The sequence below is a fragment of the Strix uralensis genome, chromosome 9 (genome assembly GCF_047716275.1).
Source record: "Strix uralensis isolate ZFMK-TIS-50842 chromosome 9, bStrUra1, whole genome shotgun sequence".
In the NCBI taxonomy this organism is placed as follows: domain Eukaryota; kingdom Metazoa; phylum Chordata; class Aves; order Strigiformes; family Strigidae; genus Strix; species Strix uralensis.
Genome location: NC_133980.1, coordinates 6,635,613 through 6,923,970, shown reverse-complemented (window position 1 = coordinate 6,923,970; position 288,358 = coordinate 6,635,613). Strand labels below are relative to the sequence as shown.

The window sequence follows — 288,358 nt, the reverse complement described above, 5'->3', positions numbered from 1 at the left end:
TCCACAGCGGGCGGGCCCCGCGCCGGGCGGGGCGGCGCTGCGCGGGCGCGGAGGCGAGGCGCAGATAAGGCCGCCGCTGCACACAGCCGGCCGGGGACGGTAAACGCTGGGACTTCCTCTGAGGGGGGCGAGGGGGGGAGGCCGGCCCTGGGGCGGTGCGCTCCCCGCGGGGAGCTGCGGCGAGGCGGCCCCGCGCACCGCGGGGTGGCGGGGGGGCGATGCGGGCCGCCTGGGTGCTGCTGCCGGCGCTGGCCGCCCTATCCGCCTACTACGTGTACCTGCCGCTGCCCGGCACCGTGTCGGAGCCCTGGAAGCTGATGCTGCTGGATGCCACCTTCCGGGCGGTGCAGCAGACGGTAAGGCGGCGTTACGGCCCCGGGCCCGGCTCTGGGCAGGCGGACAGGGCCCCCCACACACACCCGCCGGGCTCGGGTCGCGCTCCCGGCCCCGGAGGCGGCTGGAAGCGGCGGCCGCCCCAGAGGAGCCGCGCCTCGGGGACCCGCGCAGCGTTGCCGGGCCGGTGCCGGGTCCCCGGAGCCCGAGGGGGGACCCGGCCCCTCCCGAGAGCCACAATTTGTACCTAAAGCCGAGATGGGGGGGACGCCAGCAGCGCGGACACCCGCGTCTGGGGCGGGCCGGGGCCGGTCTCCGGTGAACCGGGTCGTTCTCGCATCCAGGAGGAGAGAAGGGAGCCGGATTCAGGTGTGACGCACTGCCCGCCGGGGGGGGGACGGGACAGCGGGCAGGGTCACCCCAGGCTGCCCCGGGTCTCGTCCCGATCACGCAGTTTAGTAAAGCCGGCATCCAGTCTTACCCTCTGGGTTTCACGGTGCGGATGTGATTAGCAGTGGCTCAGTCTGGTTTCCAATTTGCAGGCTCCTGGTCAAAAAAAAAAAAAAAAAAAGAGTAATGGTTTTTATGCTAATAGATTAAGTATGCCTTAGGGAAAGAAGACTTAGGGAGGCTCTTTCAGATATTAAACTACCTTGACTTGGAATAGTATTACTAAACAAAACTCTCTGAATGCTTAATTTTGTCAGAAGGCACACATGAAAGTTATGTCACTTCATGATGTCTCCCTCATTTTCTGCCACTGTTTTTAAGCTGACATGGAACAGATCAGCAATCACAAACTTTCTGATAATTGCTTTAGCTGTGAACTTTTATTTTCCTCTAGGATGGTCTGCTCTTTTACAAGGACTTTTACAAGTCATGGTCAGGTCCAATGTAAGGTATTACCTATGTGAAATTTGTGGTAGTGTGTTGTTGTTCTTTTTTTTAATTTCCTAGCAGCATTTCAGTTTACGGAGTTGGTTCTGAAATGTACAAAAACTTGTACCTTGAGTGGATGAGAGTATCAACATATTCCGAAAGGGATTCTATGAACTAATGGACAGAGGGCCCATAAATGGATACCAGAAGGACTAGATGGGAATGTACCTTCTATGTTCCTGACACAGTAATTGTGGATGCTGGGAAGCAAGAGGAGAGTGGACCACACAGCGTCCAGACTTGTGTATTCTGCCTGAATAGCTTCTCTGGCTGCCACTGTTGGAGACAGTCTGGGAACAGACAGACCACTCATCTCAGCCACTGGGGCATCTTCTCCTGGTCCAAATGTATCGCTGAATCAAAGCATATCTCCAGGATGAAATGATAAAATCTGATTGCTTGCATACCCTCCCACATGTCTGCTATGAAAATTATGCAAACATGGCCTACAATAGCTTCATTCTTCAGGAAAATCAATGGCTTGATGTTCACTTGCTCCATGTTGTTAAGTAACTGAACAGCAAGTGCTGAGCTTGACCAAATTCACCAATAAGTATGGACAGAAGGGCCATGATCCCCCCCCAGCATGCTGCCTGCAAAATATCCTCACAGTTCAGCCAGGAACACCTGAATCCAGGCCATAACCTCTAGCTGAAGGAGACCTATCTTTAGAAAATCATATGACTGTGACTATATATATGTATATTGCTATTGGCTTATGTACATATTCAGCTTGTTTATGGGGTATGTTGGGCATATCAGTTGAATTCTGGTGCCTCTAGCTTGGAGGCTGAAGGGTTTCTCTTTTGGGATATTCTAAATGTCATAATCCCAAGAGGAAGTGGCAGGACAGAGCCTGCCCGAGTGGCAGCTGGAGCAAACTGGCAGACAGGTCTAAGATACCCACATCTGTCCCTGCTCTCTGGAGTGGGGAAGTATCTATGAGGGGGAAGTGGTCATTTCTTAGTCATTTACATCTCCGGCCTTAGAAATACGAACTTCTATAGTGAGAAAAATTACTAAACAAGTAACAGTTCCTGTAACATAGCTTACAAACCAAAGGAAGGAGTAAGTGAAGCATAAAAGAATGACACAATAGGTAAGCCTTGGGGCATTCCTTTCTAGAGAAAGAGAAGGTGCTTTCCAAGTGTTCAGAAGTCTTTCCAACACTGAGAGACAGAACAAAGTCAGGAATAAATACCTACCATTGAGAAGGAACTGTGTAAACTGAAGCTAGGATTGTAAAAGTTCAACTTCAGTATTTGCTTTGGTAGACAGCTTGTGTGTGTATGTAAAATAAAGAGTATGTTCTTTTGTAGAGCTGAGCTTCCCCTTTCTTCTTCTACCAGCTATTGCAAGACCAAATGGTTTAACATTTCTCTAAATGTGAACTTTCACCCACTTCTGAATGTATTTTCAGCTTGCTATTTATTACTTTCCTGTGTAGGTTTGATAGCAGAAGTACATTTCTGATTTTAAAATCTCTGAAATGTACTATAATCCCTTTTTCCAAGAGCATGAATCAAACTTTATGTGCTCCAAATACAAGTGGTTGTCTTTTGTTTATTTTGAAATAGATTTGTGAAGACTGACAATTAAGCGTGTCAATTTCTTGTTAGGGATAATGTGTTTGTTTTCTTGGTGCATCAATAATCGCTACCAATAAAACATAATAAGGCTGTCATTGGCTTTCAGCATACTAATGATGAGGCTTTACCTTTTGATGCAGAGTTTTGTCCCAGTCAGCTACCAGTTTTTTTACAAGCTTGGGACTGACTCAGTGTCCTGGCTCACCGTGCAACACTTCAACAAACACTCAAGTGTAATCACAGGTTAAAAAAATGTGTAATGCTTATAGAACAGTTTCTATGAGTAGGTTTCAAAACATACTACAGAAGGGGGCCAATACTGTTACCCTAATCTTAATTTGAACGGAACAAAGATAGGAAGAGATGAAGTACCTTATCTGAGGTCACAAAAATTCCAGTGGCAGAGCTGGAACCTGAGCTGGGTTTTCAGTTATTCCTGTGCCCTCTTTAATGCCCTCTGCTGCCCCCAAATGAAAACAGAGAAACTTAGACTTTAATCATATTAATGAATTGATGTGAAAGTGCTTAATTGAGAATGAAAGAAATTTGCCACTCTTACCTGTCCCAAAGAGGGGACGTGGTAACATTTTTACAGAAAACTGTAAAACAGAATTTTAAATCAGAAATGAAAAATTATGTACATACATATGTGTACAGGTACGTCAGAACTTGGCTTCACTGAAATTTGAACAACCACATAGTTATGAGAATGAGCCATAGATTAAACCACAGGTATAAACAATACTTGGTATGTTTTAAGAATTGTCTAAAGCAGCATTTCATAATTCTGCTGTTAACAGTGGGATTGATACAGATGTTTTTCACTTCTTCCCCCCAATCACTCTACCTTATCAGAGTAAAGAGAGCAGCATATGTTTCTCTAATAAGCCCTTTGAAATAAGTTATTTCTGAACACCACTGTCAAGATACTTGCTATTCTGGTGCGTGGCAAGGAAGAAAGGATTTTTTTTGAACTGGGACAGCTGTTATAGAAATTTGGAAGGACAGATGGGTTGGTGTAGAGGCCATCAGATAGATGTACATGGAAGAAGGTAGCCAGCTGTATAGGGGGAAAACTATCCTCCTATTTGTCCTTATTAGCAAAGCGATTCCTTCATGCTTCTCTGCCACTCCCTTGCTTTCAGAATAAAATCTAGGACATGGGACATCAACATTCAGGATTAGAGAAAACAGTCATCAGTTCTTTCTAACACTTTAACATCTATCTACCCATGTATTTCAGACTATGACTTCTGGCCAAATGTAAACCAGTTGTAGCCAGCCAAGTAAGTTGTTGATGTTTTTGCATGTAAGAACACGGCCTTGGAATTGGTTTACAGTAAACCAGGTGGTTAGTTGTGGTGGGTAGGTCTCACAGCAGTGGCACCCGAGCAGAAACTGAACCATGCTTTTCGCAGTAGCAGAGAACTTTTGTCTCTATCTGGTATAGAAACAGATCATCATGGGTGAATAGGTATGTGCACAAAACCTGACATTAAAATGTAATATAGTTTCTGCTTCTAATTAGTAAACTGTGAAAGCGTCGTCTTGGTTTCTTTTGAGTTCTAAAGGCAATTCATAAAACTAAGAGCACTTGTCTTTGAGGACTGTCTTTATATAACATGGTTAAAAATATATGTTCTTTACTGGGCAATAATGCACCTGCATTAAGAAACATTTCTGTAAAATAAAAGAAAATAGACATTCACCTTTAAACAGGATAAACTGCCTGAAATGCACACAAAGCAATCTGTTCTGCACAGAGCTAAATGGGGAGCTGATCCTGTTTATTTTTCACTAATCTCTGTTACTGACTACAAATATTGTAGTTGGTGTTTTGGATTCTAATGTTACAGAAATGTGTTTTGCAAAGTGATGCCAGAACTGACAATAGTTTCTGCATCTTTTAAGGTAGGAAGTTTAGTCTCAGACGGTTCAGTTGCCCAGTTCCAGCATCATTACTCATTTGAGTCTTGAGTGAGATTTGGCTTAGTCCTGAGTAGTGTTGTATGAAAAAAGAGCCTTAGCTGTTTCCTTAGTTCCCAATCCTGCTTAGGCCTGAAAGGTCAGTGCAGGACCTTGGGTCTGACCAGCTGCAAACGCAGCAGAGGAAGCAGCTGATGCCTTCAGCTTGGCTTCAGAGGCACGCTGCCTTTGTGTACCGTCTGAATGCGACCTGTTGCAATAATTTCGTGGCTAAAGGTCAGAGATGTGAAGCTGGACAGTGTCAGCTATGGAAGTCATATGAGGACAAAGCATCATAATGTGCTGAGTACTGTTAGAGGTTAATAGACATTAGCAACAGAAAAACTCTCTTGGATTTTTTTTTTGTAAAACAGAATGCATGACTAATACAGAGTACAGGTCCATGAGGGATGTAAGCATGATAGCAGTGAGCATTTGGGATTCTTCATGAAATTACCAGCTGAGGAGCCAATAGAAGACTCATGATAGTTTAGGGACAGATGTTGGTGATTAAAGGTGAAGTAATGGTGCCTCTCTAGAGCAGCACTTTGTTCATTCTGTCTGCTTTTTATCACAACCCTGACTCCTTTCTTCATTTATTGAGAATTTTCTCCTACATCAATTAAATTTTTCAATACCTGGTACCCCTCACCAAAGAATTTACCAGGAAGAAGGTGGCAGTCTTGAACAGTTTAGTCTCTAGGGGGTCCGTGGGTTGTCCCTACCTGAAAAACCCTGTTACGGGGATGTCCTGGTAAGAGAGAAGGAGATGCTGGCTGTAGTGGTTGCTTTGCCTGACTTGTTGGAGAGCTGGGAAGCATTACAGTGTGAGCATAAATCACACTGCTGCCAAGGCAGCCATGGGTCACAGGGAGCCAACGGCCCCAAAATGAAAAGCTGCAATCCAAAATGAGCACTAGATTGTCAGTAGGGCTACTGTAATACGTCCACAGTGGTTATTTGCTGAATTGGCTCAAATGCCAGCAAAATACTCACATTTGCCTCACTAGCCTGTCTAGCTCTCCTCTCCTGGGGTCCTCCTGCTCATCCAGCCCTGCCCCACTTCCCAGCAGCGGAGCACTTGCGGTGTGTCAGCCCATTACTCAGTCCAGCCCATAACGCCGTGCAGTTCACCAGCCACGTTTCCCCAGAGTTACCTGTTCAGAAAACAAAAGTGTTTATTCAGATGGATGCATAAAAACAGTCATTACATGGGAAGACTTGTGGCTGTGACCCAGACTGAGTGATGTGCTGTGCCTGGGACTGGCACAGCAATTCTGGGCTAATTGCCCACAGGGCTTTCATCTTTATGGTATCTCCTCTTTTCTGTGAATTTGTCTCTGCTTTTTTCTGTAGTCTTTTAATTTCCCCCTTGTCCTTTTGCTTTCTCTTCCTTTTTACTAGCCTTTATTGTTACAGCACTGTCTTCTCTCCTTTTTCACCAGAGAACGTCACTGTTTCTTCTCTTCCACATGCATATACACACACATGTAATTCCCAAATATATTTAACTGCTATATTTGCTAGCCTGCAACAGTCCTGCATGTTATTGCAGGAAGAGTGGTAAAAATAATGAATACCAGCAAAGATCAAACCAATTATTGCTCACATGAGATGACTGGATACAGTTTTATAATGGATTTAAGGTGATCCAGCTGTGGACTGCTGCCAAAAGGGCTGGTCCCCTCCTTTCCCTCACTCCCTCCATCCTGCCTTGTAACTTGGGCATCTGGCTGAAGTTTGATATTGTTTCTCTGGTGTTGCTGGGTTCATACTGAGCTAGTGCAGCAAGGTTGTGCTCTGAATCTTTGTGTTCGTTAGTTCTAACGCAAGAAGCATGCCAGGGAAGCACAGCCGACAGGATGGTCAGGTCTTCCCTTTGAGTGGCAACACAGTCCTGGAAGAGAGTTATCCAAACATTAAACACATCTTCTTCTGCCAGTAGTTATATTACAGAGCGATAATAAATTATATATCTATTTTAAATACTTATTTAGAGAGAAAAAAAATGTAAGAATTTTATTTGCAAGAGCTTTGGACGAGACTAGCTCATTGCCAGCAAAAAGTGCAATCCTGATGCCTTACAAATAGCCCTACCACATAGGCTGATTAGATTGATATACTTACAAGGAATCTGATAACTGCTTGGCAAAAAACCTGCCTATGCTTAACAAAAAAATTAGGACTGTTGCTTTTTTGCCCTGATGTACAAAGCAACTCTTCCAGGTTTTTGGATTCTCGGAAAGAGGAGTGGTCTATTAAAGGGGAAAAAAAAAAAGGCATGAAAGCGTATGATTAAACTGCAGAGCACCGTGGCCATCTGCAGGTTAAGAACAGAGCAAAACACTTCTCAGTAAACAACACTAACTAGCCTTGAAAATAAAACATTTCTGATTCCAGGGAACATGTGGTAATCTCGTCTACAACGAATGTGAACTAAAGTGCGAGAAAACTAAAATGAGACATCTGTTGCAGCACAGTCAGGCTAAAAAAATCTACAAAAACATTGTTTTTCCCCGCAGTATTTCTAAAATTGCTTCCCAGTGGTTACCTTCCCTGGGAACCTCCATGGGGCAGAGGGAGGATCAGATCTTTGGTTAGTTACATCAGTGGCAGCCCAGCAAATTGTGTGCCCAATTATGAAGAGATGTATTGCTCTTCAGATTTCAAACTCAAACGGGGTTCTCCTTTGGGAATTCTCAAGTAACAGTGGGAGAAAAGCATGATTTGAAATTCAGAGATACAAACAGCCTTGTGAATTCAGCATTTCTTCCTGCCGGGTGGATACTTTGTGTTTCTTCTCCCAGAGAAAAGCCTTGCAGTATAAAGAAATGATATTCCATCCAAAAAGCAGCAAACATTTTAAAATTTGGATTCCCACCAAACTACCTCAGCAGGGTGACATTACCACAAGCTAAAGCAAGAAAAGGAAGTAATTTTTGTAAATTCTTGTTTTGGAAGTGGATTCCTCTCCCCACTCACATAGCAGCCCACTGTATTTGGCATAGATTTTTGGGGGAAAAATATCAAAGCTTGTCTTTTTTGTACAGCAATTTGCAGTGGAAGTGGGACTGTGCGGGGCCTTTTCTATACAGCACCTGACTGAAAGCCAATATTTCACTTTTTTTTTTACATTCAAACTGATGACAGTCACATGTAAGGAGCTGGGGCTGTAGACATAAGGAGACAAGTCTTCTTTGGCATGGATACTGCTGAATGCTTCAAAATTTGCTTTTCCTCCGGAGGTGTGTGTTTGCCTCTGTTAGCCCTTCCTTCGCTGTGAGCAGGCACTCCTGGCAGAGAAGCTGAATTTTGGCACTGAAAGTGGCTGTGAAAATGGTACTGCAGAAGTATGGTAAAAAACCCCAAGTCAAGAAAATGAAATAGCTGTCCTTGTGAACAGATAATAGAAACCAGAAGGAGCTCGGAAACTCTTTATTTGCAAAACAATGTCCATCACAAGGAACCAGACTTGGTTTCCACTTAGTTTTGGTACAGGTTAAGCTATGGCAACTATTCGTTCTTCACAACATGAATGCAGTTAGACCAGTACCTGGGTGACCCCGCTCTCTCAGGTGTCAGCATCTTTAACTCATACTAGCAGGTTTGCGCTGCACTAGTGGTACTAGCAGAATTAAAACAGTTAAGTGGTCGTGTGTAGATAAGCCCTGTGGCACCTAACAGTACATCTCTTATTCCAAGTATTGGTACCTGTACATAAAATAAAAGGTCACAGGTCACAGGTTTCCTTATGGTAGTTGTCCTATAGGTGTACATTAGGTATATGTATTAATATTACCTCCCAACTCCATTGCCTTGACTGAGGAAGTTGTACAAAAGGCGTAGCTGATTATCCAATTTCTAGCCTTCATCACTAGGCCAGAGATTAACTTTGCAAAAGGGTAAAGATCCTCCCTACTTTTTCTTTTTAATGGCCAGTCTGGATGTTGTAGTCCCTGCAGTCCTTTGGCTCACCTTTTGCCACCCCTTCTGCACCATCTAGGGAACAGGAACAAGTATGCACTACAAATAGTGTGCAGGTCATACGTGGGGAGCAGGTCATGACCAGTTAAGCTGGAGGAGTGCCTTGGATCCCAGTACTGTTTGCTGAGAGAAACAGGTTTTTAATCTATTCAGGGCAAAGGTTAAAAAGTAAACATGAAAAATAAAAATCCTGGATAGCCAAAGGGGGAAAAAATATCTCTCCTTCTACCATAAGGGGACAGAAAGATCAGATCATTCTTCATTTCCATAGTGTTTTACCCCCACAAAAAAAGTAACATGCTTTAGTCTCTGGGGTTGGAAAAAATATCACTAACCTGCCATGGTTCTTGGATAGTGTTTCAGATCTTTCCCAATTCAGCAGGTAAATACAGGACAGGCCAATAAACAACCACTATATTCCTTTAAGACCATTCCCGTTTTCAAATTTCTTTGCAATCCTTGAACTTTCTTAGTTCAGAAGAGGAAAGATTTATGCTTTGAGGTGGAACAAGAGAAATACTTTACATTTTTGATACCTTACCACCACAAAAACTTTGCCTGTGTGGTATTGCCCTCTGCTGGCACCGGTGTGAGGAGCGTCACAAGTCCTGTAGTGGAATGTACTGGTGAGGTTCCTCTCCTTTCCGAGGTGTCTTTCAAGGGCAAGGATCTGAGTGCTCATTCGCAGTTGTCTTGATCCACGTAGTGCTTATGGTTTGATGTATTTTGACAACAGAGAATCTTTTATGGACAGCGTTTTGTTTTAATACAGCTTTAAAAACATTAGAGGTCTTTGATAATCATTCATTTTCCAGTGAATATTCTAAGGATCTATATTCGTTTTCATATAGGACTTGCCCTTTGAAGACAGTTGCATTAAACATCAATGCGGTATCGTATGATATGCTCTGAAGTAACAGAAATCTCCTTTTTTCTTCTTTTTATTTTTTTCCCTAGTGTCACCTGATTCACTATCTGAGACTCAGCCATCACTTGATAATTCTGAATTATTTGATTTGTACTTTTGACAAGCTGAAGTCTGTCTCCTCCGAAGACATTAACATCACAGATGCTGTTTTCGACGGTGTGGAAGTCAGAGTATTTGAACCTCCTGCGAAGCGAGATGAAAGGCTCAAGCGCAGTGTTGTTTACATCCACGGAGGGGGCTGGGCCCTGGCAAGTGCAAGTATGTGTCTGCCAGTAATTAAATAGGATGCTGGTCTGGTTTTCTCCTAACAGGAGAAGCCAAAAGCTGTTTTTCCTGCCAGGGATGATAAGTTTTGCTAAGATGGACCTGAATTCAGTAGTAACTGTCTCCACTCTGGTAGATCAGCTGTAAGGAGAGAGGGGAGGAAAGTATTGTGAACACACTGCAAAAATGCATATCTTATGTGCACATGAGCTGTAAAAGGACCAAAAGGTTAATTTTGTTACATCCTGAGAGGACAAAATAGCTTATTGTTTAAATTCCTGGGATGTCTGGGTGGGCTGTTTGGGCCAGTCCCCCATTTTCTGTGGTCATGTGCAAAAGTCAGTCCTTGGTGATCAGGATCCAGTGACTATGTGTAAGGGTTTTGCCCTGTTTTCAGGCAATAATTAGCAGAAAAGTGAGCTGGCCAACACTGCATGTAACAGTGTTGCTGATGTTTGGATCTCCAATAGCACATACTTGGGAATACATGCTGCTGATCACAGACAGTGGGCAGGGTAAGGAAGGAAATGGGTAGAGGCAGGTTACTGTCCTGTGGTCTGGTCCCCTCCCTTAGGGGACCACTGCACCACTGGCAGAAATTACCTTGAAAATTAATGCTATTTAGTCCAGTTAACTTGGAAGCCATAAACATCATCAGAGAAAGAATGTACAGCTATAGACAATGATAAGCTAACCACTCATCCTTCCACATTGTACAGGAGGAGAAAAGCCTCGGGAGGAGAAAGGGCATGTGGTTCTCATGGCTTCTCCAAGATCCAGATCTAATAGGAGTTTTCCCCCTTTTCCTTCCCCATTGCTCCCATGACATCATGAAGTCCACACAGCCCTGATGCATTCTGTGGCTTCATCTATAGAAAAAGAACATTAATGGGGTTTTCTGAAGTGTTCCAAAACAAACACTATATTGATTGTATTTGGACTATGCATGTGTAAATCACTTACACTGTGATTTAAGTGAGATTTTGGTTCCTAAATAATTTTAAAATACGTCCTTCACGTGCCTTTGGAAATCCCAGTCTCTTTGTCCTGCAGTCCTATAGCAGTTAAAAATTTTGCCCCTCTTTATACAGAGGAATTATGCTTCGAGTTGGGTTTTCTTAGGCCTGCCTAAGGAATGTTTGTTAGCATCCTGTCCACCTCATTTGTTGTGTAACAGTTTGCCTATGACTCTTGTTGTGCAAAAAGTTTATATTAAATTACTGCGCTTTGTTCAGATGACTATAATTCAGCTATGTCAGATGCTATCCTTGAGTCCAAGATGCAGAAGTTAATGGCACAAATGTTACAGCTAAATATTAAATTCTAAGACTAGATACTTTAGAAAATGCTTAGTGTCTTAGTGTATTTTATAATACCAGGAACCGGCGATTAAGTAACTGGAAAGGAATAAAATTAAAGAAAATCATTGATAAATACGATAGCTGTGGTTAATCCTCCCTTAAATGAGTAGTAGTTCAGTTGACGTTAATAGGGAAACTCATCTGAATCTAAGCAATACACGCTATAATAAAATGAACAACAAGCAGTGACTCATACAGTGATAACTGTCTCTGGATGCTAATGTCCCCAAGTCACTGGGTACCTTAAATTTTGCCCAACCGAGAGAATTGTGATACGTGGATGAAATGACATGCCCCAAGTCACCAAGAAACAGACGAGAAAGAAAGCATTAAACTGCAGGACTTCTCAAGGCGTGAATTATGGTCCTTCTGCTACAATATGTATTTGGCACTTTATTGCAAGCTGATCTCATTTACTTTGCTTATATTTGTATCATGTCTTTACATTTTCTGAGAAGGCTTACATATGGCTTTGTAAAAATTGACATAAATGGACTTGTATGTCCCTAACACCATGTCCTTTCATTCCAGGAACAAGCCTTTATAACAATCTCTGCAGAATCATGGCCGAATCTCTCAATGCTGTAGTTGTCTCAGTTGAGTGAGTAATCTAAAACTGATCAAGTAATTTTAAGGTATTAGAAATATGTAACGTAGTTCTTTTAGCTTTTCCCTTGTTACTGGCTTCCATATAAGGCTTTAACTTGGACAATAATTCTCTACCAGTCTGATATTTTTATCCCTTAAAATTACAACATTGAAATGGTATCAAAAATTCATTTGGATTTCTGGTTATTTTAGAGGTTGTTTTAGAAGGCAGAAATGTGGGAAAGGAAAGAAGCACTGAATTCAGTTGGACAAATACTGAAATGCAAATGTTAGTGCATCTTGCAATTGTATCTGCATGTAAGGAATGCAGCTAAAACCTGAGATCACTCAAGTGCCAACTTACGATTCTGTAAATACTTGTGAACTTAAAAATAATCTAATAAAAAAACCAAACACATTTGGACATGACATATACCTGAAGGAAGGCTGAACCCCATCTCTATGCCTCCTCATGTAGCAAGAGGGACTTTTCCCATCCTCAGTGGCCACTCCCACTGCTGCAAGGTATATATTTTTGTATATATATTTTTGTATATACAATATTAAAAATATATCTATATATAGACACCTTCCCTGAAGTCTGTCTATAAACCACAGTTTCTAAGTCATGTTGAGCAAGGGTCTGCAACATAAAAATTATGAAATCATTTTACCCCTGCTCATTAACCAGAATATACTGTGAAGTCTGGCAGTTTCCTGCTGCTTTCACAATCTCCTACTGTTTCAGTCATCTCATTTAAGCCTTGTACTCCACTCAAGAGCAGAGGACTGCCAGGGTGCCAGACAACAGAGAAGCAGGGCTGCTTTTTTTAACTCCCTGAACAATTGCAAGGTAAACAAACCTCTCAACTAGCTAACTACATTACTTAAATGACTCCAACTTGATTGGTACTTTTCCCATCCTTATTGTCAACTTCAATATTTTCTTTCGCAAACGCAATTACTTGATAAAACTACTCAAGTTTCCCACCTGCAGTTGATTACATACCAAACTCTGTGATCTAATTGCAACTTAATTATATGGAGTTGATGTTACTCATTCGCTACTTATAGCGTACTTTAAAGGGTCGCTTTTTTTTTTACTTCTTTGTTGTTTATTAGTAGAAACAATGAAAAATAAAAAAGCAGCTGTTGGTTATTCTGGATGAGCAGTGATCACACTATTGAAAAGGTCCTTATTATTCCTCTTCTGATTTATGGTGGTATAATTCTGCCTGTTTCTCTGAGTTATTGTTTACCTCTTCTCCTTAGCCATTATATCTTTCAGTCAAGGCGTTTGTACTCAATTAGTGAAGACTAATTAGATTTCTTATTGGTTTAATTGCACGTCTCGCTTTCATGATAAATGCACAGTCTGTTACGCAGTTTTGCAAGGAGTTCCCAGAGGACTCTTTCATATTCTTTGTAGCTGATGCAATATATAGATTGCTTTCTGAAAGCAGGTCAGATTTGGAGTTTGAAACACTTTTCATGTAACCGAAGTTTAAATTTTATTCTGCACGTGAAACTTTTTTTAGCTTAAGATTCTGAAGAAAATGTTTTGAATCAGAAAACTGGATTTTGTTTTGCTTGTTGTGCTCAGCTCTACTGACAATACGTAAAATCTGTTGTTTGAAAAGCTACAAACAGAGGATGTGCTTTTTACCATAAGGCCTAGTAACAACTCTTAGATTACAAATTATTCAGTAAATATGAACAGACTTCTCCTGCACTGTTATTTAGAAACTGAGAAAATCTCATGAATGGGACTCAGCTGTTGGTTCTTCCTGGGCAGATTGTTTTCTCTCTCTGTGCCTCAGTCTCTCCACCTGTGCAATGGGTATATTCCTGCTCCTCTCTGCAATAAAGGAGAGGAGTTACTGAATCTGTTGCATTGGAGCAAACTAGTATTCACTTCACGGCTGTGGTTCATTTCCTGGCACAGAGGTATAGTAAGGTGCATTGTCTCCTGAGCATAGGTAAAAATTTGGGAAACAGAACTGCTTAGGTGTTTGGCTCAGTGAAATCTCTTGGGCGTATATGACTTACACTCCCTTGTACTAGTTAAGGTGTGGATTTGGATCAAAACCAGCCTGATTGTAATGACTCCCTTGCCGAGGTGTTTTAAATATTCATTCATTTTTACAATGTATGATGAAGTCCTCTATTGGGAAATCCTAGGAAAGTGCTGCATAATTTTATACTGTCTTGGTATTATTCATATCTAGTAGGTTCATATTAATCTTTCAGAATTAGAGCATTAATTATAAGATTAAGTCTTACATAAGTATTACACACCTCATATTTTTCCTGTAATATTTATCCTAATGAAATAGTTATTTGCCATTAAGGAATACCTGATACCACCTATTAATCCTGAAAGAGAGGTACATTGACAGTAATAATTGTCTCTCATCTCTTTTCTTTGTAGATACAGGCTGGTACCAGAGGTGTGCTTCCCTGAGCAATTCCATGATGCTCTTCGTGCTACTAAGCATTTTTTGCAGGCTGATGTCTTAGCTGAGTATTCAGTTGACCCAAGTCGAATTGCAATTTCTGGCGATAGCGCAGGAGGAAATTTGGCAGCTGCTGTGTGTCAGCAGGTAATATCCAGTGTCTGTTATGTGTTACACTACGACAGTCCCTAATTCAATGATGCGTATAGGTTGACAGATTCTTTGTGCTGCATCATCACAAGGTGATGTGCCAACCCTAAAGACAGAATGGTAGAAAGCCAGCATCTAGTCACTTTACAGAAGAAAAATGAGTCAGTCACAATATGAATCACATTGCTTGCAATGTCTTACTACAGTTACGAGTTGTTATGGGCCAGATTTTAAGAGCAAGTAGCAAAATGACTTTTTTTACCCCTTTTGCTGGGTGAATTACTTATTTTTCTAAGTAGGTAACTAGGTACATTTGTAGTTTATCAATTTAGCTTCCTATTTTTAGATGCTTGTCTCTGAAAATATGTTTTTATTTCTTTCAAATACAAATGAAGGACAAAATTTACAATAAATGAAGCTTAACTCCTCTGTTAAATTGTCTTCCTGTAGCAGTTTGTAATTTTAAGGAAATTTCTTTTGTGTATCTGCAGTTTAAATGTAATCTGAATTTAATCTAGTAAAGATTTTAAAGGCAGCCTGGGGCAACTAATAATATTTTTCATGGTTGAGTGAAATATTAGCTTTTTTGTATTGCCATAACCATTGGTGATAAGAAAGCTGATACCATGTCCAGACAACTAATTATCATGACAACCTTGCAATATTGAATTAGGGTGAAAAAATTAATAAGAGACAATTACACTAAAAGTCTCAATATTGAGGACTGATAAACATGATACTACCATGTTTTGGAAAAAGCATTCCTAATTCATTTTCCTGATGCATAATTCTTTTAAAGCAAGATGAGATGTGGTGGAGAACTGTGTATCTTGTGTAGAAGATGAAGCAAAACAAGTGTTTGCTGATTCTTCCAATAAAAGAATTAGGGGGCACCTAATGTATAATTGGTAGGCTCAAATCAAATGCAGATGGCAGGGCCAGGTGAAACACAGAGAGGTGCTTCTTCACGTGGTGAGCCTTTGCTAGAGAAAACTGTGGACGTCAGCAATTTGCATTTGCTGAAAAACAATTAGATAAATTCATGGAAGAAAAATCCATGAAGAGCTGTTAAAAGCAAGACTAGCTCCTTTGATTCAGGAAGTCCCTCGGCTGCCAGTTGTTAAACTGGGCACTGTGTTAGAGAAATGCCACTTTACACATTTCTTTTTTACTTACTCCCTTCAGTAAATTTCTGCCACTGATTTCTGTTGGAGACAAGGTACCGGGTCTGCCTGAATGGCCATCCTTACAAGAGAAGTAGTAGTTCAGGCTGCTAATATTTCAGACAAAAGAGCAACATTATCTGCATAAGAGCAGAATTCAGACTAAAAATTGTCAAATGAATGGTTGCTTGTATGAAGTTCTAGGTTGGTCTTGTAATGTTTATTTTCTTTATAATCTGGGGTTTTTTTACAGCTTAGCAAAGATGAGCATTTGACCATCAGACCGAAACTGCAGGCCTTAATTTATCCAGTCCTTCAGGCATTTGACTTCAATACACCTTCTTATCAGCAGAACATGAATATGCCCGTCCTTCCTCGTTATGTCATGATCAACTATTGGATAGATTATTTCAACGGTAATTATGACTTGGCTCACTCGCTGGTGATTAACAACCACACTGCTCTTGATGTTGGCCAAGCTCTCTCTTTCAGAGGACGTCTGAACTGGACATCTCTACTGCCTTCATCGTTCAAAAAGAACTACAAGCCTGTAATACAAACCACAGGCAAGGCTGAAATCATCCAGGAGATACCAGCGCTGCTTGATGTACGAGCAGTCCCACTCCTTGCAGAAAATGAAACTCTGCAGCTGCAGCCAAAGACTTACATCCTGACCTGTGAGAACGATGTCCTGCGAGATGACGGGGTGATGTACGCCAAGCGCTTGGAGCACGCCGGCGTGGAAGTCACGCTCGATCACTTTGATGACTGCTTTCATGGCTGTATGATATTCACCATTTGGCCTACTGATTTCTCTGCGGGCATTCAGACCAGGAACAGCTATATAAAATGGCTGGATGAAAACCTCTGAAGAGAGAGTCTCTCTAGAAGTCACAGGGTGTGCAACTCTGGTTTCTGTTCTTGTTAAAGAGCAAACAATGAAAAAGTGCACTTTTCCAAATTCTGACTTCATCCCTTCAGCTGCAGCTGCCGGGAGTTACACACCACTAACTACAGCATTCACTAGCTTGATTGGCCTTGCCCAGCAAAGCATTTTGAGAAATACTTTTTCAAACTTTGATTATTTTTTTTTCCACCTTCTTTCAGATGACTATTGCCAAGCATAAACAATGTTGAGCAGGGAGATCAGCATTCCTGTAGCATTCTTAACTGACTGCAGCTTTCAAGCTTTGACTCTTAATTAGGCACAAAGGCCTCAGTTTTCAAATGATGTGAGGTAAAGCCAACCACCTACATCTACATCTGAATATGTAAAAATGGGAGCCAGGTTTCAACAGTGGTGAGCGGTTGATGTCAAAGAAAGTGTGAGCACTCTCATCTTTGACAGCAGAGCCATGCATTTGAATGTCAAGCATGGATTTAGGTGTTGGCTTTTAGACACACAGACAAATGGCTCGTTTACTTTTTTTTTTTTTAAAAAAAAAAAAGGCAAGCTCTTCTAGGCAGTTAAGATGATGCCAGACAAGTCTTACCCAAACATGTAATTCAGCTTTGGAATTTGGCCTTTATTGCCTTTTAGTTATTTATATTTTATAAAAGCACAGGACTAAATATATTTTCAATAACAAGTATTATAGCATACATACAAGTATGTGGAATAAAATATGTGTAGCGGCAGAATCCAGGTTGTTTATGTGAGCGAACTTCAAAGCTGACTACTTATTTGGCTAAAGCCTCAGTTGTATGACCCCCTTACAGAAAATACTGAGCTTACTAAAAATAATCTGCTGTGTGGTTTGCACTAATGTTTGTAATTAATAGTAGAAGTTTTTGTTCATTGGCTTTTATTTTGTGCTTGTAGTGTTTATTATATTTCATGCTTCCTGGAAGGAGGGAAGCAAGCAAACAGAAGTGGGCTCTCATCTATACACAAGATTTAAATCTGAATTTTGCAGCTAAACTTTGTCTATCTTGTAGACTAATGCAAAACACTAGGTAAGATGATCTCACTGCAGGACAGGGAAGCAAAACCACTTGTGACAGTGTATATTGCCCAGGATGTTTATGGCTTGCAGAAATGAAGGTTATGTCAAAAGCCCAGTGTCTCTAGGGAAAGAGGAGAGAATGGCTGACCCATGACTAAACTAGTGGATTAAATTAATCCTCAGCTTTACCACAGACTTTCTGTGGGAGAACAACTTAATCTCCTTATGCCTCACTTTCTTCTTCTGCAAGAGAGGGAGTGGTATTTTCCTACCTCACAAAGGAGCTGTGAAACGGAATTCACAGTTGTTGGTGAAGTGCAGGGATGTGATGGTGGCTGGTAGGCACTGAACAGCTCCCGTAGCTCTTGATTTTCCATCCTTCTCTAATAGCTGGCTCCAAGGATTGTGCCCCATGACGGGTGGTGCTGCTAGGCTGCGGGTCCTCCTGGGCAGTTAGGTCATCTCTGTCCTCGCTCCTGTCAAAGTACCATAAGGTGAGGCTTCTTGGCTGTTGGGAGATTATGACAAAGGCAGTTTCATTAGAGGTTTTCTTATGGCAGGATTCTGAAAAGTTCTTTAAAAAAAAAAAAAAAAAGAGGTACTGGTAGATCAAACTGCCATCTGTCATTTAAAATATATACAGACCAGGCCACTTTCACTGGTATTTAAATTAAATAAGAGAGAATGGCTTTGCTGAATCATTGCTTCCTAGAAACATCATGTTGTTAATGTGGTTGTATGTATTAAGAAAAGCTATTAATGAGACAAGGCCTCGATGTAGGCTCAGTCATGCAGGCTAAAACTCATTTCTGGGCATAGGTTCACACGGAGGTCACAAGCCAAAGCTTTTTCAACAGTGGTCAGATTGTTCTTCCATTTAGATCATTACAAAGACTTGGTGGAATTAGAGCAGCCAAGTGACAGTCTGAATCAGGATAAATTTTGGTCAAGATATCCAACTAATGCTGTAGAATACTTCAGACTTTTTTTCTTAATTTAAACACTGTTTCCTCCTGTCCCCCATAAACACAACTTCAGTAGATATAATTTACCCTTAAAATAGACAGCAACCAAAGTTATGTCCATTCTAAAGACAAATTACTAATCTTGAAGAAGGGTCTGCTCCAGCATCCTTTCCACTGTATGGAAACAGCTCCATTTACTTGACTTTAGACCATGCCTTAGAGTCAAAAAATATCGTTAAACTGAGTTGAAACAACAGGCTTCTTCCTGGCTTTCCCACTTAAAGAGTAGACCCATGTCAGAAAATATGTAATTTATATCCACCTGCTATCTTTAAAAGATAGCAGTAACTGTAGTACTGGGAAAAAAGTGGTTAATATTCCTATAAATTCTGTAATAATTAAGTTTGTCTGAGAGCTGTCTGCAAAGCTTTAGATCAGCATTTGTTTATAGCAAAGTTATAAATATCTGCTGTGAAGCTATAATATAATTGCTGCTGGTTTTTTTAACTGAAATGAAATGGAGAGCTGGAATATATATTCATGGAGTTGGCTGTAAATTTCCTTCATGCACTGAAGCACATTAAAGTCTTGGCACAAGAAATTCTAGTAAGTATATAACTGGACTGAATGTGTTTACTAAGTCATCACCAGCTTGACGCGACATCCAAGATCGCAGCACAACTTGGATGAGATGTTACAGTATTAACTAGTTCTGTCAAAATATCTTGACTACTTTTATCATGCAGCTATATGGTTTAAGTACGTGATAGCTGCAAAGATGTGTGATGGATCCTATAACATATAAAAAGAGGTCTGAGTTTCAGCTGTAAAAAAACCTTTTAGTATATAGCCGCACAAGACACTTGATTAAAATTCAGTGTAGACCTTGGAGTAAGTGTTAGTCCAAACTAAGCTTTCCTCCTACTTTTCCTTTGTTCTCCTTTGCATGCAGTTCCCGTGCCCAAAGTTGAAAGTTTTGGGTTGTTTCCAGCTGAGCTGCTGCAAGCTCCCAGCAGCAGAGCACTAACTCAGCTGAGAGCTCAACCAGGCTGGCAGGCATGGTTACAGAAAGCTGATGCCTGCTAGCAAGAGATTAAGATTAATGCATGTTACAACACTTCAATTTGTTCATGTGTTTAGTCCGAAAGTGTCTCCTTTAGTCTCCTGAAGTGTGTCCTCGGGCGTACCTAGCGCCTTCATTCCTTGGTTATTTCCCAAAGCAGTTTAGGGCACTTTGCATGCTGTAGGATCAGATCAAGTATTTGTAACAATATTTCACCTGTCCATAGTAAAAAGTCAGTCTTCTAAAAGAAGATACTCCGTAAGTTTGTCTTTTCATTATATCAATGAGTATGGCTAGCTACTTTTTGTAGATAGCTTTTGTTTTTCCCCTCCTACAATTAGACTTTATCTATCCATTGCAAGAATATCTTGTTCCTGATGGCCATCAAAGCATTCCAATGTAAGCTTAAAAAAAACCCAACCAAAACTCACATAACAGAACCTATAGTCATTTGTATCCTACTGTCACAGACCTCAGAACTATATTAGCAGGTCCCCAGAATTTTGGCCAATATTCGCAGGAATAAATGAAGGTTTTGTCTCCCTGGCTTAGGACCTCTTAAAGAATGGGTGTTCGGCATTTCTGAAAACCCAGACCCATTTAAAGATGTTTCATGGTGCATAAATTTCTTAACCTTCATGCAAGTAATTTAAAAATCGCATCCCTGACCTAAGCAGAAAGGCCATTGTGAGTTTTAAGCCCCACAAACTAAAAAGAAATGCTTTATCTTTAAAACGTTATTTTGTAGTGTTTGGGCCTCTACTTTTTTAATCTCTTAACAAACTTTATTAGAAACTTTTTCAAATAAAAATATTAGAAGTGGGTTAACCTGTGTTAAACCTTTTAAGCTGCTATGATCTGTAACAATGATGTCAAAAAAACCCAAACCAGCTGATTTAATGTTCTCTTATTTATGATGTTCAAAACCCCAAAGTACAACATACTTGATGTGAATGCATTCAATGTCTTATGCATGACCATTTTTTGCCTCTTTCCCAGCGCAGGGGGAAAGATCTTGTAAGATCTAATTAGCAAGTGTGATTGAGATGTGCTATCAAAATGAAGAACAAATAAATAAAGTGAAACATATCTGTAATTTTTTTTTGTCCTAGGACCACTGGTTTTATTTTCTGATGTACAACATTTCCAATCTGAGTTTTCACTTAGCAGAGGTCGGTGACACAAAACGGGAGACCTCAGAGTTCCTGAAGAAATGCTGAACCAAAGCCAAGGTGGTTGTTTTCAAGGCAGGAAACCTTGTCTGTGTGTCTGTGGGCTGCGAGGGTGACCTCCTCTTACTTCATAATCAAATGATTTATGGTGACCACGTCTGCTGGTGTTGAATAGTACACAATACCTGCACTAGTGCTGTTCTTCTCTTTCAAGACAGAGAGCTAGACTTGTGTTCTCTAGTCTGATCTATAAATGCATTTTTATATCCTTATAGATTATGTATATGTTTTAAATCTGTTTTAGCCAGTGAAAGTCCTAGTTCCTTTTTCATTCCTATTTGCCTTCCTTTCACATTCTTTCTTTCTGAACCGTTACCCAGTTTCTTCCCCTGCTCTCTCATTTATTAGTGGTCATAGCAGCATTACTTTTGAAATATCCTAATGTGGGGGTTTGCCATTTTGTCCAGCAGGGTCCAGTGGCTTTCACAAAATATAAAGCTTTTCTCCTGATGAAAAAAAAGTGCTGGGGAAAAAAGCTTCAAAGGACTTATAAGCCTATTTTTAAGTCAGCAGGAGTCATAGGCCTGCTTGCACTAAATTGAATGCATTAAAACCAGGCTGAGATTCATAGAACATTTTTTTCCAGTCATGTTTTCGTAGATTTAGTAAGAAGTCTGGCTGTGCAAGGCTTGGCAATGCCAGGGCCGTGCCTCCCACGGCTGGGTGCAGCCGTGCACATCATCACAGGCTGGGTGCTGCTGCGGGAGGATGCACAGCCAGCACCCACTGAAGGACTGTTGCCGTCTGTGCTGCACTGAGCTGCCACCCCAGGACTGACAAAGTGTCTGGCACAAAATCCTCAGCAGCACCTTCAAATGGCATTAGATCAGTATGTGAGTCATCTTAATTCCAGTGTTAATCTGCCATAGATACAGCACACGTTTTTTTTTTGCAGAACTATGGTGCTGTTGAGTATGAGACATCCACATGGGGCTGGCTGACATGTCAAAACTCATGGGAGAGACACGCTTGGAGGCCGAGCCTGGTGCCAAGTGCATCTCTGATTGCACTGGATGCCTCAGCGGTGCTGGAGCTGCGTTTCCCTGTTCCCATTGCAGCACCCTGTTTCCCACCTCCTACCCTCACTGGCGGGACCTGAGCAGCAGTGGGTGCATGTTGGGGCTGTGACCCAGGTGTCCCTCCACCCCATGGCTCGACAGCCCACACAGCCTGGTGCCTCTGCATCCAGAAATCCCACCTGTCACCTGCATCCCTTCTGGCTGGGCGCTGCTCCTTGCCTCACACTTAGAAAACTGTTTGGAGCTGGACCATGTTTTATTTTGTTCCCCAGGGAAGCACACATTTCTCCTTGCTCTTAATTCCACTTTTTTTTGGCGCTAATTCAATGGCATTTATTTCTTTTGTAAATTCTGTTTAAATAGTTGGCAGCACATCATTAATACAAGACTTAAGTTTTATCCCTAACATAAATTTAGTAATTTTTCACAATGATTTTCTACAGCATTTTAAAGTGTTTATCAACTGTTCAACAGGAAGACAGGCAGAAGAAAACAAAAAAGAAACCCTGCAATCGCTCCTTTAAAACTGTTTTTACAGAAACTATATTTTAAATAACACTTTCTGACTTTATATAAGCAAGAGAATGCTAAATATTTCCATCACAACCACTTGTTCTTTTCTGAAGCAGAATCTCTAAAACCACAGCACTTCCTATCATAAGACAGTCTAGGGATATAGGAAAGGTGGATTTTGTTAAAGGAGAGAATATATTTTATGTTAAGAGATTTAAAGCAATAATAATAATTGGCATTATAGAAAACTACCTCTTCCACAAACACTGTGCCAATACCAGGGCAGGTGCAGTACATGCAGTGTCATCGAGATGTAGGATTCAGAGAATAGTGGAGGGCTAAAGAAAGAGAATTTTTACTGTCAATCTAGTAATTTCATTCCAATCGAATTTTAGTCTGAGGTTTTTAATTAAAATATAATAACTCGCACTATAGCCAGCAGAGGGAGCATTTAAAACAAACGCTCGTTTGAAAAGGTCCAGCAGGTTTCTAAAAACACACTATAAAACCGAAAGCGTTACCGCGGGAGCTGCACCAAAACATTTGTGGCAACACACCCCCTGACTTGTGAATTCACGCAAGGACAAGGCATGCTAATGGGAAATTACTTAGACTTCTTGCAAAAAAAACCCAACCTCAGAACCATTCCTCAGCATGAATCACTTTCAGTCCTTGGCACACCATAAGGATTTTTTTCAGCCAATCTAGCTGCTATTAGTTCAGATTTTGCAAACCGGTTGGGGTGTATGCAGTTATTCAGGTCTTGCTGTAGGTGCCTGTGCATGTTTCTAGTCTGCAGATCTGAAAGAGTGAAGGAGTGTAGCGAGGGGAAGGCTGCCTCGCTGTGCCGAGAGCATGGCGATGTGGTCGTGGAGGGCTTGTCTTTTCAGGACTATCCCCATTGCCTTCCTACACATCTGGCTTTGTCAGTGAGGGATGCATGGAGGTACAGCAACATCTCCAAAAATCTATGGAGGGCTGTGAGTGCCCCTGGAAATGGTTGCATTTCAACTTCCAGGGGTAATACCTGGAGAAATGGGGCTATTTCTGCCCTTGTGCCTGGTATTTCCGCTCTTTTAATGGTACATAAGACAACTCATTGTAAGAAAAAGGTGATTTTTTACAGGGCTTGTGTACCCTGCTCCTGATGCTGGGAGGAGAGGCCCTTTCCAAGAGCCCCACTGGCAAAGCAGCCCCGATGCTCTACTCAGGGGCCTATGGAAGTCAATGTTACTTGGCATAGTCAGCAGTTGAGGTTTGGGTTATTTTAGCGACCAGTTGAGTTACCTTTGATGTTTTTCACCATCCGGGCACATGCACACACTCTTCACTGCATTAGCTGCTGTTACATATCTGCTCCAGTGCTTCCATCCCTGCCATGCAAATGTGCCGTGGGTTGTGAAACACTGCAAAGTAAGAAAGGTGCACCAAAGCAGCAGCGTACATTTAGTATGAGTGTGTGTACTTACAAGGGGTTTTTTCCTCCCCCAAAAAAGCCCATGCTGAAAAGCACACAAAGGCAGGAGTCAGAAATGCTGTCTCACCTCCCTGCCGCAGTTAGAGAGGCTGAGTGCAAGGGGGTCACAGGCTGCGCCCGGTGCTGGAGCTCCAAAAACTTCTGTGTTTCCTTTTGCATTCCTAGTTTTCATCACTGTTTCCTCTGCAAAAGTAGAACAGAGCTTACCAGACTCTCAAAACATCATACCATTACATTTCAGATCCTGCTTTTGGTCATCTGTGTGGACAGTCGAGGGAGGGAAGATACTATTTGCTACTTTGCTGTCACTGCAGTGCATTGGAGGCACAGTCTAAGCCTGGTTTTGAGCACAAAGAGCCAGCTGCTTAGTTCAGGTCCTGTATGATCTGCTCAGATTTCAGGTGATTAATCAGACATCACATCGTGGATTTGTATTTAATGTTAAACCCCAGAGTGGTTAGCATACAGATGGGGCATATTGTAGGTAAGGACTCTCTTTGGACACTGATGTAGGCTTCACTGGGTGTTGTCCAACTCCACAGCAGAATCATGAAAAGCAAAGACAGGGCTACAACTGTGAAAATGGCCTGTGGAACTGCATGGCTCACCATGAGCGATATGGTGAAGCTGGTGAAACAGAAGCTTTTTGCCTGAGTCAATGCATATTGTTAAGCACACACTAAGGAACTGCTTATTATTAACTAGATGTGTGTATATGTATATATACACCCACACATATATATATGTGCATGTTGCAATAGTACAAACCTAGAACTGTTTCATTAAGGATTATAGGCTGACTCTAGGTTTATAATGGTCCTTTTAGTCAAGCTAAAATGATGCTATGGACACGATGAGTGTCATCATCTTGATTTCTTAGACTCGTGATCTTCTCACCTGATGGAGTTTCCAAGGGAGTGTCTGAGTTTAAGCAAACTCTAAAAGGGTCTGCTAACCTGTCACCTTGAGGTAGATGCATAAACTTACTTACATCAGCCACCCATCCCATCCCTTTGACCCTTTATTTCAAAATGTAAATCCCAATTTTAACTCACTTTTCAGTGTCACTTTGAAATGTAACTTTATCCTGAGTAGAGTTTATTCTTACCCTGGCACCTCTCCTGTGTCTGCCCAGAACAATATCTCCTGAGCTGTGAAAAGTCGTTTACTGTTTGCATATTAACCCAGCAGAACCTACACAGCTGGGTGTTCTTCCTCCTAAAACTTCCTCAACAGACTTGTTTACTAACCTGTAATCAGTTAGGGGCAGCAGGGTTAACTCAGCACCTCTTTGTGTTTGGTGACAGGAGTCACCAAACTTCACTTGCAGGCGTCCAAGCAACTCAGCCTGACCCAATCTCAGTTTCCAGAGCTGGAGTTGGAAGCAAAACCAACTATCTTTCAACTTTCAAATCAATCAGGGCACAGGAATCATTAAAAGCTAATATGTGCCAGGATCCATGACGAAATTTTGCAGTCACTTATTCTCCAGATGCAAAACAAGTTGAAGCAGAAGGTGCTTTTTCTGTTAATAGATCATCCTATTCCTAACTAACGTCTCAGGAGCCAGGGGATCTTTACTGCGTAGGAAGAAGAGCACTTGAGGGGAGAGAGGAAAGTTTAAAAAGCAACAAAACCAGCAAGGGTTGGAGATCAGCTGGGCTGAACTTTCATGCCTCCACTAGCCCTGGCAGCAGCAGCAGCTCTCCCATGGGCAGAGCCAGCTCTCGACAGGGCAGGATTGCTGTTGATTCCCAGGTAGGGCTGTGGGGAATTCCACCCCTTGGGTCACTTCTCTCTTCCCTCCTGAACAGCACTGGATGGGTGCCAGCTCTTCATAAACCATGAGGCAGAACAATGAGGGCGTTTACTCATTTAGGCTTGCAGGAAAAGATTGTGCAGGAAAAGATCTGTGTCAAAACAGCCAGTTTGCAGCCTGGGGAGCCCCTCTTCTGTTCCCAAATGGAGATGGAGCAGCCAAAGGCCAGGACACACAACTAGCCCGGCACCCAGCAGCATGTGTTTCCCTTAAACTATATGATTTCTATAGCCTGCTTGTGTAAGGCATCACACAATCCACCAGTTCACCAGAATGTCAGCAGTATTTATTCAAGTAAGGACTTCAGTACGTAAACACGCTGTCATGAGCTGGCACTTGCACTAACTGAGCAGGTTTGCGCTTTTCTTGACAACACCCAAGCTGCTGCAGGCTTGGGAGCGTGGAGAGTCCTCTGAAAATATTATACTACTCAGAGCAGCGGAGGAGACTCAGCTATTTAGTAAGGAAGACATTAGATAACCAACATATTGGTGTTTTAGGACTTAACTACAGTCTGCTGTGGCCAACCAAGAGACCTATGTTGACCGAAGGAGCTCTGGGCCCATGACTGATGGAGAGGGAGCCCCAAGACTCCAGCAGCGGGTCACCACTGCCCCAGCCGTAAGGGTCTGTGGGCACCCAGTGTCTCTTGAGCTTTGTCACTGTGAGGTTTGAACAGGGATACAGCTAACTCAGATTCTAAAACTTTTGCTCACACATTTATAATTGCTTCATCTAATGTGCTGGTGAAGGAGCCTCCGACACCAGAGCAAGGACAGCAGTAACTGGAACAAACAAACAGGGCATAAATGGGATTTTACTAGACTCTCTTGAATAGGCAAACTGCAACACAGGTAAGGTGAAAACTGTCAGACTTGGTGCTTTCTGCAAGATCAATAAATTCATCGGCCAAGGAAAGAAGAACATGGAACTGCTGTCCCTTCTCTGCTCCGCCCCACCACTTGGTTTGTTTCCCTGAAATGTTTGAAAAGAAATGAGCCAGTGTGCTTTCAGTAAAGAGCACTTCAAATATTAAACAAGTCTGCTGCTCATAACTAATAAGGAAGGAGGCTGGCCGAAATGCCCTGCTTGTTTTCTGGCTCAGCCTGAGCTGCCGTGCCCTTCTGGAGGCGTTGTAAACAAAAGGTCAGGTCACTGTTACAAAGCCATTAAAAAGAAATCTTGGGAAATGTTAGGAACTAGTGCAAGTCAGGATGCTCTTTCGCAAAACCTTGCTAGAGGTACCCAAACTCCACCAGCCAAAACGAAATCCCTTACAATTAAGGAAAGGAGTACTTTTACGTGCTTTAAAGTATCCTATCTATCTGAAGTTTCATTTCCCCTGAGCATAGAAAGTTTCATTTAGGTTTTCTCTCTGATCCACCTTGAGCAATAATCATTAAGCGAAATGAGTCGAGCTGGGCAAAGTTGCCTGGTTTTATACACTCTTTTACAATCCTTATCAGGGCTGGCAAGAAGGGGTAAAATGTTGCAATCAAACAACACACAGTCAGAGATATCACCACTGCTGACTCTACCATTCTTAGAAACACTGTTCTTCCACTTTATGCCTGTAATTTCAGCTTTTTGTTACTGTTGGGATTTGATGTATCAGGTATTTAACAGGTTTGCATGCAGCACAGCATGCAGGGCTGGAAATGCAGGCCCTGGCTAATTAAAAAGTCACCTTTTTCCAGCCTGATCTGTTTTAACTCTGCAGATGTGCCAGCCTATTTATCTTTCATCACCTAACTGGAGATGCAGATATGTCACCACAGAGCTTGACTTCTCCAAATTCGTATTTCTTTCTTATCCTTTTATTTCTCCTGCATGTACCTCTTTTGTGCTGTAGACATTTGTTTTCTGTGGAAACACTTTCTTGGTGTCGGTCACAGGTAAAGACAAGGTTTAAACTGAGGGTGACAGGGATTTCTGTGAGCCCTTTGCAATCGAGGCAGCAAGTTTCTCTTGCAATGGTGTGTTTCTACCAGAGTTTAAGAGATGTATTTTTGAAGTGTTTTGTGAGCAATTCGTATGACTAATATATATATTCTCACCATAAAGAAGGTCATAAAACTCACTGGTTTTAGAGGCACTAGCATTAGGCATTCTTGGACTCTCATACTTAGTGCTAAGGCAAGCAACCTGAGTTTGCATGGTTAATACCATTTCAGGCTTTTTGATCTTTTTATTTTCCAAAATATTTTCACAGGGAAATAACCACAGGAATTTGAGTGCTGTGTTCAACAGCAGTGTATTTCCTGGCTTTCCAACATACTGTAACTACATTCTGTGTGAGAATTTTGCTTTTCTTTGATCATTTATTTCAGTTTGTGAATGAAGAGTGAGGGACATTTGCACACCCTTACCTAAGTTTTCTCCTTGGAGGATATCACCAGCGTGGCTCACAAGCCTGTGCTCCCTGCTGAGGTGTGTAGGTAGGAAGGATCTGCCCAGGTCACCATCGCCTGAGCTTCCCCTCTGTACTTTTCATCACAGTTGAAGACAGCTTTGTTTACACACAATAATTTCCATGGTACACCAACCCAAACACTTGTTTATCTAAAAACATTATCTAATAACATTGTGTAGGTAGCTGCAAATGTTTTGAAGTTTGAACAATGTTTGCTAAGTTCAAGTTCAGACCATACTCACCAAGAAAAGTCAGGTGAGGTTTTCCAGTATGGTGACATCTTCCTTTTCCTTCCTTATGCAATTAGGCATGCAACTTGCTCATTCCAATTAATGTAGTCTTTTGAGAAAAATAAAATCCATATATGAAATCTAATAGCACAGGTAGATCTGCAGGGATTAACAATATGAAGGAGAACATTGTCAAGCATATAATGATATTTTGTGGTATGTTTGCTACAGCTAATGCTTTTAATTGCATTTTCCAGTTTAATTCTAGTAGCCAAAGGCTCAATGCACAAGGCAAATAAAAGACAGGATAATTGGCATGCCCAAGTGCCTCTTTTCAACATAAATCAGGCAGACAGCAAATATGAGTTGAGCAAAGAGATCACTATGTTGCAGTTTAATTCACTCAAGATTTTGCCAAAATTAATTTTATACTGCAGGATGGAAACACAGGCCTGGGAAATGCATTGAAAATGTCAGCAGGGACTGGAGCCACAGTATCCCCCTTCCACATTAACATTTCACACAAGTGCGAGAAACCTTGTAAGCCGACTGATCAGGGAGGAATAGGATTAGATATAGCCATCTTTCTGGGTGCACTTGTCCATTCCCTACATTTGTCTGAAAATGCATTGATAAAAGATTCTTCTGTGATTACAAGTGCAATTAATAAAAGGCTTTTGAAACAGAAAGACCTTCCTACAAACCCAACAGCAGCAACAGGTTTTGTTATCTGTGCCCAGCTGGTTTTTTTAAAGACATCAGCCCTGCAAGTACACACAGAGGTGAACTATCACAGTATTTCAATTGGCAGTACACAGCAGTTTGTATGTACACAGGGAGCTGCAAGGTAACGATTTTGACTGTAAGCCCTCTAGGGCTAAGATTATCTTTATGGGCTTAGACAAATACACAAATACATTACCAGGGTTTTGTTTTTAAGTCCATCAGAGCTGCAAGGTGAAATAAATAAAAAGATAAGTACTTTTCCTTGAGTTTTAAACCAAGGTGGGTTTTCTCCCGTTTGATCTACAAGTCCAGCCAGAGTAAATAGCTTTAAAACTGCTCACATTCCTTAAGCGTAGTAATCCGCTCATCCGTCTGAGTCCTATGCACTTTTTGTTTGAAGATAGTAAAAATACATATTCCTACTTATCGCTTACACAGTTTCTTTGGAGAAGGCCTGATTCTCTAGGGCTTTGCATGGCAGCAGCTGAAACACAGCTGGGCAAATTCCCTGCTAGTATTATCTGAAATATTTCTATTAACTCTGAGAGAGTTTCACCCCTTTATACCAGTAGACAGTTGACTCTACTACATGTGCATTATGTTCTGAGTTCTAAAAATTTGGCAGCTCTTCACCAGTATTTTTAAGCATTTTGACTAACTATAAAGAAAACATGTCTGTATTTGGCTTCTCCACAGATTATTTGGCCATCTAACCTAACAAAACACTACAGTGATGCTGTCGATCACATCCAGTTTTGGAAAGCCATGCTGCATTGAATACAGTATTTCCAGGCTGTAAGCCATAAAACAAGCCTGTTCATGTGGCTTTTGCTATGAACTGGAATGAGGGCAGGACTGCATCCAATGCATGGTCCCAAAGACACTCGCACATTTTTCAAACCCAAAAATCATCAGCTGTAAAAACAAAACATTTGGGGAAACTCCAGTCAGGGAGAAAACTGCCAAAAAATTTATTCTCTGTTGTTTTTAATTTCTGTTTTGCTCTGTGGCCCAGGGCAAGGACAGGTGAGTGCTAGTTCAAGAGAAACAGTGGGAGCAAGCAGCTGAGTGACAGGACAGTCCCTTTTCAGCATCAACAAGACATTAGTTTGACTTTGCTTTAGTGTAAGGTTGCACCCTAACATTGCGTTGCTTGTTCCAGTAGATCCCTCATTGTATTGTTGAAGACCAGCTCCTGAAGGGCGTGACATTTCTCCCTGGCTTGACAATAACCCCATTAGCTGGGTGAGTCTCCCAGCACAAATCATGCCTCGGTGTCAGTTCTGTGATTTCTGCAGGGATCGCCTGTGTAGCCAAGTCTCGGTGCATTTACCTGCCGATGTCTCAAGCGCAGAGGTCTGTAAGCATCTTTACATACTTGTACATTTACTTTACAATCTTCAGTTCAAATCAGTGTTACTGTGAGCACTTCTTTACAGTCAAAAAGGGATGAAAGCCAGATGTTCCATGTTTATCCAGTATCAGCGATTTCATAACACTTAGCTTGCAAGTCATGACTAGATTATTTCAGCTGCCAACGGCACAGCCCAAGCATCAAGCTGTGTTCCCTCCACTCAGCACACTCACAGCTCTGAACTGAGTCACGGGAATGTTAAATTACCATGACTAGGAAGAAATGCTTCAGAAATATATATTTTGCATTTTGAAAGCTGGATTTCACAAATAGGTAACACATACCTTAAAAATGCTCCTTGGGGCGCAAAAGTTCAGTCTCTGGAAGCATTCAGCTTTGTGCTGATGAACGAGTGAAGCATGATGCTGACCACCGGCTGACCTTTTTGCTGATCCTGCCTGTGTCAGGATGAAGCATGGATCCTTCTGCAACTATACAGATTTAGCAGCATTGATGCTGTTAGATTAATTAATAGTGTCTTAAACTGAACACAACCCAAGGCCTTTACATTTACTTCAGCTAATGTTTCTTGCACCTGACATTTCTGTTCAGAAGATATGTATCTTGTCCCCGATCGATCACCCAACACTTACACCCTGCTCACTTTCTCTTACAAGGCTTTTGCACTCTGCTGTAACTTCTGAGACTCCAACCAAGAGCAGAAATCAGGTGAAAAACTTTGGAACCCAGGTTGGACACTATGCCTTCTACCTACATGAATCTGAGAAAAAGAAAGAGGTGAATACAATAGATTTTGCAAGAACTGCAAAGTCTACAGGTCAGTGTAAATACACATTAAACATATGTCAAGCCTCTGCTCCAGGCTGTCAGAAACAGCAAAGTAACAGGGATTTTGGGGACCTACATGCCTAACAAACAGTGAATTGCATTTGCTTGAAAAACATGTCCTCTGTGTTAAGAAACTTTAATAACAGGTGTCTTATATGCAAAACAGATAAATGGTTCAACTACAGTAGTACTCCATCTGGGGATGTCATCCAGAGTATTTAAAGCACAATAAACAAAATTTTGCTAAATGCACCAGACCAGGATTACTGCACACTGGTAGGAATTACACAGACTATGTGCAGATATTCAAATATATTTATATTTAGATAGTAGTGTGCATTCATTCATACACCTCTATATCTATGCAGACATGGAGATTTTAAGTCCGGAGCAGCACTATGTGCAAGGATTATCTGATTAGTAGAGTTTTTAAGTAATCTCTTTCTCATGACATTCCTTCCTTGTGCAAAAAAGCAGAGGTTTGTCAAGGCATCAATAATTCAGTCTTAAAAGTCAATTCTCACAAAGTGCTCTTCAGGCATGAATTCTTCATAATCCGCCTGTGGGGGAGATGGGTGCTGCGATTTCTTCCACCTGATGGTCCCCTTGAAGACAGGGACACACTGTGGTAGAAAAGCTGAATAATTTGTCTAAAGTCAGGGAAAAAATGTGACAAAGAGCCCAGTGTAGTTCTCAGGAGCTCTGGGACAGACAGATCTCTCCTTGGCCCACACGTCTCCATCAGTTTGATGCAATTTACTCTCTACAGCAACATCACCTCATAGAAATAGGTGAATAATCAAGCATTGATTAATAAAGGTAAATCTGTTAAAGAAAACAAAAGTAAGTTTCTAGCCCTAAAAGCTGTAATAAGAAGTTTAGAGCTCAGAAAAACCCAGAAGCAAGGGAGGGGAACACCAGATGTTTTCTCTTCAGACCTTTGGGGACCTGGCCGCCTGTCACTCTGGGGAGGATGCAGCCATTCAGCCTTCAGCCAGATCTAGCCATGAAATCATAAGGTTAGAGGGAATTTTCTTCTCTCTCCATGCACTCCATCATGAGCTGTGACAAGAGCTCTCGAACTCTGGAGGCTCACCTCATATAACACATTACACCTGGACTGGCTCTAAGGAGGGGAATGAACAGAACCAATAACTCACAAACTTCTCTCTAGTGGGATGCAGGCAAGCACTGGCAGCTTAAATGTCAGACTGGAGACACAACTCCCACTCGTTGTACACTTGCAAGTCATGCCTTCACGTAGAGCATCATTGAACCGCTTTGTTCACGTACAAGTCTCTGGATTTAAAACCGTTACATGGCCGCGAGGATCAGACACAGCCTAAGTCAAACAGACAGCAAGCCAGAATAATGAATGAGGAATGCAATTTACCCTTCAGGCCCTTGTTTTGATTTACAAAGTGCAAATGAAGCAGAAGTTATTGCTTTTTCCTACAAATCTTGCCTCAGGAACATTTATAAAATTCTGGAGACTTCCTGTATTGCATTTTAAGAACCGCAACAGGTTCTTTTCTGAGTAAGGCAATGATGCCTCTGTCAATTCACGGCCTCTAACCTTCAAAAACATTCCATTTCGAAGAAAACTGATTCACTTTTAACACAAAGAAACTTAAAATCCAAAGCAACTTGCTGAGTGGTTGCACCAAATTTTCCCAAAACTTTTTGTTTGTGGTAGATTCAGGGTTAAAATTCCCAAAGGCAACAGAATTGACCTGGTCCCCAACTCTGGTGTTGCTCTTGTTCTTTCTGCAGTGCTGTTTGTGACGATGGGAATCAGAGACCCACATCAGGGACATGTTCAGTGGAGATGGAGCATTGTTAATCTACACTGGGGCTTGAATCTGGGCTCACATCTGCATTGGTCCTGTTTAAATAGGAGCCTATTCCTACACAGCACACAGCAGAGGCAGGAAAGGAGGCGCTTGTTAGGTGGAGAGAGGGGGATTCCTCTGTGTACTTAATTAGATGAAGCATCAAAACCCACCTCAGGAGCTGTGGCCCTGTAAGTACTGGGACTTGACTCAGTTCTTTCAAAACAACAGGGTGCCTCATCTGCAGGCAGGAAGCAGTGCTTGAGAAGGGAGTTTTTACAAACAATGTGCTCACATCTGCTTTCCTTCTTACCAAAACTTTCCTGCCTGCCAGCTTCCATCTCCTGCTGCCGTAGCCCTCCTCCAGGCTCAGACCCCAACCCTTGCCCTGCTCTCTGTGCATATTTACATACCTGGGTTAGCTCAGGGATGTTGAATTCTTTGTGGGAAACTTCAAAGAGCTTTACTGCATTGTCCTGCTAATGGTTTGTAAGCATATTATCTGCAATCTCTGCTATCCCCATCCAGCTATTGTGCTCCCCATAGAATAAATGTCTATGTAGCCATGTCAGGACAAGCACAAGAAAACAAATAGATTACTACTAGAAACACTGTTCTTCTGTTTATAATTTTCAGGCTATAAATATAAGCACTCATACAATAGGCACATATGCAATCTGGCACTTTCAGGATCTATCTGCTTTGACATACCTCTATACACATGGGTTTTCAGGAATGTGTGTACTTCTTTCTCAAAGAATTTGATTCACACTGAATGTGGACATAGGTGGTGAATCTGAGATTTCTGCAGGCCTGGCAGGCTGGGGAGAGCTGCTGTGCATCTTTGTTTACATCCTCAAGTGACCCTGGAAAAAATTTCTGAGCAAAGAAAGAGAATATGACAACAAAAAACAAAGTATGCATGGAATAGTTATAAAGTATTTCTAACTTCCACCCTATGAATGTCTTGTAAAGATGAGGTTCCATAGGCCGGCTGCAAAAAAGGGCTCTCTAAATGTGTATCCATTGCTTGTGGACAGTTTATCGGTTTTAACTGACACAAAATTAGAAACAGCACCTCTTCCTTGTGACAGAGAGGCAGTGGTGGTAAATGTGTCTTAAGAAGACACATTGAAGAAAAGGAAATATAGTTATGTACAGAGCTGACTATACTTTGGGTGTCCACTCCCAACATCTCCAGAGTGCTCTCTCCTCTTGGGCAATCCTGATGGAGGCAACCCTGGTAACCCTCCTGTCTTAAGCTGTAACAGCAACACATTGTCTTTGGCTACCCTGTAATTTAAGTACAACCTGTATATCCATCAGCAATCAGTAGAACAGTAGCACTGGCAAACATGGTGGGCTCTATAGTAGTCTCACTGCTCAAATTAAGATTGCAATTTCATGCCCCATTCTTGTACTGATAACAATGAGTTCAAAGGTCCCGTGTTTCCTATTTTAAGAGCTAAACTGTAGTCTCAAAAGATGTTTCTCTTTAAAATTCACATCTACCTCACAATATTCACAACTAAGCCATGCGGCATGCTTCCCCAGCTCCACTTTCCACCTCTCTTTCTTAAATATGTCACAGGGAAGAAGAACCTGTATTTCCTCAAATAAGGTAAATGTCCTTTACACAGCTGGGCACTGGCAGGGAGCAACGTCAGCGTACTTTAAAGCTGGTTCAGAAGCTGTGGTGGAAGGAGACGTGTGGATGACTGACCCATCGTCCCAGCCCGTCCTTTCATTACAGGGAAGCTCAGGCCACAGCCTTGGATGAAGGCTTCTCACGCTGCCCTGCACCACCTTACCCCTTAAATATATCAACAAAACTCTCTGTTACCACACCACAAAAACCAGACTTGGGAACTGAAGATTCCTTTCAAACCCAGTCGAAAAGGGGCTGGGAGCTGTAAACAAATCCTGCCATTGGGATGGTCAAACCACCATCTTGGAGAAGCTGTTGGTGATGTCCCCCAAGCTGTGTCTGACCAACCCGTAGCTTGGCCCAAGATGAGGCCTCCCAGAAGGCACTATGGTGTGGACATACTGTCCTCGTGCCTGGGAGGCACCTCAAAATGTAGCTGGCTGCAGAAAAAGAAAGCAAATTCAACTGAGGCTTTATTTAAAATTTCCTTCACGGAGAACCACAGGTAAACATGAAACTGCTGGTAACAAAGAAAGTGAAACCAAAACCAAAACAAAAAACTTCTGGAGGAAGTAAGCATTGTGTTTATCATAAATAGTAGTCCTTTTCCAAAATGAGTATTTCATAACAGGTAAGCATTAGGCAGATTTTTCCCACTAATCTGTTTGACGGGTGAGTTTCAGCAGCCTGAAAATGCTCTATAAGAATTTATAACAGGAGTGACGAGAAAGCCATTCACCAAGTCTTTTTTTCTCAAAAGTTATCAACTTACAAGAAACCAGAGCCTGAAGATGAGCCAGATTCAACCTCTGCACTGACAAAAAGACACTGGAGTAGCTAAGGCTGATGCTGGATGGGCAGCTGAGCCCTCCTCATGGCCAGCAAAGAGTCCTCCTTGCCCCGGCGCTGGCTCCCACCTCTCCTTGCACTGCCCCAGGCTTGCTGGGCTCCTCATAGAGCCAGTCCTGGTTGCTAGCCCAGAAGATAACTGTCTGGCTTTTTGCTGGATTAATGAGCTGTACTGGCTGTGATGAGCACCAGAGCTGATCCAAGGTAAACGCAAGATCATGGGTCCAGGAGCAAGAAGGAAGCAAGCATGAAGTGGGGATTTTTTTCATTGTGTAGGGTTGAACACATCTAACACTGCATGTCTTATAAGCATTGTTCACCATTTGTGCTTTGTATGTGTGTGTAGGTATCATAGCCTATCTGATTATCACATCCCCCCCTACCACCAACGCCAACAGCAGCTGGTTGAGAGGGAGCAGTTATTTCTGTGATGCCATATCATTGTCTCATGGTGTTTTTCTTTCACAAAACTGCAACTGCAACATTAAGGTCCCCTTTTTAAAATTAAGCCCCTGAGTGACTCTCTTTTGCATATGTCCACTCCGTTTCAGTGCTACTGTCGGCTGCTGGAATACTCTCTGTGCTGGGAATGGCTCTCTGCTGAGAGGGATGCTGTTATGGAGTGATATTTCTTCTCTAGGTGATTAAGGACCTAATTGTCCCAAATATATTTCTTGACTGTAGCCTTATAGAAGCCAAAAAAATAGAGTTCACCTGCCTCCAAAAGCCATAGAAAGGAACATATTATTTTAAGCCAAGGCAAGCCCCTAGGTAATTATTTTAATTAAGTCAGTCATGGAGGTAGTTTTACAATCTAACTGTGCTGAAGAACTATTTTACTGGCTGATTGCAATCATCAATTATTTTTCAAGTGCCTTTAGGTGATAATTCTTCCTAGTTATAACGAAATTACTTTTGTATTTAATTTTTCCACATAAACATTCTGTTGCAACATTTCAAATTTTTTCTTATCCCAAACCCCACAAATCCTTAACCAGATTAACCAGTATATACTCACAATCCAAAATTATCCAGGAAACTAAAGAAGTGCAACATTTTACCCAGTCAGGTAGTATTGACATGCAACGTAGACTTCAAGCTGTGCTTCTCCATATCTACCTACATATGTCCATGTATCTTTAATAAGGACACAAACATCCTCCACAGCCTGCTCCATGGCAATCTCATGCACCGATTCTGCCAGCACAAGTTTTCAACACTCATCAGTAAAAAGTCTGAAAGGGTTTTACTATTGCGAAACATTTTAGAGGCATGTCTGGATTCCTTTAATATCTGGGTTTATGTTTGAACCTCCAGGACATGCCTTTGCTGTATTTCCAATCTTTCCTCCTTCACTGTAAAACCTGAAAAATTATTTTTTTCTTTTCCTTATGACATCTAAGAACCTTTATAAACTCTAGAAGCTGGGCCTTAAAAAAGGTCAACTATATCAAGATGATGTCATCATATGGACATTCTCTTTGGCAGAAAAACTGTTCTGTTTCCTCCCATCCTTTGCTGCCCTTACGCAGTTTGCCATGCTTTCAGCTGTGTCCCTGCAATGGTTTGGTGTCCCTGATGTGAAACAGCTCCCAGAACACCCAGAATCAACACAAACTTTTCAAAAAGTGGTTTCTGCCTTCTTCTGTCATCTGTCTTTGCATGGTGGCCCCACTGGCAGTTGTCCTGGTCAAGTGGGAAGAGCCAGCCAGGCACTGCCACTGCCCTGGATGCAAAGGAAACCTTGGTAAAACAAGCAAGTGGACGGGGGTCCGTGGGGCTTGCCTGGCTCCTCTGCAGACATGGGATCAGTGGGGATTTGCAAAACTTCCAGACCCTACCCACCGCAGGACCCTTGCACACACCCTACATGTTACCTCCCATTGAATGACCTGGTCGTGTCTCCTTTCCCCTGATTCAGAAATCATGCTGAAACTAAGGTGAGGGCAGATTTGAGGAGCTTTTATTTCCGGCTATAGAAAGACTCAACAACCCTAAAAATCCACTTGAAAGCACCATCTGAAATTATAGGGATTCCTGACTCCTGTGTATTCTGGACTGAGGAGACACCTGGGATAAAGAAGGATGAGACTTTGATAAGACTCAAAGCACCTCTGTGAAAGCTCTTTCATTCTAATTGTTTACATCTTACATTTTGTTTTCATATGGATTTTATTTGCATTACCTGAATAAACTTTCTAGTTAATAAATTACTGTGACCAGAGTAGTAGTTAATTTGCTGATATTGTTGTGGTGTTCAGACAAATAAGAGTAATGACGAAAGTTGAATACACAAATTGGGAATGTTTTGCTTGCTAAGATATGAAAGATATGAAAAAGTCTCCAGGGTTTGCTTGGTGGACTACTCCTGTGTTAGCTCACTTCTCAGTGGGAGCTAAAAATTAATGGAAAAAACAAGTGCTGTGGGTTGCCCAGAATGAGCTAGTGGATTGCCTAGAGCAATCATTGTCATTGTCACAGCTCTAAAACACTGATTTGTTTTAAAAAATGCTATGTTCTCTGCTTTAAGATTTTTTACATTAGCTATTTATCATCAGGAATCTTTTCCAACTTCCTTCCCAAGTAAATAAGGAAATCCTGCTTTGAAGAGGCTGGGGAAGTGTTTGTTATATGGTTTTTATTCCCAGACACTCAAGTTCTTGTTTTGCAAATTGATGTCAGCTTGAGTTTAACTTGAAAAATTTGAGTGAGAAAAAGCAAAAAACTTAGCCCCAAGAGTAAATATACTGCAGCTCAGTGAAGTACACTGCAGTTTACTTTTAGTTAAATATTGTTATAGTTATAAATGTTTTTCAGTTAAATATTACACAACTTTGGAGTAGGAATTATGAAACTAAAACGCGTATTGACCCAGGAGACAGCTTCGCTTTCTATTCTTCCTCAAGCCCTTTCTGTTTACTGAGTTTCAGTGCCATACAAGCCCGAGAAAACATCTTGCACCTGGCAAAATCTGCCATCTCTAAACAATGCCAGACCAATTCAGGCTCTGTCCCTGTGGCAATCTGGGCACCCAGCTGTTTTAATACTCTCTTAGCCAGTAGCTATCGGGAACTTCAGTTCCCCACTATATAATGACCCATTTTTCAGGACAGAAGGAAAATACCTTTGCCGCTTGTGTCACTGAAAACACAAACAGGCCACTGAAGATCCAGGTACACACAAAGGTGGTTCTGTAACTCCATTACAGTGTTTGCATGGCATTTATGCAATGTGATATCATTGGCATGTTCACTGAAGCCAACGTTTCCTTTCAGCTTTGCTTCAACTGATTGATAACCCAGCAATCTGCACAAGTAATTCGAGTTCTGCCAGTTTTGCATTGACTTCACTGCCATGTGTTTCCTGCTTATCCGCCTCTAAAGTTTCCCTCTAATGCTCTGGACAGCCTTGTCTAGCCCTTACTAACCTGGGTAGTCCCTAAGGTCTCGCAGCCCCCCTGAATTCACAGCGGTGAATCTGAAAAGAACCACATTCGAGATGGTGCAGGTACCATCACACCAAAGGATTTAAAAGTGTTTCCTGAGTGAGAGTCACTACACCTCCCTCCCAGAAAGTCCTCCATGTCCCTCATTCAGGGCTAAATAGCTACAATATTTGTGGCCACATTCTTTTCTTGTTATTGCCTATTTATTATACTAATCACACAGCATGAAAGACTGAACAGATGCATCTTTCTAGCTACTGACATGAAGTTTTTCTATAGGCATAAAAGAAAATCCTTTGTGTCTTAAAATAATTAGTATCTAGACTGAAGTATGCAGCACTTCAGCAATCATCCAGGAGCCAGATCCACATGCCACAGATCAGAGCAGCCCACAATACTTCCCAGTGTCTGTATTGAAGCTAATGCAAACAGACACCAGTATATGCAGTGTCCACTTCACCTGCTACCAGAATCACTCCCCAGAACACAGCAGCCACCAAGCAGTCCCAAAACCACCACAGCAGTAGGACACAAAGTGAATAAACCCAGAAATTGTACACACAGCAACGGGTATCACCTTATACGCCACAATGCTCTTGCTGTAAATACATAGTTGAGTAGATGAAAATACAAACAAACCACTTTCATTAGTATATCCTCATGATGGATGTGCTGGTATAAATACAAAACCAAATCCACACATACTCAATATGGATTAAATATGTTGCAGTTCAAGCCAAACCAAGACTGCAGGAAAACAGATTCTGCTGGACAGAGATGAGAGTTTAACTTAATGTCTTTTCAATCACAAGAGAGAAAACAGTCCATCCAATTAGTATATGGTCCAATCCATTATGCCCTTTTTACTAGTTACAGGAACAGGGAAGTGGTGTCACATAAGTGAAAATCATCCCCAGATGCTTCTCCCCGTTTCCTCTGCACCCACAGCATTTCATGGCAGCTGGGAGCACACATCTGAGCAGGACCCCCAGCCACAATGCCAACAGCACAGAAGAGTGCAAATGGCAAGTTTCCTCAGTGAGGAAGCAGAAACCTCATTCAGTTCTCTACCTCCAGCCTTGTTACTGATTTTAATCTGTCCCAGGAGGAAACTGTAGCCCAGACGAAGACAGAGAGGTATGTGACAGATGCTTTACTATGAAGAAGCCTCCAAAAACATCATTTCTTTGCTTACATATGTGGTTCTCTGAAGAGAAATTGTTGTCTTCCATTTTCACTGGAGGTTAAAAGCACTCACCTATGGTAAAGATAATCAAATTTCATGCTTCAAGGCTTAAGTTGATTGCTTAGCAAGGCTTTGCTATGCGCCAGGGACAATTCTCCCTCTTTCTGAAATGTTGCAGAGGCAGCTAGGTGTGTTATGGATTTCCTCCCAGCTTCCCCCAGAGCTGGGGCTGCAATGAACCTGTTTCAACATTATCACTTTGTTAATATAATATAGCCAAAGACTTAAAAGCGGCTGTAAACATTCCCTTCGCTCCCTTAGCAAAGGGCTCTTAGCATCATCTAGTGCTTCACACAAGTCTGGTCATGTAGTAAAGTAATAGCTGCGTGGCCACATCCAGCCTTGGGATCTGCAGCTGAAATGAGTTGTTTCTACCTTAGTGATCTTGAGGGACATACAGGAAAGTATGGCCATATAGTCCTTACAATGGAGATATATGTTATTCTAATGATAAGTCATTTCAACTTGATCTTGTGAAGGTGTACAGACCTGGAGAATCCTCCTGCTGCTGCTCCCGTTCTACTCAAGAACTGGCTTTCTAAGCACTAAGTTTTTGCAGAAAGCTAAAGAAGTACTAATTCTCTTAAAGAGTGCTTATAAAGGACGCTATACTGTTTGAAGTAGCCCTATATAACTGACATAATAAAAAAGCTTAAAATATATACAGTACGTTAACAGGCAAAAGGTTAAGTATTTTGTCAACTAAAAATGCGACATCCAGAGTCAGATCTGGAGTGCTAATGCTACAGCATTATTGGAAATGGGTGTGGCATGCATATGCATATATATTCCCTTCTCTATTTATCAAATCCACTGCTTGGGGCATTGAAAGAGAGACATCAGGTCTGAAAAAATTAATTCCCAGGTGCATTTTGGGCCAGCTAGATCATTGCTGTTGTTTGTGTAACACCATAGGCAGAGAAGGCATTGCACTGCTAAATAGACCCTCATTCTGATCCCATGACAGTATAAATCACGATTAACTCATGAATTTGCAATGGTTTGCAACTGACAGTAAAACATGAGGTCTGAATCTGGCACATGGACCACGAAGGAATGAACAAACCACAAGAGCCAAGATGTGATCTGTCCGGCACATGTGCAAAAAGAAGGACCACTGTGCGAGGTTAACTCTGCGCTGGCTGGTGCAAACCATGCTTTTTGTGCCTGCTTAATTGGGAGGCTTGACAAGATGAAGTTGTTCATGACCCCGTGCCCCTGAAGCAGAGCATGGCAGTGCCCCACGCATGCACTGGGAGGCTGCAGATGTGGACACGGACTGTCCTTTCCCTTCAGAGAGCGGAGCAGACACAGCCATCTCTTACTGTGCTCTTACAACCAAATATTTAGCAGCTGGAGCAGCAAAACCCAAACCAACAGCACCATTCAGGTGGGAATTGGGTACCTAAGTCAGGCTTGTACGGGAAGACTTAAGTGGTCACAGCATCTTTGGTGACAAAAACCTCAGTGTGAGCCACACTCCCAGGAGGTGGAAAACTACATCTGTAAAGCACAGCCATGGGGCTGCTCTCCTCTGCAGAATGGCTAAATTCCCTCTCTGCAACTACAGCACTACAATTACATGCTTTGATACCTGTGAGGCAAAACACGACCTCCTTTGCTGCTCAGCAGAGAAATCAGTGTCAAGAGCTGCTGCATCCCAGAAAGTCAACTCTGCTTTCTCTGACTTGGAAAATGAGCACAGCTCTGCTGTGACAGGGCTGTCGGGGAGTGACAGCAGTGGTAATAACAGCCATCTGCATCACTGGGAGAAGTATACGTATAAATACATCTGAACCTCTGTCCTCTGAAAACATCTTCATCACTGCAATCAGTGAGGAACAAGAACTAGGGACTTTTTCAAGACACTTCTCCCTTCCTTTCATTTTTATACATTTTCAGAGTCATCACAGATTCCTACTAGTCACACTGTTGGGGGAGAAGTATGGCAGGTCCACTGCCAGGTGTTTCCTTGACATGCCAAGTAACGCAGGTCCTGAGTCCACAGGACAGATTAAGGTTTATCTCTAATTAAATGGTTCACCAAGTAAGATTTAATAGGATGAAGGAGCCAGGAACAATCAGAGGTTTTGCTGGGGAGCTGCTTCGGTCTAGCACTACACAAACACACAGAACTTGGTTTTGTTTAAACGGGCACTGACAACATTCCTTCCCACTGGTGTCACGACCTCACAGTTTTACTGCGGTAAAATTTCATCAAAACAGTAATTTTACACTCTCAGGACCTTTGAAACAAATTCTTTTCAGTATAAGTTACACTTACTAGAGACAAAAATGGACTGTGGAAAGGTAAGCATTGAGAGTAGCAAAGACTTTCAAGTGTATCCAGTGGTGAAAATGGTTTGAGTTTCACTCTCATAGTATCCTATGTCAGTGTGGAAACCTATAAACATTTTATCGTTGTACAATGAGATTTTAAGATCTGAAAACTTCAGAAAGAAATGCGACATGATCGTTTTGGAAAGAGACAGATTTGAGTGGGTTTCTCCTTGTTTTCCCCGTTGTTCTTTTCAAAACAAACTTCATTAATTTTGCCTTACAACACTGGCCCTAAACAAGTTTTAAATCAGACACATAAAGAATATCCATGGAGGATTTCAAACGATGGGTCAAGGGGATATGAACCATGCCTGGTAGACATCTACAAGCTGAGTATATGGCTCTGAAAAAATCTTTAATGAATTGGTACGTTTACCCACAAAAAAAGTTGATACAAGTCATAGGTTGGGGAGAAATCCATGAAGAGGTTAGAAAAACACAGAATAAAGACAAACTCCTAAATGTGAACATCAAGAAGAGTGCTCTGTAGTGCCCTAGGCTTCCTTTCACATTTGTTTCTATTCTCTTTGAAAGGAAACACTGAAAGAAGTTTTGTTTCCTTCAAATGCAGTAGGACCTCCCTGAACATTTGGAATGAAAATCTGCACAAGCTCTCTTCAGCAGGCAGGAATCTTCCTCCAAGTTAGTTTATCACCTTTTAACTGACTCTTCACATGGCTCCCTCAGATGACATTTCTTTCTCAGGGATTTATGAACTATGATAAACAAAGTAGGTGACAGGTTATTTTTTTGTAAGAGTCTTTTGTGCATGTGTTAAAATCTATCAGAAACTCCTGTTCTGAAGCTGATGCAGAGAGCTACTTTGCATTAAGTAAGGGTGAACAGGAGTCCCACTAGCCCTGCTCAGAAAGGAGTCAGGATGCTGCAAAGCAGGAGGAGCCCAAAATGCCACATTTACTTTGCTCAGAAGTCATAGGAGGAGATCATGAGCTCACTTTCAAGAAAATGCTAATCCTCCCCATCTGACATATGTGTTAGAATTACACAGATCTGAACTGTTTTGGCACACAGATTGAATGCTGCAAAGAGCCAGGCAAATAAACTGCCTGCTGCCTTTTAAATAGGGATTTGGGGATCATTTTGCTACATTGAGGGAAGAAAGAAAAAGCAATTTCCCCATAAAAGGTTTAGTACAATGCAGTTACGTCTTCTAAAGATCTTCCTGATAATCAGGAGAGATGAAGAGACCTTTGTGTTAATTTTGCCCTGTAGTTGTACTGAGAACTCCCACCTAGCACTCAGGTTTCATACCGCCCCGCAGCAACAGCGTGAAAGTGAACTAACTCAAGTCTCTGCACTTGGATTTGAAATCCAATTTTCCATGGCTGCACTGTCAGCAGACCATACCAGTGCTACCTCTGCTGATTTTAAAGCATCTGCAGATAATTATGAAGATGCTTATAATCCACAGTCTGTGTGAGATGAAGGTACCAAAATCCCATTGAAAGTCAACAGATGCATCCTCAATCATGCACATGCCTTTGGAAAACTTCTGTCTGGGTTCAATATTTTGGAAAAAAGTTTGCAAGAAGGAGTCTTAAGAGGTTTGAAAACCAACCAAACCCAGAAGTGACTTCAGATAAAGAATGATGATGACTGGGGGGCTGGAGCACCTCCCCTGTGAGGACAGGCTGAGAGAGTTGGGGTGTTCAGCCTGGAGAAGGCTCCGGGGAGACCTTAGAGCGGCCTTTCAGTACTTAAAGGGGGTACAGGAAAGATAGGGAGGGACTGTTGATCAGGGAGGGTAGGGATAGGGCGAGGGGTAATGGTTTTAAACTGAAAGAAGGTAGATTTAGATTAGATGTAAGGAAGAAATTCTTCCCTGTGAGGGTGGTGAGACACAGGTTGCCCAGAGAAGCTGTGGCTGCCCCCTCCCTGGAAGGGTTCAAGGCCAGGTTGGACGGGGCTTTGGGCAACCTGGGCTAGTGGAAGGTGTCCCTGCCCAGGGCAGGGGGGGTTGGAACTAGATGTTCTTTAAGGTCCCTTCGAACCCAAACCATTCTGTGATGCTATGAAAGCCCAAAACATACATTCATGCACTGTGATGTGAAGCGTGTCATGACCGGGGGGGAAGCAGTGCTGCCTGAGAGGTTGCAATGGCAGCCCTGGGCTGGAGCTCACAGCACAGGTCCGGGTTACTGGCCCACGGGCACCTTTCTGCCGTGCACCAGCTCTACGGGAGAAGGTGCAGAGAAAGATAAACGCAGCCTGGAGTCGGGAAACTCTGGGCCTCTCCGTACTCTTAACCACAGGCTCAATCTCTTAAAAAAAAATCTTAATTCCCCCACTCCTTAGCGGAGATCGCTCAGAAAGGTGGCTCAGAAATGCTCTGCAACGTGACGGCTGAGAAATGACCCCCCACTTCGAGGTGAGGGGGGGGGGGGGCAGGCAGGACCCGCACCCCCTCCCCGCTGCGGCCGGGGGGAGGCAGGGGGGAGGCCGGGGGGAGGCAGGGTGGAGGCCGGGGGGAGGCAGGGTGGAACGGGTCGGGAGGAGGCCGGGTCCCGCCCGCTCCCTCGCCACCGCGGGGCCGGGGCTGGCGGGGAGGCGGGCAGCCGGGGCGGGGAGCGCGGCGGGCGGGCTGCCGGCGGCGGGTTGAGCCCCCAGCCCGGCCCAGCCCAGCCCAGCCCAGCCCGGCCCGGCCCTCTCGTCCCCCGGAGGGAAAAGCCTCCCGAGCGAGGAGCGGAGCGCTGCCCGGCCATGATGCTGCCCGCGGCCGGTCCCAGCCCCGGGCAGACCTGCGGGGCCGTGCTGGTCGCCGCCGTGCTCCTGCAGTCCGTCTGCGTGGCCGTCACCTTCCTCTACTTCACCAACGAGCTCAAACAGGTCGGTGGGGGCAGGCAACCGGGGGGACCCCGCGCTCTCTCCCTTTCTTCCCCTCCTCCCCGCTTTTTTTTTTTTTTTCCTGGCCGAGAAAAACGGAACCCCCCGCCGCCGCTGGCCTTGCGCGGCCGGGCGCAGGTTTGCGCTGCGAGCGGAGCTGCCGGCGGCTGAAAAGCGGTTGTTGAGGCGGACAGAGCCCCCCCCCCCAATCTACCTCCGCAGACAAAGAGCTTCCCTCTGTCTGCGCCTGCTCCTTTGTCCGGGCTTTCCTTGGGCCGTGGGTATGCGGGGGACTGAGTTCAAGGCAAGAACAACTAAAAAGTTTTTGCCTTTTTATTTTTTTTCCCTCCTTAGTTACGCACTTTTGCAGAGAAGGAGCAAATGTGCTTTTCATTAGAGCGCCAGACTTGCTGTCCCATCACATTGCGGTGCCCCATGGTCACTGCAGAGACGTTAGTGGCGCTCGGAGGACTCCAGCAGCCCGTCAGCTGGGTATTCATACAGACAACAGGGAAAAAAAGGCTGAGGTGCCTTTTAAATGCCTCCTCTAGGAAAACACATAGTTTTAAGACAGTGAGTAATCCCGAAGGAACTTCACCCAGACAGCAAACACCACTGAATTCCTCAGAATGACTTGTAAAATACCCATTGTATAGTCTAGATGCTTTGGTCTCCTTGCAGTCCCCCTTCAAGCCTGCTAGCTGCTGCTTAACTCTTTCCTCTTCCTGCAAAAGAGCCAAGAAAGTTGCATTTAGCTGATAGTCTCATGAGCCTTTATGTGTGTGGCCCTGCTTTTCATCGACCCCTAGTACTCAGGGTTTCCCTGAGAGTCTTGCCCAAAATTTACTATCCTGCTGTAAGTTGTACCAGTATGTTGCTCTCCCTGGCAGAAAGGCAAACTGCAGGTAAGTAAGTGTACTATAGTTCTACAACTTCAGAAAGAATTGCATAAATGTAAAATACTATGTTACCTGTGCATTTATTCCACATCAGATTTAATAAGTGGAGTCTTCTGAGATGTCGAAGTCCTCTGTGAAGCAAATGGTAAAGGGTATACAGTATTCTACAATATGAGCCAGTGCTCATGCTTTGGGAATGTATAAAATGGATTTTCCTGCTAAGTTTATAGTTTATATGGGCTGTCCCATATTTGGGGGGCTGGAGAAGTCACAGAAATCTGTTGAAATTTTATGAAATCAGCTTACATAATACTGCTAATGAAGAAAAATATATAAATGCATTCACATCTCTTCATGCATATGGTTCAGAGTCCTTTGCTAACAAGCTAGCCAATCTAAATAATTAGTAACCACACTTATCTTTCCCTTCCTTGTACAAATATTTACACCTGGGACACAACCACATGTAGTGCCACTCGCCCAAAATACAGCTCACTCTGAAGAATAACAAGCCTGCATTTGGTGTGAAAAGCTAAATCTGCCGACGCTGAAGTTCTGCTGGGCTATAAAGAAAGGTTGCTGGCTCTATAGGGGGTACCTTAAGCACATATTCTTGCCTGTGCCATCTGGTGCGCAATAAACAAGGAAAAACTTATCTAGAAACATAGTCTGCTACCCCACATCCACATGGTGCATGTGGAATAGATCTCAAAAGATAAACTGGCATTTTTGTCTGCCCATTTTTCTTCCCTTTGTCATTCACAGTATCTGCATTTCTACACCTTCACCAAACTACTTGAATGCACAGACTGAAGATATATTTATCTTTACAAAAAGAATAATTTATAACTAGCAGGTTTATCTCTACAGCCGTGGTAATCTGAGTAGGACTATGAATATGACCATTTGTTTAACAGTTTTGCTATGGGAGGAAGTGCTGAGACATGAGCACAATAAAGTTCATTATGCTTCAGGATACGGGGCTGCAAAGAAAATATCCTCAGACTTCCTTCTGTTTTGAAAACAGTCCACACACTACTCCTAGAACAGGAGAGAAGTTTTACAAGATAGTGTTCCTGCAGGATTTCTGTCCTCAAAGACTTCAGTGCTACAGATAAACCTCATTTGAGTAAGTCTTACAACACCCTGATGCCTTTTTCTGCTCATAAAGCAGAAATACCAAACCTTCGCTATCATACAGTGCTGATACAAGGTTGCATTCCCGGAGGATTTCAAAATGCATGCAAAATACTGCTCCAGTGCCAGGATAGCAAGGCTGTTTGGGGGAAGAGTGTGCAGGGAAGGAGAAGGCAGAAGCACAGGACTGCTTCCAGATTGGAGGGCAAAGCTCAGAGGTGAGCTGTAGCAGATCTGGTAAGAGCATAAACAATAACATCTCAACTGCTCGTATATTTTTAAAAAAAAAAAAAAAAAAAACACTCAAACTACTTTGTTATAGAACTTAGCATAGTTAAATCTGTCAGAGCCCTTACTTTTAAGTGCAGTTTTACCTTAATAAGCACAAAATTTTAATCACTTTAACTGAGTTCTTGAAACAAGAAACCTGATTTAAGAATATCACTGTACACCTCAGCAAAGACACAGAAACCTTCACAAACACTTGTAGTGGTGACTCCACTCTGATGCCTACAAAATACAAAATCATTTCAAGTAATAGGTGAAGCTCGATAGAGTCTGCTGCTGCAAACTGAAGGTTGCTGTTTCAGCACAGTAGGACTGGCAGGGTAGCATGGGGTGATTTCTAATCCTCCTGGGGTGGGAAGACTCTTCCTAAACGCCTTTGTTTCCTGACAGGCAGGAAAATCATGGAGTGTGAGGGAGGAGGTGCTCACATTTGTTGCTTTCAATACCCCAGTCTCAAGGACAGCTGAAACTGGTATTTGTAGAGTAAATGTATCCGTTTAGCAAACCAAACCAAACTTCTTTAGCATAAGAAGAGTGAAATTTAAATGTTACAACCAGAAGTCCATCTGAAAGCTTCGCATGTTTAATGCTGATTGCTGTTTCCTCCAAGTTCCTGTAGTACTTCTCTGGCACAACAAGCCTTCCCAGCCTTTATAGCTGATGCAGCAGCAGCCGAGCTCAAAGCAAACAGGAGCTGAGCTCTGCTGGCGTGTGCTGGAGGCAGCAGGTTGGGTGCTCGTACATAAACCAACAGCGCCAGCTGGAGTTGTGCGTGTGTGGAGCCTCGCCCGGGATGCTGCGGGCTCGGGAAGAGCTTCCAGCCAGGATGGAAACTCCCACCCAGGTTCCCTTGGAGCGAACAGGAGTTTTGCCACTCCCTTCAAACTAATTTCTCTTTATCAGAAGAAAACACGCTTTCTCTATGACTAGAGGGTATAGACATAGGCCCATGCCACAGGCATTCAGCGTTATAATTTTATTTGGACCCAAATGTCATTTCTGTTGTCTGGACTTTGTTCTGGACTATTAGGTCACATACAGTTGCAGAGAGACCCCAAACTAGATATGGGCAGGATTTGGCATGGAAATATATTGGCAAAAGCCTGGATTGTTAGTGGCATTGGATGAAAAGACAGAACAGAAAATACTTTTAAAGTCTGGTATTTGATTTCATCCTTAATGATTTGTGAAGAAAAATCCCGTGTGCAAAAGAAATGTTTTTAATGCAGAACTAGAGAAACTAAAGAATTCACAACGTAAGCAATTTGGGTATTGAATTTTCAGAAAGCTTATTTAGTTGAGTGCTGGATACCAAATTTATGTCCATGGAAATACTGTAAGTATATTTTTTACATATTAAGTATGCCATCATAGTCAAATATGTAAAATTGAGTGCTTGTGCTGTCTATATAGTCACACAGACTTGCGCTGTCTATATGGTCATAACATGCACCATACTATCAAATGCTTTAAAGAAGAGAAAGCATGTTCCAAAACATAGTGAATTTAGGACATACCACAGCTGAACATCTGCGAGCACATCACAGGTGAAAAATCCTGGCTTTCCCTTCTGCTGCAGCTCCGGGACACGTACTCCAAGAGCGGCATTGCTTGTCTCACCGGGGAGGAAATAGGAAACTTCATCCAAAACTCGGATCTAATTGAAAGCGAAGACAGAGCAGCTGATCCCTGCTGGCAAGTAAAGTGGCACCTGGGAAAGTTAATTAAAAAGGTATTTGGGAACTGACACGCTGAAACAGTGTACTTGGTGATAGTACAATTCGAACAATCCTGGCAGTGGAATAAAGGGGGGGGCTCTCGGATTGTTTTATTGCACAGCAATAGTCAAGCCACAGCTTCAGCTGCAGAGTGCTTCCACTGAAGCCAAAAAACCCCATGACAGTGGTTTCACTACATTCGGGAAATAACAAAGCAAAGACAATCATTTTTTACTAAGCGAATTTCAGTGATAGGTTGGCTTGTCTGAAATACTTCAGGGTAGAAGTGTTTGACTCGAGCTTGCTTTCTACCTGACCGAACGGATCTTAGTGCTAGCAGAGGTGTCACTCCCTCTTTGGAAATACAGGGAGGCTGACATGAGAAAATGAGGTGAAATGTAACACAGTGAGAGGTAGAAAGGTGCCCGAAGAATGGTCTAGTCATGAGCCGTGTAATGTATTAGGGGAGGAAAGAGCGAGCGAGCACACAGCATCGGGCACGGCACTTGCCCCACTCAGCATTCAGAGAACACCATCTTCTGCATGACTTACACACAATACATATAATTTTGGCTACAGAGGAGAAAATAAGCCTGGCTGAAAAATCAGAAAGGCTAAAATCTTCTGGAATGATTTTCAAAATCCCGTCTCCAGCACATAAAAAAGCTCATCCTTAAAAATTCACTTCTGGCTGACACTTGACTGGCAAATCTTGCAGTCCAAAATAGATCCTCTATTTGTATTCAGAGATCTCGGTTCCTTTGGTGGAAGTTCTGCCAGTAAAGTTCCTGAAATTCTGCATAAAGAAAACATTGTTTTGTTTGGTGGACATTTACACATCTAATATACTTACTAGCTCCCTGAGTGCTTAAAGAAAGATAGCCTGGGTGCCAGAAATAATAAATGATAATTATAATTATGATGATAATGATGATAACATAGATGGATGGATAAATAGATAAAGAGAAATGTGGCAGGGCAGAACCCATCAGTAAGTAGCAATACAGGGCCCATGTAGTCACCCAGGTAAATCATCTCAAACCATCAGCATGCTTGCTGTAGCTACACCACTGTCAGTAACCAAACTAGTTCATTTCAGCAGCGAGCAGTTATAAAGAAGGTGAATGCACAAAGTAAAATATGCTGGCTTAAGAGCTTAGATAGATAGGTAGAGGTATAAAAACAAAATGAAATTTAATTTAATTTCTCAGAGCTAAGATCCCAAAGAAGTGCACACTGCCAAGTATTCTGCAAATGGAAGCTGATGGTTGTACACTGTATCTCTTCTTGTTTGAGAAGAGCATGAGGGTCAAATTTTCCAGTAGACTTAGAGTTCAGATGACTGAGCTCTCGAAAATGTTTTCCCACGTATTTTGTTACATAAAAGATGTAAATGTAGAAATAGTTTATTACAAGAAATTAATAGTTTTTTTTTTTTTTTATTTTCTTGTTGATCAAATACAGAATACCCTTTATTCATGAGTTTGAGAACAGAGTGCCTTTTTCCTGAGCCTATCGGTTTCTGCTGACAAACTAATTTGTTTTCTATGTGTTTGTTGGCAGATGATTTCAAGAAGCTATGAGGAAAACATATCTGCAGTCAACGGTATTATAATAATTTTATTATCTGTGGCAAATAGGAGCTGCTAGTGACCTGATGTGTAGTGACTCAATTTTTTAAAAGTGCAAAAACCACCAACTAAGATCTTGTACTGGCAGCAAGTCATCAAAAAATTGTTACCGGTTACTAGAAGGCAAATTGTCAGGAGCCACAAATACGGTCAAGTGGTTAGAGCAAGGTAACCAAGGTGGGTGCAGAGGACTCAGCTTCTGGAGCTCAGTACCACAGCGTTATGGGGACATTTAAACAGTCTGCTCTGCTGGGAACAAGCAGCACTGAAGTGCTGTACACATAAGTTAAGGAATAGCTCTGCTGAAGCTCATACAGCTCTGAACATGTTGAGCAGAAGCATTACAACCTCCAGGTGGAAATGCGGAGTAAAGATTATGAATGCTTAACCATGAAAGATACTGATTATGAGTGCAAAAATTTAGTACTATAGGCTATTTTAAGTTGTAACTTTGGGGTGGGGGAAGGAGAGAAAGAACAAAGAGGCATATAAAGACATTTCAAGGAGAGCAAGAGTGAAAGAGAAATTTGAGCCTTTTTAGCCAATATTCAACCATTCAGTCAATGATTTAGTCAATTAAAAAAAATTACATACCTGTTCCTTAAAATCAGGTCAAATGGGACAGACGTGTTTTCTAACATCCTTGCTTCTAACATGAGGTCCCATTTGTGGTCTTTCCTCAGCCGAAAGAGCCCTGACGCTGTCGCGCACCGATGAGCAGCAACCACGCAGTCCCCTCAACAGGATCGCGGCGCATCTGACAGGCAACAGCAATAGGAAGAATTCCCTGTCCCCACGCAGTAAGGAAAAACCTTTAAAAACAGTTAAAGATCACAGAAATTACTCTCTCATTGCTAGCTTCATGCTTACATACACTTTTTAATACTTGCATGGAGTCAATAGTAAGAAACAAAGCATAAAAAAGTCTCCTTGTTCCAGACAACATGTTTTTCAGTTAATTTTCGCAGATACCTCTGGATACCTCCCTGACTTTTCTTCTGGAACCTTCATTATGGGAAAAAAAAATATCCTTCTTCCTAGTGTTAAGTTTTCCTCTATTCTTTCCTTTAATTTCCTTCCGTTAGTTGTGTGAGTCCCAGCTGCTATGGTGACAGACCTATTAGAAATGCAAGACAAGAAAGACTTGACATTCAGGCCATATTAATGAAAAGCTTGGTAGAGTTTCTACCGCTTTGGAAGGTATCAGACACAAATGGATATTTTAACTTTGTTACTAAGTCACAACATGATTATTTTTCTCTTATTGGTGAGCACAAAAACTAAAATAAAGGTAGTTCATGTGAATTCCCACATAGAGCTAAATTAGCTCTGGACCTTCAAATTGTTTTGAGAATGGACCTAATGAACCACTAGGAAGAGCAGATTTCCTTACTTTATTTCTAAAAACCAGACTCCCCAGCTAGCAGATACCTGGCTTCACTACCTGGCTTTTAATTTAAGATTTTTCTCTCTTTTTTCTCAAGTAGATCCCTCAGCCAGAAGAGGGAGCGGACAAAAAATAAACAACTGGGAATCATCAAGAAAAGGCCACTCTTTCCTTTACAACGTGGAGCTGAGAAATGGCGAGTTAGTAATACCCCAAACGGGCTTTTATTACATCTACTCACAAACTTATTTTCGTTTCCGTGAAAATGAGAACGAGGATTCAGATTTGTTGGCACAAATCAGGAACCCCAAACAACTTGTCCAATATGTTTACAAACTGACTAATTACCCAGAGCCCATTTTGCTTATGAAAAGTGCAAGAACAAGCTGCTGGTCCAAAAAGGCAGAATATGGACTTTACTCCATCTACCAAGGTGGTGTGTTTCAGCTGAAAAGAGAGGACAGGATTTTTGTCTCTGTCAGTAATGGTGACATAGTTGACATGGACAAAGAAGCAAGTTTTTTTGGAGCCTTTATGATTGGTTAAAAGGTCAAAAGTTTGCTCCAAAGGAGCCAGTTTTCATAGCCAGGACCAGCTTAAAATTCTATAAAGCAGGGGATAATAAGCAAACACTGTAGCAATACCGACACTACCAGACTCCCCTTTCTCAGCTCACCCAGCGTGAGGTCCAACCGTGCCGAATACTCTCCCGGCAGCCGGGAAGGAGCAGCAGCTGGCGATGCTTTGTGCAGGCATGGCACCACAGCTCACCGCCCAGCCAGGCTGGGGACGTGTGAGGATTTCACACGCCACAGACGATACCTTTGGCCAGAACCCCAGGCAGGTAAGCGCTTGCCACCACCTCTGCAGAGATGCTCTACACCGGCTCAGCCATGGCAGGTGTGGTGGATGATGCTCTGGGTCCGGTTACTCGAGGCTGAGACTGGACATCAAATTTTATTTGTGGTCTCCTTTGGGACCCCACCTTGAATATCTCAGCTCCTGTAAGGAGCCTTTGCAAGTACTGCTTCCCGGATGCCTGTGGAATTACTCTGGAAGTTTTTGTTGAACATGAGTTTTACAAAAGTTGAAATGCCATCAGAAACAAACTGCACGTCTTCATCTCATCTAACAAAGCACTTAAGCACCTAATTAATTTTAAGCACACCAACAGTCTGACTAAATCAGGGTATTTACATGCTTGAAATTAAATATGTGCTTAAGCATTTTTCAGGCTCATGGCTTGAGTAAACACATTAGTCTGTCTTAATCAGGATATTGTACATAAAAACAGCTGCTGAAATGGCACAGAAGAGATTTTGAAATCAATCAGTATTTTGATCAGCACATTATGATAGTGCCTATTTACTTAATTGCTGTGCTGCAAAGATTTCACCAGGCTTCCAATAGTTTCAGTAATGTAGTTGCCATTACACTTGTTGACAGCAAGTACTTGATCCAGAAAAGAGGTGTTTTTCTGTAAATACGCAATTCTATTAGACATTTGCCACAAATTAAGCATGACATGGTTCTTCCATGTTTATTTGTACTGGCCTGTATTTGGTAGGATGTAATGCAGAATAATACACCCCAATGACTCATATTTTAAGGAAAACAACTATCCATACTTAAACAAGAGCTGCATATTTAGGTAAAGCTGTTTTGATTTTATTTTATTTTTAGGAATGAGTGGAAAGTTTTCATAATTTTTTTAAACCATAATTTTTTAAAAAACTGGCCGCTATATTTTTTAACTCTATGAGTAGAATTATTTTATAGTAAAAAAAAAAAAAAAGAAAAAAAAAGATTTGCAAATATAAGTTGTGTAGACTAGATCCACAGCAAAAGTCAGGTAGCATAAATCAGCACATCTGCAGCATTGTCAGTGGAGCGACCGTGATTTGCACCATGAATGCTTTTTGCCCAGGTTTGGAGAAAACAGTGGGGGAAAGAGGGTGAAATTGAAAAAAAAAAAATAAAATGGAGGGAAAGGAAGGCAGTTGTTCTGCAAATATTACTTTACATCAGCAAAATGATGCCAGGAGAAAGGCTGGTTGTCTAGTTTTAATACACTAAGGTTGCCGTGGGAACCCTCACATTCACCTCCACATTCTGGTAATTAAATCACTCTACAGCCCTTGCATATGGGCCCCATGACTAAACATGCATCGTTCATCTTACTACTTTGTCAACAAGAGGAAATGAATAGACACAAGCCCCAGCATTTATTTTGTCGTTCAGAAAAGCAGGTATGTTACTTCACTTAAATACTTGTGTTTGAGCAGCAAGAATTTCAGGAATACCCTCCTTTTGACAGGTTAGGGCAAAGAAACACTGCCATAAGCCTAAAATGATGACTTTCAGCTTCTGCATACTGTTTTAACGTAGCATCACACATAGTCTTTTCAGTGGTAATCAAATATGTGAAATTCTTCATCATTTACTGGAACACTTTGGTTTGCCTCATTCTCCAATCATCTTGTTTCAACAGAGAACAGAAAACATTTCTACAGTTTTCTTTCTGATTTCACTAATTCAGAATTTTTCTGCCTGCCAGAAAAGGCTAGGGAGAACAAAGCCATGTCTACATATCTGGATGTCTGCTATACTGCAGAAATGACTTTTGTAGGTTCGCCTTGCAAATGGACCAGGTTTTTCATTCTCAGCATGTTATCAGGTTTGAGGATTTTTTTAGCAATTTATTATATTAAAAAGTTGTTGGGTTGTTTTTGTTTTTGTTTTTTTTTTTTTTTAGAAATGTGATTTTAGGAGCTTGTTTGAAAGCAAATTTGTTTGAACTGTGAAAAAGTATTTTGGATTTACTGGTGGCAGCTTAGAGTCAGAAACCCTCTCTATGGCTAAGAACTGATTTGTGTAACGTAGGAGCCGTGGCTGCTAGAAAGGACTGGAAGGAAACTGTGAGGAACTCCACAAACTTGCAGCTGATGCTAAGACAAACTATTACACACAGATATTTTGCTCCACGTTCTCTCCTCAACTCTCAATATGCCCACTCAACACTATACCCAGGGTTGCCTGGGGAATGCTCCCTGGCATTACCTTCCTTTTTTATCTACATGTACATAGTCTCGGTCTCTGCATGCAGAGCATAGTGCAACCAGGATCACGCCAAATAATCATATTTTATTTCTGAATAATCCAAAGGCATGCTTGCCAGATATTATCTTGGGGGGAGATTATCAAGCAATATCAGACAGGACACATTTGAAGATGAATGGAAAGATATAGCAGCTTCTGTTTGTATATTTGCACCCTGAATCATACCTTTCATTTCACTGTGTGTTGAATGGCAAATGTAGCAAATTTTTATTTGTGGATGTAGGTTGAGGTAACATGGAAGTATTGTAATTTTTCTACATGCGTTTTATATAAAAAATTTTTAGTAAATAGTTACTTAGTCTTGCAGTGATTATTGGTGTCATCCTATGGCTTCCCTGACAACCACCCTGTCTGAAAGAATTACTCTGACATCGGTTTGTATCAGTTATAGTCCATTAAATGCCACAATTGGTTGCAATGCAAAGGACATAATGCAAACCACTGAGCAACGCCATATTGTGTTAATGCCATATAACTAGCTTCCAGACCCTAGTTTGTGAACAGCATCTGGAAGCAGTACACTGAAGAAATCACTGAAAATGATCTCATGACCAGAGACTACAAAATGCTGAGCACTTCCCTCGAGGTTCTTCTCATGTTTCTGGGCTTTGGCAATTGTTTAAGCACTGAGAAATCTATTTAGTAGGAAAACCTTTGATCCTTGCCCATTACCAAACTATAGGAGAAGATATATTGAATTGAGAAGGACAAGGACCATTTACACAGATGATGTAAAAGAGCAGTAAACTGGAGGTCCCCTAATGTTGGAAACAAATGCACTCTCTGCCCCAAAAGCACACATGGGATATTGTTTGGTCTATTCACTCCACTTCTAAAATTTGCCCCAACCAAAAAAAAGGGTACGAAACCCAAGCAAACCCTGGAAAATCAACAAGACACAAAAGCATCATCTAACCTGACCCCCAGCCCTGAGACAGGAGAGGAGGTGGTTTTGTCCTGCGCTTGCAGAGAAGGGCTTTGACTAGAGCAGCAGCAACATGCTGCAGCAGGGAAACCAGTTGCTCCTGGGTTACAAACCCCCAGGAACATTGCCCCCACCTTAGCCACCCCCAGGGGCTATTTCACCTCTTCCACCTTCTCTCCGCCATTCCCAATATCTTATTCTCACTGTACTGGGCCCTGGCAGATCCACACATCGCTGTTTTATGCACCGCACATCTACGTGATTAACAAAAGCATGTTTGCCTCCCTAATGGACTCATAATCTAAATATATTTAGCCCAGTGTTTGTTAGGCTTTATTCGGAATAGATGGACATGCCTCAAGTCTTGGTCGTCAGACGCATAGGTCTGTGTGTGCGTCTCTCCCCATCCACACCAAGCCCCACTGGAACCAGTATGCCATTGCTAGGGAGGAGCAGCCCCCATGACTGCAGCTCCAAATTGCAGGGATGCCCACAGGTTTTAAAAATAAATTATTCCTTTTGTAGAGACTGCTTTTATTTCAGCAGAGGGTTCTCACTTTTCCGTGTTTCCATGGGAAAGAGGACATGCCAGCTAACTGGCTTTTATTGTACCTTTCATTATTTCATGGAAACGGACTTCTATTTTTTCCCTCTCTTTGCCTTAGTAAACATTATTATTATTGTTAGTATTGCAGCAGTATTCACTGCCCAGGCAGAGTCAGGGACGCATTTGCTATACTCTGTGCAAACAGTTAAAAAGTCTGATTCAGATACAGAGATTTTGAGATTCATAATTTTATTTTTCAGATTACATCTAAATATTAGGGTCTAAGAAAGGACTGAATGTAATGATCAATATAACGTAAATAAGCTCACTGAGACAAGATCTCGTTCATCCCTCCAAGGCACCTTGTGCCATTCAGTAGCAGAAATGGAAGATAGATTAGGATGTCATTGGATTTGATCTAATTTTCATAGGTTGGGGTTTTTTTCATGTGGAGTTACATGGAAGTTTATAGCAATTCTCATCCGAATCATCCAAAATTTGGTTCTCCATAACTTTTCTCTGTATTAACAAACTGAAATTGCATGCTCTGTCACATGTTAAAAATCATTAATTTTCCTCTGATTGCAAGGGTACCAGATTTCACTGCCTGACCACCACATCACTGCTGCTTTGTAATACCATGCCTGTTCCTGAGACATTCATAATCTGAACCTATATGGACATTTCCATTAATTTCTTGTGAAAGTTTTAGGGATGACATCAAGTTGGGACACTGGGTTGCGACAGAAATGCTGTCAGACTCCTCATGGTCAGTGCAATGGGCCTGCAGCTTATGGCAGAAGCATGTTGGTTTGAGCATCTTCCAATTTTTATGGGCTGTTCTACCAGAGTTAATCTAAATCACAGTCCTTGACTTCGATGCACATAATACTTTTGCACTGAACACATCATGTATATAAAACTCACAACATTAGCAAACATCACGGAAGGCAAAGTTGTTCAAACTGCTTTTCAGAAACGAGCAATTTAAACACAATGAAATCCAAGGCACAAATTCCTCCTCAAGATACATTCGATTTTGTCTGATTGTGAATTTTTCAGCTCATATTATTCTCAATTTGTACTGAGTCATGGGTATTTAGCCCATATAACCACTGAGTGAAGACAAAGTGGATTAACTGCAGATTTGCTGGAGAACTGAGCCAAGTTATCACTCCCCATTTAACATGAGATAGAATTATCAACAAGAGAGTATGACAGGGAATAATTAACTATGCAATCCCATCCTGTATGTTCTGGCACTACAGAACTCAAATCATAATGAATATTAATAAACACATGCAAGTCCGGTGAACATTTCCACCCAAAGCCAGGACAGCTTTGAGTCAAAACCTGCAGATCTTCTTTATAGGGAATGTCCAATGATATTAAAAAAAAAATGCAGGATACATCTACTACTCTCTACTACTGCTAGAAATTATTTAATAAACACTATCTAGTTTTAACCCAGAGTAAACATACCTGTGATGAACCACGTTCTCTCCACTTGGCAAACAAGTCTAATGAAGAGGGACATTAATGCCCAGGGTGTGACCTAGCAGCACAGTGAGCTGAAGCCCAGCAAAAAGCTCATTCTAAAACAGATGCCTCTGAATCAGTGGCATTAGAGCACAGCTTTGCTGATTAATAAACTAACACTGTTCTGAAGTCTGCTTGCAGATGTTTACTGCCATATAAACAATGGCAAAGTCTTTTGAGCACATTCTAGGTTTTATATTATTTTGTTGGATTACCGCTAGTTCATCAGCACTACTCACTTATAGTTGCTAAACCATAACCTTTGAAAGAATATACCAGATGCTACCTTCTGTTCTTAAAATACATTTATAATAAAAGTCAAAACATCTTCTGCCCCTGGATATAATAAAAAAACTGCATTGGCTTTTCTGTGAATTGTTGGAGGTGCATAATTTTTAAATGGGAGCTCTCTCCCTTGAAGTCTTTCATTTTCTTCATCTCTCCACAATAAAACCATAATCAGTCTATATTCAAAGCCTTCAGATATTTCCATGACAACAAACAATGATATAAACAAGAATTAAAACTTTATTGGATGAGAAGAAAATGGAAAGAATGGAACATAGGAGAGAGATTTCAAAACTCCATAAATAGAAACTCTTCTACCTTATCTCCAGTGCTCAACACAGCTTTAAAGCTGATGAAGAGAAGCACCAATATTTTAAGAGTTCCGTGAAAGGCAAATGTCCACTATAATCTGCTTTTTAAAATTATTTTTTAAAAATATCTGTTTTGTTCATACAGCCAGTTAGTGGATAAAACTGTGAATAGAAAGTACTTAACTTCTATGTCTTTCTCTTCATTTCTCTCATCCCAATAACATCAGTGACTTCAATCTTTTCTGCAGTTGTTAAGGCAACATAAAAGTACTGTTCTTGCAGCTGAGGGCTAGTAGATAAATTTCTGGAGCCTAAAACCATCTTATCTCACAGCTCTTATATCTTCTATCACCACTATCTTCACCACTGTCCTTCAGCATATGCAAAACAGAAGCAGGAATTCATTATCATGCAAAGTTTGTGGGATATCAATCCTTTATATCCCATCAAAATTTGGCTTGAAATTGCCAATGAAATCAGAATCAGAAAAATGGAGCTGCTTTTCTTCTCTCTCAGCTGACATTTTTTCTGGCCCTGACCCCATGAAGGAAAAGCAGCCAGAGAAGCCCTTGACTCATGATACCCTTTAAACCAGGGGATCGATGTTGCTGGATTCAAAGCACAACTGCCATTTCTGATCCAAGTGGCTCATCACTCAGCAGATCAAACTCCCAATGAATTAAGTGTTAATTCGTTACATTACAAGATCGAGTTGTCCAGAGCACACAAATCTGGTGCTACCTCACTGTTGGCTAGTTGGTTTTGCTACACACACCTCAGTTCAAGCATTATTTTAATACGGAATAGATTTTTTTCTGAAAAAAAAGTAAAAGAAAGCTTTTCTCTCCCTGGGGGAAGGAAAATGGTCTTTTTTGACAAGATACAGCTCAGCAAAAACTGGAAGAAGTTCATGAGAATGAACGATCCTCTCTACACAGAAAAGTCACATTTATAGCTTCAGGCCATTTTCTCTGCCAAATATCAACATCCTGCAGCTAATTCCACTGGTCTGAGAATTTATCAAGACCAAAAAAAAAAAAAAAAAGAACAGTGAAATAATACTATATAATAATACAAAGTATTTGGCAACCCAGATGCAGAGGCAGTGAGGCAGTTACCAGAGGCAGTGAGGCAGTTACCAGCTCCTCCATAATATAACGCAATGCCATTTAAATTAGATTGGACACAAATTTCTAATATGAAATAACTGTACATTGGTGGCATACAGCCCATGAATTTTCTTCAGAAACATATAAAACAATTACACAAGCAGCTGGATAAACAAAGTGAGAAGCACGTTAGGCTCTTTCTTCCTTTCAACTGCAATTAATGTGTAGCCATGCCCCATAAAATTTAGCAACTGTTGAGCAACTTGCTACAAAACTGTCTCACGGTTCAAGAGAGCAGGAATGATGAATACTGATTTCAATGAAACTGCAAAAATGTATCATCCAAATTAGGATAGGGACAAGGCACTAAGGCTAATGCTTTCATTATTACAGAAGGTAAATTACAGAAAACAGGCCCATTCAGGGGCCCGGGCAGAGTAACACAGCGATGTGTCACACCACCCTTGTGCTCTATCCTTAGCTAAAGCTCTGCAGTGATGAAACCGCAATGCCAGCCGACGGTGTGCACACGCGTGTGAGCACACCCTGGAAAAACAGCATCAAAGTGTTTCTCAGCCGAATTAAGCCAGATGCCAACGTGGATTCAGAGCACTGGTTGCCACCTGCGAGGTGGGGTACGAGGGAAGGGGTGCAGCCCCTCTAGGTAGAAAGACAGGAGTGAAAAAATATTGTGCTGTAGCACATTCTCTTTGATGCTTTGTGGGGGCAAGTGGGAAAGGACGAGAGAGACCCCCTTTACAGGTGTGCTGGGGATCACTTTTCTGCCCCTGATCCCACCTTGTGCTGCTTCCATCTTATTTTTTCCCGGTTACAACATTTTCCTTTAGCAGCGTATAGCGGTCTGCAGCTGGGGAAACACACAGAATGTCCGTGTCTGCAAAGGGCAGAAACGCGCTAAACCACAATTTAATTGTCGGTAAATCATATAGAAGAGGGCGATTACTGCAGCTTCACTGAACTGGAGCTTTACCGGGCTCCTGCCAAGATCCAAGGGCAGAGCAAAGATACAAAACGAGGAGCCAGTAATTGCACCCCCCACTTCTACCCCCATCGCTACATCTCCACGTGTCCTGTAGGAAGGACTGCGTGTCCCTGAGCATCGGCGATTTGCTACGCGCAGGGAAAAAACGCTTCAACTACCAATAAAAGGGAGTTACCGCTGCTGGCGGAGCACAACCGCCCTTTGCCACGGCGCCAAGCGGGAACCGCACCTGCCCAGCGCCGCCGAGCAGGCAGGGGAGGTGCGGGCAGGGGAGGGGAGGCGCGGGCAGCCAAACCCGGGCCGGTGGCAGGCAGGGAGCGCAGGTGAGAAACGCGGGGGACTTGGGAAGAAACTTTAAAAGATGATGCCGGTGCGGGTTCTGCGGCCGCCCGGGCTTTGCGCTGCGGGGCTGGGTTAGTTCTTCCCCCTGCGGCGCCGGACCCGCAGCAGGGCCCCCCGCGGGAGGGCGCGGGGCCGCTCCGCGCCCGCGGAGCCAGCGCGCCCACGTCTCCTCTGACGCGCCGGCGAGTGCCAGCCCTCCCCGGGCCGGGGGGAGCCGCGGCGCCCGGAGAGAGGCGGAGCGGGGCCGCTCTTCCCTCCCCGCCTTCCGCACCTGCCCGAGCAGCGCGGCGGAGGGAGCGCGGAGGCAGGGGCGCGGGCTGCGCGGCGGGCGCGGGCTGCGCGGGAGGCGGGGATGCGCAGCCCGCGGCGGCAGGATGCGGGAGGGGAGCGCGGGCGGCCGCGGAGCGGAGAACGGGACGGGCGTCGAGCCCCCGCTGCACCTTTTCCCCGCGCCCGTGCTCACCGGCATCACCGTCGCCTGCGTCCTCCTCTTCGTCATCGGGATCATCGGCAACCTCATGACCATGCTGGTGGTGTCGCGGTTCCGGGACATGAGGACCACCACCAACTTCTACCTGTCCAGCATGGCCTTCTCTGACCTGCTCATCTTCCTCTGCATGCCCCTGGACCTCTTCCGCCTCTGGCAGTACCGGCCCTGGAACTTCGGAGACCTCCTCTGCAAGCTCTTCCAGTTCGTCAGCGAGAGCTGCACCTACTCCACCATCCTCAACATCACCGCCCTCAGCGTGGAGCGGTACGTCGCCATCTGCTTCCCCCTCCGAGCTAAAGTGATCATCACCAAGGGGAAGGTCAAGCTGGTCATCCTCTTCCTCTGGGCCGTCTCCTTCATCAGCGCCGGACCCATCTTCCTCTTGGTGGGGGTCGAGCACGAGAATGGCACGAACCCCCTGAGCACCAACGAGTGCCGAGCCACGGAGTACGCCATCCGCTCGGGGCTCCTCACCATCATGGTCTGGACCTCCAGTATCTTCTTTTTCCTGCCCGTGTTTTGCTTGACCGTGCTGTACAGCCTCATCGGGAGGAAGCTCTGGAGGAGAAAAAGAAAGAACATCGGTCCAAACGCTGTCATCAGGGACAAGAACAACAAGCAAACTGTGAAAATGTTAGGTACGACTCTTCTTGCTCTGTTTTTCCAAAGGATGTGTGTGCTTCTGTGTGTGTGAGAGAGAGACTAGAGAGCTCCCGTAGTTCGCTATCGTTGCTTCCAAAAGGAAAGCATTTATTGAAAATGTTTCCTACAAAGGGCTACACCTCCGGGTATTCGTAGGGTCACTCTCCTCCTTCCTTAGATTTATTTCTAACTGGTTTGAGCTGAGGACTCTCAAACTGTTAAACAAATGTTAATAACAATCACCAACAAGGACAAATACTACAGTTACAATTAGCTAGTGCCCTGGAGATTTTTGAACATTTTTGCTCTTTGGTTGTGGATACCGATGTTATTTACAGAAGGATAGTTTATTTGATTTTTAAACAAAACTAAACCCTTCTCAAACCACAAAGTTGAGCTGCAGACTAAGCAAGCAGGGTATGATGTGCACTTAGTTTCACATGAAAAAGAGTATCAAGTTTTACCAAATCTGGGTTATTTACCGGCATGGCTGTGTGAGCTTATGAAAATTAATCTGCATTTTTATATTAGCAAAACACCAGGATGTGCTGAACAGGGAGCATCGTGTCTTCTTTGAGGTCTGTGATCCTGTAAATTCTCACTGACTTAAAGAAAACAGGATCAAGACGACATACACTATCATCCCTAACTTGGTATATTTACATTGCTGAATGGTTTAAACAACGGTTATTGCTGGCACATGAAAAATTTTAACATACTAAGACAGTGCATGTGGTGGGAGTTTGATGCACAAACCCAGAAAGTTTTTCTGCAGTTTAGTGTCTGAAAAGCGCAGAATCCTTCTGCTGCTGGGTACTTTTATTCAAGCAAAAAGTCCTTCGCAGTGCAAGGCATCCCCTGGATTTCTGTGAGGATGAGATGCTTTGCGTGGAGAAGCTTTCACAGGCAGCAGCTCTGCTGTGCTGGTTTCAGCTAGGCTGAAGTGATGGGCTAATGAGCTAGACGAAGAGGTGCAAGTGTGTCCTAAGTACCTTAATTATTAAATGGGAGCCTAACTGATTTTTTTGTTCATGTTCTACTGTATTACTATGCAACAGCAGGAAGAATAATAAAAACCACAGCATTCTTTGTGCCCTTTCAGCTACATTTTATGATCAATAGAATTACTTCGGTCTGGTAAGCGTGACCTTGGAAGTAATTCATCATTTACACTTCTAGAGTTTCAGGATTATGAATCTCCACTTACAATAACTCAATTGCTAACATATATTACTACCATGATTATATTTCTTTATACTTAACCATAAAGAATTTTGAAATAATAACTGTTTATTTCGGCCCTGAAGTATTGCCACGGGCATTACAATATTTCAGACACTTTTTCTTTTTATAAGGTCTGAGAACAGCAAGACAGTGGCAAGTCTGTCCTCTGACAGAGAGACAATATTCTCTAAATGATAACAGTCTGATAGAAAGAAAATAAGCTAGTAAGGGCTCAGTACCAGCAGATGCTCAGTGCAGTCTGCTTTCATTGGTTTTAATGTTCTGCTTAAAATTTAGAAGGCACTTTTGAAGACTTCAGGAAGTCACGGAACATCAAGTAAATGGGATTAGCATCAACACTTATTTTAAATTGTAGGGAAAGGTTATGCTTGTAGGTCCATAATTAAACACCTACATGTATAGCCTGACTTGCAAAGGGGCTATTATACCCCGTTCCTATTGAAGTCAATGTGATTCTGCATGTGTGAAGATCAAACTGTCAAAAGCCTGACTAGGGATATGCATGTCTACATGTGAAAATAATGATTACACTTAAATTTCTGTTCTTAATGACCGTTATGGTAATATTCATTACATGGATTAAACTTCACTTGTGAGCTAGGGAAACATTTTCTGAATTTTGTAGGTGGAGATACTGAGGAAAAAAATGGATGTGGCTGGCTCAAGAAGATGCAGAGCTGGAAAACATACCCTGAACCTCAGCTCTGTACTTCAGAGTCCAGCATAGATCCTGCATAAGAATCCATTTAAACTTGGGAATGTTTATTCAGGAAGTTTTTGGGGAAAGATGCCTATAATCATCCCTCTTAGCTCTTTGAATTTTATTATCTGCTGTGACTTGACAGGATTGCTAACACGAGAGAACAGATTAACTGGTAAAAATTGCTTAAGAACGTCAAAAAAACCTTGCTCGAGTTTTCTGGGTTTTCTCTCTCTGGCATATTAATAGATACACCCAAAGCAATATGAAAAATAATAAAGGTCAATAGCACACAAGAAATGAACGGAAAAAGTTTCCCTTACTTAGGATGGAAATTCAGATGGGCCAGTATTCAGAGATACACATGTCCTATTATTCTACATACGTTAGATTTACATATAAATGCAGCCACAGTGATAGTGTAATATTACAGATATACTATATATTTATAATTATGCAGTTATATATTATATAGTTAGTTTTACTCTTCTTGGAGTAACTCATGTTCCAAAAAATGGACAAACTGGAGGGGTGCACACTCTTCTGTTCTTACCTTGGCACACGTGCTTTACAAGTCCACATTCTGGTGGTTTGTTTTATTTTGGGCCTTGGCCTTAAATAATTTTGCTTTGCCTTAAATTATTTTGCTTCCCAGTGATTACATTCTTCATTATAAACCTCAGTGTTGACTCTATCATATCATATATAAACTGCTTTTGTTAAACACCGCAGATGATAGATTGTTATACTTTTTTTGTCATTGTTTTGATTCTTTAATTCTCTATTTATGAAAGCATAAGTTTTATAGGTCAGAAGTATGCTACATCAGATTAGTTGTGGAATACAGGCAACCTCTTTAGATATGATCAATGTGTATTAAGTATTACTAATTTATGTTCTCAGAGAATACATTGAGAGACACAAACCTGAAAACTTACGGGATGCATTTTCACACTTTGTGATTAATTTTTTGAAAAAATAGAATTTTAAAATAGAATTTTAATCACCTATATTTTAATACTCTTGCTTAACACAACTTCTTCTGCTGTTTTCATTTTAGTTGTGGTGGTATTTGCTTTCATACTCTGCTGGTTGCCTTTTCACGTAGGACGATATTTATTTTCCAAGTCCTTTGAAGCTGGATCCTTGGAGATAGCAGTGATCAGCCAGTACTGCAACTTGGTGTCCTTTGTCCTCTTCTACCTTAGTGCAGCCATCAACCCCATCCTCTACAACATCATGTCGAAGAAGTACCGAGTCGCCGCTTGCCGGCTGTTTGGACTCAAACCCCTTCCAAAGAAAAGACTCTCCACCACAATGCAAGAAAGTTCGCGTGTTTGGACAAAACCGAGCGTTATCACATGACACGTGATTTCCAGCACCAGAGCATCACTTACCTGGATTTCCCAGAAAGCCATAACGAAGGAGAAAGAGTGCAAGAAATACAAATCAAAACGCTAAAGCTGTACTTTTGTCATCATCTGGATTTGCTGAAAGATGTAATGTAGGCAGTTAAAGATTTTTTTTAAAAATAACTAAACTTTGAGACTATAAAAGGAGAGACATGGTCACAGAATTTGGCAACATTAAAATATTATTTTTCTGCTGCTTTTGCCCGTATGATTTTTTAGCACTGACTTTAGCAAGAGAGCTAGGCTTTACCACGCAAACGTAGCCCAGTTCACTTGAGAGTTTGTGTGACTTCAGCAGCAGCTAATTCAAGCTGAATTTTTTTCCAGAGTTAACTTTAGTTTTGCTAAGAAGTTCGTTAGTATATAACCAGACCTTAGAGAGAGAAAATTGAATTGCCTTTTTGGAGTAGTAAACATAAAATTTGATACACTTTTCATAATCTTGATTTTTAAATAAACCAACATTTTTCTCTGAATGAGGAAAATAATTTCTTAGAAAAGGAGAAATAAAATAGACAATTTTTAAACATGCTAAAAATAAATTACCTTCATGTCATGTCTGAGTAGAAAGGAAATGAAGAAAACACCTTCACAGAAGTGGCTTTGAACATGACTGTACTGAAATATTTTTTTAAAATATATATCAGTGGGACAAGGACAGAGCTGACTTCAGGACTGCAGTGATGCTATAAAAACATGGAATGCAATCTCCCACCAAAGTCATATTTTTTTTTTACTAGCTAGATCATCTGTATTTGTTCTGTTCAGCTTGACTGTGAATGAGTCAACGTGTTTGAACTTGGAAGCGTTTAGCTGTTTCGATATTTGTAACGAGTCTGTGGCTACCTGCCCCTATCTGTGCACCACCGTACCCCCAAAGTTTGCTGAGGACAGGTCTCCTACCTGCAAACCACCACTTGTTTCTGTTTAAAGCATATCGGCTGGTTACCAGTACCACGTCTCTCCATAAATCCTGGTGTGCAGTTGTACTACTTTGCTGCAGTATTAAATCGAGAACATTTTTTTAACCAACGTGACCTGACAAAGTAATCGAAAAATCTGCATTAAAAGACACTGGCAGACACATTCTCATACTTCATCCATAAAAATCTTAAATTCAATTGATTTTTATAACTCAAGTATGCCATTAAAAGGCAAACCAGAAAACTTTCCATCCTTTATGCTGATAAATATGTCTTATATTGCATCTATTGTCACAACAACACACAGATTTTGTGGTCCAGCTAATAGAGCTTCAGAGCATGCATGTGAAATAGCAGCTTTCTGTTTACTTTGTTCTAGTATTTATTACCAGCTGGTCCACAACTGATTCTCATAATGAATTATCTGTTAGCAGAAGTCATATTGCCTTCAAACTCCTATTAATGCTGATGGGCCATTTTCTGCCTGTTACAACTTTAGCTGACGGTGCTGCTCAGGTATAACTCAAAAGAGAATTTGGCCTCTTCTGTATATACTGTGGTTTTTATATCAGCCAGGGCTTTGCTAGGGCTGGGGGGCTGATTGCTGTTCCTTGGTGTGGCACCTGAGCCTGTCTTTCTCCCCACTCCAGCACTTGCAGCAAGTATAGGTTTAGTGTATGTGAACCTATAAATTAAGGGACAAACGAGCAGCAGCGCGATAGGATCATCTCCTGTTTTGTCTCTAACCACGTCTGCCTTGTTATCCATTTTGTTCTGTCGCTTGTTGACTGACAAACAGATCTGATGGCAGATGTCATGCAACTCAGGGAAACAAGAAATTTGGGAATCTTGAAAAGATTGTGTAGATGTGAGCTCACTAATAACACATCTGTGTAAATGAACCAATCACACACCTACGTCACGTGTTTTAAATCTCAGCTGTGTCTGTGGTGTTAAATGTGAACAGAAAATGAAATAAAGTGATGAGACCCTTTATAACTCTACTGGGTCAGTGGTGGAGGAGGATCTGGGATGGTTGCACGTGAGGTGGAGAAGCGAGTCTTGGTCAGGTTTGCTGCCGCGCACTTCTCGCACGGCCCTGGGTGCTGCAGGAGCGGCGGTGGGCAGGGCAGGCACCCGCCGCCTTGGGATGGGACACGAAACGGGTACCAGCATCACACGCAGCATGCGAGACTTCACAGCTTGCTCCGTTCCCTGCGAGTAACACCCCTGTCTCAGTTAAAGGAAGCAATTCTGCATGGCCAGAATGGTCACGCAGAGGCTTTTACCTAGCTGAGGAAATGCACTGCTGGGTTTTAATTTTTTTTCCTGAACACATGTAGCTAAGTCAGTTAGGCTATGGTTTATCCAGCTTTTTTGTTTGCTTGGGTTTTGTTGGTTGGTTTTTGTTTTTTTCTTTTTTAACCAGAATAACATTAAAGCCCTCTGTAGAAGCATTTAATTTCTGCCTATATGCTATAAACATACAAATAATTTCATTTAAGCTAGTGTTTCATCAGGAGAGACAGTAAATTTTAACTATACCAGCACTGTGACATTACCACAGCTTTGTGTATAGAACAGAATTTATAACATTTAATCTGGGGTCACAGAAGTCAGGAAGAAGAGGACTGGCTGCTCATGGGAAGGGAGAACAGGGCTTCTCCACTCTCATTTAGGAAAAGGACTTGTTTCTGTAAATCATTGAGCATTTGGCCAAATCTAGCAAAATACATGCATTTTTATTAAAGAAGAGTAGCCGCCTTCCTATGACTCTTGCACAAGTAGGAAAATATTTCAGATCCAGCAGGAAACATTCAAGCATTTAGCGCACACTAGCTGTCACTCCTGCAGCTGGCACTCTACCATCTATTAGTTTTGCTTCTCTCAGTACTAAAACTTTTCTATATAGGGATGCTAAAGTCAGTGGAGTCACACTTACTGGCATGCGTTGACTCCAGAAGGTGACAAGGGTCTGCTTCTTTGAACAGGTACCAGCACATAATGAACTGCTTTTATATGGAAAAAAAGAAAAAAAAAAAAAAAATCACCTGGATAGCCTTCACTTTCGCATCATAAAATCAACTATTGTCAGATGCCTCCAGAAAGGTATATATCACTCCTTACCAGCACTGATGGAGGAATCCAGCATTGCTTGCCTAGGTTGTAAGAAATAATTTAATTCAGAAAAAAAAATACAATCAAGATTTCAATAGCATTTTTTACCTAAGAACAGCTAACTGAAGTCAGTCCAAGACAGTATCATGAATGTGCCCCAGGCAGTAACATGGGGCAAGGTTCCTCCTGCCTTGTCACTGCCAGGTTTTACACAGGCAGAGCAGATGCTGCAGGCCGAGGGTGCGGTGGCGAACAACCCGTGTTGGCGAAGGCAGTGCTGGCGCTGGTTTAATCGTCCATCCCACCTGCCGCAGCTGCGAACTGTTCACAGCGTTGAATATCCTGGCCAATACTTTCTAGCAGAGACAAAACATTTCTCCTCTGTTTCCCAGGGCGTTTCTGCAGCACCTCATGTTCCTGGCATCTTCCCCCCAAAGCCTTCCCTATTTGAAAGGGCATGGGGTCGTTCCCCCAACCCCCCGCCCCATTTTGGGTCTGGACATGGCTTTTGACATCTGTTTTACATGCAGGGAAGACAAGAGCCCTTGCAGGAGCTGGGCTAATTCATTAAGTGTGGCAGACAGGGTAGCTCTGCTGGAAGATTTCTTTCAGGCTGTTGAGCCATAGGCTGCATTTCTGAAAACTTCCTTGTAGGAACAGACTTTGCCAGCTCTAACTGAAAAAAACCATATAGGGGCTTTATGAGTCAGAATTTTGCTGTGTCCTCACTGACCTGAGCAGCCCATACAGGAAATAACTGGAGGTTCCTTGTTGAACAGCTCAAGTTTTAAAAGCTTTCCTAACTCTACATTTTGTATGACAACTTCACAAATAAACAGGAACAATTTGGCTGCATTTTATTTCTTGGCAACATGTTAAATTGATGATGAAATAGGTCAAATCACTTTACCAGAAAGCTTCACTCATTGTAGAAAATCACCTTTGACGGAGGCATGCACAGGCAGAAAAATCATGTCCTATTGTATTTCTTGCCAAAAATAAAATATACTAGAAAAATAGCACTTACATGTCAAATTTTGAATTAATAGATATTCAGCAGTTATGTAAGTTTGCATTAAATGACATTTGCATAAGGCCTATTTAAAGCAGCAGCTGCTAGATACCTAAATACCCAGGAGAACTCACTCTCCATCATGGGTCTGCTGTAGCCGGGGTGCTGCAGTGGGTCTCTCCTCATCTGCTGATGGGCAAGGGCAGGAGGGGGGGTGGCTGCAGCGGCTGCTGGTGCTGACAGTCCCTGTGCAGATCTGAAGGCAGCTGGTCCTGCTCCGTGGGAGACCCCCCCGCGCTTGCTCGCGTTGATCAGCATGTTACCTTATGGGGCTGTTAGCAGTTCCTCTGAGACCTTCAGTCAGTGTTTCCTGGCAAGCTTCCATCCAGTTTGTGTCATTTGTAAAAACCCTGTGGCCTGGAGGAGGTAAATTCCATCCTGAGAAGTAAACTCAAAATTCAGTACAAAAAAAAAAATCTACCTAACTCATCATATCCCAATGATGTCCGTGTTGTTAATTCCATGTGCCCCGAACCGCCTTCCTCACCCCCCAGCTGAAAGTACGGTGAATAGATTTTACCCTCACAACTTTTAATGAACAGTATTAGCCCAATTTTACAAAAAGGGAATTAAAGCACTTGGTGTTTTAACCGCTCAAACCCTGCTGTCTCAGAGGATGGGGTGTGGATCCATTCATCCCCCTCTGGCTGTTACTCCTTGGGCTGTGGGCTGGTGCAGGCAGCTCCAAGCCCCAGTCCTGTTCCTAAACTGTTGCTGCCGGAGTGCTCAGCACAGTAGCCTGAGATAACCGTCATGTGGGAAATAAGTAACCTCTGGCTGACACCGCAGCCTCCGGAGAGCTCAGCCAAGGGGAGCCTGAATGCAGGAAACACAGGCCATGCTTCCAAAGGCCTGCTTCTGCACCCCTACCCTCAGGGACAGACAGCAAAGGTGTACTGGTGGCCACAGCAACACCTACACCCACAGTGGGATTTCTATCTGCACACCTGGCCCTGGGTCTGTGCACATGCCGGAGCTTTCCAGAAAATTCTCCAGATGATCCAGATGGACAGATTTCCAGCAGGTGCAGTTGCAGGAGTTGACATGTCTTGGGAACACCTAGTGTGATTTACACTGTTTCACACTATTTGCTGTCAGGCACGTTCAGCTGGAGTTACACACTGCCCAGCTGAAATGTAAGCAGTGCTCAGAGGAGCTGGAAGCTCACAGGGCATTAATGTGAAGTCTCTGTTCCTTTAGGCAGGTCTATCATCCATGTAGGGCAGTGGTACACCCCCCTCTACCCCCCCTTGCCCCCCCCAGCCATCTCCTCCCACCCGTGCATCCCTACCTGATGTACCACAGCAGACTCCTTTCCAGCTCCGCACAAAACCCAGGAACGTCGCAGGAGCAAAATAATTTCCTCACTCAGATGTGCTTGCCAATGGCTTTTCACTCTGAAACATGATTTCTGGCGAGAGACAGGCAAAAACTCCAGGGGTTTGGCTTCACGTCCCAAGTCCCCGGCCAAACTTTTGCCCAAAGCAGGTTGTTAGATGATGGGGTCCAGTTTTGCCAGCTCTGTCAGATTGTGAAATCACAGTTTTGGCTTCCATGAGCCCTGGCTGCTGCTGTTTAGGAAAAAAAAAAAGAAAGGTGAATGTTAGATCATGATTTGTGGAAGAGTGGAAGTGGAAGAGTGCACAGTGGAAGAGAATGAAGAAAAAGACAAATTTAATCCATCTTGTATTAACAAAGGTTTACGGGTTTCTGCAGTCACTTCTGCTTGCTGTTGAGCCTTAGTATGGTTGTCATTCCAGCACACAATATAGTATATTAGTATTATCGAATGTAATTAATACACTTGGTGAGAATTTAACAGATTTTCTCAGTGCTTTTCCCAGCAGACAGGTCTCCATTTCCTTCCAAGCCCAGTGCTTGCGTTTTCCTGCCCTTCCCGATCTCAGCTCCAAACTGTTGCATGCCATGACTTTTCAGGTAAGAGTGCAATTCAGAGCCTCTCCTTAAACCTATTACTTGGACCAAAGAAAAAAAAAAAGCCTCTACTTCACCCTGGAGCTGCGTGTGGTGATGCTGACTGCAAGTTTCTCCGAGTCCTGAAAACACATTGGCTAGGTTTTGGTCAGCAAGAGAAGTGTGGCTCTGCAGCAAAATTTTGGAGAGCGAATGCCTCCCAACTTGTCATGTACTCTTGCTGTTGCAGCAGTACCTGGATGCCATCACTAACACACTGCAAAGGTACTCTCATGCTGCCAGCCATGAGCAGGCTTGAGGAGCAAATGCAACGTAGGCAGAGAACTGTAAGAGTTGTGCAGGGTCCCAGAAAACCATCTGGTGGGATGTGAGCAATCCCCAGTCTCTTTAGTCTTCCTTGTGTTTTTGGGCATTCATGGACAAGGACCTACATCCTTCACACATAGGGTTGGCTCCAAACAGGCATCAGTGGTGAGACTGCTGCCTGGAGGCCAGGACTGCCCCTCACTAGGAGGGTACCGAGTCCTAAATAGCATCTAACGCGAGTGCTGCCCGGTTGCCAATCTACCACTCTCGTTTGGTGCACAAATACATCATTTTGAAAGCCTACAGGCTGCTCCTCTGGCTGTACTCAGAGATAAAACACTTCGCAATGAAGGCGTTTTATTGCTCTCCACGCTTGCTTCGCTTCCCTCACCAGGAGAGAAATGAAGGTGTGGTGATGTGTGAGAGTAAAAGTAAAATCACTCTCAGAGATAAAGTACCCCACGCTCAACCTCAGAGGCTGCTCCGAGGGCACAGGAGATGCTCTACCAGCATTTGCCCCCATTCTGATTGCTGCTGGATCAAAAGAGAAAAGCGTTACTCCCTTCCTTTTTCTCATGTTCATATTGATTTTCACATGATTGCAGTGCTGTCCATGAGAAAGCAAAAGCATGGCGATTTCCAAGCCTTTATTCACATTGTTCTTCCCTGCACAGCCTCCTTCCACAAATGACCTGGTGCTGCAAATCATCCTTCATTAGGGCAGGCAGGCAGGGAATCTAACACCACAAGCCTGTTCTGCAATGAGCCCGCAGCACGACGAGCTCCGAGGTCGAGATTTAAATAGCTTTGACACACCAATATTACAAATGACAGCAAAAACTTGTACTACAAATTCTCACCAAAAGTTAAGCCATTATTCATGATCACACACGGGCATCTATTCTGCCCAGTCGATAGCACCTTGGTATTTTTATCAAGCAGTGACAATACGATTGATTTTTGTAAAATTCGCTGTGCTGTGTCAGGGGCACCAGCATAGGGCTGCAAAAGGTGCAAACTTCTGAGCTAGCTTTGATCAGACATGTAGATTTGAACCCACTGAACTATTGTTAGGTTGTGAAGAGGGAAGCAGATGGCCAGCACAAGGGTTTCCTCGTGCCTTGGTTGGTGCCCTCCCTCCGGCAGAGACGGGTTGGTGTGGGGCTCATCCCTCAGATGGGCGGCTGCCTTGGGCGCTGCCTTGAGCTTCTCTGGTCTAATGCCAATATATATATAAGAAAATTCAATGATTTCAGATATACTCAGATGACAACAGTGGTTTCTTTCTCAAAAAAAGCTAACCTGCAAACCTAATCAATGCCACTCATAGAGCTGCTGCCCTGCTTGCTCCAGCCTCGGATGAAGTCACCTCGGACAAGCTACTCCTGCTGGGATGTCAAAAAGCATGAGAAGATTGTACTTACCTGCTTTCTCTTCTGCCTTTGCTGTGCCTTGTACCTGATTTCCCACATCACAGTGTAATTTGGAGTCTGCTGTGTAGCTAGAGGAGTGCCATTGCCATAGGCTGTGGTGAGACCCATATCAAACGTCCCTTCCTGCAAGGCAGGCTGACAGGAGCCAGAAGAAGGGGCTTACACCATCACTGCCCGGGCAGGGCTTATTTAGAGAATAACCAAAGATTTGTACAGCTCTGACACTTCTGATTTCAAAACACCGAAGTCAATCATATCACACTTTAAACGAGAAGGACATGAAACAGAGCTACAATGTGCGTAAGAAGGCAAAGACAGGAGCAGTAGCAGCTTAAGCACTATGATCCAGAGCAATCCCAATTTTAGAACTACACCTAACACCATTCAAAGTCCATACAGCAGCATTCTGGGGAATATTTGGCCCTGCTGAGTGCAGAGACCCACTTTTTCTCAGCATGCCCAACCGCGATGCGCTGCAGCGACGGCTGGGCAGGCACTGAGCAGCATCCTGCCCGGCGTGCTGCCCGGGGATGTTCATGTGTGCAGCGCTGCAGAGCCCTCCGAGCTGAGGACACTGCGACCAATTTGCAAGCATTTTGTGGAAAAAGAAAGGGCATTTGAGCTATAAATTAATAAATACAATATTTGCACTGTATTAGGGTGACTTTCTCAACTCTATTCACATGTTAATCCTCACAAGACTTTTGCATCCCTACTGTTTGCTCCATTTTATTTATAGAGAATAATAGCTTTCATATGACACAAAGTGAGACGAGTTAATAAAATTACCAAGAAATGACATCTACTGAGCACATTGACCCAAGCAGTTATTTATTAACCATGCTAGTAGTTCTGATTGCACGAAATACCATCTATGTTAGGAATTAGCACAATAAATATAACTACTCAAACTAACAACAGCACATCCACCTAAATAACAGTACATAGCATGCTAAACCACTGTGCTTGAAAGCATCTTGTGAAACCACTTATTCTATTTTGCCCAGCCAAGAATCTGCATTGTGAAGGCGCAACTGTCAAGAGCAGAAATAGATGCAATTGTTTAGAACTTATTAAATGTAATGCTGATGAAATAGTCCTTTCAAGAGATCTCAGCTGGCTTTTTGTGCTCAGCCATAAAAATATTGAAACAAAATGTCCATATCCTCCTCTCTACTTACTTGTGGTTCTCATTTCTGAGAAGAATAAAGGATGACATTTATATCTTCACTCCAAGGCAGGTGAATATTAAGGACAGAGAATATAATTCTGCACCACTTCAGTAAATCACATTGCATCATGAATCCTGCAATAATTCGATAATTCTAGAAAAACATTTGCACAGGCAATATAATTTCTAAATCACATTTCCGCAATAATTTCTTGGTAACTTTTCTCTAGTACCTTGGGTGCAGACAAGTCTAACAGAACCATCTGGTTCGTGTAGGTGTCATTGATGCTGTGGGGGGAATCACCCCATCTCCCTAGTCTATAAATTGATCAAGCTTTGCTGAGATCTCAAAGGATCCATTTAGGCTTGGCATGAACGGGCAAAGATTAGGTTGCAGCTGGAGACATCTTTAAAAACATGAACCAGTCTGGTTTTGTACCACTTATTTAATCCTGAACAAGCACATGGGCAAGCACAAGAGAAGGTTTTGGTCTGGGTCTGGCAGGAGCTGAGCAATTCAGGTCCATCAGCTTCCCAGAGGTCTATGTGGAGATTTAAGTGGGCTGTGAGAATCAGGACTCATCCCACCACTTTGTACCAGTTTAACTCCCCTGTGTCACCTGCAACCTTAAACTTCAGCAAAAGGACAAAAATACACTGGGGCCATTGAAGAGAGCAGCGATTTAAATTCCCCATTAGAGATGGACACAGCTGCTTCCTCCCATTCACCCACAACTCATGGTCCTGACAGACCTTTCCCCCTGCCCCGTGCAGGAGGAGGACCTGCTCTTTCCCCACGGATGCCAAGCACATCACAACAGCATCATTCAGTTGACAGCAATGATGAAACACTGAGTCTCCACCACCGTGACAGGCAGTAGTGCAAGGTGTCACCATCCCTCCATTCAGGGGAAAAAAGCAGCATTTCACAGGGGACAATTCTCCAGCTGCAAACCTGTAAGTGGTAGGAGATCTCAGCTAACTGGGCCAAACTCCTGCCTGACTGAGGACACAGGCCATGCTGACCCCCTGGCCCACAGGGCAGGAGCAGCTCAGGAGATGCTGTTTTATACAGCACGCTCTGGAGGCCTTAGGTGGAGCTCCCGAAGCATTCCATCTTCAGGGGTACTTTCAAACACCTCTGCTATGCTTCCAGGCAGGGGAACCTCGGTCCCCTGACACAAAGGCTGGAGTTAAGATCTACCTCCCTTCAAGCAAGTGAGATTTGTAGTAGGCTGAATTTGAGCATCTCCTAAAATTCGAAGACTTGACTGAGTCTGGCAGGAAAAGCTCCGCAGGAGATGAACAAGACGGACTGATGCTACCTGCAGATCCTGTTTGCTCTCCTGTCCCCGGGAGCTGGGTATCATCTTGCTTTGATACACTGGTTCCTTGTACACAGACCCCCCTTCAGAAGGGGCTCAACTGTCCTCCACCAAACCAAACATGCTCCCAACATGCAACAGTGACTGAAGTCAAAAGCAAAACAAACTCTACCTGTTTTGTTAACAGGCTCTTTGATTACCAAGAGAGAATTGCTGCTGCTATAGAAACAGCAGCCACCAACCTGGAGATCACTTTGCTGCAGGCAGACCTGGAGACTGCTCAAAATGTGAGATGTGCCACGGTCCACATCCAACTACTGTACCAGCCTTGACATTGTTCGCAAGGCCACAAAAATATCTAAAAATATGCCTCCCTGCTCGATCGCAAAACTTTTCAAAGCAGATGCTTTTCTCCCAACAGGCAAGAGATGTTGATAAATACAGTATTGCCCAAGCCTCATTACAACTTGCTCTGTATTTCCTTGTCAAACAAAATCCATTGGAAATATAGTGCTACTTACCCCACCTCTGCCTAGTTTGGGTGTGGAAAAGGGACCCAGTACCTCTGCACCAAACCTGTGGGTTATATCATTACAAGACAACATTCAGAGCTCAAACAGCTAATACCCAAATCTTCCTTCACTCCCATGGGCTTTAACTGTCCCCCAGCATCTCTGCAAACACCCATGGCAATGTTGTAAACCCAGGACTACTAAAAAGAAAAGATCTTTTCAGATACCAAAGCGCTGATTACTATTCTATAGACATATTTAAAAGATTTTGTTAAAGAGAGGTTGTTTTGGCAAGCGTTTAAATAAAAAAAAAAACAAACAAACAACTGAGAAACCAAATGAAAAAAGTTACTGTATTTCCCTAGGAAAAATTCACTCATGTTGTAAATTGCAGTAATTAATAAAGCAAACAAAATGTTGTATTTATGCCGTGATTTGCAGAAGAAAAGCTGTTTAAAAACCAAACATTAACGTATTTGCCAAGAAACATGTATACATACTCAATTAATTCTTTATGATGAGTAATTGAATTTATTGCACGTAATTAACTAAGTGAAAAGTTCTGGTATTTCAAGTCGTTAATTACGAAGAGATAACAAATCTAGGTGTATTTTCACTATCCTTAAAATTTTCATGCAAGCTATTTAAAGAAGTGATTAAATCACCATAGAAACCTGACTTTAAGATTGTTTCCATAAACTTTTGCTCACTGTACATCAGCCCTGCCCAGGGAAGCAAATGCAGGGCAGCAGTCACAGCTCGCTGCCAGAGCTGATGCCGCCTGAAGCTGAGCGTGCCCCGGGTGAGGAGCGCAATATCTCGCAGACGAGGAGACAGGGGCTACAGAAACCAGCTCACGTGAGGAGGAATTTGGCATTCACCTGGATGCTGCTTGGGTCAAAACATCAGCAGCCTTCAGATGGTACAGGTAATAGCCTGGCTGAACTTCAGCTTTCCAGGGGCTGGACCAGCAACCTGCCGTGTATTTAGCTCAGTCTAAGAAAATACTATGTCATAAACTGCTGAACTGCACCAGCAAACGCTTCCCTAATTACACAAAATCATTCCACTTACAAACCAGAAACATTCTGAGTTAAATTTGGGGCTCCCACTCCTGCTTCAGGCTGCAGCGACACCACTGACCTCCCAGAAAGGGGCCACACAGACTGAAAGGGCCGTACACAATTCAGAAAATTCCTGGTAATATCAGAAAGAATTAAAACATTTATTGGGCATAAATATATTACATATACACTACAGATACAGTTAAGTCTTACATACATAGTGTAGTATTTGCAAAATCTATACATTAAAATTGATATGGCAGTTTTAATATAATGCATATGAAATAGTCTAAAATTTACAATACAAGAAAACTTATGATTATTTTTTTTAAAGTTGAAAAGCTTGGAATGTATGTTCCCATAGTGAGGTAAAAACATTTTTATTTTTTTTTTTTCAATTTAAAGAACTGTGCAAGGATAAAGTTCATACACATTCAGTTAGGGCACTTCTCAATCGTGACACTGAATACTGAGCTACTATAGCCAACAAACAGGATTAGAAAACATTTCAAGTTCATAAAGAAAAAGGCAGAACAATATAAAAACATCTCTCTCCTTCCTTAAGGGCTTTAAATATCTAGTGTTTCATTCTACTTCTTTTTTGTTGTTGTGGTTCATAATTTCTTTGAGAGCTGAGAGCCCCCGGGTTGGATTCAAGGCCCGATCCTGCTGGATCAAAGGGCACTAAGACGTACGGGAGAAGACAAGGCATCAGCAACGGTGGCTCAGCGGTGACAGCAGTCAGAACCCCCATGGTTTAACATCCCCGATGCTTTATTCTTTTGTTAATATATGAATGACCATCAAATCACTATGGCAGAATATACAAACTAAAAGAATGTCAAATTAACTTATTTAGGGCCTGTCCCAACTCCTACAGAATACTTTCTCCGATAACCTCAGGGTTGGACTGGGTGTTCTCGTTAGCATGGTTGTAAGGGACACCAAACTAATTAGCAGTGACAGAAATGCTTCAAGTGTAACCAATTGCTTTTCTCCACACTTCTGCTCGATGCTTTTAGTATCACTTGTATTTCAAACTTTCAAAATTGCTCAAATCATCTAAAGCAAGGTGGTTTTTTTTCTTTCATTATTAAAGCAGGGTTTTTTTTAAAAAGGTGTCACGCTTGGATTTCATAGCAGCACTGCTGAAATAATATTCCAAAAATAAAGGAAAGGAATCTATTCAAATTTCTGGGTTTCCAAACTAGCGGTCTTTTCATTGTTTTAAAAAATACACTCTTTTCTCCTCCACTGAAAACAGCTGTATATGCTTTGCTCACAAAATACAGATGCAAGGTCACAAAGTTTCATATCACAAATAAATTTAAATAAGATGTAAATAAATTTGACAAGCCATGACTTTGGCAAAAACAAAAAAATATATATATTTAGCTCAATGCCATTAGTTTGCAAGGCTAAATTAAACTAATTATAGTCAATAACAAAATACAGAACATTTCTAATATTTGCTACATCTAGAGAGGCACACAGAATAATTCATTGATCTTAGCACTTTCTTTCCAGAGATGATTATGTTTTTGGATACATGTAAACGTTTGAATCACTGATAATGTTTTTTTTGGCATTTTATGTACTAGATGCTCCCATCTTCAAAAACACAAGAAAATGTAAGAAGATTAATAATACTAGGAATGCTGCCAGGTAAAAAGTTGACCTAAAGTACAACAGTATAAAACAGACAAAATATAACATGCTACGGGGAGGGTGGGGAGGGGATTAGTACATAAGTACACTTTTATTTTTTATTTTTTTACAATAAATAAAAGATTGCACTGTAATTGGTATTTAAAGTACTGTATGCAGTATATAGTATAAATAAACCTAAAACAAAAATAATGTTGTTTTTCCCCATTACTTTGGTTAAGGGAATATTATGCTAGTACAGGACACTGAATCTTAAGACGATGGAGACAGAGCACAAAATAGCTAGGACAAAAGCAAAACCAAGTAGCAAAAATATACAAAAACAAGAGGCAGGGAAATACACTGTGTCTGTTGCACCCTTTTGGAATCTATTTGCACCTCCAGCTCATTTATGTCCCTGAGGTACTTGCACAATGTTGACTTAGTATAAATAACCCAATGACTCCAGAGTTAAAAATCTAGTATCTTGATGGATTAAAATGAGTGTCTGGGAAGGAGCAGGCAGGAGGGGGGACACTCCCATCAGAGCAGGGACTATTCCTCTGCAGGACTCTCATCTGAATTTTGCCATGTACCAAGTTATTTCAATTAGCCCTGTGGTAAGAATAGTGTAGACACCCATTTAAAGTATTTAAAATAAACAGATCTAATTTCCGATACCTCCAAGAAAATTCCATAAAATGGATACCCCTCCAAAAAATATAATAATTATAATAAAAAAGATCAACTGACAGTAAAGTTTGCTTACATTGAGTGTTAATCTCACCTAATTCAGTAGAGGCAGTAAGCTGTCACCAGCTCTAATCATATAAATCAGGCTGAACATAATAGAATAATATCTAGTATTAGATTAGGAATAGTTATATACAGTGACAAACAGACAAGTTAAAGCAGCTTTTAAATAGCTGAACACGGGAATAACTAACTATTGCACAATGCCCTCTTAAAATTACTGCTAGGAATCAAAATGGTAAAAAAAAAATCTATAATGCTTCATAATTTATATGCAGTTTGGTTATTTGATTTCTTATACAGGCAGTTTATAGTGTTGTAACTGTAAAAATAAGAGATAATTAAAAAGGTTTTTCAACTGCAGGATATTGTTCCGATTTAAATGCACTAAACAGTTAAAATAACAACCTACGTTTTATCTTGAAAAAACTGGGGCAAATGTAGTGATTAATTCATAGGCAACATTGCTAATACTGTTCAAGGAAAACCTGGTACTGTTGACTAACACTGAATTCTAGTCTTACCACTATACACACTTGTGACTAATGTTTAGAAGGAAAAAGAAGAGACAAAAAAGTGACTCATGATTAAAATTTCCTAAATAATAAGATAAAATAAGAGGCTGTATGAACTTCAGTGAAAAAAACAAAAAAATGTTGAAAAGGCAAATTGGTGACAGTTTTGAAACTGTGAAGGAAAAAAAAAAAATCTTGCTTTTGGTATCTGGTTTGCTTATTTCTCCAGTTTGACCACTTCCTAGTTTTGAATTTCAAAAAGGTGCATCAAAACACTGATTTATCTTTCTTCAAGCTAGAACTGTAAAAACAAGAGAAGTATATAAAATGTATGGTAGAACAAAAGGATTTCAAAAAAAGGAATATCTGAATAAATGTGTGGATTATAATGCGTAGCATTAGTTAAATTTGTATCTCAAACTTCCATTGAATTCTCTACTTCATAAAGAAGTATTGTAATATACAGGCGAATATAATTGACAAACTTGCAAAGCCAAGAACAATGAGGGCTGCAAACTGTTCATCAGTAGGAATCATGCTCTTTATCTTAGGATCATCTATGCTTCCCATCTCTCCTGCAAGCATGATCTCATTTCGCTGAAGCATAAAGGCAACAGATGGGCTGAAAGGTCCACTAAGTTCCTGTGAGGTATCCAAGCACCGACGGCAGACGCAGACGCGAAACCGATAGTCTGTGTTGACTTGAAGGCCTGAGATGTGGAATGTGGTCTCTTCTCCCTTGTACACCTTCAAAACAAAACAGCGAGCACAGTCAAATGCAAAGAGCAAGACAACCTCATCCTCCTTTCACAGCATCAAACAATTTTAAAAAGTAGTAATGTTAGATTTTGCAAGGATTCGAGCTAGAAAGTTAAGTCAAGTCTGAGTCTCTTAAGGAAACACTCCTGCAGCTCTCAAGGGAAGGAACTCACTAGGTCAATGCAGGTTTTGGAAAAATAGAGGCATGTGGAGGACTATGCAAGAGATGTCCAACCAGGAAAGGTCTCAATACAGAGCGTTCAACAGTCAGTGCACACAAGGACAGACAAGACTTCAGACAACATATCATCCGTAAGATGTACTCATCTTCTGTGGGTGTGATAAATACTACAGAGATATTTCTGTACTCTTAAAATGTGACTCTATGCCTAAAACATGTCTAAGACATAAGCACCGTGTTTGGCACCAAAAGGAAGAAAACCTGCAAACTAAGGTTACTGCCAGACATTCACTGTATAATTGTAAAATTGGTTACAAATATTATTTTAATGTACTTTCCCTCACATTTCTCTCAAGAGTCAGCAATCTTGCCAGAAATTACACTTTCAGAATTGTGGAAACAATAAAATATTACTAAGTTATTAAAAAAGCTCCTCTTGGTTGCATTGTATTTGGTTCTTTAGCAATCCAAACCCACCATGTATTTATATTAGTCAAATGTAGGTACCGCATGACTCGGAGAGCATGAGTCACAATATGAGAAAGAAGAGAGATAACTGAGTATCTTAGAGACAGTTTTGTGACTTAAATGGAAAAAGACCATTGGAAACATTTATGAACTCTGAAAACAAATAACCAGTCAACAATTTATATAACGGTTGTTGAAACTGATATTTTATGAAATGAAGAACATGTCACAAAGTGCCTGTGTCTGCTGGAAATAACAACATCCTGAAGTTCAGATACTTCTTCTGCTCATTTAGTTGCTTTCCTTCTCTTCGCTGCAGGAGGTTCTTCCCTCCCAGAGGGAAGAACTCCACTTAGAAAAAGGTAACAAGAGGGAAATTAAACCTGAGTTGATAGAGGACATCCTGTGCATTACTCTGGAGTAAGAAATACAGGAGGAAAAAGAAGAGATATGCTCAGCTAAACACCACTTAATAGTCCAGCTTTCCTGCCCATGCTTGCCGCTGAGACTCATCCCTCAGTTAAAAAGCCAGTCGCTGATTTCTTGAGAAGGTCTGGGACAAAAGATCAAGGGTTTTCTTTCATTCATTCTCTCCCCTCCTCTTAAACTTTCACAGTTTTTCCAAGTATAGTTTGAATGATGGTCACTGAGTTTCCAGACTAAGTAGAAGTCCTCTAACTGGCTCATGTTTCTTGGCCCCAAGGCATAAAGGAAGAAGCAATGTTTAAACAAAATTATGTTACCTTCCTCAAGTATGCTCAGCATTCACAGGAAATTCACTCTAGCTCAGTCGACAGGAATACAACAAATTCATACCATAAATCTCTCTGATTAACTACAGCTATGCACCACTGCCTTTCTTGTTGTCTTTGTCTTCCCAACACCAATGAGAAGCGAGTCATTAAGTTACAGTACTACAGTAATTGCAGGGAAAACAAAACTGCAAGGGCTGTAGCAGTCCGCAGAAATAACGTGAAGGTTGAAACATCGGTTTGCAAAGAATACCTCATCCCAAGAACATCTCTGCCACTCGTTTTTCCAACAGCAATTCCATTTCTAATACCCACTTGCTGTGGGCAACTGTCCTCCACTTAGTCCATCATTAATACTACATCTTGTAGGTGGTTAATACTTCAGCTTACTCCCAAATATAAGTGATCATGCAAAGAAAAGTTGCATGCATTTGGCACGTAAACGTAGGTTCAAGAGAGTAATTAAATAAGGATGTGTTTTTTCACAGGACCAGAGTCAGGATTCTTCTACTCAGAGGACTTACCTAGCTCCCATTTCTTTAGGCTCTGAGACATGGTAACTCAAAGCATCTATCCTTACAAAACAACTGTAAGCAAGGTATGTTTTCTGCTCCTGTTGCAATTATTAATTTAATTTTGACATGTATAATCAGGGAAGGTCTACCTGCCTTTGCCGTAAATAATCCTTTGCAACCAATATGACCACTTTTAAACCAAAATAAAAATCTAGTAAAATCCAAATAATGACATTTAATAAAGATTTTACAATCTAAGCTTCACAAATTACATTTAACAAATACTAATGATAGGATCTATACAACCTATCTTTGCACTGAAAAAAAACTGTCCATTTAATTGTTTTTTTACTTGTTTTGTTCTGTCAGGGTGGTGAATGCCAGTGTAACTGGAGGCTAAGTTTGGCTAAATCAAAGACCTGTATCTTCATTACAGTCTAATAAATACAGATGACCAAGTTCACTCAAGCCAGCTACTCAACAGCACTTCTCAGAAAAAGGCCAGACAGTCAAGTGAGAGAAGAGTGCATTTTTAAAGAAAGTTTGAAAAATAGTCAAAAGTACATTGACTACATGAATTAATATTCACTAATCATAAAGACAAAACATTTCCCACACTAGAGCTAGGAAGGTGGTGGAAATTGTCCTGCTTTCAGTGGTTTGATTTGAGTATTTCACACCAGTGGGCCTATGTCCTTTCTCAGTAAGAGGTAAAAAATGATTGTTCTTAATTGACATTCACTTCTGACAGTAGCCTCTACATCCTCCACAACAGGCTGCAGCGAGCACCTTGGAGACATACTGGCTCCAGCTCAATTCTGCCTGCAGTAGGACCAGGCTAAGTCAACGCAGGATGCCCTCAGCATAAAGATGTGTGCTTGGTTGTGAACACAGTTACACTCTATGAATGGACTTCACATACACAACAGAGAAAAAAAAAATATTGATAATTATGTATAAGGTCTTTAAATTTGCTAAACAAATATGAAACCAAATATAACTGTATAAAGCAGCATGCTTTTTTAAATGTAGCACATTATGCTTTGGTGGCCAACAAGTCAAAGTAAAGTGGCGACCCAATTTATAACTTTTAGTTCCTAAAAACAGCTTTTCTGTTTAGGCACCCGAGAATATAATAAAAACACAATGAGCTTTTTGCCTGGTTCCCTCTATGAAAATATCATCACAAGTAATAAATACTTCTGCTGAAGCCTGTTATGGCATTTGATCCTACTGATCAAGCTAGACAGCTCAGAATTCCTCTAGGCAAGCATTACTCAATTTCACCGATGTCATTAAACAATTCCAACCTCCCTCCATCTTTTCCAAATAATAAAAATGACAGCCACAATTGCCCTATAAGCAACACAATGGAGAGTGTAAGATAACCTCACCTGGTTGTTGCGCTCCATTGCAATAACCAGTGTATTTACTAATTAATAAAAGCCTATTCTGTATGGTGATAAGATCAGGAACCAAACGCAGGTTTCAATCCATTTAGAAACCATGCCCACTTGAAAGGATTAATTTCTTCTAAGGCATCTGAGAGATTTCTCTTTCAGAAACAGGCTTATTATTTTATCAAAACTCAAAATCAGCTTCACTCACTCCACTGCTGAGATGCTCATAAACCCTTAAGTATGGGCAGCCTTGTCTCCTAAACAAAGCAAACAAGAGTCCCTCAGATCACCTTCTGCAGGGTGAAAAACTCTAATGAAAGAAAAATATTTGCTTCGTCTCAGGACACAAAACTAGCATCAGGAGGCAGAGAAAATACTCCACGCAAGTAGCATTAATAATATATGCCAATGCCTGCTGTACGATTGTGTTGTATTTTGGACAATTATGTTCTATTTTGGCATGTAACCAGTACAAGTGCCTTTGACTTGCTACTTAAAATAGAGAAGGAAAACCAGTTTTTTGCTGATCAGAGCTTTACACAAATTAACAGTGTACTGAATGTATTTCAGAGACTGCGTGTCTACAGAGACACAAATAAAGAAAAAACAATAATAAAAATTAGAGCTTGGTAAGACCAGCTGGGTTCTCACAGGCGTCCACCTCTTGGTGCAGACTGGAGCAGGCTTCCCACTGCATTGCTGGGAGATTTTTACACACCCAGTGTACCCTCCCCATATCTCTTCTTTTGGAAAGCATTTGGGGACAGTTTTCTCCCAGAAGAGTTGTGGCAGAAGCTGATGGAACACCACTGCCTCCAAATTCAGAAATTTCAAAGGTAGAACGTTTTGTCTCAACTGGCAAACAACTTAAGGCTAAAGAAGCTTTAAAGCTCAGCTTATTTCCTGCGCTCAGCTCTTACGAAGAGCTGGCTCCTTGGTGATTTGATCCCCAGAGCTGCTCAACTGGGAAACTAAAAGTTAGGCTGCAGAGTGTTATGACCGTTATCCCAAGCTTCAGCTTCTGCTAGAGCTGCACAACCCAACCTGCTCCCCTAACTCCAGATTAAAACTATGCAAAGCTACAGATGATTTTAAACACACTTTAAAGCTAAGTTCTGACTGAGTAAGCTTTGCTAGATGAAAGTGAAAGAAACAGAAAACCAAACCTGGGCCACCAATTCCTGGAATCTGCTGATTTACATCCTGATTCGTAAACAAACAAAAATTTGATTTCCTAAAAAGAACTGTCATATGCTACTGCTTTTTTGAAGTATCTGAACAGATAGAGCATACAAATACACAAAAAGGAACACACTGTTGAGAAACAGGAAAACGAGTATTTAATATTTTTTAAACACACTTTTTAGGGAGCTAAATTGTTATCTGTTTAGCTCCTACAAATCCAGTTCTTCAGATAATTTTCAGCAGAGAAATATTTACAACATGTTCTCCCAGGACGGCAGGGATGGCTATAGCTCCAGTCTGAAAAAAAGGGCTTTTGAGTAATTTGACACCACTTCTGCTAGGTCAAATAGTGGAAAAATCAGTGGCTTTTAGGACATGGAGGGCTGCATACATCGGGCTACAGGATGGGGAAATGGCTCAGATGTGATGATCTAAAGAGAAACTATAGCTTTACCCAAAAGCATGTCAGTGGCTAATGCTGAAGCAGGAGAAGGAAATGCTAAAGTGATTTAGCTTATTAATTTATAAATTAATGAAGATGATTATTTCCTGTAACTTGAATCTGCTTCTACAACATAACCGAGGTGCAAGTACAGACCTGTGGTCTGCTCCTAGGTGTTCTTACATCTCGAGAGCTTCATCTCTAGGATGGCACACAGAGCAATAGATTAATAAGGAGCTCAAACTTTGAGAGTTAACAGATGGCTAATAAGACTTTGTTTTCTCCTATTACTGTTTTATTTCATAGTGAGTTTTCCATATTTATTTACTTCAGACACAAAACCCCCTACAGGTGTTATATGGGCCTACAGGCAGTTCCAGAAGAATCAATGCTGTGTACTAAAGAGCTACGCTGTGTGAATAAGGGATGTGAAACACAGCCACTTACTTCAGTGTGCACCCAACTCTGTGCTGGAATAAACTGAGGCAGACACAGCGTTCAGATGGATTTTTTTCTTCTATTAATGAAATTACCATGGGAAAACATCGCATTCTGCACCTTCTGAAGGGCTTCCCAGCAAAGAGCTGGATCAAGATCTGTGAAGTCAAACTTTCCCAGAAATAGGAATCAAATGTCACATTTGTGCCGCCTGAGTAAGGATTTCTGTGAGCATTCTTATCGAGTCTAGGGAAACCCTGTGCTCAACACCGTGCCACTCCGTGTGCACAACTGTCCCCGAAATAGTAACAGGATGTAGTCGTGTTCTGAAAACTCAATCATCATTAAGAAGTTTTATCTCAGTTTTCACAATGATAGGATCTTCCTTTCCCAAGCTAGATGAAAAGACTAAAATCTACTATGTGAAGCACACAACATTCTTGTCAGTAAAACACTATCACATTATTTTAAAAAACGTAACAGAATACGAATGCTAAGCCAGTATCACAAAAGTCATACTGGCATCTTCCTAATAAGTTTGTCAGAATAACAATGTCTTTGTAAAATTTCCTGGGGGAGAAACTTAGATGTATATCAAACATTCTCCTGTTCCCTACACAAAAAATAGACTGACATGCATCATCATCTTGATTTTTGCTATGCATAGTCACTTCTACAGATGGTAAGTGCTTTACCCTCTAATTGGTTTGTTCTGCTCCAGGATATACCTGCACAGGAACTTTACTCATTTAAACACTGGAAGCAAGAATTAGGGCTTTAAGATAAAATGAAGAAGTTGGTTTTGGTCACCTAACAGCTGTATTCATCTGAAGTAAATCAACTGGGAGTAGACACAGAGACATGGTTGCATGAGTTTGTAACATCTCTTCCTGCTTAAAACTGTTTAATGTCTTGCCTTAAACAGTTGCCTTTAAATTGCTGCAAATAGAGTGATCTGACTATTGACAGGATTACAGCCTTGTAAAAGAGAAGCAGTTTTATATGTTCATTAGTTGAAAAGTTTCAATTTTAAAGTGATTTTAAAAGTGGATTTTTATTCTGTGGAACTCATCTGTGTTTGAGTTGGTATAAAACATGGACCTTATGGGTCCCTTCCAACTTGAAGGGGAAAGCATCTGAGGATGAGCAACCCTACACGTGATATGAAGTCTTGCACAGCCCATAAATAGCTATTTGTTACATTTATGTCCATGACAGTGGGACATAAAAAATTACTTCATGCAGCTGTTTATCTCCTCATCAAGCTACACTATCCCTGGATCCTGCAAAATGCACTGACGACTGCTATAGAAGCTCCATTCACTTAAGACACTGTTCTCTCTCATGGGTGTATTTAATATCCTGAATATTTACAGTATTTTTCATTTGCGCAACCCTTCAAAACAATTTGTAAAACTTCTCTAATATAATATGCCCCTTGAGATACATATGCAAAATATATATGCCACTTGCCGGGAACAAAACAGATTTAAAAGTAAATTTAGGACTTGCACTTCAAACATAAGTAACATACCACCACCATTACTTTTCAGCTAAATAGTAGCAAGAGATCACATGCATGCCACAGCAATGGTAAAGTGAAATGCATTAGCCAGAAAATCACTGAAAGATGTTTATATATTTTATCTCCTATTCACATAATCGGAGCTAAGAGCATGCACACAGCTACTGCAGCTCAACTAATGGACACTAAGTCAGTGAATGTGCCCCAGGGCTGAGACAACACCCACATTCACGATGAAGATAAATAATTTTGCTGGGTGAAACTGATTTCTGAGAAGGTGAAAGAGTGGAACTCTCCCTCTTTTCCATGGGTGGTTATCAGCCAGCTCAACTACAGAAGTCACAGTGTCAGCTTTGAGCATCCCAGCCAGGAGCTTCTTCTAGTGAGTTACTTGTGAAAATTCAAGCAAAACACCCCTCATCAGGGTCATACTTCATGAGAAACAAAGACCTTCAATATCAGACCCTGAAATTAAATTTTATTTCCTTTATTGCTGGGTTTTTTCATGCCACAACTTCTTGATTGCAAAGATGTAGTGCTAGGGCCTGAATAATAGGCCCTGAAACAAAGTTGACCTCTAGATGAACCTCACAACCAAGTGTTATCCATTATTAGTATCTTCTAATTAGTAAAATCTGTATTACCATTAGTGTTTATTAATCAGTATCTGATCATTAATGAAATATGTACGCTCACTAGTGAAAGATGTAGCTTAGGCAAAATGTAATCCGTAGAGAGGATGAAATGTTGTGAGAATGTGTATCCAACTTCCCTTGTTTAGCCTTGTTCAAAGCTGAGAACCCAAGTGTTTGGCCTTGTTAGAAACTCCCTTGGTTCTCCCCCCCGAGCCCCGCCCAGGCTTTGGGTGGAATCCAACAGGAGGATGAAACCAGGTATTTTCGCTCAAAGAAAAGTGCAAGCCATTCTGACTGGCTGATTTTTGGGTATATAAGGCTGGACCCTCTTGCTGCAACTTTGGACGCCTCACCCTCGGACGGACATATCACATAGGATTTCCCACTTGCAGGTAAAGGTTCCCCAAATTCTCACTGCAACTGGGGCTGCCCAGCAACTGCGGATCTGGATGTTGGTAACGTATGCAAGTGGTGATGTATCTTTCTTAATCACTATTGTCCCCATCATGTAGTAATGATTAGGTGCATTGCCTTGCTTATTCTTATCTTCTATAATTAACTGTATGTAATAATAATTACGTGTACTATTCTGTATTTTTCTTATTGCTTATTTTCTGTATTACTTGGTTATATCCTTTAATTATTAGCAGTAAAATAAGCCTACTCTTTCCACTCTGGTGTCTAAGTTTAATTGGCATCCTCGATCAGCAAAACAGAAGATTAAACCATCACCTAGCTGCAAGGAACATGAAGCCATGCCCAGTTCTCCCAAGGACATCCAGAACATGTTAAGCACTGAAGCTATGCTTACTAAAGCTGTACTGGAGGTTATACATCAAGGCTACTTTGTAAATCAGGCAACACCAAAATGGGTCCACTTATCCACTTACCACTGACATTATGAAGCTAACACAGTTCACAGAGGTTTTATTACCTATACCAGCACCAAAAATGTTCCCTGACAAAAGCAATAGTTACGTTTTTGAATCTTTAGCACCCCCATGAATTGTCTTGCATTTATTTATGTTATTTTTGATAATTCATTAATTCACAGTAACTCAAAAATAGACTGAGAAGGAACAAAGACACAGTTGCAAAGAACATACTATCTTATTCATATTTTTAAGAGTTTAATTTAAGGTTAAACATGTCTTATTTCCTAATTTGGACTTATTTGGAATCTGTATGACAATGAAAGAAAGGACAGGGAGAAGACAGGGCACAGATGAAGTGCACTGTAAATCACACAGTCAGAGATGTGATAAATGAAATAAGAGATCTAGCTGTCAGTGAAGCGTTCCATTTCATGCGCTCTGAGGAAATGTCCACTTGTGATCTCTAATCGAGATAGACAAGAATGAAGGATCAGCCATACTTCATTCACTTTGTTTCCACAGTGCAAGAAAGGACACAGTCTTCTGTGGGGCAGCTGATACACAGCAGTTACACATCCACGCATCCTTAGGTAGGAGCAGGATGGCTGAACAAACCAATGAGTATTTGACTGAAATTCTTGATGGAGGGTCTTGATATTGGCTTAGTAAATGAGGAAGATAATCTACCTACTTAATCTTCTCATCTTCAGACAATGGATAGCACCAGCCAGTGCAGAAGCAAGCATGGGTGGACAGAATTGTAACTTTTTAAAGGTTAGTTCAGTTAGAAATAGTGATTAACTATGGAGAGAGTGCAAATCACTCCAATAAGATAATGATGTTCTATATACTCCCTCGGGGGAGAAAACAACCTATTACAGCTCTTAATTTTGACTCAGCCTTTACCAAAGTTCACCTGACACATCACCATAGGGTGTAATTCAATACAGTAGAAAGAAGCAGCACAGCGAATGTTCAGAAACATTTCCGTTATATCATCAATTTAGCAATATTAAAACAAGACCATTTTCCTACCTGCTTGTATTCAGATTCTCTTCCAACCAGTACCTGCAGAACATAACCAACAGGATCTCCTTTCATGGGTGGGACCACTTCCCAGGTAATTTCACAGGCATTTGCTCCCAACTGTGTCACTCGAGGGGCTACAATAAAGAATGAAATGCATTAACGTTTAATATAAAGACTGCATTGAAATCTTACTCATTTTACGTGCACTGTAATATACACGAGAACATTTTAAAAAGAGAACTTTGGGAGATCACAGCGGTTAGTAGCACATAACCTGTATTGTATTTATATGACCCAAAAATCAAATTGTCATCACCACTGTATGAAAGAAATAAACCTTTTAAGTCTTATTTATTTTAGGACAGTCTTGTCTGATTAAGCAGTTCAGGAATCTTCTGGTATTAAACAACAACAAACACTATCCACAGAAAATTGGGTGAAATTTCGAGCTGATTAACAAGCTCTTAACAAGTTTACTGCAGGACCCAGATCACTTGTGCGGAAGTAAACTGTTACCGCATCTCTCATCTGTCAGCTGTGTGAGCTGCTAGGAGAGGGGAGTGGATGTGATAGAAAACTTTGAACTTTGAAAATTCAATTGCAATGCTGTGCACTGATCTTTTCAAAGCAGAAGCCAATTCATGAATTACACTAATTAATAAAAGCAGCAATTTCGTGAAGTTCTGAGCAAATACCTGTGCTAGTGGAGATGTCTGCATATTCATCCCATGCTACGTGTCACTGGAAGTGAGGAATAATATCAAACATTTCATTCAGGAAAAAATAGGAGAAGGAATGTGAGAAGGGAAGCTAAATAATCTTCTGTATTAGAGATGAGGTCCAGCTTGTGAAGCAAAATTATAAGCATAATTTTAAAGACTTGGACTCATATCTAATTCTGAGCCTGACATTCAGATGATCAGACCTGCTACTTCTAGCCAGGCTTAGACTAGTGCTTTCACCAGAACTCTAGAGAAACTCTAAAGAATGTCCTTGGGAGAGGATCTCTCACCAGCTGAAAGCCAGAAGATGCTGTACGATGCCTGATGGCAGGCTTGCAGGTGAGCTGAGCAGAGTGCTAACAGCAGCAGCATGTTTATATGTACAACTAAGCATCTGCTACTGGAAGGCATCAAAACAACTGCAAGAGCATCCAGGGTCCACCAACCTCTTGAGCAGGAAAAGCAAACAAGCACATGACCAAAAAAAATGAAACCGGGAAAAACAACAGCGCTGAACACTTTACCAAGTGGTTAACATGTGCACGTGCAAGGACATGAGCTTGTTAAAGGCAATTCCCAGCTCTACAAAAACAGACAACAGGAGAGCCTATCAAAGAAACAAATGCTGCTGCTGCTGCATACATTACGTGAATTTTAGACTAATTTGTTACCACCCAAGAGGAACACGTGAATCGTACGCAGACCCAAATGTAATCAATATCCATTTGCTTCTCTCTGCACATCTGCCAGTGTTGAGAGACTGATAATAGATGCCTTCATCTCAGCTGACAACATTCTCAATTATTTTTCCTCCTCCTTCCATCCTTCACCCTGATACATGTAGACTTCTGTCTGACACTTATAATACTATTTAAGGGTTGGCATCACTAAGTAACTAGGATACTTTATAGGAGAATAAACATGTGCTTATGATACATGAAAAACTCTACTAAGTTTATCACATACATTCCTTTGTATTGCTCCAAACACAGAAGGGAATCAACATCATCATTTTTCCTCAACAGATCTCTTTTCCCTACAGCATTACCTTCCCATGGCAGTGTTCACTAACGCAGTTTTTGTTGTGCCCTTTTCTCTGTTCCAGCCAGTATTTTGTCATGTACCTGTGGTCCCAGCCCACACACGACCTGGTATTTGCTCCGTATCTTAACTGCTTGATATTCAGTCGAGGGTATGAGTCATATTTAACAGGAACTAAATAAGCAGGCAGGGAGTTCAAAACAAAAACCTAGGTGAGATCTGAATTTCAGAAAACTGATTTCTATCCAGCAAAATGAAAATGTGACTACAGTGCATGCCAGCATCCCTGTGCTAGTCTTACCTGCTTAGTGCAGCTAAGAGAAGCAACAGCAACATGGACTCAGCATCCACGAGCGGTGGGCAGCCGTGCCCAGGCGCTCTGACAATGTGCAGACACTAACAGTGTGAAGCACACCCTGTCTGCTACCTGCACCCACACCAGCCTGGTTCTGCCAGCACGAGCTGCCTTCGCTTTGCTGGGTGGCAGATCTTACAACTGCCTGATAGAATGAACCAGGATAATTCACCATTGGGAAGTGTATTTACCCTCAAACTTTAGACTAAACACATACAGGTATCTTCTTCCAGAAGCAGCACTGAAGCAAATGCCAAAACCCTGGGGATATCCAGGTAGAAATGAAGGTGGGATTCTGACATATGCTGATTTTAGCGTACTGAAGACAGTCTCCCAACATTCTCTCTGTGCTAGAGTGTTGTTCTTCCTGGTGGTGATTCAGAGCAGCTAACCTAGGGACTAGGGAAATTACACCCCAGCAGTGTTCTCGCCTCTCTAAATCTTTGATTACAAATGGTGTCAAAATCAGCAAAGCCAAATTTTAAATATAGTGGAGCAAATGAAACCTCTCTGACAAACTACCAATTGCTGCTTCTTGCAGTAAATGGTACTGACTTGACAAAGGAGTTCTAAGTACACAGGAAAAAAAAGTGCATCTGATTTCAGCTCAGTTTCTCTGACAGCCGACACAGCGAATCCGCTGCCTTTATAATCATTCTCCTTGGAAGAAAGGAGCAAAATTACTTAGGCCAAAATTTACACATAGTAAAAGACGTTTCTTTATAAAAGTTCATTTAATTAGGCCTTTTGTTCTTCTAGTGGAACTCATGCTAAGTGAGTTCTAAATCTAATGCTTTATGTATGTGAAATATCATAATTAATTTTATACATCAAAGGAGAAATAAACTGACCTTCTATGCTGAACACCACCTACACAACTAAAAACATTAAACTTTACTAATGCTTAAGTTGGTATGTACACACATACACTACAGCTGTTACATCCCTTACAGAATTGCTGCAGTAATCCAGAGCAATCCCCTAGTGAACATTATTGTTAGCAGCAGCATTTTAACAGTTTATGTGTAACAACAGTGGTTGGTATAACATTTATATTGTTTACATGATTTTTTTTGCTGATAATTTAGCTTCCCACCATAATGTAACTTCACAATTCTCAGAAATATACAAGCAGCACAAACTGATTTTTCACGTGTTTATGTTAACCCTTACAAGCTCACTGCATACTTACCAATTACTTAAATAATTACATGTTACTTACATGTATGTAAAAAAATTTATTACATACCTTTGATTGCAGGTGGGACTGACTTAGTTGTGCAGAAGGTACATACTTCTGAGAAAGGTCCCTCCCCAGCATCATTGACCGCCTGTATTCTGAACGAGTAACAAGTGGATTCTGTCAGCCTTTGTATCTTGTATGTATGACTTGGTCCCCTGTAAATCGGAATAAACCTGGAAACCCATAAAAATGGGAACATGTAGTTACACTGGAGTAGCACTGACACTTCTATTACACGTATCGGCACAAGGTATCCACACTGTGAAAACTGGCAGAATAACAGCTCTGCAAAGCACAAAGGCAAGTATAAAAATGGCATGTTATTAATACACTAACAGTGATTAGTAAGTCAGGGAGAGAAGTTCATTGCCCCTTTTGCAACTAATACCTTGCAAAGTGATTACGTGAATTATCTGGAAAAACATCTGTCAATGCGTTTCCTACTACCTAGTAATCAAAATGGATTCAACCTGTGTACGTTGCATGAGCTGCTGGTTTAGAAGCATGTTTAAAGCAAGAGTAATACTTTCAATCTTTTATTTCTTCATTTGGATGTTATTCACACGTTAAGACCACATCTTAAACTCATCTGTGTCATCTTAAGCCAGAGTAACTCTAAATCGGAACACGCAGATTGTATAATATACATGTAATATATTACACACTTCTCAGTTGTGAAGAATTCACAGACTGAAGACAGCCAAACAGCAGAGACAAAAACAGGTTCAGAGAGAACACATGGTGGTCTGAGTGAAAAGGCACAGGAAAAGCATGATTATAGCGAGTGGGATATGGAGGATGGAAAAGGATGACAGCTTTGGAGTTCTGGGGGACACCTTAGCTGACAGCTCTGCTTGAGAGCAGGCTAAGAAGAAAAAGTCACGCCACGAAGGAAGTGTCTTCCACAATACTTCCCATTGACAAGACCAAACATCAGCACACGCAAACTTGTCCAACAATGTAATGCAGAACAAAATCAATGCCACTTAATCTTAAAAAGAAAAAAACCCAACCCCAAACCAAAACCAAAGTACAGGCTAGAGAGAATCTGACTTCTATTTTCAATTGGTCTGCTCAGATAAATGCTTTTTAGTAATAGTCATATGTTAGCCAACAATTTCTAACTGAGTCCTGACCCCCTGGGTGCTGAGCAGAATGGGGATGAGGGTAAATAAAGAGGAAGCTCACAGCATCTGGCATCAGTCCTCTGAGCCTCTGCTGGGGAACAAGAACTTACTTGCCATACTCCTGAATCTGGAGAACACTTACTCAAATACCTTAACCATTTCAGCAGATTTTAAATCACCAGGAAGCCAACAAGAGATTTGTTTTTGACCTCTCTATCTAGGTGCTAGCTTTATCCTTTGGCTTTGCATGAGATACACAGTATAACCAATTTGAGCATTTCAAAGAAACCAGGTCTGTCATTAGCTCTCAGGGACAGAAATCAATTCACATTACATTATTATTGAAATCCACGGAAGTACAAACAGAGAGATCAAGAATAATCTGTAATAAAAAGAAATGTTCAGGTAATTTAAATTGCTGAAAATGTACTCTGAGGACTAATGTGACTTACTACACCCACCGAGTTTTAGCGAGCCCCTCACCTTGATTGGAAATCAAAGATCTATGGCCACAGGTTTTTAAGAGGAGATTTTAGAGCCAATTTCCGAAGAAAAATTTTTTTTTTTCAGCCTTATGCTTATACAGTTTTAAAGACTGCCTGCTGTCCCACATTTTTGAGGCTCACGTAAGCAGCTATGGCATGTTTCAAAAGGCTGCTACAGGCCTGTTCTCATGGAATAAAATTTCTTGGGATTCACTGTGTGATGAACAAAGCACGCTTATTTAGGACAGCATTAAGACTGAAGAGACAAGACTACTGTGTCTCTCTCCACTTCTTGTAGCTCAATCAGGCACCTGGTTCAGAAACCACTGCAGTACTCACAGAAGTGCAGAGACTTGTCTCTGACCCCAATCCAAGGGCAACAGATAGCAAAAAGTATGCAATGCAGTATTTTAGACTAATGGCCTCTTTGCAATCATCCGTGGAGCTAGGTAAGCAAGGGAGGGTAAATACACCTTACTAGCTAACAGACAAGCACATCCATACCCCAGTTTGGGCTTACGGTACACTTGTAGACATACTTACATAGTGAATACCAATGAGTTAGTCTTCAAATTACACTTTCACCTTTTGAATATGACTAGGGTTTCATAAAACTGCAAAAGTGATCTGGCAAAACACTTGAGCTCCTCCTGTCATTTGGGAACAGGACTAATACTGCCATCCAGTTTCCATCTCTACCCTTTTTACTTCTCTATCTCAAAAAACATCTGTAATGAAAGCAAAAACCACTGCAGGAAAGCTTGCAGCCATGTTCAATACTCAAGCCTGAAATGGAAGCACACTTAAACCTCTGAGACCTAACCAGCTCTGAAGAAAGAGGACTTCCAATTTGGAAAGAAGAAAGGCTGATTACTAAGGCAATCAAATTCAATTGCTGTTAGGCTTTACTTGTCATAATGCTTTGTAATTGTGTTCGAAGATGCAGATCATGATCTAAGAAAAATAATGCAGATGAAACATTTTAACTTCAAATACTAGTAATTTTTTGATAATAATGTAGTATTCTCCTCATGTCTAAAGTAGGTACTTTATACTCCTCCAGAATTATTTCTGTTATTTTTAAAAATACTATAGTTATTTGATGTAGATGGCTATAGACTTGCAACAATACATCCTACAATCTTTTTTCAGTCTCCCGGGCTTTCCGCTGAAGGACTGCAATGAACTTAAAGTTGAATCAGTGTGATCGCACATTGCTGCTGTGATGTCTGCATACATTAAAAATTGTCTAAAGTGAGATAATTTGTTCATGTTATTGCAAGTTCATCCTTTAGATCTGAAGCATTAGATTTAAATATACATCTACTTTTAAAAGCACATTTAAATGTGAACTCTCTATACCTTTGCCTTCTTGGCAAGCCTGACATTGTTCACTGTGCTTTATCCAGGTCCTGTTCCATACATTTTCTTAAGAACAAGCCAGCTTTGAGCTTGTTTGCAAGGACTTGATCCCTTACGAATTTAAAAGTTGACTTAAATCTGTGTGTGGAAAAGCTCCCATGTTCTTTATCGCCCTCTCACCTTCTTCCAGCCTCTACTCAGTTCTCCATCATATAGACAATGAGTTTTCCTTCTCAGATGCTGTGGGATGCCATAAGCATGGTTATTAACAAAGCACAGCCAACAAAAATATTTCTGGCATTTCAGGGTGATAGCTGATCTACACTGGAGAGTGGATTTTTTTCTACATCCCACTTCACTTATCTAACAGAGCTTTATGTCATTCAGAAATTGAACGTGAGAAGCCACAAGTCTCAGTCTCCACAGGGCAGCAACACAACGTGCACATCGGTGCAACTGGGAGCTGAGGAATTTGCAGAGGAGGCAGGTGTCTGGCTCAGCAGAGCCTCCCCTGTGCGCAGCTAGGCTGGAGCTGAGGGATGGGCACACGGTTGAACGTGACTGCAGCTTGACAAACTCCACTTCTTGTACCTTCAATCAAAATGGACACACTTTTAGCTGCAACGTTGAGAACTTTAAACTTCAGTGAAATTGCACCCAAATATTAATACTCTGGTGTTTGCAGTAAAGGTCCCTTAGGAGGTGGGGGAGCTAAGCCTGCTCCACCCTCCCTGAGCTGGCTGTTCCCATTCCCATGCTGCTCCTTCAATACAAACACTTATAGCGCTAGAAGATGAACTGGATTGGAGAACTGATAAAGGTTAAAGATCTCTCTAGGTAGGACAGTCTTACACTGATCAGTTCCCTAGCTGGTCCAAGGCTGTGTTAAAACAATTGTATTGGTAAAACTGTGGGGATAGAATGGGGACACAGGTGGTTTAAACAAGTCCAAAGTACTCCTGTTCCTACACAGGAACACACATAGAAATACAAGTGTTTACACTTTGATTTCTTATTTCTTCATGACTCTTCCCTTTCAAGACAGACAAAACCAAAACACACTCAAGCGTGTCTCAGCCAAGATGTGTTCGTTCTGTAACCTCTACCTTTCACATAAATCCTTGAAGTGTGCTAAATAAGCACCAAGATATTTCAATTTTCAGAGGTTTTCCCAGCTGAATTTAAAATATAGTAGGCTACATACCTTCAACTGGTACCCTGTCTTTGAAAAAAAGACCACCTCTGTGTGTTAACGGCATTCTCAATACAGTTGCATTATTATTTTTTTAAAGTTTGCACCATCTACAAGTAAATCTGTATTATTCAAATTTAATATGCTGCAGTGTTGTCTCTCCTCTCCATTAAATTAACAGCAGAAACTGAAAAGAAAGCAACTTTCTCCAGGGATGGTGACACTCCCCAGAGGCTACTTCCCCCTCATCTCACTTGAGCGATCCCAATTCTCCACTTCCCAGACATTCTCATGTTGGTCACGGATTATTCATTTACCTACACACAATGGAGGAGAGAGAACATGATGTCCTAGAATGATTGGGAGACACCACTGCTGTTAGTTTTTCATCAATACCTTTTTATTCTCAGTGAAGATCTTCTTGGAAATGTTTTACATGTTGCAGCTATTTTGTTTCCTTCACTTTAGTCACTTCCAGTCGAGCAGAGGAATATGAATGTATTCGCTCTACCTCTGCTCATTAGTTCTCAGCACATTTTAATCAGCAGGTTCCCTTTCAAACTCTTGGGTTTTGTTTATATTTTAGTAACCCATTTGTCCTTAGAACAATTTTATTTGAAAGAAAGTCTACCGTACAGCACAAAGACAGCAATCTTGAGCCAAGGTACAAAGGCTGAAATAGCCATCTGAATGATTCTGTTACTGCCTCCCAGAAAAACATGGTCATCTGCCACAGTTTTGGCTGGGGAGAAATCATTAATATAGCACTGGTCTGACCTGGCAACATGATGCTCCATTTCAGCATACACGGGCAGCTGCATAATTAGAATCTAAAGTACATGAATTTCACAAACCAACAGCTCTTTTAATATTATCACAACATCCCTGTTAGGTGCACAATTATAGCCCCCATGCCACATGCCCGTTATCTGCACAATTACAGCCCCCACCTACTTCCTTAGACTATTCCTTTATTTTGTTTAAAGAACATTATCAAATACTCACTGATTTACATGATTTTCTTTCCCCACCAACAGCTCCTATACTACAAGGTGGCCCAAGGAAAGCAAAGCTTCAAAACAAAAACATCTAATTCAGAGATACAGGAGTAAAGTCAATGGCACCTTCCCCCCCCCCCCATTTCTGCTGTATTTTAAAATGTTCATCTCAAAGAGAGAAGCTTGATATCTGCAGCATCCCGCATCCCCACATACATCAGTGTTCCTATAACCAGTACAAGGCTGACCCAATCTTTTCAGCTTTGGGGCACCTTTCCAAGCTACTCTTTGGCATCTCTTTTGGTAGGTAGGCACTGAGGGAAGGCAAACACCTGGGCAGGGGTTCCCAAAAAAGTTTTGTGCTCCCCCAACCCTGACTTCCAGTCCTAACATGAGGTGTGGACCAAACAGATGGGATGAATTGACCCCTCTGATCTGAAGATGTTTTCTAGAAAGTATGGTTTTGAAAGCTTATAATGTATGCTTGTTCATAGTATGTTTAGGAACCAACCTCCACAATGCACTGCCGAGATAATTTTTGTTTATAGGCACAATAATAACAGTAACAGGACCCAATGAAGGATGCAACTTTTCCTTCCTTATACTTAGAAAAGCAAAACTAAGTGGAGAGTGGAAAAAGACAGGAAGAGAAGTAATAACAGTCAGATGGGAAGAGTTTTGTTTTGTTTGCTTAATTACCTAGCACATCTGCAGGCTAGACAAAGAGTACTTGCAGTGAAAAATCGATTTTTATCTTGCTTCTACTGGATCATCTTTCATCCGCTGCTGAATTTGAGCATGTAATCCATATTTACCACAGATACTCACTTGTCAGATGTCTGGAATTATTGAAAATGGAGATGCCTTAACCTACAGAAGCTCCCCCATAGCAAGAAAAATTACTTTTTTGGAAGGAGCTTCTGGGCACACTCAGGAGGAATGGAAGACAGCTCAGCAAAGTGCCTGACAGATGATTTCTGTGTGCAGCCACATCAGATGCCAAGGAACAGATAGGAAGGATAATACTGAGCACAACTTAATGTGAATTAACAGCATGTGAATGAAAGATCTGGGAGAAATTCAGGAGAACATCCAATGGCCTGTTGAAACTATACAATTGGGAAGAAATAGATTACTAGGCAGCTACCAATACCATGACTTGCAATGGTAATGTGTTAATAATTAACAGTAGATATAAATAAGTGTGGGCTTAACAAAGCTAAAACCAAAAGAGAACAAAATGCAGTTCAGCAGTAGCAAATGAATGCTCTTACAGCTATATACATTTTTATCTTCCTTGTGCAGCACTACAATCCACTTTTCTAGTATGGCAGCAACTAACAGTGTCTATGAACCTTAAAATGAAACTCATTCAACACGTCGTGTTCACAACTATTTACTGACATAACAGTCTCAGTAAGCTGTTTTGGCAATGCTTGCTAAGGAAGTCAAGCATAGTCTCTAGTTCACCAACTTCAGCAAAATGAAGTTGGAACCTAAAGATGTGCTTTTGGAAAACTGGCCACCATGATCCTGTTGCTCTAAGCTGAACCCCATTACCACTTTAAATATTAAACGGTCATTTACTCTGGTTAAGGCATTATTTTTCCTATGAGGTTGTTACAGATGTGCAGAAAACAGATTTCATTAGTGACAATCTTTGGTCTAGACACTGTTCTTATTTATGATCTGCTGCCTGGAATATTCCGTTACACCCATGAAGTCTGAAGTACCTGCAGATGTACATGGATCAAAAGGCAAGAGAAAAATTGGTCCACTGTGGTTTCTATGTAGTTAACTACTAAATTTCCTACCAAACCAGGGATTCTTTGAAAATACTTATGGAATAGCATCTAATTCTGTGTCTCACTGGATTCCTAATAGCTGAAACATCTCATCTCAAACATTTAACATAGTTTTCTCACACTTCACTTTGTCTCAAAAGATGATGCACAGTTAACTCATATCTACCAAAAATGTTTTACTCCTGTTTCTAGGAACAGAGATGAAATGCATTAACAAGTTAAGCTTCTTACACTTGGAACAGATCTTCCTCCTCTTTTGCATTTGCACAGCACTTACTGCAAAGCCCCAATTATCTGATTAGAATGCTCTTAATATAAATATCATTACTGTCAATAGCAATACTCATTTACACAATACAACAATATGAAGTGAAGACAGACTTCTCTGAATGTTAGCTTTCTGTATTTAGCCAGGCTTGCAGAGTGAACTGCAGCATGCCATATGTCTTGGTGCTCATTCTTTATTTCCTTTCATTGTTGTTTTACCCAATATGAAAATGATATTTCCTGCAGGTTTTTGCAAGGATATGTTAATGTATCTAATTTTGTATTTTAATAGAATTTCACAAGCCAGTAGGCCTGATACATATCAGTAATTGCTGCCAAAATGGGTGTAAATTGTCTTGATCAAATCATGAGTGTAAACAATTTTTTAATTAGACTGCTTGCAACTTGCAGTAACCAGATAATGATTATGCTAGTCATCAGGCGAAGGCAGCACGTTTATTGATTTATCTCTGTTTCTATTCTACCTTCCTTCATGTTAATGCAGAGCAAACATATGTGTTGAGGCTCATACATATGACCACTCTCTAACACATGGAGACTGTATTTGGCACGAACCATTCTGCAAAGACTGGTGCTTAGACCAAACCACCTGATACGATATTCCACTTCCACAGCCAGGGAAACCACACTGGACACAGTGACAGACTGTCTCAGTTTCATTTGTGTGTTCTCTGCTGTTTGTTAGACTCCTTCAGGGAGTAACTAGGTCACAAAAACTGTGATGGAAAGAAGGGAAAACAGTTTCTTCTGCTATATACAACTTCAGCATGCTTGGGGAGAAAAGGTTTCCAGCACCACCAGGTGAAGACAACAGAAGGGTGGGAGAATCACTGGAAGAGCCAGGAGCTTCATAAAACTGAACCTTTCTGCAGAAAAAATTAGTCCATCTGCATCTCTGCACTGGCTTTACTGTTTACTGTTCAAAGCATGTTTTAATTTTCCTTGGAAACCACCTCCTGACAAGTGCTTTTTGGTTACTCTCACCTTATAAAAATTTACGTCAGTATTTTCCAATATATTTTTCTCTTTCTTATAGGCTTTCTATAAGCAGTCAAAAAGCTTACCACACAATTGAAAAAGACAGTACTACAGGAGCATCACTAACATCTGGCTTAGCAGGCACTGAAACGGATGGGACAACACATCTCCCCTGGATACCATATTCATATTCAGGCTCTGATCACAACCTACCAAACAGGAGCGAGGAAAGACAACCTGAGCCACTGAAAGGCAGCTGAGAGTCTACCAAGCTTACAGCTCAGATGTCCTCTGCTTCCTGCACTGTGATAACAGGCACTCCTGGGACAAGGAATGCGAGGGGTGATGCCTCCTGAAATAAATGTTCGAGTTAAGGTAAAATTCTCCAAGTAGAAGAATTCAATTCGAGGGATTATGTCATTTGGTTACCAATGTTATTTCTCCCCTGGAGTTGCTAGAAGTTTCCAGGACTATATTGATGTATGGGTATGGCCTTTGGGACAATCCTGTCCTAACCAGAAAAACTGTGTGCACAATGACTGCGTCCAATTAATATTTACAGTCATTAGCCAAGTTCTATTTTGTGATCATTTTTTCATTCGTATTGAAGACTAATATCTCCTTAAATGGCAAGCACGTATAGTTTAGTGAGGTATTTTAGAACAGTTTAATACCCTCATAACTATTTTTTCATATGATATGAAAGGGAAATACTACTACTGTTTACCCGGTGATATGGGGTCGTAACTCATTTATTCAGTAAATAATGATAACAAAAGCAGTTAGAATGCCAGGAAACACCATCCCTCACAATTCACTTATAAAAGCAGAATTACTAAGAACTGTCAATGATCCTTCATCAATATTTTTAAAGAATATGTTTAGGTTGCTTCTTAGCCAACCTTACCGATGATTCTCCCTTAAAATATAATGATATATATTTTTACTTGGATTTCATACATATATGGAAATCACAGAATTCATCTCAACCGCAATACGTATTCATCTAAAAGAAACACAGGCAACTGACAAATGACCTACTAATAACGTACTTGCTAATTCTCTCTTTCAGACTGGATATTGTAAGCGTTTTAAGACACTGAGAGGTACAATTAGTTGTTGGAACAACTAAAGACTAATTACCAGTACAGGAAAAAAAATCAAAAGCATTGCTACGATTAGGTTCATTTGTTTCACTTGGAGAGAAAAAATCCACAGTATTCTGGAAGATAGTGCAATTTGATAAACATGATTTTCTTGACATTACTAGAGTTAGGAAATGAAGTCACAACTGATAGTTTATTTTAAAAAGAAAGAAATTTTATAGTCCTCTTTACATAAAGGTCAACTACTCTCAGCCAGCGTTCCCATGTACTGTGTTTTCTAGAAACAGATTTTTCTTCATTTCCACTTAATGATACACATAATTGAAAGGACAAGAGATGCTAATTTGATCTTCCTAAATGTCACACACTGAAGAGCAAATGAGAGCTAAAGCAAGTACATTTCTGATGTGCACACCTTTTCAAGGCCCTACATTAATCAGTGTCAGGAGATTTCCAAGTATTTTGTTTCACAGGTCTTGCAATCAATGAAACATTTAGTCTCCAACAACTGGCCTGTTATACCTCATTACAGCATGGAGAAGTTAAAAACAAATCTTAATGACCAAGACACATTCAAGAGCACTGGCTGACTATCACTGCATAAAACTGGAGCTGAATCTTTACAAAAAGGCCATTAAAGCTATCAGGGTCAGAATCTGACTTGCTGGCAACTTTCTTTTTAAAAAAGAATTCACTCATCTTTGTATTTCTGCTTGTGAAGATGTTTCAATGGCATTTTAAAACTAACTTCTATTTTAAACCTCATCAGTAAGCAACATTACAATAAGCAAACTTCATGCCCAGATTCACCAAAGAAGAGAAAACTGTAATACTGAGCTGAGGGATTTCAGTATAAAGCTGATAAAAGTAATTTCAGATGTTCAGAGAAGGCGATAAGTAATGATATCTTCCAAAAGACTCAGGATATGAGAGGTCAATTCTAAGTTATCCATGTTCATGCCACAGCCTCTTCCCCAGAGTCAGGTGTTATCTCTTCTCTAAACAGAGGGGAAACCATGGAACCTTCCTACAACCCTTTCAAACCACAAAAAGGCTCAAAAACATCACTCTAGATCATTTATTCAGTGTTATTTTTCACCAGAGACTAGCATTATTACATTAGATGTCCACAGTTTACCAGCATTAGTCTGTTACAGCACCACACTATCAAAGAGGCCAGTGATGCTCAAAAAAACCCCTGTATTTTAATATTTTTCACAAGCATACACGACTGAGTAACCCCTCAGTTATGAGAATGATCTAAGAGAGGACTCCTATCTCTGTAACTAACTGCTCTTTCTACCAATTCACGTGTGGGCTGTCATCCTCTGCTCATTAGGAATGATAGCTGCCCTGAATGTACAAAACTTCACCACTGTATCCTTTCAGGAACATCTCTCATTGTGATTGATACACACAATGGGGTCAAAAAGGGACTGTCAGATAAGGAACAAATAAATACATCTTATTACCATGACCTGGCAGCTCCAACGGTTCTCAAGCACAGCACCTGACACAGACAACGGGGCACCCATTTTACTCCTCTGCCGTGCCCCCCTCGGCACGAGGGCTCAGGGCTATGGCTCATTTCAGATATTATCTGAACTAATTGCTACAGTCCCAACTGCCAAAGGAAGCCAATTCATCCAAGGACTCTGATCAAGCAGTAGGAGACAGTACAATGTACATGAGTAGTTTCTCTGCATCTTTGGGAGCTCATGTGGATTATAAACCAAATTTAAAGCTAAGAAAACCTAGTAGATTAACAAGTTAAAATTCCTGCTAATTAACAGCTTTTAAGAGACCATTTGCAGTGGGAGAAGTTTGTTCAAAAGGCAAAGGATGATGCTAAAGCCTTGTGCAAAAGCAAAGGGGAAAAAGCTTTCCTTCTCTGCTGCCAGGTAACGTAACGTATTTTATTCTTAAAAGGAAACTTACTATTTTCTCCAACATAAAAACAGGTTTAAAACAATTTAGTTCTTCACCATGCTACCTGCAGTGCTACATGAAAGCAAACAAAAGAAGCCTGCTGGATGTTTCTTTAGAGCTGACTTGATCACATGCTGCTGCAGGTGATGGGCTCCTGCCAAGCATCATTGCACTCTGAAGGAACTGTTTTTATCAGTCAGACTTTCAAATGGGCATTTATATTCATTGGACACCTCTCAGTATTAATACAGAGAAGCATGTACCCTCTCTGCATCAGTACAGTTGAGATACTGGGAGGTATTTAGGCATTATTCATGGTGGTTTTATTACTTACAATTAGAGCTTTTGGGCCAGAACTTCAGCTGGCATAAACTCAACACAGCTCTATTTAAATTAAAGGAATCATGCTAATTTATACCAAATTATGATCTTGTACTGAAGGTCTCTAAGGATTATCCACTTGATACGTCAGTTATTTTACCTAATTAAACTAGTTGAGCGTGTTTCTTAGTAAATTATGAGCCTTCTATGATAATTTACTCATTAAAGAGCTCAGACTGCTAGGCAATATTCACATATTGTCTTTCTTCCCTTTTTTTATTATTATCCCATCACAACTTTGGAGCTACATTATCAAATCTTCCCATACAAGGTTTGCGTGAGAAAATACTTTTTGCTGAGCACTGACTGTTTAATGTTAATTTCTTGCACACTGAAAGCTCTCATGGCTTTGAAGAAAATTTTAGGGAAGCGAAACATGGTGGATGAGATCTTCTGCATCCTTATTTCATAATTATTGTGTAGCTACCAAGCTGATGCCAAGCTCATATTTTCTAATGCTCCAAAATATTACAGCTGTAAAATCCTGACCTTCAAGTTGCCCAAAAAACCTTGTTCTGCTCAGTTTTGCCTTTCCTAGACATCTGATTCCGTAACCATTTGTTTAATTAATACACACAGCACGTTGGGTGCAATATCTTTGTTTTGTATATTCTGAAGGGTAAACCACTATGACCCTGAAATTTGATATTATGTTTTATTGGCAGAGGGGCCAAGGTTTCCCTAAAATTTCAACAGTACAGCACTGATTTCAGTGGTTCTATAACAACTTTAACAGCTTTGTAACATAATTTGCTCGGTTAGACTACAGGCACAGAATCACTATTAAAACAGTATTTTGTATATATTTGTAGGTATGAAGTGATCAGGAAAAAAAGCTTTTTTTCTTACTGTGATTCACAACTGCATTATGATGAACCAGAATTCATTTTCATTAACACAAGATTCATATCTCTTACCTTTTATTTCTGTCTTCTATTTGCAAGATATAGACCATGTCATCAGCAGCGTGAAGCTTGGAACTGCTGTCTGCCCATTTCAGCTTCAGGCTCTGAGGACCTGCTGCAGCACACTCTATCCGAGGAGGTAAGGGTGGCAACGGCCTAGTTTTTGCTTTAATAAAGTGGCTAAATGGCCCAGCTCCGATTTCATTGACAGCCTGGATCCTGATCCTAAAATGAACAACAAAAAAGGTTAACTGTTAAATAAAATGCTTTCACAAGGTTCTTGGTATAAAAAAGTCTCAAGAAACGAAACAGGCTTCTGGACCTGACTGTTCTGTCACTAACGCAGTGCCTGCTTCCAGCTACCAGTACTTTGCTTTGGCAAAATGATGTTTATATTGTCAGAGCTGCAGTGAAGGTATCAAGAAATGGAGTAAAGCAGAGGGGGGAAGATTTGGGTAAGCAATGTCAGAACCTGATGGCAGTCCCTTTAACCACATGAACAAGCGACAGCAGCACAGATAAAGTGCAACCTGGAAAACATGCAGTGTGTAACTACGTATAAACAAAATGAAGAAGTGTGTTGTGGTTGTCTAACAAAAGTCATGGACTAATTTAGGTGAAATTATTAAGTGAAAGCATTGGTGTCACTGCCATGAAACCCATTTCCATGGTGGTAAATATCTCTGAAGACCAAAGAACAGTATTATTTCAGTGTGTGCAGCATCTCACAAAGCACAATATTTAAGTACATGAAACTGTACTGGGAAGGACTAACCAATAAGGTTAAATCCACAAACCTTCTACATGTCTTATGCAAGCTGTGGAAATATTAACCATCAGTGAACTATCTATTAGATCAAATAAGAGTTGGACTGAAGTCACTCTCACAATATGCACAAAAGCTCTTGAGCCATGTGAATCGCATCAAGGACATTTAGAAGAAGAGAAAAGCAGACCACCTACCTAGTCATAGAAGTTTTAATTTGGGAATACTCTTAAGATTAAGCCAGTCTTCTAAATTCTATAAGATAACAACTCCTGGTTTCTGCTTTGTCACTCTCTTATCTGTCTGCACCTTAGTTTAATAATTTGCACAATGAGAATCTGCTTATAGGAATAAGTGAAGAGTTTTTTACTATGGTAACAACAACAACATCATAACAAAGATGTGAAATATGCATTTCGAAAGAGCTTTGAGGACTATGTGAATAGAAATATTGGTACAGACGAGCCTGAAAGGTTTCAGAAGTTTGTTAAATCAAAGTGAAAATAAGAGGAAACAGGATGGGCAAACTAATTATTTTTTTTAGATAGTTCAGCCCAGTTCAGATAGCTGGACAGGTGCCATTTACTTTGGAAATTCTGTGCAGAGCAGCCTAGCATTTTCTCATGGGAAAAGACTCTCTACAAGAAGCGTTGCTTCTTCTCAAAACTATCAGCCACCAAGAAGTCAAAAGTCCCTGGGGAAGGTGGTAGGGGTAGAAGGGAGAAGAGCAGAACCTGGTATACCCCTATGACCGCCTGCTTCAGAGAAAACAGACAATAAAAATAGAACTGTCTTTGGTTGGCATAGCTACTTATTTTGAGTGAAGTACATAAAGCGATGTGAATTCATATAAACAACATGGAAAAATTACTTTGGTTTGAACAGCAAGTTTTCAGTTCTACCATTAGAAAAAGATTAGGTAGAGTTAAAGGGATGGGGAAAAATCCTCCAGAGAACAATATTCCCTATTAAAAAAACTCCTCAAAAGCGTATTTTCTGCAGTTTCAATAAAAAGGGTTAAATGATTAATAAACATATTGCAAAATAATAGAGCTTTATCTACTGATTAGGCAGCTAAAGTAATTGTACACTGTAATAATGCACCATGTTTACAAAGTCATGTGTAAATATGTGGTTAAACCTTTGCTTATTGAGCTAGCCATTAACAAGGGTGAAGTATTGCTTGGCGTGGAGCTGCATTTTCCTTTTAACCTTCCTTTTAGTTTCAGGAAATGCATCCTGGCCACCTTACAACACTATACAAAGGTGATTTCATCGTCGTCTTCCAAAATGGTGGATGGTAGGATGAAAGAAAGTTCCAGTGGGAACCTCCTCTGCAACTGCTGCCTACAAGCATTTGACATAAAAAGAACAAAAGGCTTCTCAAGTATCTTACGATGTGTAATTAATATAGGCATTGATTTTATTTCATATTATGTTATTGCTTTGCTTCAGATTCAAAAAGTCATTACATAAATATTTAATAGGCTTTCCAGTAAAAAAAAAAAAGTGAAAACTTCCTGAGTTTTCACTGGATTCTGGCAAGTTATTCATTAGCATATGCACATAAACAGTAACAGCTACATTACAAAATGCTACTACTGTTTTGTAGATTGATTACAGCCACACAGTCTAGAGCACATAGCCTTTTTTATTTTCTTTTATTTTGTATTATCCAAAGTCCCAGAAACAACAAAGCCTCTCCTGTCCTCAAGCATCGTAACTTTAACTCATTTCCAAAGAGCAGCCACCACGCTGGAAAACAAGCACTGATTGAAATTAATCTCTCTCAAATATCACATCACATTTCTTAAGCAGAAGCTGGTAGATGTGCTTTTTAGATATTGTGTGAACACATATCTGCATTTACTTGTCTTCCCTTTGCCAGGCGTTTGCACAAGGTAAAATTGTGTTTCTTCCTCTTCCCTCTATTGTTGCTTTCATGTGCTGCATGGTGTTCTTGCTCCCACCTCCAACAGCCACAAATATGCACAGCCCCTACCACCACTTCTGACTTTGGAGCACAGTAAGACTGATGGAAACTCTTAAGCCTTAATATAGAGACAGGCATCTTTCCAGATGAAGGATGATGCTGGGAAAGCAAGAATTCATCTATTTGACTCTAACATGGCTGGATGTGGCTACTCTTTTTCTGCTGATTACACCACCATAAAACTCTTTGTAAACTGCCACTCTCACTCCCAAGTCCTGAGCTTTCTCAGACACACATAAACAATTAGTTTTGGTTTTCTGTGCACATGGCAGTGTAACCCAGACCCAGCTCTCACCTCCCTCTGAACCACAGCAGCATCTCCTCAACGGATATTAGGCCTTGGAAAAGTCCATAGGGAAGGGAACAAGGAAGAAGGGAAAAAGAAAGGGGAGAAAGGAGGATCATCTGGAAGAGGAGGAAGAGCACACAGTGGTGGGAGCATCTTTGCTCCAGCTCAGGTGCTTTCTCATGACCCTGCCACAGCCTATGACACCCTGAGCTCCTCCAGCTCAGCAACACAGCCATAGCAGGTAAGGTAACTTCCACAATTCAGTGGAAACCAATTGCTGTCTGCAGAACTGATACTGGGAAAAGTAATTTTTTTTTTTTTTTTTTTTGTGGAAAAGTAGCATATAGATATGTAGAAATATTTGCAATAAAATCACTTCCTGAATTCCTTTCAACTTTTTCACTAATGGTTTCTAAGTTAATATACCCCAAACACCATCTTGGAAAGGTGGTTTCAAAATCTGACAATCACAATTTGAAAGTAAGTTTTTTGAGAATGTAGAGACTATATTTAGGGATAGTACCTACTTCTGCAGACCCTAGACCAGTATTTGTATTCATTCTAACATTTTCCCACTGCATCTTTTAAACATTTAGGAAAAAAATAGATCAGACTAGGCAAATTTAGAAACCATCAAAAGATCTTTAACAGACCATTCAATCTTATAAGATTCTTGACCCAGGAAAATAAACACACTAAACAGGATGCTATTTTCAGATTGGTCACAAAATCATTTGTGTAGTACTCCAACAAACTGAAAAATTAACTTTTGAATTAATCTTAAGAGTCTGACATGAGAAGAGTTTGATTCGCTAGTTCTCATAAGTGGAATACCACTAGTTGCAATACACAAGCCTGTGGAAACCTGTAGGAGTTAAAATGCCACGGGCTTTGAAAGGGAGGAGGAGAAGCAGCATGCTCCACCATCATCATCACCACTGCCATACACATCCCCCGGGACAAGCCAGCCCCACAGGTCCCCAATTAGACTGCACTCTTCTGGGGCTGGAACAAGACTTTGTTTTACACTCTGAAGCATAAATTCGGTTTTATAAGCCACTTCAGCATTGCTAACTTGAGCATCCACGTGCATCCTTTTTTCCATCTTGGAAAATCTTTTCCTCAATACAGTTCAGAAATTTAATATGTCTAGAATTTTTATTCTTAAATCAAATTAAAATTGCGTTGCTATTAAAATTTAATAAGGCCCTGTATCTTTCTGTAAACTATGTAACTTCAGAAGAAAACAAGCAGTCTTAAAAATCAGAAGGTGTTCTGCAGTGAAGTATCTCAACAGCACAGCACAATTAACTACGGAAAGTGTTGAGTGAAGCTTGGGAACAGAGTGTAACAGAAAACTAATATCTATTACTGTTGAATACTTATTTATTGTGGAATATTTATTAAATCACTTCTAGTTACATCAGTTCACAGAAAACCAGTCCAAGTATTATTACCTTATAGTCAGAGCTTCCAGAGTTTCATGGCTATGTCAATAAAATGGAAAGACTGCAGAACTCTGAGATATTTCTGCAGCTGCTCACCAGCAATGATGTTTACATAGTGCTTTCGCAAAGCATCTGCTTTTTACAACAGGAGTGCTGGTCTGTGTCTGACACTGGAGAAGTCCTCTTGAAATCAGCCCTACTCTGGCCATTAGCAGCACAGCAGAGGCACGCCCCAGTTCCTCCTGCCCTGAATGTATTCTGGGATGCAAATCCTTCTTGTGGCATGCTGGCGGGGTTTGCTACTAAGACACAGAAACCATCACACTTTTCAGCTTTGAGCCGACCTCCGCAAAGAGCCTGGAGTTTGCTCAGCGTGTACTTGAGTTGCTCATGTACCGCCATTCCCATACAGAAGCTGGAAGCTGCAGAGCAATGACAGACCTAAGCTAACAAGTCCAACGGAGTGGACACACATAGACATGCTGTTAGAATCACACCGCTATGCAAAACAACGTTCCTTTCCAATTTTGAACTTGATAGATTCATAACTGCCAAGATTTGCTCTCAATTTTGGGTTCCCACAAACAAAAACACTGACAGTGAAATTCCAATGCAACTAAAACATATAAGCTCTTTGCTGATTTACTTCAAAGTCTGCTAAAGCTTTGGCAAGAGAGTTCAGAGTCTCAAACCCAGTAGTGTTTGGCTTGTTTAGTCTAGGAAAAACAAGGCCTGGAAGAAAACACATTCACTGCTTTTAAACACAGCAGGGAATAAACAAGAGAGAGAGAAGAGCTAGTTGAGTTAAACAATGTTGACATGAAAAGAAAAAACACTGGTGAACAAATTTAGAGAATGAGATCAGTGATGTTCTGAAACACTCTACTGATGAGAACAGGGAGGGCAAAACCCCACCACTTTTTAGCATACAGCTTGATAAACATGTTTCTTATGGATACATTTATCAGGGACCAGACGTTCCATGATGAAAGACAGGTGTCAAGATAGGCCTGAAGAAAAAATATCAATGAAAGACTTAACGATCGATAGCAAAAACACTTTGACATGTCTATTTTTATTAGCAGAAAAATACTTCAAACTATAGATGAGGTACTTTTGCAATTCGACTGCAGTCACTTGTCTTTCCTGACAGGCATGAGATGCAAGATTTGGGGGTTTCTTTCTCTTGTTTTGTTAAAGAAAAGAGCTTTCATATATTATTACTTTTGATTAGTCATCCACTGGTTTGTGCTCTTCACTTTTTTTTTTTTTTGGGTAGGAACTTAGTCTTACAACAACATTTAGAACAGTTACAGTTAGTGCTTGTGCTTTAGCCTTTTCATTTGGATTAGAGACAAGCAGAATCCCTGACTAAAAAATACATGATTTAATATGGTGCTTTTTACAAAGCAACAAAGTAAGAATGAAAAAAAAAATCCAGTATGATCTCAGTGTAACAACACTCTTCATGGCAGCAGGAGTAAGAGCTTCACAGACAAGGCTGCAGCATGATTATAAAGAATAATGTCCTGCCCACCCTTTCATTCCGTATCTCAATTTCCAGGCTTTGAAGACAAGGACATTTCCCTAAAGGAAACTGTAGGCAACGAAGAACCAGCTAAAAAAGAGACTGAAGAAGGAAGACTTCAGTGAAGAATTTCGATGGCCCATTCTGGCTGTCTTGACTGTGTTGCTCAAAGATATTTTGACTCTTGATTGAGCATATGAAGAGAAACCAAGGAGAATGGGACTGTACAAAGATGATGCAGTTCTACAGCTGGGTAGCCAGTCAAACAAACTCTTCAAATTATTAATCAGGTTTTTGATTAGCCTTCCATTACAGTTGGGTTTCCTGGTCTGGTTTAGAGTAAGATCACATAAGCAGCAACACTGACACAAGGCAGAGAGTGAGAAATGCGGGAGAACATGGAGATGGAGGGTGGTCAGAAGCAGCAACAGACAACAGCAACCCGAACTGGCTCAAACCCTTGTGCAGTACATATATTTGTATATTTGCTACAAGAAATTATCTTTTTTGGGTACATGATAAAATGGGATAAACAAACTTTCATTTAAACTCTACAAGACCTGTAGGATTGTGACCTTGAATACAAAGAAAAAAAGACCACCTTACAGACAGTCTGTGCCATGTCTAATTTTACAACTGTGCAATCAGATTTCAGTTTTTATTAGAAGAGTACTTAAAATAGAATTTCTTTTGTCACATCTTCTGCTGTATTGCTGTTCATTGTCTGCATGGAACCATATTTTTTTTTTAATTAGCAATTAGGGAAAAAACAGATAAGCCTGAACATTAAATAATAATAAAATTTTGGCAGTGTCACTTAGACATTTAGTCTCTGAAGCAATATAAAGAAATTGCTTTTAAACTCAGATTATCTTTTAATTAATCTCCATATGCTAGAAACAAAAAATAGCTGTAGCTATACAAATAAAAGTTCATTGCGTGCAAATTGCTACCCCCTCGCAGGGATCAATACAGTTAATAATATAACCCCCTGGAACAGTACTGCTAAGCATCAGAAAAAATGAGATGTCGCATGGTAATTTTAGTTATTTCCCATGTTTTAAATTTACTTACCTACCAGCGTAACCCTACCTTAGCAGAGCAAATTAAAAAGGAGAGATCAGAGATAATGCAAGGAGAGGAAAAAGAAGAAAAAGGCGGGGGGAGAGAAAGCAGTATTTGAACATGAACTACTGCAATTCATTCCATAAAGGAGTTATTTCAGATTTCTATGCTCCCTAGGTTAGTTGTTTGTGGTGTTGTGGGTTTTTTGTGGGGTTTTTTTTGTTGGGTTTTGTTTTTTGTTGTTTTTTTTACTCAAGTCTACATGCCATAAGCATTTCCCATGTAAAATTAAGCTGAGTGCTCTGTACCACATCAAAAAAGTAGTACTCACCGATATGAGGTTTCTGGAAGCAAATCATCGATAACGTAACTTGTGACATTTCCTACTGGAATGCTGATGTCACCCAGGTCAATGTTGTATGATGTAATCTCAGCTCCGTTATTGCATGGTTCTTCCCAGTTCAGTACAAGGCACACAGAGGGCGAGAGCTGATGGGCATCCACGAGCTCATCCTCCAGCACGGAGAGGGTGGAGACTGCATCAGGCACAGACGCGGGGATTCTGCAGGTTACCAGGTCGCTGTAGGGTCCAGCTCCTGCCTGGTTAATAGCCTGTGCATTAAAATAAATATTTTTACAGGGTGAATGCTCTCTTTCACATGTCTATCGAGTTCATAATAATGAACTGTGCAGCCTGGAAGAGTTGCATGGATTCTTCAGAGGATATGTACCGCTGGCTCATTCTCTAAAGCATGACTCATATCCTCTACCTACACTAGAGCAATTAATATCTTCCTTTGTTACTCAGGAGTATCTCAGATAAATTGGAGAATATTTCTCTTCTTCCCTAATAGCTATTTAATCAAACTTAACAGTAACCTTTTTATCAGCAGCAAACTTTGTTTAGTAAAGGAAAATGTCACAGTTATGCTGTCAGTGATGAGTGACGCCACATTGTTCAGCAAATTGGCTACCTGAAATCGTTGAGCTGCCCCCTATAAAATCCTCAGTACGCTGCAGAGTGCAACATCAGAAGCTTTATGCAAGCAGAATACCCCTAGACATAAGGGGCATTTGGCTTGCTGAGAGCTACACTGGTTCCTACCTCAGAGAAGGAATAGGTAATTTCATGCTAAAAAGTTTCTGAAATTAGAATATAGGAACTCAGCATGGCGTTAAGTCTATGACTCAGATTTCCCCAGAAGTCACAAATCACTAGCAAACCACCACCAAAGCACATAGCTCAATATTTTCCACAAGGGAGTAGAGCAACCAATTATCAAGCTTCTCATCTTGACTCATAGATCCAGGATCCCACTAGAAACCAAGTTTCAAACTCTGGCCCACTTCTGCTCATTAATTACAGAGGCTGTTGTCTTTGCAAGCTCAACACTGCACAAATTGTACAGACCTGTTTTTTATCAGTTGATGCTCAGTCAGTGGCAAATGATGTATATGTTGCACTGGAATGGCCTAGGAAATGACTAATATTACCTCCTCAGGATTATTATAAGCTCCTGTGCACACAACCACAGAACTAGGCAGGCTGGAAGGAACCTTAGGACACATCTAGACCAACCTGCTACTCCCATCAGGATCAAAACTGAATACAGAGCAGGTTGCTCAGGCTTTTGTCCAGTTGGGTCTTGAAAAATGCCGAGGATGGAGCACAGCCCCTCTGGACCACTGGCACAAGCCTTAATTGCCTGCACAGCGATAACTGTTTCCTTTATATCTCATCTGAACATCTCTATTTCAACCTCTGCCTGGAAGTCCTCATGAATGGCATGTAACGGGCAACGCCCCCTTCCCTTGATGTGCTAGCTGGGTTCCTCCTGAACAGCCCAGCACGCTGCTAGCCCACAAGGTACATGGAGAGCTTACCATAGTATATTATCTACAGGCTGAGTTACAGGAGGTTCACACCTTCAAAAGTAGGTTTTGACATTGCCTAGCATCATCCACCATATATATTTCCTCTGCATTTCGAAAAGTGAGCCCAGAATCTCCCACCAGATTACAATTAACTAGAAAAACTGGATTTACAATGTTGCCAGTAGGACTATGATGGCAAGGAAAGGACACGTCAAACATCTGTTTGATTTCTTATCTATGCTTAACTGTAGTGAATAACTTATTTCTGCTATGCATAATACAAACACAAAGCCGTGTTCTGTTTTTCCAGGAGGCATTTTGTTCAATTGAAGAAAGAGATAATAAAGTTAGATTTGTCAGCCTTTAAAAAGCCCTTCAAAACAAATCCTGCTCCAGGGACATCTTCTATTTAGTGAAGCGCTCCTAGAGCTGTTAAAAGTGAGCCTTGTTTCGTGGTCTGCCAATGATATTATTTGTATTGCCTCTAAACTAGTGTTTGGCAATCTGTATCTTGCTCCAAGCCACTTATTTTCAGTGGTGCTTTTAACTGCTTTACTGGACAATCTCATCATCAAAACTGATGGGAATTTCATTCTTCTTTGCTTCCTCAATACTTAAGCCTCCCTGCCTCCACCACCAATGACACAATATTTCCCTTTGCAGAAGCCACAATTGTTTTCAGGAATATTCATTACAGGAAAAACGTTGAGCAACAATAAAGACAAATTTTCTGCCCTGCAGTTATATATGCCTGATTCCTCAATTCTCTCTTTTTATTGAGTTACTGTAGATTGAGATAGCAAAACTGTGTTTTTATTAGAAAGCAGAGTAAACGTGGTTTGAGGAATCTTTTATTTTTAAAAAGCAAAAGAACAATTTTTCTGTTAAAGCTGCTAACAGGTAAGAAAACCAGCCTATTATTCTCTCCTTTTTATTTAAAAAAACCACTAAAGTTTCTGAAACTATTTAACCTTCCTTTTTTGTCTGCTATACATGCTTTGTTCTTTTTTCCTTTGTAGTTGTTTAAATGTTCCAGTGTTTCTTATCACAAATTCTTCTCCATACAATACACAGACCAGATCTAGAGGATGAAGCCCTCTAGAAAGTAATGCATGGGTCACTGATAGATTCAATGAAGTGTTTTAGTGCTGTTGTGCATTTCATTTAACTTCTGCCTATGATTTAAATTATATTGGCTGTGTTAAAAACTGAGTAGATTGTAACATTTTTCTGTCAGGTAGTTTAAAATAAATGCCCACTCAAAATCAAAGATGCTATACAGCTGGCTGTTTCCATTTTTAACATTAAAACCTCCTTGAGCTGCCTGCCGCTCACCGCAGCAGTGGTCTCACGGTCTCCTCCCTGCCCAGCCGATGCCGAATGCTTTCCCTCCTGTGCAAACAAGAGGCACTTTCTGGCTAACACTTCTAAGCCACTCACACATGCTCTTTCAATTCGCCTTCACCAATAGTGCCAGTACAAGGTATTTGGCCAGCTACGACCAAGTCAGAAAATACAGTTGAGTGTACTCAGAGATGTGGGGCCCTAGCTCCTTGGCTGCTGGCCAGCTGCTCGAAAGCTACTTTGTTAAAAAAAAAAAAAGTTAAAAAAAATTCAATGTCCTGTTTAAAAAAAAAAAAAAAGAAGGAAACACTCAACAGAGGCATGCTGTCCTTGATCAAAGGAATGACCCTGGGTGGTCCACACATTGCCAGCTGGGTGGGTACATGAACTTTTGCTAGATTTACTGGTGGTATTCAGTCTTCACATACAAATAAATTTTGCAGAAGAGTATGGTGGGCAAAAATATTTTTACTTCACTCCTACCCAACCTTCCATTTACTTTTCAGTGGCCATAAAGGAGAAAGAGTGCTGTATTTTTATTTTCATATATATATAAGAAATATATTTTAACTGTTACTTTTTACTGAAAATAATAGGAGAGAAAGAAATCAAAGAAAAAGAAATCATACAGAGACTCTATATGAGATCCAACCTTACAAATATAAGAGACAAAATGATAAAGATGAGGACTCACTTTCTGGCAGCTACCATTTCCTATATACATAGGAATCTACTCAGCTGGCTTGCTTTACTTGACAAATGAAACAGATGCTGGAGTTTATTATTTAAGCTAGGGGAATCTTCAACATCCATTTGGGAGGTAGATGTTATTTACATCTCATTACCAAGAAAAAATTAATTTTTTTGGAAATTGTCTAACACATCATCATTTTGTTTCAATATCAGAGGGCAAAGTGGCTGTTAAAAGCATTATTCACGGAAAATAAACCACACAATACATGAGAGCAATTTTTCAGAGCTAGAAGTTATACCAGCTCCCTTGTTTATCACTTTGAATTATGCAGAATCTAAACCATTCAGTTATATGGCAACAGTCTGCATTATTTAAAATAAACGTACATTCCTTCTGACTTACAGAGCACGTAACTTCATAGTGGCTAATGATAAAAATAAAAACACAGTGGAATGAAACTTTCTTTACATTTTGGATTGCAGTGCATGCAAAGTCATAACTTCCATACCTGTAGCCTACAGCAGTAATGCGCTGCCGCTGACAATTCACTTATTTCAAAACAAGTATCTGTGCCATTATATGCAAGTTGTAGAGATTCCTCATCTTCTCCCCACTCTAATCTGTATTCAGAGATGTCAGCACCAGAACATTCAGGACTCTGCAACACAAATATTTATGTGGTTCAATTCAGAAATGCGCACTTCAGATCTCTGTGTTTCACTGGGTAAAGAATAAAGGAATAATGGGGGAAAAAACCCACAAACCACCCTTATTTTTAAATTAATACACCATTACTGCTGCAAATGGAAATGCGCTGAATTAGTGTTCCCTAATAGGTTACTAAAACAGGCCAATTCTGCACAAAAATTACCTGATAGAAATTCAGAGTAATGAAAAAGTATATGCAGCAACTTTGCTTTTCATCAGGACACTCAGGAATAAATTGTCTCTCCGCTGCCTTGGCAGAAGCACACCCGTGCAGAACAGAAGAAAGCATCAATCTAGTGTAGTCTAGTAGAGTGATCAAAACACAGCTCTGGAAGAGCCAGCCTTCAAGCCTGACATAGTTACTCATGTTACTGAAAGAACAACCACTGCAACAAGCGAGGAGCTTGTCTGAGGTTTTCAGCGAAAGTCACCCATCAAGGTAATGGTCCCAGTATGGGACATGGGAGTGAGGACCTGGGTACGTTAACGTCCACAAACAGACTCTTATGGGATCCATGTGTCCTCAACAATCCCTTTATCATCCCGAAGTTTAGGGGAACACGGAATAAATACCTGAATTTGCTGGACATGAGCTAGTGCAGGCATAATGTCACAGTTCCCAAAACAAAGTATTTTGTTTTGTTACCAGAACTACCTAGAGTTGTACTATGTGGACTGAAGCAGCTCGGGGCATCACTGCTGCACATGCAGAAGTGTGGTCTAGGATACAACAAAGACTTTTTGATTACAACACACAAGGTATAATTTCCAGTAAAAGGATCCAGAGCATCGCTGCATGCCACAATGACCACCACAGGGCTTCTCTAGCTCTGTCTCTGAGCTTCCAGCTATTTTAGTAGGAGCATTCAGAATTGCTAAGCCAGTGTTTTAAAACAGCGTGTAAAAAAGGCATAGTAGGAACCACACAGTGTGCTCTCTAACCAGACAAAAAAAAAACCTCCACAGTCCTCCACTGTTTTCCCTTCATATTCATATCAGACAAAAAATGATAGACTTATTAAGTAAACATAACCATTGCAAACCACATTACTCCTTCCACAGCTTCATTTTTAGCTAGAATAAACAAATATATCCTGCATACAAATAGAGTCCACCAGAAACAGTGCTGCATTGGCTCATGGTTTGAGAGAGCAAATGCTTGTCCGTACACTCATTTAAAGGGTAACATTTAAGAGTTTAGTGCAACTTCTAGCTTAGCATCAATCAATTGCAAAAAATATTAACAAATACCCCCAAACTGCACCAAACACACCTGTTTCTTTATAAATTTAAACTCAGATTACATTTGTATCTAGCTATGTTGTTAGCACAATCAATTTATTTGAGCATCTTGGGAACATTAATAACTTCTTTCTCAACAGAGGCATCCTTCTGTAGAGGGACCCAACAGACACAGGGCTGGAAAGGCTGCTAGGTTTTCAAAGGAAGTCCATGGCAGAACTACAGCCCCACTGCTCCGTATCACAATGTTATTTATGACAACATCCTTTCCTTTCTGCCTTAATTACATAACTTTTTTTTTTTAATGACACCAAGCAACCCCTCAGCATTGTAGTAAAGACTTATTTTAAGAGTCCAATGTTTAAGATCCTGGAGAATGGAGAAGGAACACACACAAACTAAAATAAAAGTAAATATTTGGGGAAGAGAAAAACAATTTTTGAGGAAAAAAAAACTACATCGTAAGCATTTGTGTAGAGTTAATTTCATATCAGAGACTCCAGCTTCAGCCAAAATCAAATATTTGCCTTCACAATTCCACCCCAGGACACGCTGACATGCTAAAAGCCTGCAGAGAGCACTTCTACCCGACCAGTGCTCTATCATCCGACGCCAGCGTAGGAGGTCTCATGTCTGAATCCTGGTCTGGATGACTCATGATCAACTTTATGCAATTTTTTTAAAGGGAAAAGTAGAGAAGATGATTTTCTACAATAGAAGAGTTTCTGCATATGGTTTTCTTGCACAAAAAAGAAGTTTCAAACCAGTGAATAGCTTTCAAGTTTTGAAAAGTTGGGTTTTTTTCAGGCTAGCTTTCAAGTTTTGTCGTGACCATATTAGTTTGAATAAGCAAGATGGAAATTAAACAATCAGGGCACCTGACTTACCTCCCAGCTTACAAGTACACATGTGTCGGACAGAAAGGAGAGGGAAGGTGCTCTGCACTGCCCAGGCGGTCCTGCTGCTGTGGTGACTTCTGTAGCTTCCGAATACGGCCCGTACTAGAGGGGAACAAGGTGTCTGTACATTAATATGTAAGCACACACCCATCTCGTATTCCTCAAAGGCTTTCCAAGAACAGCACATAAGCTTTTTCAATGCAATAAACTTTCTCAAAGATAGATCGAGCTTCCCACACTCAGCACCAAATACCAGAGTTCAGTATGAGACCAGGTAAATTATTGCAAAGTTAAAACATGAGGTAAGCTCAGGTACGAGCAGACAGCACATGCACCCTCCTGTGCGGTGGTGAGTGCCCATGAAAGAGTAAGCCACCTCCAGTTTACCCAAAAGTGAGGATGTGTGCTCAGCAATGGAGTAACTGAGGAACAGTTTGTGTCCCTCTACCTTACCTTAATGCGTTCGCATGTCTGTGCCATAGCCTGGCATAACTGGCTTCTCGCAGTTATAAGGAACACGACAACAGTAAAGCACATACTGGAGTCCAAATCCAGCTTCTTTTATATAAAATGTCTGTCACACGTTAATTATAAAAGGACTGCATGTGAAGGACCCCCAGTCTGGGTTCAACGTGCAGGGGCATGCTGTACACACGCTGCGTATGGCTTAGCTGCCTGTGAGCAACTGCTCAGACAACTTTTGAGCCCTTGGTAGGAGAATAATTTAAATGCATATTAGCAGAAGAAAAGACTATTTTCAAGAGTCTGGAAAACTGGCTTCAGCCAGCAGTGCGAGGACAGGAGAGAGATAACAGTGGTTTGAAACAGCCTTCCTGAGGCATCTTGAGTGGGATAATGAAGTTTGTTCAGTACATCCCCAAGCTAAGTAGAAATTGTTCTCCAGAACAAAGGAACTTCTCTGGAAGCAATTAGAGGAAAAGCACTGATATTTACTTATTTTGGAATGCAATACTAGCAAGTATGAAAAAAAGGAGCCACTACAAAGGCTGAACAGCACTGAAATTATGAACCCCAGAAAACCTCTCAACAGACATGTGTCAGTATCTGTGGTATTCAGAAAGGCTAATAATGATTGCTTTGTTTGAATTACAAAGAATGTGCACTTAAAAAAACCTCATTTATTGACTTCTGCTGTTTTCTTTACTGAATGGGAGAAAGAAAGGTGTTTACATCTGGTAAAGAACATCCTCCCTCACTTTGCATCTGGTAAAAAAAACCCCAACCAAACCAAAACCAGACCCCTCATTTAACAAAGGGTGGGACTAGAAATGCTTTGCAACTTTAAACACTGTTTTGCCAAAAAAAGAAAAAAATAAAAAGACAAATAGAAAATAAGAGGGGCAAAAAAAAAAAGGCAAGGCATCATATATTGAAAGCTACCAGGTAGGCAATGGCTTTCATTCCAGCAAGCAAATCCAATTTCTCCATGTGTATTTAATTTATTTTTCACAAAAATAAAATAGTGGATATTTTAAAGACAAAACAGTTTAACAGTCTTGCATATTTTTCTAATACCTAAGTTAAGTCTTAACAGAACTTCGTCCTGTAAATGAATAACTTTAAACCTTTGTGCTATGTTTGTCATCAAGATTTCCTGGGAAAAAACACATCAGTATGCATGTACTGGTGCTGGGACTGCCTTTATAAAAAACCCTTGGAAAGATGCTCTCACAAAGGCAAGCAGAACCAACTCAAACCTCACTGAATCAACAAGATTTTTCAACAGATCTCCATGGACAACAGATAGAATTTCTGATGTGTTTGGGAAGGTACATCTTCCAAGGAAATCATATAACAAAAAAAATAATCATCGAATCTACAAAACATGTATTTTTTTCAAATTAAAACAAAAAATATCATCAAGAAAGCAAGCTTTCCTCAAAATACTTCAATACTTGAGTGTAATTTCAGTAATTGTCTTTTACACAGTTAAGATTTAAAGCAAAAAGAAGGAATGCAGTGGAAGGGGAATAAACAGATTGATCCTTGTAAGCAGATACGACTGTTAGCAGGGCTTTTGCACATTTTGGTGCAGCTGATTTTGGCCAGTGAAATCATGTTAGTACCCAAAATCTCCTTTTAAGAGTACCCGGCTCAAAACTTTAAGGCACAAGTTCCTTAAAGCATTTATCACTTTATTTTCTTTTGCCTGCTCCCCTTCACCTTTCTGATCACCAGCACTAACAGAATCACTTTCCAGACTCGCCCATCTCAGGCACAGTACCACCTCCAGCGAGGGCAAAGCCAAAGCACGCTCTGGCACGCTGCACGTACCCCGCCATCATTCAGAGCTCTCACTCTGAACTGATACGTTGCTCCAGGAAGAAGGTTGCTGACGGTGCACTCCAAATCAGGCCCATGATATACTTCAGAAACAACTTCTTCAGGTTCTGTCATTTCTACACTGTACTCCGAGACAGGACAGCCACTTTCTGATGGAGGGACATCTAGAAAGAAATCATATAATTCATGAATAACGTAAGGACATATGCCAGGAAGATTAATTTTTTACCTCATGTACTACAGAAGTATATATATGTGTGTGTATATCTATACATATATCTGTACACACACACTACCAACAATGATTTTCCTCTTCGATAGATGCCTTACTTGCAATATCTCATCTATGTACATGATTGACATTTTTAAAGCAAATGAGTAAGACTACTCTTTGCCCTAAACATCCACCAGGTCAGATCATCACATGCAAGAGCAGCAGCTCCCCCAGGGCAATGATCTGTCACCCTGGGAAGCTGTGTTTGATGCCAGGAGGTGCCCAGTTACTTTTTAAGCAGAACACAGTAGCTACCATCCTCTTCTGAGGATGAAAAAAAAGCTACTCTGCTTCTTTCCCCCAATATCAAAGGTGGTATTGTGTGCAAAAAAACTGTTGAGGCAGGAGAAAAGGTATAGAAGGCTGCACGAAGAATGGGACTAGTGCTGAATACACCCTTTCTGGGACAGAGAGAAATTAGGAGGCACATGATGGCTGTCTGACCCAGTCTTGGCTGCTGGCTATGGTTGGACACAGGCCAAGGTGGGTCATGTATGCTCCTGAACTACTACTTATACATGGGATTTCTGACAAAGCCTCATTAACACCCAAAAAAAGTATGAACTGCCATCCTTGAACTTTATTAGTCACACTGCTAACATTTATGAGATTCTAAATCTCTGCACAATGATCTAAACCCTGCACTTCACCTGAAATACCAGCTTTTTGGGAAATAATGTTTTCTGTGCTTGTATCTGTTTTGTTGTGGGCACATTTTTTTGCCATGAAAATAACATATTTGATAATATTTGCGTGTTATGTTACAAGCCAATACCACAGAAACAACCTGCCTGGGCTTCTGAAAAGCAGTGCTCTACCATAAGGGGTACAGTCTTACAGGAAACAACATGGTAACTTGGATGCACAGGTGAATTTTTATACTGGTGTTGAGATATATTTGTCAGTTAGAAATGGTAGTGCTCTAGAATTTAGCTTATTGAATGATGCCACAAAAAATCTTGGATTCTGCAAGATTATCATAGCAAAGAAAAAAAAATTATTGGATACTAGCATGTACCTTGCATTCTGAAAAATGTGTGGTTTTTGACAGTTTAGAGTCATGTCCATGGTCCAAGTTCTTCACCAAATCACAGGTGTCCAATGAATTGTGTGCCTTAAACTGTGCATCAAGGTTTAAATACCACCCAAAATCCTCAACGTGTTCTGACTCAAATTTCTGAGAAAAGTCCTATATTAGAAGTAGCAAAACATTTCTGCTAAGTCAATATTGTAAAGGAAAAAAAAGACCTTGAATCACATGGTGGTTTTGCAATAAAAGGATACATATTCTAGCTGATACTTTATAGTCCTCACATAGAAATAGGTCCTAAAAAAAAAAATGGGAGCACAGTACCAGGCCTAAAGGACAGCTGGAAGACAGCTAAGTTCAGAAATCCAATACAGAGCCAGAACAGTCAATGAGAAGTTGCACTTCTGACCTGCACAGATTTCACTGGACTTTGCTTCGTACTTCCCAGTGAACAGAATACACTAACTTTTCACAAAGCCTAGCAACAGAAATGAAAGCTAAGGCAAGTTCAGCAAGCAGCCATCAAGATCAAAGCTATTCATCAGCGAGGTGCTCCAGTGGCTTACCCCATTGTAGCTGTACTTCTTTGTGCTTCGGCTTCCCCAAAACTCTTGGTGGCCGGCAGTGACCGGGTGCAACACTCAGCGTACGGACAGGTAAACTTTCAGAACACTGGAAGAGAACAGGAGCTGAAGTTAGCGCTCTGGTATGATTACTGCCTACAAAGTGAGGTATTATTAGAAAGTGGCACAAGAAATTGTTTTCTGCAACCAGTTAATAGAAATTTATATAAACAATAAAGGATAGGAGATGCTATCAAGCATGTTACAAATGCAATTAATAGAGTTCTTTCATTAGCATACTCAAAACTGTAGCACAGGAAACTCTGATGTCTAATGTTGTGGGGTTCTTTGATTTTCCACGTTTCTAAAATAATATCAAGGCCTAAAGTACTCAATCATTAAAAAAATAAAAATCAAAGTAGGAGGAATAGAAGTGTAGGTACTGAAATGATTTTAAATCAAAGAAGGGAATGACAGGAATCAGTGGCTCGAAAATGGAACCCAAACATTTAGAGAAGAGTTCAGCCTCATGAAAGGTAATTAATTGTTATAACAAACTACCCCTACTGCATCTCCATTCACCAGCTTTGGTCAGTGCAGGCTCAGGCACATGAGTCTGTGGCCTGTCTCAAGCAAGTGGCCAGATCAGATAAACACGACGGTCATTTCTAGCATAAACACCTACAGATTGGTTTTCAGGAAACCGAATCTCACTAAATTGCAGTTTGCCTGAAAAAATCCCCATCAGGTACACATAGAAGTCTTCTAAAATTCAGCAACTTGCAACATAAGATTAACTGCAATCAGCATAGCTTTACTGTGCTACAGGAAAAATATTCAACTTCTCTTTAAAACAGAAATCTTTCACCAAAAATAGCAGATAAATCTCTGAAAAAATGCAAACCCAATAGTCCTTATTGTTAAATAATACTTACCTGACTGTGTCCGCCAGTGCTAATACAGCATGCCCGGAGTTTATACAAAGTGCCTGGTTTCAAGTGAGTACAGGTATATTCTGTAGCCGATCCACTATATGCCACTTCCCACTGATTTGCTAAAAAAGGAGATATATATCCAAGTTATATACATCCAAGTTTAGAGAAGTATAATGCAAGAAGTTTACTAGTGTCTAGGAAGAAAGAAAAAACCTTGATGTGGTCTTCCACAAGTGATATATTCCAGGAAAGTAATTAGTGTTAATATTACCATATTATTCCTGCTTAAAGACATACATATACACAGACACACATACAAACATGTTATATACTTACAAATATAAATATTTCTAAAATATATTAAAAATATCAAATTAAACAGTAGGTTCAGCCTGGAACCTAAAATTCAACCAGTCTTAGAGAAGAGCAGCATACTTTAAAACACAACAAAACCTCCTCAAAACCCAACCCAAACTCCCCCAGAAACCCTGCAAGTTTTAAGGCTGCCAGTATGTAACTCAGTTTCAATCATATTTGCAGCATTATTTAATAGTCCAAAGTTTTAGTACTTCTTTATAGTAGCCATAATGAATTGAAATGGAGAAAACTTGTTTCAAGTTTACCTTCTGGACTTCCTTGAGAAATCTCTAATAGATACTTTAGGATTTCCGAACCACCATTATCCTGTGGAGGATCTAAAAAAATAAGGCAAGTTGTTAGTAAATCAAGATTAGGAGTGAAATATAGCAAAAAGATTACAGAACTTGTTTCTGATTCTGCTGCTTCTCCTCCACAAACTCCCCCATACTAACTACACCAAGGAATTTAGAGCAGAAGTGGGTAGCAGACATTACTTTTCAGCATGAGTCAGAATAAGGCAGCTGGATAACAATGCTACGAACAAAATGTATGGCAAAAGCATTGAAAGAGATGCAGCATGGAGGCTTGCCCCATTAATGAAGGAAGCAGCTGGAATGATGCTGCAATGGGACATGAAATGGAAGGTGAAAAGCCTGAAGATGCACTTGAGTGGAAGTTAGTCAATAAAAACAAGCAACATTTTTAATTCTGAAAACATAAGAGCCTCTACACATCTTTTAAAATACTAAAAATTAATTTCTCAAGCTCTCCAAACATGCTCAACTTTGGACTGAGAAGCAGCATGGAAAATCTAGTTCTAATACGTATTTATGTAATTTTTATGTGTATTTATTATGACCCAAAAAAGCTCTACTATGACCAACTGAACTAGCTTACCCCACTTTACACTAAAGCCATGAGATGTTATTGGCCCCTTAATGATGGGTCTGGTTGGAGGTCCGGGCCTGTCTGGGCTTGTTGTACAGACCAACACTTCGCTGGGAGAACTCTTTCCTTCCACATTAGAAGCAAACAGCTGAAACAAAACCACAAGTTAACCATTGTTTACTGTAACTGCTTTTCTGACAGTTCTGCATGAGACTTCTTTCAGTAATTGCACAAATATCATTAAACTGGAAAGTATGTCACATCCCAATAAAGTGTGTGGGATTCTAATAACAGATATTAGGTTGTCACGCTGTTTCTTTACACACCACATTGATTTTACCGCTCCCTGCACTAGCAATTGATCATGACATGTTTAAGATAAGAGCACCACTGTTTTTCCTTTTAAAAAAGTCAAGTGCCAACTTGCAGTTATTTACTCATAGAAGATGAAAACGATGACAATAACTATGCTATTTTTGTTTTGAAAGTATTTCAAACTGCTATTTAAAAGATTAATTCAGAGTATCAGTAACCACGCAGTTAAAACCTTGAGTAGCACAACACGCAAACAAGAAACATGTAACCAACAGCTGCTGAAATGAGCAGGATGCACACAAAGAAAACCTTCTCAGACAAATCCTTCGTCTCTACTCAAGAACACCTTCTGCTGACTTCAGGGAGAAGGTTGCTAAGCCAAGAGAAGACACGAGGACCTGGCCAGGAGACTGAGCAGATCAGGATCGCACAAGAAACCCTAAATTGTTCAATGTTTTGTGGCTGCCGAGAGCCATGTTAACTTGTGCTAGTCTCTGGGACAGAGATCTGCTGCCAAGGAAGTGAGTAATAAAACATGTATTACAATTGCTAATTGACACATAAGCTAGCAGGATCTCTTCCACTTGGGAAGCTCTGTTATTCTCAGGAGCAGTCAGTTCTACTTCTCTCCTAATCACAGGTGCCTGAGGAAAACAATTTGCAATTTTTAAGGCCAAAAAAGTAATTGAGGTTCTCTAGCCTATATGCTCATGTTAAATAAGGCACTAATGCCACTATCAATTCCTGTGTAACATCTTTTGCTTATTCTCTAATTATTCTCCAGTTTAAGACATCTTGCCATGAACACCAGATACATGAGCTAGACAAATACCCCAGTAACAGTTCTAGGGAATCTGTGAGCTACAAACATAATGCAACATTTATACATTTCCCCTATGTATACAGCTAAAGACTGCACGAGCCTGTGAAGAACTGAAAATTCATATTAAATTGATTGTTCAAGCAGGATCTTCAACACAGCTTCCCCAACCTCAAGTCTCCCATCCTCTTAGTAGGAAGAAAAATAAAACTTTCTTTGTTTCCAGGTCACTGGTAAAATTATGAAATAGTATACACAGCACTACTTTTTATGGAACCTCACTAGAAACAGCCATTGGTGATTCCCTTCTATGCCAACATGTCAAACACTTCAGAGAATGAAACTTCTGCACCTTGTTGTGTTTGGTATCACTTGCCCTTCTGTGCCAAACCCTCATTCAGTACTGAACAACAGCCTTTATAACAGTGTGTTGCACTACCACTGTCACTTTAATTAACCAACTTTTATTTCATCAAAACTGTTAGCAGGATGTCTCCTCTGTAAGCACATATTGTCTGGAATTAATTAAATTTCACCCTTAATTCTTTATTATTAAGGGGGCACCCCAAATAACTATATTTTGCGCAGGTTCAAAGACAAGCCTAGAACTTGCCGTATAGTCCCCACCACAAGTTTTAAAACACTGCTGTGATACTCAGCTGTCTGTGTTCGGTTTTGTTTGGCTGGTTGGTTTGTTTTATAGTTTTGGGGATCCTTCCCCAAGTTCTGTAGCTAATTAATCCCGGTCCTCAGGCAACGAGGGAATGTCTCAGTGCTGAGTCAGATCAGAGTTGTACTTGTAGCCAGTGAGGCTACACATTTGTTCTGGTATCAACCCAGTTTTGTAAAATTCATGTTTAATTTGAAAGCAGGGCTGCAGAGAAGCACTAACCGTCCTTTTCCCTCAGACAGCCACAGCAGCTTTTGCAATGCTAAACTAAAAGGAATCATCTCTGAGTGACACCCCAATAACTTTACGATTCTTTGAGTAATTCTTCATGCAACTTCACAAGGTCTTCTGTCCCACAAAGGAATAGATACAAAGTTGTTTTTAAAAATTTAAATGAGTCTTTGGGTAAGGTTTATTTTTTTGTTGCTCCTGAATATATACACTAAGACCTACAAAAGCCAGATGTTTTTGAATCGACACAAACCTACGGCATCCTCCTCTCCCCGCGCTGTTTACAGATGACATGAAGCTGTTTCCAGACACCGTTTCTGTTTGGCAGCGTGGGAGCACGGTGGGTCGGTGGCTTTACAGACAGCTCCTCGCCATCGCCAGAGGGACGGCAGCGCTCGGACAGCGCGGCCCAACGCCATCTTGTGGAGTTGTGCTCGGCTCCTGGCTTCGCTGAGCCGCGGGCACGGACGGACGGACAGACCGGCCGCAGCCCGGCTGGTAAAAACCACATTGTCTTCTCCTCAATAGCAGCACCCAGCACTTGTGTCATGCTTGATGGCTTCAGTAGCAGCAAGGCAGAATTTCGTGTTTGTGAAGAGACTTCAGAGCATCTCTCTTGGGGGGCGGGGTGTGTATTTAGGAACACCCGCAGAGCAGGAGATACCAACACTTGCTAAAAAAACAGCTCCAAAACCAGCCATGTGTACGTATGAGATGGAAATGCTTCAGTTTCTGCATGTCAGGAGAAGACAGGCCCCTGAGCTGAGGAAGGAAGCTGTGCTTGCTGGGCTCCTCACAGTGTTTTCTTCATTGTGTAGAAGTGAGATTGGTTTTGTGACCACGGATCAGGTTTTTAGGGATCAATGCAGCCGACTACAACCACCTCAAGCTCTGAGCCACACTTTTATAACTTCATAACCTGACAGTACATAGTATTGAGAACCATTGTTTCAAAAAGGCTGAGCAATGAGCATCTCCCATGATAAAAGTAAAAACACAACTAACAGTTTAAGCGATTACAGTCACAGTATAAAGTAAAATTGTATTTGATGACTCAGTTTTGGAGGTAGTAAAGGGTCTGTATAGTGCCTAGAAAAGACCCAACACAGAAAATACTATACAATGACAAGAGGAAAAAGATTTTACCCTGAATTTATACTGTGTGCTTCTTCTGAGATTCTTCACAGTACAGGCTTGCTCCTCTCCAGTGTACTTTGGGTGAAACACACTATCCTAGAAAAAACAAAACCAAACAAATTCCCATAACCAAGGAAGTGCTCTCTGTATTATAGTCTGTACATTATAGCAAAGGGGCTTTACAGTCGAGTGCTTTTTTTTAATTATTATTACTTTTAAACTGCAAGGCCACAATAATTTTCCTTCTAGAAGGATGCTGTAACTGATCTCAATAGTGTAATTTTGCTGTAAAATAAGCACAAAAACAATTGTGACAGTTTAAGATGTTACAGAAATAGAAGTGACAGATGACAGAACACAAGCACACCACACAGCAGTGAGGAGGACACAGCAGACTGAATTGGTTAAGGACAAGCTGCCTTATACCTTACAGACTTCTGGGAAGCTTTGTAAAGTAATCATGGATGACAGTACAGATTTTTAGCTAAGGATTCATAATTCTGCTGTGGAGCAGAACATATCTCATAGCTCTGTCCTGCCAAGTACCCAGTACTCCTAAAAGACCCTCCAAAGCAGCAATCCACAGTCTTCTCAGTGATCTCAAATTAATAAATGAAAACTCCATCTAAGTAATGCAGTATGCTTTATAGTAACATGGTACTTACATTATCTTCTTCCTGAATTTCCAGGGTGTAGGAAATCACTTCTTCTGGTGTACATCCTTCTACTTTATTCCACTGCAATGCGATCCACGTAACACCAGCTCGAACAAGCCTTGGTGCAGAAGGGGTCTGAGGAATATTACCTGCAGTGTAGCATACCACCTCCTGGCTGTACCCACTGCACAGAGACAGAGAAGGAGAGAGAGGAATATTAAAACAAAACCAAACGGAAGAAAAACAAACCCCAGTGTATTTACAGAAATATTTCATGTTTTCAAAAAAATCAAGACAATGTTAAAATTGCCCAGGTGGAAGAGATAAGCACTCAGTTAGGAAATGCCAGAACTAAGATTAGAAAATGCAGGATTGTATGGGTCCTCACAGTCATTTTTACAGATCTCATCACAATAATACTGCAAAAAATAGCATCTGATTGCCTAAAAATATTAACTGACTATTCACTGTGAAGTCTCACTTAACAATGGGGAACTAAAACATAGGAAATAAAGCCCCAAGTGTTCAACTTTTAGATGCTGAACTTGAGATGCAGTTTCCACCTTTTAAAAATTCGAATACAACTTCTGTTTAAACTACACCTCTAAAAGCAGAGTGCTTCAGCAAATCTAGCCCCACTGTTTCAGACATACCCCCTCCAAAGAAAGTAGGAAAAATCTATCCAGTCATGACCATACATGCTCAGCATCACGTAGAAGCTGTCTGGTGCAGGCACAGATACCTTCCAACCCCCCAGGCTGGCTCTACTCCTTTCCAAATTTCCCTGCCCAAACTTCTTTGCATTTTAAGCTGAGCATCAAGTTGCTTTTTGGCACAGCTCAGGTTGCAACCAGAGAGAACATCTGCAGCAGAGGAGATGCATGCTCTCATCCTGCACACAATGCCTTGAAACATAATAGGCAGTTGTGTCAAGAAAGTGTAAGAAGGGTTTTCTTAAGACTCCATGTAAAATATATTATGTACAATGGAAATTTGAGAACAAGTTTTAAAGCAGACAGATTTTGGTGAATTTTCAAGAGGACAACATCAGAACTCTCAAGTGAAGGTAACGTTCTTGCAATTTTCAAATCTCAGTTTCCAAAGTACAAATGTATTTTGTTCCTTAAAGTCACTGCATAAATTTAATACACATGAAAAGCCACATCTCCTTTTTCTGCGTCTTCCTTCTCAAAAGTGACGTCTGATGAAATATTCTTACAGTTAAAAAAAATCCACCTATAACTAACACCTGAACAAGACAAAAATGATCTTAAATGGTAAGTCCACGAGCATTACAGCCAATCAAAACCATCTTACAAAATGCAATGTTAGATGACATCATCATGTCTTAGTTTTGAGTGCTGTCTATGAAAATAAGCCATGTGCTGTTGGTGCTTATCTCATAGATTAACACAGAGCAGCTGACCATAAACATAGTTCTTAGTTCACTCCCTCCCCAACAGCCTGAGGAAAAAAAAGAAAGAGAAGAACAAAATAAAGCAGGGGGGAGGGTTGAAGCATGCCCTAAGATATTTTAAAAATCTGGAATCTGGCAAAGAAATGAAATGCCAAAACTGGGAACTTTGCACAAAACTGTCAGTCCCCTTCCAGTTACACTCAGCAGCTCCAGTTCAAGTCTCTTGCTCTCTCCAGATCACGTATTATTTCAACAGTGAGGGAAGTAATCTTGCAAGAAGTTGGCAAAAAGAACTCTGTGCACACATGAAAACAGTTCCAGTGCATCTCAGAGGGAAAACACAGGAATATGAATAAAGAAACTTTTTAAAGCTATATATTACTAGGAGGTTTGTGCTTTGGAAGAGAGAGCAATACAGCAATCTCCCTCAGCAAAACACACTGCTATATACCACCAGTGTTTCTTTTTCTGTCCTTCTTGTAATAATGATTAGATCCTGTTTAGCTAAGAAGGACAACAAAGGAGTATACAAGAGCACTGGATGTTTAGCTTCTTCACAGCTCAACTTTTCCTGGCCTACTTTCCTTCTGAGAGTACAGGAGGGCACAGCCCCTGCAGCACAATGTCTCTTTGGGCACACTCTGGTCCTCAGCTGCAAAACATTTTAGCCCCATGCTCCCTAGCAGCTCCCCGAGGATTGTGATAAGTCTGATTTCTCATCATCTTCATTTGAGCACACCTGTTCATGTGCAAAGAAAAGCAGAACCTGAAACGCATGTTGCAGGGCCCTTGGCCATGCCTGTCCTCTCTCGGTCCTGGCTCTCTCACCCCTCTTTCCTACCCCATCAGCCATCCCTGCCAGTCCTGAAGAAAAGGAAGGGACTGTACTGCTGAAAAAAAGAGACAGAAGGGCTTTGGTTTAAACCAGAAAAATAAATATATCAAGATTCCTTTCAAAATCTGTAACTTAACTTCCTCTTGCTTGTTTTTCTTGGTTCACAGAGGTCCCTAGTGGGAATTTTACATAACAGATGTATTCTTTTTGTATGAGGAATAGACCACAAAACACCATTTAACACCTCAAAAGGAGCCTATCTTCTTAGGCTAACCTCATCCCACTGAAGGTACACAGCAATTCCCTGGGAGGTGAATGATACCACCAGGGAAGGTGTGACTTACTCTAAAGCATTAATAATAGAGCGAATGTCAGATATTTAACCTAAAACAATAACGAGAAAAAACAAAAATCCCCCCAGAAATCCCTCTTTACACTGTCATTGATAGTTAAACTTCTTGACCACCACTTTTTCCTCAAGAAAGCGTGTACCTTGGGTAACTTACCTAGTACCGATGTCATTCTGAGCTGCTAATCGGAAGGTGTAACCCAAAGCTGGACAAAGCTTAGTCAACTTGCAATGCTTCTGGCTTCCAAAGTAACATTCTCTGAAACCACTGTTCCTCTTTCCCTAGAAAGAAAGAAATCTGTAATTGGATAACTACAAAACAAAACCACACTATTCTTGTTTTAAAAAGAGATGTTAAATGATATTAAAATTAGACACTGTCATACAGGCACTGTGCAAAGAAAGCTGTGTAAGTCACTAACAGCATTGCTACGCTATCTAAAATAATACAGATCAGCACAGTCAGTCTGCTGTCAGATTCCTCCTCTTTTCAGTTTATCTTCCTGAGACGTCTCTACAGCTTCTGTCATTCTGCTTGAAATGCAATTTATCCTACTCATTAAGCAAAAAGCGTGCAAGTTAACGGTGAAATTAATCTCTGAATCGACCCAGTCACAGGAGCACAGGAAAGCTGCAACGAAGGATTCTTGCACCTCAAATCCCACATAAGCCCTGCCTGTATCCCACAAGAGGGCTCCCGCTCCCCGCCGGCCGCCCCGACTGCTGCCAGACAGGGACAGGTCTGGGTGCAACCCTCTGCTCAGTAAATCAGAGAGATTTAATCATCAGGGCAGAGTATTTAACGTGTCACCTTCTATACCCGTCCTGCTGCTCCAGAGCAGGCGGCATGTGATGAACAAAGAGGATTTGTTGGAGAGTGTGCAACTTTAAGACACTTAGATGCCCGAGGTATGGTTTATAGGAGCATCACATCAACGTGACCCAGGACAATGACAAAGCCAAGATGGGACAGCAGCAAGAGACAGTACCAAGACACCTCTAGGTCCCAAGTCCTTCCTCAGGTACATCAGGTACAAACCAGCATGGCCGAGGACATGGACATTCAGAAGTTCTCTCCCTTCCCGCCACGTTTAAAACAAAACAAAAACTTTTTCAATCCAACCCAACTAGGTATGCCCTACAGTAAAAACCAAGCAAAGCTTTCTGCAGGACAGAGACCCCAAGACAACAAAGAATATCTGGTCTCATCCTATGCCACACGTGGGAAATGGTCAATTTGAAATCTTTCAGGAAAAAGGGCATGGATTGCTCAACTCTATATAAATAATATGTACTTGAGCTGAACCAGTTTAAAGGAGTTTAAATTTCAATACTTGAATATAAAATTAACAATTACCTCACAAAGTACCCAAAAGCACACCAGAATAGAAACCTAGCAAAGCACATACATGGGCTCAAACTGGTGCAGGAGGTAAAGTTATGCCCATCTCTGCAACATCTTCTGACCTAAGAGCTCTGCTATGCCATTTACTATTTTTGGCACCTGTCTCCACAATTTTTAATTTTTATTTTATCTCAGGAAAATTAACATCTGCCCATAGACAAGGCTACTTATTTCACCTGATACACACCAGTCTGACAGAAGACTCGATGTTTCTATGCCTAAGCAGACTAACAGGAAAACCATTTATACAGATGTCCCTTACTGCAACCAACAGCCTCACCTGCTGCTGCCTCCTTGGGCTCTGTCAGTCCTCCCACACACAGTCCTTCCTCCACGCTCAATATATCACTTCATCATTAAAGATCTCAAAAATACCCGAGTGGGACATACATTTTTCACTGCCACACTCTCCAGCCCCTATCAATTCCCACTTCTTTTTATTCAGATTGCAACACAGAACGAAGAACTCCATAAAACGTTTGTAGTAAATCTCAAAAATGTGTTTATCAAGCTGGAAATGATCATGAAGACCTCCAGCACGGCACAACAATTTGGAGGCAATGTAGGGACATTTAGCACACGGCAAACAGCCATAACTTACTTTTATTTACACAGTATGATCCTACACTTGTTCTAGAACTTGGCTTTATACCCAGTTTTCTTCAATTTCACCCACCTGCTCCAGCTGTAACATTACTGTATAGCTCAAATAAATTAAGGGGTGGAATTGGAAGAGAATCATGAATTCTAAAGCAAAAGTCTTTTGTAAATGAGAAGATTTTTTCAGATCTAAAATCCCTAGATATACAATTATATGATAAAACTCCTTTTGGACAAAAATAATAGGTCACCATACTTCCCAGCTCAGCAATAACACACTTAAAATCCAGACTATACAAAACCTAATTAGTCATCTTATGTTTTAGTAAAATATCCATTCATCAGTGCAGGACTACTAAGAACAGATTTCCACACCCCCCCCCCCCCCCCCATCCAAGCTCTCTTATAGCTTCAGATGCATTAAATTCATTTTTCTCTAACTCTTTAATGACTTAATTATTTGTAAAGCATTTGAAAACATTTAATTTCTTTTTGATTTCTGCTTGTTTTTTTAAAAATAATTTTCTAATGCTTTTTCTCCAGGAGAACAAAGTGACCAAATGCTAAGTATGCGATCAGTAAACAGATGAACCACGATGGCTGCCTAAAAAAGGAAAGTCATGGAAAATCTCACCTGTAGCACAATGCCTGAACTGAGAGCAATGGGCCAAGGAAACTCCAATTTGTCAAACTGGTGGGTTAAAACTTTGCAAAGGCTGCCAAAAATTTAAGTAATCTTCAACTTTCTAACAGTACAAATTCTGGTCTCATATATATTTTCTTCTAGAACTGGTGTTGTACATTCCCCAGACTCGCTCTGAGACTGACTGGTATTCAAGTTACTCAGACTGGCTGGTATTTTGGATTCTATTGGCACTAATTGGAGAGGCTGGCCGATATTTCTAATTATCCTGGCATTAATAGCCTGGAAATAGTCTCTCAGCTCCTTTTCTCCCAAGATTTATGAAAGCCCTAATGCTGGCATAATTATAGACAGGAACAACTGGCAGGCTGGTACTGGCTGCCACCCAAGAGTCTTACAGCTTTCCCAGAATCCTTCTCCTATTCTTTGTACACGTGACATCCAACTTTTAATCCTTTAAATAATGTTTCCTAAGTTGCTTAAAATACACTGTATCATTTCCGCAAATATCTCTAATCCACAAATTTCAAAGGGAGAGCACTGTCTGACTTCTTCACTAGCCCTGCTTTCCCCAGCCTATGTTCCCTATTCTTCACGAGGACAACCCATTGTGTGACCATCATCAGGGCCTGTCAGAGCAAACAAGAACATTCCAGCTCCACAAATCCATTAGAATTTGCACAATACTATAGCACAGCATTTTAACACAATCTTAAGAGTTTTGCCTGCTATTTTAGATGTATTTCAAGCTAGACACTCACTTTAAACAGGATACTTAAGTTTCTCTTGGAGATAACATTTATTGAATCAAGGGTTTTGAGATTTTAAATGGGTTTTGTTGATCACACTTCCTGCGGCAGACAGTAAATAAACATGAAAAGAGGAATGGGCCACTGCAGATACAGTGGATGCAGAAATAGAGCACAGTCTTTCACAAGACCTCAATGCAAAAAACTGAATAAAAGCTGCCAGCATCAGCTCTGCAACCAGGAGGCAAGGTGGCAATTTGCTGCAGGCCATGCCAGCATTAACGTCTGTGTTTGGTTCACATTGGCAATAAAAAGCAACAGACTGATATTCAATCTGACACAAAGCTGTGGAGCTAACTGTCAACAATTACTGTAACACACTCCAATATCTCTGCAAAACTTTTATTGTGCAAGCTCTTATACAAGTAACTGACTTTTCTATATACACAAACTTTTAGAAGACAGAACAGGACCTATGAAATATCCCTAAAATTTACACAGAAACCCATTTTATCCAAGACTCTCCTCTTGCATGTCCCACAGGATTGGCACAGCTACAGAACAGACCTAGAGGGCAGGTAAGTGATCAAACACAAGCCCAAGCATGAGCATGACGCTCCGTGTATCCGAATTCTGGTAGACCATCACTGAGATGCATGGCCCAGATTACCAGCTAGTATAAGTAAGCACGCTTCTGCTAGCCTTCAGAAGTTTAAAACTTTGTGGCAGAACAAAATTATCACCATTTATCTATTACATAAGCTTTTTATTAACTATCCACCACTAAATTATTACATAGTGTGGTATTGTACCTGTCTCTCTCTTGAGCAAACTAAAATGAGATGCTTACTGGATGAGAACTAAAGCTGCTTTTGAGTTCTATACAAAACAGTGACACACACTGCATGAGAGGGATGTCCTTATCTCTGGCTCAGGAACAGTCCTCCACTTTCCCACAGAGAATGAATAGGATACTCTCACTATCCATATGCACAAGAGAAACATTTATTTACCACCACTTAATCACAGAATGATCATTTCACATCTGATTAGTAACAAAGGCTTGATTCTTAGAGCAGTGCCAGCAGTGTTTTTCAGTGCAGTTACAGCTTACTGATTTTGATGAACGCTTGCATCAGGAGAAAGCGTCACCTCCTTTACAGTGATGTTTTCTGTTTGATATATTCTTAACATTATTTTTTCTGATTAGCCTTTTGCTTACCCCAAATAATCAATCCTGGCACAAAGTCACCAACTGACTAGTCCAGGTTTGTAAGTTCAAAGGGTTCAGGTTTGTAAAGTTTATAGAACAAGAGCCAGAAGGTAGAGTTTCCTTTATTACTAATTTGAACTGATTTTATTGCCAGACTGCTATTGCCCATCCCAGCACCTGAGGTGCAGGCATGTTCAGATCCTACTGCATTTCAAACTACCTGAGAAGAGGGGCTGATCCTAACTCCACTGAAGCCAATGGAAACTTTGCTAGAGTACATCCAATGTAACCGAGTGACAATTCGCTGAACTGGCCTTTTACTTTGCTGTTAAAGAATGAAGACTGTCCTCCATAGCTCTTCAGGCATTTTAAGCTAAACCAGTTTATTAGCAAGGCATTCAACTGTAATTCAAAGATCTACATCAGCACTGAGAAAGAAAGTATTTGCATTTTCTAACTAACATGTAACGCCAGTCACATTACAAACCACTTAATCCAAATTGGGAGGGAAAAACGTGGAATAGCAGGAATAGCTTTGTCTATTGACTACTCCATCTTCCAGAGTCTGCGGGTCAGGAAAACCTCCAAAACTCAGAACTAAACTGAAGAAGCAGCAGCTGGGTAGAACTGGCACAGAGACATATTAGAGCAGTATAACCTTCTCTTCATCGAAGTAAGTCAGAATACAACACACCTAATTCCAATGAAGAAACAAAACCAAATGATGTGTGCTTCATCTAAAGCTCATCTAATGAGGTAAGAGAAGATTTTTAAAGTATCTATGAGAAAAGACAGCTAAACCCGAGAATGGGAATGGTACTGCAGCTATTCTCAGCAAGAGACAGTAAAAAAAAAAATCCAAAACCAAACCAAAAAACCCACAAAACCAACCAAAAAACCAAACCTGCCTTGAACGCTTTTCTCCAGTCCTTCAAGTGACCCTCCAGAGAAGCGGGGAGCATGTGACAGGCAGGTGGGGTGCATGGGGCTTGCCGAGGAGCGCTGCACTCAGGGTCCCAGGCAGACCCCCCAGCACCCAGCTGGCACTGCAGCACCTCAGCCCTGAGCGACTCCCCAACTCTGCAGGCACGAAGAGATGAGATGCTGTCCTCTTGCTACAATTGACAACCTCACTTAATCCTATGGTTGTAAAACATGCCGCTTCTGCTGTCGTCTTACAGCAATAATTAATTTTTTGCATATACAAGTGATGTCATCTACACTCCTGGCTGCATTTTAGACACTGTAAACCATACCTCTGCCCTGTAAAACCAGGAGGAACTCGTGGAGATACCATTGAGCATCTGACCTGCTCCAAGGTCTGAATTGCCCCAGAGAGAGACAACCTGTTACCCAGGGTGCAGGAGCACAGAGGGGCTCCCAGAGCCCCTCCCTTGGTGGGAGCGGGTAGCACAGCTCGAGCTGGGGGAACAAGCCAGCCATGCTCGTCTGACCACCTCCACCACTCCCCACATCTCCTGTGTCTGATGGCAGTTCTGTTTCTATAGTCTGAGGCTTCAGCCTTTGCATGACAGCTTTCCATGGTCTGTGTGTTGCTTCTGTGTTGTGAGGGCTTTCCGTGGCTCACTTGCACTCTATCCTTCCCTAGGAAGGGACTCAACTTCTCAAGGCAGACTGCCATTTTAGGGTGTTTTTCTGAATTTGTCATAGGACAGATTTCTTGTTCTCCACTCTTGCAAAGCCCCCTCTGCTTTGCAGCCACAATTTAATTTCCTTCTGATTGCTGATTTTCCATGTTTATATTTTATTCTGTGCCCTGTAGCTAATGAATGTTGCTCTAGCTGAGATCTGGCAGAGCACTCGCTGTTGCCTGGCAAGCGTTCTCCTCTTCCCTGATGTATTTATTTCTTGATTTCACCAGGACACAGTGTGGCATTGTAACAAAGCCGGTGTTTTTTGCTTACGTGGAGTTTACACAACCAAGTTCGAGGGTACAGGGCACTGCAAGTGAATTCTCTTTTGTACTTGGGTGCCGTAACTCTGGTAGCTAACTGCACCCTACGTCAGAGACACAGCTTGCAATGGCACATGAAAAAGTGAATGGAACAGCTTGCTGAGCTCGCCGTTGCAGGTAGATGAGGCTCCTGCGGATGCAGGTGCACCCAGCCTCTATCTTCAGACTTTCTTCAATAAGCCTTAATAGCAAGTTTTAATTCAGCAATTCAAAATTGGATTTCTGTCTTGTGTCAGAAGAAAAAGCATTTCAGAGAAGCTACACCTTTGGCATTAACCATCTCACAAACAACTACATTTCAGTCAGGAATCATGTCAAACCACTGGAGATGTACATGTTAACTTGTGGAGGGCCATTATTCTTTCATCTTTGCTGGCTAGCTATGCACTGGGGCCCCACATTTCAGTACTGTTACTGAGAAAACAAGGAAATTAAAATAGACAGATTGAGGGAATATGGATGCCTTCATTTTTCCCCCTTGGCACATGAGCTAGCCTAAACCAAACTACTTTTGTCCTATGAAAAGCAGACATCATAATAATTCTTTCTGAAGACAAAACTCCAGGTATATACTCAGTATTAAAAGGTTTAAAGGACAAGAGCATTTTAGAATTGCCTTACATATATCCAAAGTTATGACTAGGCTCCATGTGGACAAAATTAACATCAAAAGTATTTGCACTGTATTAATGGTCTGCTGTTGGTCTTTCTTCTGACAAGAGCTTTTGTGGCTTCCCTTCCCCTTGCAGGCTGGAATCATTCACATTTCCACTGCTTCACTGTTTGGTGCTGTTATGTTCCCGTGGCTCCAAGTTAGTGGAAGCCTTGCAAGAGATCACAACCGCAGAGTCAGGGTGTCACAGAAGATGTAATGGGATCATCCTGGCCCATCCTTCTGGAGAAATGTCTTTTTAATCTCCTTTTCCCTGACCTCACGCTCCACTTTTTTCTTCTCCACTGACAACCTTTCCTCTTCCATTATGCAGAGAGGGGCAGCAAGCCATTCTGAAATTCTTGTTTCATTTTAGTTCAGTTCAGTGGGTTTCTCGTCATGTAGACTCCACTTTGCTGTGATAATGCATACAATAAATGTTTGCACAGTGAGTGGTTCCAAACATCCAACAGGTAGCAGAATGAGCAGGGAACCCGTTACTAGCAAAATGAATCATTTTCCTTCATAACAGAATAGTCCCTTTAGGATATTATTTTTAGGCTACTAAAAACCTCAAGAGATGTTTCTCAGACTATACAGATAAACACCCCTTCACATTCTTCATTTCCTGACTCGCCACCTTTTTTTCTTCCGTGTTGCTCAAGACTTTTCTGTCACCCGATACATATTTTTTCCTTGGAAGATGATATTCATTGTCTCATGCTTTCTGCAGAAATATGGCTTGCATAACAGAAAGGAGTCAGAAAGCGATGGAGGGAGGACTCACAACCAGAACCACCCTCCAGCAGATCTTGCTTTTGGCACTCTCCTCAATAGCACGCTGCTCACTAACGATCTAAGATCTTTGGGACAGAGAACTTATTTCCTTTTGTGTCTGGAAGAGGACTAACTGACACTATGCAAAGGACCTCCTGCATACATTCTCTGTAGGAAGGGCTGCAAGATGATGCCTCTTCTCCCTTGAGGCAGGACCAGTGTTGTATTCTGCACTCAGACAGCATCCAGAAGGAAGAGATCATGAAGAGAGCTCTAAGATACATCACAAGTAATTGAATAACAAGTAATGCTAGTTAACAAATAAAGTACACCAAATGAGCAATGAAAAGTTAGATTTCAAGAGTACAGAAGCAGAACATTGTTTCTGCATAAAACACACTGAAGAGTTTTCCCCCCACTGACCCTTTCACCTTTCCAACTCTTTACCTAATGCCATCAGGATTTCATTTGCCTACTTCTACTTTCTCTTGTATTTAATTATTTTTCTTTACTCAGCAAATACTTGTAAAGTCTGAGTGCCATTTATTTATGTATTTATTTCAACAAGTTACTACTTACCTCATCCCACTCCAGAAGGTAGCTGGTGATTTTTGAACCATTATCAATGGGTGCCTATGAACAAAAATAAACAAAAGGTGATTTTGGGGAGTAAGGGAAAACTACTTCCCCCCTCAGGCAAATGACTGCAGTTTGAAGTGAAACCAAAGCTTGGGGTTTGTACATAGCTTGGCAACCTCTTAACGAATACCGAGAAGAAGCTGGACGTAATGAAAACACACACATTTTAAAAGTCAAGTCAGTGCACGGGGAGGGATTTGTCAGAGTACAGCAAGTTCAAGTCCCTTACAGAAAAATTAGTCTCAGCTTTAAATTATTTTCAACAGTTATGCTCACTGCCAGTAAACTGTGTTTTTCACTGCTTTCTTGCCCAATTCAAGCATTACCTACCTTCCATTGTAAGGTTAAGGAGCTTTTGGTCCTGTGCGAGGGTTTGGGTGGGAAGGGACACTCTGGTGCTGAGCTGTGAGTGGTGAAGCTTACTGGCTCTGAGCAGGATCCCTTTACTGAGTTGTACATTGCATATACCCTGGAAACAATATTCAAATGGGTTATGAATCTGCTGACAGTTACAAGATGAGACAGCACTGCCTCAGCCACAGTATTTGACTACCAAAGCATCCATGATACTATCCACTAATGATAGATTTCTCACAGACCAGTGGCTATCATTACTCCACTTCACTTGACACAAGTATGCAAAAATATTCACAGAAGAGGAATATTTTGTTTTGTTTTGTGCAAATACTCCCACAGACCACAGTTATCATCATAATCTTTTCTTTCCACCACTGTTCCCTTGCCTATTGCCAGACACTGTGCTAAAATCCTCTTCACAATACAACAGAAAGTACAAACTCATGAGAAAAAGGTATGAACTTTAATGCCTGCTTTACACTTGATTCACATGTACCATGTTAAGTGTAGTAACTGCTGGTCTCCTTCCATGGGTACAAGCTTCTCCTGCATAGCTCAGGTGTCAACACTCAGTGAAGCTCTATGAATTAGAACACAGCTCAGGAACACTGCTCTGATAAACTAAAAGTCTTCAAAGCAAATTTGAGTCCAGGCAAATCCTCTATATATCAGCAAGAAGGGAGATATACAATACCAAATAATGTGGGAAAGTGAATACAATATAGTTGAGTGCTTCCTCACAAGGGGCTTTCCTCTGAAAAATTAATTATGTTATTTTTTCCCTTCACATTTTTCCACGCAGCAAAAGAGAAGTGCAAATTGGAAGTCTTCTACTCAAAAAAATGTTCACACCATGACCGGACGATGACCTCTGAGCTGGCTATAGCCATTGTGTACTTGAATGCAGAGTTTAAGAAAGGGCAATTTCTAAATTTGTTTTCAGTAGATAAGAGTAATTTATGTACAATGGCCACCTACGTAGAATCAAACCTTTTGAGGAAGGTTCACAAGAACTGCTATAGTGTTGCTTTACCCATCACCTGTTAGCAGTCAGGAGTGAAAACAAATGCAATTAATTAATTGAGTCTGCATCTGGCAAGTGGTATGTACATGTGTTGGAAATCAGCATAGCTAAGCATCAAACACATCATTGGGGAATACAAACATGCAAAAATGAGCTTAACGAGCATCTTCTGCAAGTCATTGAAGCACTGAGCACAGTCCTCTCTGAAGGTACCAAAATAATACTACTTGAAGAGGTAGGAAGTAGATTCAGAGCCAAGCAAGTTCTCCTGGGTGCCCAGGACCCGGCAGGGCAGGAGCAAGCACAACCAGCTTGTCTGCGCGGAAACGAAAGCCCAAGAGATGCTGCCAAGGTTAAGGCGACCCAAAGCAATCTGCTGAGTAACTGTTGGCCCCATAAATTTCTTTACTTAACAGATTTATTTCTTCACAGTCATTAATACATAACGCAGTTTCAGTGAAGGAAAAAATTGTCATGGAAAGCAAACAGCCGGCCTTTTCAGTGTCAGTTTCCTCCACTACAAACACATGCTGCTGCTTTTTAAGTCTTTTATATTTAAGAGTCACTTCTTTTTAAACAGAAATTGCTAACTGTTCGCAAATGACTTACAATTTGACAAACCTGCAGGAAGGCGGAGGGAGCTACAGGTAAGAAGAAAGAAGTCAGCCAGGATACAGGGCAAATACCCACAACGCCTCTAAAAATCACATAAGACCTCAAGGCCGAGCTGTGCTCTGTGACCGCTCTGCTGTTTGAAGCTGTCTTTAAAAGTGATGGTCCAGTGCTTACAGCAGGAAGCTCAGCAGTGTTTTACAACTTCCTCCTCACTACCATCCATTTGCTGCTAGGGCTGGGACTACTGCCTGACCTGGGAGCCTGCAACTTATTTTCAAGAAGTTACTTTGGGTCTTGTGTTTCTACCTGAAAAGCTCATTAGGGCTCCTCTAGAAAGTATTCTTCAAAAAAAAAAAAAAAGCTATAGTATCAGAGCAAGACAGACTTATTTTGGTGTTGTGTCCTTTCTAGAGCTCAGAGCAAACTGTTTGTTCTCCAAAGTTTTGCAAACATGAGCAGCCTTGATGTGAAAAGGCACGTCAAACCTAGCCCTTGTCTGGAAAAACAGAAGGAAACAATAGACAGGAGTGAAAGGATTTTTTTTTTTAAAAAGGATATTGAGCATAAATGAACAGGATGTAAATTTGAAGCCTTGGTTCATAAGCAAAGTCTTTAAAATAAATGCAACATGAGCAGATAACACAGTGTTAAAAAAAATCAGGGAGCAAAACTGAGTGTGTTAATAGTCATTAAGTGTGTAAAACACATTTTTTAGAAACAAAAATAAATATGCTCTGAAAATATCAAGACAGGTCAGTGTGAATCCACTTTTTACCCATGTGGGGTAAAAAAATGCTGAAATTACTATGGTCAGATAGACCCATAATCAGCAGATTTACTTTACAAAGCAAGGAGTATTTATGAAGAAACTGTGCTACTGTCACTGCTAGCGCACCTGTGTTACAATAACTGAAGAAACATCAGTTGCTTCAGTCAGGCTTTTAAGAAGCTTGAGGCATCCCACTTTCATGCACAAGCACTTTCAGGCCTGTTATACATATATGTAGAAATATAGATATGTAGATGTCTTTTTTCATCTTATGATAGCAATGACAACAACGTTACAGAAAATGTATTGTTCAAAAAGCACTGTCGTAAGCAACTTCAAACCTATCAGAAAATATTTAGAAGCCACTAAAAAAACACCTACAGAGGTGACTATGAAATTCTTGAGCTATGCTGTATAATTAGACAGAAAACTTTCACATTTATTCTCATATATTTGAAGAGTTTATATTTAAGCAACATTCAGTCACACTAACTCACCTGACGTGATAATCTGTTGCTGGCCTAAGGTCTTTCAGGTTATATTCTAATTCTTCTCCGCTGCAGGAAAAAAGCCCAAACTCAACAAATCAATAAATTATGAAAAGCAGTATTGTACTTAGCACAGCTAGTGATTTTTCAGTGACTACAGGCTGCCACATATTATGATTTGAAAGAAGAAAAAAAATCCCACCACAGATAAACAGTAGTTAACAATATACCAACAATTTGTCAACACACTTGATGTTTCTTGAAAACTTTATAAAGCTACATATACACAGAAGAGAAGTAGTTATCGTTCCAATTTATACAGTAAACTAGCTATATAGTCTTATTTCAATGCTACCCTTACATTTTGTTGATATTTGCATAAAGCTCACTGTGGTTTTCAACCCCCCCCCCCCCCCCCCGAGCTGAAAAGAGCAGAGTCAATACATTACTTTTGTACTTTCTGCACATTCACTATTTCAAAATACTTTATAAAAAGTGAGTCATTGAACTTCAGAGAAAAAAAGTATAGTTTCTTGCACAGTCCTTTCACTTATTTGCTTTCTATTCCAGAACCACAGTCTCTGAGGACCACAGCAAGGAGGCATTTAATTAATGCCCTAACAGCTGGACCCCGATCTCTTTCAATACCAAGAAAAGTAAAAGCACAGAGTTTCAGACATTTTAGGAAAAAAATAATGCATAATCTATTAATTTCAGATGTAGCCAAAATGGTTAGGGCTATTCTTTTCCCTTTTGGCTTGTTTGCTGGTAAATGAACACTAGGCTCAGTCATGTGTTGCCAATTCTGTGAAGATTAAGGTACAGGTCAGTGCTTAGTAAGTAATAGCCATCTCATGTAACTGCTTGGCTGATTCATATTTTTATTAAAATATGGCAAACAAGAAAATTGTCAATTTAGCATAAAGAAATATTTCATAGCTAGTTGGACAAATACAGGGAGATGTCTTAAAATCAGGAGAACAAAATCAACTAGAAAGCACATGCCTGCTGGGTTGCCAGAAATCCACCAAAACTCCTTCTTTTTTTCATATAATCCAGTGCTCTGCAACTTCAGAGCTCTCCCTCTGAACTGAGTGCACCTCCTTGCAAAGGCAATGAATTCAACATATTGCAGACTTTCTTTTGCCTATAGCCACACTGCTCGTGACGGAGCGTACCACATTAAGCTAATGGCTGTACTCTGGCCAGCAGCAGGAGACAAATTACTACTAGCAGCTTTAAAACAGATGCACAGCATTTCATAACCAGGAGAAAATGTGCAGCCATCACACCAGCAAGCACAAATAGTATTAGAAAGTGCCCTTCCCATTTTAAGAGCTCAGCAGCACACATTAACCTGTAGAGATGCTCACACTGGCTCACAAAGAGCTAGGGTAAATACCAGCAAAAAAACCCAAGCAGTGTTTCCCTGGTTAATATGCTCTTTTTGTATTACCCAACACAGTTCATGCAGACCTGTCTCTAGCATACCAAGAGGAATTCCCTAATTCACAGGAAATCTTAACAATGGAGATGGTTTGGTCTCGAGAGGTAAATCCATAAATGCTCTATCACCTGGACTTTATTTAACGAGGTTTGGGAAGGATTAGCTATTTCACAATAGCCAAGGTCACATCTCAAAATTTTATTTCCTAGACGTCATTAGCAGGGAAAAAGAAAGGCATAGCACCATATGTACTTGATCACAGAATGAGCTCAGAGAATCACTGGAAGGAGAGACAGAGAAATCCCTCTGAATTTTTACTGAAGACTGCTGAGCGCCAAGTATTCAGGTTTTTCTGGGAAGCCTACATAGCATACTGACTGGTGTACTCCTTCCTCTGCTCATTTAAGATGCTGCAAAGCAGTAAAGCCCTCAGACTCTTGCTTGTTAGCTCAGAAAGCAAGCTTTACTGTTCTTAATTCTGCAAGTCCACACAAATTTAGCCTATGAGGAAGACACCTATCCTGTCTGTATGGTGTACATGAAAGGTTTTGACATTTAGTGTAAGAGGAAAAAATAACCTTTCCATTGGCAATGGGAGAGACAACATCACATGCAAGATCTGCCATGTGCCAGGGAGGTGGGATGTGAAGACAATTAGGGACCTTGTGACATGCGCTCAACCAGCTCTCTGCAAGCTCCTCCAGCGAGGGGGGCTGCTGGGACAGCGAGGGAGCAAGTACAGGGTGTTCAAACGTGCCTCCTGTCTGTGACTGATGGGCATGCCAAAATACATGCTGAAAAGCTCAGAGAACTTATTCCTAACGAAAACACAAGTGTAAAAATTATGTTGTTACCTGTAAATTATCTTGTATTTTCCATCCCTCCCTTTATCCGATAAGGCAACCTCGTAGGTACAGGTGTAAGGCAAACCGTTGTTGTGTCTATCTGCATTTAGAAGGCCAGTGGGAGGTGACCAAGAAAGTAAAACTGTTCTTGCTTGAATATTTGTAACCTATAAAAGAAACATCAGTTACTCTGAATTCCAAGAAAAACACTGTCCTCGAAGTATTTGCTTTTTGCTTGCATCTTCGCAATCAGTTTCTTGTAAAAATGAAATTTCAGATCTAGAGGTGAAAAGGGTCAGAAATTGATCATCAAGAACACAAACAAAAATACAAATTGATGGCATAAACTAATCTCTAACAGATGAGGAATACAGAGAGATGTCCCCCTGCAGTGAACCGGCTCGTCATTGTCTGAGCATCCCACAAAGCATGCCTCGCACCGTTCTGGAGGTACCTGCTGCTGTGGCCACTACCAGAAGGGAAGAGGAACCAAGTGGAACAAAGACTTTATCCTATAGATTGTTTTGTACGCCATTAGTTTTCTAAACCTTTTGTTAGGGAGATTCTCTAATAAAACTATGATGGCTTTACAAGTCATCCTGTTCTTTCTTGTAATTTGAAACTCCAATAATTCAACTGCAAATAAGTAAGAAACCCCAGTTCAATCTACAAGGTTATACTGACCCAAATGCATAAAGGAAAATCATAATAGAAGTCTAACTTGTCAATTAAAAATTACATTGCAAGTCAATCACTTTGTGCCCCAAGAGAAAGACTGCATGTATGATCTGTAGTCACCCCTGGGTGCGACACCTCAATGGCAGATGGGTGACTCTCTTTTAATAAAACACAGAAAAAAATACCTCAAACCCCTGCACCAAAACAAACTTTATCTCTCCACCAGTGCAGCTGTATTCTGCTGGAAACACAGATCAACATAACTCTAGACTGATCAAGCTTACAGAACTAGCATCGCCTTTCTCACCAGGAGAGCCCGCTGGCACAGTGCCGGAGGCATCGCTCATCAGCTGCACGTACTGAACAGCAGCGTCCCAGAGAACAGCCTTCTGTTATCAAGCCAAGAAAGAAGAAAAAAAAAAATCTCCCCCCCCCGCCCCCCGGCCACTGTCTCCAAAGAAATAAAAAACAGTAGTTGCACTGGCTGTCTTGGAAAGACAGCACAACATTTTTATGCACACCTTCTGAAAAAAGCCCAGGGAAGCCTCAAAGCCTCCATAGCCTCAAGGTCTCTGCCACAAACTCTCCACTTTTGTAATGAAAACAGCTATGTTCTTCTTTCTTAATTGTAGTGAAAATGGAAAGAATATTTTTTTAGCTAGCCTTAATGAGGAAGAATCAAAGCATGACGTTTTATATTATTTATCCATTTCTCCTATATCATTTTAACAGATTTTTCCAACACACAGAGAGAAATGTTGTTCTTTCAGAAGGTGTAAGATGAATGATGCAGGTGCTTAGTTACACATTTTCTACACTTTTCTTGAGACAACTGAAACACCTTAGCCATTTGATAATGAAATATTAGCAATCAGCTTTCAGGGACTGCTTGTTTACAAATCCAGCTTCTGGATATCTTTATATAATGGAGAATATTTAACTTCTCACGTGACAACACATTGCTTCCAGCTGAAGAGCACTGCAACCGTTGTGTGTGATACCCATATATCAAGCAGATTCTTTCGGAGCAAGTCATAAATCTGCTTTTAAACAGACTGACAAGTAGGTGACACCACGAAATGTCTCAACTTAAACCCAGCGCTCTCAAAAGTTAAAGATTTTAGTTTATAGCAGCACACTTAAGTCTTGCCAAAAAGAAAATCTCTGCTCAACTTAATGTGTAAGAAGTTGTAAGGCAAGAAGTTTTAAGTACTATCAACCTTTTTTGGTAAAAAATATAAACGTGCAAATTCTTGTATGAATTTTCATGGAATTTCTTCCTCTAGTTATATTTTTATGATGCTATGAAATCAAGGTTTGCTTCAAAACCACGGACCAGTGAACACTGATACCGGATTAGATAGTTTATAAGAATTTTGAATGATTCAAATAAGACAGGTAAGTTAAATTTTATATATACATACACACATATGTATGTGAATGAAATTATGACAGAGATATTTAGAGCTAGAACTCTGTATTTTAAATAATATTTTGATCAGAAAACTGAATAGTAAGATCGAAATGGACTTTTTTTTTTTTAAACATACATTACTACTATGCCAGCTCAGCTCATCAACACACAGTTTCTTTTATTATGGAAATACGCTTGCATAATTGTTTTTCATAAATTCAGACAGACTTGGAGCTGAAGGCATGATATCCTGCCAATGTTCTATTGAAATGTTTTTCTCTATGACTACTCACAAGGACACACGTATATATTCTGTGTACAACAAAAACTCTGGCCTTTCATGAACTTTAGCAATCTGTAAAAAGTTAGGTCTTTCATAGTTCCTTAAAATAAGAGAAACTATCTTACGGACTAACTGCTCGAAACTGCTAGACTATTATTCTGAAGCCAGTGTGCAGACATTTCCATGAAGAGGATAAAAGTCCAAACCCAGTTGCTAAGCTGCTCCAGCTACACCATTAGCTTTTTACTGATGCAGCATTCAGAGTGGCTGCTGGCCTGCCGTGGTGGTGGTATGTACACAGTAACTGCTGGTGGAGGTTTAAAAATAAACACCAGAAATCATTAAATACAATTCTTAGCTGCACTGAGTACACACAGCAAGTGCAGTAAAGCAAGTGAGGGGTCACTGTCCGCACGATAAAAGTCAGAAAAGGCAAATCTATACACTCCCTGGGTATAGAAAGCAGCACAGTACTGTGCACGTCAGCGTGAGCACTGGGAACGGATTTATTTGTATGGCTAGAGATAAACCTATCTGCTGCTCACCGACTAACAGGCTCGATATCGTATCATGTTTACCAGCTAAAGGCATATCTCTTCAATATCTGATTTAATGGCCAAAGCCACCACTTAACTTTACCGAGGAACTCCTACCTGGAGCAGGAACCACTAGCTTTGCCATGAAAAAGGGTAAGTTAAATAAATGGCGTTATGATAGCTGAGAATAACAAGCAGGCACTCGCAAGCTGGCTCAGGAGCTTTAACTCCAACTTTCCTCACTTACACCCAGGAAAACAAGCACCTTTCAAAAGATACTGAGCAGCTGAACAGATCTGGACCAGCCCTTTCCATGCTGTAAGGAATGGCACAGCTAACACCACGATGGGGGGCTTAATGTCACTACTGAACTTGTAGACATAAATACTTAGCTATAAGTAAAAAACAGTTTATTGTTCATTAATGGTGCCCTAATTCCACCCAACCAAAATATAAGCAGCCAGAGCACCTCTTCATAGGCTGAGCAGGTTTACCTGTGCTGCTTTCTAGCTACCCCAGCCTGTCTCATCCGCCCCCAGAATTGCTGTGCTTGCTTTGAACGGGACTGGCTTGGCCTTTTAGTCGAGACCTAACAAAAGATTCTCCCACAAGGAGTTTTCTATGTCTGGTGAAAAGCACAGTTAATTAGTTTCTGAAAACTTCTCAGTTTACACAGTAAATGCCTGCTTTCTACACTATCAAAACTCGGTGGTGTAAATAATTATTTTATAAAAGCCCCTGGGAAAGAATCCCAACTCCTGCACTACTTTAATAAGGTTACAAGACTGATGAATATCGGTCCTTCCCAGCTTTCAGGTAATGAACAATGTTTCTGTACAACTTTCATTATCTTTCAAATTCCGGGTTAGCATTCACAGGCATCGTGTGGTTCGGGGTTTTATTGTATGTGTGAGAACTACACTGCAAGCAACATTCATTTACTCCCTCGAGGGCAATGTTTGAAAGACTTGAGGGTCAAATGAATTCATGGTTATTACCAGGTCGAGATTTTGCTTTTAAACTATGGCTCGAATCCTGCAATTTTAAGGAAAAATCCTGACGATTAAATATGAGTTTCACTGCAGAGCAAGTCAGCGGGAGCAGGCTGCCTTTTGGAAAGTCAAACTAATGTTTAAGCTCCGACTGCGCAGACCTGTGGCATTTCCCCGCGGGAGGTGACGTCCCCCTGAGCCGCTCGGCAGCCATGCCGTCCGATGCAGCGACGCTGCCCCCCGCCACTTTGGAAACACAGAATCTAGTTTCCCTTCCCTCACGGAGGTATTTGCTTTAGAGAATGCTTACTTTGTCTGCGATAATGTGAATTAAAAATATATTCTGGTTTAAATAAAAACATGGGGAAAAAGAAGGAAAAGGCTTCTTTTAAAATTTTCCCTGCCAAAGAGATAAAACTATGATTAAACTTATAGTTTGGCTGCATGTCTTTCAAACAGGTAACAGCATCTATTACCAAAACCAGACTTTTAATCAATTAATAATTTTAAAAGTGTCTATATTTTGTACTCGGAAAGGTGAGAGAGACTTTGGCACATAGAGGTACGTGGACAAGCTAGATTAAAGATGGCTCGGCTGACAGTGGAGAGCTGCTCGCTTGGACACATCAAGGCCATGTGCTGCAGACAGAGCACCACTCAACTTGCTACTAACTTACTGCTCTGGGCCCTTCCATTTTAATTGTGTCATTTCTTTCTACAAAATCGTTTTTCTATACGTTGTTTTATTTTTCATTCATATATGCATAAGGCTTACCAAGAAATATGGCTCAGCTGACTATGCATAATACAATGTATTTCTATCAGATGTAATACTGACTACGCACACGTATAATCATTCATAGCAATTAATGGTTTGGGAGACTCCTATGAGTTTAATTTCTCACAAATGTCAAAGTTACAGAGAGAATAATAGATAATCCCCAGCACTTTCTCATTAAATGTCATTATTATTGAACTGGCATTTGTCATGTTTTAGATTTTTTTCCCCCCAAAAGAAATTCCTATTTTTGAAATGATTCAAGCAAAATTATTTTTGTCTATGTTTAGTTTTTTGCTCCCCTCTGCTTTAAATGCTCTGGTTACCATAAGTCTAATTGTGCAGAGCTCAGAATCCTGCAAACTGCTCAAATATCTCTATAGAGGTAAGGAGAGAAGCTAAGCATGAAATAACGCATTTTTCATGTCAGCTCTCTGGATCTTTGCAAAAGGCATCTAGCTGTGGCATTTTACCAGGTAACCAACATTCAAGTAGCCCTCAGTGCAAAAATGTTGCCTCACTCTGTACAATAAACCAGCTTAATTTTGTGCTAAGTGTCCTTTCTCCCCTTCTGATCTCACAGAAACTCTTCTCTCAAGACTTCAGTTTAGTATTGTCACTTGTTTCTACATGAAATAAAGCAACTTTTCTTCTTGCAAACAGAAACTTGGGCTGTAGCCCCTGGTATTTATCATCTCTGCAGGTCTAGTTTAGATTCTGGCTGGCTTTGAACCTGCTCTTGTAGATGCCGTGACACTAGGATCCAACACCTACTGACTGAGCAATTTAAGACCAAACACCTTTTGTGTTTATTCAGAACAAAAGCGCCCAAGAGAACAGAGCCTACAGATAAAGCTCAGCCTGTGCTCATGCCTGCCTCTCCCTGAGCTCTGCCATTTCTGCAGCTAAGGAATAGCCACCCCTTTATACTCCCACTGCAGAATTTCTTTATATCAGCTTCTATCAGCTGTTGTTGAACCTGGTCTTTAGATGAGCTTTCCAACTGGTTTTTGGTTGGTTTTTTTTTTTTTTTTGCTTATTTGTTTACTAGCTTTCTTTTTGGACACAGAAAGGCCTGAGCCCTGACAGAGTAAAGAAGATAGAACTCCCACCACACAGACATCTCCTTCTGCCTTGTGACTGCTTCTTCAAGTGCTTGTTTGGACTGTTTCTTTAGAGCTACAATACTCTTCTGGTTTTCATTTGACACGCCAAACTAGAAAAACATCACATTCAAAGGGCTTACAACTGGATTTATTAATAATCTTACCTGACTGCGGTCACACCCAGCATTACGGTTATTTACATGGTGATTCAATTCCATTACAATTCACGTGCTTTTATGGCTCAGACCAACATAGAATATAGTAATTGCCACTGAATAATAGAATTAGCTTAATTTAATCATGATTACAGACAAATATTGCCCATGACAAATAAAATTAAACCCAGGGGAGAGGGGGTAGGAGCTATGGAAATCACCCCAGTGCACTGGGTTCCCCACAGCAGTATGAATACGGGGAGTTGTCCTCTGGAAACAGACAACTGGTACAGAGCCCACAAATACCCACAAGCACAAAAAATGCTTCAAATTTATATCCTGGCAACATGACTTAGATATATGCAGCAGCAACAATCTACTAAGGAAAAAATTCAGAGCTGCTCCCCTGTGAAATCACCAGTATGTTGTGACACAATCGACATCGCATTTACCATTTTGTGTGTGTGCGTGTGTGTGTGTGTGATAATTTGAGATCACATACCTGTGGTTTCTCCATTCCAGAAAGAATGTCTTGAACCCTTTTTGTTTCTGAATCGAATTCTGTAGAACAGAGAATGTGGAAATAGGAAGAAAAATCAATGACTAATCAAAAACATCAGCTGTATCAACAATTCTTCAGGAATTTGTGAAGAGGAGAGAAAGAGACATTACCTGTACACAAGCATCAGCTGTTTTGATCTTGTGAATTTAAGGTATGCAGTTACATGAATTAATATTTAAAGAATTATAAAAGAGAAAGAGGAGTTAATGAAACTTCCAGTAATTACAGATATTCAGAACGGTGGGATTACTTGTAGAGGTATCCTCCACAAACAATGTTGTTAATTGGGATTTGCTTTCACAGATCAAAACCATCCTGTTCCTAAAGCTCGGCTGTGGAAGATGCCCAGGGGTTTCTACAGCTCAGTTACTGCTGAACCTAATCCTGATTTGTTAACCAAACACATACTTACTCCACCAGCTATGGAGCTGGGCTACTCGACTGCTCACCAGAGCACCAGGCTGCCAGAGAGGATGAACACCCTTCTTGCCCCCATGCAGGGAAACCCCAGCCTAGCTGTGCCCCGGGCCCCAGCACGCACCTACAGCTACCTGTCCTTAAATGCTGTTACCATTTAATGGTCAGAGCTCTTATAACAGCCACCTTCAACTATCAAAGTAACAAAAGTCATGCCAGGCTAATTTGGACACGCAACTAGCAGTAAAACATCCTCCCTCCCTGAGCCTTGTACTTGGTACAGCAGCTCTTGCAACCTCTACACAGCATTATCACAGGGCAGGGTGTGAAATACTTCCCCTAAATTAGACAGATTAATTGGGCACACAAGGTGCTTCAGAGGTGATCATCTGAGTGGTGGAATCAGCCTTTCCCCCATCCTCCCCCCACAGAAGTCTTGAGGTAAAACATCAGCTTAGAGTAATGAGGTGACACAAAGCAGCTTTATTCCTTTTGGACCGCAGCACAGAGAGGCCTCACTTTCCACTACAGTATTCTCTAATGGAAAACTAGGAATGCATTTTTTCTGGGGTCTTTTTGCCCTTTTTTTTTTTTTTTTAAAGTTAATGTAAAAGGTTTGTTCACCAAAACAGAAGAATACATCACAAAAAGCAAAATGAGCAAGACCTCTTCATAAAAAGCATACAAATTTGGCATAGGAAGCAAAAAATATTAATAAAGAAAAACTGGTAAGATCAGAGCAACAGCTTTTGCAAATGACTTCCCCAAAGCCTGACCTACTTCTTGTGGCCCAAGAATGTGTCTTTATTTTTGTCTGTGACCTGCTTTAAAAAAGTACATCTTCTTTTTAAAAATTCCATGTGCTCAGCTGCCAAAAAATGGAATTGGCTGAATGCTGATGGCAGAACTCCAGTGTAAATGCCCATCTCTCCCTACAAGTATGCACCTTATGTGGAGTAGGAATGACAGATCTCCTGCTTCATGCATTCCTGGATTCCTTCCAGTCTCAGCCACTTGGAAAAGAAAGGGGTAGTAATAATTGAGGAGAAGAGGATATCATGATTGTTTTTTTCCATAGTAGATAACCCTTAGAGTGTATTATAAAGTGTATAAACTGGTAGGATTTATCCAGCATAAGAAAATACCGACTTGAAAACTACACAGATGGACTAAAACGGCTAAGGAAAAGGTTAAGATGCTGATCCAAGTGAAAATGTCAAAGTTTGGGGTGTTTCAGAATTCAGGGTTCCCTTCAGCATCAGTACAGAAGGAGAACTGTGCCACAAAAGCCTGGATCCAGATCTGGAAACTGCGGAGGTCCTGTAGGCTTATCTTGAAGGGATGCTAATCAGAAGCAGCTTCTGCAGCTACAGAGTGTAACAAAAATGCTGCTACTATTTTATTGAAAGTTTATAGTTATTATGTCACCCCTAATTACAACCCCCAGAAGCTAAGCGTGAATCATTCTCAACCTTAAATCCCAAACATGTGGACTGAATTTTCTTTCCTCTCTCTGCTTTCTAGCAAGGATGCTATCTGTGTCACACTAAGCAGGAAAAGAAAATAAACCCTGAAGCCCAAAGAAATCTCACTTCCCTCTCCTGTGACAAACAATCACTTTGCACAGTAATTAAGTCCTCTGAACCTTGCACGTCACAGCTGAAGGTTCAAACTTCAAATACAGGAACTGACTTTAAGACCTAAGGCAGTTGGGCATACCCAGCAAATAAAAAATTAAAGAGAAGTACACTAGACTTCTCAGTGAAGGGTCCTACTAAGGAAATTTTTTATATCAACTCTCCAAATATGTAGCTTGTTCACAAGAAGGCTCTGAGTACCAGATACACTGTAGCTTTCAGTTATTAAGGGCATGTGGTTATTTATGTGGACAATGTGGATATATAAACCAAAAGTTTATACAGATAAACTGAAGGTGGAAGAAAAGAAATCTTCTCCAAAGATTTTGGGTAGAGTAAGAGAGGGAACGGGACACACACAGACCTAAGGTGACAAAGTGTGTGCAAAAAAATTCAGAATTTAATTTCAAGTTGATGAATAATATGTATGTGAATGGGCACTGCATCACATTTTCTAAGGAATCAGATGTATCAGACGATGCACATATGCTGACCACCTATGTCATATATCCCCCACGCCGAACCCGAGTGTTCACACGTGAGAAGCGGCAGGTGCAAGGCATCACTTGCACACATAGCACACACACCAACCACTTCACGTGTGTAGAGCCGGTGTACCCCAGGTCACTGATTTGCTAATGCTGTGAACCATTTTACAAGAACAACAGCAAAGAAAAGTCTATAGTAAGGAGTGCCCTTTCATCACAAGGTTTGAAATCACTGTATCATATGGGAAGGACAGTGTGTGCCTTTGAGCCCTGCACTGAATTCAAACCAAAAAATCCCCATGAATAACAAACAGGTAATGATGCCCTGTGAAAATAGAGCAAATGTAAAATCAAGGACAAAAAGCAATAACTATGCACGGGTGATGTCTATAATAGCATCAGAGAATAGGTCAGGTTGGAAGAGGACCTCAGGAAAGGTGATCAAGCTCAACCTCCGTCTGAAAGCTAGGAAAATTCAAAAAAAAAAAAACCAGCACAAAACTGCCCATGGAAAAGCTTGTTAATAAAACTGAAGCCACTGGTTTTGGGAGAGATAAAGTAGCCCACAAAATTTTCACCTTCCTTCTAGTATTTCAAATACTTAGTTTCCCATTTCAAAAGCCATAAAAAATTCTCATGCTTCTATGGATGGTTGATCTCATTTGAGTAATAAACATAATTATTCATAGTCTCCCAAGCTAGATTAAGGAGAATAAGACCTGTCCTGAATCCCTTCCTCAGTAGGGAAGTTGGTCTTACCTGCCAATCTCTCTCATAACACATTAAGTATCAAGATCAACATCTTTCTCTCAAGCCGACAAAGAGCAGAAATCCTTCTGAAATAGCAAATGATAGACAAGAAGAAAAATGTATGCTCTACGCTGATAATACAGAATTGGTGAATAGCCTTTTTTTCCTAGCTCACTCTTATTGTTACTCATCAGCCACTGAGGACTCTTCTACTAATTAGCTCACTGGAAAATAATCCTCATTTAGGGATGAGGAGCATCTCCCAGACATCACAGATGAAATGGTGGAAAGGTGGGGAACAACAGGAGGAAGGAAAGGGGAAGACTTGATGTAAAACAGGAGATTAAAATTCAGAAAAATTACCTACAACGATTCAGGAAAGCTGGTGGGTGGCTGAGCACGATTCACCTACTTAGCACTAACTGTCCTTGAATAACAGAGAGATTATTTGCTTTTACATCTTTGTCCCTTCCTCAGCTGACCGAGCACTGAGTATCTGATGCGAACACATAAAAGCTCTATATGTCAACCCCCTGACATTAACACTGGGGCTTGCAGAGACAGGCAGCACACATGTGCTCCTTTCCTCCTTTGCCATCAGGAACAGAAGTTCAGTCACGTCAAGGAAGAGCCCAACTAACACTTCAGGTCATTGTCCCATTATAACTTTTCCTCTCAACATCTGCTCCCCACATCTGCCGTGGCAAAACTCTTCCTTGGAGGAGGAAGCTGGGGGTGGGGATGAATTCCTTGTGAATGCTCAACGGGGTCCTCTGAGGGACAGTACAAAAATCTAAGTTATCCTGTAGATCTCTGTGTCTAAGAGATATAGCTGTCCCAAGCTACAGCATTAGGTTCTCATTCCCAGGCTGCTGGTTATTTGGATCCAATCTTTCAGACTATCCTTTTGTAGCAGAGAGGCCAGCTGTAAGACCTGGACCACATCTAAGTTTGTATTTTGGTCATCTCTCTTTTTTCAGAGTTTTGGGTCATAACCAAAACTCCACAGATATAACCAAGAGTAAATGTCCCTAAAAATTATTTTCCCAGCAGCTGTTTGGTGCTAACAGGGTTTCAATGTTAAGTCTTGCTGAACTAAAGCCTTTTATTTTATGCTTCTGTTAGCCTGTGTCTATGTTCCTTTCTGCACGTACAGTACAAATATGATTTTCAGACCTTTCCAATCGTACTTTTGAACACCAAGCAAAGCTTTAAAAAACATGAAAAAAAATACTTGTCATTTCAAGGTAAGTTTGACATGTCCATGAATAGTTTTCATGTTTGCATGAACAGCAGCTGTGCATGTAAATGGTTTGAAATAGCTAAAAGCTCTAAAACTAATTAAGATTTTCCCATTGCAAATACACATTTTAGGTTTGTTCTGCATTCTTTCCTTCACAGAGAGGAAAAGGTCCAGCTCAAGACTTAGCTTCTGGCCACAGAAAGTATTTACTGTTTCAACAGGACTTCCATTCCAAGGGAATGACATCAGCACTAGCACTTTGCAAACTTTAAGTCTAATTCTCAAGCAGAGCTCCATGCTCACAGATATGCCAGTCATAACATGACATGCTTTCTCAGAATTTGTTCCAGATTTATTGGGGCTGTGACCGGCTTTAATGCTAGGAAAGATCTTTTATCAGTCACGTACAGCACAACCTACAACCCACAAGAAAATGAACTCTTCAAAACACAGCCCAGCCCCTTTGTGAACTGCTGGCTGGTGTCTGAGCTTAAGACACAAAAGAAGAACACATACAAGACTTCATTTCAGAGAATTGTAGAAATACACATTAAAAAACTCCTTGTACAAGAACAAACCTAAAACTGCAGATGCTGTGCTGCAGCTGAGTCACAGACAGCAGGACCGGAGGGGATGTGACACGGACATCGAGTCCATCCTCCTACACAGAAACATGGTCATCTGCACCTAAACCATTCCTGAGAGACATCGGCCTAACCCATTTTTCAACAAATAAATAAAAATTAAATAAATAACCTTCTGTACCATGATGGTGGCAATCTCAAAACTTCCTTGGATAGGCAATCTACCACAGTGTCTAATTCTCATCATTGAGAAGATTATCCCCTCAACCTTCCCTACTGCACCTTAAACTTACTACTTCTTTCCTGCACACTCACCTCAGGTGAGTTCATCACCACTTTGTTGCAAACTTTCACACACTTGAAGGCATTTTTTCCTCTTTAAATGAAGCAAGCTCATTTCTTCCATATCTGTACCGACCAGATCACAGATCCCGCTTACCACTGTCCTCTGGAATGTTTTTTAAACTGGTCTCCATCCTTCTGAAGATGCAGTAGCAGCCCTGGCCACCCCACTCCAGACAAGGCCCTAGCAGCACCAACTAAGGAGCGACACACTCATTTACAGAGCTCGCTTTGAGGTTTCTTTTTCTCTTTGTCTATAGAGTAACTTGACTCTTGGGTTCTGTAGTCTACTATACCCCCAGAACTACTGTGCAGAACTCCCACATAGTATAAAAAAAAAAGAAAGGCAGGTTTGAGCAGGGCTGGCTGAAATGGAGTACTTTGCTCTTGTCTCAAACTTTTTCTTTCAAGGCCATTTGAGCTCTCCTCCTGTACTGTCCCCCTTCCCTCCCCCTTAACCCACCAAGCACTCTCAACCCTATTAGAGCCTGATATGGAATATAATTTAATAAGCATCAATCTTTATTCCATCCCTCAAGTCCTTAATGAAAATATTGAATAAAATTAGACCTAGGACAGATTCCTGCCTAATCCAGTTTGATGCGTCTTTCCAGTTTGTCAGGGAGGCAGTCCGGTGCAGGGCAGGGTCATGGCTAAACTGCAGGGCTATGTACAGATGTAATAATGAGAAGAGCAAATCCAGCGTCACACTGAACACACCACGCTTTATACAACTCTTCTGAGCACCACTTCCATAACTGGCAAAACTGGGGAGCTCTTCAGAATCAAAAACTTGTGAAAGAAACACTTGTATTCAAAACAGTCAATCACAACCATGCTAAAATATAATACAAATATCTGGATGAGATTTCTAAATATTAAATATTTCAAGTTTCTGCCAATTACATGAAAGCTAATAAAAACATTAGCAATAAAAAACAACTTCAGCTCCCATGTCCAAGGTAGAGAGATCAGCGTTATTCAACTTCAAGAAAAGATCCAATTCTTGAAAGGTGTTCTAGTTCTTAAATAATTGCCGTGTATAAGCATCTCACCTCTTTTTCATTTCTAAGAGCCTTCCCACTGTTGCTATCTTAATTCTCCTGCTAAAATGCTTTGCTTGATGTTTACAAGCTTGTCTTTCAGTATTTGATCTTAAAGACCAAATCATATGTAGGTAGCAAAAAAAAAAAAAATATCAAGCCACTCCCTCAATAACTGAAGGCAAACAAAACAAAAACCCTGCATAAACCCCAGAAACTTAAATTTTCAGATCTCAAATAAAAAAAAATAAAATAAAATCTTTAGCCATCCTGACTCACTGGGACTTAAAGCAAAGGACAACCGGCATGGTTGCCTCAACATCCTTGTATTTTAGGCATGAATTTAATCACATTTCAAAGATGTCCTGGCCACAGTCCATATCTGTTAACCTGACAGTTTTACCTTGACTGCTTCAGTATCCTATTGTCAATAAGGCACGATACTCCAAAACAGGTGGAGTACAAATTCACATCATATGGTTTGTCTCTCTGTTTCAAGACATCCTTCTTTTGCTAAAGGTATCTGCTATCGCACAGATAAGCATCAGATGTTTTCACATCAAGCAGATGTGGAAGAACTCAGATGTATGTAATGAAGTCAATTCTGCTAAAATGTGTTTTAAAAATAAATGTAAGCACATTCAGTCCTCTCCCGCAATATTGTTTTGATGTATATTCTTCATTGGGATGGAGCAAGGAAAATATGATCAGTAGTAACCTACAAGGGAAATGAAATGCTGGATGCAAGGGACAAACGGAGTCTAAGTGACATGTTGGGTTTGTTTTTCTCTGCTTCTTTGCTGCTACTGCTGGAAGACAGCAATAACAACTCCTACTTTATTGGCTAAAGATCTGAGTGAATTCCTACTGTGAACACGCAGTTGGTCCATTAGAAGGCAGAAAAGGGCTTTCTTAGTAAAATAGAGCCACCCCCCCATTTTTATTACATACATTTTACATCTTAAGAAAGTGCTTTGTACATCTCACAAAGAAGATAACAGAGGCAATGTGCCTCATATGGCCGCAGCTGGCTGGTTTTGAAGGAACACCAAATTAAACAATGACATAACCCACAGAAACAGAGAAAGCCCAAGCTGAATCTGCTGGAACAACAAACTGCTTCCACAGAGAACCTCTTTTTGGAGTGCTCTCTTTCGGACTTTTGACTTGCTTTACCTTCTTTTCTGTGTCAAAATATTTTATTTTGTAACAGCAGCCACCACTCTACGTGGGTTTGAGAAGACAGCAAAAGCTTTGCAGGTAAACAGGGGCTGACTAGCAGACTGCCACAGGCAATGGCCATGCCTCCATCTTTTTAACAAGTACACTTTTAAAAAAATGGCACAGCTGATTCATACAAAAGTAGCTAACTAACCAAGAGTAACTATTTAAAATTATGTTGATTTTTATGAGCATCGTTTCAATGCTACAGGCTGCAATTTCGAAGCACTCTTCTAAGTTGTGTTGGCATAGGCAGAATTCCTGCTTGAGCAGGCAGGCAAGCATCCCCGCGTGCGAGACGAGTGGAGATGTGCTACGTGGCAATGCCTCCTCATGCGAGCAAACCTCCTATGTATGACAGCTATTAAAAAACTTGAAGCTTTGTGGCTAAAAATCTTGAGTTTCTCCAATTTGATCTAACTCGCCACCCATATGAGCTTAGAGACACAGCAGGTCTGCCTTTTGGCCCAGGAGGGACATGCAGCGCTGCCCCATGGCTTGCACACTGTATTTGCACCAGAACGAGCAGCAGCTCAGTGCCATAACTCACTAGGCAGGTAGTACAGGCAGACTTTGAAAATAAGTTTTTCTTCTCTAGTCTTGTCCCTTCCATATGAGCATTAGATACTACTATCCCATAGGCCACTGCAGTTCACCAACTGTGATATTATGAGACTGAAGTAAACGGTTAAAAAGAAGATACATAATCAATACTTTCCAATTAAGGAATTATTTTAATCCATCATTGTCCCTGCGCCTTAAGCAAGGTGTAGGAAGGTGCCTAAGGACTGCTGAGAGAACTGTTGTAGTAAGTGAAATTATTTGTGTTTCTTTGTTTTTAAAAAAGCATTACCTCCCTTCTTTCTTGACTTTCTTCCTTTTCTCTATCATTTCTGATTTGCTTGGATTTATAGGAGCTGCATGTAATTGATACATCTTTGCAGAACATTTTTCTACCTATTCCTTCAGGAATTTGTAAGCAGTCTACCTGCAGTTGCCATTAATGCCTTTAATTTCTAACAACAAGAAATTTTTTTGATTTGACAAGGAGATTAAAAGGTCCTCCTAAAACCTTCCTGGAGCTCCTGACTCCCACCTTCCAGGTAAAAATCTGATGTTTCATTCCTCTTACAAACTTTGCCAGCAAACGCTGATCTTTGCCTAGATTATAATGAAGTTCTTCAAACCTCTCACAAGTTTCTACACTATAGTTGGGATGTGTGGCATTGCCTTACCCTTAACTCCTTTCATTTATTTGTGTACTACTTCATCCTTTCCGCCTCTTGGTTCTCCTCATTCCCTGTCGCTTTAGTCTGTGACTGTCTGTCTGTCTGGCCTTCGTTAGTATTCAAGAGCCAGGGTACAACCTGGCACAGCTGCCTCCGGCAGCCCTCCAAGTCTGATGAACCGAGTGGTCATTCAAAAGGAGAAGTAACTTCTGCAAAGATCACCATCTTACTATTTTATTATGACCCCAGGCTGCCACAAGTGACAGGGCCATAAAAGCCCTACAGGTTTCTCCAGGCCAAGGCAGGAGGAGGAGGGGAGGGACAACCGCGCAGCCAAGATGCTCACGCTCCTTAAAACGTGAAAGGCCTCGATAGCGGCTCAAAAGGCCGTCTGATGCCAGCTGTGAAATGACGTTATCTGGCATTTACAGAGGCAAGATTTCCTCTCCAAAAGTAAAGGCTCCCTTCAATCACGGCAACTGACTCTCAGCTGCCGGGTGAAGCGAGAGCCTGAGCACCACAAATGCAAACAGTGAAAGGAGTCTCATGAATTCTCCTTACACTAATGAGAAGCACAAGTTTGACAGCAACCAAAAATGAGTGTCTTCTCTTCCCAACTGGGTCACCGACGGCTCCACTGCATCCCACTACCAGCAGCAGACAGCATGGGCATGGTTTTGTCTCTATCACTCTTTGGTGCCCCTGCTGAGACAGCTACAGCAGGTCCTCCCACGGCAGAGGTGACCCTGTACCCTCCAAGAACTGAGGTGGAAAATATAATCCCCAAACACACACTCTGACAAGTCTCCAGTGTTACCAGTCTAGGGTTTTAAATCCTATGAGTGCTGCCCCATGCCAATCAGGAAATATTTTTTCTCTGAAATACTATCTTCAGTACAGGGGGACAATGGCATCAGTATTGAGCCCAAAATAAAACTTACTTTTTCTTGACCTTTAAAAATATGACCATAAGAAAAATGGCCAATAAAAGCCTTTGATAATCTGCCCGTTATACACAATAATAGTATTTTCTCGATCAAACACTAAACTAGCACAATAACCTGCAAAACTGCATATTTGCACAGGAAAACAATCAGACAGCACAGCCGAAACAGACTCCATGGGAGCTCCAAACTTGGTTGGGATTAAACGGAGCGCCTCAGCCAAAATTAACAACCTCCTTGGCAATGAACCTTGTAAAGCCACTGAGTTATTACAACAATATGAAGGCAGCAGAGCACTTCCCCAGTGCAAAGGCATAAGGCTGCCCATTATAGTCTAAGCAACTTTAAAAAAACCAATTACAAGCCAAATTTTGCCCTCAAACACAACTCCTCAGCATTGCCTGAATCAATGAAGAAATTAATGGAGAAATGTCTTCTTTAGATTTCACCATGGGTAATGAAAAGTGCTTTGAGATGCTAGGTTTTAGCGATAACCACTATTTCATTCTCAGGAACAGAGTCAGAGCGAGCTATTCATCCTCTACGAGAAGGTAAGCAGGGAAAACTTTCTCTAAAGCAGGGCAAATAGAGAAAATGTGTCATCTTTTCACTGTTCTTGACTTCGTATTAACATCTACATTTAAGAAATTTTATTTCTAGGCACTACTTATACTACCTGCATCTATTTAAAAGAGGTTAGTCTCTAGAGGAAAAGTCTGTTTTTAAGAAAAAAAATAAATCACTCCAAATTATAATGCCTGAAATACAAAGATTTTTCATGGAGTCTGCACTGGGATTTTTCACTGTCAACCTAGTGAATGTCTGCAGAGTCATGGTATTTTTTGAATGAACTCCAGCCCAGTTTTTCTGTTACCAATGTAAATTATTGACCTATTTTTCCAGATGAAAACTATGAAACAATCTGATTGCAATGAGTGGTGGGGGAGATTGCAGTAATTCAGGAAAAGAAACTTTTTTTTCTTTCCACTCAGCCCAGGCACTACAGCTCAGAGATGGGGAAGATGAAGAGCTTCCACTCCCCTCTTTAAATCAACCCAAATGCCTACAGATTGACAGCAGAACAGAAATAAGTTATCTTCCTTGTGACAGATGACAATCAACTTGCTCGACTAATCACAGCCTAATTTGTTTTGCAGTCAAGTCTGAATGATGAACTATGACTATGTGAGCTAGAAATATATTAAACAGAACATTTAATAAAGATCAGGTGCTAAATTCCCACAATGTGAAAAGGCTGACGTGATGTTATCGGTGCCCTGCCATGCCTGTGATGTGAAGAGTGCACTCAAGAGTGTTTCAAAACCCTGATCTACAATGTCTGTACTAATTAACTACTAGTGAGCTGGAAGAACCGCCTGTGTAATCAGCAGTCTTGTATGGGACAAGGGCAACATACAATCTCAGATATCTGCACAACCAGTTTCGCCACTGAGAATCTTTCCAAATATTTAAAATTTTACAGAAATATCCACCTGATTATAGCTCGCTAGGAAAGCTTCAACGAAGTTACAGGAATTTCAACTCGATCTGGATTTCATTGTGGAGATGAAATTCAGGCAAAAGTCACATGCATCACGGTAAATCAAAGCAGCTGCTTCTAAGCACAGCTCCTTACAGAAAAAAAAATAAACAAAAACCCAAATGCAAGCTTCAGGACAAAAATCTTCTGTAATAAACCTTGAAGAAAACTGAAATGGCTGCTTCATTTTAGAACCATGTCTATCCCTTCTGTTAACTGAAATACTCAAAGCATCACCCTGCATTTCTAAAAAGAAAAGTTCCCCCCCTAAGAAAATATACTGAAGGTCACAAAAACTTTTGAAATCAAATTCCACCCTTCCTCAGAAAAGGAAAACTAGCTAATGGGTTTTGAAGCACAGCCTAATAAAGTTAGGTAAACAAATCCCATTAACTTCAGCAGGACATGCAATTTCATTTCACCGCCTTTGCAAATCCAGATGAATATACAGATGGACATTGTTCAGAACATCTGGGTATATATATAAGGGTTGTTCATTAAATTATTAAAGTGGTTTATTTTTTATACTCCAGAGGGAGGAAACGTTCTACCTCTCCCCTATAAATACCCTCTCCCTTCTGGCTCAACATCCCAGACATTGCCAAATAAGGGAAACATGGTTCCCTTCCTTTGTCGGTGGTCCATGTTATCTCCTCTTAACTGGTGAGAACACACTGTTTATCTTGCTCTGAAGCTCTGAGACCTTCGTGCAACTCTTCTCCCCAGCACGGGGATTTAACCACTGAGCATTTAAGCAGGATGAAAATGTGCTTGGTATGGCTTTTTTCTGTTGGTTGGATATCTATAAATTACATAAACTCCAAGGAAAAAGACTCAGATTTCAGTCTTCTGGATTTGACTGTCAGTTGCAGCAGAAGCTGCGAATTCTTGAGATAATATGAAGATCCTCCGGGGGAAGAGATTGTGCCTTACGTCATTCAGCACCAACTTCCTGATAAATCATGGAGCAGATAGCTTATCCAGCTCCCCCCGCCAAGGAGATGCTGCTGGAATTATGAGACAAGGGAGGGATGAAAGCAGATGAGAAGATGAATATGAGAGTCTACAGGGGTTGATCAGGATTGCGAAAACCACCAGCCTTGGGGAAAAACTCCAGTCACCATCAAAAGGGATTTTAAGTCACCAGTAGGTCAAATGAGAGCCCTGGACCCAGATTTCCCCAGTCTTTACTAGATTTGCCCTATACTTTCCCAGGTGGACTTGCAGCTGTGTTTCTAGGCAGCTAGCACACTTAAAAGATCAGGGAGATTCAAATAAGCTTTATTTTGTCTGAGCTTCTGTGATGAGACTGAAAAAGGTAACCAAAATTGTGGTCACCCATTCTGTCCCATTTATGCCTCAGAGCTGTGGGTGCCCAGGAGAGCAGCTTATAATCACACCAGATGACATGTATCCACAGCTACCTTGACATTTTGTTTGTGTTTCCAGTTACAAAAAGTCTGCATGAAACCAAGTTTGACACATTTATGTTTGCCTTTAAAAGTAGCTGAGATGGAAGATGGGAGAATACTGTGCAATTAAACTAAGAGGCCATGCTACCATTTAGTTGATGAAGTGAATCTCTTATCAACAACTTCTGGTGCCTAAGTTATGAAGTTGGTTCTTTAGTCTTTCAAGATAAGTGCACAAAAATAGAATGTGAATATCTCCTCTCTCCCTGTCCCAGCCCCCCCAGCTTGCAGGGCTCTGCTAATGAAGCACAAAAGGGCCTTCTGCCAGAATGAAGCACTGTGGTGTGAAAGAAGGTAGGACAGCCATGGCATCCAGGCTTCTCGTAAACTTTGGTTTTGTTCCTGCAGTATGGATACAGCAGGAAAATATCTCCATGCTCCTAACATTTCACATGCAGACAAACTTTCATAGACTTGCAAATTCCTGGAAATTATTTTGCACACAGTGGACTTCTGGGAAAGAGCTGGCCAAGATGCACTGGAAGAAACTACCCGACAGCTGAGGGAGGGAGTACGTTAGCACTGGGCGTACACTTGCTTTTCAGTACCACTGGTCTCCTTGTGATATTTAGCTTTTACCTTTCTCCATCAAAGCCCCACGATGCAAGTCAAGTTTCAAGACAGCAGAGGAAACAAGACATTTATTTCTTTCCCTCAACACAGTGTCTTTCTCGGTGATGCTGAGTATACATCTTAGCAATCCTTTTTGCCGAAGAAAATACATAAATTAAGCCTGATCTGGACAAATTCTTGCATGCATACAGATTGACATGAACTTGGGAATGTACTTTCCTTGAACTCTGCATAACATCAATATGTTTCTAATATATTCATCAGCCTATAGAGAGTTTGCTTAAGTGGTTATTTTATGTGACTATTAGGCAAAACAATCTTTGGTAAACAATCTGTGTGGCCCAGCTAATGGAGTTGACTCTGGTATACAAAGGTGTACTCTCAGCATGTTAACATCAGAAGTATCTGAAACTCATAACAATTTTGTTTTCTGTCAGGATGAACAATTTCACAGCTTACTATTTTAGAGAAAATATAAAAGATAAAGAATGTTTAAGAAGTAGGCATATTTCCAAACAGAAACAAACAAAACCACAAGTTTGGTCATGATGTGCGAGTTAAGGTTGAGGCACGAGAATATCACACTGGAAATTCCCTGGTGTCACAAATTAATTGTGGTTTCTCAAGTTCAGACTAGTGCCCAAATTAATGCATCCTATTTCCTCTCACTTATTAAAATTTAAAGCAAGACAGCATGCACACAACACACAACATGTATTTCTTATTAGATATGTCTCAACAATTCAGCCGAGTAGTATTATTTGCTAAAACTATTTAAAAAATGCAGTAGGAACAGTAATACTATTCAGATTTCATATGTGATGCTGATCTATACACACACGATTCAACACGTCTCTGTTTCCAGTAAATATTACAAAATTCACATTGCATTACTTGGTATAATACTAAAATTCACATAGCCTGACAGATGTATTTTAGTCTTCAGAGTGTTTTTTTCCATGTTACTAATAAAATCACTGTGTCAGTTTTGACAGGTTGTCTTCAGGAGACAATCTTGTTAAATATTACTTTATAGAAGCAAATACAGTTAGGGAAGCCAGAGAAGCTGCACTTACATAGGGGTATTTTGTATGTCAGCAGAAGAACTATTTATGACAAATTCTGTCTGCAGAACATATCTACATTTGTATAACAAAGATCTTTGTAAGTGTGTGCCAAATCATCAGTTCCTGGCTAAAAGAACATAAAAGTTAGAAATACTGCCATAATATTTCTCAGCCTCTCTGCTTACATGGACCATGAGTGATGAAACTACTTTTAAACTGTTAAATCTACAGGATATACAGGTAAAGATACATATATGGCCCAATAAGCTTGCAAAACAGATTTAGGACCAAAATAGAAAAGAATTGACAGGATTTAGAACGAGTAAGCAAAGGAACTTTGACTGGTTCCTGTATGCATTGAATCACAGCTCCCTCAATTTCCCTTTAATTCACAGGCTCTGGATTCAAAAAAACTTGATACAATTAAAAAACAAACCCAGAAATTTTCCTAAATATATTTAAACGTTACAAAGAAGAGAGCGAGAGAACAGTATCAAGCAAGTGTCAGCTCTGTTCTTCCAATATGTCGTCATCCACTCTGCATCACGTACTAACAGCTTGCAAAGCATTCCCCACACAGCTCAGGGGTACTTGCTGGTATTGGTTCTTGCTAGCATCAGCTCAGGCTAGCCATAGCAGTCACCTTTACTTCTTCATCTCAGAACTTCTGTTTTGCTGAGTTCACTACTTCTAAAATGTAAAGTAAAATCACCATGCTTAAAAAGTTCTCTCACTAAACCCGTTTTCCATGTTTTCCTGACACATTCACCTCAAAGAAATGAGCACAGAGCTAGAGACATCTCCTGAGAACTGTCCATCAGCAATGCAGGCAGGAATATGAAGCACCTAAGGAAATGGTTTTTACCTTCGGGAATACCCAAAGGCTGCTTCAGTGCACAAAATCAGATTTACAAAACCTCAGTGATAGGAAAGCAACATCTTTGAGTTTTTAAGCTGGTTGCACACATATGACAACGGTACTACAAAAGTTTATGATCTATGTGTAGTCTACAACAACTCTTTGAACTACTAAATAATCCCAATCTTTTTTTCTCCCTTCTTCATACGTAAAGCATGCTAACTCCACGTTCAAGAAACCAGCTGCTCAGAGAAGTAAAGTGGACATCAAGTCAGCATTTGGGCACCGCTCTGGGCAGCTGAAAAGCAAGTCTGCTTTTCTGCAGCTCAGGAAGAGGCAAATGACATCAGCCAGTTCCAAAAAGAGTTAGACAAGTTCACAGACAACAGGTCAACAAGTGAGAATCAAAGGGACTAAACTCTCTGTTGTGCCCAGCAGGTCTGGATGCTGGGGTAGGAGCAGGGACCAGTACCCAGGACAGGGCTGGGCTTGCAGGCTCTCCTCCTGCAGCATCTTCATTGCCACTGCTGAAGACAGACCGCTGGGCCCCTGCTATGACCCAGCAGGCCAAATCTTCTCAAATCTCCACAAAAAAAATATTCTTTATGGAATGCTTACATAAAGGTGCATGCGACCCCCCCCCAGAGCTGCCTCCCTGCCCAGTTTAGGTCTGTTTATTCTGGCACCCAGTTCCCAGCACCCACCCAGCTTCTCGACAGGATGTACCTAACAATCCGTCTCCTGCTTTCTACTCCTAGCCAAAACTAAAACACTTCAAAATGGGTATCTTAGGTCCTTCAAATTTCAATAAGGATCAAAAAAACCCCCCAGACTTTATCTGATTTGAAGAGAAAAAAATGTTTTATTAGCAAATCGGCAAAAGCATTGCAAGAATGCTCAAAACTGCTTATGTTCCCACAGTGCTTACAGTCACACACAAAACTTCCCAAATGACCAGATCACTACATGACCAAGAAGTGAACCACTGAGTGCATGAGAAGGAAGTGACTCAGACTGAAATTCATAAAGGACAGCATGAATGGGACAGGATTTCCGCTTACAGATCTTACATGGCAAGGCTCCTTTAAAAAAAAAAAAAAACAAAAACCCACAAAACCCCAACCTTGCTCCCTCCTCTCCCATTCAGTTTTAAAAGCAGCTCTCCAGAAAAGCTACCGTATGGATTTTAAATCAGAATCCCTACATCATACCTCCAAGTCTTCCGCCTGTACAAGACACCAGCCACCCTATCACAACAAATGCTTAGAATGGTTTTCAGACAATAAGCCATTAATTTCCTCTTTTTGCCTTAAAATGGCATATTTCCAGCATCCAGCATAACTAGAAGTCTTTATTTCCAAGTGCACCTCCCGACATACAGGCACAATGCTGTCAATGGAAAAGGCCAGAAGAATTGCACTTAAATTGCCAATCTGAAAGTAATTTCCTTACTAAAAAGAGGTCCTGATGCTAAGTTATAGGGCCAGGCTGGGATAAGGGTACATAATAGAAGCACCAACATATTTTTAATGTACCATCACGCTGAACAGAGCACAGAATAGCATGGAGGAGCACATGCTGGATCCACAATGGAAGAGGTGATTGAACCTAAAGTACTCCAGAGTCATGTACTTGCTTAATTTTAGTACTACTGATGATGCTATCGCCCCATGTCTTCTACCAGTGCTCAATCAGCTTTTTGGAAAACCCCTGGTTCTTTTACTATTGGAAAGAAGCAGTAAGTTACTGACACATGGCAGAATTTTCCTTGAGCACTTACTCAAATATCATGGGCATAATACGTGCAACGAGTGTATATTTTGATGGAAAAGTACATTACCTTAATTATCTCATATCCCAAGATTTATGTCATTCCTTTTCAGGGGAAAAAAAGTAGAGTTGTCCTTGCATTGTACACAACATTTTCTTCAATATTACTCTTACAGTACACTGTAATAACCTCAGTGCAGTCACAGCAGAGATTGCTTGGAGGTGCTCAGTAAGGAGCAACCCACCCCTCCAAGAAATTACTACCGAGAAACAAGGGAGAGGATGAGCGTTTTCTTAAACACAGGACTAACAGACCCAAGAATAGCAATGCCCATCTTCCACTTCCCCGTCACTAACACCACCGTGCAGATCACATTCCTCTACCGATTAAATCAGGCACCCCAACTGCCTTTCCAAGGGTTGGCTCCGGCGCAGCGGGCACTGCCGGCACGCACCCAGCGCCGGGTGAGATGCCACCTGCCCCCGGCCACCTCCTCGCCACGCTCCCAGTGCCCAGGCAGCTTGCAATGCTTTGCTTCCAAAAAGCCCAGTCCCTGAGGAAGGGAATTACTATGTCATGCTGCAGCACGATGTACTTTTCTACGGCAACCAGGATTTAGGCTGTGGAAGCGTCGGCTCCAGCTGCGTACAGGGCCCCTGAAGCCCTGCTCCCTGGTATGACTGATTCGGTGAAGCAGCTTGCCAGGAGCTGGCTCACTGGATCGCTCTGACATCCAAACACCCAAAATAAGCATGCCAGCTACCACTGCACAAACATACCGCCTCCCCAACCAGATATGAAATGATATGCTATAAAAGACATTACAATCTCCTTTAAGAAATTCATGCAAATGAACCCATCAGTTCCAGTTCTCCTTCACCTTGCTGTAAGTTTTACTCTAAATTATCACAGAATCATTCAGGTTGGAAAAGACCCTTGGGATCATCGAGTCCAACCATCAGCCCTACTCTACAAAGTTCTCCCCTACACCGTATCCCCCAGTATCTCATCTAAACAACCCTTAAACACATCCAGGGATGGTGACTCCACCACCTCCCTGGGCAGCCTATTCCACTGTCTGACCAAATTCATACATTCCTCCTTGTCTCTTAAGAGTTTTTTGGTTAAGTGGTTTTCTAAATAAAGACTCTTATTCTCTATGCATTTTATATATATATGTATTTATTTATATATATATATATTTTATAGCTTTTCCAGGCTATTCTTTAATTTTGGAAGCAGCCACATAGGAGCATCAAATTTTTAACTATTAACAGGCTTGAACTGATACACATCTACAAAACGTGTTAAGTTTAGATGGTTTTGCTGCATGTTGCTTCTGACACACTCTTTTTCTTGGCTATTCTAAACACACTGTCATCTTAGCAGCATGAATCAAAATTATCAGCTGTTCCCAGATTGCTTTTAACTGTTACCCCAATTACACGTATGGTCATATTAGTCAGGTATCAATAAATAAATCCCCAAATAATGCAAGAAGAAACTGAGAAGGTAAATATAAACCTGCAGATATGATTAGAAGCTTATAAATATCAAGTGGGAACTTATTTTAGGGCTTTGTTAGGTGAGAGCCACTACAAAACCTCTCTGACAAATTTTCTGCGGAAATTTGCATGTAGGTATACATATATGAATATAACAATAGACCTTGATGTGAAAAAGCTCACATTTGAGTTCACAGTGGTTTGTTTTTTTTTTTCTTTTAATATGAAGAAAATTCTCCTATTCCTGCTTTGGCCACAGACTTTGCCATGGAGCAGTCTGACAGTGACTCCTGAGCTACCTTCTTCGGGAACAGATGCAGAACCTAATTTTAAAACACCAGTGAACTGGATTTATCAAAAGGGCGGGACAACTGATGCTTATTTGCATGGTCTCCTGTTACGGACTTTTTCATAGTTTGGGGGAAGACTCCCATCATTTGCAGTTCCCAGTTGTCCTGGTTTAACCAGGATAGGGTTAAGTTTCCCCAGCAGTGGGGGGGAGCTCTAGCCGGGTTATTCAGATACCATGCGGACGGACGTCACATCCTGGCAGGTCACATTTTCCTGGCGCGGAGCGCGGTGCACTCGTGGTTTTGTACATCGTGCTTCAAACTGCTGTATTTGGTAGCTATTTTGCTCTGTTCACTGCTATCACTATTACTGTTATTGTTATTGTTGTTGTTGGTTGTGTTGCTATTGCACTGTTGTATTAAACCTTTCCTTATTTCAGTCTTGGGGCTTTGTATTTCACTCCCTTTGTAGGGGAGGGGCAGCGGCCGCGTGGTCTCAGACCCCGGCAGGGGCTAAACCACTACACCAGTTTAAAGGCACTCTCTGGCTGATGGACTGGACATGACATAGCCCTGACTTCACCGATTTTCTTGGCATTTTAAGAGTGCTCATGGTCTTCAGCTGGAGCACTGCAGACTACTCCAAGAGAGAAAATTAGACACACACCAGGGTTGCAGGAAATCCTTAAACTAGATGATTTTAAATTAAATCTAGATTATGTTAAAAGCAATCATCCAGGCTGACTCAGTACCCACTGAAACTATATTATGCAGTTTAGCTGTTAAGACTATGGTTTATTCCAGGTCTTTCACACAGGTGCTTCCAAATATCTTATGTATTCCAGCACAGACTACATTAAAAAAAAAAATATAGCTAAACATAATTAAGAATATTAAAGGTCGTATAAGCTGACTGACGAGAAATAATTAGGAAGTCTAATGCAGGGATTCATTTTCTTGGATTAAAGCATTCCCTGATACAGCTCCTTGCCAGTTCTAAAGACCCTAAAGCACAGCTGCAAATCCTCACTCCTTACCATGCCAGCAGCATTTTTTTCCCCTTTGGCTATCAATTAAGTTACTTTTCCTGAGTATTTATTTCAGTTATGTCTCACAAGTGAAAAGTACACAGCCAAATAAATATACACAACATACAGATAATGGAAAACCTATGTTGTATGTACAAATTCACACAAGAGATTTCAAAGCACACTACATTATACATATCCTAGACGTGCGGTTATAAGCTTTCTTACTACATAAAAGTTTGTTCAGCCAGCAGTCAACAAAGAGACAGGCAGAGAAGAGAAAGGCTGAAAGGTATAATGGATTTTAACAACTTACTGAGCTACATTTAGGTAGAACTGGCTATGTGCAGAATGGCTTGGGATAAATAAGATTGAACTAGATGAATAACCTAATGTTTTATTGTAAGGTTTCAAATTTTTAAATGATAAGCCTCTGAAAATGCTGAAGAAAATTATTTCAAAAGTAGACAGATTTATTTGACCACTAATTCCAATGGCTAAGACTAAGCATTTTCTTCTCAAATTTATTCTGTCTCAACTAATCATACTTCCACTGAACTTTGACATAAACAAACTTGTTTTTTCAGCAATCACCTCTAAATTTTCTGATAAGTTTACTACATTTACCTAGGAGATGCAAAGTAGTGGTACCTAGTAGTCAGGTTTTGATTATAGTTCAATCGTCCTTAAGGATTTTTGTGAAGTGCCAAGATGCCTGTTACGAAAAGCAAAATAATACCAAAAACTTGCCCATCAAATGCATTTCTGTTTCCAACAGATAAACAGAGAATGATGCTGCATCTACCCGGGAGTAGTCATGAAAGATGGGGAGGCAACCAGTTCATCTTACAAAACAAATATAGTATAGCTAGCTCAACATTTATATTTAAGTTCACACTGTATTAACACTGTCTTTATGTGTGGGTGGTAGTGTTTTTTGGCATAGTTACTAGATCCATATACAGGCAGTCGTAAGCCAGAAAGGTGCAATAAAAAGGAATTAAAAATAAATAAAACTGTCTTTACCATGTGGGTCTTGTTCATTGGACTTTGGGCTGCTTCTTGCTCTGCGCTCCGGTTTCTTTACTGGTGGAGCCCCCCCGCCGCCACCGCCGCCTCCGCTGCTTGCTCCATTGTGGCTCTTTGCATAACCATTATATACAGTTGTGCAGCTGCCTATATGGCTTTTGTAGATGGATGAAGGAGGACTATTCAGACGGTTTTGGCGATCAATCTGCCTGTCTTTGAGTTTTTTGTGCTGTGGTTTGCCGTACTGATCTTCCCTGGTAATATAGCTGGACATCCCATATAGTGGTATGATTTCTGGAACGAAAGAATTCATCCACGTTAACTCCAAACAACAAAATCACCAAATTTTTTCAGAAAACCAAATTCCTGACCATCTCCAAATGAAAAGACTAGATTTTTCTGGAGACAGATTTTACAACAAATCAATTTTTTTTTTTCCTTAAGAAATCTTTTCTGCAGGACTGATGATTTTATTGTATTGTGTGCTCCTTTGCTGATAGGATTTCATAACTCTTTGAATAAGTCTGTAAAATACAGCAATTAGCATAATAGTTTTTCACCTTGTTTTCAGTCTTCGTATTTCGAGGACACAGATTTCAAGCAAAAATCCAGAAAGACTGATATTTAGGAAAAAGCCTTCATAAATTCACAGCAATTTAACAGTTTCTTCCCCAGGGCCTGACTGGACAGAATAAGCTGAGATGCCCTGGCTTCAAGCTGCCATCATTGATTACATGCAATTTAATTTCCCAGTATAAATAGACTTCACAATGGTGTCAACTCTGCCTGCCTAAGAAGAGAAGTGCACCATGAAGTGGAAGCTTTGGGTAAGTAAAACTATCTAAAAAACCCTTGAAAAATATCATACATTCACTTCAGATACACTTAATTAAATACAACCCCCACATCCTCCTTCAAGAATGACTCTCTCTAACCTAAGGCAGGTCAGCTTGCAGCAATCAGAGTACTTTCTGCTTTTTTCTATAGTTCAATCTTCCTTTTTGCACTCCAAGTCTGAAGCTTGAATAAATTAATGCCCAAAACAACCGTTTTGCCTGTTAGTAAAATAACAATTGATATATTCTTATTTTTTTTCTACATCCATTCAGAAGTTATCATACAAATTTTTGAAACAAACAAGCATCTATCCCATCCAACCGTTTGAAGCCCTGTTTGTAAGTGGAGATTGCCATGTATACTGTATTATACTTCTCCAAGTTGTTTCAACTAGCCAGATTTTTTTTATTTCAGTGCATTTTAGCCTTCATCTCCCTTATCTAGCTACATGATCCTATCTGTATTCTTGCAGCAATTAGCTGCCTAAAACCAGCATGCTACAAATAAATGCAATTTTTAAGTATAAACCATCGTACAGCAAATGGGAAGTAGTGGATTAATACTCATCAGTACAATATTCAGCACTTCAACTATTTCAGTGTTACAGGTGTAGGTCATTCCAGTAAAGCAACCAAGGATTTTTTTTTTTTTTTTTTTAATTTTATTTTTAAAGTTGAATTGGCTTCTTGGTATCTCCAGGCTACAGAAATATTCAACATCTACTTAATTAGCAGTTCTATGTTCACTTTGCACACAAGACTTTGTCAAGCAATCTGACAACCTGTCCTGTTCCCTTTCCAAGGGGAAAGTCCCTCCCCTCTGTATCTGGTTATCTACAGTGTCCTACTGGTTTCCTGAGCTTCCCACTTCCTCTCCCCCACTTATAATGAAGTAAAATGTCAGCTTTAAGGGTCCATTCCCCACTAGAAAACAAGGTTTGTTGGTCAACAGAAACTTCAAGTAGTAGCATCAATAGACACCTCTCTCCCTCTCTGCCCCTTCCTTCCCACTCCAGCAGAACCTCACTTCTGGTGATATAGCTTACACATATTCTTTAGAAAGGGTCTTAACTCCAGGTAGTTCAGCAGTAATGTCAAACCATGAATCCTGAACTGATTTCCATGTTAAACATCCCAAGCAGCTTTGCCAATTAATTCTTTGGTTAATGCCCTCTTCCAGATTACAGAAAGACTTATCTCCAGGGTGGCAGAGACACAACAGTGCATAGTTCAGACAGAAATATGCCCCTTTCACTTCTTTTCTTGCAATTATTTACTCATGGCCTGATTAGGGTTGCCATGCTACCCTTTGGTATCAGACAATGCTCTTCAGCGACTTACTGCAGAGTCCCCACTAGAATATCAAACAGAAAATGCCTGTTATTTCTTGGAAAACCACAGCTGGGGGGCAGAAAGCACATTATGGCCAACAGGAAGCGGTATCAGTTTTTCCCAGTGGAAATTAGTGCAGCAACCCATGCTGAACCCAGCCCTCCGTATCCATCCTCATTCCCAAGCCGGGACTGACACATTTTGTCTCTTGGTTTTCTGTACAACGCTGCATCGTGACACAGCAAGAGCAACCGGCATGACTCACGTCCCTAGTCTGGAGCATGGGATGAGACATTTTTTTCCCCACTGTATTTACAAATTAAGTTAAAATTGGTTTTGTTTCTTCAACCTAGTGTTGCAACATAAGATTACCCTGTGTTGCTGCATGCTGGATGGCTACACCCCCCTGCTCTGGATGTTAAAGAAGGAGGCTCCATCCGTGCAGACAAAGCCACTCTACAAGTTCTCCAATTCATTTCTACTCTTGGTTTCACTAGTCCTTAAAACTCGCTGAACACAGGTGTGAAACGCCAGTACCTTCCTTCCAGCTCACCTTGTTCTCCATATATTGTTGGGGGAAGATGGTGCTGTGGGAAAAACTGTGGTGGCATGTCCCCAGGTCCAGTGACAGGAGGGTAAAAAGCTGTATGAGAGTTGTGAATAAAATGGGGATGGTGCGTCAGGTATGGAGGTAAGTGATGGGTTGGAGAGATGGCTGAAGGATAGCTAGGAGGGTAACACTCCGGAGACTGAGGGGTAACCACCACCCTCCGAACGCCGGTGTTGTCTTCTATCACCTGGAAGGGAAGGCAGGGAAACAAACACGTTATGCAGCATCTGAACCAAACATATTTTTAAACCAGCACTGTTTACAGTTTGTTCTCCCGTTAGAAAACTGTTGGTCCTTAGGTGTATTCATAAACACGTTTCTAAAATGAATACCAGCAGAAGTAACCATAGTGGTGACGTGGCTTTTCTTAGAGACTCAGATAGCTACACTAATCACTGGGAGCCTTACTGCTGCTAGCGATAACTATGTGGGTAAGAGACAAAATAAATAACCTGTATTTAAGGAGTAAAACAATTGAAAAAGGAACACAAAGCACCAAAATAGGAGTATTCATTGGGACCAACCTTACATTCTGCCCATAAGATTTCTACCACCAATTTTGACAGCACTCTGAGTGAGTACGAAGTTAGTAACGCTTGGAAATTAGCTGGCACTGCTGTTATGGAGAAGCTGCATGTATGCAGAGACATGGGTTCTGCAGGAACCTGTTTGTGTTGACACACGTTTTCAATAGAATTACTCTGTTCACAACAGGTATCTGTTCAAGACAAATCATAAGGCAGAAGGTTTTTTTCTGCTACAGAGTTGGTCTATACATCCACGCAAATCGACTCTGGAATATCCATAACTTGGCCCCAAATGCCATAGCCAAAGCATGTAAAAACAGATGTAGGAAAGTGGAAATGTGCTTAGGCTGAAAAAAGTTTTTCACCTTATAATTTTTCCAGAGATATATTTCTGGAGAACAGTTAACCAGCCAAATTTCAGTCCAGACTTAGGAGCCAAGCTTTTCTTGAAGCTTATTCAAAAAAACTTCTGCCATTTCTGGAACTTAAATATACAACCGCCTAAGAACAATTACTATCCCTTTGATTCTGTACGAGATGTGCATAAGGTAGAAAAGCATGAAGGAAGCCTAATTCAGTTTCATACAACAAACAGGCTGTTAAAAACATAATTTTTTCTAAACTGACTGATGACACACAGATGGAATAACACATGTGATAAATGTGTTGTATGAGATAAGTGAAGGTGCATCAAGGGCACCTGCCATAAGATGCTGTCACTCTCAGCTGACTGCCACCAACATCTCTGGAATTATCTACCCCCCCCCAGCAGCATCAGCATAAGAGACGCTGCTACGTTCCAGTGACTCTCGTCACATCAAAGCCTCTTAGCCTAAACCACAAAGAAAAATTTGTTTATGCTGATACACCCTGAAGTGGAGCAAAGGCACGGGCACACAGTTGTTTCTGCTGATTGCTGCAGAGGGACAATCCCTGCCTGAGAGGCAGTGCCCACAGCCGTGAGCAGTAATGCTCCAGCAAACACAAGTCCCTGCCGCAGGCAGCAGCTGAGCAACTTGTCACAGGGTAAAATTTAACCAGTATTAGCCGACCCACTTCCTTCCTTAGGCCACATGTGTCCTCAGGTTATATGAATTTATGCCTGTTAGCCACAGGCTACGACCACGGACACAGACAATTTCTGTGGATTGGCTGGCCTCCTACAGAAGAAAATTTTCTATAGAAAGTTAATTCATTCACTTGTAATTGCTATTTTACATTATAAGAAATGCATTGCTTGCTATGCTGTATAACCACAGTAGGAATTGTTTAGCTTAACATACTTGATCCTAACCTCTAAATTTACAACTTCAGCTAACAATTTGTCATCTGCTAGCTTTAAATTATGAAGTCTTTACAGAGTCCTCAGAAGATGGCTGAACCTCGGAGATTTAGACTATCATGTCATTGTAACTGCTGCGTTTTCAGGCCTCCCATCTCTGCTACTGGTTCTATTCAAGCACCACAGCATCTTTTATTCTGGCACCAGGTCTCTAATCTGCACTCTGAAACCCAGAGAAGAGGAAAATCCTTTTCCATTTAGCACACGTTGAAAAAACAGAACTACTCATTTAGGACTGTGCACAGAAATGATGAATTTAACTCTCTTACACTTTGATCTTGCTCCAAATTTAATTGAGATAGCAAGCTCCTACATCCTGATGTGAAAAGTTTTCATCATGGCTTTCACTAGTCCAAGCCCCAAAGACAATTTCAGTCTTCCAGGCAGGTACAATCTCTTATCCATGCATCTAGACCAGACTACATGTGTATTTTGTGCTCTAGTGAAAGATGAATACATTAAGGAACAGATTTAGACAGAAAGCTTGTACCCTGTAGCAGCACATAATGTAAACCATATTTAAAATTATTAAGATTCCTTTTCCTGAACTATCTGCTAGAGAGCAGGAAGAAAAGCTCTGAGTCCTGTCAAAGACCTTTTTGATGAAACTATCCTGCTAGATAGAACTATAAAATATCAGCAGTACTGAGACAAAAGCCAGAGATGAGGGGATAGAATAGAACAGATTTTCAGTTGGAAGGGACCTATAATCATCATCTAGTCCAACTCAAAGGAGGAGCCAGCCTTCCAAATGACTTTCGTCAAAAAGCTGAGAGACTAGTATCCTTTATTTATTTCCTCCCAGTCCACGAATGCTGACAGCATTCTTGTTACTTCATGAGCCTGTGTTCCAAATGAATGCAGAAACATAGGGACCTGGCAAAAAAACACTTTATTTCCCCATCCTACAGAGCATTTTCTCCCTAAACTAGGAGTTTTTTATATATATATACACACATAAAAACTTCTGAAGCTACACATACAATCTTTAGATAACCTATTCTGTCCTTAAGAAATCATAAAATTGGTATACCAATGTATTATGCATTATATGCATTAGACAGCTATAAAACCAGCACAGGTTAAGACTGTAGTTATCTCTTGATTTGTAAAACTTGCAGTGGGTAGACTGCAGCAGTGCCATTCTGGGAGACGACACTTTCAATTCAAAGACAGAGCAAATTAGTTTTAATCCATTAAGGTAAATAACATAACTTAGAAGAGAGATTAAACTTTGCTGTTTAAAGAAGAAATCTGCCATTCTTTGTAGCTGCTTAAAACCATTTGTCATGAAGATCATAAATTCATCAGGAAACACACTGTCTGCTAAACTGCCTCTACCTCAGTGCCAAGAAGCAATGAAACCCTAATCCCTGTTGAGGTCTCTAGATGCAACTGGAATATTAAAAGTAATTGCTATTACTAATTTTAGCAGTTTATATTTAAAGAAAACAAGTATCTCTGGTCATTTGGCACCTAGAGCTAAACCTTCATCATTTTGTGTTTTTCAAATAGTTACTAGGTAAATTGTCTTTTGCTGTTATTTTTTGAGCTTGCTGGTGTAACTGGCATGCCGCCTCAATGACAATATTGTTATAGCATAGTTCTGTGTGGTTTTTTTCCATATTTTAGGGAGCTTAATTGCTGAGTGAGGTAGATAGATGATCTTTCAGGACAATCTGGATGAACATTACTCATGCACAGTAAAACTGCCACCCCCATGGGTTGCTACATTTTGAGAACACCATTTTAAATATTATTTGTTTTACATTAAAAGATATCACTGTAGCAATGAAAACTCAGTCTAACTAGAGATAATTCACATATTCAGAGTACAACACTACTCCACGTTCTCTCATTTTTCCCCACGGAAATTTAATACTACACCCCCAGGAAAAAGGCAAGTTAGTTTTGCACAGGTAAACTGCACCTGTATTTTGTGAGTTCCAGTTAAAAGAATACAATCACTCTCATTCTGTTACACACACGTTTACTGAATGGATATAATATGGTAATATGTAATTAATTTCCACTTGCTTTAAGAAAAAAAAATCTAGATTCAGCAAGGACATCTGGAGCATGTCCACTGGGTGGACCAAAACCAATACTTTGGGAATTTCATAAACTAATTTGAAACTTCATTCATAAATCAATCTGTACCAGAAAACAGTACAGAATGAGCTCATCCACAAGGAACTTGGATGTCAACATTTTATTTATTCACTTAATTTCTTAAGGATGCCGATCCAAATTCATGCCAGCCCTGGCAAGCTTGCATCGCTATCTTTGCCATCTATCATGTACAAACATCTGTACCTTGAACCTGGAAAACAGACAGATGAACATCTGCAATGCTGGCAAGAATGTCGGGGTATTTTAAATCCAAAATGATCCAGATCTTCAGGACCAATGCTCATGAACTTAAAGGGATCATCACTTTATGGCTTGCTCCACACGCAGATGAGATCTGTGCAACCTTCCTTGCGTTCAGAGAATTAGGAAGGATCATCCTGTTAAAGGACGCCTTGACTGACTGCAGTCTACAAAACACACAGAGAAACTCTGTGAGCAGCAAGCCATACAAAAACAAAGAGTTTGTGGCTAAAAGCTTATGCTAGCTAAACATGGTTCTGGAGGAGAATACCTCACTTATGGTAGAGGATGTACCCAAGACCAAAACCCTTATTCCTGAGGATGTGATTGTTTTTCTACTACTTTTAATGTTATTTAAAGACTTTCCTCTTTCTAGAGATTATGCTTTATTTCTGTCAAATGCTATATGCTTGATGCAGGAATACTGAACTGCAGGACCATGGCTTGAGTTGCATAGTTCAGACTATATGACCCCAATGTTACCTCCTGACAAAAGAAGTCTTATCAGCACTATGAATGCTTCATGCTCCAACCAGTAAATTAGTCCTATAGTCTTAAAATATCTGTGGCAGAGACCACATATTAACAACTCTGTAAATAAAATCAAAAGTGGAGTTTCATGCCAAATTTTCATGTCCAACTACACATGAGTAATTCCTCAAACTCCAGTGGAATTGCTCCAGATTTATTTCAGAGAGAGCAGTCCTCAGCCAATAGCCCCAAGCAAGTAAGTTCACGATCGTGCTTTTTGATATTGCCATTTTTCTAGTTCTCCTCATTAGAACACCCCAAATCCTCCTTCCCTCCTCCCAAACATGCACTGTGAAAATCAGAAACAACCACCCATGAGGACCTCCCCAAATTTAATAGCTTAGCATCCAAATCATGATCTCTAATCTTCAGATTATGCTGACACCAGGGAGTTAGAGTGCTCTGGGAGCCAGGAGAAGGCATCAGGCCACAGACCCTGATGGCAAGAAGCCTCCAGTGGACACCCCAGTGGAGGGTGAGCTCCCAGCCTGGCCCTCAGGACAGCAGCTCAGAACTGGAACAGGCATTAACAGCTCCTGCCTGGCTCCCCACAAGCCGTAGGAGCTGCTCCTTCATTCAACAGTTGAAGTCAAAATTGTTGACGTTGCACGCGTTTAATACAGATTTCTCTACCATGCCACCTTCCACAATTAACTTTTACTGTAGCAATATTGTCCACCGAGAGCATGGCAAGGAACTTTTTCTCTTTTATATTTTAGTAACCCTTAGCCAACAAAGAATTGCAGACACGAACTCTGATCTGATAGTTCGTATCTGCCAGAGGTGCACAGAGGTTTGCTGAAATGGAAATGCAAAATAACTGGCTGTATTGAACCAATCTTTAAAAGCAAAACCATAGCATGAAAGATCTGAACTGGTGGTGTGTATCTGTCTTCTATTATTTTCCTGCATTTTTTCCCCACCCTGGCTAAGCCTCATCATTGGGAACATCTCTTAACATCAACAAACCTGGCTTCTAGTCACGACTACTAATATGGTCCCTGAAGTCTAGAAATAGAGTCTAACCATTTTTCCACTGCTTCCAGTGGGGCTGATCTTGCAGGGCACACAACCTCCTGCCAATTTTTTGCTGATCATTTCAGAAGAGGTAATGAAGCATCATTTTAAACCAGGGTTGAAATCACTAGATAACTCATGTAATTTTTAAGGCCAATACTCACAGCTCCAAGAGGCTTGGCATAACAAAATGGAAATAAGATTTCATGCCTTTTTTTTAAATAAGTACCGTCACTTCTCTGCAGGGGTATCTGCTTTCTGCCTGACTCTTAGATGTACACTTTAGGGACAAACCAAACCAAAAATCAAACATATTTTGATTCATATCTCAAAGTACATTAATTTGCTTTATGGCTTTTCCTTGCCATTCTAAATTTGTGTCCTCATTTTTTACCATAGAGTTTTTAACTATGAGGCAATAGAGAAAAGCAAGAGCAAATAAGGGACATTTATTACAATAAGAACTAATTTGATTACTACACACTTTCAGCTACTATTTAATATGAAGCAGTCTGAAAGGCAAGAGGCTTGCTCGCCACACAGCAGAACACAGAGTCTGCTGCCGAAAAGCATCGAGTACAGAATTTTACTCTAAAACTTTAAAACATATTTCCAGCTCCTTGGAAAAATGTCTTCAGAAGAGGGTTTTGGGTAGGGTTTTTTTGTTAAGAAACTACTTAAAGGCTTCTTTAGTGGAATTACTATGGTGCCCCACAAAAAAGCATTAAAGAGAAACTGGGTTCAGACAGAGATACAACTAGGTGGTTTTCACTGCTCTGGTTTGGAAAGCATTTCAACTATACCTAACCATTTATCTCAGTACAGGGACTGAGAGGTATAAACATTTTAATAATAAAAAGGTGTTAAACTTATTTCAAAGGAAACTTAAGTCTTAAAAAAATTCCTCTGCATGATATGGGCCAGTTTATTATGTTAGCTGAGCGTATGAGGAGTATTAAACAGCACTGCAAATGCTCTCTCTCTCAAAGTGTACCCCAACCACCCACCTTGGGATGCTTAAGAAGCAGGAGGAAGCTGGCTCACCCTGCCGTGCTGCGTGCCCTCTCTCCTAGGCTGGCCAACAATGCCACCCGTACTTGGGGCGTGTTTTCACTCTGTTCAGAAGTTAAAATACCACAGAGCGATTGCAGTATTTTGTGGGATTTAAGTATGACGCCATCCACAATTTTTCAGACTTACACAACCTCACATGTTTCCTGGGGAGGGGAATGGATTCCAGAACATCATCTATTTTCTGCTTAACAAGATGCCAAAATATATGTATGAAAAGCTCTTAAGCTATTCTTCAAGCATATCTGTATGCTTCTAATGAAGCTTTCAGTCCAGTCTAGATCGCAGTGAAAGGGGTGAAATTATTGGATTTATTGTATTGTTCACAGCTATTCTGCCTTACATCGACTATTTTTTTTCCTTTTTCTTTTTTTCTTCCCTACTTCAGGAAGCTGAAAAGCTTTTTGGTTTTTTTCCATAGATAATTAAATCACATTTATTATTAAAAACAAACCAAAATGCTGAGTTCTTGATACACTGCAGGATTTCTGCTGGGAAGATACTGAAGACCAACAGCATATTTTATAGCTACAGTGGCTCCTTCTCTCACTTCCACTGGTCTCCTACCCCTTCTGACTGTCACCCTAGAACTTAAGGCATCACCTAACAACGTGGACCTCTCTCCCTCTCACAAAAGGAGAGAAGTTGCACATATAGACTCAATCTGTATGCATAGCTTTTGCTAATGTTAAAAAAAACCCCGGTATACATACTATGGTGTGAAGGTGCACATGCATGATCACTTGCGCAAACATGTGTATGTGCTGTGAGTAAAGAGGAGTATGAAAATATGTATTACCGTTTTCACTATTATTTCTAAATTAAACTTCGACCAAGTAGACTTCTCTATATAGTTCAATGTTATTGCTTTTATATACATTATAATTCTTCAAGAAGCATACCTGTGAGATATAACCGGGAGGCACATGAATAGGGGGAATGGATCCATTGGGTGACATCATGGGAACCTCTGCTGGACCTAACAGGAAGAAAGAAGATACTAGTTTTTGCAGTTGAAAGAAATGCACAATTGCTCAGAAAAGGCTAAAAATAGCTTTATTTTTCAAGCCTGCAATAACAAAATGAGCAGCTCCACTAATATCTAGTATATGGAAAAATGCCTTCTGCCATCATTCTGAGAATAAGATCATTGTTCAATGACTTTACCATATATTCCGCTGAAATAATATTTTCATCATAAAACAGTTAAAACATAGACTTTATATTACCCACTGATCAACTTATACAGCATTAAGCAGTAACACAATATGTCCTTTAGCAGCCCACAATTCCTATATTGAAATCTGGTTAAGTTATTCTTGTCGAAGTCATAGAAGCAGAGAACAAAGCAGAAACTGTGCAGCCTGGAATTAGGCAGCTCCCAAGGAAAGCGTCCAATTGTAGCAAAAAAAAAAAAAAAAATCACATATGTGAAAAACTATCTATCTATTTAAGAATGCACAAAGACCAAATTCATTATTTCAGCTATTCAGACTAACCTTGGAATGTAGTTATATGAGCAAGAAGCTTATGGTTTCCACTCCAAAATCAAGCCCTGAACATGCAAGTTCCATTTTGAGGCACTGAGTACAAGTATAACAAAGCAAGTGCCATAACCATTTGAGTTTTGCAAACACAGCCTCACAGCTAAAAGAAAGTGTCTAGATAAAATGGAAATAGTTCACTCAATTGCTCATAGATTCTGCCAAATCGGGAACATCACACAGAGCAGTCAGTAAAATGAACCCCCTGAACATCAGAAGGATGTTTGCAATGACAGTCTACTACTTTGAAAAAGAAGAGTTTATTTCATTACTTCCTTATTATGAATTAAAATGTTTACACTAACCTGTTCGTTAGCCCATTTGCCATGGGCTAAGAAAATAGTCATGGTCAAACTCTTGAGAGGAGCTCAGAGAGAACTCTGCTCCTTGTTAGTGCACACTGAACTTTAGCTTTGACTAACAATACAAAAGATAACTTCATAACCTTCTCTGATGGAGAACCATCTAACATCTCCAAACCAAATCACATTCTAGGTAAGGAAGCTGAATGCTAAAATATACAAAGGATTTCAGGCACAGATGGGATGTAATAGACTTCAGGAGTGACTGCTCCTAAAGTTTAGACAAATCTAATCAAATCCCCAACAATTAAGTGAGCCATAGTCGGTTGTTTGGTATCATCAAAACGAGTCCACATTAAATTAGTAAAAAGTCATTCCCTATTCATCTACATTTTTACACTCCTTAGGCTGCTTATCATAAAATAAGCAGGACTTCCCAACCTCTCAAAATCCAAGTTAAACACAGGAATCCATCAGAGTTATTTCTATCTCCTCTGATCTTAGCTTGTTTTCTCTATCCAGTTATTTACAGTCAGCACATATGGTTTTTACTAGTCACATCTAGATTTGAAATACGGTAATTTATCATCAAGTATATTAGGCACATAGAAACTGTGAAGTTTAATTTAAAGAACTCATTTTAGGTGTGTGGTTCTGCTGCTCTTCATACTTCCCTATACTTAACTAAATAGGGAACTTGATCTATACTACAGCTACAATAAGGAAAAAAAGTCATTATTACCTCTCCTTACTCAGCTCATATGGGTTCCCTCCCTTTCAACATCATTTGTCTCCCCAGATGTTCGAGAATTTTAGTGTGAATGCAAAAAAAACCTCAGCATGAGCAGTAAGCAGTTGTGGGGGGGTGGAGTTGCCATCTAAATGGCTCAACTTAAACCCATCAAAAATATGAAGTGACCACTGGTTCAGAAGGAACTTGACAGAAATATTATTTAAGTAAATGCATTTTCCCTATCAGAAAAAATGTCTGCAAACTTCTTTTGAGGAACATGTTTTTTTATTTCTCTCTGAATCTGCTTTGGTCTACACTGCCAAGTTTCACTCCACAGTAAGTTGGACAGTATATCTATACGTAACTGCCAATACCGGTAAACACACAATAACACGTTTTGGGGGGATTCAGTCCACACTGGATCATCAAGTGTTGTTCAGTTCTTCAGGATGGAACAGGCCCAAGATTAGGTAAAATGAATAGATAACACTTATGCAACTCATTCCTTGTCAGTGATTTCTCAAACCTGAAAAACTGCAAGAAAAAGTCTCTATAAAATTAAAAATCCTGAGTTCACCATTTAAGTAGACAGTAATTTAAATGTTGCATGTAAATGTTGCTTAATATAATGAAGTTTTAACATTTAACCTGTTTCAGCTCCTCACCAAAACACTATATACTTATAGTCATATTGGCCCTAGACAGTCTTTCTCAAAAGTAAGTACTCTGACTTGGAAATAATTTAAAAAATGGAACAGTTTGGGAATTTCTACATACAGACCAGATAGTCTCTATACAATTGAAAAGCACTTCACTTGGCAGTCCTCATATCTGTCCTTCTACACCTTGTGCCAATTGCTCATATGGAGTAGTGATCGACTTGCAGGAAGAAATCAAACTCCCACACCGACACTGTTGACGGTAACACTTCCATTCCAATAAAAAAATAATTGTGTTTTATCATCAAAACGTGCACCATGCAAGATGATTCTTAACCTTGCGTATGACCCACAAACTGTTAAAGTCATTTGGATAACAGGTTTTAAAAGAATGACAGCCTAGTGATTTGTAGTTAGATTTTGTTTCCAGTGCTTTGATTTCAAGGCTAGCCAAATGACTTTAGCATACATTATTTAATCTCTCTCATCAACGGTATCAAAACAACTTCAAGCAGTAGCGAGCAAAATACAGAGCCCCATCTCCACAGCACAAGGAGACCCAAGAATTAAAGACTGTTCTTGCAGTGAAACCATTCCCCAATTAACACTAAAACAAAACCATACCTTTTGGGTGGTGGGGGTTTGGGGGTTTTTTGAGTATTTTTGTTTATGTCAAATATTTTTGAACTGTTAAAAAGTAGCCATTTAGAGAAGGATGGTCCTCAGTTGCTTATATGCACAGGATGGATATAAGTAATGCATCCTCTAGGGAATAAGAGCTTTGCAAGTTTTAATTGAAGCTCCTGGTTCAATACAAAGTTTAATTTAAATGAGAAAAAAGTCAGTCCGTTCTAACACGGATGCTGTACACCGAAATAAGCTCACTTTAATACTTTTCAAACCTGTTAAAAAACCGAAGCTGTCTCCTGAGTTCACAATGAAACCGAGCCAGAGCAGCTTTGGCCACCTCTGCTGACAAAGCAAGAGGCCAAATTCCACCCCGAGCTCCAACACCGTAAATACACAGCACCTCCATCAGCTTCTGGAGGGCTGCCCCAAAATGTGGGGCTGGCTCCATCCAAAATGCAGGTGCAAGGAAATGATTCCCCCTCCTCTGAAATAAGAGGAAAAGCAGAGGAGCCACCAGGCTGAAGGCACTGAAGACCATCAGCCAGGCAGGTGACAGACCACACTTGGCCCTAGCTGCAAAAGCACAAAGTTTTCATGTTTCTAACACATGTTAATAATTAAGTCTCTTATTGTGGCAGAGCTAATTAACAGCTTGACACCCCAGTAAGAGCCTGTCCTCCTCTTCCAAGCCACATGCACTCTCTTGTGCTGCTCTGTCACTCCTCCAACAGCGTGTAGCTAATTATTTTAACTATTTTAGATGACCAAAAAGGTTTTGCAAATCTATTGCCTTTTTAAAAAACACACCTGCACACACAGTCTAACAAAAACGATAACAATTACTCTATTCCTTCTTGTATCATGGCTTGTTGTGTGAAGCTGCAGATCAAAGCAAGTCTCTCTTCCATCTCTGTCTCCCTCTTCCCCTGTCAAGAGGATGCTGCTGTCATGGAGGGACTGTCAGTTCTTCTGGCCATTTTCATTCCTTCAGGAACCACGTCACAATCTACTGGAGAAACTTCTGTCCCAAGGTTTACAAGGCTAATTATAGCCTTAGTTGCAATCCATGACACTTTCAAAATTCTTGCATAAAACCAATTTTGGAATAAGTATGCTTTTTTCTTGTTCCTGAGTGACCTTTTATGCATGCATTAAAGATCACTTCAGTTTAATTGTGGTTTTTTCCTTAAATTATGGAAGCCAAAATCTGGCATTTCAGTTCCTCCAGCTATAGCAATGCATCTTTCCTAGTTCTTTCTTTCCACATAGCATTATAGGGCAAAGAAGTAATTTTACAACACTATTTTCCTTAGTGCTTATAGAGCATTGCTTTTCTCTTTATTACTAAATTATATCCACCATAGAATATTTTTCACACCCAGCTCCAGCACATGGGCATGTTTTACTCCATGTTTCTACTGACCGTTTTGCATACCTTATTACTAAGAGCAAATTCTACAGGGCTTCATTATAAAGTTCCCATTCTGAGACCAGTTACTGAAAACTCTCTGAAATTCAGGAATTTCTCAGCCTTGTTTGTAGCAAACATGTACCAACTTACCATTTCACGCCGGAACATCTGCTTTAGCAGAGAAACAATATGAAATTTAGTGATTTGGGCACTTTTTACTTTGAAATTTAAGAACCCTGTATATTTTAATAACAAGAAGCTACTGCACTAGCTAAATAGAAAATTAATATCAGCCAGGTAAATACATTCTACTTTATAAAGCTTAACAGTTATAAGCAATCCATGAAAAAAATATTATGCCTCCCTCTGATTCACAACAAAACTGGTATCACATCTTCCACTACACAGGGCGCTTCTCAGGAAGTACATCTATGGAGCAAGAGGTGTGACCGAATGAAAAGGAAAGATAATTAAAGGGCAAATGGGCCTGTTTTGCTAACACAAATGACCCAGGACTTGCTGACCTTGGCCAGGACCCAAGGGTTTGCCTTTCACATGGATGAGCAGCTGTTCCGGAACAATTTCCTCAATGAAATAAGGAGAAACAGGCTCCCTGTCGCTGTCAGGCACACGTGTCTTCTCCCTCCACTTGGTTATTCTCAAAGCAGCTTACGGACCAAACAAGGTGATGACAAGGAAAACAAAACCAGAAAAAATCCTGGAACCTTCCATTCATCTTCTTTCCTTTGCAGCCGAGGTTTTTCCCACCCTTTCGGCCTCAGCCTAAAACTGCTTGTTAGCACAAGCTAACACAAGTATGTCAGACCACTTTATAAAAACCTTTAACACAGGATGTGAAGAGCTTTCACATATAAATATCACCACAATTTTGAGGTACAATCTCTCCTAGACAAGAGCTAATTCGGATGCTAACTTAACTCCGTTCACATATGGTAAAAGGCAGGGGAAGATTCAACTCCCAGGTGTCTACTTAAGTTACTAGGACCCAGGGTCTTAAATGCATTGCTGATCAGACTCCCAATACTTTGCCCTGAGGTGAGTATAAATTTGTAGATTAAAGCAACTCCACATTAGAGAGAAAAGAAGGAGCAGCTTTTACCATATTAAGTGCTTGAGGGGGGTAAAATGACAGCTTTAAAAAAATACCTTTGGAGAGTTCTGAAATGTCAGAAAAAAATCCTACCTCTGCTACATTCAACCTGCCATAGGTGGGGTCATGAAAGGTGCAAAAATAGTGTTATCAATACAGCTTATCAAGGCATAGCGTTAACGAAAGCATCCAGCACTTGGACATCCCCATGGCACCAGGTCATGTCAGAAGAAGGCAGCATATAGAGCGCTTTACACTGCTCATCTGTACATACCTCAATTTTTTTTAAGACAACCTCATCTACACGTAAGGATGTGAATAAAAGGATGCCTACCACATGTCCATTCACATTGTCTGGCACCTCAACTGTGCTGCTTTTCTATTCAGATCACAGTTCAGCAGTATGAAGTAATTCCTTCACCTTGTAAGACTAGTACAAAAACATTTCCAATACTCTCAAGTTTAACAGAAATGGCTCCATGGATTTCAAATGATATTGGAATCCCACATCAAATGACTACTTATATGCAAATGAAACAAAAACAATCAGCTTGAAGTCTCCTGCATCTGAATGGCTTAACCACTGAACAGTTATCTCAATCTATACATGCCAACAGTGTTTGAAAGTGGATATTGAAGCACTGCAGACGTAGGTGAAATGCACTGCTTAAACTGCTTTGCAACTTCTATGACTGCTTTATGTTTTTTCAATATCCTTTTAAATCCTGTGACTACGTTAGGAGAGGTTACAGTTAATAACAGTCCTTTACCCACTCCCCCAGATTATCAATTTAATTTGCCATAAATATAATTAAAAATAAATTGTAAAAATAATTAAATTTATTAAAAAATACATTGGTCTCTGGGAGTTTCAGTGCATTATCATTACTAACATTAAACTGTAAATCATGTACACTTGATTTACATGCTCAGTACTTGGACCTTTCAGCCACAGGCCCTACAATAATATCCAATCTAGAGTCTGGGTTTGACTGATGTTTTCAACATGGGCAGACAAACTCACTCAACCAAACATCAAATCAAAATATTCAGAAATCGGTGCCAAATGCATCAAGCAGACAGCTCCTGGAGCATTTTCTGACTTATTTACATGACAGCACCTTTGCTGTTTACACTAAAGACTCTTGAAAACAGTTTATTTTACCTGTGTTTGCTACTTGACCTGCTATACACAGCAGGAGGCTCAAGTACATTCAATTTGGAGTGAAACAACAGCACTACACTTTAATGTAAGAACCAAGAGATTCCTACTCAGCAGCATACTATTCTGCAATGTGTGTCTCCCAGATGTTGTATTCTGGTTTGGGGCATATTCTAGAAATAATACGCTAACCCTTAAAAACCGGAAATGAACTAAAATATATCAGTTGCACCAAACAAGCCCTCTCTGAAGCTATCACAATACTACAAGCAGCAGTATTGCATCTGAATTTGAAGAGGAAGCTAGGTTAAATGCTCCTTTTTATCCCCCACAGAACTATGAATTAATATATTTTCAAACATCCAACGTTTGATGTTCTAAACATTAAGTGCGTTGCCTTTTGAGATACTTATCCTGAATTGTCCCACTCCTCACCTGCAAGACCTCACATGCCATCCTGCACCTTGTTTTTGGGGTTCATCACACTTCACTAATTTAAGAAGCAAAGGAGAGTCCAGACAAGATCAACAGGCTGCTTTAATAGCCTGGCACATCATCCACTTGTGCATCTACAGCTTCTCCTCCTGTCGTCAGGCTGGAAGGGGGGCAGGAAGCACCTGGGGACAAGGACCTGATCCCGCAGCATAGTGCCACCCTACACCAGGGACAGAGCACCAGTAACCACAATCTGCAGCAGAGATAATTAAGCTTACACGAGAAACTCTGACAATATAAAGCTCACTGAAATCTTTAGAAAAGGTTAGACAAGTATACTTGTTCAGCCACACAGAGTGGAGATGGATTCTTCAGGTCCCTTGCTGTTCTACATTCCCAGGTGGGTTTTGTTTCTTTTTTAAGCTAGGCCCATTATTATTCTAGAGTTTCAATTTACTGGCAACATTTTGGAATGGAACATTTTCTTGTTGTTGTTTTCAATAGAAACTGAGTATTTTCTTGCCCTAATCTGAACAAACAAGTTGGGATTCTTCTGCTAAAATAAACCTTTTCTGATGGTTGGCTCATCAGCTGCTACTGCAAAAACACTTGCAAAGAGTATGTTGCAATACTTCAAGCATTGAAAATAAGCATACTCCCATGGCAATTCACCAGATGGGCTACAGATTGTAAATCATAGATGTCTAGACTAAAACACAGGAGACAAACATCTGTCTAAAATCAGTTGACTTGAATGGCAAATACTGTTAAATAAATTAGGACTACTTTGGAAACAAAGAGAACAACCAGCTATGTTGAAAACATCTGAAATTAATCCATTAGTACACAAGCCACAACACAATAACCTGAAACTGGAGAGACATTTGTTTCGTGATGAATATTAGCCCGAGATGACATCCTGACATCTGAAGCAGAAGCACGAAAGCACTTCTATGACCCAGCAGCACGTTATCCTACAAGGACTCACGAATCCAGCCCCAGAACATCTGGCTGGAGTGGGGTTGTTATTCTCCTTGCTTCACAAGTGAAACTGTGGGACAAAGAAATGAAATGCCTAATGCAGGGTCACACAGGAAGCTTGTGGGAACGTAACTGGACACAAACCCAGAATAGGGTTTAGGTCATAAGACAATACTTAAGCCTGAATAAATGTTCAGGCTATTAAAGGACAGTAGGGTATCGCATAAGAAAATACTCTGTTTTGAAAGAAGTCAGTCCTCCTCATATCTATGAACTTTTTTTTACTTTGCATAACCCTTTGTTTTATGATAGAAATATGCCAGAAAGTCCGTGGTTGAACAGAGAGAACAGCACTAAGAAAGGTAAGACAGAAGACATGTTGCACAGAAAACTGCAGCCTGTCCTTTGCAGGAGGCTCAAGAAAGAAAAGGAGACCATAAAGCTGAACGCAGAAATGGGAGAAACTCATCAAATAACTATTGCCAACCCATGCAAATGATGGGAAATATCTATCGGCATCGGGCTTCACTTTAGAATCAAAAAAATCTCATGTATCAAGTTTTTACACTGCTGAAGCTTTGAACAGCAATACAAGGATTAACATCCTCCAAGCTGAGCTTCCCACCAGACCTATATAACCATTGCACTAATTTTTAACTGGAACTCAGTTTTAGGAGAAACAGATGTCATGAAATGAAAGTTCTTTTATTTTTGCACCAGTTATGAACAGCATTATCATTTACATACAATATGACACTGTTTGCCTAATATCAATAGAAGTTATTTATTTGTAGAAAGACAAACAACAAGCCACAAGAGCATCATAAGAATGGAAGTTCAACTACAGACATTATTTTGCCTTTGCAATTTTGATACAGCTCTTCCACATATTCTAGTGATGCAAATGCTTTTCGGAGAGCGTGTGTGCGTGTGTTAGCTTTCCGGCATGTTTATAAAACGGCATTCACTTGCAAAAAGTTTTGTTCTCTGCAACAGGTTTATACAAATGCTGAACAATCAGCTTTGAGCACAACTTCCATTAGGTAGCGATAATTATACAACACCAGTTTTCTGCAGCAGCAAAAGAAAATGCTCCAATTATTCATAATATAATTACTGCTTTCCCATGGCAACAGCAAAAGGATTGTACAATCAGCAACAGACCCAAAACCTAGCCAACAATAAAGTTACACAGCACGTTCTCTTCCACCTGCCCCAAACGAGGCAGCAATTAGGCAATGGCTATTCTCTACCTGTCCACCCACAGTGAGAAATATCAGCTAGCCAGCGAAAACTAAAGCAAACTTTCAATCCTACCACCCGCCTCGTGCTGACACAGTGCCACCAATCATCATCACAGGGGTTGACGAGTTTTGTTCATGACATGTTTGGATCCTGGACTTCAGTGAATCATCTAAAATTCTCTATTTGAATGTGCTCATCAAAACCATAGCAATTTATATCCACCTGCCACAAACAAGCACTCTATCACATGGGGGCGGGGAGAGAAGGAGAATCAACAGCCTTGGTACTCAGGTACATGCTGGGCTCTTTCGTGAGGCTGTGGTAAACTGCCATCTCTCTGGAGTAGAAGCACATTTTTTTTTATATATATGTATATATTTATTTACAGATATATATACACATATACCTATATAAATTATACACATATACACACATATATTAAGTATTATAAGCAAATTTCAAGATATTAAATATTTTCTGTCCCTCTGTTGGCAGTTTCATTACAGTATTGCACTTACACCAGAATAACTTGGAAAAAAAAATGCAAGCTAAAATCTTAAGTGTGACAATCAGTGCAGTGCTCAGAGACGCTCTCAGTGAGCCCAGGGGTTTCCCAGCTGAGCTTTGCTCACACCACAGGGAGAGCCATCTCCTCCCGCCTTCACAGTGGTTCGGTAATCCTGAAGCAGCTCATTAAGAATCAAAAAAATAAAGAAGCTGCATCTTAAGTAGAGGAGCCTCAACCAGAATATCATTCTTCTGGATCAGTGAGTACAGCAGACAAATAAAATACCTTCCTGAAACAGGGAGCTGCCGGAGCACAGCTCTCCCTTCCCCAGAGAAAGCCAGAGGGTCCACCTGAGCCTCTCCTGACAGATGTGTCTTCTTCAGCATCTTCAGTGACCAAAGCTCCATGAAGTCCCCAGCTAGTGTCTTCCATTGCCTACCTGCCTTTGCATTGGAATTGTGTCCAACTTGAGCGACTTTCTTTCAAAATTTCTGCTTGTTCATTCTCCACCCACAATAGTGTGCAGAGGAACCTTCTATTATTTTCTTTCCACAACCTTTTCATTATTTTCTTTCCAACCCCCACCTGTCCCCCTTCGCTTTGCCCTATCTCCCTTGAGCCTGCCCTTCCATAGACCAAAACAAACCCCATTTTTCAAGCTTTTATCATAGCTCATGTTTACAAACCCAATTCTCTTTGTTGCTGTTCTCTGAACCTCCTCCAGTCACACCAAACCAAAAAGAAGGTGCTCAAATCCCAGTGCAAAGCCCGGAAGAGCCACCTGAACCCAGTGAGTCACAAAAAGCTGCTTGTATTGACTTTGGTTCCTCCTCACCTCTTCTACTCCAGCAGACTCTTTCTGTAGCTCTCAGCTATATGGTGGCTCTCCCAGAGACAGCACTATCTTGCTTTTTCACAGCCTTTCGTTTATAAACACTAAAGGTGAGGAGGAAGGCTATAACTCACCAGGTTATGTTTGAAGGGACCCGTGATCCTCCCCTTGTTTTCACTTCATTTCTTATATTTCTAAGCTGAGCCACTGCCAGGAGCACATTAGTTGAGCTGTTTTTAAAACATGCCTCTCAGCTAATGACAGCATTACATCCTTCAAAAAATAAACCATAAATTCTTATTTTCCTGTGTCCCCAGATAAACAATCCTATCAAATAGTATGACATAGTGGGAAGAATTAGACTCTACCCTTCCTATATAAATTAACTGTTGATAAGAAAAAATATTGCATAATTAACTACATTCCTCTAATTATTAAAATAACACTTCTAATTTAAAAAGAATGGATCTAGAACAGTTTCTCCATAGCACACCTAAAATATTCTGAATTTTCAAATGCAATAAAGGGTTGTTGGCTATAGCAACTGTGAAATTAATTTACTATCCTAAACATTAACTGTGCAGTTTGATAGAGATTAAAACCCCCCTATCCTCCAGGGAGTAAGCATTTCAACTGGCCTGCACTCTTCAGGTATTTATTGCCGAGGAGTTTTTAGGGGAACAACATACAGCTTGGTATAACACAGAAGTTATTAAAAAGCATTTTTAATGCTCATATTAAAAACATATGAGCAAAAAAGTTATCCTTTCAGTGGTTCCCAGGTCTTCAGCATGTCCACCCCAGCAAAGAAAAGCCCTGCCTTGCAGGAGAGAGGGCTGGCACAGCTGCCTCTGCTCAGGGGGCTTCAGGGGTGCAGTTGCATCGGAATAATCCCATCGCTGGGGATTTATTCCCAGGCTAAGGAGGTTCCCAGCCCGCCATGACAACTCCACCCGCAGAGTCTGGAATTTGCAGAAAGCAAGTGGGGTGCGGGGAGAAGGGATTTAGCCACTTTGAGACTATTCAAGGAATGTTCTTGATTTCCTCTCAGCAACCTTAGATTGAAAAACTACCTACTGAATTATTTTAATTTCTTGGTACTTCAACTCTGCTGTTGGGATCTACCATCTCAGTTCATAAAGTGAAGATTCCAAATTCAGTATTATAGCGTTTCTCCTTACAAAGCAAGGGGAGGAGGGGGAAGTTGCAATTTTCAAAAGATAAAATTCCAAGTCCTAACTTTGGTTCCTGTGGCTGCAGGAGTTCATGTACTAACAAGGGCAAGGACTGTGTGTGTCCAGACAGAAAGAGGGAGCACAGTAGCCTTACCTTAATGGAACTGATTAAAACACAAATCTCACCCACCTTGTTTCATTTAAATTATTTTTGAGCATTAAAAAAAACAAAGAAAGAAAATCACTCTTCCTAGCATTTCAGTACCTAAACAACTATCAAACACTCATGCTCTAAAGGTAGAAACCATCATTTCTGTTCAAAATCTCTCTTAACTTTGAATGGTATTTCTACACCCCAAAAACTGCATGCAGATACAACTGTGCAACTTGTGTGTTGCACCCACAACCAAAGGGCTTCTCTATCAAAAGAGGGAAGAGATCCACAGGCATATTCTTCCTTTTCTTTCTCCTCACTTCCACTCAAGCCATCTCTGGGAAGCTCCTCCAGCTTAGTGAATGGACAACAAACTAAAACAAATAAAATGCATCTGACTGTCAGGTCTATACAGTCTATACTGCGCTAACACCCTGTCCTGGAGAGGCTGCAATCACCGGGCCTCCAGGTCAGCCCCTAGGACTCTCACACCATGGGAGGCTGATGCTGCCTTTGGTAGAGCCACAGCATGAGGTGTTCCTACATCCAAACCCCCTCCCATCCCTTCAGCTGCTCCAAACCAAACCACTTATGAGGTCAAGCAGTGAGCAGCATCTTTTTTATTTCAGTGATCCTGTCTATCAGGCAGCACTGCTGACAACGGCAGCAGCAATGAAAGGACAGGAATACCTGGAGTCAGTTTTGCTGCACATGCAACAGTATTTGTCTAACAATGAGCAAAACAACTCACTGGGTCATAGGAGTTGTGCATGAGCCCTCCCAGCACACGATTAAAAAAAAAGGAGAAAGAAAACATTTTGTCCTGGTGACTCAGAATCTCCACCGCTTGAAGAAAGCCCTGCTTCTGTAACGCTGCATCACTCTGGCTTCAGATCTATTCTCATGGGCCTCAGGCTCGTGACTCAACCGTTTTTGCTCATGCAGTTACCCATCGAGAAGTTACTGAAATTTGTATGCATCACAGGGTCTGGCTAAAAAGCAAATAATCTAGAGAAATTAGTATCACAGGAGAATATAAAAAAATTAACACTTATTTTCCGTGGAAGTCTACAGAAAACACAACTCATTAACCCTTCTGTTTAAAGACTGCATTGCTTACTATGAGCCTTTCTAATGTTAAGGTTGCAATGATGTTCAGCAACTGTTTTGGAAAGTTCAAAAAAAGTATTCTGGAGAAACATGCCTCATGCACTAGCTACTTTATTTGCTCGGAGAGTTTAAACTCAAAGCAGTTTTATTCAACTTCTCTCTCACTTCTAAGACTGTTGCTTTTATTTCAGACCTAGAAATGAGTTTCTGTCCCAGAAAGATGATGCATTCTGAAAAAAATAATTCATGCTACAGACTAGGTCTTTCTTCAATAAGCTTCTTGTCCTTATTTGCAGCATCCCTGAAGACCTAATGCCGTAATTTTTTCAAAAAATAATTCGAGTTTTGACCATGAGCTCCTCACTTCCTTGACCTTCTGCTGAAAAAACAGGCAGCCACTGAAGTTTATGTTGCATACTCTCTGCATCAGTCCTGGACTCCAGATTTTATGTCCAGGTTACCACAGCCTGGGAAGGCAAGTTAGCCTCTGATTTGTAGGCAACAACACTGCCTGCCATTACTTTTAGCCAGATAAACTGAACATGCAATGTTAAATATTTCATGTTGAACCCCAGACATGAGCTAGCAGGACAGGCTAGCACAACAGAATTACAGTCACCTAATTTATTTGCCAGGAGAAAGCTTAGCATCAAAAACTACATCTTTCACATAAGAGCATTAAAGAACCTCTAAACCCTGTCATACATTTTCTTGTAAGCTGCAATACCCCCTTTTATAGCAGAGCACAACAAAGAAGAGAAACTATCAGGTACTGTCACATCAACAGCAAGAGAAAGAATCAGGAAAATAAATAAATTGTAGTGATGCTCACTCAGCTCTCTAACTTAACTGAACCACTCTCCCTCAATACCTAAAATTCAGTAAGTATGTAACAATCCAGAGCCACAGCAAAAGAAAACAACTTAACAAAGAATTCTCTGAAAAATGTGGTTTGTCACTCTTCATTTTGCCCTGCATCTGACTTACATTAAATCAATATAGTTTTTACTAGGGAAATTATATTTTCTAAAAACTTTGCTGTCTCAGCATAACAGAAATATTGTTCCACACTACATCTGTTAAGGATTTACCTCCTTTCTCTCTCTCTCTCATTTCTATATGTCTGTATACAGGTATACTTGTAGACACTTGTGCTGGCTTTTGTGAGATAAAATAAGTAATTCTGAAAAATTAAGAATAGCGAAATTTTAACCCATAAATTTGTGGTCATAAAAGATTTTCATTTATCCTCTGTGATAATAATCTAGCCACACCTAAGTAAAGTTCTGGAGGATTTAAAATGCCCTACAATGATCCATTTAGAAGAATGTTTACAGCGATGGGATGCAGAGCAAAATTTTCACTTTTCTAATATTCATCCAAAACAAAGGATGTCACAATGCCAAATCAGTAAGCAGCAACTTTCAAGCAAGTTGAAAGTTTTCCAAAGGTTTTCCTATAGATAACACAAGTTGGCAGAATATTTCATGGGAGAACTGTGATGACAGGTAGGCTTTCAAGCAACACTTGGTACCACCCATGCCAGCTCTCCACTAGCTACCAGGAATTTAAAAGACCCGACAAGCTAAAGACACTTTCCAGGATCCTCTTGCACCTACTACAGCAAACGTGTGGCCAACTGATAGGAACCAGTTGCCTTCCGGAGGTTAGTCTGGGCCACACTGCCCCTGGCTAAAAGTCCTCCGAGAAATATATATTATGTTCTGAAACATCAAATGGAGAAATCCACAACTTTGCACAGCATGTGGTATTACCATCTTTATAACTGGCCCTACTGCTAGGCAAGGCAGAAGCCACAGCCGGTGTCCGCAAGTCTGACTGCATTAGCTGGTGGTACAAGATATATGGGGATAATTCATAAACTTGCACACTCAGGTTTCAAGCTTAGCCCATTTTTCTACAAAGGCCAGGTCCAAATGACATTTTGGAAGGATGTGGCCATAACCAAGCACTTCCTTATAGGTTACTCTGCTATAAAATTAGACTTCTGATTATCAAGACATATATCATAAAAGATAAGGGATCATCTGGTAAAAATTGCTACTGTGACTTAATTTTTCCCCACTTTAAGATAAACAGAAGTTTCTTAATATCATGCCCTTACGGATATTTTATACCCCAATATACTATAGTGAATCCATTAACCAGGGCTATTTACAGGTATTTTATAGAACTGTGCACCACATCAGGATATTTTATCAGCACCTTATAGCATAGTAAGCTACACAAACCTCAAAGAGTGAATTAACTTCCACATGCAATTTATAATATACTGTGAAGAGCTTATAAACACTCAGACATGGTTAATTTTTTCTTTTAAGTTTTCTCACTATAAATGATTGACTACAGTTTATGTCAATACTGCCTCAAGAATGAGCTGTCACTATAGAAACAGTGACAGCAGTGTAGTCCTTCCTCCCTCTCCTGCACACAAAAGTCGAGGAACAAACACATCCTTGTTATTTCTTAGATAGTGTGTGCACACTGTAAAGTCCTAAGCAGAACTCAACAAGTTCAACATTTTTCATTGGGTTTTAAAATGCATTTTTTATTTCCAGCAACTTGCACTCTTCACATCTGCTTTTCCTTCCACTTAAAAAGCTCTCTAACATTGGAACTGCAAAATTGCTTGTGAAGCATTCTGAAAACAAAAATAGATGAGCAGTGCACTTCAATAAAACACGGATTATAATTCCTTTAAGTTAGATATAAATATAGTTAGGGAATGGGAGAATGTTTCTTGGGGTAGAGAAGAAAACAAGGCTGATATTTTACTTGTGCTGCAAAGAGCCTCAAGTTACTGTACTACATATTACTCTTTTCAGATTGATTCACCCAAATCATACCAAGTTACCTATACCACACAACTGAGTATCAGATGCATAGAGTTAAGCTTGTGTAAAATCATCTAACATCAGCTGAGCTTGCACAGGTAATGGAGCAGTTAATGCAAATGCTGCTGTAGAATCAGGCATTACTATGGTAATTTTCCAATACAGAAGTATGTTTACAAACTACAATTGAAGGCCTAGAAGATGAAGAGAATTATTTTACAGACACTATTGTAGTCTCTTAGAAAAGAGTTACAATAAACTTGTTAGTGACAGCAAACATTTTTTCAAAATAAACTGAATGGTATGTTCAAAATGTACATTTACAATATTTTTTTTCCAAGTAGATACAGCAACATTTCATTGTGAAAAAAGTTTAAATCTAAAAATATAGCAACAAATGGTAAAAATCCCATCTCTTCTTTTCAACTTCCTTCCCTTTCTGAACCCCTGCATTAAGGCAATGCTCTCATATGGTCACTAAAGGTTTTTTGACATTGCAGAAGGCTGAAAGGAATATTTCTCTCTCTCTTGCATTCAGAAAGCCTGAGCACAAGAGGAGCTATTCAAGCCGTGATGGAGTGCCTCACAGAGACTGCAATATGTTCCCAGTTGGCAAGCAGAGATCTGTTTGGACAGTGAGCCCAGCCATCCCCTCTGCAAACACCCGCATTCCTGCGACTCCGCGGCAAGGAGCACTGCGGGCCCTTGTCGAGGGCTCTCACAACCCATCAGGTTAGGGCTCCAGAACAAACACTTCTTTGTGCTGTGCTTACAATTCAATAGGCTTTACCAAAAAAGAAAAACCCAACCAACTGTCTCCCTCCACTCAGCGTTAGGTTTGGATCCAAAAAAATATTCAAAAGCTGAAAAACAGGGAGGAAATACCATGGAATTATATTTAAGTGTATCTTTAGTAGCATAAACTTTTGGACAATATTACAAATCTGTCTGTGAATACTTATCTGGTTCCTAACGCTATGGCTTTTTGACTGTTTCTAAAGCAACAAATAAAAATTACCAAGTGACAAACAGACTGGAAAGTACTAGTGTTACTGCAAGTTAGTAGTGGATATTAAAAACTAAAATCTCACCCTTGGCCAAAGCAACCACAAGCTGCAGCTTCTATACAGTATCACCAGCCTGTGGTGGGAGTCTTCCCTAGACCTGCAAATGTACGCAGAGCTCCTGCCTCTCCCAATCACATCTGCTTCACGATTGAGCTCAGAGGCATTCGCACACCCCTGCCAGCCTCCCGTCAGCAGGGGGTCCGGAGCGCCCATACCGGCAGGGCAAAGGCACGAGGACTGAACTCCCTTCCCTTGCCTCCACCTCGCTGCATCCCCGCGGGAACGAACCAGGGCTTCATCCCCATCTGTGGTTATAACGTCAGCTCCTGCCACAGGGAGCTGAGAAGTCTCTCTAATACAAAGAGACTTTGACATACGGCACCAGGCCTCCAAGCAATCAATGGAAGTAATTAGCTTTCTCTGCCTGACATATGCTCCATCTTAACTATTGCTATTTTGCACTTGTGGAATTCATTAACACAACGCTAACAGAGAGACCTGCAACTTCTACATACTTAATCAAACATCTTACTTCAAATTGTCTCATACAGTGGCAGATTCAGTAAGGGAAAGAAAACCAAAACTACAAAATTACATGAGAAAAGCACTATTTGAACACACTAGGCTCTGCTTCAAAGTTGAATGGGCATAGTCCTTGCCTCACCTTACTCCCACCTTCTGTCCCAAGCCTGATGCTCTTCCCCAGTGCATTTAATAGCTGGGCTGGAGGTGGGTGTTATGGTTTTGTGGTTTGCATGCTGTTGGGATTTGAGGAGGGGAGAAGATTAAAACCATGAGAGGTTTTCTACTGTGATATACCCCAGCTCAAGAACAACCACCAGGCTTGACACAACTACATTTGGTCCTATGGCCAGCATCACGTGGTATCAGATTAATCAATCAAAATTATCCTTTGAAATCTCCGAGTATATGAATCTCTGGGTTTCCTCCTCCATTTTATCTGGGCAGCTGCTTCTGCTTCCAGGTCATAGCCCACTGTTGGCTTCCATCAACCATGAACAGCAAAGTCCACTCGCCTTTCACAGTCTTTAGCTGGAGTACATTCAGCACACAGAGTCTTTGGAGAATTGAGCTGTCAAAAGTACAAATCCCTCAAGCTCTGAAATGGTTAACGTTTCCCCCACTGCCACCTTGCCTGGGCTGAGTGAGATATGGCTTCTCTGCAAGTGGGATGAAGCAACAGGAAAAGGGCGAATGGGAACCCTAAAACTCATGGGATGTTTTTTCATTTGACTCCCAATTTCCAAGGCTGCTCACTGGCAGTGCTGCGTCTCTCAGGTACAGCCCTCCACCCCTCAGCAGAGTTTCATAAATGTTAGGAGAGCTTATACACATGGAAAAAGTCTATATTTACACTGCAATAATACACCACTCACCATAAGTCTGCAAATGAAGTCCAACCGAAGGGCTCTCTCTAAATGAGGGGGATGGGGGTCTCCTTAAACATAAAGTGCAACAAAATTATACCACGGAAACTCTGGGACATTATTCAAACCATCCACACGAATAAAACATCCCACTTTTGCCAAGTTTTGTTCAAGCTGACTTCAGCTTTCTGCTTAAACAAACCTCAGGCAATACTGACATCATTTGTAGCAGAGGCAGCATTTTATTTAAGCTTGAAATCTGAGGGTGTTGGGTAGATTACCAAATAAAGAGTTGATTTTTCATCTAAAGAATCTCAAATGACCTGACTTCAAAGGCTAGATTTAGACTTACTAAGCCAATGGAAAACAAACGATCTTTAATCTCCATACTGACATTAAACTCAAACAGAAAATAACTCTGGGAAAAGCCCTTTATCATCAGACTACTACATAGAAATAGGGGAAAGGTGGGGAAAAAAAAATCCAAATTATTCTACATGAATAGCCTGCCTCCCAGGCAAGGTTACCTAGTTCCTCTCTTCCTGCAATCTTTTTCCATCCCATTTTACTCACCTCTTCTTCAAATGTTAAATTATGCTAGGCATTGAGCCTAGATTAACACACCTGAACACTGAACACTAAAAATTTACTCTAGGGCGAATGCAAACACCTAAATTACCCGTCTTCTGCACCTAGGCGCTACTGCACTTCATAACTAAGAAAGAAGCTTTGCACATGAAAGAAGAGAAGTCTGGCAGCACCGAGTGATTGTTTTTGGCTCTAGAGATGTCAAGTCATTAGGCCCAAAGCCTTATTTCTAGTATAGAATTCAACACCACTTGTTCCTCATCATTGAAAATACACCATGAGACTAGAAACCACATGGCTGGCTAAAAAGGACATGCTAAGATCAATTATATTCCTCCCCATCTCCAAAACAACAGCCTTCAAAAAACACTCTAACTCAAAATATATAATATTCCCCAAAAGAAGAGAGACGATAGAGGAAGAAACCATGTCCTTCACCATAGGAGTACTGCCACCAAATGATGTGTGGTCCAGGCCTATATAGGTGACCATCTGTCACTGAGATGAAATAGGCTCCAGGTTTCAAGGCAGGAGCTGTTTAACAATGAACAACAGGAAAACAACATTCAAAGCAGGAAAGATACTATAAATTGTTTGAAATTACTACATGAAATTTATTTGGGGGAATTCCAATACAGAACCCAAGACAGCATATACATCCTTTACTCAGGCACTAGAAGGTAAGCCATCTAAAGAAAGCTGTTGCAGGCTCCACAGCTCAGACTCACAAAGACATACCCACAAGTAATAACACGCCATCACATTTGTTTTTTTAAACAGAATCACTGCCCTTCTTTTGAAAAAGAATATCGAGTTTCCTGATGAATAAATTGAGGAAGCCTCATTATTTTTAGCATGATAACTGAACCTGTCAATCTACTTACATAAATACATAAAATTAGTCTGATCCAGCAAGATGCTTAACACATGTAATTCTCTAGACTTCAGAATCCTCAGCGACTCACAAGAGCACACACAGTATCCTGCAAGTATGGAGTTACACATACTGTGTGTAGCTTAAAAACCCAAAGTGACAGAAATATAGCATTATATCAGGAAGTCCAAGTGCTCCCTTCGCTCATAGGAGCTGAAGCACTCATCCAAGTTTGGTTTTATCATTCCAGTGCTGTCAAGCTGCATACATGAAGTCACACACACTTCACACATGCCAACATGCAAAACCAGATCACCTCTGAAGAGCAGAGCACAAGGCCATGGTTTTTACATGAAGTTTTCTACCAGTAACCTAGACCTCAAAGCAAAGCTGTGTCAACAAGCCAGGTTTTATGCACCCAAACTTACTCCTGAAGAAGATGTGAACAAGCCCCAAGGAGTCAAGTGGCACACAGGGCTGAACTCCACCTCTAGGTCTACATCTTTGAGATGTAAACCACAAATCAGCTGAGTTTGATTAAAAGAACATTATGTTCTCTTAAAAAGCATGTGATGTTTTGTGAAGCTTTGGAAACTTTCTTCCAAATCACCTTCCAAATGTTGTTGCAAAGAGTACCAGTCTCCGCAGGGCAGAAGGACCCAGAGAAGCCATGACCTACCAAATGCAACTTGCTTGTCAAAGTGACTCGGCGATCCCCTGGGAAGGTGCCTCAGCAGCATGCAGCAAGAGCTGCTGCACCTTCATTTAATCTGCAGGCTTTGCAGACAATTCTGGGTAGATGTCTGAATTTGACTTGCCAAATTAAGAGCTTTGAGAACACAAAACGCACAGTGCTGCTAGGTGGAAAGCATTTGAAAATATTATTGAATGGAATTTTTGCATATTTATGGACAGAAGTAGATCAGCTGTAACTGGAATGGAAAACCACCCACACTCCCACCCCCTCCTTCAAAACATCAAGCTGGGAATTTGTGATGTATACCTTCAGAAAGGTCTTCAAGGAAATACAGACCAGAGTTTAACTACAAACTGCCTTTGTCCAGATGTATAAAATAGCTTTTGTAACTAAAGGAAAAACCATTACTACAGAGAATACTGAGGATACGGAGTAGACGGAGCCAGACTCTTTTCAGATATGGAGCCAGACTCTTTTCAGATGTGCACAGCAATACGATAGAAGGCAACAGACACAAATTGGAACATGGGAAATTGCAGGCAGATTTAATAGGGAAACATTTTCCCCCCCCCCCTTTCTTTTTTTTTTCCTCTTTTCTTTTTCTTAAAACACACCATGCGTATGATCAAATGCTAGAAAAGCTTACCCAAAGAGGTTGAGGAATCTCCATCCTTGGAGGTGTTCAAGAATCAGCTGGAGAAGTCCCTGAGCAACCTGCTCTATTTGACTGGCTTTATGCAGCTGGCTGGATTGGATGGCCTTTGGAGATCCATCTAACCTAAATTACTCTTATGATTTGACTTTGCAGTAAAAATAATTTCGTTTTAATGCTGAATGTAAGCCTTGGAAGTGCTATCTATACAGGCTTCTTGAAAATACAAAAGTTAAAAAACAAAGACATCCAAACAGTACAAAATGTATCATAATAATCAAGAAAGTTTACATAATACAAGGTTTCTACTAGTGTCTGTTAAGTGAGTTATGGTCTGCTAATTACTCCACTTCATGGCAGCCTGTTTCTCATGAATCCACCAAGCATGAAAAGAATGCAAAGAATATCAGGTAGAAAACACCCGGAAATGTCTTCTGCCACAATTTGTTTCAACACTTACTAATACTGTGTGGATTATTTATACGAAAAAACATAGAAATGCATGAGAGTACCAAGCAAAGTCTTGTAAGAATTTGAGACATTCCATTTTTGGAAGCTTAATGCAGCTACCTATTAGTTTTCCTCTGATGTAGGCAGCTTTTCTCTTGAAAGTGTTGCCTTTAAATCCTCAAGGTCATTAACAAGAGCTCCTAAACCTGACAGGTCACTGTTTATATGATCAAACAGTGCACAATTCTTTAATGAAGTACGTTGGATAAAAATTACCTGCATTCATCTTTGAACACTGAAATTGTGTTTACTTTATTAAATTTTAAGACTGCTGTTAAGAAAGCCTGTTAAGAAAGATCTTTTTAAGCTCTCAACAGTATAGCTGGATACTTTGTACCACTGCTACTCATGATTAGCATTAAAATAATTATAATCAGATCATTTCAGGGCTTTAGGGAACCATGCTCTACCATCTAGGGACTGACCATGCTGGAGTAAATCAGGCGCAACTCCATTGATGTTGAAGGAATTACTATTATAAAATTATTGCAACTAATCTTACAGGCCATATTTTACTATATACTAATTTGAAAATAGACCAGATGTCTTTATTTTCAATAATGAATAGGGGCCAAATTATGAAAAAGCTCTTAAACAACAGATGATAATCAGAAACAGTTTGCAGGCAGCAGTAGTACAACAGAAGCAGGATATGCTGCCTGTACGGGCTGAAAGCCTTCCCCACAGTGCCCTGCCCGTTCAGGCAGGCACTTCGGCCGTGTCCATCCTTTTCTGCCTGAGCATCACTGGTAACGCTCATGCTCCAGGCAGCTGATAGGGAAACTAGTCTACAAGATTGGGGAGGAGTGGGCCTTTGCTAACATTTACTAGTTAACCTGTAATGGCTTCATTAATTCATTTCTGCAACCACTAAAAGAAGGGAATTTTCTCTGTCAGCTTCACACAGATATTTCTCATTCCTCAGAAATACTTTGCTGTTTATGGAGGTCCTCAACAACTACATCAACCAAACAACCAATCTGTATTAGAAGAAAAACAAGATTTCATGAGATGGAGTAGAGACTGGGCTATGAAGATCCAAAGGCTTAAGAGTTTGGCATTACCAAGTATCTGTAAAACGAAGCACCTTGAGATGGATCTAAATAACATTTGTTCAATTACTGCTGTATGTAAAGATGTATTTTTCTATATCCAAGTTTTGTAATGCTTGGGAGTGTTTCCAACACAAGCAATGCAAGTTCATCCCAGAGGAATAATGTATTAATTACCCTCAACTTAATTTTCTCAAAATTTACTTCCATGATAACACTGTGAGAACTATAATTCTAGAAGAAGAGGTGCTCTAGGTGATTCCAGGCTTCAAAAAAAAAAAAAACAAACCCACCAAAAAAACAAACTCCAAACTTAGAAAAAGTGTGCTGGATGGATGGAGGCATCTTCTACTCAAAATAAAATGTTACAGTCACAGCGGTATAAGGTACCACAGGCACACACAGGTTAAGCCAGAAGAAGAGGCATGCATATGCTTCATTTAAGTATTACGAATGTTAAATAGGTCAGTGGTTACTAAATAAACGAGGCATTCAGACTTCCAGCCACACCGACGAACCAACCCTGTTCTCAAGTGTCAGGATACAAGCACAGCTCAAACAAATTTGGAAATTGCCTTTGATCAGCAGTTTCTCTTCAAGATTATCCCAGTCTGTGTCTTTGGCTAGCACAAGATGATAATTTCTTTTGTGTTAAGCAAAAGCTCCATGAGAGTGCTGTTCTACAAGGTAACACTATTTCTTTTAATGATGCATCGTAAACATGTATGAAGTTACCAACAATTGCCTACACTGGGTTAGCACTATTCAGTGCTATCTATGTGCATCCCTAATTCCAGCTAGGAGAGCCACATAAACGATAGTTATTTTGCTCAGCAAGAATATTTGATGCATGTGAAAAATATTCATGTTCTTATAAAACACTTCTGTTAGTTTCCTGGTTTTTACTGACACATGGGAGAGAATGATTTGCAATCATCTTGCACATGCAGCAGCAGGAACATTTCCAAAGCAAACTGGCAAAGCATGATACAAGAAGAGAGGCACATCACAGGAGCTGTGGAAGCTGTTAGACATAGGAGTCATCTCTACGATAAAGCTGCCTGCAACGGGCAAAACGGAAGGGCTGAAAACGTGGCAGGTGCAGTTTTAAAAAAGGGTTGCAGGTTGCCTCCATCCTGCCACCAGCCTCTGGGGCAGGGTTTTTTTAGTTGGGGGCAGGAAATAAAATAAAAAAAGAAAGCAGAAAAAAAAAAATCACCCAAGGAGCTACCCACACACAGCAGTTAGAACTGTTATGCTTTTTCAAAAATAAAAGTAATATCAAAAAACAAAACCAGCTGAATTTTCGGTGCTCTCCTCCTAAGCAGTACTCTTCCTACAAGTGGTACCAAAGAATACATACACTGTATTTTCATATAGGAAAATTATTTAAAGCAAAATTATTCCCCTAAATTATATTAAATCACTGTTACTTAGTAAAAATGGGAATAAGTATGCAAACACTTTTTAAAAGACAACCATTTACTTTTGCACATACACACACTGGAGAGAAAGTTATCTACACGTTTTTAAAAATAACTAAAGGCTTTTCCTCTGGTATTTAAAAATTTCTCTTGTTTATTAATTGTTGCCTTTTGAAGGAGCAAAGCTTTTAGTTGTGTCAAAGCTATTAGCAGTGACAGTTGCGCATTAAACAAATTAAATATTCAGCAGTCTCATTCCAATGCCCTTCCATAACTCTGCAGAACATTTACCAAACACCTTGTCTCTTTTGTAAATAAAAGGGTATTTCTGCATTTATTTTAAAAGCTAGCTAATTTCAGATTTCAGTGGAGATTTCAGGCAAATATTTATGACAGTTATATCCAGGGAATTTTTGTTGTTACAGAAAATCATGGCAAGAGTACACAGATCCTAGGAACTGTCCCCACTCCATGTTTAGAATTCCTCAGATGCTTGAGCATCATCATTTTGGCATCAGGGAAACAGTAACTGAAGTCCCAATCAGGGTTGTCTAAAATGTCCTGCAAGAATAATGATACGTGGCCATTTTGCAGATAAAACATTATGAAATAAGGATGGACTGAAAGGCTTTGAAATCAGCAGATTCCATTTCACAGCAAAAAAAACAGAAAACATTAATTGAAAATGTCTCCACTAGTAATAAAAGCTTGAACGTGCATTAATTCTCACATTTGCTATTAACTATGGGGAAAGACTGCATGTGTCTTGTTTTCCACTGCGACCAGTGAGCCATCTGGAAACAGAAGCGAGCAGCAATTTCTCTGACATTCACTATCTTGCTATGGCACAGCATTATCTCTGACCATCCACCGGCTGCACCTATTTCACCTATTTCCTTGAATAAAGTTGGCTCAGTCATTACAGAGCTGCTCCCAAGCAGGAGGAAGGTGGGATTAGCACCTTTTTCTACAAGTTATTCGATTGTACCCTCAGGAGGTGAAACACTTGAGGTCAGCTCCATGCCAGGAGGAGCCGAGAGCTCCCATCAGCTCAGACACACCATACACAAACTCCCCTTGAGATTAGTGCCCAAATACCACACACCAGTAAAACACTTCCACCCTCTAAATCATATTTGAAAGGTCTGCGAGACACAGAGAAAATGGTAATGAGAAATTGATGAAAATGAGAAATTGAGGGAGGGGGGCTGCTCTGAGCACAAATGAAGCACCACAGCTACAATATTTTGATACTCTCGTGGAAAACCAAAACCACTGATTTTCATCCATTTCCTCTTCCGTTAAGGGTGTAGATTTTAATTTTGGCCTTTTCCAGCATACTTCAGCTACCCAAAGATGACTCTGTGGACCTACAGACAACCAGGACAGCTTACTGTGTATTGCATCCCCAGCTGAAGCAGTCAGTGGTGTGTGATAGCTAACTGAGGAGCGATGGAAATAGCCAAGCTGGTCCCAGTTTGCATTTGGTATGCACTGTTTGCAAGTGAGTTTTACCAATCTACTAAAGGGGGGAAAAAAAAAAAAAATCCATAAACATACACAAGCTCTTCTAAGGCATAATGCTTCGTATTTTACACATAATTACTTACAGGAAGAGGTGCTTAATGGAAGAGAAATATCTGAAGTCTTAAGAGTTCAATAGGTGTTCCAGCTCTCTCTTATAGTAGCATGGTGTAATATTTTCATGACATTCTAAATACATGCTGTGCGTACATACATACATACTCAATACGGATCCTAATTATATACATATTTCACACTATGTGCAGAGTGATAAAATTAAAAGCACTGTCCCAAAATCAAAAATGCAATGAGATAAAGAAAAGCTATAGAAACTGTGCTACATGCAGAACTACAAAGACAACATGGAAAAGCATTACAAGTTTGTGATGTCAGATAACGTTTCTGGGTTACACACTGTTACAGCAGCAGCTAAAATTATACTTTAACCTGACTTGTCTTGCAGTATCTAATAATCAGCTTGAATTTCAGGTAATATGAACCAGCCTACTAATATACCTCCGCAATATGTCATTCAATATAATACACCCATTGAAACAGGTGCAGTTAAGACATTTTTTTGTTTGACTTCATGGGCTCACAGAAGAGGAACTGCAAGACCAATTTCAAGCAGTCTGCAACATCTCCTACACTGGCACTGCACAGACATGCAAATGGGCACGTTAGCATGCAGACGGGATGTGCATACTATTTTTGGAGTCATCCTAAGTAGACATAAATAAGTTTAAGAATTTTATAAACAATCTCCCCAGTGATCACACAGATGAAGAGAAGATATCCTTAGTTCTCATTACTCACCCATAGAGACTGGAAAAAAATAACACAAATCTATACAGTGCTGTCACAAAACTCAAAGAACAGCCTGAGGTTGAAAGCAGATTTGAAGATCAAAAATTAACAGGATTAATACACAAAGGAAGTAGAGAAGTCATCATTAAAACTTTTAGTAATATTTCTAATTATAAGAGACTGAATATTACTACTGATTAATCCTCAAAGAGCTTGCACATGAATCTAGCAACTTCTCATTAAACCAAACAGATTACTGAAGATAGGAGGGTTTAATACACAAATAATGTTTGTAAATCTTTTACTTCCACAAATAAAGGATACCAAAAACTTGTACTTCCCTCTTCACTAGGAGGGTGAATCCCTGCAGGCATCAAAACCACTTGGCACAAGTCTATGCAAACAAATGATGTTTTTTAGACAAGTGATCGGGGTCTATAACATTGACATCTTCATTAGCATAATATATAATATGCTAATATATGCACATGTATGCAGACTATATACATAAAATCATATAATGGCAAGTACCTTTCTCTCGCCTAAGACATTATGAAGTATCTTAACAAAACATCCATTTCCTGCACTATCAACTGTTACAGGGAAAATGGAGCTCTCACCCTAAGATCTCTTGCAAGTAAGTCCGTTACACTGCCTGGTTCAGCATAGGAAAAAAAAGAGATTTTCTATGTTGTCTCTTGAACATATGTATCTGACCTCGTGGCATGCTGATCCACCCCCATATACTGCAGGTGAAATGTTACATATGTTGCTACATTCTTTTTCTAGCTATCCATCACAAAACAAAAGAAATTTTGAAGCAGGAAGAGAATAAACTGAGGAGCTCTGCCAACAAGCTCATTTTCTACTCTATCAGTCTAAAGGTTTAGGTCAGCCTCTAACAAGGTATTTGTTGGCACATAGCTATGAACTTTTTTATTTTAAGGTTATAACAAGCTGCTGAAGGAAAAGAAAAATCAAAGGTGTAAATAAACCCATAAATGTTAAATGAATGTCTGGTATTCTGAAGTTGGACTTAACAGAATGCATTTTTCCTTCAATGTAAACCATGATCCTTGATTTTTTAATACTTGCATGAATCTATAAGCATGCATTTGAAGATTCCACTTCGTATTTTGAACAGATTACACAGAGATACAGATCACAATCCACTATCAGGTTTTATAGTCTCAAGAGGACGTGAAGGAGTTGTAGAAACCAACCTCACTGAACTTTTTGAAAGAAGAAAGTAGTTTCAGAGATGTATTTAAGGAATCCTTCATTTTTAACAGAAGGAAACACCAGACAAGTAATAAAATAAAAGGAGTTAAATGCTGCAGTCTAACTTCCTTATTTTTAATACTATTTTGTCATTAAACAATCTCATTACCAGCTTATGCTCCAAGTCAAACAATTGTTATTGTTTAAATTCTTGTATTATACTTTAAAAGGAAATGCACATAAGGTTTGGCAGAATAATAAAGTAAAATCTGCCTTCTCTGTTTCCTATCTGTATATGTTAAAAACAAACTTTTTTTAGAGTTTGTTCTAAAAACATTTTTCTAGAACACTTAAAATGTCAAAACTAAATACTCTTATTAGTAAGGCTGAAACAAAACACAGGCAGTAGGCAAAACCCTAACAAATTTTGAAAAAGCATATGCAAGAAACAGCTATGCTTTTAAAGAAAAAAAAAGTAGTCTTCAAGGTCCCAAGGACTCTCATGGATAATAAATTAACAGTAAGACAACCATAGCTATGCGTTTATTTGCATCAGCTAGACATCAGAAGAACAGTAAAGCATCACAGATGCAGTGCTTTCCGGTTGCACTCACTCTCCCATTCAAACTTTCTATACATTCAAAATGGTGACGAACACTGTCAAGGAGGACAGCTCTAACAGAATCTACGGTTAATCCAAGCACCTCAGTGAATGCAGGATATTGCCTGCAGTATGTATTTACCATGACAGCTGGTCCAGCTTATTCATATTCCTTCTTGAAAACAGAGGTCTCTAAACCAAAACATGAAAGACCACCTGCAGACATTCCCTATTTTCTTCTGCTAACTTTAAAATGAATGGTTTGTTTGATATTGTCCTGTTTTGAAACAACATACTTTTGTCTCCCCAGTCATGTTTATGAAGCCTAGGTTCAGCTAACAAGTTTGAAGGACACATTTTTCCTGCATTACTGAAGGAATGCAGCAAGTTATCCTGGCAACCTGAACACTGAAAAAATAATTTAAATTATAAAACCTGCAAGCAGAATAACCAGAAAAATATTTTCATATAATTTTGCTTCCAAGGATCAAGACAGGTTTTTTTATTAACAAATATTTGTATTATTAAAATCTGCTGAAAAAGTTCAAGGTAAGGGAAAAAGGACTACGTTGAAAGACAGTTTCTTTCACCCTCCCTTCTGACAAGGCTTTCGGCATTCCTGTGCCAACTGCATGTCTGACTAACGATAGCTATCTTGGCTGCTGCGATGAAAGCAGGCATTGCATTTGATCTGCTGAGAGCTTTGCCTGGGTATTGTCCTATTGATCCCATCGGAGTCACTGAAGCAGCTACCCGCAGTGTTCCCCAGCATCCCACCAGCACTTTCCCATGCATCGTTTGTAGGTTGCAACATAACTCCGACCTCGTTTGCCTGAAACTGCCTCCTCTGTAACCAGAATATTTGTGTTTCAGCAAGAGCTGGGCTACCAAAAAGTCCGTGTTAGAAAGCTCTTTGTTCTTCCTCCGTTTTGAAATCTCAAGATTTTATAAGCTAGTAAAATGAGAGATTTTTTTTTGCCAAAGGCACCCAGAATTGTCAGCCTGTGAAACAAGAATATTCTTTACACCTTAACTGCGTTGCATTTAATTGATGGAGTACCATGGCTATACCCTTATCACTCTAGAAAATGAAGCACCTATTCCCAAAGCAGATGACCAGAAAGCAGCAGCTGCACCTCGTTCCTGACACGCTCACTCAGGCAGCGCTCTCCAGCTCACACCAAAAGAGCCCCCATGAGAGAAGCTGAGCTGAGCATCTCAACCAGCTTCACATAAACCCAGTCTTTATAAAGGCCTTAATCCCGATCCCTCCCCCCGAATTTTCGGTTGCTGAGTTGTCCATGAACACCCTCGTCCATGCCCCTTATTGTCCAACGCACCCTTTGGGATACCCTTATCATCATGAAGGGAACGAAGGTGGCTGGATGTCCACCCTGGCCACCTCCAGTAACTGCCTGAAGTTACATGAAACTCTGAGAGTCTTTGGTCATTCACCAGACTAACAAGTGAACCAGAAGCAAAACTGTCTCACAGTTATTTCCTTTTAGGTTTCCTGGAGCCCATGGGATTTTTCAGATTCTTTGAATTTCTTACCTTCTGTGCCCTTCATTTTTTCCCCCACAAATATACCTCCAGTAAAACATTTAGTAACAACGATTGGCAGGCTAATACAAAAACAGGATTTTAAAGTTATTTGCTTCTAAGGCATGGAGACGAAACATCTGAGATATCTCCAAAAAACAAAAATCTGAGAAATTGAGCAAGTCTCAGCGTGTTAGTCAGCTGAGAAAAACACTGCTTCAGGGACATTGGAAATGAAATTATTGTCTCTGTGCTTTGATGTGCAGAGAAAAGTATCCTCCTGTCTTCTAAAAAAGTAACTACAATCACATTCTGATATTCAGTACCTTGCATTTCAACAAGGAAGACTGTTCGTTATTTTTAACAAACAACAGAAATATATCAAAGCTCTATTTCTGATGTGTCTGAAGACATGTGCCTCCCCCAGCTCCCCACGCAGTCCCTGCCCCTCTTCCTCCTCCTTTCCTCTCACTTCAAAGGCCAATGACCTCCCCAAGGCAATATTATTTCTGATTCTGTTAAATATATTTAGGTAGCCTCTATTATACACTAGTTTAATTGTAAACAAATCATTGTAATCACAGGTGCTTCTACTGAGAACTTAAACACAGAGTAACAAATTGACTTACATAGGAGGAGAAAGAAGGGAAATGGATTCTCACTGTCCAGAACCTCACACCATTTTGCTGTAATATATATATATATTTTCCCATATGCAAGTTAACCAACAGTTACACTGTTCTCTGGGAGAACCTGGGAGGGGTATAGTGAACGATGAATCCTTTATTGCCTGTTTAACAGCTGACAGTAAGGAAAAAAAAGGAGTTTAGATGTGCTTGGCATGTATTGGGAAGCTAAGATACATTTGCATCCACAAAACCTTATTATTAAGTAATAAGGCAGAAACATTTTATTCCAAATTGTTAAAATTTTCCAGCCGATGGATCCCAGTTAGTCACAACATAACTATTTCATCATACAGTTAAAATAAATGCATCCATTCTGGCAGGCTATATGCCAACACCGCACCTAGGAGCATGACATGATGCACAGATGCTGGCAATCTGGGGAGGGGGGTGGCAGTGTACTCCACACATCTGTTATTGTGGGAAAAATCCATGTTGGTGTTTTGTCAAATTGCTCTATTAGTAATGAATACAGCTGTTTCGCGTCAGATAATCTGTGTTGCAACACTTCGCTAAGAGACTCTGCACAGAACTATGCCCTGCTGTTCATGCTCAGCTGTAATTCTGATTATCAAGGGAGATGCCACTGTGCTTTTTAAAAAAATAAAAGTGTTGAACACAGCTGTTTCTGCTTCAAGGAATGTCAAAAGAAATCGTTTCTCCCTGCCATGTATGTATTTTTCACTGTAAATCAGAATGTGTTCTGGCATTAAGGCAACTGCCCACTGGCAAAACACAAAGACGTGCCCAGTGCTTATTCGGCCTAAGCTGAGAGCAAGGCTAGTGCTGACCGAGGTTTTAGCATAAAGACACGCGAGGCTGAGAAGTTAACACCACCACAGGCTTCAACTTCAGCCCCAAGTAAAGGAAAATATGATCATTCTCCTTCCCTCTCCCCTTGATAAATCCCTGTGTGGAAATAAATCACTATTGGTGCTCACAGACCCTAACCGAAAGTCAGCAGAACATCTCAGTGCTCGAGGTTATAGTTTTTGCTTACTACCCTCCTGTCACATCTGAGAGTGATGTTATGTCAAATATGTCCCCTCTTCAGAAGCCATTTCAAACACAAAATACTACGCCCTAAGTCTACCAAGATGGTGACTATATGATAATGTCTTAAACCAAGCTGCAGGTGCACCAGTGCTCCCCTTTGAAACACCCGACTTACAGTCCAAACGTGGAATTTGTGTCGGCTTTCCCCACAGAGCTCAGCTTTCAGGCTTTGTAAAGCTACAGAAAAACCTGAGGACAGAGACCCTTTGTATGCAAGCCCAGGTGGAGAGCTGGGTCCTGCTGCTGGCAGACACCTCGAAGGAGCCTCTCTTTGTCTACAGGTAACAAAAACCTCGGTTTCCAGGAGATACAGTACGACAGTTAACATGATAGGAAAGCATGTGCACCAATGAAATGAAGCTGATGGTGATATTTTATACTGAAAAAAACCCCATCAGTTTCAAGAAGGCACTTATAAGCCAACAAGATTTCCAGTTTTCAAGCAGTAGCAGAAACATAAAAAGGGGAAAGGGAAAAACAGCCAACTGGAAAGGAAAATTAATTCACAGATATGCAAAACTTCTATTTGGATGTGTGAGGCTCTCTCATTCAAGGACAAATAGAAACATATGATGAACGAATTCTCACCTTTACAAATGTAAATGAAGCTACTGGGCAGAAATTCATACATGCATGTTTATACTTAACCACCAATTTAGTTGTTCCTCTGCCTCCCATACAGACCAACAAAAAGGCAGATATATGGTCTCCAGATCCTTACAGCACCGTCAGCCACGGTCAGTCTGTGAAGCCAGGCATCATCCAGCACAAGCGCGGTGAGGATGCAGGTGGGGGTGCAGAATGTCCATCACAGCATCCACTGCAAGGCTTTGGCCCAAGCAGTGCAGCTGTGAGCACCATGGCAGTGTAGAAGCCCAGTGCCCTGACGAGGTGCCATCATCTCTCCTGCTTCTCAGGAAGCAACTGGCTCCTCCAGGCAGGAGGATGGGCTCACAGAGCCTGGCACCATGTGGCTAAACAGGCACTGATAGGTGAATAAATAAGGGGGCCGTTACAAGTTGTCCTGCTAGCTTTAAGAAAATAGAGCATAAATACAGGCACAAACCTTGTTTTTATTTTAATGTGCATGCCAGACAGGATACTTCAAGGTAAGAAGGGTTTTGTGAACATGTATGCGGAGCCAACACTAGCATCAAACTGAGACATTAACAATCTAATAGACTAATGACCTACCAATTAGAGATAATTCAAGTTAGTCCGCATACAATAAATCAATGTCTTTCCTAAGATGAATCCACTACCAAAGAATTTTTCACAGCTTTTAAAGCCCTGGCAACACAGGTAACACTTAGTAAGTATATTGAAAAGAACATGCAAGGAAAAAAAGTTATTTTCGCAGTCTAAATATGTGGATTCCCTGCCTGAATGTACAGTCACTTAAGACAAATTTTTTCCAATCCAGAAACAAAAGTGAAGCTAAATGTCTTTAGCTCTGTTACCCATTTAAGACATTAGGCTCTGTCAGTGTCCCCTGTAGCAATAAACAACATGAATACTCACCAGCGCAATACTGTACACATCAGTTCACTTTCTGTAAGCAATTTGGTTATAGACACTTTCCTTCTGACAATTCCAACATAACAGGATAAGAGATATGGATGCTTACAGGTTACTTGATCAAGAGTTACAAGACAGCCCTGACAAACCAAGCACCAGATACAGATAATTCTATAAAGAAAAAGTTTTCAAGATTAAATGATGGTCATTAAAGATGCATGCTAATAACCAAGAAGCAGATTTCAAGTATCTTAATTCTTGAACTTACAGAATCAAAAACTTCAAAAGCATTTGGCTGAATTACATCAAATTGTTCAAAACTCAAGCAACAACGCAAAAGCCGTATGGATGATCTGTTGTCATCTCATTCTTCAGCAAAAACACATTTTGGAGAACAACTGAAAAATTATCTTGTATCTTGATAAAGCATCAATTCAGGAAGATGATGCCAAGTACCATTTCACTTCAGTGAAAACTGGCTATTTCAAGCAGCTTTGGAGGCTGTCCAGAAACAACCATGTCTGTAGGAAAAGTAGTACACGGGCAGTTGCTTTTGCCTGCAACTCCACCAGTCACATGGGTGCAGGTGACCACCTTAGAAAAAACAAACCCAAGAAAAACCCAAAACAAAACAAACACACCACTCAGTATTATGGCATCTCAGGAATCCTAAACATTCTAATTATTTGATCAGAAGAATTTCCGATTGTTGGTACTTCAGCCACAGCATGATGAAGAGCTCAGAAATCAAAAACATGCCATCTGAAATGTTGAGGAAGAAGTTCTCCTAAAATAATTGGGCTACTCTCAGTTACAGCTGCTGAAGTGGCAAAGCTGACTTTTAGTGTGGAAAAATGCTGCAGGTACAAAAGTTACAAGTATTTCCTGTAGAGTGGGTGCACTGAAGCAACAAAATACAAAACATGCAGATCAAGTTGCAAGCAAGTCAGGAAGATCTAGAGCACGGCAAACTGGCGTTCCTCTTCTGAATTTGAAGTAAGTAGCGCCAAGCTCTCCTAATTCGAAAAGAAGCTGTCACTGTCCTGGTGTTTGGACAGAAGAATGAGACAAACAATAGAAAGAAAGACCACTGCTTGTGAACTGAACAATTTATATCACTCTGAAATCAGGGAGGAATTTTGTCTCGATGCAGCATCTTTTAGTAAAAGAGCTCCCGAGTCAAGGCCAGGAAGGAGCAGGGACTGCACGGACAGCCTCTTTGGGCACCTCTTACAATTTGCTAGTCCATGACAAGTCTGTTTAATATGCCTTGAAAATAAATTAAAGGGTTCCCAGATAACTCAAAAAAAAAAAAGGCACAGTCCTGCCAGTAGTTCTCCACAGGACCAAAGCGACAGCTGACTGCTTGGCACCTCCTTTGCTCAAGTCCCCCTCGGGCATCTGAAGTTTCCATTTCTTCCTGGGCAGTTCAGCAGATGTTCAGTGTGGTTTGCAGTAGAAAGAAGCCTGAGGTGACCTCAAGTATAATGGATGGTTTCTTTACGGGCACGGTTTCAAAAGCCCCACAGTAAGAGCGTATGCAGAAGAAACAATCAAAGGGATCTGAAAGACAGGAGGGTCCCAGACTGCTCTTCTGAGGTGCCCACGTGCTGATGCCCTGCTGCTGCCCAAGCCTGTAGCACACACACCCAACCAGCAGTGTAAGCAGGTGCTTAAAAGCATATGTAAGCTGAACAAGATAATTCAACAAGTGCCTCTCTTGAATTCAAACCTTTGTAACGTGCAACTCATATTCCTAACTCGCATTATTTTCTTACCAAGGTGCATAATTAGTGACTGGGTAAATAGGTCTAGAGCCACCAAAGTGGTAGTCTCACTTGCCTTTCTTCCTCCTTACCTCCTCCTCCTCTTTTCTGCTCCTGAACTGTGGGAGCCAAGACTAAATGGCAGGAAAACTATTCACTTCTTTTAATTTATTTTTTAAATAGGATCAGTTTTCCCTTCCTGACCAGGCGAAAGGGTCAGGCAAACGGCAGCATCAGGCAAAGGAAACAGTGGGACATGACGCAAGGGGTGGAGAGAACATTGTAAGGTCATGTCTTTCAGCAGCAGCTATCCATCAGGTCAGGTCTCTTGTATCAAGCCACAATTTTTCCAAAGTCCAAAACAACTGCAGTTTTTATCAGTAAAAGCTTGCTTTCTTCCACTTGTACAAAAAGGACAAGGAAGAAAACCGCTCTGGAGTAGCAGAAAACAGAGTAACCATTAAATCGAGCTGAAAGCTGTGTGAGCAGCACCACATCCACAATCACAGCAAGACAAGAATCATCATCCAGCTTTTGTGACACAATTAGGAGAAAGGTTTGAATGTAGGTTAGAGATCCTGGAAGATCAAGTAATTTGCAGGTAAAATACAAAAAAGAATGAACCCGAGAGGGGTTGAAAGGGCTTAGGGCTTCTTTTGTACAATGAAACAGCATAGGTGGATGTCAGCAAACCAAGTAATATGAAGATAGGAAATAAAATAGTATTTTCACTGTTATGTCTGTCCAGAAATTCAGCACAGAAAAATCAATTAAAGTTTTAAAGCACAATCCTCTACAGACTCTTCTCTTTGGAGCAAGTTACTTCAGCTGACAAATGGCTGAAGCTCTTGAAGTTTTGCAGCATCTCATTTCCCCTATTTACCCAAAAATACTTATTAAAAAAGCAACGATTCAGAGCAAGAACTTCTCTTACGTGCTCTGAAATTCCTTCTGAAGGGGGCAAATTTGCACCACCAGCTGTTTAGAGATTTGAGGGGGAATGTGGCCTCCCTGAAGGTGGGCACAGGCTCTCACCCCACTGAGCCTACAACTGTTCTGGCCACGTTTCATAGGCGCTTCTCACGAGGGAGAAGCATCAGCTGTCTCCAGAGGGAGTCCAAAATGTCAGCTCCACACACAGCAGCTACAACCACGTACAAAAGAGTCGTCTTTTACTGAGGGTGGTGGAACACATGTGGGGAGAGCAACCTCTGCTATAAACTGTTGAAAACATGAACAGCCCTGATGACAGCAATGTGGAAGCGTGCACAGCTTAAAAAGAGATCCGCGTTCCTTATCAGCAACGTTGCATGCTGTCAGCTTTTAAGGGCTATCTGGTTTGAAAGGCAATTTTTCAGTCTCTAACTGCATTCTTACTTAGAACATAATTACTACTGCTTTAATGACTCTCATTACATTTTTAATTATAAAAAGTTCCATTTAAGATTGTCCAGACGTTTTACACAAACTGCATTTAGCAACTCACTAAACCTGGGCAGATAAGACTAACGATGACGTCTGCCTGGTACATCCATCTTAAAGTAAAAAATAAAGCAAGAAAAATAATGCTCCAAATTGCATATTCAAAATCATCCTTGCAATGTACCTCCTGAAAAGATGAAACAAAGGCTTTAAAAAGCTGCAAGCACAGTAGTATTGAAGGAATATTACAACTACACAGCTTGGGGTTAGAAAATAGCTATAGTTCTATTTCTAGCATAGTAGCTGGCTCAAATAACTGCCTAATTCACTTAACCCGTTTTGTGCATAAGCTTTTTTGGCTATATATAGAATGGAAATAACTGTGCGAATGAGCAGCAGTTGGTAAATGCCAGATATTGGTCTGTAAACCTCTACTTCTTTCCTTTTGTGTATAGAACGTAATACAAAACAGAGCACCCACATTTGATGCTCAGGTATCTGGGATGGCCTTAAAGCTGAAATTCAGTCTAATCCATTTAATTTGCTGTGCTTGTCAACAAAACAATTTTAGTTCTTAGATTTGCCTTGAGGCAAATGTAAGCTTATGCTATTGAACATATAAAATGCCATAGCTTAAATAAAGACAAGGCATCAATAAATAAACTGGAAAGCCTTTGAACACACCCCGCCTTTCTGTAGAGTTAAGCCCCACTTGCAGAGAAACTGTTGTGGAGAGGAGGAGAAAAATTCAGTTTATGACAGCATGACTGAGACTTTAGAGGGTTGGGGTTTTTTGTGGTTTTCGGGTTTTTTGCCTTTTTTTTTTTCTTTTAAACACATGGCTTACACTAAAACACACTCAGGATGCTTCCATATGTTCTGCAGGACAAATATTTCTGCTTGATTGGAACTACTGTAACACTATTAGTAGTTACAGCCATATTTATTATGTCTACCACTTCCACATGTCTCACCGCAACAAGTTCTTTCAATTTAATATCTTACCATGTTCCAAGATATAACTAAGTTTCCAAAGACAATTTTAAACTTAAGAGTTTGACAAGTGTTGCCATTGCCTATATGCTCATCAAAACCAGCCCACTCCAATAAGACCCAGCAGAGTATAAAGTTTCTCAGTATATCTTTCTGGTCATAAACAAAAAAACCCTTATTTTCACAACACCACCACCCACCACAAACACTCACAGCCTCAGCTAGAGAGATTACTCTAGAGTTTATCATTACAACTGGCTTCAAAATAGCATCAGGTTAGGTGTTCAGCGTGGTATTTACAAACAGCATCATGAAGTGGGGGTTACATCTGGAAACCACAGTTAGCATTGCACCACCAAGTACATAAGACAACAGACAGTCATAACAGGTTTGTTGAAATGCAATCTTAACTAGTATATTAATTAATTCAGCAATTAAAACCATTTGAAGGAAACATATCAAATAGCCTCTATGCAGGAATGGGAGGACCCCTTTATGTAGTGACTGTACCCTCCCCAAAAGCATTTTGTAAGCCAAAACTCCTTGGCTGGGAAACTATCAGGAAAACATTCAATTCCTGTACTAAATAATGTCACTGCTGAACAAGGGGCACCAGCTCGCAGAGGAGCCTGCTAGCCAGGCTGCATGCTGTGCAGACCTTTTGTAGGAAGCAAATTCCAATACAACTCAAAGTGAACTCTTGTACCCTGGCAGAGCAGACAGTTTCTAGAAACACAGGTAATAAAAAAAGAAGATACTGAATATCCCTTACAAGTATTCTGGGGTGGCTGAACTTTTGAAAGACATGAAGACTTTCAAATAGTAAAAGGAATAGACATGTAATATCTTCTGTAGGCTCCAGGCAGTTCCAATGGGCATATTGATACACGTGATAGTCACAGAAATACAGACAGTATCTTTAAAAAAGAAGTACAGAACAAAAATAAATACAAAAAAGAATCAAAAGAATCAGACAGTACAGTTTCCTACTGCTTTCCAAGTCCATTGATATCTCTGGAAGATGTGGGTGTGCTCCAGGACATCCTCCCAGCATAAACTGGGCAGGGAAGTATCTCTGCAGGCTCTGAGATAGGCACAGCCCAGGGGAGCTGCCCCGCAGCCCCCCGGCCTGTGCCCGCAGAGGGGAGCGGGGCCATGGCCCCGGCACGCTGGGGCTGGCCAGCCTGGGCTGCCAGCAGCCCGCAGGGAGGGGACACATCTGCCCCCGTCCCCAGCCCACAGGTACCCACGGCACCATGTTATCCGGGGACAGTCCTCAGCCATCTTCCTGTGGAGAGGTCAAACCTCCCATCTGGAGCTATCGCGGTAATTTGAAACTGTTAAAGCATTTCACCGAGTACAGAAAAATGTATATTGGCACATCTATCCACAAAGGACTGACACCCAGATGACCTTGGAATAATAATCCGCATCATTAACATGCACATTCATTTTCCAATTGACAAACTTGTTATCTCTCCTACCTATTCTATTCTGACACGTAGTTATTTGAGCAGCTCATGAGAACACAGAATATCCCAAAAGAGAACTTCATGAGAAGCTTAATTAAATAACTGATTATTCTTAATGTTTAAAAAATAAATACATGCACATACACTTCCATGTGACGAGCTCCCAAGGGAAAATTTTGTAAAATAAGCATAAAGTGTTTATTTAACTCAGAGAAGTAATTAAACCATTAAGAAGAGCTCAAAGTAGGCATTATGCTGATTACCCCTTAATTGCATGCATTCACAGCAGTGACGTAAACTCCAACAACTATGTTACATACTAATTTTTTTCTGACCTGGCTACAGTGCACAACAAATCCACCATCCCATCAGCAATACATATTCGACAAAAAGCTAGTTTAAGAGTGCCAGTCTGTAAATACTTGAGTTTTTCCCTACCAGCATGGAGATATCTATGATTACTACTCCTAAAACCAGTATAAAACCAGCTTAAGTTTGCTTAAATACAAATAGATTAAGCTATTTATTTTATCTACTTTTCACGACATACTATGTAATGTTAATGAGAATCTAATTGCAATACTCATCTACCCTATTCATCTGTCCTAACCGCAGCCACTTGCTGATGTGGCAGTATCTGACGGTGTCTCCTATACTGGGGGTGTTACAACTTCGGAGGTACCGTAGGATGGAGCGTGGAGGTTCGCACGTGCTGTTGCGGCAGGACCAACAGCCACCAGTAGGCAAAAAGCAATCTGAGGAGCAACTTCAGTGAAACTCTACTCAGCAATCTAAACATGTAAGAAACACCACCAATGAGCCCCAAACCTTCCGTTTTCCTTAGCTTGCAGACGGGTTTCCAGCTCCACTTACCACATACGAACAGAATCTACAAAATTACACCGTGACCACAACCAAGTAGCCGAAATGCAGGAATTTGAACACTTTTTCCACTCAACAGCAGTCGCATCTCCTGTGTCCCACGACAGGGGTAAACAAAGTAATTTTATAATTCCCTTGGCAGCGGCGGCAGAAGGCACCGCCGACAGGAACGCGCTCTGCTCCAACCGCACTGGAAGAGGAAAGCGGCTGCCAAAGCATCTAGTCGCCAAGAAAATTACAATATGATAGTCTTAATTATACTAATTGCATTTCCCGGTATTGAGGCAGGATTAATATAGTATTTCTTATGCTAGATTTCATCAACACAATCGGTTTCAGCTTAACTCTTCGTAATTGTATTTCACAGTTCTCGCAAACAATTAGCCACCAATTACGTTCATTCCATTTTGCAGATGACTGATAAACACTCCAAATATCAGAGTTCTCCCTCAAGGGAGGCAAATTACTTCTAACTGGTTAAGTAATCTTAACGAACCCTCAGCGAAAATCCTGCAAGCAAATCACCCAACGACAGTTACTTGCCATTTCCATGCTTTTACGAAAGACTAGAAAAACTTCCACCAGGAGAGCTATGCTTGGACCAGCTTCAGAGAGCTGAGTAACAGCCTGAAGGTGATGAAACAACAATATTTACATATTTTTATATTTACATAATTTCTATATTCATATATATTTATATATACTTTTCTACATAAATATATATATATACACAGACATAAAATACACACTCATGCACAAATACTTGCTTTAGAAATTAAACACGTTTGAGCTAAGTCTCAAGGCAACAGCTGCTGGGAACTGGACAGGACAGACCTTATTATTTTCTTACTCCCACCCTACTTGCCATAGCCCCGTCACCAAACTCAGAGGCTCTGGCTCACACAATTGAGAATGACAGGCATTGTGTTTCGGTCCCCCCTCCAGGCACAGCTCCAACATTCAAAACAATTCAGCTAGAAATGCTCAAAAGTGTTATGATGAAATAATATCGTCTGCTGTGATAAAAATAGTATTTTATACTGCTATGCCAAGGTCAGCTGTAGCGACCTAGACAAGACGGCCTTTGAAGAGACTGACCCTCAGCAACGGCAGGCGCGATAATCAAAAGTGTAAGAGTTCTAGGAATTTTAGGATGGATTTTTATATATAACACAGTATAGCCTCACTTAACATGTACATCACTTAAAAGGTGAAGTTTGGATAAATAGGACACAGATAGTTACAGGCCACATGGTAACTTATGAAACTTGAAAGCTGTGGGGACAAAAATCCAAGTATTTTGAGCTAAAATAAAATGAAGACTCTTGCTCATCCAGTACTGGCAATAGCGAAGCCTTCCCATAACGTAACACAAGAATATACTTTGCTGACAAAACCTTACACCACAGTTTCTGTACGGGTTACTCAGCCTCCTTCCATACCTGGAGGGTCAGGAGCCTCAAACAAAGCATTTGCAGAACCATGCAGCTTTACGTAGTAACACATAGGAGGCACATTAATAAAAAAATAAATTGCATAAACTATGACAGAAAATTTGGTCTTGTGCTAAACACTGAAAAAAACAAACAAAAAACTCACATATCTCCAGGAGTAGCTTGATTTTTAAGTATAGTATTTGATGCTCTCTGACCCATAAGGAAATAAAAAAATTAAAATTAAGTTTTGCAGTGTTTAGATGAGTAAATTACAGTACAGGCTAATTTGTTCTGATTATGTTGGCCTTAAATGTTTATAGAATACAAACTCAGGTTCTAGATTTACTTGTTAGATAACTATTATTGATACTACTGGATGGCAGTCTACAGCCTTCGAGGTTGTCCAAAGTTACGCAATTTCAAACTGGGTAACGTGGTTGAGGGAGCTTTTTTCTCCCCTTTTCGTTTTGAAACCAGTGATGCTTTAATTACAAAGCTGACTGAGCAATCTGTTTCCATTAACAACATCTATTCTTCATACCTATATTAATGAAAATATTCATGATACAGAAAATGACCTATCGATGTCACAGGCACATAACCCACCATATTGCAGTGACTACAAGAAAACACTAATGCAGAAGGAACAAACCAGACTCTTAAGGATGTGATCACACATACTATAGCTAAATATAGAAGAGGTTAGACTTTCAGAGAGTGAAAGCTACCCAACCCAAGAAACCTGACAACAGCAGAATCAACAGCTGATTCAGACACAGCTTTCAACAACAGATTTCTTCTTTATGGTGGGATTAAATACAGTTTTAAATTCAGGAAAACCAACCAAACAATCCAATTCACGTTCTTTACCATCAAGACATTTAAAGGGAATTTATTATTATTACTTATCCAAGTTGAGATTTATTTTAAGATTAGAAATAAGAAACAATAAAAGCCCTGTACCAATTACAAGTGACCATGTGTTTGATCCACATCCCCAATCCACATCTCCTACCTCGGTTTCACAATTAATAGATAGACAATCTGCCTTGCTGCCACAGAAGTGAACATAGTATGTCTTCAGCCACCCTCAGGGAGGGAATTTCCTTTGCAGCTCCCTAAGTGGAGTTCCAGGTACAAGTATTTGGAAATTGCTACCAAGGTTCTTTCCATCTCCCCCTTCATCCCTCAAATGGGCACTCCAAAAAAAGTCTGCATTTAAAGTCTGGTGCTTAATGTCTGGTTTCCTGGGTTAACAGTCTGACTACATGGAAGGAAATGCCCGCCTTAGCCTTTCTATAAATATCAAAGTATTCGCTATGCCAATTTCAGGCAGTCACAATGGAGCATATGAAGTTAATAAAAGTTATAAAACTGGCAGAACCTGCTTGGTGGAGAATATAGTATTTCTTTCCTGCAAGGAAAAAAGTTCTTGATATGCTAAAATACAGAAAGTAGATCATTAGAGGCAGGAGGAGCACTGTTTTGTACAGCACAATGGTTTCCCAGCCTCAGACACTTGTGTTTGAAGAACTCATCTACCAAATACACACCTTGAGTCCTTACAAGGCAGCAGAATCTGGGAAAAACCATGATCAAACAGAGATAATATTTTCTCCACTGGAAAGTCTGAACTGAAGAATAGGTTAAACACAACAAATTTATACCACTCCAGCTTAAGGCCCTTCCTCAAAGAGATCTGAGGGTGTTAAGTCTATTCACATGGACAGTGAGCAACACGATGCACAAACTTTGTAGGAGGAGCCTGTGGCAGAACAGACCTGGAAGATTAATTGTTCCTCTCATTTGAATAATATATTATTCTCTTTTAATCAAGGTTAATGCCAATTGCCACAACAGTTACTTCTGGTTTTGGTGAGAGGAACAGGCAGGACTTCAGTTACCAGAATTCACTTTGCATCCTCAGAAGAGGAATGTCCTATTGCATGTCACACCACATGCATGAAGGCTTGTCAGATCTGGTATCCGAGAGAAAGCTCACTACAGCAAAGCCAGAATACCTGCACATTTGTCATCTTTCTTGGTGTCCTACTTCCTTGTATTTTTTTCTTCTCCAGGAGGCTGAAAAACTGGATAAGACTTTTCTGATAAAATTATACAAAGAACTATTTCTGGTTCTAACAGCTCATGCTAGCTTTATTTTGTAAATGCCAATCTTTATCTAACACTGCAAACTATATTGCACCATGAAGAGTTTTCACTGCCTGTACAAAACAAACATGAACCAAAATCAAAGAGGATAAAGACTAGAAAGTAAAGGAAATCAAACATCTGCCTGAGAGGAGCAATAATGGACTTAATAAGGTTGATGGAATACTTTCTTGACTCTTCTGGTCAACAAATATAATTGCTTCAGATTAAGAAAGCTGAATATAACTGCTTTACTAACTTAGAACTATAGCTGCATTAATACACTAAAAAGACTAAAAGCAGTGACTAATGTGTTTGCAATAACTGTAGTCTGAGAAGACTAGGTAACGAATGTGGATCTTGGATTTTTAAATCCTGACACCTGCTTGGAATGTGCTGGGTCCGTAGGATTATTTGCATTTGAGCAGGACCAACACTGACAACTCAAGCATTCCTTCAGATACCAATACACTCACCTAGGTTCTCTGTGTTTTGGGGAGAGATCCAGATATTGGGAGACATTTAAAAGTTGATAGCATGCTGGTATGAGACACTGCTTTACCAAGCGCCCTTCAAATTAGTTTGAATGTACCACAGTTACTGATCCTTTCAGACACACACATATATATATATACACACACACACAAGTAAAATAAGGACAGACATAAACCCCAAATACAAGTCCTGCATATTTACAAAACCAAAATAAGTTTGAAATTATAGCCCAGACCGTATGTTCTAACAGTTGTCTTTAAAGTCTGCTGTCCTAATTCTAGAGGTAAATGCATTTCCCAGCAGCAGATCCTTAGTCATTCAAAAAAAAAAAAAATATACAAAAATCTTCATTTTACCAAAGGACAAACTTCATGAACTACTTCTCTGCTCATTCACATGTTATTCTGCTGTGAAGCAGGACGCCCCGTTTTTATGTACTTGCAAACTGCAATAGTTGGAGTCTTAAAATTTATTTCTCATCCTGCTGATGATTCAGCCCCTGCCCCTCTCCTCTGCCGAAGCTCCTCTGCCAGGAGGCCACGTCAGCAGGACACAGTGCTGGCTGCCAGGTCACATCCCAGGCTGGCTGGAGCAGAGGCACGCCGCCGTGCCGGCAGCACGGCCCCGCGTTCCCCGGGAAGGGGCCGCAGTGTTGGGAAAGGCTGCGGCCATCCCTCCGAGTGTACGTGGATGCCGTTGCAGAACGCCTTGAGTTTCCACATCTCAAAAACATTTCAGAAATATTTCCACTTTCAGCAGTATTTCTCTCTCCTTCCCTCCTCTCACTATGTGTAGTGTAAAACATTCAAACTTTAGGATTTGGAGAAATGAAGCCAAATTAAACTTTAGTTACGTGTCAAGCTGCTTCTTTTTTCTTTCGTCTTCTATCAGGGAAGTTATATTAAATAACAGCTATCAATTCATTATATTTTAATCAAAAGGTATTTTTAAAGGACTAGATATTCTATACAACAAATCTACTAGGGCAGGTGCATCATCTTCAAGATTTAATCCACACACATGCAAAAGAATTTTCCATGATTATTCTAAGCTTTATCAGATTTAAAATGGAGAAGCTATGATTATACAAACAGTAAACAAAGCATCCTATTGTTTACTTTTGGCTTCTTACATGGCTTCCTATACTTTATTGTAGTGTGCTAGAAACAAAACCTGTGAGATGAAAGGAGAATGGTGCTATGATCTCCACTGACAGTAACGAGGGGAAAATCTACTCTGTTAGCATCCCTTTGCTCTCTTCTCTCAGAAGATTTTAACACAAGTTTCACAAAGGTATGGAAATATGTTATTTATTGCATGCGGAAGGAACAAATGATGCACAATCAGGCCCTCAGTTTTCCAAGGTGACCAAACACTAAGAGGCCAAATGGCCCATATCTGAAATGCAGGTAGAGTCACCAAAAATAACACAGAGTGTAAAAGGCTCCATGGCAAATTCTGGTATTTTCTGGTTAATAATGGGGCCACAATGAGAAAATAAAATATCTGTTATGATTATATGGTTTGGTATTAACAACTGGTGGTTTATAGCTATACCTTTGAAAAACTATGGAGTGCACCATGGGTAATATCCCAACAGGAGGGGCACGACTGAACCCAGGCTTGAGGATAGGCCAGTGCTACCGATGGCAACACACTGACATGACCCAAGCTAGAAGATGGTGAAAATGCCTCTAAAGGGTGATATTGATTCTGTTAGTGGAAGAAACAAATATTTTGGCCAATAGAACAAAGGTTGGTTAGACAGGAATTATAAACAGCAACATGGGATTCTTCCAGATTAAAGGCTTCCACCACAGTTTTGGTTTGGAGAATGCTTGTGCAGATAATTCCTCATTTGCCCATTAATAGAAAGAATCAAAACCTTACTTAAATGTGTTGATATACCAAGGAGGCCAATGGATATTGGAGGCCGGACTTTTCCATCAAATAATAAACCTGAACAAGAATTATGTTTTAAAACATATTAGGGTGAAAAGGGCCCTTAGTGTAAAAGAGAAAGAAATTGAGCCAAAATTTTATAAACTCAATGTAAACAAAAGCTATTTAATACCAAAAGAGCAGCTGTAAAATACCACCACACATGACTATTTTCCTCCAAACCCTAATGACCAAAACAATCTGAACTGAAACTGCATTTCCTACAGAAAGTTTTCCGTATCGTGTAACCAGTCTGCACACCAGCACGTAGGTGGAAAGAGCCGAAACACTTTGGAAAAACAAGCAGAAACAAAAATCAGAGCTCACCCTGCATTTCACCCCTCCCTTCCCTGACATGGCCAAGGCATGTCCAGCCTGTCCCACTCCCGTGCGCCCTGGCAGACGTGCCCCTAGGAGCCCTTTCTGCGTCCCAGGAGCGTGCCTGACCTCATGCAGACACACAAGTGGTGTCAGACAGAAGACAAACATGGTAAAGAGGACATTGGTTCTTCCCATTTTTGCAGAATTTTATGTTCTGATCACTGCAGTGCTTTGGAGCATATTTTGAAAACAGTCATAAATTAATTTCTTATAACTTAACTGAGGGCCATATTCTGAGAATTCAGCAGATAAAAATGGAAAGCAAACAGATGCTATGGCACACCCCTGCACTGCTGCACCAGCCTGGCCCCCCGGCAGCCCCCAGCTCTCATCAGTGCACAGGCAGTGGCTGCTCTGAAGTGTCCAAAGCACCTTCCCCCCTCAGATTTCACTAGCTGCCCTTTGATTAAAGGTTATTTCCAGCCTTCTGGATACCTCTCTAAAGCAGCATGATTTCAGGTGCTGCTACGATTTCATCTCAGGCTGAAAACAAGCCAGGTGCACTGAGGAGCAGCCCATCATCTGCCTCTGCACCTGCAGAGTGATGGAGGGAGATGCTCTCAGCAGCTGATGCAACGGGAAAACTTGCAGCATTATAAAACCAGCCAGCTACCTGAACCTGTATTTTTTTGTTCCACTTCCTTAGGCTTCTTCCTTCTCCAGTCTCTGACCTGACATCCATCAGTTCCCTCGTGTGTGTCCTTCACCACTCTCATCTCCGGTGCCTTTGTCCCCACCCACACACCACAGTTATCACTCATTTGCTTACATGATGTCCCATCTATTTTCAACTCTTCCCTTCCCTCCAAGAAACTGACTCACTTCCTCATTTCCAATCTCATACTGAAGGGAAAAAAAAAAAGCATACTTTTTTTGCTTTGCTTAGACTAAGACCAAACAGCCTTATTTCACTGACACACACATTCACCCTATATAAATCTACAGGTATTTAGCTTTTAATATTATCCATTCCTTTGCATTACCACACCAAACCACACCCACCCACCAAATTAAGGGAATAATAATTCCAGGAAATCTTTCATTTGAGAAACCACTGCTAGATTTTTAGCATACTTCTGGCCTTTCTCTTGAGTTACTGGCTTTTAGAGCTACAGAAAAAGCAGCACTAAAATTTAATTCTTGCATTCTTTGTTTTACAAGATAAGAACAAGCAAGGTCCCTGTAGCACTTCAAGTTCAGTGTCAATGGCAAAAAACTTGCAAACATCACTTGAAACAAATATTAGTATTAGTAAACTGTATGTTTATTATACTGTTGTCATTTCAAAATGTAACCACCCAAAGGCAATTTCGGTCCTTGTCTACTACACAGATATTCATACTTAAATATAGCTACAAACCCTCCTTCCCATTGCACATCTCTATCTTGTCCTTGAAAACATCAAAAAAGACCATTTAATGCAGAGCCTTGTTCACCTGTGCCATTCTAGAATGAAAGCATCATTTCTTGTCATTAGTAAATTTGTCTTCTTTGTACATAAATTTTGTGCTTCACTATTCCAAACCTAGTGCTGTGATATTGAACAAAGACAAGAGAGAATTTTCAAGAGGATCTTTTCAACAGCATGGGCTAGACAGAATACACCAGGAATTTCAGTTTTTATTATGTATTTTCAACACGTGGGTGACAAGCAAGTTTAAGTGGCACCAGAATACTCATTTTGTCCATATTATTAATACCACAGTGTGCATGACAGCTTGTCACTATTGCCTTCCAGTATGAAAAAGGACTGAACAGATTCTTGGGTACAGCTCCACTGCCCCAAACTATGCACAAACTGTTGGACTTTTAGATAATTTAGTATATGGCATGATTCTCATGCAGCAGTAGAAGTTCCTATCAAAGATCTTAAGATATTGGCTAAAAACATCAGCCTTCAGTCAGTCCCTAGGGAAAGACAAATTTCCTGAACACGTCAGATTCACCCAGAATTTATTTATTCTAAAATTCAGAAAGCAGAATAAGTTTTTTTTCCAATACAGGGTGGCTGTTTCAGTTCCATTCTACAGCTGATCAGATCCACGTTCTCCCTCTCTTCCATATTTCATTTAGTGTGGTTACCCCAAAGCACCAGCTAGAAGGAATCTTTCATATAAAGGGAATACAAAGTCGGAGCTGAGCAAAGAAATGGGTGAGGATATGCCTTGCCCTTGTCGTTTCCTTGCAGAGCTAGCAACAGTCCACTCAGTTTGATGAAAAATTAAGTGGAAAAATGCAGAAAGGAAATGAAGTATTTAAAGTATTGACGTATTTATGAAGTATTTATTATCTGTCAAAACTATATAAAAAGAGCAGCTTTTAAAATACTGATGATACAGCACATATACACATTTCATCACTCAAAAACACTGAATTAAGATTCTAAATCAGAGATCTTTTAACCACCCACAGAGGTACAGTTTTGCAGTTAAAGCCCAAAACTTAGCCCAAGTGGGTGGCAGCAGAGGACGACAGGGCTTTCCTCCCTGTTCCCTAGGGATACTGTGATTTTCAGAGGAAGTATACTAATACTTTGTCATTAATACGCACATGGTTTAAAAGGAACAAAGACTGGTCATCCAATAGCACACAAATATTAAGGATGTGCTTTATGTTCCCACTTTATAACACAGGCCAGGTGGCCAGTCTCAGTGTTGAGCAAGCGCTCAAGGGTTTAACAGTCAGGGCAGGCAGGAGAGCAAGACTCCTGCCTGCACAGGCAGCGTCAGGTCCCACCTGATCCAGGTTCTAGCAACTATTAAAAAAAAAGATTCTTCTCAATTAATCCTCAGCATCTCCTTTCTTTATTCCTTTATTTGGTTGCTGCTATAAAGGCTACAGAAGTCACATGCCGCTGCATCTCTTTTATTAGGTGGGATGGAGAAGGCAAACCCTTACAAAGTCAGCCAGTATCACAAGTCCTGGTGCGAGCACCTGGAACCACTCAGATGCCTCCTTAAATAAGCCAACACATGGACTGTGCCATACAGACCTTGTCCTCAAGGGCTGGATTTCTCCAAAAGCCCAGATTTATCCATCTCTTTAAATCTGTCCTCTCAAGGAAACCACAGACCCTCTTTTCATGCCCACTGACCAGCTAAACTTCTCCCAGCCACTATCCTTACCATGCACTGCTTAATCCAGCCCCCCACCGTGACCCATGGGGCTTGTAAATCCATCTCTTAAACAAGTCACCTCTAGCTACATGCAAATAGAAAACAGGAATGAAGACAGCACATGCTGTAACACATTGCACATTCAATTAAAAACACACATTTATTCCAGTTTTATAGTATTTTAGGAGGGTAGTATCTCAGTTTGGGGTGGGGGTGTTTTTATTTTTTATGTTTTCACTGATTATCTTACTGGTGAAACTCTAAGGAATTGGAAAAATTTTTTTGTTTTAGGATTTCTCTACTATTCCAAAACATTGGAGACCTTCAAATGTGCATCTATTCTTTTTATTTTTAAAGAGTGATTATTCAACTAGTGGCTAATTACACTTCAGGGTGTTTAAAACAGAGAATATTCCACAGAGGTCTTCCTTAAACAAGTGTCTGTCTTCCAACCTTGAGAAGACAAATGAAGATTCAAGTCAGTCTTCTTTTTCTCTGCTATTTTCATGTCAGTCCTTTAATACACATTATCCCCACCCATCCCCAGATATGCCATAACCATGGAGTCAAAGGGTGTCCTGGATACAAAAGCAGTGGTTCACAGGACATCCAAAACAGACTTCAGGAACACAAACTAAAGATTTCAAACATCTCAAAAAGCCAAATATAAAAAAATGCTTTCACAAAGATAAAACAATTAAAAAAAAATAATCACTCCACATAAACAAAGTTAGCTGCCTCTGCAAAACCAATACATGACAAGAGAAAAAGCAGCTTTCCTATACCCTGAAGAATTTAGTGTAAGCAAGGCATGACATCTCAAGTTTTTAATAGGCGTTCACTTCCTGAACTCAGAAGAATCACACAGTTTATTATAAAGTAGTCCTTCATATTGCAAATACAAAGTAATCCTATTTACAAGCACATCTTATGTCATAACACTGAATACGTGGCAGTAAGGGAAAAGTGAGTTTTGTCCGTTCAGTGGGGAGCTACCAGCTCACAGGCTACACACTGCCTAAAACGAGACTTATATGCTGCCTTAACTTTGTGCTAAAACTATTCCATAGCTTGCTAATCATAGTGCAACGTGGGAGCAAAGGAAAATGCATTATTATTGTCTGAGTGCTGCCCCACATATAGGGAATACATTAACCTTTAAACATACAGAATACTCTATCACAGAAAAAAAAAAGACATTATAAGTTTTGTTGAGCAAGGGGGTATGTAATTTCCAAAACCACTGCACACAAAATAAGCCTGTCTTTTACAGTAACCTCAGAGCACAGGAAAAACAGAACTGTCACGAAACCTAATCTATTTGCTGGCTAATTACAGTTTCTTCCACAATAGATCACGATTAACTTTAGTTAAGTTCCACAATTGCACTGTAAACACAGCTTTACCAAAAGGGAAAAAAAAGCAACAACCATACAGTCAGGTGCTCTTCCATGTTTGAAGCATGTACTTATTTCAGCAATATAAATATTTCACAATAAAGTGGGAGCTGAAGCTTTTGCATGAAAATAATATCAGAATTTTCATACCAAACTTAAGAGTGTATACAAACACACATATGTGCTTTGGCAGTCAAGACTGTAGCTCTACCAAAAAAAGGAGACAATCTTATGCTACAAATTCTAAATTAGTTTTATGAAAGACTGCTGATGAGTATCAAACAAGTCCCATTGGCACAAACATGTTAAATTACAGGGAGTACAGAACCAGGAGGTTTCAAGTTGCACTCATTTAAAAACACTGTCTGAACAACAGTTTGAGCATGAAAAAAATAAATAAATGGTGTCATAATTATATTTGTAATGGAAATTTTTAATGTACTAACCAATATAAAGCATTCATTTCAAATAAAAGGAGTAGCCAGCTTTATTCCTCTGTTAATTGCCACGTGAACCAATTTCTTACCACACAGCATGTTGGCTATAAATCTTAACAAGCAGTTTTAAATTGCTGCTATTATTGCTCATCAAGACCAAATAATCCTGGATGGCGTTCAGGGAAGCTTCTGTAACGTCTATCTCAAGCAACTATTAATTTGTCATTTCCATAAGGATGAAATTACAAGCAAGAACCACCAACTCCTCCACTGTTTAAATGGGGAGGGGGGCACAGAAAATATGCAGAGAGACTGCAAGATGGGAAATTTCAAATAGACATAAAGGACAAACTCTTCCCCATGGGAGCGGTGCAGCACTGGGGCCATTTGCCCAGGAGCAACCTCCATCCTCAGAGCTTCACAATTCAGGAGGTGGTGGACAACCCCATCCACCTCTGACACTATCCCTGCTTTCAGCAGAAGGTTGAGCAAGGTGACCTCCAGGGGTCCCTTCTAACTCAAATTTTAATAAAAAGCAGTTATCCTTGAGCAGTATGATTTTATTATTTGATGAAGTTTAAGAAACAGTCTTTGATTAGATTTTAAATTCACAGTCAAAATACAGGGGCAATTCACTAGCTAAACAATTATTATTAAACTGACTTTATTTACCCTATTATTATTACTTTTTTAGGAAAGGTTTTTGAATTAATAGCCCACTGAGATTGCTGCTTAATGGTGTAAGATCTGGAAAGGATGGGGGAGGCAACACCACCTACCTCCCTTCTCAAAAAAATACAATAACAGCATAAGCTCAAAAAATATCACTTAAAACAGTATTAGCAGTACAGCTACGCAAAGTCTATTCCCTTTAAATTTTTATTTAATCTTCCTGTATTTATTGTAGACAGCGTTATACCTAGGGAAATATCCGATTCCCTTCAAAGCTGTATTTGCCACCAGCTAGAAAACCTCTTCACTGTACTTAATATACAGCCTGAAAGGTCTTTTGTTGCTTCTCCCTTCAGACATGTTAAAGAGATTTTGTGTGGGCTCTCTCTTCTAAAAAAGACAAGCACTATTTATCATATTTGCACAATTTTACCAAGAGGTAAAACAGCAGTCAAAAGACTGCTTACATGCTTTTATTCAATACTACATAATTAACTGGCTCTGCTTCTAAAGAACCAATTTAAAAATCCGCTCAAACCCAATCTGACTTCTCCAAGCACTCTGCAAAGTCTGTACTTCTCTGCTCGTTTTCTATTCCTCCCAATGCCTGTATGAAAACAAAATAGTTTTTCCATGGATATCCACTTAATTCGTTACTAGTTTTCAACCTAATTTGGGATCTCTGATTTGTATTTACTATTTGGCTATAAGGAAATATGCATATTAAAAAATGCTGATAAATGACTGAACAGAGAGAGAAGTCTCCTGGACTTGCAAGAAATTCATGACTCATTTCAAGATACTGAAGTACTGTAACACATACAGCAGCCATGTCTGCAACTTCTCACTCTTAAGTGCTTCACTCTACTTTCAGAGCTGCGTATCACGTTTTTGTAGAGATGAGAGAACAAGTATTCCATAATGCAAGCAATGCTCATCCACATGTTTGTGTATCCTCTTACCTTGGATGCATTGCAGGGTTCCATCCTCAGCCCTTATTGTAAAGGTTTCACCTGGATTAACTTGAACCAGAAAGACCTGCCATAAGAGAAAAAAAACACATTTGTTTCACCGTGATCCTCAAAAATTAAATCTCCCCAACCCAACAATTGTGTTATCTGTACTTTGGAAGAAGTATGGGGGGCAGGGAGGGAACAGACTGGTATCTTTGGGTACCAGCAGGGTCCAAGAGCCAGTAGAGACTTAAAGCCTACATACTCAGCTAAATTTTAAGAGCTGAAATAAAGATATAACTCAGTGGTGTGTAGATGAGAACTACGGCTTTGGGCTCCACCACAAAACTTCTGACAGCGTGTTTAACTTAGACAAATGCTGATAGATAAGGACATAAATCTTTAGACTACTGGCACATGAGAGCAGAGAGCACATAATAAAACTCCAGCATACAGCACCAAGCCATACCAGGATTTCAAGTTCACAGGAATAAAAGTTTTTTGCACTGTAAGGGGAGTTGATCCATCACATTTTTTAAAATTTATCCTTCAGTCCTACACATAGCAGATCTCAGTTAAGCAAAATCCATAGACACACACACAGTTCAATAGTTGCACACAAAACAAGTAATAAACTATTTAGTAACAAATACAAGATTTTTTTTAAAAAATAATCAAAATAGCAGCCCAGACTCCCATTGCTCAATTCTGCAGATGATGGGAATGCTACGAAGACCAGGAAGCACCAAAACACATCTCAGTTCAGTCTATGTTGTACTCATCTTTATTACTTTTCAGGTGTCTAAAATCATGGTTTTAAAACTTATAATTTAGATTTATTTCTTTAACGGGGAGTTTCACTGGCAACTAGTGATCATTTATCCCATGCTCTTGCTGCTTGTGAAACTTTTATTCAAATAATTTAAACACACTTCTGTTCACTTTGCGTTGTCAGAAGTTCAGTCAAAATCTGGATTAATCTTGGTAGAAATTGAAAATTTAGATTTATATCTTTTTGTGAAAACTCTCTAAATTTAGGTCTGGTCTTTATATTCTGGGACACCTGCAAGCAGAACTTAATCATTCAATCTGGAAAGACAGAATTAATGTCGTGTTTCTGAATTCCTTAAACTAAATGCCTAAAATAATTATTACCTAGATGACCTTTTGAATTACAGTAATCCTACAGAAACCAATTATTCCAGCAACATTTTTAATGCATAAGCTGAAAAATCAGAAAAAATGGCATATGAAAGCCATTATTTTGTCTGCAACAATAATTTCTTGGGGAGTACAGATCAGGGTGGATCTGATCCAGCATACAGTGCACAATAAATGGTTCAGAAAAGATAGAAGGCACAAAGCCATTCCATCCCTAATCTCCAAACAATCAACAGTTAAGTGACAGCATTAAAGTGCTCTTTTGCTATGAATAGGTGTGGATTATCCACAACAGGGTATGGGCATCAGGTCAAAAGAAGCACAGAGCAAAGCAGTGTCATTCAGGTTTTTTTTTTTAAAAAAAAAAAAACCTCAAACCAGAAACCTGAATACAAAGAGGCAAAGAATCATAAAAATATTTCATAAGCTCATTTGCATTATATGTCTAAACCAACAGCTCTAAAGCTGCTTATTAATGTGCTTGATTAATGTAAACCAGATGCTCTAGCATACCATCACACCTTGGAAGAAATTGGTCCAACTCCTCAAAATCCATACCCTAACCAAACTGATGTCTCCTATATGAAAAGCTCAATCTTTTCCCTAAAGCAGGGAGTTAAACTTAATGGCAGATGTAAGACTGACGGTGAGAGAGGGATTCCTCATACTACAGAAGGCAGGTGTCTACCCCAGAGTTAGTTATCAAAAGGGTATGATTTACAAATTCCTTTTCCAGGAGTCACTGCAAAGGTCAGTCTCCAGCCCACGTGTCTGCATTAGCACGCCTGCAGTTGTGCTTTGAAAATATTTCCTTGGATTACCACATTAAGAGACCCATTCTCAAGATTATATCCCCAATAATAGCTGTTGCTTATGATGGCCAAAATAAAGCACAGTTATCCTTGCCTAATTACACAGGTTTTTAACACAAACAAATTGTTCCATCAACAAATTTGTTTCTTGAAGGGCAGCGGCCACCATGGCTTCACCCCTACATCGCGAGCCTGTGGGGAGAGTTTGGGATTTATATATAATAGCTTCTATTAAACTATTTTATGTATGGAAATAATTCCTTATTGACAGTTCCTAGAGTACAACAGTTTGAAGATATCATGTTTATTAAAAAAACCCAAACAAACAAAACCAAACACCTCAGCACTTGTTACTGCCACAAAACATGGAATTAAGTTGGTCAGAAAGCAACATTCCCCATTGTGTGCTGCAGGATAACAAAAATCAATTCTGCCTTGCCTGTCTGGAGTAGGAACTATACTACTTTTGTCCAAATTTTAACTAGAGCCCAGTAAAGACAAGAGTCCACAAAACATTTTCACCTGGAATTTTGTTTTGACCTTAAATATCGAACACATTGAAAGGATAGCAGTTTTCAACCATTAGCTATGCAATTAAGCCACAGACCTTTTCAAAATTATATCGCTGCTAGAGAAAAGTGCTTTATTCTGTCAATCAATGATTTGCAGCAAATTTCACCATGGTTGTCACCTAAAATCCAGTAATACTAATCCTGGTTTCCCAGGCTCTTAAGTAAGCTGTTCAGCTTCAGTGTTCATAAAATTGTAGTTGTGAAATGTGAACAATTTGTACCATTTAATCTCCTAACAATTTACAAGGCTGAAAGCCATAAGCAATCTGGTTTTATTGATATTTGAACATTTAAATACATATATAAGCACAAAGATCTTCAAAGAAAATCAATGAGCTTGACTTCTATTAAACCAAGTAGGTCTCTTGCACCAAATGATGGCAGACCCACTAGATCTGCACCTTCAGAGTGGTATTTTTCTGTATCACAGAAGAAGAGACACCAACATTTGTGAAATTCATTTACTTCAGCAAAATTTCAGAAAAATCAACAGCCAAGGAACAAGCCAAGGCCCTGTGCCTCCAAAGCTTTGTGTGTAGCTGGAAAGGTCATCTCCTCAGCCATTTCCAGCTATGCAGGGTTTCTCAGAACAGTGAAGAAATCACCCTCCAGCCTCAGTGGTACAGAAAAGCACATGCTAAACCAGTAACCATCAGTACAAATAATGGACTTAAAAGTTATACTGTAGGCAAGAACTGCATTGGAATAATGTAGCTGTCATTTCCTAAAATGTAAAAACAAAAATAAAATCATTAAGTTCTGAAGATATTAAAAAGACAGACATTCTTCTGCACCAGTGCTCAAATTAGCCACCTTCGGAGCAAAAGCAAACACTTATGAGCTGTTGCTGGGAGAAGGCAGCTGTATCAAGAACAGGAATAACTGACGTGTGACTGATGTGGGTCAATGCTGGAGCAAGGGCTGGATGCAAAGGGAGGATGGTCAGCACACGAGCACGTGTACCTGAGGTGGCCTCAGACCCAGATCAGGATGCTCCTCGGGCAAGACCCTCTGCTTGCCCCCCACACTGCAGGCAGACCCCTTCCAGCAGGCTGCGCCCCAGCCCCAGCCTCTCCTCTCCACCCAAACCTGGGGAACTGGGGTTTGCCCCCATAATCCACTCTGCCATCCTCCCATGCCACCCATAACCCCCTGAGAGCTTACAGTTGCAAAGCACCAACTAACAAGTCACAGAGCTGAGGTCAAACCACTAAAGCCTGTGCACATCGAGTATCAGATACTGGGCATCTTCCAGCCAACGCCCCCAACTTATCCCAGTTGCCTGGGACAACTCGTATCGAGGCACACTGTGACTTCTTTTGTTAATACACACTAAGTATGTCAAACTAATTCAAAGATTTATTTCTCCCCACATCCTCCTAAAACAATAAAACTGTATTCTACAGCCTGGAACGCAGCTTTTCTGTTTCCTTTCCACACAAGGGATCTTCATGAGAACGCCTTGTTTTCGAAGCTTTTAATTAAAAAATCTGAGGAAAGCAATAAAAAAAGTCTAAAGAGAACGCTGTTATTTTAATGAAAACAAACACAGATGATCTTTAATTGCCCTATGTCTCTTCCAATATTCATCATCCCGAGTATGCAGGTTTATGAGATGGCAGCAAGAGGAGAGAGAATCTGAAAAGTCACTTTGAGCCCACGCTGCTGCCCGGCAGCATCACAAGGGTGGGGTCCGACATCCAAGGACACTTCAGCCCAGTTTCAGTCCCCCAGCCTCCTCACTTCCCAAAATCTGGAGCTTGTGACAGCTGCGGGTAGGGTGTCAGCAGCACAGTCCCAAAGGCTTTTTCTTTTCCCGAAAAAGTACTCAGATGTTTGCTTTAGCAGTTTAATCCACTCAATGTTGAAGCCCAGCCTTACCTGCTGCATCCTCAGAGAAAGCTTGCTATCTCTATAACACACTTTTTTTACATTTATTTTGCATTTAAGAATGTTACTATGTTTTATTTAAAGTCATGTTTGTTAAGACTGATTAATGTTACTAAGTTGCATAGTTACTATAAATATTTATCATCGCACACACACCCAATTTGGCAATAATTGCTCTATGTCCAGACTTAAGTTTTCATGACAAGCCAAATGCACATCACCCATGTCCCACTTGTTCCTACTATCCAACTCTCACGCCTACTGGGACCAGGGGAAGAGACTAACGAACCTGCCAGCAAAGTCTTAACACAGGCTTAAAGCTCAGGTTCAGGAATATACATTGTGGATGAACAGTCTCACACAAAGACAGAAAACACTACCTGATAAGGACCAAAGCCATATGCTATTACCTATTTTGTATAGCACTGCTTTACTTATACAAGTGTTTTTCAAGCACACCCAAGAAAATTCACATCCAAAGTAGGCCATCATCTCCTAACTATTTTGCTGCAGTTCACCTGCAAGCACAGGTGCAGCAGCAAGTAGAAAGACATTCACTTGCATCCATGTGATGCAATACAATCCAATGCTTGCTTTAAAATATTTCCACTTTATGAGAACCTTTTCCTTGCTAAGGTCAAACAGCCGCTTGCACTGCTTTGGCTTATTAAAACCCTGCCTTAAGCATTTTCCAGTGTGGCAAATTTTCCCTTCCCCATTTAGATATATCATGCTTCATACAGCTGGGGGGCACAGCACCATAGGCACCATCTGGGATCCAGCCACAGGTTCCCCACAAATGCTTTAAGTTATTAAAATCTACCACATTTACGATTTCTACAGTGTATAACTTTTGGAATATACTGCATCACTGGGAAAGAAAAAAAAAAACAAAACACACCACACCCAAAGCAAAAACCCACCAAACCCCCAAAACCCAGAATGATCACTTGGGTCCACATTCTCTATTCTACTTTAAAAGACTGTGCCCCAGACCTGTATGAATTTCCAGCTCTGTCCCGCAGGAAGGACCAAAGAGTTCACATCTTTCTATGTGCAATATTCTTCTCAGGAATAGATTCCCCCTCAGCCACACAGGAGCAGGTAGGACAAATACTTTCAACCTCTCTTCAGTCAGAAAAATCAGGGAACACGTTACATCTTAAACAATAAAACAGTGACTTAAAAATTAATATTTGATAATAGTTTTCTGGGCTTAACGCCCCTTTTTTCCATAAGACACAAAATAGAGACTTGAAGCGATTCAGTCAGTTTATGATGAGTGCTATTGATAGCAAGCCCACAAGTGACAGATCCTGAACTCCCTAATTTATCACAAGTTAAATACTCTCCAAACACGCAGTAAAAAAAAAAAAATAAAAAAATTTAAATCAGTATAACAGCATAACAAATTGCTCTGACAGGTAAGAAAATTTTAAGATTCATGAAGTTTTAGCAAATTCTGGTTTTTATTGTATTCACAAAGAAACGTATTTGTGAGAACAGTCTCAAGAGTTTGCCCACCAACATCATTTGGTTGAAATTCCTTCAGAAAACTTCATTCTGGAGACTCCCTAGATAGCAAACACTGGCCATGAGTTAACTTTCCTAATGCTACTTGGCTGCCATCTGTTCTAATCTAAATGCTTAAGACAACTGAATCTGCTGTAAAAGTCAGTATATTTAGAGAGAAGGAAATTTCATCATCCTTCATCCAATAGACATTTTTCATGGATTGATGCTTCTCAACTTGGGTATTTTAGATGTGTACCAGTTCTAAACATTTTTCTTTTTGAAACAAGCCTCCCTTGTGCAAGTATCCCCCCTCTCCCCTAAAAGGACATTTCTGCAAGTATATATAAAAAATTCCAAGAAACTATGAAGAAGTAACTCTAAATTTTGGCACAAAGTTCATTCGCTCAACTCAGCTGCTGTTCAGGTACAGTATAAAACCCAGCTAAATGCTTTCAAGTTCTTGCAAGGTACACAGATTTCTTGTGCTACAGGAAGGTACCAAATCTTGTTCCCCTTTCAGACGTACTCTTGTCTCCCTTATTCGAAGTGTGTGACCCTAAAAAACAGGAACAAGCACACACAGGACTACATGAAGTGCCTGGGCTTGAGCCAAATAGTGAAAAAACAAGGTTTGGTAAACACACCTTTACAAAGAGCAGGCAAGCAGAAAACTTGCTACACCATTGCAGGTGCAGTAAGCTAACCAAGCCGAAATAAAATTTCCCAAACTAAATCACCCGGCATTCTGTACAGACACGCTATGGCACAGCTAGCTGCCCTCCACTTTATACTCCAAGCTTTTTAGAGCTTGCAGTGGAGTATCTACAGGAAACCATTGAAATTCTTGGACCAAAAGGTTAATTATCACTCCCTGAATCCCCACAGGAGTTACAAGTGGATTAGAAGCAGAAACAGAGTAAGCAGCAGCTCTGGAAGGGATATGAAAGCATTAAATATAGTCAGCGGTAGTGGAAACTAAGTGTGGGAAACTTTAAAAAAAAAAAAAGCCAGTGCTAGAAATGCCATTTTGGGAAGTCTAGAGAAGAGGGATTACTGTCAAGCAGGCAGAGACGTTCCCAGCTCTGCTCTGTACAGCTCTGCAGCACTTATCCCCAGGAAGATAAAACAACTGAATGTTCCTATGCAATTGTTTTACAATACAGGACTGTTTACGGGCAGAATTGCCTTTTGCATGGCTCTCCATCTGGCTGCTGGTAAAGCTCGGGTGTTTTACCAGCTCCAGTCTGCTCTTTTCTACATATGTAAGAACCTGTCTTCTGAGAAAAGCCTTTTCTCTGAAGCTCAGCATTTTCAGGTACAGCTTATAGCACAGCTCTGCCATGCTGGCATGGCTGAGGCTTCACTTATCCAGCAACATGTAAGGAGGAGCTACAGCAAGTGCACCCAGAGCATCTCCTCAGGAGCAAGTACCATCAGCTTCAAAGCTGATCTGCGTGCCAGCCACCCTGTGGTCTGGAAAACTCCACACACCTCACCTCCCACCAGCTCAGCTATGATGCTTTCTTACCACCAGCTTCTAATCGAGCCTGTAATTATACCCTGGAAAAGCGCATGTCCTTATCAAACCAGCCGCTATTTATGAAGTAATATAAACCATCTTTCTTAAGGAAGTAATTCTTATGTGAATCTAATCTGAAAGCTGTTCCTGCCTTACAAGTAACTAAGATAAATCTCTTTCAACAAACATGTAATATTTGCTTCTACATAACATAACAAATCATGTTAAGAACAATTAACATAGTCAACTTGCTGCTAGCATATGCAAAGATCAAACACAGCATTTATTCCAATTTCATTCCATTTTAGAACTGTACTTTTAAAAAGTGAAGACATGAACTAAAGCTCCAGGAATAGGATGAAAATGATAAAGCATAAAGCTTTGCAACATATGAAGGCTGATCCAGACCAGAGGCCAAAAAAGGTCTCACAGAAAACTAGTATTCCAGCTACAAGTACTTATAGAGGTAAGGTGATGAGGTCTATGAGCATCATCCAAGAAACATTTATGTAGAAAAGGAACCCGGCGCAGAACTATTCTGCTGACTCCTATTTGCATCACACAGCAAAAGCAAGACATAATGCACTTCCAGTACGTCAGCAATTCACTTTACTCCAAAACATTAGATGAGAAGTCAGATTAAAGGCAATGGAGGCATCTGCCAAGCAAGGCTGCTAAAACATCACTGATGGGGAAATTCAAAGATTGGACTTAGAGCCCCATCTCAAAAAAGGGCTCAGAAGACTTCATTTATTCTTTCTATAATACAGAAGGAGCCACAGGACAGTATAACCTGATAAATGGTTTCCAGCAAGGAGGAAAGGGCATTTTTAAAGAACAATTATCCTATCCAGTAATGATAAGATTGTTCCTTCACTTAAGTATATTAATATTGGACTTGGTAAATAAAGCCATTAAAAGCTTTCTTTTCTATTTTTTCAAGTTGAAGCATGATGTGCAGAAATGACTTTAAAAAAAAAATCACAGCAATGAAAATCTGTATCATAATGAGAACCCAGATAAGCAAACAGACTTAGAAGCTCAGAAAAAAAGCAGAAATTATTCTTCCTTTCAAGGTTGGTGTAACTCAAAACACAGCTTGGAAGGAGGAACAAATGATCAAGGGAATGAGAAGTAACAGAATGACATTTTATATTGATTCATGAAGGACAGCTTATTTCTACCTTGGTTAAAATACCTTGCTGAAATGTCTGACACCAGAAGGGACTCAAATTGAGTAACACAGAAAAATTGCTAGGGTAGATGTTCTACAAAGAGAAAGATTAACCCAAGATGACAGGTTTGGTAACCTACCAACTATCAGCTTAAACCTCCAGGCTGTATCCTGACATGAAGACATTGTTATGGTCCTATAATCATTTACCTACTTCTGATCAAGCTCATTAGAGAACATCTCCCAGAAAAATATGAAAGCAACTATAAACTTGTCTTCCTTCAAAAGCACGCTCACAATTCACTTCTGCTTCTTATAATGAAGTGCAGGATAATACATAGGACTGCTGGGACCAGTACATTTAGGTAAGCAAAGAATAGCAGACATCACAGGACTCATCTTCAATTCTCCATTTCTTTCCTTCTTTCACATTTTTAAAATCTCAGCATTTTTGTTTTAAATTCTTAAAATCTCATTCAAGATACTAGCAAGATGTCTGGACAACAGCTAACACAAGTCAATCATGAGATTAAGTTTCTGCAAAGCCCTCAAATATGTAACATTTATAGCCATTATTTCAATCCCATTATTTTAACTTCAATGAACACATATGCAAACAATCACATTAAATTTAATGGAACACTTAAAGCATTGCTTTTAATGTCTTTCCAGGGTAAGCAGAGATTTCTACCTTCCAGGAAATACTCTGCGCTCCCTAGTGCTAGGGAAACCACCTTACCCATCTTAAAAATCCCTTGGTGGCCCAGAAATAGTTCATTTAAACCAGCCATTTTCTGCAAAGCTCACTGACCTGCTGTGATCCATCGCCATTCACGATGTGAGGCATCATGGCTACCTCCCCGTTCAGCAACGGTGGCAGCTCCAGCGGAATTTGGTCGGTCATCATCATTGTGACGTACATTCATGGAGAATTTTCCTCAACGGACTTCCTGCAAGAGAGGCATCGGTTAATGACCCTGAAAAACCCACTTTGACTTTAGAAGATCACCAGCATCGGCATGGATTTTGCCATTGAGGTAGCAACCCAAGCAGGACACCTGCTTTTGTAACAGGATGTGTAACGGGAACTTGAGGCACTGAACGGAGATCTTAACTGTTAGATCAAGAGCATGGAAGGTCAACTTTCCATGCAAGGCTTCCAAAAAAAAAAAAATAAACTAGTCAGATTTCCACTCGTTCCCATTATTATAATCCCCAGGACTCACTGCACAGCTGAAATAGGCAAGTTCTGAGACACTCTGAGGGAAATTTGTTCTGTTCCTAAAAACCAGCATCCTGCTTGCTACCACAGTTCTTGGAACTATGTATCTGTGTGGTTAAGATGTTACATCAGTTTCACTCAATAGCCACAGTTCAAAGCCAAACACCTTTATTTTCTTTCTAGGGCCCTATAAACAGCACAAACTACCACATATAACACAACCAGTAGGTGCCTGACTTCCACTTCATCGCGATCCAGAGGCTTAAGGTTTCTGCTGGAGCAGGAGGAACAGCACCTCCCTACCATTTTGGGCTATACAGAAGACAACAGAAGATCTCACTTAAGGACCTGTGAAGAATCACATACCACTTGCAGCACACCCTCCCCCTTCACAGTTAATTGATGTGATATGTAAGCATCACTAAAACCACAGGGAGATTGCTTTGTGAAAACAAGTCTTAATTCAGCATTAAGGGTACCATCATACCGTTTTATGGAGCAATAATCCAGTTCTTCAGTGAATAAGAAGGATGATCTAATCACATAGCTTATCTAGACTTCTGCACAAGAACTCCTAAGCAAAGCAACTTTACAGGTCCAGTGCTGATCAGCCAGCGTCCTCAGTACCTCATGTCAGAGAATCCCAAAGTTCTCCTGAATAATTTCATACATATCACAAATTCAAATTAGAAAAAAAAAATAATAAAAGTGCTGTGACTTAGGTGGCTGTTAACAGCCAGGTAATCAGCTGGCCCAAGTCCACCAGCGTATAGAGAGGGGAATTTTTGGCAAAGAGCAACAGGGAAATCCCCGCTCACGAGGAAAGCGGTGTGGGATCTAATATTTACATGAAGCACTTGACTACAGAGCCATAAACCAGGAGTTTAAGTCATCTCCTCCGGAGGGGACAAAGCGCTAAGCCAACCTCACCAGGGTTGGAGCATGTGGTTCCACTGCTGCAAACCTAACGCTCCCATACCTGCTCTGCCCCCAGGTGCTGCTAGGCTTTACATTTAGAATATTTTTTTTTTTTAGCTTAACAACTAAACCAATAGTTTAGTTGAAATACACTCTCTTCATTTACATCAACCTCTTCCAGAGCTCATCATAATCCCATCACCTGCAAAGCAACTTGATGATCAGAAACATCAGCCTGACCAGGAGCTGGTTCTCCAGCTGCTGAAGAAGACCACTTGTGTGCTTTAAAAGTGACAGCAGTGCCCACACAGACTGAATCACATCTACCCTTTCATTCTTATCACACAGGCCCCCTTCACATCTAAGTAGTACCGGAAGACTAAAAGTGTATTTGTTTTTCAGAAGGCATACAAACTTAACCCTGTTACCTCCAGCTGTATATCTCAAGATCAGCATTTTAATTTAACTCAGTACCAAATTTAGCATGACTCTCAAATCCTTCTGATGTTCTTAACCATGTGAAAACACTTTTCTAATCATCACTGTACTAAGATATAAACAGAGGCAATCTATTTTCATCCACCTTTAAACAAAATCCTTTCTTTTATTTGAGACCCAATTACAGGACAGAAGTTCTCAGACAGCTTGAAACACAGCTGTCAGGAAGATGGTACATCCTCAGCTGGGTTTCAAGTCCTATCTACTGCCTGTATCAACTGCTTTGTCCCAAAGTCTGGCAGTGTTTTAGTCCTACTGTCACCACTACCCCAAATAATCTGCCCTGCACTGCATACACCCATGGAGTAAGGAATAAGGACACTTGCTAAGCACTCCTGTAGCCCACAGGATCAAGATCTCTGATCTGGCATGGGTCTATCAATGAGCAAAGCCTCCCTGGCTTTGTCATTCAAAGCTTGACCCAACCGTTACATGGGCTACAGAAATCTGTCCCAACATCCTAGAAGCTTTGCTCAATGCATTTTCCCCCTGAAGTTTTGCAATATTTGGAGCTTCTTCCTAGACCTTTTGCTTCTCGTTACTTCACAGTCTCAAGATCCAAGTCCACAACCAATAGGTGTTGGGTTTTGGAGGTGGAGGGGAAGGAGTCAAGCAGTGTGACTTCAGCTTTTTGGGTTTTTGTTTGTTTAGAATTATGAGGAAGAAGAGAACATGTGAGGTTTTGAACCATTTCTTAAATGCTTGGGATTAAGAAAAGGATTGAAAAAGCCTAATACTGAACACCAGCGAAAACATCAGACTTAGCAACTGTCAATGGAAACACATTGATTTAGTCAATAGTTGTATCTTAAACTACATTGGTTATATATGTAGTTACATATCAATAATTTTGTGTGTGTACATATATACATTCATATATAAAGATTATTTTAAAAGAATGCGATGTTCATGGGAACTATTTTAAACTGATTTAAAACAGTATCTCCCTCCCCCAAATAAATGACATGTTCATCTAGTCCAAATCTGAAAGCCCCAGCTTTAACAGAGTTTAAGCGTCACGCCAATGCTATTTTCTTAAGAAAAAAAAGCCAGACTGTAGCTTGAAGCTACATATTTTCCTAGCAATATTTCCATTCCAGGCACAACAACCAATATGTTGACATTTATTTGCTACATGTCATTATTTAAAGTTTTACAGCTGCATTCCTTTTGCTTTATTAATGGTTTGTCACTACAGCCATGTCTACACTTGCCTCACTTTAAAGGGGAAAAAAAAACCCCAACAAAAAAAAACCCAACCTGCTTCCTTTATTTGTCAGGTCTGGTACGGTCGTGCCAGAAGTAATGCCAGCAACAGTACCGGCTACAAAGCACAGCTAGCCACAGGCATTTTTTTTTTTAGCAGTATTTCACACAGATGAACTCCATGAAGTTAGATGAGACAGGGTAAAAACATCTACCATGAGAGCGGCAGACTTCACACCAAAGCCAAAACCTTTAGAAATGGGCTTCACACACTTTTTTAGCTTATTTGCTCATCCATCCTATGTAAAACAGATTTATTCACCATGCGTTCACACCTCTCCTAAAACCTAGTGTTCCACCTGCATCAGGTGATCCTCATATAAGCAAATTTGATTAATACAAAGAAGGTAAGGTCTGAACACAAGCACTTTCTTTTTCCTGTAAATGCAGGAACATCTCTGGAAGAAAACACCAGACAAGGACTCAAAGAGCCAGGTCACATTTCAGGATGTGAGAACTCTTCCTTAGCTAAAATATGAACTGCCAAATGCTAACCCACAGCTTTTTTTCAGGTACTAACTCAAATTTGGGGTTTTGTCTAGAAAGCTGACTATATTTAAATATAAAAAAGATATTTCCTGTGCGTCTACATTCCCCAGGTTTGGCTGGGACAGACCACAGCAACGCCAACATGGAGCAAGAGGCTACATCTCCCTGTCTAGCTACCTCCAGGAATATGGGAAATCACAGCTTCCCATCTTGCTGTAGAGCAGGGAAGAAAAAATAACCATTCAAGGTTGATGTTTCTCTCCCCAAACCAAACTTCCAAACCTTTTGATGTTTGCAAGTTACTGTTACAAACCTCATTTTCAATTCGGCACTGCAGTCTTCTACTGATCACCGAGATGACTGTTTCCTTATATTAATTCAATATGTGAATTAGTAATACATAAATTAATTGCACATGAAACTAGAGAGAAAATTAAAACATACAGAAGAACAAAGTGTAACTATCTAAAAAACAACAGCCATGTATGGTGAATAAATAATGACCCAACAGGTTACATCAGAGTTCTCCTGAAATTCCAAAAGCAGTGTGAACTGCATCAAGGTATCCAAGTCCTACTTTTCCTAGAAGTTTTTACCCGTGCTATTAACGGGGCTAGAAGCCAAGAACATTTTTCTTTTTGTGATTTCCCCCCCCCCCCGCCACCTTCTGTCTTTTACAAAGCCAAAGAACCTCTTCCAGCTATGGCAGACAAAATCAGAGAACCTGGCAAAAGCAAGAGGAGTTCTGAATATTCGCTCCTGTGACCACTCTCTGCAAAGCCTCAATTTTTTTTTTCCCTACAGCAGATCATTAAAGCTACTGAACAAAGTGTTCTGCTTTTTTTATCAGAATCATCTGAAATTACAAAAGTTGTACTACAAAGATGACAGACAGCTTTCCAATACCTAATAGAGCCACATATCCTGGTTTATTTAATATGCAGCAAAAATCCAGCATGAAATGCATATTTGTACTCGTGCAGCGCTTACTTAGGGTTATCCTGTCTGATTAGAAAAGAACACATTACATAAAGAGTAAGAAGCTACATCACCTTAAATCCTAGTGTTACTATAGGAAAAGATTTGAAATGCATACAGTATAAAACTCTGAAAGGAAGAATTTTCTCTTTCCAGCCTAAAAAACCCCCTTACAATTTCAACTCCATGAAGTTCATACATGGAGAGTGAATGAGTGCACACACAAGCCCAAACAGTGCATGCAGCAATTAATAAACAAGCAAACAAAAACTCCTCAGATTTTCTACACGATTTGTCCTCAGGCATGATGAGCAGTTCGTCCATGGCCCAGCCACCTCCTGAACCACCCATGACCACAGTCCCTCCTGGCCACCCGCTGCATCATTGAACAAAACCATCCATTTCTCAAACTGCTTTCCATGAGATTAAAACTCAAATGCTACTTGGCAATGGCAACCATCAAAGTCAGAGGCATACTGGCGCTCAACCCTCCCTTCCTAAATTTAGAATAAGTGTTTAATTGTCATGATGGTTATAAGCTATCCTGCCTTTATAACAAACCCCAGAAATTACATGGTATTGACATGTGCAGTCACCCCTGAAGAAAATTAACCTAAAGCATTCCTTGTAAAGACAACTTAGACATCAAGAGTGGCTTCAAAGATAACTCTATTACCCAACAGAAAGTAGTTTTCTTGAAACAGAAGTTTTCTCCACTAATTCTTCAAAATCCTAAAACATACCCCATCGAGGTTGAGGAGAGGAGGAGATGCGTGTGTCAAAACCATATATTTTTTTAAAAAAAATATCAGGTTATATAGTCTAATATGAGCTCCTTTCTACCATTGTTTTTTATGTCTACATATGTATGTGTTATATGAGCCCCTCTTCTACCACTCTGCATGTAATGGGTGATCTTCTCTTGCACAGTGGTTGATGCACTGGTCAGAGAAGTACTCCAACCCATCAGGAACTTCCTTGGTTGTTTACAACAATGGGAAAATCAAGTTCAGTTCTGACATCAAAAGTCTTTTGATGATTAAACTGATCCAATGACCAGCAGTCACTTAGAAGGTGACTGTCTCTCCCCCTACCAGCTATTTTCCCTAGCTCATCCTGGGGCAAAGCAAGTTCAGAAATTGGCAGTTCTCTGATCACAGAAGGGAAGTATTTGTGACATCTGATCTGCATCCTCCAAACTACACCCTAAGAGCATGACCAGTCCAAGGCCTCCACCATCATCTGCACAGTTAGTCTGAACACAGACGAGTTCCCCCACCCGCTGCACTATATTGACCCTCAAATACTTGTGTTATAATAACTGGGACAAAAGGAAGTAGGAGTTGCTTAAAATGGTTTTGCCGTGGCTAAAGAAAAAAATAATGTATGGAATCACGGGCTCATGTCAGAGAATCTTCCACTTAACACCACTGAGAAGTCAAACATGGCTTTAAAAACATAGACCCTGAAAACAGGAAAGTCTCAAATATTTCTAGCAGAAATCTCACTTTTGGAAAGTAATACAGTGAAATGCAATGAGAATAAGAAAATCCTTTTACATTTGCAGCAGCCATTACCTGCAACACACATTATTCTTCTTCCATAAAAAGAATTATTCTTGGAACCATTTGCTATTTTCCAGGAGTTTGTATGTGGAATTGAAGAACCATATCAAAGTCTGGTATGTGAAATCATGTTGCTGCTGATCATTATACAGTTGAAAAACGGGTGCTTTTTCCAGAGACATTTTGAACAAACTCAAAAATAACTAAGGGAAAAATAACTTGGAAAAAAAATTGCTGGTATGTGCAAACAGAATATGTATACGCACCCCCATAGACTTATTTGTACACACACAGACACTAAAAATTTAAAATGAATACATGACTCTCTAAGAAGGCTCTGAATAAGAAGTGCTGCTTCTGTACGTTACTGTTGATGCTGGTGTTTGCATGAGAGAAATGAAAGAGCTTACATACAGCCCCGTTTCCCTATTGTATTTTGTACAGCACACGTTGAAATTTAAGATTAATTAAAATATACATAATGCAATTATATTTTCACTGAAAAGTAGAGCGGTAAATATAGCTGCTTTCAAGAGGCTCCTGCCATGGCTTGCCACTTGAATTCAAAGAGGAGTGGTAATAATTGTTCATGTAGAAAAGCCTCTTGAGACATGAGCAGTACCTGGAGGTATGCACACAGATGGCTGGTCAAGGCACAAACAGTCTGGAATTTGTCTTGTCTGATGTGCGTTCATTAGTTTAGTTAAATCACATCCGTCTGAAGAGCGATTGAAACCTGAAAGCATTTTTTCTCTGTTTAATTGCAAACACAGTAGATTGATTTGAAAGCATCCAAACAGACGGGCTTCTTCATAACAATTCTGAAGAAATACATGCAATTTTAAAAATCTGTTATGACAAAAGAAAACAGATTAGTGGGAATGCATACCTACAAAGCTCACTAGTATTTTATGAAGAGGTAGTAAAATGCCTGCTGCTTGTTTTCTGTGCCATTTCACAGACAACAAGGCCACCAGTAGCTGGATCCTATCTCTATCAAGCTGAAAAGCATAAACATCCTCTCAAAATTTAACCACTGTTAATTAATCAGTGGGTTTATTCCCCTCTAGTTTATTTTTATTTTAAATAACAACACATTTCAGTGTCCATGGTACATTCCATCTCTAAAGATGGAATTATCAGCAGTATGCAATTCTGTAGGGGATCAAGGAAAGTTAATAATCTCACACCAGTGTGGGGAAAAACATCATTAAGGCAGCTATCCAAAGGGTAATGATATGATGAGTTTCAGTAGTTCGCATTTACTTAGACCTAAAATTTAACCTCAAATTTTCAAGACTTAAAACTATTATTTTAAAGAACAACAGTTTTGCATTGCATCCAGCTCCATAACACGCATAGGTAATGTCTGTAATTTAGGAACAGACGAACTATAAAAAAAATGCTCCCTAGCTCAATCTTGGGGTGAAATGGAATAACCAAATAACTTCAAACACATACCAGAACCGAGCATCAAGAATGGGAAGATCAGGTCAAGCGGCATCGTGCAGGAGTGTCTTATTTCACAAGGCAAGTACAACTAATCAGCATATAATAGATCTGATGAAATACTAGAATAAAGCAAGCTGGTGCACAAAGGACTCTTTTACCAATGGAAAACTTCATGGCCCTAGGGATTTTTTCCCCTGGTTTTCTGAGGGAGAATCTTGTGAAAACTTGTATAGGAAAAGCCAGCCCACCTTCCTCCCACCACGGTGCACGCCTGGGGAACGCACATGCCCTGAAGGCAGTCATATTCGGGTGAAAATGTAATGGCGCTATATTTAAGGGAATAAAATACTCCAGAAGTGAAACAGATCTCCAAAATTTTTATTAGGTTTATATTAGCTACAGCTGAGCAGAAAGCCACAGGCAGACGAGCTAATCCAATGGCTCCACAGTGTTCTCACTTCTGCAAATATTGCAGCAGCAAATTCATCTGCTGCTCAAAATCAATTCTAAAACATGCAAACACACCACGGTTACAGCCTGCACCACTGGCATAAGAGCAAGCTACACAGAGAAAGCTTGTCCACAACTCACTCTCACCATTTGGGTTTTTCTGTGCTTTTTCCTTCAAGCTAAAAATTAAGTTGGGTATTTTTGCTATTTCTATCCCTTTCCTTCTTCCATGTCTTCACACCTTTCTCTCCTCGCCTTCCTCTGTATTAACAACAACAGATAAAAAGGAACCCACAAGGGATATAGCTGCAAAAATAGAGAAGTTTTCAGGCACACAATTCTCACAGTATTTCATAACACTTCTCCCAAGCAGCAATAGGCTGAGGATAACTCTTCTTGCACAACAGCGGCCAATTATTTTTTCCATGATTCTTTGTATTGTTGTTTCCCTACAGTTTTAATTTCAATTTTTCACATTTAAAAAATGTCTAATTATGAAATTTGCTCTGGCAAATTTAAATGGCAACTACTTTAACCATTATTTTTTTAAAGAGGAAGTTAGTTTATGAAATTCCAAAAATACAAGCAGTAATCAACATTTTGAACCAATTTTTTCCTGCTTGTCCACCCTCACAGAAATATTTGAGGAAGGGAGTTCTCGGTGCTGATCAATCAATAGCTGTACAGCACACTACCAATGGCACTCAGCACCTCTGTGCTTTTCTGGGAGACCACAAGCCACACCAAACAGGACAGGCATGAAGCAGGACCTTTTTGTTTCACTGACATCCTCCTCTCCATTGGTCAGCAGAAGACAGAGCTCCTCCAGCTGTGGTCCCCCCACATGCCAGGGCAAGGAGGGGAAGGTGACAGTGCCCCAACAGCTCTCCATCCCACAGCACAAACTGGTCCCCTAACGACAAAGAGCCATTTCATGCAACAGAGACAACATTGCATGTTCCCTAATTAAACGATAATCCTTTTCAGGTTCTCTACACTCCGTATTACCTCTGACAAAGGCAATTTGTAAATTAAGTTCACAACATCACAAAAGATATTCAGTAAGCTTAAACACTGTTTCAAGGAAACACCAAGTTATTCCAACTATTTGGTTGAGGAGGAAAAAAGAAGGAATCCAGACGTACACCTGCCCACAATTTGGGCCCCAATCATGCAGACATTTGCACGAGGGTATGTACATCTTTATGCCCTCTTAACAGTTTTTAGCAGTGTCCTTATGCACTGAACTTCCCCGGATCAAGGCTGTGACCCCGCACACATGTCCAGGGACACCGGCAAAACCTCTACACGAACAGAAGTTCTTGCACAAAGGTCCAAGTCAGATAAGGCGTATGCTTCATCTGTTTGCTTTCTTCCTTCATTTTATAGCCAAAGTATTAATCACAGTTAGAGGTTGATAAGCATAGCATTTGGCGATAAACACCCTCCCCTTCAACTCTGCTCTCTCAAATAATAATCTCTCTCCAATAATATCACAAAGACCTTGGTTATCTCTTCTAGAGTTCCTGTGCAGCGGAGAATCTACTGAAATCAACAGGGTGGGGTTTGGGGTTTTTTTACCACTAATTAAACTCGAAGAAAAAAAGAAGGATATCTATCATATCAATCTGCAGCGCTTGAAAAGCACGCATACCAAATTCCATTTACAACAAGGTTTCAGCACACCTTTGTGCAAGACAAACTTTTTTGTTGTCGCCATTCACTGCTAACCTGACTCCGGGCTGACGCTGTGCTGACAAAGTGGCTCATTGTGTTATTGTGGGAAACGGCTTCGGAGAGATCTCCCATTCAGCCCTGGGATTCAAGAACAGGCATTCACACGGAGCGGCTGCTGCAAGGGAGCACCTCTGGATGGCTGCCGGAGAAATTTCTCATGTAGAAGGAAAGTTGAACCCATTATTATCATCGTGTTCACAGGATCTAAGTGCCTAAACTGCATGATTAACAAAAAAAAAACAACCCAAAACCCACCACTCAAACCCCATCACTCTAGAACTTTTCAGCATCAGGAGAAAAAGTTAAAGATTTGTTTCACCATCCCTCACTTTCAGAAGACATACTTGGGACAGTTTTTTACTCCTCTGAACTGCTTCATGAAAATGAAGCTAGTATGCTACCTAAGGTGGTTTCTCTTAATATCAGATAGACTGAAATTTCTATTGAAAAAAAAACCAAACCACCAACCCAAAACCCACAAACAAAAAAGAAACAACACATACAAAATCATCAAATCATTGTTTCATTTTCAACTGAGTAATTCTGGTATCCATCACCTTACAGGAAAGAAGCCTCTCCTACTCCAGGTATCTGATTTTTATCTCCAGTGATAAAGCATCAAGGAATCAAAACCAACAAATCTTTAAATGCAGAGTACTAGGGGGTTTTGTTTTCTTTAAAGTGGAAAGACATAGAGTCTCTATTTATCCAGACAGAAAATGCTCAATCTCCATCATGCTGAATATGTCACATGATAGAGCTATAAAGCTCAAGTTATCTATTAAATGGTTTAAAAGGGAAGACCTTTGGGTTTTGTTACCTGTCTGAAATGGGGTACAGTTTGTGTGTGGAGGAGAAATGAAATTCTGTTGATACAGGAAGAGACAGTCCAGTGGGGTTATCAGCACTCAGGTTGTCCGTATCCAATTTAATTCTGAATCCTCACCCTTCTAAGTTAATTCCCACTCTCTGCCAATTTATTTAGGCAATGGAAGGCTGAAAGTTAATCTCAGCAAAAATAAGTCAGTATTGTTCTTCGATAATGACCAACACAGTGAAGTACTGGACAGCTTGTATTATGAATTGGAAAACCAACATCACTTTAAAAAAATTCCACCGAGCCCAGCAGTGTTGGTCAAAAGGCAGTCACAGGGCACAGTGCCAGGGAGACAAGACACTCTCCCCTCTGCCTGCCCTGGGTGCAGTCAAAAGGCAACAGCCTCAATCTTGTAACTCCTTACTAGGTTATAAGTCTTTGTTAATTAAAATTGGATAATATTTCACCTATTGACTTTGATACTACAGCTTTCAGTGTTAGCAGAACATGAAGAGGTAATAGCAGTACTGAAAGGTTGTTAATACACCTTATACTAATTATTTTTCACATAATGAAAAATTTCTCAAGATTGATGAGAATTCTCCTAAACCCTAGAACAAGCAGCACACACCTTCCAGTTCACAGCACATAGCTAGCCAGGCTCCTCTGGGAATAACCCCTGAAAGACTGAATCTAAGGCAAACTATCATTTCTGGTTCTTTGGGGTTTTTAATTACAAAATATCATCCAAAATATCCTACCCTACTGCTTTTAGCTCCAAAACTGGAGGAAAACATTACGGCAGCTTGCTGATACTGTGAGCTTAGGCTGAAAAGTAGGAAAATAAGGAAAAAAGGGGATGAAATGAAGCAAGAAAACAATGTGTTCTTATATTAGGTCTGCAGATAGATACCCAGAGTTTGTTGTTTCCTAAAAAAAAAACTTGGAGGACATAGCTGTGACCATCCAACGCTACACAGACTCCATTTAGGATAAAACAGCATTAACCTGCAGGCTCCCATTAGAAATGAATCTTGATGGAAGGCAGCTCAGGTGCTTTTTAAGACACAGCTGGACACCCATGCCTGCGGAGCTACGGGGGCAACACCGCTCCATGTTGCAGACAAGCCCTCATGCACTAGGAAGCTCACACAACTTCAGAGAAAATCAATTTTTAAGCTAAAGAACAATTAAGGGGCCTCAGACAGCAACACAAAGTTCTTTTGGGAGAGTCAAGAGGCACGTATACAAGATGATAATAAGAAACAGTTGAGTGAGGTGAAAAAAGGTACATTTTTCCACAAACTGCAATAATTTAATGTAAACTTATTTAATCAAAAAGGGGACAGTCACGATTCTTTTTGTTTCCCTATTGACACAACCACACACAGCTCTAATGAAGTCAATTAAACCCTTGAAACTAAAGTTAGTTTTCCACATCCTTCAAATGACACAATTCTAGTCAAGCAAAAAACTTAAACAGACAAGCAGCAGAAAGCAAACCAACTTTCAAGCTTCACACAACACACAACTCCAATTTCATTTTCCCTCGTTACGCTTGGGGAAATTCATTTCCATAGCCACACAGCAAACTTCAGAGGCGCAGGAGTCTAGAGTCAAATATTCAAATAAACTTAAGAAATCCACAGAAAGGAAGAAGCTGTACTCCACAGAGGTGAACTATGAGAACGTTGGTCTTACTGAACATCAGTGGAGTTTTGATCCAAGAGGAAAAAAAAGTTATTGACTTAAGACAAATGCACTTTTTTTTCTGCTCTGTAAGTGAGAACCAGAGTACGTCCCTCCCTCTCCCTGGCTCCGTAACAGCATCCCCAGCCCCACGGATGCAACACACCATTCCAGCTGAACAGCAGGGAACTGTAAACTTCCTGGCCTGCCTGTTGCCGAAAGCACGCTGCTGTCAAACCCCATGCTGAGAGCCCTTCCAGCCCGAAACACCACCAAAAGTTATTTACTCTGTGTTCGTCCCAGGAGCGTTTCACACCACCTCTACCGACACGCATGGCCATGACGAACAGAGACACGTCTTGTGCGGGCTGAGCGAAGGCACATGGAAGCCAACAGAGCCATGCAGTGGGATCATCCCTATTCCCCATCCACCCCCTGAGCCGTGCCACAGCAAGTCTGTACCACAGGCCCTGTCCAAAACACCTCTTTTCTTTCTCTGCTCCACTGATTTTCAGAAGGTAAACTTCATTCGTTTCCCAGGTTGCCATATACAACAAACTTGCTACTTCTAAACATGGGGTAGATCCATTGTACAAGCCCCGGAGTAGACTAGCAATAAGTAAAAATAAAATAATCAGTAACAAAGCAGAGTTTATCTTTGGATCCTTTTAAACAAAATCCTTTTGACAGTGATAAATCTCTAGCAACAACCATTCACTGGATTTCAGCTTTCTGGAAAGAAGCATTGAAAAACCCCACATTCTCCCACAAATGTTTCATTTAGAATTCTAGCTAAAATTCAAAAATTAAAGTATTTTGGAAAAGCAGAAGAAAAAAAAATAGCTTGGCATCTTAAAATACACAAACCTGAATTTCAAGAAATGGACTTTGACTTGGTTCGCATATGGGGGTGGGAAAAATTACCTTAAAAAAAGGTAAGTGGTTTTGGAGGTTTGGGGAGAAGGTACAAACAATACACAGTTCATTCACATAATTCCAGTGAAGAGATAAGAACAAAACATACAAGCCCTTCAAATGTAAGAAAAACCCCCTCAAAACTCAACTTGGAGGAATTCAAGCAAAAAAAAAAAAAAAAAGACCAAGCCTATAAGAAAGGCAAATTCTTTAAGAATGTTTTCTACAGTATCTTGCATACATATAAAGCACTCCACCACCACATGTCCTGAGAGTCTTCAGTATTCAGCAATTCCTGGACATGTACCTCACTTAGCTTTTTGCAAGAGAAATTCACTGAAATCCCGATGGAGCGAAGAATGTTACACTAAGTTTATGTCCTGTTAGAATGAGTTCCACATCAAATATAGAAATGTAGTATACAGGTACATAAATACATTTTAGGAATTAAAGTGGGGGTTGACAACAGCTTATCTTTGACAGTGGAGGCAGAAATTTCAGAACATCAGCAAGACCAGGAGTTAGCCTGCTGGGTTCTGCAGACAGCCTGATGGCATTAGCGCTGGATTCGAGCAAGGATCAAGCTTTCCCAGTGAAATTTCGTTGTGCTCAATTTTACCTGAATGATGTAACTGACACACGGCCCAACAAGATTTTATTCCACTGCTGTAACACCCAGGGAAGCGCTATCAAGGCACACTTAGTTTGTGTGAATAAGCTGGAACACCCAGGCACTATCACCGAAAGTACAGCACAATCTCGATTTTTTAATATTTACATTCTGACCCAGTTCAATCACATTTTTGCAGAACTGAGCAGAGCCGAGCCCATACGGATACTCACCTTAACAATACAGTACACAGTTAATCAGTGACAAAAGCCTACCCATTAACCTCAGTTTTTCTTCCAGCAAAAAGCTTCACAGGTCTCAGGGATTCAAGTGGGTCGTATTTAATTGTTCCCTAATTTCTAGGGGGAGGGTACATATTTTCCCATAATTTGACATGCTAATAACTGGTTTAAAAAAAATAAGTTAAACTAACTTGTATTATACACTACCTACACCACAGCATATTCCTCTTGAGGCAGGGGAAGATGATGACATGTCCATGCAACAAATTTAATAAAGACTCTCAATAGTAATGAGCCTACTTAGAAAAAAGCCCTCCCACTTTCTCTCACATGTACATTCTTACCCTCACTTCTCTCTAGTCCCTGATAATAACTCCAGGATGGTACATAAAGACAGTCTGGGTGTTCAGAGTTGTTTTAACCTGCTGCTGAGTGCGTAAGCAATGGAGCATGCTGCAGGGAAACCCCCCAATAGCAAAGAGCTGTTCAGCATCTCATCCTCCTCCTGATGCTCACTGAGGAAATTCCCTCACCCTTAATGAATTCTGACTGGTTTTTTTCTACTGCCCCAGATGAAACTTCAACCGTAAGATCTTTCTCTAATCTTGTTCTGTGTTCCTAGGCATTGCTGCATCAAGCCGTGTTATGAATAATCTAAATCAGATTGCTGAGCGTACCTCCTCACCATCCCGTAGGTGCCAGAGATACCTTACACTTCATAAAGCAAATGCTTAGAGCACAATATATGCGAGCTGTACAGCTCTACACCAAGAAGTAATCATTGCCCATTACAGTTTTCAATACTCAGAAATTAGTACTATGAATTTCAGCACCATTACAGGACACTTCACTCTCAGTGTCTTCTCTGTTCAAGGAAGAGCAGAACAAGATTTATTATCATTTCAATCAAAAGCTCAACTTGCTACAACTTTCGTCTTTAAATTTGTAGCTGAAGAGACTGTGGATGCTCTTGTTTTCCTCCTCCTCACCCATATACATTAGTGGTGCAGAAATCTCAGTAGAGTATTTGGTCAGAAGTAATGAATGAGATAGTCTGAGCAGACTATAATATGCCTATTATTAAGAACACACTGAGGTACATTAGCCTTGAAGGCTTGTTCTGAACAGTTGTTGAATTGATTAAGTTAAGGAGAGTCACTTTGTTACTAGCAATTTCCTTCTTGTGAAAAAACATGAGTGGATTGAGCCTCCTATCTCTTAAATATGGAGAAAGTACTTACGCTAATAACAAAGAGAAAGGGGCAGTACAATCACCAACTGCATTCTACTTATAGCATGATAGCTGAAGCATCATTGGGTTATAAAAGGATTAAGAATTCCTGAAGATTAACAGAAAACTGATCAAAAATGCAGAAACGTGGTGGTATCTAACAGCAGAGCTGCTTAGCTGGTAAACCGACAGAATTTTTAGACCAGCTAACAGACTGGAAACCCACTCTCACAAGTCACCCTTCCCTCTCTAGGATGGATCACTATGGAAAAACATTATTTAGTGCAGTTTAACATTATATACCAGCTGTCAGATCTATAACTGATACTGTAACAGGGATCTACATTTGTCATCAAGTTACTTAGCTGCTGGGAAACCAGTAACGTAGAACTAAAGCAAGTGAGCTCCATATCCCAAATATAAATAGGTATGGCAGACAAAAGGATAAAGTCTTTATTTTAGGCTTTATATTAAATTTAGTACAACACATAGTCAAACACAAGGTAGAGGTCACAAAAAGATTTTTTAAACCATATCCAAAAACCCTAGTCAGTGGTGAGAAGAAATAAAGATGTAGAACAGGTGCATAAAATTTACTGCTGGATCCAAATTTTGGCATTTAGAGGCATGCCAGTGGCCCTAAAAAAACAACAAAAAGAGGTGGGTTCTGTTTAGTACAATAGTGTCAGGTCACTGCTCATTAGTACAATAATCTGATAACTACTTTTACAGCTTCTCTTGGCAGCTTTATCTCCTGTAGGGTCTTACTCTCCCCATATCACAGAGGTTTGTGATCATCACGTAAATCATGAGATATGTATGTATACACACATCATCTACAGAATGGGTATGATTACCTTCATTTATCTGAAGACCCTTAGAATGCTTAAACCATGTTCAGAAATAAGCAAGTTCAAAGAATTACTAAAGACTATGAAGCAAAGTGGTGAAGAGAAAAATCTCAATCTCTCCCTCTCATTTTCGTGGATTTAACCTGCTACAAAACCCTGCCCTTCAGTCTCAAAGCACAGCGTGCCTGTATCCCAAAGCTTTACACACACTTGCTTCAAGAGAGCGACGTACCGGGGCGCGCAGCTCCTGCCACTGGCACATACCAAAGATTCCAGATCATATTTGCACCACGACTAAAATGTTTTCATCAACTTGGATTTCTGTTATAACATGTTACTCCAGCCTCAAAAAGTGCAATCTCAGTGTGGTAAGTTCAGTGTTGTTTTAGGAAGCCTTCTCTTGGCTGCTGGGGATGCAGAGAAAACGGGTTAAGAATTTTAACACACACCATAATCCTCATATTTCCAAAAACAAAGTCCAGCTACAAACCTTAAGAATGCCGCCCACCTACCAAATTATTTTCTCTTTTTATTAGCACTGGGAAGATAGGAACGGGGGTGCTTCCTTAGTGCCTCACCTCTTTATTACACTGCCTTCTTTCTGTAAATTCTACTAAATTGCAAATGTATGTTGCTAACTTTGAGACATGTTACAGACAGATGACTCCTTTACGAAAATACCTGTTGCTAGAAACACACACAAAAAAACAAAAGGAAAAATTATGGTAAACAATAAATTCTCATTGTATTTAATAGCTGTAGGTCTTTGTTAGAAACAGCTATCCCAGAATACGCAGCCACATTCATGACATTGAATGAATTCTATCTGAAGTTTACAGAAGGAAGCACATACAAACAGTCTTACAAAGGTATTTTCATAGCAGGAAGCTACAAGCACTTCTCTGCTGCTCCAGCAGCTGCTGAGCCGCCACGCTGCAGGCAGACCCTGCAGTCAGTGGGGGAGTGGGCAGCAGCAATGCTAAATACACTTTACTTTCACTATGGGATTAACCAGATCACAAACTACCAATTAAATCCTGCTTTATGATTTAGGCTTTAATTCATTACGAATGCAAAGGCAAACCATGCAACAGAGCCCAGTGGAAGTCAGTCTGGAGCGCTTTGGTCAGGCTATTCCTGTCCCTAGGCTCAGCCTTCCTTGGAAATCAACGCCTTTTTGATCACAATGTTCAAATGTCTGTTTTTTTAAAGAACCTAATAGCTAATTGATGTACATTGTTGACAGTTATAAATGCAAATCAGTGACTATTCAATATGCAACTAGGCATTCCGGTGGTTTACTGCTACATAAGAGGTCTGTATTTTTCAGTTTTCCAAAGCTTTCCTATTTCTTCACTTAAGATGGGAAAACTAGAAACTCCTCATCTTCTGCAATACACAAGTTTCCCTCCCCCACTTCCATTTGATGGATTTTCTGCCAATAATATTGTTGAAAAATAAATTCTTGTGGACAGGAAATATCCTGTACAAAGGATATCCAGCTTTATGATACTTAAAATATTGTGCATTCCTCCTTATCTGTCATTGCGCAGGCCAGTTGTCGGCGCGCAAACGCGTGTGTAACGCCTTTGGGCAGCCGGGAAGGCCCCCCCCCCCGCCCCATCCCCCCCGCAGTGGCTAGAGCCTCACACCTTCAGATAAACTGGCTCCTTCAGAACTCCTTAAGATTTCCCTGTTCTCTGTACTCAACCCCAGTCATCACACTGCGGTCCAAAGAGAAGAGACACAACGCAGCTTTCCAAGCAACACTGGCTATCAGGAGCACGTCCTCCCCAAGCCCTCCTGATAAGGTGATTCCAACTATGCCCACAACCCTCATCGTAATGGCCTCATCTGATGTAGGTGGCTTGGCCTGTCAAGCTATCCCTTCATTTAATTTCCTCAACAACTGCACTCCACAAAAGCAAACATCCTGTCCCGTTCCCAGAGCCAATCCCAATTGCGGCAGGCAGCTGCCAGCAGCACGGGCAGGAGCGGAGCGGGGATGAGCAGCAGGGCTCCAGCCCATGCCAAGGAGCTCGGCTGGCCGCCCTCGTCACAGAGCTGGTTCATTCACTGGAATGGACCAAAAGTTATGGTAACGGAGACATGGTTGTAGAAGCAAGTTTGCTTGACAGGTCTTCAAGAAGCTGGTGAGGTGCTGGTGCCACAGCCGCTGGTGCTTATCCCACACCACCTAAGTTGAGCTCCCCCTGCAACCAACTAGGAGCCGAAAAACCGTGTTCCTAATTGGGCTTTTGGGGGTAACAGTGACTGTACAGAAGTCTTAAGCTTTTAATAAAGTCACCTAAATTACATAATGTGGATACTGGGGGATAGTCATATCATAACCTACTGTGCAACTCTTCCCCACTTGACCAGCTTCAAGCCCCATGAAACAATATCCACACTGATGATTCACATCTAACATTTTCTCAGCAGTCAGGCAAAGCCAAGGCTGCATTCTCTAGAATGACGGCGATCATTCAACGTAAGAGAGCAAGCATTTCAAGAAAGAGAAGCAAGAATTCTGACGGCACAAAATTGCAGCCGTGACACTTGGATCTTTTTAAAATACATCTCTCTAAAGGTTTTTAAGTGTCATTTATTATTCTTCCAATAAATGGACATCCAAATCTAGCCTCAGTAATAAACAGTACTTCCACTTTACATCTTTGCTAGTCTCTATTTAAATATCTCTTTTCTTTATAAGAACACCAAATCACTGTGGTTTCACTGGAGACAACCAGAGGCTAATGTTCCATTTGTACAAGACTTCAAAATAACACCAGCTACCATTTTTAGTACCCCATAAATGATCACTGTGTTTTAATACAGCCTTAGTGAAAGGATATTCTCATTTCAGTCAATTATACTTGCAACATCTGATGAGCTTATGGCTACAGAAGACCTATTACAAGGTAAGGTCCCCATGCAGTGACCCTTGTGTCCCGACAGCACATATCCATTAATGTACCCTCCCAACCCTGGTTCATTTAGTGCAACGCTGAACTCAACACCCAGTGACCACCACAGCATCCAGGGACGTTACCTGCTAGGTACCTTGACACCACCCTTAACACAAACACACAGGTAAGTTTATTAGAGGGGATTTTATTAATACAGTCCAAATATAAACATACAGACACAGTTTTAAACAGCTACATAAGATCGAAGGCAGGAATTGCCACTTTCACAAGAGAAACCTCCTGCACCTCCTCTTGGGGCAGAGCACCCCTAAAGATTTACTCAACTATGGCCACAGACCCAGCTTTTATAAAAGTGTTCCCTTTGAAAAACAGATCTACAGAAAGAAGTATCTTGTCCAAACACCAGATGCTTGGACACATTCCGGCATCAGCCAGCAGTGCAGCAACAAAAGTAAAATTGTAGTGGTTTCTCATTTCTGTGGGCTTTACCTTGTTAGCTGGCACAGGTTAGATCCTACTCAGTCCCTCACATCAATAACTGATGTTCAAACCAAAATCCAAACATCTTGATCTGCTCACAAATCAGAGCAAGCACTTCATAATAAAGGCATGTTTATTCCTGAACACTCAGTGCCTGGGGGAAACTTGCTTCTAGAAATAATACACTCAAATGTTTTATAACCACAACATTATTCCTCTGCTGCTCAATACCCACAATCCCAATTTACTCAAATCAGCAGAGAGCATCACAACTACCCACTCACCTCATGGCAGCTCCCAGGTGAAGCCTGCTGGTTTCCAGGTGTAATTCACACCACTGGATACACAACACCTTTGGGTTTCCACTCTCCTTCGAGATCACCCTGCTGTCCCACCACCACTCCTCCAAACTCACTGAACTAGTGGGTCTGAACATCTAAAAGCTAAGATCAAGACGATTCTAAGGGCGAGTACCTACGTTAGACATTGCCAGCAAGCTTTGACTAGACTGCAGGAGCGAGGAAGAGAATTTGGAGTGCGCAGCGTCTGCTCTGACACATCTGCCCACGGGGCATGGAGGGAAGAGAGCCAGCAATGTAAGCAGAGAAGTCTTTGTCCTTAGGTGACACTGAGGCAATCTACACATGCCAAAATTGTTGTGCAATTAGTATGTTCTTAATTTTGTACCCTTAGAGAAGTAAGTGTACTTAATCAACTGAAAATAAAAGTAATGTAAAATAAAGAAACTCAAGTAACTAATTAGTTAAAAGATGTCAAATGGAAGCAAAATGGAGTGTCTAATTATACACCATCAGTTCAAGTGTACAACACATACAGACCTATAAAAAAACATGCCACTTCCTAATTTAAGCCAAACAATCCAACTGAACACCACTGCTGAGTAATACTGACGAGAAAAAAAGAAACTAACATAATGGTTAAAATCCTGCTGGTGAGGTTCAATGACATCTTTTCAGTCTATTTAAGTTAATTGACAAACATGAACCAAATTCACAAGATTCAAGGCTTCCTCCAACACAATTTTAGGCAACAAAATTAATTTAGAGAGATGACATTAAAAAAAGGTTTTTGAATTTCCCTCCAATATTCATATAAATTGTATACTCTCCTGTATCCTCAGCTTTTATTCTCAAAGCAGCATCTCAATCTGCAAAATCATTAAGCCTACTGAGAAACTGGTGGAGACAGGTGTTAATTCATCATGGGAACATTTCTTCAAAAATCTCCTTTGCCATTATTGTATTTCTTTGTCCCTCAAACGGTTCTCTATAGGTTGGCATTATCAGTCATGAGCATACAATTTTAATGCAAGGCATTGAAGCTTATCAGATCAGTGATAATGTCACTTTAACACCTTAAAAACTTAACAGTTTTAAGGACAAATATCTTGAAAACAGTGAAGCTATGTTCATGTGCATCAGAGAAAAAGCTACCTATACGCTTGTCAAATTCACATTTTTATTCTAATCTGAATAATCACTACAGAAAATAAGCATCCGTAGGAAGGTGAGGGAAAGGGAAAAGGTAATATAGCATTTCAGAGGATATAAAATACCCTCAGACATTTTTCCAAGTTCAGTTTCATAGAACCTAAGTGCCAAATATAATGGACATTTCTGATGTCCATTTCTGATAAGTTGGGTTTGTTTGTTTGCTTTTTAATTATAAGTCACCATCACTACTACAGTAGTAAAACCCTAGCATCCAAAATCATTCTGTGTGACCTAGAAATAGCAACTGTACTTTCTGGAGAGGAGTGGTGTTGTGTTGTTTGCAAATATTGTGGAAATACATTTTTCCTTATAAAAAAATCAAACCAATTGTTAGGAAAAATAAGGTATTTTGTGTACAGTATACCAAGCACATAAAATTCAGTCCTTGAGTAGGAAAGCATAAATTTAACTAAATCAGATGGGATCAGGGCTCTTTTTCATTAGGAGTAAAATAGACTCAGTGTTAGAGTATTTGCCAAGGTATTATCAGTAGTTTCATGACATTAGCAAAGGTAAAAAGATTAGGCTTTTTTGAGTTGTTTTGTCTTAAGTACAATTATTGGCAATTCAAAGAGATTTTCAGGAAGACATTAAAAAAACATTTTTAGAAATAATCAAGAAACCTTAAGCTGCACTCAACATGCAAGTTCCCATCAAGCCACATTAGCAGCCCTCTGAAAAACAGAATTAACCAAGAAGATGCTTGGAATTCTTTCTGCATTACACAGACCTTCCCAGTCTGCATCCAGCATCGCAGCCTCTCTCTCATGCCTACATTTAAATCTTTCACCCACCCTTCCCAAGACAAAGCTACTGCTGAAACCAAGTCTCTGATGATGCAAGTGAAGGACAACAGCGAGTGCAAATGTACCCATAGTGGAGGTGAACGTATGTAAACTCAGCTGAACTCAGTTAAATTAAGCCTATTGCTTTAAGGGCAGACCTCTACATATATATACATACATATGTATAGGGAAACATGACCTCAGGGCTACATTCTTGGGTGGAAAAAACAAAGAGACTTGATTAAGCATTGCTCCATATCTCAGCATGCTTCCTTTTGGATGTATCCTAGTAGCTGATATTTCCAACCAGGATATTACTAAAAGGAGATGTTAACAATCTAATAGTTCTTTACACCACCTGGAATCCAACACACAATAGAGATACCTCTGTTATAGATACTTTTCTGTTATTCATTGGTATTTCAGCATTAGAGTTGTGCTTGTGCTTCAAAGCTCACTATCCCTTCCCCCATAGGGACAGAAGTCAAAGATCCACGGACAAGCACTTCAAGTCAAGCACACCCTTTGCTATTTAAGGCTTTAACATAAGCAGATTACAGCTCAACTGTAGTCTGTCTGAACTTTTGTTTATCTCTTACCAATGCACCAATTATCCCTGACAAAAGACAGACTTTAATTAACAAGCAGTGACCAACTTTTATCTATAAACTCTTTCTTCCCATAAAAGTTCTGCCTCTAAGTAGCTATTAAATACCAAATTTTAGCCATGACTAATTAGGAGATATTCTTACCACACAGTTAATGCAGAATTCAAACAACGCAGGAGAGATGCAGGTCGTGAGGGCTGCCAGGGACGCCCTGTCCCCAGGAGAAGCCAAGATGCACCTCTGCTTGTGGTAGGGCCTTTCTACAGATCCGTGTGCAGCTGTTGCAGCACACGCTGTTCCAGAAAGGCTAGCTGGCTGTTAATCACCACAACGTGCTTCGCAGTGAGTAAATATAAAGAAAGACAAGATCTCCGCCTCAAGCTGTTCAGAAGAGAAAGGGAAGATCTTCCCTGACGCCCTTTCGTACAGAGGATGTGAAAGCCCGTCTCTTCAAATATGAGAAACAAAGAGCAGAGACAGTTTCAAAGCAAGAAGAAATTAAGGTATTGGGACAGGTAGCTAAAATGAACACTGAAGGAGAACAAGTAATTTAAAATCAAAGCCAGGTAGTTGAGCTGCTCTTTTAACTGAAAGAGAGCTAACCCATATGTGCATGGCAGAGCATTCAGGAGACCAGGAGATTTTACCTGTAACCGTTTTGCACTTACCTTCTCTTAACCCTTTTCCTTTAGGGTGGGAGGTGGTGGTTAATGGGACGAGACTAGTGGACAGGGAGAATGATCACCAACGCTTCGATTTCAAACAGCACAAGTACTACAAGACTAAAGCCAAAGTAAAATGCACTATTTCTCCATTTAGCACTTGCACTCCCCTTGCACTGTACCTCAGCAGGAACAGCCCTGATCGCTGGGGAAGGTGGTGTGGGACTGGGAACTGTTGAGGGGGGCGGGCGCAGGAGGTGCCCCACACTACACCGTGCCCCACTCAGGCATCCCGCCAGCACAGAAGGAGGGACCACATGCCATCATCAGCTCAACTTAAAAAGTCATGGCTGAGTTGTTGGAGCCCAGGTTCAGGAAAGGCTGAAGCAAGTCCAATGCCAGGCCAGCACTGGCAGAGCCACACTGGACCCCCGCTGCTGCCCCTCTCCTGCGCTGGGACGGCACTCGTCCAGCTGCAAGGCAAGCCAGGTCTAAGGTTAACCTCCAGATCAACCCAGGGGTCTAACGCATTGAGCCAAAACCAGAGAAGCCACAGGAATAAAGGGAGCTGGAGGCAGGACTGACCTTTCAGTAGCAGCATGAACTTAAAGCTGTGCAATCAGGCCACAAAATTGCACTTTGATGTACATCTGTAGTATTTTATCTATCAATACACATGTGAAGTTGGATCGCAGCACCTCCTTTTTTAATATCATGATGTTTAACTACTGAACTGAGGTGATCCGCCAAGTTCTGTATGGCAAACACTTGTGAAACCATTTCCTTCCCCCACTGCCTACAACATATTTAGAGAATTATTTGATTTACACCACAAAGGGATTTCAAACATAGCTCAAGAGCAAACAAAACTTTCCTACACCATATACACACAACCTGTACAAGATGTGTGAAAAAACCTCAGCGTTTTCCTATCTGTCTGGTTTCTAAACCCTCAACACCCAACAGCTGGAAATTTCATCTTCACAGAACCAGTCAGGATCATCCCATGAAAGCTTTTGAATCGCCACAGCAATCAAACATTATTAGAGGGAGATTACCTGGCATTAGTACATGCAGTTTTGTTTAAAACAACAAATGTTAATTTCCCAAAACTGACAAGAATTGAGAAGAAAAACTGACTGAAAGGAAAATTTACGTACAGGTGTAAGCTTATTTTTTTTTTTTTTTTTTTAAAGACAGACAACTAAGAAAGAAAAATTATGATCCCCTTGTTTGAGAAAGAGGGAAGCCGGCTAAAAACCTATCCTGATTCCATGGTAAAACAAAGACAATACAGATGTAATGCAGCAGAAAAAAAGGGGTAAAGGAGGGAAAGAGGAACAGACAGTGATGAAAATTAACTAGAGCTACAGAAAATTGGTAAATGAAACCAAGACTGCAGTCAAGACAAGACAGATATAAAAAAATAATCATGACTTGCAGGGAAACATAAAACGAGCTGGTTTTTAAAATGAATTAGGAAGGACTGAACTCTAATAGTGGTATAACCCCACTGCAAAATGCAAGGCTAATGATACAGGGAAAAAGCATTTAATAAATTTTTCCACTCGGTATTTGGAAATAGGCAAAAAATGCACTTGTATCAAGCAAACTGATGAATTACCTCAGTTGCCAAGTCAGCCCCAAAAATCTTGCAATTAAGTTTTGATTCGAGCCTTTAAGGCAATGCCTTAACTATGGTCACACTGACATGGAGGGATGGAAGGGAGACCATGCTGATCCAGCACCAGCAGCTGAGAGGGAAGCAGGATGACCAGTGCCATTACATCCCATTAGAAAGGCATAGCTTTCAGATAAAACAATCAAAAGTCAATGTAGGATTTCAGTGATAAAGAATTCAAAGATATGAACATAATCAGCATTGTTGTTCTATATAAAACAGGTCCTGTCAAACAAATCCAAGCGCGCTCTCTGACGAGATTACACCCTTGGTGGGAAAGATAGCTGTGTTAGCACGTGTATGTTCTTTAGGCAGCGTTTGACTTAATACCATGCAACACTGATAAAAGAGTTAGCACTGCACAATCAAAATGAAATATCTTCAATGTATTAAGAGCTGGCCAGCTGACTGACCACGGTTTAATCTGTGAGCTGATAACACTGTTTGTGAACCAGCCACACCGTGGGAGCAGACATACCCAACGGCGCGATGCATGGCACTCCAGCAGGATTTACTAGCACTGTGCAAGATTTATATGGTCCAGGGCCAACAAGGGTCGGACGTTAAAGAACAGTAAGAACCAGTGAGCTGAAGCAGGAGCCAGGCAAAGCAGAGTTGGGCACAACATTAAAAACAAAAATCCAAAGATTAGCTACTGGAGTGGATGGGATCAGCCAGGGGAAGTGAACAGTATTTCCTCCTCTTATGGAAATACAACTTCATGTGCTCACCAGAAATAAAAGTTACAAGCAAGCCAGGATAACTTTATCCTTTCTGAAAAAGAACTATAACCTTACTAAATTAAGCGTATGTTGTACTGCTTACTGACAATTTTATTAGCTTGCAAAAACTTAGTTGGCATTTGTAAAAAAAACATTTTCACCCCCCTTACCCATAACAAGTCAGCTTTTTACAAAGACATCCTACAAATACAATATAATACACTAAACAGAAGGCAAACAGTTATTGCCCTCTTGCCACATTAGATTATCAGCATTCCTCCCCTGGGAAAGACTTCCAGAGGTACTCGAACCACACACAGGCGCTGCCAGGAGGCTTGTTGAGTCTCATGTTGGGGAGGGAAACCCCCAGACACATGCAGACCACTAACAGGATTTCTAGTCCAGCCTCAACTGGAACAAGCATCTCCACTTATTTCACCTCCATGTCTTGTTTTCTCAGTTGTAAAATGGGAATAATGAAATGCATCACCCCTGCGAGGTGCTCTGGTATCTCCCGAGAGCAAAGGAACCATCACACTGGTTATTCAACAATTATTTAACAATTCACGATTATTTAATGATTTCCTACTAAAACTGACAGCCTGTCCCAGCCACTAATGTTAATTAAAATTATCAGTCCACAGGATCTATCCACATTAACATCTACAACTTACACTGCAAATTTTTTCATATGGACTTTCCTAAATTAGGAAATGCCTAGCAGTTTGTGGGTGGGACTGAAACTAAACCACACTACCCAGCTACCCACAGAGAGCCACCATTAAATAAAACCCCACGGATCACTGCTGCTGCCTGTGCTCCTGGCCCTGCCAACCTGCCCGCAGGTCCCTTGCCCAGCCCAGGGATGCTCCCTCTGCCCCATCTTCCCCCTTCCCAGCCAGGTTCTTCAGCCAGTGCCTGCCCTCCTGCTCACCCACCAGCACTATCAGGCCTTGAAGATGAGTTAGTTCCTATTGCCCACATTAACTCTTCCCTTGCCATACTGGGCTGAAATCCCATCAGAACAATAAAATCAACTCTGACATCCTTTGCACCAACTCAACCACGATTGAGCAAGCGGCCACAACGCAAAATGCTGTTCCCAGTCGTTTCATTAACTCCCTAGCCAGAGACTTTTTTAAACTAAAAAAGAAAGCACTTTTAAATGCACTGGTTTATTGTGATTTTTAATTAGTGACAGGATTTCAGATAGTGCACACCCATGGCCCCAAAAGGGGGGCAAGGGGAGTACGCGTGTGTGCTTGTGAAACCATTGTTTCTCCGTCAATACAGCTCATCCTCCAGTCCATCCAAGTTCTCAGCTGCCCAGTCACACAACTTTAAAAGCCAACAGCTGGGCGTTTTATAACCCTGGCGAACTCACAAGCCAATCCTTACGTTGCTGGCAAGAAGTCTTGGCCAAAGCCCGAGGACCCCACAGGGACTGTTCCTGCCCTACCACACTCCTTCACCTTCCTCCTTCACCTGACTGCTAACGAAGGCAAAGTCCGCAGGCAGGCAGCTGTTTTGTAAGCAGTTAAATGATAGAAGCAGGCGTACTTAATTGCGTCGGGCAGTGGCCAGGATCCAGGATCTGCAACCATCTGGAAGTTTGCTTGGCTTTTGTTTCAAATCTCCAGCACTGATGGATGGAAACAAGCTCCCAGTTCTTCTGCATTAACATAAAGACAATTAAAACAATTTATCCCCCCCAAGCAGCCCAGAAATGAAAGTACATCACACAAGCTTAAATGAGACAGTGTTGATAAATACATTTAAGTAAAACCTGACTCTTTGGAACAAAAAAACAAACCACCCAAAACAAAACCTCAGTTCAATCACAGAAAACAGCTTTGTCAACAAGTTCCTGTGACTCCTCATTCTAAGAGGAAAACACTCAGATGAAAGGCTGAAGAAGGACTCACTGCATCCTCCTCACTGCAAGAAACATTAACTACTGCCTGACAAAAGCATTTCTGCTGAGAAAGGGAACACCACAGACTAGTATTAACGCAATTTTAGTGTAGCTACCAAGCAATTAGCTAGATAATACCTACACTACCTGCTGATTTTTCCTCTTCCAGAGTACTGGTGCAAGCATAACTAGCAATTTGTTGTTTGTACAGCCACTTTGAAGTTGCAGGTGACCCGATTTAGATTTTCCCTTCCATATCACTGAAAATATTTCTACTTTGGTATTGCACATCTGTTCGCTACTTTATTTCACTTTTTTTAAGCTTTTACATTGTATTTCAGAATAACTTCCATCTTATATCAGCAAATATAAATTCAAACCTTTTGATCTTTTAAGTATTTAAACTCACATTTGTGAAGCACTGATCTTGTTACTTTCTTTCTCTAAGCCAAAGCTTAAACAAAGTTTATCTTGTATTCTGATTTTGCTTTGAAGCTTGTGATTATCCTGAAGTTACCATGCTCCTTCATAGAGATTATCATTAGCAAAGTTTTGGATACAAACCTCTGGGCTTTACTCCAATAAGTGGTCCACCACTTTCACAAAGCAGTTTTGGAAAGCACCTTTATTGTTTGACCTCATGTTCAAAGCTCTTTGAAAGCTGCCTATCTCCTTTTCTGAAACTATGCTACACCAGGATCATCCACCTAATAAAAAAGTGAGTATCAGTAACAGGATACAGGAGTGAAATTCCACTATGGTCGCAGCTGTATCAAAGTTTCAGCACCGATACTGTATAGCTCTGCACATACATAACTTCAAGTGCAAGTAGACTTGAAAAAAGTATTTTTATTATGTCAATTCATTAAAAAATAAGGGTCAGGTTTGTAAGTTTTGCTGTTGCAACAAACACCTCGAGTATTCTCATCACACAGTATTCCAGGACAGAAGGTCTTTTTCTGCTCTCCCACTTCCTTGAAATCAGTCTGCCACTTGCACGCTCCTTATTCATATATGAAAATACTACAGCCACATATTCTTTTGTAGCCTGGCATAAAGCTCTTTACATTAAAATTAGTTAGGTCTTTCAGCTTGCCATAAGACATCTCCTGTCTGGATAGCTGGATTGCTTTAGACTAAGCTGTTTGATCAAATTCTGAAAAAGTTTGCATCCATGCATTCATCTGCTGACACTGGCTTTTGGCTTAAACAGTCCTGTACGCCTTCACAGTGTTTACATCTCTGATGGATTTAGAGATAGTAAAGTTCATTGGAACTTTTTTCCTGTTAAATATTTCTTCATCTCATCTTACAAGAAAGGCTTTCTACACTTCCACTCATGCTTATAACCCTCTCCCTGCAACTCTACAACTTCAAATTTATCCATCTTTCACTAACGTAGGTGATCAGAATGTATACATTCTCCAAAAGAAGTCCCAGAAGGACTTGCAAAATAGTATTAATCTCCCTTCCCATCTCTACTAAAAACAAAATAAAGAGCCACCCTTTGGTGTACACCTTTTTTCATGGCTGTATCACCACTAACAGCCCCCACTCACACTATGGTCAAGCAGTGCAAGTAGTTGCACAGCAAAGTCTCTGTATCTGCTTTAAAAAAACCCTCAATGCTAATACTGATCGCAACTGTTGGGAAGAGGTGATGTTGGCAGATAAACATATAGCAGCCACACTAAATCTTTGTCTAATATATTAGAAGAGAATAGATAAAAATGGTATTTTTCTGTTTCTTCCTCTTAACTGTGTATTCTGCATACGACAAGAGTCAGATTCAGTTGCCTACCCCCTTCATCTACCAAATCCCTTCACATTTTTCAAAAACACACATTACTGAATGTTGTGAAATATTTTTTGTGAAAAGGAGGGATGTGCAAAAATGCTAAAACAGAGATACTTTACACAGTATAGAGCTAATAAAAAATACTCATTAAAGAACCAGCCAAGCACTCTTCAAAATTTTTATGGAAAGCCAGCTTGTAAGATTTTCCTCATCTGAATTGCCGAAATTTTGCATATAGTCCCTCAGATTGCCTTGCACTTGCCCCGCAGTAAGATGGGGCAGAGGAGCCGTCCTGGCAGGGTGGTGCGGGCAGCCCCTCGCTGCCCTGTCCCAGGCAGCAATCTGGGGCACAGCCCTGCACGAGCACAACCATTTGAGGACCACCAGAGATAGTTAAACCTCTCTTGCTCTACAGAGCCAGGACACCAACACATAATTAAGGCACTTTTAAAAAAAAATATTTGTATAATTAATGAAAATAACTCTGCTGAGGACAGAAGAGGAGGAAAGTTGACAGATCCAATCTGTCATCCCCATATACTTTCTAACTTGAGCATAAAACCTCTTCTCGCCATCTGAGGCTAGTCCAGGCTCCGGGCCAAAACTTTGCATTTCCCTCCCAAAGCGAAAGGACAGCTCTCCCACTGCCACGTCGCTAACCCACAGCCAGAAAGCAGCACCTCATCCCTAGCCGGCACTGCCCACAGTTTTGCAGCTGCAGTAAAACCACATCACTGTGGTTTTATAATGATTTGTATAATGAGGATATATCAAATTTGCTCAAAGGTGGCATTATCACTGTTTGAGGAAACTCAATCACATAAGAGCGCATATTATTATATTTGCTTATATTTCTTTTAGAGAGCATCACAGAATCTTAAGTGATGTCAGGGCCACAAATAACATGCTTGACCTACTTGCAAACTATTCCCTTCATTATTATTTTCATTAGCTTCACATACCAGTATTTCCTACCTCCCAACTCTCGTATTTCAGAAGATACTACAACCATTTATCCACTCACCTTTGTCCCTTTACATTAACCCAGCAATTCAGGATGTATTGAAATGAATATGTTGTAGTGGAAAAATCTAAGGAAGGAAGAAGGGAATAGAGAAACAAGAATTTATCAAGACAGACAAGAAAGGACGCAGATCTGCTAGCAGGGACAACACTGTAATAGTCTAGAAGGTCTGAGAAACTGAAAAACTTTTTACAGCAACTTTTTTGAGCATAATATCATCCTGTTTGACTGCATGATCAAGAAATGCCAAAAGGAAGTGAAACTGTTGATGTCTAACTTCAGTGTTTTATATCCACAAATATTGCCTTTACAGCAACATAGCGGCTCTCACACATCCACTGAAGCAACCTATTCAGACATATAAAAATTAAAAGTGTAGCCGTCTTGTACGTTAAATAGATTGCGGTTACAGATGTATCTGAATGACTAGACTCATGTTTTATCCAGAAGCCAGAAGTGGTTGCTGCAGAAGAGATCAGAGACCCTTTTGGTTACGCTAGGCAGGATTGCTTAATTTCCACCCCATCACCATTTCCTGCCCACTGAACAAGGCAGCTGGAACATCTGGACAAGCATGTCCAGCTCTGTTAACCGAGAGGGGAAAGGGTAAAGATACACATGACAGCTTGTAGAGAAGACACTTAAATTAGGTAATGAGACCCCTCCTCTACATTTCAGACATCCTAGCAGTCACGGGTGTGCAGCACCCCGGCTGCTGCTTGCAACGCACACTGACCCAGTGAACGGGCTTCAAATCAGCAAGAAGTTTGCACTGTATGTCTAATGAAGTCACAGAGGATGTTTATCTTTTGTGCGGTCATTAAAAGCACCAGTGAACTTAATAAGCAATAATAAAGATCTGTTAGAGCAGCATACAGAGTTGCAAAAACAAATATGCGCGGAGCAGAATCAAACAATTTTGCCATCAGCTGACATACAAGAAACAAGCATTAAGGCTGACTGTATGTAAGTGTGAGCAACATTAACAACTCTGATCACTTTTGTTCAATTTTATGTCAAGATCTGTGGAATTTTTGCTTTGTTGAAGATCTCAGAATTTGACTTTTTTCTTCTTTAGCCATAAGATTTCTTCCGCATCAGTTACAGTCAGCTACCAATAACATAACCCACATGTTACACACTAATTCCTGCAAGACTATGTTCTAGACCTTCACGAAGCAAAACTAGAACATATGTTGTGGTAGCAAAAAACTCAATGAGCCGTAAGCTGCTACCTTGTTATGGCACTTGACCTTCCCAGAGTGGTAGGAACAGCTCATCTGCAAGAGTCATGCAACAAGACGTTACCTGTGCCTCTGGCAAAATCCATAGGATATTTCTGACTTCTGAACATAAGACACTATTACCTCAACAACATCTGAAGTTAACCAGCATGTGAAAATACAAAGTCATTTGGGTTTGTTCCTTTAAGGTTTTTGTTTGTTTGTTGGGTTTCTGTTGTTGTTTTGAGATCCTGCTGAACTAAAACGTAATTTAGTTTTACAACAAATAAACCCAGAGAACAACATACAAATAGAGGGTTACACAATGAGGCACCACGGGTATGAGCCACCTACCTGCTTGAGTGTAAGTGAAACACAGAAGCATCAGAAAACTATGATTCACTTTTGCTTATTCTGAGTTACTTTCATCAGTATTACCTGAGACCAGAAGAACATTCACAGTCACCTAAAATCACTAACTTCGGATTAGGGAACAGCGAGAAAATGACTGTGTCAACAAGCTAGACTTATGAATATATCAACATAATCACTGAATTGCTATAAAATTAATCCTTTATCCTCAAAACATCTAACATCCATTTCCTGCCGGTACAAAATAGGCTTGAACTTTTCAGAGCAGAGCTGAATGCCTGCAGGGTCATGGTGTGCAAAGTGAGCAGCAGATCGCTCTTTCAACTATCAAGTCATTTTGCACTGATCCAGACTCTTAAATGCTGTTAGACTCCACAGTTTATACAAGGGATTATTTGTGACACTAGTGCCATTTTCTCTCCTCCTCCAAACCACATAAGGTCACTCATTTAAGAGGAGACAACATATATGCATGCTCAGATATCAACGCAAATATACTGAAAGCGCCATTCTCTGACTGACAACTTAGACTGAAAGTTATGATTTATTTTGAATTTAAATATTATTTTTTTTGCCATTCCTTTCTCTTTCCCATAACCACCACCAGCCTTCCTGTAGCTCAGCCTGCTTCTGGGTTAGTCTTTAAGTCTGAGCTCTCCACAGACCATTCACAGTGCTGCAAGCCACTCACAGCTTAACTCCTTCCAGCGTTGCCACCTCTGTGCCTTAATGTTCCCTCTTACACATGACAGCCAAAACATGAGGCCACCTGACTACATTTCCAATTTCTCATTTCCTTCCCTATCACTCTCCATCCATGAACGCCCTTACCAAACAAGCCAGAAAACTTCTGACCCATTCCTCAAAATGTCTTTTGAAGACACCCATGGATTTTCTCTCCCTGCCTGGCTGGCTGGCAGGTACCATCGACAATGACTCAACCTATGATCCAAAAGCAGTGCCCTGTGGTCCTGACAGACCAGACTACTCGGAATCTCCTGAAGTCCTCGGGGACCATATCCCACAGCCTTCCTGTGTCATTTGTACCCACCTTGGAGTCAAGACACAACCCACCTTGGCTGTAATGCTGGGCACACCCCCACTACATATGTGGATGGACACGTTCCTCCCTTAAAACTGCCTCGCGTCCACATGCCTGCATTTTTAGTCATGCAAAGGCCGCATGTCACACCCATTGCGTGAACAAGAGCATGAAGCAAAAGAGGACAGAAGGGAATGCAGTGTGCCACAAAGACAGATCTGCAGTCCCTCCCTCACCCACATCTGAAGCATTCAAGAAAAGCCAGCAAACATTGTGTGAAATTAAGTATTGTGTATCCAGTTGCTCAGTTCCCCAGACACACGGATTGTGAGATGGCGCTGGCTGCTCAGGAGGGACACTTCTCCAAGGCCAAATGCTGCATGCCGAGCCTCCAGTGTGGAGTGCGAGAGCAGAAGTAACCTCACTGCACGGCTGAGGATCACCTTTAACAACCATGAAACCAACAAAAGAACATAAATGATACAGAGATATAATTAAAAGGAAAACCCTATCTTAGTATCGGAAATCATGGGCAGCTAATGAATAAGTGTGCTAAAGAAAGGATGGGCAAGTGGGACACTGAGAAAAGCAGAAGTCCTAGGAATAAGAAAACTCAGAAGCTAATTCTGTAGAAATCCAGGGTAAGAAACAGTTGTTTTCTTTCATTTCTTTGAGATGCCACATCTAACACTTTCCAGCATTAGAAAATAAAGACTTGTAGCTCTGCCCTCCCCAAGGCAGTCTTTGAAAACAAATTTCCTAGTTAACCTGCCAAAGCAGAAGATGTGACAGCAGCTTCGTGCCCCTCTGCCCAGCTCAGGGGATGACTCAGTGGAACTAGCCCTCAAAAAACGTCATCCTTCAGTCAGTGCAACTGAATAGGAACAAATTTCTCACCTTAAAAGCCATAGCTTCCAAGGTAGCCACAGTTAAAGGCAGCATTGTATACTAGAGGAACAGCACTAACAGGTTTTGGTGAAAAAGTGACAACTTACTTTCTACCCCATTTTTCAATTTTTTATACAATTAATAAAAAGGTATCTACTGAAATTAGACTATAAAATCATTTCCTCAGACCTTGAGAGTATCTCACAAAAGAACAGGACACTAATACGTGTTAAGTGGATTAAGAAGTGGGGAAAACAAGACTAACATTTTAACTGTTCAAGCCAACCAAATACACAACTCAAAGCAAAACACCAACCCCGCAACCACCCTTCTGCTACAAGAACAGAATGGACACACGCACATATTCAGCTGGGTCTCAAACTTGCATCCGGTTGAAATAGATCTAGAAGAATCAGGTACATGGTATATCCCAGTTTGCCTTATCTTGTCACAAAACCTGGAGTGTTTTCCACTTTCTACTTCAAATCTAAGCCGTTATTCCTGATACTAAAACATCAAATGAAAGGCAAAATACTAAGTCACACAGTACAGCAACACACTTAATGAAGTAAGTCAAGCCCAAGCTGTGCTTCTGCTTTTCAACCTCACCACCTCTATCAGTACTTATAGACAAAGGCCACTATTCAAGCTTTTGAGTTCAGGCATTATACACCCCGAATAATCCACAACCTCTGCAGTTCCAACAGTATCACTTGTGCTCTGTTAATTTATTCTAATAAAGCGATGCTTCTGTTTGCCATACGTTTGCTAGTAACAAGACACTGAAAGCAATTCTTTCTTTTCTGTGAGTTGACATTACGTGAGTCTGCAAGAAATACAGGCTGACCAGAAGGAAACCTATTCAATGCTCTCATTATCCACAAATGCTATCATCTTTTTTTCTCTGCTGCATTATTCCACATCAATAAATAAATAATGAGCAAAGAGCAATGCATAATACTTAACAACATACCTACATCAGCTCAAGTGTCAGCAAGCATAAGGTCATTTATGTTACATGAATTGCTGTTGAATAGGCATATACTTCCACAATAAAGGCAACTTATGAAGTGGAATAAATTCTAGCAGCTAACTAATCTTACACTAAAGAAAAACAGTAAGGCGATCCTGAAACAAATCAGGACAAGTCTCTACTCCCATGCTGTTTCTGCTACCAAGGTCCAAAATAATCACAGCACCTTACTTCACTGCAGTGTTGGGCTTGACTAAAGAATCATGCAGAAATATTTGGGGCAAAAGATAACACAGGGATTTAGATTATAAACGTTAGCATTTTACTGGTGGGTGAGTGGGGAACATGGAGCAACCATGTAAAATTGACACAGCTGCATAGAGGCCCAGGGACGTAGCTACAAAATAAATTTAATATTTTGCTAGTTTAGATTAAAAGCATGGGGAAATCTGTCCCCAACATCTCAAGGGTGGCAAGGGTCATCTAAAATTGTTGCTTATTGAAGTTTTTATAACAGCCTCAAGAGCAATTTATTTTTTCTCTTTTTGAAACATTCCATATGAAACATTCCTGAAAGCATGAAGACATGTTTAAATACATATATATGCACATTCTATTATTAGAGTCCTTCGCAATGATCTAATGATAGAAATGTCCATAATTGCGTATAAGGCAATTATAGGAGACTTACATATAAAGCATGCTTTAAGGTATGTGCATGGCCGCCATGGAATAGCTATACACTAAGTCAACATCGAGAAATCAGACAAGCCTACCACCTTCATCTCCAGAGCAATCAAGTGCTTGATTTCAGTTATCCTAAATCTTAACACAAAAAAACAAATAATCAAAACACAACAGCAGAAACTCCGCTCCTGAATCCATCTTGTTGCTGCTCCACTGAGTAGCTTCTAGAGGAACTAGAAGCAGATGCCAGAACAAACAAATGCCACGTATCAGTATGAGCTGCAATCTTTGTCCTCTTCAAAAAAAATATAAAATACATACTTAATTACTTTGTTGCTTCATATTACATAAATAACATTACACATAGCTGCAGTTTAATAAGCAGAGTATCCAAATGGTAACTTTCAGTATATAACACCATTATAAACTGTCACCACTAGAAATACAAATAAACAATGTTTCTTATATAGTTGGTGTTGTAGTTGGCTTTCTGCCTGTTATCTGCTAACAAACAACACAATTTACTTGTAAACAAAGGATTCCTTAGATCAAACACAGAAAGCATGTCACTGGAGAAGCCGTGTGTTTTAACCTCTAAGCTCAAGGAAAGCCATCCTTTCCCAATTACAAACACTGTGAAAATTTGCTCAAAGCCACGCTACCTGGGACCTCCAGGGAATTTTCCTGCTGAGGAACAGACTTTAACACAGACTACGTTTTTCTTGTGTACTTGCTCAACAGCACCGTCATTTTTCATCCAAGGCAGAGCACAGATTTAATATCCACAGCAGCATTTCTGAAAGGCAACTAATCTCTCCAACACTGTTACAAATTCCACGATAAATCACGTTTAATTAGTTTGTGCTTTTTTTTCCCCCAGCTGTCGGTAATCCAACAGAGAGGGGGCTTCCAACTTTAATTTTGCAAAGAGGTGCTTAGAATGAATTGGTAAAACTGCAAACCACCACATCCCCACTGGAAACTGTTTGGAGTTATCTGCTTGCTGACACACCAGCATTCCTGCCTGTAGATGGCCTGGTACCGTTGTGTATCCAGCGTCTCCTATTTCCACTGCCTTGTTTGAAGAACTTCCCTCTTCCCACATACCTTCCATCTCCAGGGACAGATCACACAGGGACACTAAACCTTGGCCGTAAACAACGTGACTTTTGATATTCCCGTTTCTAATGGATCCTCCACCGCTCAGCTGCTGCCATTCAGCAGGGCAGAGGCGATCACCCAGGCACGAGTCCTCCGGGCAACTGGTTTGAGAAACTCTTTGCCTTGCTGGTATTTTGCACAGCTGAGATTTACACAGGGGGCTGCTGGCTTCCTCTGCTATTTATTTTATTTGCTGCACACTAAAAGCTATGGCAAACAAATGGGACTCAGATAACTTGCAGCATGTTGCACAAAACCATTCCGATGCATTGGGACACTCAGTTTCCAGACTTAACAGCCGCTACCACAGCATCCTTGGTGGGGGAGACAGGGCTGTCCTCCCAGGGCATCCCAAACTGCCAGTCCTGCTGCTCCCCACAGGTCACTCCATCCTCCCTCGCATCTTTCTTTTTGAGAGGAGTGGCAAACTATATTGATAAGAAAAGCACTGTGGAGAGTAAATTGTTTTTTTCAGCTGTATACAGGCTCTGGGACTTTTATGTAATTATATGTATTTTGTAGGAGTTAAGATCCTCATGCTACAAACATTTATTCATACTGCAAACTTTGCTTTTGCACTACCACTCACCAGAGTGACAACCTACATTTTTGAGGGAAAAGCCAATTATACTAATTGGACAGTTCATGAATACAACCACACACATGCAGAAGTGTGCTGCATGATCTGTATATATCTTCCTGAAGAGATTTATGAATTGTAGAAGTTTAACTGTCCCTTAACTGCTTCTCTCTCTCAGAGGACTTAAAGGAATCTTTAGCAAAAAGAAAAAACATAAATTCTCTGCTAAGAAAGAGGTACAATGCAGAAATCTTCTTTCAGTTTACTAAATACCATATGTAGAAAACAAAAGTGCCAGAATAAATGCACTTCAGCTTGGAAGTTAGAAATTTTTCCGAGCATAAAGATAAAATGCTTGCAGTATGGAGTTACAGCTCTGAGTTTCTTGGCTATAGTAGAATATCAGCTTATTTTGGATGCTAACTTTCTTCATTTCTTATCCTTTAGCCAACTATAGGCGAACAGTATGAAAAACCCCTCTCATTGCTGTCCCAGCAGTGACCTCAAACCCAAACCAGATGAGTCCTGATGGTTAAAAAAAAAAAGTAAAACATATCCACTTCCACACAGACTCATCTCTGAGCTACATTATGATCATAACTAGCCAAAAGATACTGAACTGGGTAGAGCAATATGCGATACTTCTGGGGCAGCAAACGCTTCTGTCACAGCAGGGTCCCGATAGAACCAGAAAGCACAACTGCTTTAAAACTAATGAAAGGGAACCACAAAGTGCTGAAGATTAGGAGAAAAGCACTAACAGACCGCTTCTGTGCAAGACCCGAAATGACCCCGGGAACACGGCCAAGAATCATTTTCTTACTGGTAGCACCGGCAGCATGATCTCTTACTGCTGAGAAAGGTACACGGGCGGTGGGTGGGCGAGACCGCCGGTGGACCGGGTGAGAGGAACAAGATGCCTCCGCTCAGGAGGGAGCCCATTGCCGGTTGCTGAGGCTCATGGAAGCAATGCCTTTACCTGGATTTCAGCCAAGCACACATCGTGTCACCCGTGTCCGGACCAGCAGCCCCCCATCAGAAAGGAGCAGAGCCCCAGACCCGTACGGGCACCGAGGCACTGCCAGGCCTGGCAGTCTCAACCTTTTTAAAGCAAGCTCAGCTGCAAAAAAGGTTGAGAAATAGCGTTCTAGACTTAAAAAATGCGTGCGAGTTTGAAATCCCATTACCTAGCACATTGTTAAACTCGAGTTAGACTGGTTTGGCACCTTTCAGGAACGTACTAGTTGACAGGGTAAGCGGTTAGGGGATACAGCAAATGTGGTTAGGGCACGGGGAGCTGGGATACGTGGATCTGATCCTCACAAACGTAGCACTGAGTTCAAATAAAAAAATAGCACAACAAAAAACCCCACCGAAATAACGAAAAAAAAACACCAAACAAGAAACTTTAGTTTTCCCCTATCTCAGTTTCTCCATCTGTGATGGGGTAACTACCACTTTAAGGAGCAAGGCCAGTACTTTTAGGTACACACATAAAAAAATGCAAACGAAATACACAATTACTAATATGGAGAGAGGCAGGCTTGCCCCCCGCCTTTTATTCTACAAATATAGATGGGATAAATGGTTCATTACATTTAGCTCCAAGCCGCACCACCTTAGCCAAAACCTTATTTAAATAGACCATTTCTGAGAACCGGGAAGGGGGGAAGGCAAAGGGGAGGGATACAGATGTGGTCTTAACCTAAGAGAGGTTAAGCTTTTAAAAGACTTTTTCTTTTTTCATTCCGTCTCCTGGTAGCATGCCATTTTAAAAAGGTGTCTGGCAAGAAAAATAAAAAGTTTCCAGGGTTTTCCTTCCCAAAGCCGCCTCAGCCAAGAGCCGGGCGGGGAGGACGGGGCCGCTCGCGCCTTCTTCCAGCTTTTCCTCCAGCTTTTTCTCCAACATACCCCCTGGATCCAGACATTTTGGGAGGCAGCTGCGGGCGAGGAGGAGCCCCGGTTTCCTCACCTGCCCGGGGCAGCCCCCGGCCGGCTCCTGGGCGCAGCCGGAGGGCGCAGACCTGCCTCCTCCCGCCCCACGGCCCCGGCTCCTCCGGGAGGCGGCGGGGGGGAGCCGGGGCGGGGGCAGCCGCCGCCACGCACCCACCCACGCGTGCCACCGGCACACGCAGACACGGCCGCCAGCAACCGACCTCCCTCTCCCCACAGATTTTTTTTTATTATTTTTTTTTTTCTCGCCCCCCCCCGGAGCCGCACCGGCCGTACCCGCGACGCGGGGCAGGGCGGAGGCGATGACAGCGGCCGGCCGGAGCCCCTCGGGATTCCCAGGCGGTGCTGGAGGGCCCGTCCCGCCGCCAGCCCCTCGCAGAGCCCCGGAGCTCCCCGCGGAGGGGCAGAGCCGCGGGGCCCCGCGGCACGGAGCGGGCGGGGTGGGGAGCCGGGGCGGGGGGGGGGAAGCAGCGAGAGAAACTTTCCGCCAAGTCCGGCCGCGTCCCGCCGCCGCCGCCGCCGCCGCCCCGTCCCGCCGCCGCCCCCCGCTCCCGCCCCGCCGCCGAACAAAAGAGCCGGGACCGGCAGCAGCGCCTCGGGGCGGGGGACGCGGCTCCCCGGGGCTGCTCGCCGAGGGCGTCCCCGCCCGGGACCCCCTTCCCCCGACGCGTCCTTACCTGGCGGAGGGCTGGTGCGGGGCGGCGGGCCGGGCGCGGGGGTGAGTCCCGGCTAGCTGGAGCGAGTGCCAGGAGGGCTCGGCGGGGATTCCGCCATGTCAGTGATGTCGGCACCACATGAGGCCCGCGGCCGGCCCACGCTACCGCGCACTCTGGAGTAGAGGCTCCCGCCGAAAAGCCGGCTGAGGCGGGCGGCGGCGGGGCGCGCCGGCTCTCCTGCCCCCGCCCCGCCGAGCAGCTGCTCCGCCCCGGGCCGGCCCCGCCGCCGCCGCCCCGTCCCCGGGCGGGGGGAGCCGTGAGGGGCGGGCGGGGGGCGGGACCGCGGCCCGGTGTGTGCCCAGCCCCGGCCTCGCCGCCTGGCAGGGCCCGGCCCGGC

The 288,358-nt window shown here is 40.8% G+C and overlaps 4 protein-coding genes across 7 annotated transcripts; 3 read left to right on the top strand and 1 right to left on the bottom strand.

The window, feature by feature from the left end:
* Positions 1–21: 21 nt before the first annotated feature.
* NCEH1 (neutral cholesterol ester hydrolase 1) lies at positions 22–20,790 on the top strand. 3 transcript variants are annotated; one of them, XM_074878518.1, is made up of 5 exons: positions 22–99; positions 9,768–9,996; positions 11,895–11,964; positions 14,383–14,554; positions 15,974–20,790. In XM_074878518.1, the coding sequence occupies exons 3-5, from the start codon at positions 11,927–11,929 to the stop codon at positions 16,589–16,591; spliced, it is 828 nt and encodes a 275-aa protein (XP_074734619.1). In that variant the 5' UTR covers positions 22–99; positions 9,768–9,996; positions 11,895–11,926; the 3' UTR covers positions 16,592–20,790. The 3 variants fall into 3 exon arrangements, with proteins under 3 accessions (XP_074734619.1, XP_074734617.1, XP_074734618.1); XM_074878516.1 differs by lacking the exon at positions 22–99 and adding an exon at positions 171–356; XM_074878517.1 differs by lacking the exon at positions 22–99 and adding an exon at positions 4,127–4,147.
* A 24,507-nt stretch (positions 20,791–45,297) lies between these two features.
* Positions 45,298–56,000, top strand: TNFSF10 (TNF superfamily member 10). Of its 2 annotated transcripts, none has more exons than XM_074878515.1 (5): positions 45,298–45,533; positions 49,434–49,586; positions 51,136–51,178; positions 51,887–52,003; positions 52,691–56,000. In XM_074878515.1, exons 1-5 carry the CDS (start codon positions 45,408–45,410, stop codon positions 53,134–53,136), a joined length of 885 nt encoding a protein of 294 aa, XP_074734616.1. In that variant the 5' UTR covers positions 45,298–45,407; the 3' UTR covers positions 53,137–56,000. The 2 variants fall into 2 exon arrangements, with proteins under 2 accessions (XP_074734616.1, XP_074734615.1); XM_074878514.1 differs by having other exon boundaries at positions 52,688–56,000.
* Positions 56,001–62,148: 6,148 nt separating this feature from the next.
* Positions 62,149–66,216, top strand: GHSR (growth hormone secretagogue receptor). Its single transcript, XM_074878170.1, has 2 exons — positions 62,149–62,902; positions 65,912–66,216. The coding sequence occupies exons 1-2, from the start codon at positions 62,149–62,151 to the stop codon at positions 66,214–66,216; spliced, it is 1,059 nt and encodes a 352-aa protein (XP_074734271.1).
* A 12,048-nt stretch (positions 66,217–78,264) lies between these two features.
* On the bottom strand, positions 78,265–288,130 carry FNDC3B (fibronectin type III domain containing 3B). The gene is made up of 26 exons (XM_074878513.1): positions 287,983–288,130; positions 248,189–248,327; positions 238,744–238,819; positions 186,069–186,145; positions 178,249–178,492; positions 175,525–175,821; positions 154,436–154,494; positions 148,001–148,158; positions 145,709–145,768; positions 142,777–142,915; positions 142,387–142,440; positions 133,951–134,075; positions 131,202–131,376; positions 130,546–130,632; positions 127,373–127,511; positions 126,739–126,810; positions 126,116–126,234; positions 125,184–125,289; positions 123,305–123,477; positions 120,998–121,111; positions 118,669–118,818; positions 114,579–114,859; positions 107,171–107,383; positions 94,609–94,775; positions 91,248–91,375; positions 78,265–81,784 (listed from the first exon to the last, which is right to left on the bottom strand). The coding sequence occupies exons 2-26, from the start codon at positions 248,297–248,299 to the stop codon at positions 81,473–81,475; spliced, it is 3,636 nt and encodes a 1,211-aa protein (XP_074734614.1). The 5' UTR covers positions 248,300–248,327; positions 287,983–288,130; the 3' UTR covers positions 78,265–81,472.
* Positions 288,131–288,358: the final 228 nt, after the last annotated feature.

Coding starts and splice junctions, on each gene's coding strand:
- GHSR (XM_074878170.1), top strand. CDS start 62,149: ATGCGGGAGGGGAGCGCGGGCGGCCGCGGAGCGGAGAACGGGACGGGC. Junction 62,903..65,911: donor GCAAACTGTGAAAATGTTAG/GTACGACTCTTC, acceptor TTTTCATTTTAG/TTGTGGTGGTATTTGCTTTC.
- FNDC3B (XM_074878513.1), bottom strand. CDS start 248,299: ATGTACGTCACAATGATGATGACCGACCAAATTCCGCTGGAGCTGCCA. Junction 130,633..131,201: donor AAATTCAGGAAGAAGATAAT/GTAAGTACCATG, acceptor TGTTTTTTCTAG/GATAGTGTGTTTCACCCAAA. Junction 127,512..130,545: donor GCACACAGTATAAATTCAGG/GTAAAATCTTTT, acceptor GTTTTGTTTCAG/CTGTTTGCTTCTAATGTGGA.
- TNFSF10 (XM_074878514.1), top strand. CDS start 45,408: ATGATGCTGCCCGCGGCCGGTCCCAGCCCCGGGCAGACCTGCGGGGCC. Junction 51,179..51,886: donor AAACATATCTGCAGTCAACG/GTATTATAATAA, acceptor GTCTTTCCTCAG/CCGAAAGAGCCCTGACGCTG. Junction 52,004..52,687: donor GAATTCCCTGTCCCCACGCA/GTAAGGAAAAAC, acceptor TTTTTTCTCAAG/TAGATCCCTCAGCCAGAAGA.
- NCEH1 (XM_074878516.1), top strand. CDS start 219: ATGCGGGCCGCCTGGGTGCTGCTGCCGGCGCTGGCCGCCCTATCCGCC. Junction 9,997..11,894: donor CTGGGCCCTGGCAAGTGCAA/GTATGTGTCTGC, acceptor CTTTCATTCCAG/GAACAAGCCTTTATAACAAT. Junction 14,555..15,973: donor CAGCTGCTGTGTGTCAGCAG/GTAATATCCAGT, acceptor GTTTTTTTACAG/CTTAGCAAAGATGAGCATTT.